The sequence below is a fragment of the Aptenodytes patagonicus genome, chromosome 4 (genome assembly GCF_965638725.1).
Source record: "Aptenodytes patagonicus chromosome 4, bAptPat1.pri.cur, whole genome shotgun sequence".
Taxonomy (NCBI): domain Eukaryota; kingdom Metazoa; phylum Chordata; class Aves; order Sphenisciformes; family Spheniscidae; genus Aptenodytes; species Aptenodytes patagonicus.
The window spans coordinates 37,562,839-37,851,196 of record NC_134952.1 but is presented as its reverse complement, the minus strand read 5'-3'; the positions used below and the strand labels follow the sequence as shown (position 1 = coordinate 37,851,196).

General features: G+C 43.1%; 4 protein-coding genes across 7 annotated transcripts; 2 read left to right on the top strand and 2 right to left on the bottom strand.

Annotated features, from left to right (window-relative positions):
• Positions 1-27,923: 27,923 nt before the first annotated feature.
• RWDD4 (RWD domain containing 4) lies at positions 27,924-34,254 on the bottom strand. The gene is made up of 7 exons (XM_076337530.1): positions 34,194-34,254; positions 33,754-33,834; positions 31,191-31,300; positions 30,950-31,094; positions 30,058-30,172; positions 29,026-29,075; positions 27,924-27,956 (listed from the first exon to the last, which is right to left on the bottom strand). Exons 1-7 carry the CDS (start codon positions 34,215-34,217, stop codon positions 27,924-27,926), a joined length of 558 nt encoding a protein of 185 aa, XP_076193645.1. The 5' UTR covers positions 34,218-34,254.
• A 570-nt stretch (positions 34,255-34,824) lies between these two features.
• TRAPPC11 (trafficking protein particle complex subunit 11) lies at positions 34,825-61,157 on the top strand. Its single transcript, XM_076336450.1, has 29 exons — positions 34,825-35,117; positions 36,141-36,310; positions 36,743-36,813; positions 37,702-37,816; positions 39,924-40,023; positions 40,779-40,852; positions 41,080-41,176; positions 42,051-42,184; positions 42,526-42,673; positions 43,536-43,629; positions 44,980-45,059; positions 45,147-45,225; positions 45,307-45,361; positions 46,831-46,976; positions 48,052-48,113; positions 48,213-48,345; positions 49,080-49,210; positions 49,729-49,884; positions 50,392-50,579; positions 51,260-51,408; positions 52,959-53,080; positions 53,757-53,876; positions 54,233-54,298; positions 54,400-54,556; positions 56,207-56,315; positions 57,067-57,158; positions 58,046-58,179; positions 58,561-58,728; positions 60,158-61,157. The coding sequence occupies exons 1-29, from the start codon at positions 34,914-34,916 to the stop codon at positions 60,200-60,202; spliced, it is 3,399 nt and encodes a 1,132-aa protein (XP_076192565.1). The 5' UTR covers positions 34,825-34,913; the 3' UTR covers positions 60,203-61,157.
• An 18,205-nt stretch (positions 61,158-79,362) lies between these two features.
• Positions 79,363-231,005, top strand: STOX2 (storkhead box 2). Of its 4 annotated transcripts, none has more exons than XM_076336445.1 (4): positions 79,363-79,708; positions 211,053-211,205; positions 218,429-220,694; positions 225,262-231,005. In XM_076336445.1, exons 1-4 carry the CDS (start codon positions 79,363-79,365, stop codon positions 225,455-225,457), a joined length of 2,961 nt encoding a protein of 986 aa, XP_076192560.1. In that variant the 3' UTR covers positions 225,458-231,005. The 4 variants fall into 4 exon arrangements, with proteins under 4 accessions (XP_076192560.1, XP_076192561.1, XP_076192564.1 ...); XM_076336446.1 differs by lacking the exon at positions 79,363-79,708 and adding an exon at positions 155,559-156,241; XM_076336449.1 differs by lacking the exon at positions 79,363-79,708 and adding an exon at positions 204,074-204,120.
• A 13,028-nt stretch (positions 231,006-244,033) lies between these two features.
• Positions 244,034-278,135, bottom strand: ENPP6 (ectonucleotide pyrophosphatase/phosphodiesterase 6). The gene is made up of 8 exons (XM_076336444.1): positions 277,803-278,135; positions 266,690-266,869; positions 260,354-260,465; positions 255,761-255,902; positions 254,567-254,746; positions 252,106-252,243; positions 247,962-248,085; positions 244,034-247,204 (listed from the first exon to the last, which is right to left on the bottom strand). Exons 1-8 carry the CDS (start codon positions 278,056-278,058, stop codon positions 246,981-246,983), a joined length of 1,356 nt encoding a protein of 451 aa, XP_076192559.1. The 5' UTR covers positions 278,059-278,135; the 3' UTR covers positions 244,034-246,980.
• Between the last annotated feature and the right edge of the window lie 10,223 nt (positions 278,136-288,358).

Sequence of the window (288,358 nt, the reverse complement as noted above, 5' to 3'; positions counted from 1 at the left end):
TAACAAAATAATTACATTCTCCACACTCATAGAAAATCTGATAGATGTTCAGGTATTTTAAGCAGCAAACCTGGATACTATGCTTTGGTTTCTACCTATTCAAGAAACACTGGAATAATGTTTCACAGTATTTTCTTTGATAAGTGTTAATTTTTGATGGAAGGGATCGGCAAACTGGGTACATGAATTTTTAGCAACTAGAGAACATGTTCAGTAAGTAATCCTTACTGTGCTGATAATTTCTGAGTAGTTTCATGCAACTATTCACCACCTAAACTCTTGGTTATTTTTATAAATACCACATCTAGCCATCACTTTTCAGCATGAAAAGTGCATTTAAGCTTACAAAAAATAATACCTACCATTCCGGTTTCTAAGATCCACAATACGATATAGTCGATTTTCTCTTCTTCAGTGTAGCTGGGAAGCACCAGATAGTGGCCAATGTAGGTCGAGGCAGTAGTGTATAGAAAGAGGATGGATGTACTGGTTTCAAGAAGACGGAGTTGGCACAGGGCTTGCAAACTGAAGTCAGAGAGATGGTGCACGTGGTATGAACACACTGTGACCCAGGGAGCAGGAGATCATCTGGCAAGTCAGTCACAAGCTCAAGAACTGATGTCAGCACTTTCCGTTTTTATCTCATTTATATCTAATTAAAACATGTACCCTTTTCTCAATCTTAGCATATTTATTTATGTAAGTAGTTAAGTGGCATTGGTGTTGGTCGATGAACCTTAAAACCAAATGGACCTCTAGGCATAAGTCCTTTCATATGGACATATAAATTATTGTATATGTACACATATGCACTTGTAATAGCTTCTCCAGCTGATCTGTCTGTTGACCCCATGCAGTGATGACTGAGAAAATCAAGGTAAATCACGTCAAATGAACACAGGGCTGAGACTATCTGCGGTAAGTCAGATGGGAGACTGTTCATAGCAAAGCCAAGCACAGCCCACCAGTGATACTTTATATATGCAGATGACAGTAAATAGCAAAGAGTATTAATAAACTTTGCAAACTTGCGAAAAAAGGAATTCTGGTTACAACACAATGAAACTGTAAAATTCTTATGACAATTTAAAATTTGATCTTTAGGAAGAAAAACTGTAGAATTTCTGATTAGAAAATTAATCAGTGTAAATTAAACAATCAAAAGGTGGACTTAATTACGATTATGACCCCAGAACACTCACCTATTTGAGACCTTCCTGATACCAGATCCTAATGGAAACTGTGGAGTGAAAACAAGATAGAAATAAGCGACATAATAAAAAAAAAGGAATACAAAGTAGGACAAAATAGCTTCTCAGCATTCTAACAGTTGTTACATAACATATCCCTCAGGAAGCAGAACAATATTTTGAGATTTGAGAGAAACTGTATAAACACGATACATTAAGATGTTGTTTCTTACCTTTTCATCTCCACTAAGCAAGTACTGATCAATGGCATTATGTTTTTCACTAGTAAGTTCCTTTTTTTTCCATTTCTTGTTTTACCTTCTTCTCCAGTCTCCTGTCTTAATTTCCTTCCACCTTTCCCATGGGGTCCAAAGTTCTGAAAAAATATTAAATATTGCCATTTGTCACCTGATAAAACCTTTTGATTACATTCATTGAAGCAAAATTCCTCAGAAGGAAGGATGCACAATTTACTTAATAGGTGATCACCACAATTTTAAGGCTTCTGGAAAACCTGCTCCCTTCTCGTCTTTTGTATATTATAAGCAGGTGGTGATAGACTGCACCTTAAATAACTACTGTGAACAGCGATGGTAGAGTCAAGATAAATTCCTTACATTTACTCAGAAGTCAAAACAGGCTGTCTGCAACTCCAGGCTTTAAGAGGTGAATGGAGAGTAGTGAGGAAAACTGTCAGTACGCTTACCTTCCGTTCGCCCAGGACTGACTCGCCAGTGGCCAAAACTTACGGGTTACAGATGGAAAAAAGATTGGAAAGCACTGGTTTAGACTGATGTCTAGAGAGCTAGTAATGCTACTTAAATAGTATTTAAGTGAGCATAGTCACAATTCCTCCTTCTCACTTCTCAGGCAGCTAGAGTCACTAGTTCTTGCAGTTGAAGGAATATAATAATTGTACGTCAGTCTGGTCTTCGTCTCTTTGATCTCCCTGCTTCAAGACAAGGACACTCTGGCTTTAAGGAAGGTTACAATGACCTCATTTATTTATTCCAAGAATTCATATTTCAGTGCAAATCCATGGCCTGGACAACTGATGTTTCAGCTCCAGCTCTGCAGTGCTAAAGAAGTTAAAGTTGTCACCTGTCACTCCCTTGCTCATTCTCTTTTTGGGTGGAGTCTCCTGGTACAGATCCCTGGTGGCCTTTGACAGAAGTTGGCCTGCCAGAATAGGTTTCTCAGGAGTTTTCTTTGTATTCTGGCCCAGCCAACCCTTTACAAACCCAGTCTCTAAATTCCCAATGACAAAAAGGTCCCTGGCAAAACATCAGGATTCTTTGATATCACATGAACCATGTTCTGGGAACAGCACCAAAAGATCTTATCCAAACATTTCTCACAGAACTCACAAACGCTAGGGAAAACCAATACAGTCCAACAGGCACAGGGAAGAATGAGTTGCATCCTTCTGCTCCAGTGAGGTCTTTATTACTGGTACAGGGTTTTATCCCCAGAAAGTGACTTCTTTTGCCTTCCTCCACTTCTGGAAAAGGGAGCCTTAGCTCACAGTTCGGGTCCCACAGTAGCTTTAAAATGAAGAAGTACAGCTGACCTTAACCAGCCTTAAAGTTTCCACTCAGATACACAATATACTGTAAAAAATTGCTTGTTTTCCGATTTTAACTTTATTTAGAGACACTTCCATGAATATATGATGGATTTTAAGAGAATGGCCTTTATGCTAATGACTATTGTGACTCAAGAAAACAATAATAAAAATAAAGATGGTTGACTGAACAATCATTCTATTTAAAAGTATTTAGCAGTTAGTTGTACAGAGCATGAATGTATGATTCGTTCTATATGTAAAACTTTGCGGATGATGCAGTCAGTGCCAGAGACAAACTCTTACCTATTCTCAGAGAAGCCAAGCACTAGCCCCCCCTCAAGAATCCTGTACTCTTTACTTTGGCAAGGAACGATGTAATGACCTGACTGTGTCTTCACATACTTCTTTTTCAAAAGGTCATAAGTTAACATAGTCTAGTAAAAATATTAAAAAAACCCAAAAAACCTTGCCTGCTTTGTGTAATTAATTATCTAAATAAATATCTTGTTTAATTAGGTTTTACAGAAATGTAAAATATCCATAAGCATGCACACCCCCCCAAACTTACTTTCTGAATAAATTTGCATTTAGTTCTGAAAAATGAGTGTCAGAGAATCCGTGAGAGGCCAATCCCTTGTCTGTAAAGACAAAGAGTTTTGTATCCCTCACCAGCACAATTTCAATGCTTTCTACAAGTCCCTTTTCCATTCTAACAGCATGGCATTTTGATTTTACTATGTTCCACGCTGTAATCACTCCAGCACTGATTCCTGCATACAACATATCTCCAAGACAAAAAAAACCCAAAACACTCACCAATCTATGACTAGTAATTATTCTGCTTACAGAGTTGTCCCTGTTATGTTTTAAAGTTTGAAGTGGCTTGGTTTATGAATCTTCTGAACACTCTTACGACAGGGATCTCCAATTCCCCAGCACAGATATATATTTATCCATTTGCAACACAGGGCTGAAATCCTGGCCTCACTGAAACCAGTGGGAATCAGGAGTTCACTTTTGGATTTCTGAGCTTTCAACATTAAAAAAAAATTATTTTTCTTCATTTTTGTGCTATAATTTGGCTGAGATACATTCTAAAAAAGTCTCCACATCAAAGTGTTGTGAGGATGAGTCCTTTGGCTAACTCTTTATGTTCAACTTGTTTTCAACCGGATGATTCCAGCAGTGCTCAGCATTATGTTCGTTTATGTTAGTTCCAAATCCAGCCCTTTGCAATATGTAAACTACTTCAGAAACAGGCAAGGTAAATCAGGCACAAATTACAGAAATTAGTATATTTTGTCTGTTCTTTTTGGCAGAACCGCCTTTTAAAGGTTTCAGTCGTTTTCAAATGCAACATTGTGCCTGTCATGTTGTCGTGTCTGCTACCTGCCCTAATCTGAAAGAAAGGGAATGTTTAAACATCAAATACATGTGTATTTTGAACTTGCCTGGGACAATTCTGCATAGCCACAATGTCTCAAATTCCATTTGTGTTTTTTCCCTTGTTTGTAGTAACAGTCAAAAACTGGTTGTCGTGGTTTAACCCCAGCTGGCAACTAAGCACCGCGCAGCCACTCGCTCACTCCCCCCAGTGGGATGGGGAAGAGAATCGGAAGGGTAAAAGTGAGAAAACTCGTGGGTTGAGATAAAGACAGTTTAATAGGTAAAGCAAAAGCTGTGCACACAAGCAAAGCAAAACAAGGAATTCCTTCACTACTTCCCATCGGCAGGCAGGTGTTCAGCCATCCCCAGGAAAGCAGGGCTCCATCACACGTAACTGTTACTTGGGAAGACAAACACCATCGCTCTGGATGTCCTCCCCTTCCTTCTTCTTCCCCCAGCTTTACATGCTGAGCATGACGTCATATGGTATGGAATATCCCTTTGGTCAGTTGGGGTCAGCTGTCCCGGCTGTGTCCCCTCCCAACTTCTTGTGCCCCCCCAGCCTGCTCACTGGTGGGGTGGTGTGAGAAGCAGAAAAGGCCTTGACTCTGTGTAAGCACTGCTCAGCAGTAAATAAAACATCCCTGTGTTATCAACACTGTTTTCAGCACAGATCCCAAACATAGCCCCATACCAGCTACTATGAAGAAAATTAACTCTGTCCCAGCAAAAACCAGCTCACTGGTCATTGATCTTTGCAGCCAAGTTCCACATTTTAAGCTAGTTCTCTCCACCACAAAAGGCTAAACGAAGACATTCAAGACAAAACACCTACATATTTAAGGTTAAATTAAAAAAAAAAAAAAAAGGCAGTTGTAGCACAGGAATAGAATATTCTGCAATTAACACGTGTCTGTGGCTGTTCTACTGGGACTATCTTGTGAGGTTGCTTGAACAGTTTACCTTAATTTTGCTGTCCACCTTTTTGGTAAGTACACAAAGGCCAGGTACACAAACGTCTGCACTGGTGATTCATTTCACTTTCTAGGTGAAATACAGGGTGCTGATCACTATGTATAAAGCCTGATGTGATCTGGCTTACAGAGAATGTAGAAATTAGCAAAATTTTCTCTCTGCAACTGTCTTACCACAACAACTGTGTTCAGAAGGAATGTTTCCAGGTATCTTTTCCTGAGCTAAGCTGCACAGGATTTAAGGACTTGGACATTTTTTAGAGTAAGCCATTGTTTGACTTTAATGCCATCGAATATGCATTTGAATCTCGTATTATTTACAAGAAGATATAAAATGTATATTCAATTACAGATCTTTGATAACAGTATTCAGTTTACTGATAAAGTATTGAGATAGCAACAGAAGCTTGAATTCAGCACCGAAAATCATATCTTTGGTTTCCAGAATGTGGAGATTTTTAGGATTAGAGAGTACACGTCAGTGATAAGGAGCAATGATAACCTTTGGAACTTAATGTAAATTCTCTTAAAGTTCCACAAAATTCGCATGAAATTTGGTTCAGATCTCTTGTATTCTCACAAGAATGAATACACTTGTTCACCACTTAAGTCCATCTCCTTTGTCACATGATTGATTTCAGAGCACTCAGGTCACTTGGTATTCACTTTTTTAATGACATGGCACACCGTTTTTCATTGCAATCTTGTTACGGATGTTCATGTGAAACAGCAGAAAATTAAATAATGTACCATGGTAAAGTAGAAGAGATTATTGAAACAGAATATGGAATGACAATATCGATAGTTTGAGATTTACACTTGCACGATCCTTTCAGAAATGAATCAGTCCAAAGAAATAATTCTCCTTTATTTAACAAATGGCAACAGAAATGAAACCACTCACCTCCAAAATGAACTGAAGGTAACTTGGCCACATGCCTGCAGTCTTCAGATTCCAGAATATCATCTCAGTGGTATTAGAGTCTGGAATACGGCTGAATGCCATGAGACGGTAGCCCCGATGATTAATGAAGCAGGTGCAAATGAAGTCATTGCAGCAACCCTGAAGAGTGCGAGAGTAGGCAAAGGTGCTAACACTGAAAAGTTCTACTTGCATAATAGCCTGCTGCCCTGTAAGGAACAGCAGAGCTCTTCATAGCAAGAGGGAGGTTTCTACCACACCATTACAGGCACTTTTAAAACAGCAATTGTTTTTAAATCTGTAACACTATCTGAAAAGAAAATGTGCTCTCTCAATAATATTTTAGGGTCAAACTCACCTCAGTGTAAAGCAAGGGCAGCCCTGCTGACCCTTCTGAAAGTAATGGAGTAATACAGCATTTGCTCTTGGAGCAGCGGCCAGGCATGATAGGATGCAGGTACCAGAATCTGGAAGGTTTAATGGAGGCGTGAGAGAGCTGAAACCTCCTGCCTTCAGACGGAACACAGCTGGGTGAAAAAGTTAGGGGTGAAAGCCCAGATTTTTAGGAGGAATTAGGCACCTAAAGTTGCTGAAAGGCTGCCAGTGTGATTTTCAAAAACTCCAGAAGAATTTAGAAAAGATGTTCTTGAAAACCTCATGGGCCACCCAAATATTTTAAAAAATTGGGCACAACTTCCTTTTCTGGAGAAGCAAGAATATAGTTTCTAAACATTCATTACCTAAAGATCACAAGGAAGTAGTCATTAGTTACAGCTTCTCCCTGGACAGCAGCCACAAAGTCTTGGCATATCAGCTTAACAACCACATCTCCTTTGCGAGCACTGAACACCATGGCTTCTTTTCTATTCCTGTACAAAAGAAGAGTCAGTTAAAACAGAGAAAACATACCAGTAGCCTTATTCTGTCACGCTACTAAATAAAACGTGAAGACTAAGTGCATGTACAAGGAAGACTGAATTGTTTCCAGACATGTATGCACGCGGTGCAAGAGGTATATGACGACATCAAGTCTATCCTGTCAGAATCAACTACATGAGCAAGATACAGAATAAACCCCAGATGGCTCTGATGCAGCCTGATTTGGACTTTTTACACAACTATGACATGGCTGGGAGGGGGAGGATTGGAAGGGCAATCTTGCTGCTCTGGCAAGTAACAGTTCAGGAATAAAAAACTATCAGATCGCCAAATATGCTAGTTAATGGCACATTTTAATGCTATAAAAGATTGTCATGAACAGTAGTTGGGATTTTTAATGTGGTTTGATTTTGCTTCTTTTGAAATATTTTGACGGTTCAGAGAACCGTCTCTGCCTGCACAGAATCTAGATGCAGCATACATTACGATTTGCTGTGCTCCCAATGTCATTACCGTCTGCAAATCTAGCTTTTTAAACCCTTCAGACATACCAATGATAAAATATGGGACTGAATAAGCACATCAACATACACTTTGGATGATTCTCTTTATAATCTCTTTTATGTATGGCCTATTGCTTCCTTCCTCTTTCATCCATTTTCTAACACTTTGTCTTAACTCCGTGCAGCTAGATTTGCCTTCGCAAACTATTTCTGTCTTTGATATAGAATATTGCCAGTGCCATTTGAAAATCAAATTAATGTGAGTGGCAGACACTGGACTTCTCCTGTCAAACATACTGCATAAGTAATTATGACTATCCTTTCCTACCATTATATGCTATAGAAGTGCACTAGTCCCCCTTAGAAAACCTATCATTTTTTTACATGACTACAATATTTACACAGAGCAAAGATGAATAACGAACTCCCAGCTGATACTGGGAGTAGGACACCAACTGAGAGAACACTCCTGCACTGCACTAGCACAAATCTTGTTCTCAGAGATTTCAGTTTGACAATCTCAACAAACATTGCGTAAAGCTGCATACTGGATTGGTGTATCAAACCAGGAAAGAATGCCCTTCAACTTATGTTTGGAAGAATTACCTGAGTAGCAGTTTGTTAGTGGAAGATATAGTAGGTTGTTGAAGGGATGAGGGAATTCATACCTACAAAATGTATACTTAGGATTAATCCTTTATAACATTTGGATTTGGATTCTATAACGACAATATAGCAATTACAGAGCAATGGAGTAAATATAAAGAAATTATTAACAGACCTGACTTTCACAAAAATATAATGATGGAAGGCTGATATTCAGTGAGTTATGAAGAGGAATTTTTTAATCGTAAATTCTCGCTGGTGAAAAATACTTCCTACTACTCTATAAGCATTAAGAAAAGAAAAAATTAAGAAAGATTATAATCTTTCACTGAATTTCTTGATATAAGTATGGAGCAATCCCTGCGTATAGGAGTATCTGCTGAAGAAATGTGTATTTCATGCGGCAACTGGCCTGAGTCCATCAGATCAAAACCCTGAAATAATAAAAAAAAAGTATAGGTTCAAACACAGAGCTGAGTATATTTCCTGAGTCTGCAGCTGGCATATATTCCTTTTCCTTCCCTGACCTCCGAATAAAGTAGGAGGCAATAAAATTCTGAGGGGAAGTGAAATGTGAAAACGGAGAATATGAAAGTATATCACCCCCACACAAAGCAAGAGAGAAAAATAAACCTAAACAAGAGAGAAAACTGAAACAAAGATGGAAATGACAGCAAGAATGAAGTGCAGAGACAGAAGAAAAAAGCTGTCAGAAGTAATTAGGAGGAGCATAAAAAGTAATCCGAGAAAACTAAAAAAGAGAACTAAAGGGTCATTTTATAGCTAGTTAACTGCATCTGAAAGAAATTATAATATAACGTATTTCCTCTTCCAAAAAAGTTGTAAGATTTTCTTCCCTTCTATTTTCTTCAATTAAGAAAATCCTAAAGTGCACATTCAAAGTGTCATACAGCACTAATTTATCCAACAGCCACTGCTGAGGAGGTACAATTATAAACTGCATGGTTTAAGGTTTGTTGTGTTTTCCAAATTTATGAGTCTCCTGCTAATCTTTTTGAAATTTTTACATTTCTCTTTTTATTTACTACAATTGACAGATTAATTCCAATTGAAATGTTGGAAAATGCCTATTAAAAATCCTGACAAGTTATGCCATTATTTAACTAAATTGACAGCAAAATAAATACAGAAATAAGTCCTCCTCTCTGAAATGCTGAAATATGGATAATGAGCCCTTCATAAGTTAGACAGGATCCAGACACTAAAAAAAAAATCTATTAAAACCTCATGCTCCAGTATATAAGGCAACTTCTAACTGAGGAAGCCATAAAGCGAAGTCCATTAGACAGCAATTTGGTATAAACTGTCTTGTACCTTCCTTTGAAGGACATGACAAAATACTGTCAAGAAAGAGAAACCTGAGCTGCAATTGAGGTTATTTGATGTGGCTGTTACCATTTTTGTATGACAAGATTTTGAATTTGAAAAAAAAAATCCCATAGGAGGTCTAATAGGCTGTTTACCCACAATTGGTGGTGTAGAAAGCAAATTTGACTATTACCTAGGGAAGTTTCAATGTCTCCCATCAGTCATAATTCTTACGACCAATAGACTAGTAGTTTTGCAGAAGTCAAAGGATGCCACAGCACTGAAAATTACAAATGACTTGAGCAAAGAGCAAGCAGCTTAGAGGCAATAAGGACTAGCTTTGTATATGGTTGCTCAGCTATAATTAACTGTGTGAGCTTTCCTGCCTTTTGTAGTACAAAGAAGTGAACTCCACCTATTCCTAAAGACTGTTTATGTTCATATGGTCAGCCACAACTCAGAAATGGTATAAGAAGCTGCTCCTTACCACCTTTCAGCTGTTAATCTCCATGTCTCAACATCTACTTATTTCTCTGTGGATGACTTATTCCAAGTGCAGAAGGAAACGAGTGGGAAGAAGCTCATTTGTCCAGCAGGACCAGCACTCCTCCTGTCCTCTAATTCAAAGGAAGATTTTTGTTAAAAGTTGATGAAATAAATTGATCTTATGATTTAACAAACAGAAAGAAAACCAAGAACAAGAACAATAAAACCCCTCTCACCTTGACCAGTTGGTTACCATAAAAAAACCCGAAGGAGTTCCCTGTTCATTGCCCATGTCAGTATTGGCACACCCAAGGCAAGGAGATGTATGTGTTAATCCCTCATGTTTATTGATAAATAAATTAGCTATATCAACATTCCAAGATTTTTTTTTTCAAATTGCTTTTTATGGGACTTGTCAGGCTCCTAACCTGCTCACCATAGCACTAAGACTTAATTTTAAATCATTTGAGAGGCCTGGGGTTTTTACATGTAATAATGAAAACATAGGTTGTCATAATTAAAAAACGGCTTGAATTTTAACAAGCTTCTATCAATATACGTTTAAGAAACCACTGCAGTTGAGCTGGATAAAAAATTTGCTGGGTTAAAAAATCAGAACATTCTTCAGTATATCATCATGAATTGGGATAAATTAGAGTATGTCAAAATACTGTAATTTTTAAGGAAAAATGAAGATACATAAGTTTGGAAACACTTAAACATTTGGTTCCAAAATTCTCAGTCAAAATAAACACTGTAGACACTTGACACATATTTCTGTGCTGAACAAAATCAAAACACATAATATGCACGAACTACATCTTCTATCCTTTTTCAGCCAATTTATTTCTTGATAAACAAAATGTCAGTTTAATATATAGCAGAAATATCCTCCAGCCTGTTTGTAGTCAGGAATTTTGAGAGATTTCCTTTCAGAGACACGGATAACCTATTCACCCTTGCTTCTACCTGGCCTAATTTTCTCAGGGATAATTAGTTTACTCTCAAAGTTATTTCTCTTTTATACAATTTGGGTGTCCTTATTCATGTTACAAAGAATGGCATACATAAACCCCAAAGAACGATGACATGTACATCACAAGGTTTTGCTTTGCTTGCTATGACACTGAAGTGACGGTTCCCAAAAGAGGTCATAACCTAGCATAGGGAGGTGCACTGATTTCCTACCCGGTCCCCATCTGCTCCCAAGCTAATTTGAGGACAGATGCCCAAATCCAAAGCCCTGTGAAGTGTAAGAGAGGACTTTCACCAGGGAATCCCCTGGGAATTGAAAGGCCAACTCAAGTTGCACCAGGGGAGGTTTAGATTGGATATTAGGAGAAGTTTCTTTACCGAAAGGGTTGTCAAGCACTGGAACAGGCTGCCCAGGGAAGTGGTTGAGTCACCATCCCTGGAGGTATTTGAAAGACGTGTAGGGACATGGTTTAGTGGTGGACTTGGCAGTGTTAGGTTTACGGTTGGACTCGATGATCTTACTGGTCTTTTCCAACCTAAATGATTCTATGATTCTATGAAAAACTGACAATTCTTGGCTTCAGCTCCCTCTGGTGGGTAATGCGCACTCCAGAGAACAGCAACTACTGGTAAAGGTAACCACCATGAAACAAAACAACATGCAGGTTGCTGTATTTTTCTTAAAATATACAGAAATGCACGAGCTGAGTAATGATTATAACTGAGATCAGAGCTTTAAGCAGCAACTTGACACATTCGTCCTGAAAAGAGGAAGATGCAAGGTTCCTGCCAGAACTGAACTCACTTCAAATTCAGAGAAGAAAAGAGATAGGGGTTTTGGTCCAGGTGGAAATCTGTTTTCAGCACCTAATGTTGATTAAAATAAAATAAGGAACTCATTAAACACTATTCTTTTTGACGAGAACATTTGCTTGGATTTCTGTTCTTGACTTGAGGCCTAAAGTTTGATGTCCTTTCTCAAAAACACTGTGTTTGCAGGATTCAGAAAATATTCATTATTTCAGAAATCTCACACCCCAAAGATTATTTCTTACAAGGAGTTTAGTTCCAGTGGAAAAGAAAAATATGCTTTTATATCTGATATCTTAGCTACAAACCATACACATTTACCAGCTGAAACAACTGAAAATTAAAGCATATTTTATAATTTATATTCTTGGGCACAAATCTAAGTCCTTCCACAAGAACGATGTGCACACTGTATTGCAGTATCCTAAATACATGGGTTATGTTAATGGCAATTTGTGATAATTATAATATTAAAATAAGTACCAATAATCTCTGCACTGCAAAACAGTACTGAAATTTTGGTTACTTCAGAAAAATGCATGGGAATTTTGCAAGCATCAGCAATCTGATAGTAGAAGCTTAGAATTAATCGTACTTTTCTGGTCTCACCAGGGGCACCAATAAATCAAATTATAACTCTTGCATCCCTGTGTTAAAATATGTTTTTCTTCTTTCAGAAGCTTACTTGTTGATCTGAAACACGTACTGACAGTTGTTTTGTTGGAAAAATAACAATGTTCCCATCAGAAAACAGTAATCAAGTGTGAGAACATTTGGGGTAAGAATGGTCACATGAGTTCATGTTCTTCAGTGGACCAAGTCCATATTGTTCAGGCATAGGACCAACTTAAACAACTGTATAGTCTATTCATTAAATTGCTTATGGAGTTACATCATATTTAAAGGCAACTTGGTAGATGAGAAGCTGGACGTGAGCCGGCAATGTGCGCTCGCAGCCCAGAAGGCCAATCGTATCCTGGGCTGCATCAAAAGAAGCGTGGCCAGCAGGTTGAAGGAGGGGATTCTGCCCCTCTACTCCACTCTGGTGAGACCCCACCTGGAGTACTGCGTCCAGCTCTGGAGCCCTCAGCATAAGAAAGACATGGACCTGTTGGAGCGGGTCCAGAAGAGGGTCACGAAAATGATCAGGGGGATGGAACCCCTCTCCTCTGAAGAAAGGCTGAGAGAGTTGGGGTTGTTCAGCCTAGAGAAGAGGCGGCTTCAAGGAGACCTTCTTGAAGCCTTTCAGTACTTAAAGCAGACTTACAAGAAAGATGGGGACAAACTTTTTAGTAGGGTCTGTTGCAATAGGACAAGGGGTAATGGTTTTAAACTAAAACAGGGTAGATTCAGACTAGATATAAGGATGAAATTTTTTATGCTGAGGGTGGTGAAGCACTGGAACATGTTGCCCAGAGAGGTGGTGGATGCCCCATCCCTGGAAACATTCCAGGTCAGGTTGGACGGGGCTTTGAGTAACCTGATCTAGTTGAAGATGTCCCTGCTCATTGCGGGGGGTTGAACTAGATGACCTTTAAAGGTCCCTTCCAACCCAAACTATTCTATGATTCTATGATAACTAAGCTGCAGGCATGTATTTTGCATCACAACTTTCATTCTGAAAGAAAACCATAGAATTTATAAAAGACACTTCTTTCTAATTAATATTTTCCTCCTTTTAAAAAGGAAACCATCCAACTTTCAGGTACAAATAAGAATCTGATATCAGAAGCTCTTCACTAGATATGTAGTTTCAATTCAAATTCTAAGCAATGGATGAAATACCCTAGGAACCTCTCCTAGAATTATGTTAATTAGTTCCCTCTCCCTTTATGTCACTTCGTATGTTTGCATCTTACATTAATTAACATAAGGTTTTTATGGTGTGAAGGGCTTACATGCAAGTCAGATACAGTACAGACTGACTTGTTTGTAGACATGTAGGACTGGATCCTCCATGTGGTCTCTGCTGGTTAATTAATTTGTAAAACTATGAATCCTCCTGCTTGTGTATCATGGACTGGGGACCGAACGGATTTGTATCAACCTGCTTACAACACTCATAGTTCTGTGCTAAGATAATACATAAAAGCAAATCTCATGCTTCTGGCATTCATCTGCAGAGCTCAGGAGAAGGACTGCTCCTCCTCTCATGTACGTAACCAACTCCTTCTCAGGTACTGATATATTTGTGTATATAGACATATATTAGATATATTTGAAACGAGATATATTTGGGAGAGGGAAGGTGTTTTGTCTTTCCTTGAAACACTGAGACAAGCTGGGGTAAGAGAGGGTGAATGGTGGCAGTACACTGAGGTGGCACCGAAAACCCTTAGTTTTCAAATCCCAAGCTCTAGACCATGTGCATGGTCAGAGTTTATATGAAGAAATCATTCTCCTACATCAGACTGGCTGCAACATTGGAGGCTCTTTCTTCGCTCCTGCAGCACTGAAAACGGTGTCCCTTCTTGGGATTGTAGGGAGGGCTCCCTTAATAAACTGGTGTGGTACTATTAACATGAATCACACACATACTTTTGAACCTATTTTTGGGAAAGAAAAAAAAAAGACAAGGGAAAAAAAAGCAAACAGCTACTCTCAAAAGGAAAAAAACCTCATCAGTTTTCACAGACAGGTGAGATATTCCAAGTTTTCTCCACCACACCATGTTCTACTTAGCTTTGTGCCGACGAACATAAAATAAATGGCAGCTTGCTGCTGAACTCACAGAGCCTGACCCTGCTGAACATGCGCTGGAATTTCCTCATCCCCGTTGTAAACTCTTCCCTTTTCCTCCTGACATGTAGCATTTCTGGGGAAAACCTTGGAATTGATCATTCTAGGTAAACAGAAAGAGAGAAAGCCTTCACTAAACGCATTTTCCTTTTCCTTTATTTACAAAACTACCAGCAGTCTTACAAGTAAATAAATAACTCTTCCTGACCCATGAACAACAAACCCAAACATCATTATTTCATAATGACATTAGAAGTACACATGAAAGTTACCTAATATGCAAAATATGTTCTTAAACCAGCTGCCCTATCTACAAATTCTTCATAAAATTGCAGACAGGCCCTTCGTAAGTACACACAAAATATCTTCAGCTGCCCTAGTTAACTCTAAGCACATTCAAAGATAGAGGTCAAAGTCTCTAATATGACATTTAGTGTACAACCCAACAGATTTGTATAGTTGCAAACAAAAACATATTCTTATACATTCATATTAAGTGTCACATGGAGACAAAGGAATATAAAAACTAATAGGAAAGGCAAAATTTAGTTTAAGGGGTTACTTTTCCCCAAATCTACCAAGCTGATTTTCTAATTATTCTTCAGTTCTTCTATTAATAAAATGAAAATATGTTATAAACACTATCCTCACATGGTAAGCAGCGTGCTGTCTGTCAGCTGATTAGAAACATCTCACTTCATACCAGGCAAATTGCCCATGTTTTTGTTAGTCTCAAGACCATTTTCAGACTCACTTAAATACAAGAGGATTTTTTCACTATAACTTTTCAGGGTACTTAAAACACAGCCTTTTGTCTGCAGCTCCTACATCTTCTGATCTTTGTTACTTTCCCTCAGATAAGGTCCTTGTCAAGAGCTGACCAGTGGAACTGGGCGATGACAATTTTCTGAAAGTCATTGCGTAGGCATTCAAGGCAGAAGGAATGGGATCTGCTGTTGGTGGGTTCAATTCCATCTTTGCCCCAGCTTACATTTTTCTCATAGATATTGGTGTGATGAAGCTAAATAGAGAGAATAAACCTATCAAGCATGGAAACGAGTTGAATCAAAACATACTGGAAGGCAAGCAGTGATAACTCATTACAACGAAGTAATGTCTGCATTATATCCAGTACACTGATAAATACGTCTTTCTGCACAAGTCGTACTAAATTAATTTCTAACAATCCTAGACGATAGCTTCTGCATTACTATTTCTACTTGACAATTTTAGGTTTGCAACAAGAAAAGGAATTAACATCCCTTCATGCATTCTTTGAGTATGCTGAAGGATAAGACAAGCAATGGCCAAACCCGTTTCACTGAGATGCAAAAGAGGAGATAAAGGGGGCTGGGTAGGAAGAAAACACAGAGCAGGTTTGTGCTCAGCAATGTACTTTTTGTTTTACAAACCTGTAAAGCCCAGAGCACATATCCACAGACAAGAAACGTGATCTAAGATGAGGACTGAAGGGAAGAATGAAGATAAAGTGAAGCCAAAACCAGATACATCATATCTTGTGTTACACCTTTTCTCAACAGATTAATACAGTGTTCTGCCTGTGAGTTCATACAATAGAAAAGCATCCCCGAAACCCCAATGCTGAATGAGTCCACTTAGATCTCATTCTACAGTTAAAAGAAAAAGAGTTATTCTAGGCCATACCTAATACTTTCCTTGGCTTCTTCAGATTTGCAAGACAGAGACCCAGCTGAGTTTGTTACTAACTCAAAGAATTAATAGCAATAAATGAGTACAGATTTTAATTAAACATAAATTAACAACTACTGATAAGATTTTGATTCTTGATTCACATTGCCTTAATTCCATGCCAATCCCAACATTTCTGATGGGATTGCTGATGAAGTTGGGGATCCAGGGCGAATTAAGAATGATGTGTCAGCCTTCTGCATCACTCTAACTCAGCATGCCTCTCTAAGGATTTAAAGTGACATGGACTCTCCTCTGTATAGCTTTTCCTGAATACTGAGAATTCAGGTAACAGGCAAAGCAAACTGAAGACTGGGCTTCAGGAAGTCTTAGAAGATTGCAGCCGATTAAGGGAGAGAGATAAAGGACATCAGAATAAGCACCGACGTGGGAAAACCAAGCTGCAAGAAGGGAACCTGGAGAAGGTATTTAAAGAAAGAGTGAAGGCAACAGACTTGGGAGTATAAAATTACCGCAGGTTTAGGATGCACCTTTAAAAATACAGTGTTACACTCAAGACAAGACAAAAAAATATTGTGATCTTCATTTTTTCCCTGTTTAAAGCTCTAGAACATGGTGAAAAGAAATCCCCAGCATCCGGGGCAGAGGTGAATAAACCAAAGTGATGGTAGGCATACCTGTGCATGGATGCTTTCTATGATATTCTGATGTGCTTCATACTTCCTTTCATTAACCTCTGTTTTCACAAGGTGGATGTCAAAACATTTTGAAGCCTGCTTGCTTGACAGGTTGTATTCTAAGTCACAGGTCTTCCTCTTGAAGCAGTAACAGCGATCTTCTGGAGAACCCTGAATCTTGAATCCTTGATTAATCTCTTGCTGCAAGACTTCAGGGAGAAAAAACGTTCTAATTCTTAACTCCATTTTTTAAAGTTACCATCAAAATAATTTAAGAAAAGGTTATCCTGGAAGAGAACATAGCATGCATGAGGATGGCAATAAAAATCTTGGTATGCTTGCAGCAACACAGACCCTTCTATAAACTTGTGAAAACTTCTAACAAACTCTGATAAAACAAATTATTGATTGGAATTTGATTAATCGGTCTGGGTCAGTGTAACATAATGGAAAACAGGTTAAGTGATGGAGAAAAGTTACAAGACAATAATGCTGTGGAAGAGTGGAATTGAAAGTGTGGAAATGTCTACATCACAACATGATTATGGATACAAGAAAAGACCTGTGTCATTCTAGGTGCTAAAGTCAAACATTTGTTCTTTTTATTAATAATCTGTGACCAAGTGTGGCTCTGGCATAAGAGCCTGAGTTTACTTACAAAACACTAGGGAAAGGTATCAACAAAGTGGAGGGCAGGCCAAGAACATCAACGAACCACTTTGATTAACGGGGAAATTGCCACGAGGACTGATTAAGAACTAAATTGATCTAACTCATACTAACCAGTAACCAACAGGGGTAGTCTTCAAATACATAAATAACCCCAAAGATATCCCAGCAGGAGCAACTTTCTTTACTGGATTGAAGGCTAATAGCTTTATAATCTCTCTAAATAATTTAACTGCTCATCTGAGCACCATACTGTGGAAAGGGTGGCAGAAAGAAGTACTAAATGCCTTCCTTAGCTCTGATGCACAACCACTTTGAACCTCAAAGAAAACATTTGATGTTCCTTTATTCTTCATATGAAAACCAGAAAAGACCTATTTGTAAAAAAGCTTATGAAATGCGCGGTTTTGCTGTTAAATTATTATTGCATTATTAAGCTTATTCTGCAGTAGTCATTTTATTCTCTGCAGTTAAACAGAACTTCACAGCATGTGTTTTATTCTGTTTGGCCAAACTCCAGGCTTTTGGCTCCTCTAGAGAGCCTAAAGAGTTGCCTGCAGATTGTAGAAGGAGTTACATATGTTTAAGTGGACTAAACAGTACATTGAACAGGAAAAGGCATTTAGGGTTATTGAGAAGTAATGTCTCTGAAGTTCTGTCTATTTTACATATTTATTACAGCAGTAACACGCTCACTTAAGTATTGCTTGTCCTACCACGAGATTCTGAGGAGTGCCAAAACCGGTGATGTCTCTAACTCCTTTAATTTATTTTATTACTGAAACTAACCTTTCTCCTTCATTTAGAAAATGATGTATTGCTGATCATTCCAGCTGAGTGCCCTCTCTTAATTTTGGGTTTCTAGTCTCACCTGTCTCAAGAAGCTCAGTGGATGCTTCCTCCCTAAGAGTAAGCAGAGCATGCTCTTGAAATATCTTGTGTCGTTTCTGGAAAGAGCTCAGCCATTTGCTCTCAGCTTGCTGCCTGTGAGCAGGATCACTGCTGAAAATATCCCTGCAAAACGTGCTATGAATATGAGTAAAAGACAAGCTGTGAGAACATGCTGGAAAATTAAGAAGCTGCTTTAATCATAAAACATGATTAAAGAACGCCATTACTTCAGGTAGGTGCAGCTCTAGCCTACCAAATTGCTGCACAGTTTGGCAGATGGACAGATACAGGTTTGAGGCTTATTACCTCTGTTTTAATAGGTATATATCTCAACTGGGCCTCAGTTACACCATCTCTAAGAGGGGGATAAAATCTCATATGCCTATTTGATGACAGTGTTATCAGCATCATTAATAAAGATTTGAGGGAAATTTTCCTTCAAATACCTTCTAATGCTGCGCTTCATACTATGATGAGAAAAGCACTGCTGCTCATTTAAATAAAGATCCTATTCATTTGCGGGATATAATGTTGAAGTAAACTCTTCAGACTTAGTATTTCTTTCATGCAAGTGCTTAGCAATAAAACTTCTGGTGATTAAAGTGAACCATTTTCAGACTAATGAAGAATAAATTCATCTCCTTAATGGACTGGAAGGAAAACCACATGTATTCCTTTACCAAACAACTTCTGAACAGAAGTTGCTGTTCAGTGCTGAGAAGGAACTCGGCACTAACCTGATAGGCTGCAGTTTGTAAATACTTGAAACAAAATTTTCATCCTGTCTGTACCACTGGTTAAGAAGCTGCAGTTCTTTGTCACATTCAACGGCAGGTTTATGCTTGAGGAATGAAGATGACACATTAAACAGATCCTGCTCATCTGAAATGTTCGAGTCCGATTCTCTGTTAGAGTGAATTCCAGTTATTTGCCAGTTCCCAAAAATCACCTGCCTGATCATCATCCATCTGCACTGTTTTTTCAGTCAGAACCGTCTCTTTTGATTCCCCATGAGATGCATCACTTACCATTTTCTGCTTTTGCATTATTTCAGTTAGTTTCATTCTCCCAATTATACCTTTAATTAATTCTAAGTTTTTCTTTCATAATATTCCTGGGATGACAGGATCATCAGGCTTTCGCCCAACAAAAACCCAAAAGCGATGAAAAAAGGCATACACAAAGGAGACAAATGCAACCTTGATTTACATACAGCACAAAAGCCAACCTAACAGGTTTCTTATAGTGTGTATCAGTCAAGAATTTGCTTCGCTATCCCTTCTTCTTTTGCATTCTAGGTTTACAATATGCCCTTTCTTTATATAATAAAACCAGTAATACACTTATTGTACCCTAAAAATATAACTTCAATTGAAATCCAAAATTAATTAAAAAGATCCCGAAAACCTTACAACAAATGTTTGATGTCTCATCTCTTGACACCTCTTCAAAATTTCCAGATGTAGTAAAACATTGTGGTGATCACTTCTGACACCACCTGGAAGCCCCCACCTCAGGCCCATCAGCTGGAGTTACAACCTCTTTCTTTACAGTAATCGTATAATTGAGGATAGGATTCTTCCATTCATTAGTGCATTTCTTTCTGCCTCTGATTCTAGCACAAATATACATAATGAGATCAGGTTGTTGTAATAAAAAGTCATTGCAGTATGGATTATTTTGCTGCATTTAATGGCAGCAAAAGCTTTGAATGAGTCAAAGGATAAATATTTCTCAAATAAGACAGATGTTCTTACAGGGGATATACTTCATACATTTGTAACTTAAGTGATATGATGTAGTGATGCACCTTACCAAGATTGTGCATACATGCACAAACGTGACAAATCACATTTTAACCATTCTGCTCACAAGACACACAGTTTAATTGGAGATTTAAATACCGATGAGCCAAATTTGCATGTGCAAAATGTACATCTAAATCCAAATTTTGTGCACTACTCTTCCTTCCAGCAGATAAAATTCTGAGCTTGCAATGCTCAAAATATTAAACTACTCAGAAACTGGCAGGAAAGACGAAGCTAGATTTCTGAGTTGTCTCCATCTCTTCACGTAATGGAAATTGCATTTGCTTGGTATACAAGAATCTCCCAGCTTCAAATCAAAATTTCCAGATTTACTCCTGTGTATAACTTTCTTCTGGTGACGTTCTTTCCTCCCCTTAATGGTTTATCATTAACACCTTCAAAAATATTTTATCATCTTTTAAAATACCTCAGAGATGTTTTCATATGCAGAGAAACAACGTGTTTATCAACTGTATTTTTTTAGAAGAGTAACCAACCATGTTCTTAAGACTCCAGACGGCAAGCTGTTCATCCATCCTTCTTTCACCTCTTCAATACTTCTGTCATCTTCTCTCCCTGAACAGATATCCCAAGAAGTTCAGTGTTTGCTTTTCATGTTTAGCATGTGTCTCCTCATAGAATACGTTTCTTCCCCATTTCCTGATCGTGCAAGACACTGACCACCCCTGCTTCCTTCGAGTTCATTGATACAGCATCTAACAGAGTAGGGCTTGTGTCTGTGAAACAAAGATTACTGTGATGATCACAAAGAGATTCTGCCCAATCTTTACCAGTCAGAGGTTGTAGTAGAGGCCTCAAGTCTATACATTTAAAACGGGAGAACATAAATCAGGAGGGAGACATATGGTAGCTTGCGCACTATGTTATATGCAATGTGACATAGATTATCTTAATTAGTTCCAGGTGTGAGGCATCAGTACCAGCCAGTAGTTTATATTAATTTTTTTCTTCCTCCCCCACCCAATATACCTTTCTATATAAAAGCTATGAAGGAAACACGCAGTGATGCTGAGCACCATTTTTTGCCCATGCTGGGAGGAAAACCAGGGGAGTGATAGTATCTGTAGGTATGCACTGTGAGAGAACTCTCACCATGCCATGGAATTAGGAAAGACAAGGTAACTGCTCTTGAACTCATCTGACTGAACAGTTACTTGACACACACACACACTAGCTAATAAGCTAACATATCTGCTTGCACTCAGAGCATTTTAAACATCACAATAAGTAAGTTAACAAAGAAAGGAATATACCAAAATAGTGGATCCACATTCATATAAGCTACTACAATTACCTTGTAGAACTTCACCTTTTTAACTCTTTCAGCCTGATTGCAATGCCTGTTAACGAAGTCCAGGTAGCCTTCGTTGACAGCATACGTGTGGATTTCTTTCGTCCCAGAGAAGCAAGCAATGTATCTCCTCTCCTGCCATCAAATGAAAAGGGATGGAACTAGAGCTCATTAACAATACATTAGAATCTGCACTGACTTCTGCAACACAAATTTATGGAAAGCAATGCTTAATCACATGGACTATAGCTATATAGTCAACCTAAAATTATCCATAAGCATTTATATGTCACAGATCCACTGCATGGAGACAAACTCTGAAACGGGCACTAAAGCCACTCAGATGCAGTCAGTTTTATTAGAACAAATTCATTTGCCTCTATACCTGGTCACCCTGTTTCAAATGTCCACTTTGTTCCAGGGACAGTTCTGTTACTTTATTTACTTCTACAAAGTGAAAACTTTCTTCCCTTTTCAGATTTAGGAGCATACGAAAACTCAGGTTTTTGTACTGCTTTCCTGCTAACAGGAACACTAGGAAGCAAAGCACTAAGCATCTGCTTGGACACTACCAGGGAACCCCCCCCCCCCCAACCAAAACCCAAAAAAACATGTAGTCACAGAAAGAAAATCTTCCTATGCATTCTTTTTCATATAAACATCACATAGGCAGCTTTAATTTTGGCACATCCTTACTTCTGAGTAAGATGGATTTCCTTCCTTTGAGTGGATTTGTAACTTTAGCACTATTTTAATCTAGGAAATAAATTTCTATACTACATCCTGTACTTTTATCATCTAAAGACATATGGCATGAGGGGAAAAAAATCATAATCATACTGTATGCCAGTTAACTAAAACCTGGTAATATTCTAGTGCTGATTTTCAGAGAAAAATATAAAACTAATAATGCTGTGCAAATTTGTTAACCGTCTATAGAGGCTATGTACTTTTTATCAATGGGCTGCTACATTTTCCCTGTACTATTATAAAATATCTCTCTTCAAGGTCAATTGAACCATAGTTTTCCCTACAAGTAGAGATCAAATGGTTCCCTGCAGTGGAGACAGCAGCTCTTTAGATAGTAATGCTTTCTTCACATTTGTTTTTCCTGCAGGAAATCATAAAATGCATTACTGACAGAGACACTTACTTGATTTAAAGTAAGATCCTGCTCTGAAGAGTGACTTCATACAAGCCTATGTTTATTGCCTCTCAGTGACACCATAACGGATAATTGTTTGAGAAGGAAAAGATTATCTTTTCCTGAATGACATCTTCCAAACTCACCCTAGACTGATTTTTCCTTTTCACTGATCATTACCAGTAATAAAGATACTGCAGAAGAAATTACGCCCCCAGAGACACCCACCCAACCCCATTCCTCTCCACTAAGGCTGTGCCATTATAGTTTGGCTTTCTCTGTCATTGCTGTGACTTTATCCCATCTCACAACATAAGCAACTTGCAGTAGGCAATCACAGTAAGAGTTTTCAAATTTCTGCTGCATTGTAAACATCAATACTTAAAACACATACTACTGTGGGAACCACAAGCATGAATGCTCAGACACAGTAGCAAGGGATAGCTAGGTAAAACTCTAAACTAGACAGACAAACTTTCAGTCTGACATAGGACACCGGTGTCTGGATATAGATTCTCATGTGTCTTGTGTAATTCAGCCATTTAGAGTCACTCCTCACTTTGCTCTGAATAAAGGAGAAAGAAGAGAAACAGTTAATTCTTTCTTTCACCCACATCAAATATTCTAACATGATTTTCCAGTGCCTAGTCAATATATTTTGTCTTATTTCTGAGAGTACACCAGATTTTCAGAGGTTGCTTCCATGGGCTCAGAAAGAGAGTAGCAGGAAGCATAACAGTGAGACAAACGGAAATTCTTCTCACCATAGAGCAGCCCCATTCTGAGATGAAGCCAAATCCATGCTGGTGAAAGAATAGGTGACAGTGACAGAAAGAAAATCTACAATCCTCTTGTCTTTTACCATAACCCAACCTCATGCCAGAATTTATAGCTCTGCAACCATAAGCTTAGCTTTTGTTTTATTGTATTGTCCTGCAGCAATGAAGATTTATCCCCTATTCTCTTCTAGTCTTGCGTATGAGGATGTTTTTCCCCCTCCGCTTCCTCCTCCAGTCCACCCAGGATTCCTCACGCTTCTGGTATTCTCTCTGTTGAATGACCATTTCCTCCCCCCTTCATTCTGCTGTTAACTACAAGTGCTTAGGGTGCCGTACTATAAGCCACAAAACATAGTTGAAGGAAACAATTTCCAAAGGGGAACTATTTTTGGTTCAAGACCCGTTTGATGATTTTCACAGCATGAAGTTCACAGTGTAACCCAAAACCACTTGTATTGCCTCAGATGAAAGGAGTATAGTCTCCCTACGTTTGCACTTCTACCAAAGGTCCTATATGAAGAAATGCTGGCTTTTTTCCTATTGTTCTTTTACTCACCAAAATCGAATCGCTCATCGGTTGGGCATGCTTTATCTACCCACCCCACGTACAACCAGTTGCAGCAGTACCGCAGGCATTAGCAGCCTTGATTTCAGTGTCAGCTGTGCCAGGCTGACCAAGGGGGTGAGCAGGACATGCTAGGGACACACTGCTGATTAATCACAGCTGTCACCCCTCCACCCACCATACTGAAAGGCAGTCTGCATCATTCCCCGGGATTCGATACGTTACGGTGCAATGGAGCGTCTTTGGTCTTGGTACTAACAGCACTGAACGAATTTGTATTTAACATCATGCAAATACAACTAAAGACTTCTTTGAAGTTTCATGTGAAATAAAGTATAAAATACCAATGCGATAGTGACAGTTCTTGTGCCCCTGCCATACTTTTTTTTTTCTGTATTCCTCAAATACCTGTATCAACAACAGAGAGAGCTGGATAGATTTTGGAGAAGAAGTCACTGTGCTTCAGAGATACCAAACCATTTTACAGCAGAAACTGCGTATGTCCTATGCTAATAGCTCCTGTAAGTTGAGGCTGGAAAGTGCACTGCCTAGTGATGTGCTCCAGGGCACCGTAAGGACTGACAGAGGCAAAAAAACTGGGGGGGGGGGAGGAGAGACTCCCCGCCTCCTTAACAGCAAGCAAGTTGCTGAGAAAAGTTTTGAAAGAAAAAAAATGCATAGCTTAAAATTCATTAACTTTCAGAGGCATTAGCAATCCTAACCAATTCAAATATGTACTAAAAGACTGAAGAGAAAAAATATTTTGTTAAATTTCAGTTAAAAAACCTAAACTTCATTTAAGCATTGGTATTGCCACCTCAATTTTCTGCACCAAATTTGTCCCAAGGAAAGATTCTCGGAGACAAATTTGAAAAAGGGAAAAAAGTAAGCTATGTTTGATCAGATGAGATTTCCAAGTGGTTACTGCAACAACACTATAGATAAAAAGTATTTTTTTTAAAAAGCCCTTTCAACTACTGCTTCAGTAAGTCAATTAGTATCCGTGCAGCATGGAAAATTTTGTACACCGGCAAATTCCTTTTTAATCATCCTGTATTTTGGACACTTGCTACTTTCACTTTACTGTTACTAGTATCGACACTTGTCTTCTCAGGCCAACCAAAGCTTTACCGCAAAACCCATGAATTTAAATAGGTGGCATAGCCCTACAATCAAGAGACTCTTCCCCTACTGAAATAAAGCATAAACCACCGTTTTTCCACTGCCAGCGGGTTTTTACTTAAAAAAAGGTGGTGGTGGTGGTGGTGTATTTTTCAAGTGTTTAGAATTCCCTCAGTAGTCATGATCTGTATTTACAGTTGTGCCTTTCTTGATAAGAACAATTACATTTTCCCTCTCCTCAGTTGTCAGTGCTCAGGCCTCTCCATGATACCAAGTACCTCGATTCTTGAAATGACCCTGTTCCAACCATCATGTCATATGAGAAAATGGTTTAACGACACAAATTACCTTTCAAAATTTACAGAGAAGCAAAGAACCGATACAAAAATTCCCAATGCAAAATATTTCCCTTGAAAGTTGACTTCCAAATAAACACGTTTACTAACAGAACCAGAGGAGATTGCTCGGATATCTTCCCAAGAGCGTGTGATTTATAGGCAGACTAGGAGCTGAAAAATCAGGCATTTCACAAGGTTAACAAGTTTGCCGCTACACACAGTAACACTATAAAAGCAAGAGACGTGGTTCTTACTTGTCCTTCCTCCACCCTCCCTAACTAATCTATTCAGATAAATTGTCATGGCAACTTTATACACCAAGGATACTAGCAAAGACAAGTCAATTCCCCTCGGAGATGTTGTGAATAGAGAAAGCCCTGCCCATTCTGACGCCGGCAGAGACTAAAGCTAAATGCCCTTCCCTGTTACAGGCTCACCATGTACTACCAGAGCAACTTCTCCCTGCGGCGTTACCCCCTGCCAGGCACTCTTCCTCACGCTGCAGCCACGAGCCTCCAGTTTATGTCAAAGGCAAGACTGCATCATTTGGAAGAAGTGTATCCATGCAGTATGGAAAATTTTATACACCGGCAAATTCCTTTTTAATCATCCTGTATTTTGGACACTTGCTACTTTCACTTTACTGTTATAAATATATATATTATATATATAATAAACATAAAATATATGTTTATTATATTTATACCTTGTGTACTTCACCAGCTTTTACTAAATGTGAGTTGAGTTCAAAAAGAAATCATGACTTTCTGAAATTAAGAATTCTTTAAGAATTAATAGTATTTTCCTTCTTGAGGAAGCACATACATTTACCAATTGTAACTCGAGTGTTTCAATAAAAACTACAGCTTCTTGTTGGATGACAGCAGTACAGAGCATATTTCTTTCAGATCTCTTCACAGTCTCTTCAGAAGAGTGAAAGCCACAGAACAAATTCAATTTTTTTTCCTTCACCTGCAGTCACAATGTTTCATGTAACTTTTTTTTCTTTATATATACATATATATATATGAAGACAGGCAGTTATTTTGCAATATATTTAGTGTATCCTCCTTTGGTAAAACAGAAATAATTTAAGAGAATTTAAGAGAACTATATTAATGTATGTTGCATATAAGCTCTCTTGACACAGACAGTAGCATAAACACTTCCACTCCATCAGCTGAAGTCCTAACACGACAGTCACAGAAACCATCCTCTACTGGCTGCAAAGGCTGGTAGCACCACTGATCAGAGCATCCAGCCTGTGCCCCTAACATCCCACTCACCGAACGCCGTACCTAGCGTGCGCAGTGGAGTGCACTCCTTCAAAGAGACACTGGACTTGCCGTGTGTACTGAACACGATGGATATTCTCCTCTGACTCTCAATGGGATGACTGACCCTCATATTAACAACAAACACAGCTACCCTGAAGAACGTGTGAACATGTACTGAAAGAGGGAAGATGTAATTCTTCTACCAATTTTAAGAATGCTTTCTTTGTAACAGAAAATCCTTTGCAAATTCAAACTGGGCCCTAGAAGTGCAGTAGGCAATACACAATTAAAAAAAAACCAACCATGTACCACAGCAGATAAATAGGCATTTATTAAAGTTCATCTCAAAACAAACAAAAATAACAAAGGACATTAAGGCATCTTGTATTCAGTAACCATTCATATACTAAAGATGACTTCTCTTTCTGATACAAGAGAGCAGATCAGGAAAAAAAAAATTCTCCCAACTCATTTGGCAGAATGCTGACTTCTTCCCACTGTCCCACCACTCAGTCAGCAAACCCCTCCAAGGAATGCCCATTTCTCCAGTGAAAGAGCTACAAAATCTCAACTCATTGAGACACGTGCAAGAAAGCACTTTTTCCTCCCCTCAGACATCCAACCTTCTGTAAAGGTGCATACTGGAGAAAGACTAACAGATGGATACCGCAGAGAGTAACGAAGACATACTCCTGCTGTAACCACTCATTTCTGAGCAGACTAGAATACTTGGCCTTGCTTTCGCCAGTATTTTTCAGCCAGTAACTAGTGAAAACAGGACCACAAGCTCTAGTCTGTATTGCAATGTAACAATTTTTATGTTCTCCTTCTACATTCATATTAGATAAACAAATGACAGAGGTCTTGTTTCCATGGAATAATTTATTTTGAATTATGCCATCAAGTGACCAATCACTGTTATAGTGCTTTTTTCTTCAGTTGGAATAAGAACATCAGGAAATGATTACAGTATCATTGGGTTCACTATAACAGGATTTTACTACAGAGTAAAATATAAGTTAATAAACACTGCATATAGCACTATTCACTTCACCACATTGGCTCTCTATATCCTTTGTCACATTCTAACCTGCATTTAAGGCAAGTTTGTTTGTTGTTTTTTTTTTTTTTTCTTCAAAGAAGACCACATAGTCTCTAGATAAACTTGTGTGACTAGGTTTGCAAGTTAGGAAATTGAGCTTTATAAAATGTTTACTTCAACAAATACGAAAGTTATTAAGAGAAAGATGGTGACCCAAAATTGCACTGTATTAAAAGGTGGAGTTTCCTTGTACCAAAGTCCTTTATTCATCATCTTTAGAACCAGTTTTGCTTAACTATAAAAGAGACACAAAAAGAAAGTATTCAAAGTTTAGACTGCCATTCCATTTATTAGGAAACAAGAACAACATTATCTCCATCTTACATAGAACACACGTATATTTAATTAATAATACAGACTGATTGTACTACTGTACCAAGAGACTGAAAAGCATAAAAAAATATTTCTTAAGCTTAAACACTAAATAAGCTTATTTCCTGAACGTGAAAGTTGATTTAAAAAAAAACAACAACACAAAACCCCAGAAAAACCTCAGGGTACTGTTTCTATTTAATTTGAAGACTCCGTCACCAGCTCTCCAAAATAAAAAAGATGAAGAAATGGAAAAAGTATCCCCACACATCTCTCAGAGAATTCCCATATAGAAATTTAAACAATACAAAAAGAGTATTGTCAAGCAGCTATACTGATTTCCACTGAACCAGCAAAGACAAGAGGGTGGAAGAAATCAATGCTGAGGGAGCAAGTAGAAAAGAATTATTCACTGTAGGATTTGGGGCAGAGAATGCTCAGGCTTGTACGAGACAGCAAGGTGCTCCCACTTGGGACAGCTCCTTTTTTCTGCTTACTTCTCCATTGCCCTCCAGAACCTGGCAGCACCACTAACTATTTTACATCTTGTTGCCATATGAAGACAGAATATTTGCAGTGCATTTGGTTAGCAAAACTCTCTCATCATAAAATTAAAATGTAATTGCTCAATAAATAAAAAAGAAATACTAAACCAACAAAGTTCAAAGAGGAATCAAAGTCCTCCTGACTCTAATATTCGGAAGAACTAAGCATTTTAAAGCATTTGAGAAATATGTAAATTAGAATCCAAAATGAGAAACAGTTCTTACTATTTCTTGCAGATCTTTTTAACGTTAAAAAAGATAACTTGAAAATACTTACATGCTGGACGTGTATAGAAATGAATCAGACACCACAGTCAAATCCAAACAAAGTTAGGAAAAAAAGCAAGAAAAAAAATCAGATTAGTTTTCTTCAGATGTAAGTACTAATTATTTTTAATGTACATACGCAGTATTTTCATAATACTGCATATAATACAGTCATGTTACCTTAATTACGTCCACCCAGTTCCATCCTCGTGGAAGCTCCCCCTTGTTATCTGCAGAATAACGAGGTTTTATTTTCAACACACAAGCTAAGGGGAATCTTTATCTTCTTTAAAATCAACACACAAAATTCTAAAGATCCAAAAACCTTAATTTCTCCACTACAAAGCCATGAGGACAAAAACAGATATTAATGTCTTAAACACATCTTGTTCTTCAAAGTAATTCTGTTTAAATAAAAACACCTCAGTCCATCTGACATTTAATTTAGACAGCAACTCCAACATGAGCTGGGCTGACCAGCAATGATGCATTTTGTCAAAGAACAAAATTTTATGCAGCTTTTCCTTTATACGGCCAACACTTAATATGCCAATTATACATTAGGTTAGGTAAATTATATGCAGAAACTGCTATCACAGGGTACAACTTATTTCTGCAATAGGATACTACTATCCAGATCATTATTAAAAATTAAGGTTGAACACATAAAAGTAATCAGCAGTATTAGTTGAAACATTGAATGCTTTTCAGTCAAAACCCTACCATTTCATTGAAATTATTAAATATCTGCAGAAGCACCTCTATTTTGAGGATACAAACTAAATTACATGTTTTATTTTGCGTTCCAAAACAAACACTTTCATTTAGAAATTACATTTTTAATAATGTGAATTATTTACAAGGGCCCATCAACAAACTACGTCTTTTGCTGAAAGTGAATTTTTAGAAGTCCCAAATGCTCTCCTCCCACAAGTATTTTTTGAAAATTTCACTTTTGTCACAAATTGAAATAAAAGAATAAAACAAAACCAATGACATCTTGAAATCCTTACTCTATAGAAAGTTGCTTTGACCAGAACTAACATCTCAAGCAAGAATAATTCATCTAAAACAAGCAAAACAGAGACCACAGACTTAAAGTAGTTAATCTTATAAACAAATGACTACTGGTTCTGACTCTAGCAAGATGTCACTGCTATAAAATTTGGATTCTCATACTGCTGAAACAAAACAATGTTATAGTGAACAAACCTGTTTTATCGGCTAGTTTTCGTTTCTGGGTTTTGGATAACTGCTCCTTTTTATCTTTTTTCTTACTTGTTGGCACATCAGGAGTTCCAATTGCAATACTATTGCTTACTGAAGTCTGAGAAGGATAAAAATGGTTGTTAATTATTTCGCATATTAGTTCCACAGATACCTCTGTGATTACTGAACCCGACATACTGAAATATCTTGACTGTCAGAAAGAAGCAATGCTGTCAGCAATCTGCAGCTTTTAATCAACATATAATTGTGATTGTAATTTTAAGAACCATGCGTTGGGGATTGGAATTACTCCCTTTCAGAGTTGCAAAGGACACCTCTTACACTTTTTAAATTTAATCATAGAGTGTGATTTAGTCTGAAGGGATTCAGACTTCCCAAACATGGAAACCTTTCCTTCTTCCTCAAAGCAAATCTGCAGCACCACAATGGCCAATAACGTCCTTACACAACACAGAAGCCACAAATAGACCCAGCCTGACTCATTCAAGACCCTGGAGGCACACTTATGCAAGCCATTGCATCCCAGGAAGATTGCAGTAATTTGCCCCCACCCCTGACCAGATGCCTTTAATCTCCGTTTCAGCTCTCCTTAGTTTTGCTTCTGCCCCAAGTCTCCATTTTTATGCTACTCTGTGGGACGGAACTGCAGCCCACAAACATTTTGGTATAACAGCAAAATAACAATTAAATATAATAATTAAGACCACAGAGCATTGTGACACCATACTCTGTGCGTCACTGTTTAGCCACTAACGTGTATACCCAATATACTGATTAGCAACTTAAAGACAGAGCTATGAAGTATTTAGAGTTGTAATAAACATTTTTTGCAGTTTTAAAAGCAAGAGATTAAAATCTGAATTTATCTACTTACCACAGTGTTAACAGGTTGATTTTCCATGAACAACTCTTTATTATCTTTGGCATATTCAAAAAGTGTGTATGTCATAGCAGTTCCAAGATTCGCTTCAACTTCTACCTTCAACTTATCCAATATACTTTGTTTAATAGCTGAAGATCTAAAAGAAACCATAAAACTCAACTATAATCTAGACGGATGAAGAAAAGCTTGCCAACCAAAAAGGCTAGGAAGTGAAGCTGTCATAAATACTTACATTGTGTTGTTGAAGAAAGCATCCATCGATATGACTGGTGCTGTTTGTGGATACGTTTCCGGCCAAGAAACTTCTATTAGAAAGGCTTTGGGATCTCCACTTTCACCTATCTGAAGGGAAAAGAAAAACTTTATAAATCAACAGTTATCAGTCACTTATTAAGGATTACAATGCCAATATGCAAGTCTTTCACTTCTTTAAGACTATCCAAATTCCTTAAGATAACAACTATTTTCATAAAGTTATCAGTTAGAAAATAAAGCTGTTATCTAGAAAAAGTCTTAAATTTATGACATCAATATTAATCTCTACCCTGCAGTTTTCACCCTAGGAAAAGCAGCAGAAACATTCAAAGCTCTCTTTATTATTTTTTTTTAATTGCTTGGTTTTAAAAGCTACTTTGTAGCATCTGCAAGCCAAATACTATACAATCATGTATGAGAACAGAAAAGATGAAGCCCTTTTTTCCCCCCCAAGCATCCAAACTCAAAGCAATACGAAAACAAACCACAAGACAGTGCTGAAATAAAGACGACAATGAACTAGTGACCTAAGATAGCAAAAATAATAGATAAGAATTTCAATATTTACGTCTCACCCCTACAGATATTTTATTCCACTATAAGAAAGAATGAGTAGTAAAAGATTTAAGAAGTCAGTAGAATGAGACTGGATAAAAAAAGCATAACATTAGAAAAAGGCACACTTTAATATAAATAATCATGCACATCAAACCAATTTAGTGAACCCAAATTACATATACAATCCTTACAATTATGTTAAATTAAATAAAAAACAAATAATTTTTTAAAATTTAAAACTAGTACAGGTGCTACCAAAGGCATACTATACAAACAGAAATATCTGTTTCACACAAGGATTTGGAAGACTAGTGCAACAAAGTTGGTTAAACCCGTATTCTAAAACCACTTGAAAATTCTCCCTTATTTCCCTCATTTTAGAATAGGCAATCTGGCTTCATCAAATTATGTGGAATGAAGTGTGGCCAGAAAAAAAAAGTCCTAATCAAGGTTAGGGTACTGTACTTCAAAATAGGAATAGGAAGGGGAAGGAGTCGGTGCTTTTTTATTTGCAGTGACTGTTTCAGCAGAGTGGACTAACTGACATTCAGAAACATCTGTTTTGTAGGTAAAAAAAAGAAATAATAAAGAAATAAATCAGGAATTTGCAACATTTATCAAGACATCATCTACAGTGTTGCAGTCCAGTTCCCACTGCTGCCAAGAAGAGAACTGGTGGTACGGTTTACAGATGACTTCTCTCAGGAAACCACTGTCTGTGCCCTGAGCAAATCCATACAGAAAGCTGCGTGACCATGCTCCTCCTTGCCAGTGCAACCTAAAAATTGGGTAGCCTTACTTGATTACAGAATGGCTGTGTTTTGTATGAGACGTGTGAGACAAATGAGGCTCAGAAAAATGGCATACTAATTCTTTTGACCTTCTCACGCACTTACTTGCAATATGCTTTCTTGTAATACAAATTCTTCTTCATGGGAAAGATACGATTGCCTTTGACACTAAGTTTTACAGTATTTAAATTGAGTTCTAACTTTTCACAATTATTTTTCGTCTAATAAAAATTAGCAATGACCAAAGCTAGCACAATGTAGAATGATACATTGTAGACTTGTAGGCATGTCACATTTGCTCTTTTGAGGAAATTAAACTTACTAATAATGGTCCTATCAGCGAAGGAAGGCTGCACCTACATGGATGGGATTCAAGTGCTCTTAATTAAATCAACTTAATCTCATTACAATTACTGATGTTATTCTGAAGTTACTTGAGAAGTCACAAAAAGGTTATTTTGGATGCCTCCTCCCCACTACAGGGATATGGCATTTTCAGAAGTCTCCCTTCTGTCCCATGGGTGAAAACTTAGGGTTTCATCAGTACAGTTCTCTGGCCGCCCAAAGATCTGCCTCAGTCCATGCCCAGAAGAACTTCCAGGTCTTTAAATTTCAGAAAGCTGGCAAGAATTTCATGCCAGAATCTAATTGCATATCTCAAGCTCAGCACTCCCTGTATCTGCTCCCTGAGCAGACTGTATCGGTGCACATGCCCAAAGCATTTTGTGGATTTTCTCTTTAGCAGGTAGACAAGGCATGTCAACTACCTCTGGACAAGAGACTAGAACCTTGTAACTGAGCAATAGGGAAGGTTCAGAGCTTTACATGCAAATGTCTCTGTAAGTGGCATTTCTGACCAGCTAGTTTAAGTATTACCCAGCACGCTGGCTCCTTCAGCCTTCAGCTGTCAAACGACAGCTCTAGCCATGCAGTACATACACGTGTAAGCAGGATGCCTAGCTAAGGGATAATAAACCCGTGCTGGGAGCAGGTTCCTAAATATTATGCATTGCGCCATCAAGCATCATCGTACCAAAGATCCTGAAACAACAGCCTACGGATCTAGACTTTACTGCCCACCCAATACCCATTTGTTTTAGAAAATCCCTGGCATGTCAACTACAACGCAGCAGAAAAACTTCACGGTGAAACCTGTGCTGCAGCGACTCGCAGACCTTCACCTTGCCTTACCCTGTACTGGAAGGAAACCGGGCTGAGCTCCCTGAAGCACAGATCTCCCTCGTAGATGGAGCGCAGCGCTTCCAGCTCCATCTGCAGCACAGAGCAGAGAAGGGGGTTACCGATTTCAGCCCGAACACGAAGCTCGCGCCCAGCCGCGCTCGGTTTGCGAAGCTGTGCGCAGCTCCGCCAGTTTCCCGCCCTCCCCCCGGCCTCCCCAGCCCCGCCGCCGCCCGGCTCCCTCCTCCCCGGCTCCTCGCCCGCTCAAGCGGCCGGCTCTTCCCTCCCGCTCCCCGCCACCCGGGTCGCCTCCCCTCCGAGGCACTTCTCCCCACGCGGAGCCTCCCTCCCGGCCCCGGGGCAGGTGCGGGGGAGTCGCCCGGGCCGGCTCCCCCTCAGACAGCGGCGCCTCGCGGCCTCCCCGCCCAGCGCGGGCAGGGCCCGGGGCTCACCTCCTGGTCCTCGTTGGCCGCCATGGCGCGCGCTGCGGGGGAGGCGGCGCGCGGCGATGCCCCCCCCCCCGCCTGCCTGCCTGCCTGCCTGCCTGCCTGCCTGCCTGCCTGCCTGCCTGCCTGCCTCCCCGCCGCCGGGGCTAGGCGGGCCTCGCTGGTGCGGCGCGGCCCCGCCGGTGTCGCACGGGGAGGCCCGAGCGGCCCCGCCCGACAGACACACCTCCCCTGAGGGCGGCACGGGTCACCCGGTCGTTCGCTGCTATTGGTCCCCTCTTCCAGTCGTCACCTCCTCCCTGTCTTCCCATTGGCCGGCTCCGCTAGTCTCTCCTCTCTTCCTTCTTTAGCTAACTGGCTCCTTCGACAGTGACGTCACCGCGCGGGCGCTCTCTGACTGGCCCGGCAGTAGAGCGGAAGCGCCGATTGGTCGCTTCTGCTGCCCTTCCGATGCCCGGCGCTCGCTTCCTGAGGCGGCGGCCCTCCCTCGCCCTGCTCGCCGACGCCTCCCGTGACCCGGGGCCGCTCCCGGCTGGCGCTGCCCGGCGCCGAGCTCCAGCCCGCGGCGGTGAGCGGCGCCCCGGGGGGGGACGGGTCCGACGCGGCGGCGACGGGGAGCTCCTGCAACCGGGGCGGGCCGGGGACGACCGGCCGGCCTGGGCCGCGAAGGCGCCGCGCTGAGAGCCGCCCCCCTGCCGCCTCGCAGGCCGGCTACCCGGGCGCAGGATGACCCCGACGCAGTGGGACTTCCCGGTGGAGCTGTGCTGCCGGCCCATGGCGTTTGTCACCCTCACCGGCTTGGACGTGGTATACAACGCCGTGCACCGGGCCGTGTGGGACGCCTTCTGCGCCAACCGGAGAGCCGACCGCGTCCCCATCTCCTTCAAAGTGCTCCCCGGCGACCACGAGTACCCCAAGTGCAGGACGAAGGTAGCGAGCGGCGGGTGCCCCGGCTGCTCCCCGCCCTGGCGGGCCCCGCCCCTCACGGGGTTCAAGCCCCTGCCCGCGTAGCAAAAGCCAGCGGCTGGCTCGGGGGGCGGGGTGCGGGAGTTGGTGGCTCCCTGAGGGCAAGGGCCGTAGCAAGGGGCCGGTCTGATCTGCCTGGTTTACAGGCAGCTGAGCAGCACTCGCAGTGCTTGCCGCTCGGGCGGACTTCTGCTGTCTCTTCCCCCGCTGTTGGAGGGGAAGCGTGGGAGCTTGAAGCCTGAGAAAAATTGTCAGGGCTAAGGGGAAGCTAAGGGCGTTGTGGCGGAGTGCTGTGGATGTGTAGGAAACCAGGGTGCCTTAGCTCATTAGCGAGAAGCAGAGAAGGCCAGTGTGACTTGCTTTTTAAAGTACTTGCTTTTACTCAGCATTAAGGTATACTTGTAAAATTTGAGCTTTAATGAAACCCAAAGTTTAACTCTGGAGAAACTAGATATTTGAAATTGGCATATTCTGAAAAAAATGTAAAGCCTTTAACTAAGTGAAATGCAGCAGAGAGAATCTCTCAGCTCTACTTTCTGCTTTGCAGCGGCAGTTAGGAAGCAATGTCAATGGGCTTAACCCTTGGAAAGCTACATAATTCTGTGATGCTGGTAAGGAACAAGAATCCTAACTGATTTCTCCTGGCTCTGTTTGAGAGCCTGTCAAGAGCCCCCTTTTAAAATAATCCTAATTTTTCATGAAAGTGTGTGAAACGTGCTTATAAACTTGACCTTTTTCTCCAGTCTACGTGGAATCTGCTGTTATTTGTTGCTGATATCTCAGGCATCAGGCCCTGATGCCAGGGAGTGAGGTGTATGTCTTACTCGATAGGAAGCAAGGGCTTGAGGGGAAGAACGTTAAAGGAAAGATGACAAACATATCCACAAGTGACAAGAATATAGAGGCTTCTCTGTATTCATCTTCTGCTATACGAAGAGGCTGGTAAATGGATTTGGTAGATTGCTTTAATAACCTCAATATTTTCAGAGGACGTCCTACGAATGGTATATTCCAAAAGGAATCCTGAAGACCGGTTGGATGAACAAACACCTGAATTTGGTTCCAGCACTTGTTGTGGTGTTCTATGAACTAGACTGGGATGAGCCGCAATGGAAAGAAAAACAGTCGGAATGTGCTACTCGAGTTGAAATTGTCAGGTAGAGTTTTTTCACTTGATTCATAACGTACTACAAGGTAATGGTAAATGTGAATTGCAGAATCCTTTTTGCATTCTAAAATATATAAATCTTTTTTCTTAGACACAAATTAAGGGAAGCTTGAACTTTGCTTTTTGAAGTACAACTGACAGCAAAGAAACTTTTTTTTTAATGGTTTATTTTTAAAAGTCATTTAAGTAAAAACAGCCCCTGAAATTTTGCTAGCTAAACTCAGCACAGTTGTTCTGTCCCATCTGAACAAAGAAGAGAACACAGCATTCTGTGGATGATGCAACATGTTGTTGTGTTTGGTTTTATTTCTTATATAGCGTTCTTCCAATGCTCCCATCTAGACTGAAATATCTTTTTGTCCTGATTATTCACAAATAAGAAGTGAAACCTTGACACCATGCCCTGTTGTTTTTATTTTAGGCAAAGTTTGCAGGGAAGAAATACAAAAGTTGCTGTGGTTTTGATTCAGAAAAAAACACCGTTACCTCCAGGTACTAGCAAACTGCACACAGTTGTGATGATCTCATTTTTCAGAAGGCCTGACAGACTGAGCTGACTATCGTTTCTGACATTATCTGCAGTTCTTAATATAATGTCACCTACATACATGACATGCATTGCGGCTGCAGGAAGGTATACAAATGGGAAGAGTGCTCAGGGCAGTTGACCCTAAACATTTGATACTTTTATCCTTAACTTCTTCCTCTTAAGTCCAAGTCCATCTTTCGATACGCAGTATCAAAAAATGGTATGTTAGTGTAGCACACATGACATGCCTCTTTGTAAGTAAGTTGTGTTTTAAACCTTGCTTGAGATCAGGAAGAGCTGTAAAAGCAATGAGAACTTAGAGGAAGGGTATTTGGTACCTACAGACGCCTTTTAGTGTAACTCAGTTTTAATCAATAAGATTTTGGAGTCAAGTGGAGCTGTGAAATTGGTATGTTTTAACCTTATGTTTCCGTAGAGCTGCTGCTTCAGCTGTAGCTGCATACTTTCTGGTGTCTGGCAAACCTTTTTTTTTTTGTTGTTGTTGTTGTTACACACCCCACACACACACACCCAGCCTCTACCTGCTATATGTGTTTGTCTTTTCTGGATGCTTTAGTAGTTTTCAAGACACAGGTTATTTAATTCTGTGAGGGAGATGAAAAATTTATGTCATACTTCTACCTTGTTGCTAGCTAAGCCACTCCTAGAAAGTTTCTGCAATGTGTTCTGCTGGATGAAGCACATAGTACTCTGAAAGAAGTAAGAAAGAATGTGGTCTCAGTTTTATGTGTATTAGATTTTTCCAATCCTTGTACTGGTCAAGCTTTTAGAGCTAGTTTGACATTGCAGCACTGCATACTGCTTACTTGTGCTTTCCTTGACTTCATTAGGGGAAGATGTTGTTGCATCAGAGAGGGCAGCAGCTTTATGCAATGCTTGTGATCTTTCTGGAAAATCCCTCTTTGTACTTCCACACACTGATCATCTTGTTGGTTATATTATAAGGTAAGTGACTGTAAAACACTATTTTGCTCTGTTTGCTAACGGAGGCGTTGAGAGAGTTGATAGGTTGGGATGACTACAATGTGGCATGCTGATTGTAGACCAGCAGTGAATGTTTTATCAGTTCACTGGAATTATTCAGGTTATTCTGCAACCTGATGAATTCCACACAGCTCCCCTTTCTCTGTGAGGCTGAGTGACGACTGTCAGAGATCTTGCTTTTGAAGAAACATTATTAGATATCCCAAGACGTTCCTTTTGTCAAGTCAGGTAGAGGCAAAGTGGGCTTTTCTACCTCTGCAGTGGTTTTGGCCCTGCTGGTTCTAAATAATTTTCCCTACAACTGTTTTGTTAGATGTAACACTGTATTAGCAGGTCTTTACTTCTGCGTTCCTCCCCCCCCCCCCCCCCCCACTTCCTGGCTGTATAGGTATCTCTCTATTTATGCTAAGTGTCATTTATCTGGTTGCAAATATTATGTCTTTGTCATTTTTTACGTTTCTTGTGCTTTCTGTTTTAATATTTACAGGGAATACAGCTTCAAATAAATTATGAAGGCCTTTCAAAAACAGAACAGGGAAAGGACAGTCTTGTGTAGACCTAAAAAGAAGGGCTCAAACTAAGGCAAATCATGGTTTATTAAGATTAGTTCTCATTTTTCCAGATATGCTTAGGGAGAGGAAGGGTCATGATCTGAGAGACTAATTCTTCCTTTTCTCACCCTGGTATTTATATACAAATAGTAAAGTTCTCAACATAAATCAGTGCTGTGTATCCACGCTGCTCATAAACAGCTACTAGAATGGATCATAATAAAGTAACTGTTACTTCTAGTTTTTCATATTTTGCTCAGTGCTGAAGAGGGAACGTTTACTGCATGTTAACTAGCGTAAGCCTTTGCAAACTGCGTATAGTTGCATTTTGGTATGTGATTTGCAACTGTCTCCAAGTTTGTGAAGATAAGGCTATATCATTAGGGATTAATAGCTCTTCATGCACATTTAAAAAAGTATGTTTGAGCGTATAATCATGTCAGAATTCCTGGTATTAATCTTTTTGTTTTGACATTTTTAATTGAGATGTCATAGTAGTAAAAGAGAATATTTTCTTTTTTTACCTTTCAGACTGGCTTGTCTTTTCTTATACAGCCGCAATATACTGCTAAAATAAGTATAATAGTTAGACTTTAATTTATCTTGTCTTCCTTTTGTGACTGAACTCATGGTTAACAGTTGCTGTCCATTGGTCTGTCCCGTTGTTTTGATTGCCATCCTCTCTGTGTGGCGAGCAGAACACAAGTTGTGATCTGCCTTAGTCAAAGTCTGCAGTGATCCCTTCTTGGCCAAATTACAGAACTGGTACTTCATCCTTTATTTCCTGTGTGCATCAGTGCTATTGAATGTATTCCTCTCCTGGATTCTGGTCTTGTTCTAGTTGATTTTACTCCTTACAATTTGATCATACAGCATATGCTTCTTAGATCCTCTTCAGCCTCATACTGTATTAAGTATTCTGGGCCTCTGCCTTTCTCTTCTCCCCCTGTGACTTGCCATTGGGCTATTTATCTTGCAAACACAAGTTTGACTGTTACCTCTGCAGCCCAGGTAGCTGTTGATGTTTGGACAGAATGATGAAACCTAGTCTGTGCCCTCATAATTTTATTTACTGCTATTTTTTCCTTCCCACTCCTCCCCCCCCAGTCTGACAAGTAAGATCTTGACCTGTTCAGACTTATCCCAGGAGCCTCTGCAAAATTTACTTGTTTTGACTGAGGCATCTCTCTACTCTCTGTTGTCTTGCAAAATCCTATCAGCTTATTTTCAGACTTTCTCATGTTAAATACTAGAGATTTTTGTATGAGAAATCAATCCATAAGGCACTTGAACCTACTTGTTCTACTTTGTGCCACCCCTGTGTAAGGCTTTGTGTGAAGAGTTTTTGTCTGCAAACTCTTACCCTGCATGGTAACTTAAAGAAGAGTTTAGTAATACCTCAAGCTTCTTTTGCCAACCTTAAAATAAGCATGGTTAAAAGTAACTTATTCTGAAGTTCTTCAAATTCTTTGTATGTGGGAAAAACTTAGTGAAACTTATGAGCAACTTTGTTGCAGGTTGGAAAATGCTTTCTATGAGCATGCACAAACTTACTATTATACAGAAATACGAAGAGTTAAATCTCATAAGGAGTTCTTGAACAAAACCACTCATCAGGTAATGTTACCCTATTTTTTTAAATACTATGCAAGTTATAGTGCATGTTAAAACATAAAAATAAGGGTTGTTTGTTGCTTAAACGTTTTTATTTCCCCCTTCCAACTTGAGATACCTTCTCCTAGTACAGAAAGTAAATCTGTTTTTATTTTCTGCAACTTAGTTTGATTTTGATTGGTTTTGTTCTTATGTTTATTTGTCGTCTTCACATCTTCCTTAGAGGAAGAGCCACAGGCCAAAAATGAAGTTCTCTGATGAAAAGAAAAAAAAAATTTTCTACATGGGTTAACCTATTTGAATGTGGTATCTTAACAAGTTGTGGGAAGTCCTTCCGTTAGAAGCTCAAAACTTAAACTTGCCCTTGATTTGGCTTTTAGCTCTTGCTTTTCAAATTGTTACGTGCTCAGACACACAACGTTCTGTTGCGATCGAGCTTCTCTCTCGTGCAAGCTGGGCTCCAAGTGGTGAGCTCTGAACGAACAATTGATACTGTTGGTGTAGAGATTTTGGGGTGTTACAAAGCCTCTCCCCTATTCTAGGGCGAAAGGCTTGGAATAGATTAAATCTGTTGAAAGATCACTGCTGTGTCCTGGTGGCAGAGAGAACTATTAGGAAACAGTTGCAAGTTGCATAGTCAGTTTTTCAAGTCAACTGCTATATTATGTAAACCTCTGAAATTATCACCTGTATCTGCTTTGTAGGTAATAGGTATGTTCAGATGTTTGTGAGTGATATACACTGGTTGTGTTTTGCAGCTTTTATTTGTTAGACACCAGTTCAAAATAGCATTCTTCAGTGAGCTGAAACAGGATACGCAGAATGCTCTCAAGTAAGACTCGTAATCTTCCCCCACCCTCTCTATGACAAATAACTGCTAAGCCATAGACTATGATAAATATTTTCCTGAATGCAAAATTATTTAAACATGTATGTAAGGGGTGAATTCTTCACTGGGAAGAACACTCTGATTGGAAGGCTGTTTTCTGCTCTCGGCAATCCTGTTCTTAGATTTTATTATCATCTATGATTTAATTCTAATAAAGTATTCCTGCTTAGAAATTACAGAACTGCCTATAATCTTGTGCATGAATTGAGGGCTCATGAAACAAACATGCTGGAAATCAAGACCATGGCAGGATTTATAAACTACAAGGTAACAAGTGTACTTCTAACCTTTGACAACCTTTACTTTAAAAAAAAAAAAACAAACAAAAAACTGATGCATCTTTAATGTGTAAAGGTTTAAAAGTTCCATTTTATATTGCTTTTAAGGAGATGGATTAGAAACAGCTGTCAGTGGAATACCAATTACACTCAGACTTGCAAAGACTCCTGAATTCCACACGAGAGAGAGATCCTTAGCTGAAGTTTGGGAGTATCTTGAAGGATTGGAGTTCATTTGAGATGCAGACTCATCTGCATCTCTAGATGCAGAGATGACTAGACTCTCTTTCACTCTCTGCAGGGGGAAGGAAAACAAGGGTTGCTTGTTCCTTGAATATTTTTGTCTTCTTGCAAAGCTTAAGCCAGTATAGTTCAGTTACTGCTTGTTAGGAGGAAGAAAGTAACTCTTTAAGAATCAGACCATACTTTTGTGGTCTTTTGGGGGCTTTTAGGTTAAAAAATAAAAAACCTGTCCCACCATTTACAACAATCCTGGACTTGGACTCCATCAAATTCCATTTGAGGACTGCAGGCTTCAAAGATAATGATCTTCCTAGTGGCTCTGTAGTTCCATCCTGAATTTGGCTGTGAGTTATGCACTCTTCCACTGATGATTTGAGGGAGAAGGGGAGGAAAAATAACATTAGATGAAGTAGAGGACCACATGGTTTCAGGTGTAGTACATTATAGTTTACATCTGTTTTTCTCCCTCTCTTTTCTATGCTATTTGACCTCTTCAGAAATATGTAAAACTAGTTTGCTTGGGGTTTTTTTTATGGGTGGCATTTTTGGTTTTTTTTTTTTAAAGCTAATCCTTAGCAGCCTAACACAGTTATTTTTCCTCTTATTTTGATTTCTTCTAGATCTGTCGCCTCTGTTTTCAGCATAATACTCCACTGGATGCAATTGCTCAGTTCAGGAAACATATTGACTTGTGCAAGAAAAAAATAGGAAGTGCAGAACTGGCTTTTGAACATGCTGCCTGGATGTCTAAACAGTATGTTTTTGCTTAGTAATGTTTCTGTTTTAGTTCCTACATAACCCTATGAAGTTCACTATTTTACTTGTCTAGGCAAGATGCAAATTCTGAGCTCTTTATCTAAGAAAGATACACTAGATCATAAAAATTGTATGCTCTCATTCTGTTTTGCATGGATTATTGACCACTTTTCACTGGGAATGAACAGGCTATGGCACAAATGCAGCCATAGAACTTAGGTGCAAAAGTTCAGAGAAGTATCATCTGTCTTAAGAATAACCAAAACTTTTAATTGAAATGTACCTTTCAGTTCAAATTGCTGTTCTGTACATAATCTTGGTTATGAATTTTTTTAATAGGTTTCAGGCTTTTGGTGACTTGTTCGATGAAGCGATTAAGCTGGGATTGACAGCAATTCAAACTCAGAATCCAGGTTTCTATTACCAGCAGGCAGCCTACTATGCACAGGAACGGAAACAACTAGCAAGTATGCTTTGTAACCATGATGTAAGTTGGGAGGGGAGAAAATGCTTTGCAAGTAACCAGATAGTAAATTAGCTAATGTTTTAATCTCAAATGGTAGTGGAATAATCTGTAATATGTGTAAATGAAATCCAAGGAAAGGATATGTGTTTTTCTGATGCTTACCAACATTACAAGTATTTGTTATGTATTGGAAAGGTTTACTCTGGAACAAATGTGTTAGTGTTTATTTTATTACAGATAATTCTGACATGTTTTTAAAATACTTATAAAAAAAAAAATGCTTTCTACATCTGGATACTTGAAAACTTACTGTTATGTTTTTTCCAGTATATTTCTCTATACGTGTACTGTATCTGGTGACTTACAGGAAGCAGAGAAACAGGAGCATTAGTATTAGAGTGTGTGTGTGGGGGTGGTGGTGGTGGTTGTTTTGGGTTTTTTTGACACTTGCCTGGCAGAAAGGGTTGCATGGAAAATCGATCTCTGCAGTTGATTAAACATACATGCTAATTATATGTAGCTACTCTCTAGCTGACATGTCCCAATTATTTTAAAATGTCTTTATTCCTATTGTTGCTATTTATTTGTTTTTCTTGGATTATCTTGTTAGGAAGTAGTTTTAAAAAGGATTACCCAGTTATTCTTTAACAGTATTTGAGACGAATGAAGGTGAATGAAGTAGAATGTCAGACTGAATTAATGAGAAATATTAAAATGTTTGGGTTTCCTGAAGTACTATTTTTATACAGGTGGCTGGAAAGGTTTTATGTTTTAAAGCAAATTTCTTCTTTTATGTCCATGTGTATTGGCGCATCAGATCACTTTTAATGCTTTAAAATGAAACACGAACCGTTTTTTACGTCTATGTTTGCTGAATTTACAGTCCTCTGTGATATATCCCAATCCGGATCCCCTGGAAACGCAAACTGGAGTGCTTGACTTCTATGGGCAAAGACCGTGGCGGCAGGGTATATTAAGTACGTTTCTGTGTCTTGTATCTGTGGAGTTCAGACAAACTTCTTTAGTTGCTGATCCTGCCAGCTGACTTAATGGGCATAAGCATATAATCCCTTTTCCACAGAGCCAGATGCAGAGCTGGGACCTCACTCTCTTGTTAGTTGGTACAACTTGAACAGGTGTCAACTGGAAGTGTTTGATCTCTATAACAAATAGAAAAAGGAACCTCAGGTTTATGCGGGATCAGGTCTTCAGCAAAGTCGCGTAGGCCATAGTGAAGCTCTGCTGCTGCTTTGTTTCTATTGCTGCCTAAGCTACCTGTAATCAGTGTGCTGCAGAAATGCCTGACTGCAGTGAAATGCATTATTCCTGGGAAGAGAAGTTGGAGAACTGGATACAGCAAAAGTAACGATGTCCCTGAATGCGACTGTTACAAATTCATCCTGCCATCCATACTGTATCTTGTCAACTGTAGACAGGAACTCGTGACTTTTTTTCTGAAAAAGCTTTTTGGATTTTGAAATGGATTGAGAGGATGCAATGACTAGATTTTAATCTAAGAAGGGAATTTGTGGTTTTCCTATTAAGGAGGATGTTTTCTCAGAAATTCAGACTTTGAATGTACAGCTTTGAGCTATGTGTGAATACACATGCAGTTCTGAGGTCTTCATTGTTGACTGTGGGTTTACTTCCCTTTCTCCCTCTCCATTTGGTCTCCTATTCTTTATTCTCTGCATATCCTTTGGGCTTTGCCACTTTATCACTGCCTACTTTTAAAGACTTTATTTCATTTACTGTAAATACAGTACCGTCTAACCTCTTATCTTCAAGTGTTACTGTTTTAAAATTAGTTAGAATCTAATGCCAAGGTTAAATAGTTTAAGATGAAGAGAAACTTTACCTGTTAATATATTCAGGTTTTTTGGTCCCAGCAAGAGTTTATAGTCTTTTAAAGCCCTATACAGTTCTCTGTATGATGGCGTTCTCTACTGCTGGAGAAGCATAAACTTGAATCCTTACTTGAGATCAGATAGGAAAAGGGCTACAAATCTGTCTTAACATAGGCACTTTAAATGTTAATAGATGCAGTCTAAAGACTAGGTCTTCTTACTGTGATTTGCTATTTTTGGGTAGCTTCAGATAACTTCTTTTAAACAAAAGGCAAGATATTTGTCCCAGAATTTCCCTTCTAGAACACAGAGGGTGGATGAGTTCTTAAAGCGATATATCTGTCTCCTAGGCAAAAGAATGTTTAAGAATTTGAGTGTGCTTGAGTTGGAGCTTGGATTGCACATAGCTCTCCACATAAATAGTTCGCTTTGGGTCTGGACAAAATTCCAATGTCATGGATTTTTCATTGTCTTATGCAGGCTTTGATCTTTCTGATCCTGAAAAGGAGAAGATGGGGATTTTATCCCTACAATTGAAAGAGAAAAATGTCCTTCACTCGGTAAGTTTTATTCTACAAAAAAAAGTTTTCTAACATTATCCTAATGTTTGCATATATAATGATATCGGTAATGGTTTTATCTGTTAGGAGCTAATAATCACTTTGTTGAGTAATGCTGTCGCGCAGTTCAAGAAATACAAATGTCCAAGAATGAAAAGTCATTTGAGTGAGTATAGATAATCGGATGCATTTTTTTAATTAATTTTGCAAAGACTTTCAGTATTGATCTGATACTTTTTTTTATCAGTGGTTCAAATGGGAGAAGAATATTACTACGCTGAAGATTATGCCAAAGCTTTGAAGTGAGTACCATCCATGATTGCTTCTTTCACATGCTATTCTTCTCACTAAGACCCCATGTCTTACTGCTATGGAATAATGTTGGAAGCTCATCTAAGATGCTCCTGGTACCTGGATTTGAAGGAAAAAGTGCAAGCTTTGGAGCCTATGAACTCCACTTATATCAAAGAAAGCAAAACAAATATGATGAGTCAGTTATTAGAGTAGAAAAACTTCCTGCTGTAAGCTGTTGTGGGGATTTGCCTTATTGGGCAAATATTATTTATTTCTAGCTCACTGATTGAGTACTGTCTGTCTCTTTCTCTCTCTCTCTCTCTCTCCCAGAAGTGATTTCTGAAACTTGCCTGCTACTGCAATGGGAATATAGTTACAGTTAATTACAGACTTTGTAGTTACAAAATTCAAAAAATATGGAAACGTAGCTGAATTTGATTTTTGTTTATATACCAGGGAATTAGCAAAAGGAATTATTTTTATTGGTGTAGTTTTCTGCTACTAATGACTAGAGCTACGAAAGCTTAGTGCTGAGGTAGAGCTACCATCTTTTCTGAAGGATGTGTCTTATGCTTAGTTTCTTAACTTTGTATTTTTAAGGGGAAATAGAGTCAAGGTCATGTTAAGTAGGAGTCCCACAATGTTTTCATTAATTAGGTTTCAAAGATCACGTGTTGTAAAGGGGGTATGTTTGAGGTAGAAGAGATGTGTTTACTGTTGTTACTAGCTTACTGGAAGCTACATGGAGGAGAAGATAGGCTAGGATAAGCAGATCAATTTGTATCAAGCCTAATTTTTATACGAACAAGCATTTCTTATTTATGTTTAGGTAGATTTTTCTGAAGTAGGCAGAAACTTTTGTCTTGAACAGTTGAACAGAGTTTAAAAAAATTAACTTCTCTGCTTTGCTAGCAATAGCAAACATTGCTCAGTATTAAAATCATATTAAGGTGGGCAGTTTTGCCTGGTAAAGATTGATGCATGTGTTCTTTGTAGCTCTTTGAAACCCTTCAAAGGGAGCAGGGGGATAGAAGGTAGGAGGGAAAAGAAACATCTCAGCTTAAGGAACATTAAAATTCTTCAATTTGAAAGGGGACTTTATTGTGGGGTTTTGAGTTGTTTTTCTTAAAACTTACCACATACTCAATAGTAAAGCATATTTTTAATGCAATGCTGGACTAAGACTCTTCTGTCCAGTTGCTGTTTTGCTAGTTCCTTATGTGAAGACAGGTAAGTTTTCCTGTTGTTCTCTTGTGAAAATTGTTCTAGCCTGAAATGGACAATTCATCAAATAAATGTGTTTCTTTACAATAATTTCATGCTGTTTTCAATAAATCATTGCCATATGTAAACAGTAGACTTTAGCATTTGTATTAGTGAAGATGAATTTTGTGTTAATGATACCAAATAAATGCGAGCTTCTAAGAAAATATTGGTGTGTCTAACTTGTTTTTCTCTCAATTTTACTGTGTTGCAGGCTTTTGGATTATGTTATGTGTGAATATCGCAGTGAAGGATGGTGGACTCTTCTCACTTCCATATTGACGACAGCTCTCAAATGTTCATATCTGATGGCCCAGCTAAAAGATTATATAACATACTCTTTAGAGCTACTGGGTAGAGGTATTCTTTTAAGAAATATACTCAGCCTATACAGAAAAATTAAAGTACATGTATTTGCAAGTCTGACAAATCATTGTCAGACAGTGCTTACAGTACTTCAAATGATTTGACTACAAAATAACCATATACCTGTGCTGAATTTTTACTACCTTCTCTCATATGCTGGAATCTGAATTTTCTTGCTCTTCTATTATAAAATTCATTGCATTCAAATAGGCTGTGTCAGGTTATCTGAGGCACAGAGCTTTGTTTGAGACTGTTCAAATAATGTAACAGGAACTTCCTGAGCTTTGGAATGGGGGAAGAATGTAATATAGCTAAAGGGGAAAAACATTTTTCCTAGTAAGTAACAAAGCTGGCACCGTTTTTCTGGACTTTGAAATCCCAAATACGCTTCTCAGTTTTTTTACTAGAACTCTGCTGATGGAATATGCAGGTGGTATGTTTTAGGGAAAGACTGTGACATAGGGTGGCTGCATAGTGATAATGCAAGCACTCTGCTTCATATAATGTCTGTTACTTGACATTGCAGAAATAATCCTTTTGTGCCCCAAATTGCTAACTAATACCACTATCAGGGTAGTGTGGTAAAAGTGGGTTTGCGTCTTCTGTTAGCTAGCCAGGCTACTCTGCTTTGTATTAAAGAATAACCAATGAGACAAACCCACCTTTCTTCATCAATTAGTCCTTTTTTCTTCCTGTCACCTTCTCTAGTTGTTGTTCCTAATACTATCCAAGCTTGCCTTTTGCATGTCCCAGACTTTTCTGGTTTCTACTGTTTCTTCTGTTTTTAAATGTAAACAACAAGAAGGTATAGGCATTATTCTCTTGGGGTTTTCCTCCAATAAATTATGAAACGCTTGTCCAACCGAAAAATATTTTACTTGGTTCCAGTGGAAGAGGAAACACTTAAAATGGGGGAAGTTCTGAAAACTGAATGAATCCTTCATTACTGGTAGATGGATGTTAGAATTTTTTCCCCCAGCATGTCTTTTTTGAAAGATGCAATCTAAAGGAAAGATAGTAAGAGGACACGCTTGTGTCTTGTAATCTTTGTTTTTGTTCTGTTTGCTAGCATCTACTCTTAAAGAAGATCAGAAATCTCGAATAGAAAAAAATCTGATAAAAGTTCTAATGGTAAGTAGCAAAACTCCTATTACCCTTTTAAATAATCTTAAGAGCAGTCAGTGTTTGGTAACCTTTTATTGTTATTTGTCATCTTCTATCTGGATACAGAATGAAAGCCCTGATCCTGAACCTGATTGTGACGCTGCTGCTGTGAAAGCATCACAAAAATTGTGGGCTGACCGTGTTTCCTTGGCAGGCAGTAATGTTTTTACAATAGAAGTCCAAGATTTTATACCATTTGGTAAGTAAGAAAGCAAACTTACACCAGATCATAAATTTTGATGTAGTTATCTCTTGAAAATAACTAATTAGGAAAAAATATAAAGTGTACGTTAAAGCCAACAACACTGAAACTCTTGTTTCAGCGCTGCTCTGTTCTTCATCTAACTCAGTAAGATAAGAAATCATGAGAGAAGCCAGCCATCTCCTATCCCCACTACAGATTACTAAAGAAGAATCCTTTGAGCATTGTGTCTGAGGGGGGAAAAAAAACCTCTGAACTTTCAGCTGAGGCTACCTACGCCTTTAAACATGGTAGAAGTAGTAAACCCTTGCTTTTTGAAAGACTTCTGCCACTCTGGCGTGCTTTGAAGTAGGATTCTGAAGAAGGAGGGCAGAATGTGTGCAAAGTAATACTCCCCATAGAAAGGGGGCATGAGTGAGCATTACCTACAAAAGAAGCGCATCTAAGTGTACAGGATTATTTTTTTCTGCTGGACTCCGCCTCTCCTCTTCTTTGCAAAGGTTTTGGTCAAGTGCTGAAAAAAGTGGCTTTCTGTGATAATGTTAGTAGCCAAATTTGTCCCGCTTGCATACAAACCGAAGTTTTAAGAGTATACACAGAACAATCCTTACCACAATTATTTCAAGAGTGTGCTTCTGGAATTTAACGTTGTAGTTTGATGTGTTTAACACCTACTTCTTGCTGTTTGGGTTTTTTTTTGTTTTTATTATTTTTTCTTTTTTTAATTCCAGTGCAGTGCAAAGCAAAATTTCTTGCTCCTAGTTTTCATGTTGATGTTCCTGTGCAGTTTGATGTATACTTGAGAGCTGATTGTCCTCATCCTATCAGGTTTTCTAAGCTCTGCATCAGTTTCAATAATCAGGTAACTATGTTCTATTTATCTCTGACCTAGTGATAGAAGCTTATTATAAGAATGGAATAATATCTAGTAGTGTTTTTAAACATAAAAAAATTCAAAAGTTCTTTTCAAAAAATCATGTTAATACTTAAGTTGGAAAGGTGTTTTTTCTTTTTGCGTTATCACTTTTGACAAGTATAATGATACTGTGATAAAACTCCCAAATGCAGTTTGATTAGTTTGTCTGTCCTATCTTTGTTTCTCTGTGAAGCTCTGTAAAGTTTCAGAAGGACCATTTTAATGTCTTATGTCTCTTGATGTTCTTGCATATAGTTTTATTAATTAATGTAATGGATATCTTGTGTCAAAGAACTGCGTTGTAATTACTTGCGAAGTCTAACTTCTATAGTGTGAAAAGTAGCAAGAACCCATATGGTTTGATTCAGTAACACGGAGCCTTAACACTTGCTGTATTACCGTTACTCTCTAAAGATGTCTTAAGTCTGGATTTATCAACTTTTTTCCCTACTCCTCCATTGTAGGATTACAACCAATACTGTGTGGTAGAAGAAGCCTATCAAAAAAATGATATTCTAGAACAGTCATCGCAAGGAACAATGTGCTTAGTCCCTGGCAAAACGAGAAAGTTCACTTTCAAATTTGTTGCAAAAACTGAAGATGTAGGAAAGAAGATTGAGGTTTGTCAAGTTGTTTTACACCTTTCTTACTGATGCTTACAAAGAACTTAAAACTACAAAGCTGCCTCTGATCTGGCACCAGTTACGAATGTCACTGCAGTTCAAAATGTTTGAATACTTGAAACTAAGTACCAAAAACGAGAGTAAGATTTTATTGACAATACCAAAGCAAAAAATTATCACAAACTTAAGTATTGCTTTGTTTGTTTGTTTTAAGTATGTGCAACACACACACAAAAAAAAGGGGGGGGGGGTAGTATAGCACTATGGGAGGGTAGGAAACTACAAAATACTACACTGCACACACATGAGCACAGATTCTTTTCCCACCACTGTTTCATTAAATGAAATCCTGGAGTGGTGAGGTGTCTTCAGTCTGCAAAGCTGCCAGAAGCTTTTTTGTGATATACAGGCACAATAAAGATGTGTATGTTGGAAAACTGTATTGTTACAGTAGGTGATCTGAAGACAAAGTTATCAGCATGTGTTCAAATTTGTGTCTATCAGATCACCTCTGTGGATTTGATCCTGGGAGGTGAATCTGGCCGATGTGTGATTCTGAACTGGCGTGGAGGAGGTGGAGATGCTGCCTCATCCCAAGAAGCATTGCAGGCAGCACGTTCCTTCAGGCGAAGACCTAAGCTTCCGGATAATGAAGTGCACTGGGACAGTTTGACTCTTCAGGCAAGCACTATGTGAGTAAAAACTTGAAAATATATATGATACATCATTGTGAGTCTCCTGCAAAGTCGTGGTCACTCTGCCTAGAAGAAGAAGAAAGACTTGTTGGGACTTCTTTAATATGAGCTTTTTAATGTCTTTGCTTAATTGGGGGTAAGATAGGTACTATCTTAATTCTTTAGGACTTTAGAGGCTCCAGATAGCTAGAAGTACAGAAAAAGCTTGCGCTGATCTCTGAGCCTACCAAGTATGCTTTAGTTCTCCCCTTCACCTAACTTTGCTAGACAGACTTTTCCCAGATTTTTGTGCAAACTAGGAGGTGTTATTGTTCTGTTACAAGAGCCATCACACTAACAAAGAATCCCTAAGAAACTGTATTGAAAAATAATTATTAATGAATAGGCTAACACTAATTTAGATGTATTCAAAAGAACTAAATCTGACTGCTGTTGGTGTGGGTGCTTTTTTCTTTCCTGGCAGAACATCTGAACTGTCAATGCTTATTACTGGGGTTCCAATCTGGTTATATAGAGTTGTTCCCATCATGTTGCTTTTCAGGAATTTCGCATCTCCTAGTGGAATAGGCCACCAGTCAGAACTCTCTTAAACAATAGGCTGTTTTAATCTCCTTCAAACTAGGCTTAAAAACTTGTTATTTAAGAAATGTACAGTAACTGTGTCTTTTCTCTTAAAGGATTATTTCTAGAGTGCCAAACATTTCTGTTCAGCTCCGTCATGAACCTCCTGCCCTGACTAATGAAATGTATTGTTTGATTGTGACAGTCCAGTCACATGAGGAGACAGTGGCCAAAGATGTTAAGCTTACAGCAGGTTTAAAGCCAGGTATTTGGGGTTATTTTCTTTTAATCCAGCAGTCTCCTAATTGACTCCTTGTTCTTGATGCAATGCAGAGAAATATAGTAAATGGCTCTCCTGCAGTAATTAAGAGCCAAACCAGAGTGAAGGTTGGGAACGATGAGATACTACTGGTAAGAACAAGAGCTAACAAACTCGTTCAGTTATGGTTATCTTAACCGCTGCTTGTCAGTAGTGTTTACGTGGGTGTTTTCAAAAGATAAGTCTTTACAAGTTTGAAAGAAAACATGGAGACTTTTGTATTCCTTCCTAACCTTTTATTTAATTTGCTCATAACTTAATTTTTCTTTTCCCAAGAGAGAGATCTTTTTCTTGCTGAGATGAAAGCATTAGACGTTAGACTAGACATTTATCTAGTGCTAGATAAATGTTTTCTAGGTATAGTCTTTCTGGGTTTTCTCCCCACACCCGCTTTTTTTCCCTGCTCTGGACAATGTGGTTTGGTTTTTAAACCACTTGAAATTTGGGGAGCAGTGGAGAACTGAGACAGTATTGCTTCAAATGAAAAGGAAAAATATTCTATGTCTAAGTCCTAGTTAGCTGTATATAGCTGCTGACAGTTTTCAATATGTGAAGTCCAAATGTTATACTTGGTACGCCTATTTATAGCAATTATCCTAAAAGGTAAAAATATTTTTAGGCCACTAGCATATAGAATGTAATATGTGCTGTGTACTCTGAAATAGAACCACATTCCCTATACGGTTGTATGGCTCATTAAAGTCAGTGGAGTGTTCTTTAAACTTATTTAATTGGATGTTTGGGCTTGGCTCCTAAAGCAGTGTTTAATAGTTGGTCTTGATTTTTACTTTTTTTCACCACTTGATCTTGACTCTTAACACGTGATATGCAATGTGGGCTTGCTGATTACATTAAAAGAACAATTGAAATTTGACATTTCATTTATAGGGAAGGTGATATATTTTCCACAGTTGCAACTCTTTGGCAAGATGTGGCTTGTTTTGCTTTGAAAACTATCCGACATGATTGCAGTAATGCCGTTGTTCTAGTCAACGTCTGACTGAAAAATGGTTTCATTTAACATCTATACACTTGTTTTTACGTATTTTCAACACAGATTTGAAAGAACAATTTTAAAAAGATGTAAAATCATTAAGCCATGCTCTTGAAAACAGAAGGATCACAGAACAGTGAAACTTCCTTTTTACTTCATATAGAGTACCAAGAAAAACTTGGATCACATAATCATGTTGTTGTGTTCTGTATGTGGTAGGGAACATCTAGATATGATTTCTGATTTTTGAGAATTTTTTTTTTTTTTGGCCTAAATAGATGAAACAAAAACATTGCAGGATGTGAACCCTCCGAGTTAGAAAACTTAAGGTGTTGTCAAATCTACCCTCTGCTGGTACTTTTGAAAGATTTCCTCAACCAAATGAACAATGTTAATTCCTCATGCATTGCTTTGAGATGAATATCGTACTATTTTTAGTTATTGCTTTCATGCTTCAGTGATATAAGCCTGTGTTGGGTATGAAGACTGTTTTTAATCCTAGGGCAAGATGCCAACCTGACTCAGAAAACTCAGGTGACTCTTCATGGAACAGATGCGTGTGATGACTCCTTTCCTGCACTGCTTCCTGATATCCCTGTAGGAGACTTGCAACCAGGGGAAAAGGTGAAAGCTTAAAACTTTCTTTCTATATCACACTTAAGAAAATGGGGATCAACTAATAAAAGATTCTCATAGAAGGACTTTTATGTTTACTTTCAGATATCTGAGTTGATAAATGGAATACTTATGGCATATTTTACCTATTGTTTACTTGTAGTTTAGTATTTCTTTAGCTATATCCCTTTTTGGACTGAATTTGGGAAAAAGGTATATTCTGGGACTGATGATACAGCTGGGAGATAAGAAATAAAATAAGGAGGCTAATTTTAACTGTTAATTAAATGCACTGCCTAATGGACAGTAGATAATAATAGTCAGCAAGTGTGATTCAGTGTGGTAGAGGATCAAATATGCAGATGTTGCACCAAACCGAAATTGTGACTAGTAAAGTAGAAGTCGGGTATATCATATATTACACAGTAATGGTTCTTTTCTTGTGCTGTTAAGTAACAGACGAGCATCAGTAGCAAAGCGACTGGAGCTGTGCTACTCTGATTAAAATCATTCACTGCATGATTAAGATCATGCGTTGTAGGAGATTCTTTATGGTCAAAATGATACCCATTCTACTATTGCCCTCTTGGACCAAGTAAGATGATTAACAAGTTTTGGACAGCTCTAGGCCTAATGAGTGTAGTTGAGGTATAGTTTGGCTCATACTACCTCCTTCATTTTGCAGCTGGAAAAACCAATATACATTCGTTGTGGAACAGTCGGTGCAAGAATGTTTCTGGTTTACATTTCTTACTTAATCAACACTACCGTTGAAGGGAAAGAAATCCTCTGCAAGTGTCACCGGGTAGGACGTAAAGATGCACCAATTGCTGGAGATACATTCATGAAACACAAGAAATATTCTCAATGTAAAGGCTGTAATTCCAACTCTCTTAGAAGCCTTTCTAGTAGATTAAAAAAATGCTAAATCAGCAATATGGTAGCCCAATTTACTTTGGTTTCGTAAGTATAATCAGAAGAAAAGTTTTCTATGTTTATTCTTAAATATCTTAAAGATACATTCTGCCCTGGGGAGGACTTAGTTAAAATGATGATTAAAAGTAACTTTACATTAGTAACCTTTGACATCAGTAGCCAGGTCTGAAACTGAATATAACTTTTTTTACCCTATTCTTCCCACCCCTTTCATTACCTATACAGGATGAAACTGTAACCATAGAAACGGTATTTCCTTTTGATGTTGCTGTCAAATTTGTCTCCACAAAGGTATGTTTTTGAAAAGTTGTTGATATTTTGGAATCGCACCACTTTCAATAGTCGCACCCTGTTTAGTTAGAAATAGCCAGATCTTGTGTCTGTCTTGACAGTTGGAGCACTTGGACAGAGTATTTGCAGATATACCATTTTTACTGATGACAGACATCCTGAGTGCCTCTCCTTGGCCTCTCACTATTGTAACCAGCCAGCTACAGCTGTCAGCTTCCATGACCCCAGTAGATCAACTGGAATCTTATGTGGAGAATGGTAAGTTTTCTTAGACTATGCGCTCTATTAGTAGGATACTTCTTGCATAAGTTGGGAGTAAGAAAGCAGGACACCTTAAACAGCATTTGCTTATCAAACTCTAAGTAGAAGAAAGCTGCTTAATACTATAGCTGCTTGCCAGAACACAACTTAGACCGCATATGCTTCAAAGAGTAGTTCTACTTCGGTAGATCAAGTAAATAGACTTGAATAACGGATGGTAACCAAAATTCTAAATATAACAGACGTAAGGGAAAGCACCTGAAAGTACTTCTGATATGCAACTTCTTAGATATCCACATGAAGATACCCAATATTTCCAGTGTTTATGGGCTACGTATACTTCCTGAAATGCAAACACTTTACCATGTGATAGAGGCAGCATCCAAAGGCTAAAGTGATCCATGTCCATGATTGCAGTCATGAAACTGAAAAACGTGAAGCTAGACAGGGTAGGCTGTAAAAAACAGTTAGAAGTAAGCATTTTTTTATACTAACACGGTTTAACTTAATGCTTAAATGTAAAAAAAAAAAAAAAAAAAAACCAAACCAAAAAAAACCTTACAGATCTCAACCTTTAGAGTGCAGTATGTTAGCTTTAAAGTCAAATAAGTGGAGTACTTAGCAGTATAGCTGATCCAAAATCTTCCAACAAAACATTGTCTTTGCATTTGTTGAGTCAGAGATGTGAAAATGTATGTATTCTATCAAAACTTGAAATAAAATGAGGCAATCTGGATGGCTGCCTGATGGTGGGGCAGCTGTCAACCCATGTCATCAAGGACTTGCAAGACTCTAGTTCCTCTGTAGATTCAAGGGTTACCTGGCAAACAGCAATTATTTCCCAGGTCCTTTCAGTCTTCAAACTATGAGATTTCATCTTCAGCTCTGGCACATTGTGCTTCATGACTTCTGGTTGATGCTCCTAAAGAGCTAACTGCCAGGAGGTATGAACCCCCTCAGATACCAGCTCTTCAGCTGTCCACCTTTTGATTGATTCCCCCCCCCCTTGTAAGACTTAAAGATTAATGACTGATTTTGAATGGCTGAAACATCTATTTTATTAGTACTTTTTTTTAATCACTCTCTAAGTGAAAAAGTAGGTGTTTTGTTGTTGGGTTTTTTTTTAGTTCATTCAACTGCAGGAAAAAATATAGAAGGAAAAAAGAGTGAAAACTCAAAGCCAGTAGATTTTTTTTTTTCTTGTGTTCCCTCTCTTCCCCACCTCTCATCCATTTGGGTGGGAGAGGAGAAATGTCTGTGTTCATCTTCATTTTAAAACATGAGAGACGTCTTGTGCTGAAGTCTTGGAATTTGCTGTGGGAGAAGTGTAGAATTTGAATTGATGGTTTTTTGCTTTTTTTGTGTGTGTATGAACTCTAAATTTGCAATGACTTGTTCTGCATGTACATGAAAGACCTCATAATGCCGTTCAGAAGGTAAACTGTCATATATTTATATATGTCACCCTTTCATGTATTGGGACACTTCACAATCTTTACTGAATTTATATATTATGTAGGTATACTTTGCAAAGCACTTCAGAGGCCTTTCTGGCTGAACACTTGTATTTGTCACATTGGATTTTTAGACTTGGTGGCTTCTGCAGTAATGATTACGCTTTGATTTTAAACAAAATCTTGCTGATAGTTGTTTTACAGACAGGTGAGAGTGCCAGTGAGTGCTTTTGCCTTCGATGTCCTCCAGTTACTAATGCTAGTGGAGTGGCAACTGGATGTTATATCATTTCCTGGAAGAGGTAAGTATCTCTTGGCCTGGGGAGAGGAAATAAGTTGGTTTGTTTTTATGGGTGATAGTGAGTTGGTGGGGCGTGTTTGTTTTGTGGGTTGTTTTGGGGGGGGGGGGGAGGGTGCAGCTTTTTTTGTTTCAGATCTTCCTGTAGCAAGCACTGTCTAGACTTTAGACCTTACTAATTAGTGCTTAGCTTGTTAGACTTTTGAATAAATACAAATTTCACTTAAGAGATAAATATTATGTGGTTATGGTTTTAACATTCCATGAAGCTTTCTTCTTTGTAAGATCTTAGGTCAATTACAAAGCTGTTTTGTCACCTTCTGCTCCCTGTTTTCTCCAGTCATGAAATACTTCACTTGAGAAGCCAAGTCAAAGGAATAGTTTTGCAATAGTGGGGAAAAAAACTTTTTAAATGGGAAAACTAACTGTTTTCCCACCCTAGGTTGTGGGTTTATGTATTCACTCAGTTTTCCAAGACAAATGTTGAGGTATATCTTCCTTCTAGTTTGCTTTTATTTAGTTTTAGAGCTGTTTAGTATTCTTACTTGCCTTTTGCGATTGTATCTCCATGCTATGGCACATTTTTTGCTCGCTTCAAACAATCCAATATAAGGATTGGGGTTTTTTCTTTCCACCACTGAAATTACTATATGTGACTAAACTAAAATTATAAGTGATGTTCTTTTGGTGTACTTACTTGATACTTTATGTTGTATAACTTTCAACATGGTCTGCGTTTGACTTTTTTCCTGCAGAAGTTCACCTGTGGAAAGTGTACCTGTTGTTAGTACAGTCGTCACTCTACCGCATGTGATTGTAGAGAGTATTCCCCTCCATGTTAATGCAGGTAATATTAATTTGGCAACACGTATGTCCCAATTAGAATTTTTAGGACTGCCAAAGTTTTTACAGCATCCAGAGCTTGCATTTACTGTAGCGAAAGACAGAAAACTGGTGCTGGATATTATGGAGCTAGTGAAAGAAACTATATCATTGCTTAGACTGCCTCAAGCCTTGCCCCTCCTTCCCCCCTTCAATTCAAGGGAAGAGCTGGAAGGTAGTTACACGAGTGCCGTTCTCTTAAAAGCTGTCAATGGATCGACCTGTGTAATGTGGCAGCACAGAGGCCAGAGTTACCTCTGCTGATGCTACCTTCCCAGTAGGTTTCTCTAGATGCCTATGGCAAGCATTGTTCATCCACCCACGCCCTGGCTGCATCCCAGGAAAGAAACAGCCTGGAGAATTGGAGCTGCTTGTGGGCAGGTGAACTGTTTCTCTTCTAGCACTTCACCTGCACAAGAGCAGAGGGGGAGTGGAGAGCTCACTGAACACGCAGAATTCCTATGCTTTCCTCAGTTCGGTTTCATTTGTAATGAGATTCTTCCGCCATCCTTTCCTGTTATATTTTGAAGGAGCTTCCTGACGGTATCTGATAAGGTTTTGGTAAGCTGAAAATACCTAGCAGCAACCAAAGTGAATTCCTACTTAGTATTCCTGAACAGTGTTAGCAGCTGGGGGGTTTGTAACTAGATGTTGAAGAAGTGTTACTGAAAAGCTGTAATGAAGTTGTGTTCTGTTCTTTAACCTTTTTTTCTGAAAAATCTTGTCAGAAATGCTTTAGATAACTAGTTATTGTATCTTTTTTCTTCAAAGCTTTCACTGCTCTCTGCAATAGACTAGACTTATTTTTTATGTATGGAACTTTAAAACATATTTTGTACTTTCTTTCCAAAGATCTGCCATCATTTGGTCGAGTCCGAGAATCCCTACCTGTCAGATATCACCTGCAAAATAAGACCAACTTAGTCCAGGATGTGGAGGTGTCAGTGGAACCCAGCGATGCCTTCATGTTCTCTGGCCTTAAACAGGTACAAAATTGTCACATCTACTGATCCTGCTGGCTTATCTGGTAGTGAAGAATGCGTTGATTAGACTTACACTGATGTGCGGAGAGGACAAACTCGTTTTTTAGATGTTTAAAGCATGGTAAATTCTGTCTGGAAGAACACATGGATGCAGACTCCATTTAAAGAAGGGCTAAATGGAAGCCTGACTAGGAGCCGTTTGTCATGTTGTTTACAGGTAGCGTGGTGCTTCAGTATAGAAGTAATAGTTTAACTAGAATAGGAAAATAGTCGCATTCTTTCCAACTTCAGAAAGTAAACAGTGTATAAATAGAAAGTAAACAGAGGACTGCTTTTGGTCACAGGACTTATCTATGTTTGTGGCTTTTCTTTTCTTTTTTTAAGATCCGATTAAGAATCCTTCCTGGCACACAGCAGGAAATGTTATATAACTTCTATCCTCTGATGGCTGGGTATCAGCAGTTACCATCTCTTCATGTTAACTTGCTGCGATTTCCAAACTTCACTAATCAGTTGCTCAGACGATTCATACCGACACATATTTTTGTAAAGGTAAGACTGTGAGAAGCGCTTTGTGTTTAAAGCCTCCCTGTGGGCCTGCCCAGTTTTTGGGGACTACCACCCCAGCTCTGTTCAAAGCTGAGTGTTTCTAAGCAGACTAAAATGGTCAGCTTGTAACAGAGTTATTTGCTTTGAAGAATCTTGGGTTGTGCATTGGTGTCGTCAGCCAAAATCCTTAGGAAACCTGTTTAAGTGCAACAGGTACTTGGTTACAATTAGATGAACTAGCTGAATGTGCTTAGCCTGTCCCTGTTATTCCATGTCTTACTCTGTAAAATGAGTTTTAAAGTTGTCTGTATTTTGAGTACAATGGAGTGAGCTAAATATAATGGAATACTTTAATACCATAATTTGTAGCACTCCTGAAAAAAAAGTGTTTGAGCAACCCATATGACTAGGTTCAGAAACACTGTGGCATCTCACACCTCCCTAAATAACTTCTAAAAACACATCCTCTCAGTGAATCGCTCAGTCTAGATTTTTTTCTTAAGTGGTACAACTGAAGACAATTCAATCATGTCATGAAAAATAGATCACAGGTTTCCTTTGACTTTTTAAGAATCATTTAAATCCAGTTGCCCAAACCAATGCTTTCTTGTTCCACTGCTGCTGTCTCCAGAATATTGTATTCACTTTAGTCAGACTCTTAGCAAGCAAAGAGCCTGAAGAGTTTGTTTATATGACTTGAGATGGACTTGTTCAGACATCTGTAATCCTGTTTCCAGGAAACAGGCCTGGCGTTCTTTCAATTTTGTTTTAGCCAAAAGAGATAGGCAGAACTTACTTTTTACATATGCTGTCAATCAGCGGCTCTTCTAGATTGGTTGTCAAGATGTCCTTCTAAGTCAGTACAAAAGGCTTGTTTTCCTCAAAAGCGTGGTGTTCTTAGTGCTCCTGTGGAATCTCTCAGGCTTCAGAATTCTTTGCTTTTGCTTTGGAGTTGTCAGGACCTCAAAAAAACCTTATTGTAAGGACGTCTTTTCTTCCTTAAAACTTCTTCTTTGCTCTCTCCCATATCTAGTGATTCTGCTTAAAATTCCTCCAAGAAACTGTCAGTCTCATTCCTGTTTTATGCATTGATAACTATCAGCTTTTTATACTGCAGTAATACTCAGAACTCTGATCAGCCAGGCCTTGTGCTAAGCTGTCCAAATGTGTACGGAGATGCTCTTGGCATTTAACAGGGCAGTTAAGGAGCTGAGGCCTCTACCAAGTATTCACTGGGCCAAACTGAAATTTCGGTTGGATATCCTCCATGTTTGTGCTACTACTGGAAACCATTAAAAGTAAGGATAGGCTTAATGCCACACTTGTGTACTAGAGCTGCATTGATCAACACAATGTACTGCAAAGTGAGTTTCATAACAGCCTTAGTATTTTGCCTTTTTTTTTAATTCTCTGTCTTTTTATTTTCTTAAAGCCTCAGGGTCGACAAGCAGATGATAACTCAATTGCAGCTGCATAACTTCGAGACCTGTACCTCTGCACTTAAAGAAAATGGGATGTTGCACAGAATATGTAAAACTCACTTTGGAGACACAGCTTTGATCAAACCATAAGAATTAAATTTTATTTTTAAATTGCAACTCTTAGCAGAACTAATGTTTAAAAAAAAAAACAAACCCACAAACAAAAAATGACTAGTGTTTCGTAGACTTTCTTTAAGGAATAAACATGGGGAAAACTTGATGCTTTATTTAACAGGAACATTCTTTTGAAGTTAACTTTGAATGTCAAACTCTTAAAAGTATTATTAAGGCATATTAAATGTCTTGAGTATTTAAGTGAAGAAATGCTAATTCATTTGACCAAAACCGAAAGATGTTTTTGTAATTAACAGTAAGTTGAAGTGCAAAGCTTGTACTTACTATTACTGAGATTTACAACATTGAAAATTACCATCCTTTACAGAAGGTTGTTCTGTGCCACTTGTGTGGAGGGCAGAACTGGGTGTGCAGTAGCACAGTAAACTACAAATGGTTACGTTGTACTATTGGAATTGAGCGGCTTACTAGTTCTTTAAAACTGTAAGTCTAAAAGGCACTATTTCTCCTGGGTAAGCCATACATCCGAATTTGAATTCACCAACAGCTAGTCTAGTGAACAGAGAGATTAATTCCTAACAGTTGGACTATCCAACCTGAAGCTGATATGATTTTTGGATTATTTTTACACGCACAGCTTGCAGATTAAAGGTATGTCTTGTTAGTCTCCTGCTGTGTGAATTTAAAAAATGGACATCCTACTGTTGTACAGCTCCGGATGAACTGGTGTTTAAAATACAGTAAATCATGTATATAAAAAAATGCATTGTGAAAACTTCAGTTGTTTAACTTTCTAAATAATTACATTTTGATTGCTTGGGAAATACCTTATTTATTGTCAAAGTGAAGCTCTAATAAACAGCTTGTAACAGAGTACTTCTGAAACTGTGTCCTTAATTGCATTGTTTTCACAGCTGTTGTTTCATAACTCTGGTCTGTCTTGTGGGCTGATACATTCACTTATGGCACTGAAGTCTAAAATAACAGCTGTACTACTTGGAGAAAAGCATTAGAGAAGCATGTAAACATTCCTTCCCGGTGAAAGGACTGTAGGCTAACTGGCAGTCCTGAAAAAATATGCGTGAGCATATACAGCTTTTCCATGGAGTGCAGATGTAGTTATATTATGAGTTTTTTCAGTGTATAGAGGAGGAAAAGAAGGCGACTGACAAACCATGCTGGGAAGAACAAATGAAACCTTCCTTATTCTTTGCTTAAATATCATGAACTAAGTGGCAGTCACGGAACAGGTATCGTATCTCTTTATTTAAGAGTGGAAAATGTATTTCACTTCCAGATTTTTTTTTTAAGTAGCCACTCAGCTTACAGCAACTCTGGCACCTCTGCTACTGCTTCTTAAAAGACATGTTGATGTAAGTGGTGTAAGTGTGCGGTGTAGAACTGGGGTGCCTCCCCCCCCCCCCCCAACAGTCTTAACACCAAATAGTGATTTGCATTCCTTTCAGAAAGGGGAGGGCATAAAATGCTTTCATGGTTACAATGATATTAAAGTCTTAAGTGAATTGTGTAAATAGGTTTCTACTTAAAATGGTGAGTAGTAAAAAAAAAAAAGTATAAAAATAATGTAGAAATACAGAAATGCAAACTTATCTCACAGCATGGAAAAAAAAATTACTTGCTACTTTGCCATCGTTGTAATTTCTATTTTTTTTTCATTTGCAAAGAGAATCTTTTCTTGTTTTGTGTGATCTTATTGTAGCTGTAAACACTACAAAGCAAAAGATTTTTGTCTTAGCTGTCTGTAAAGTGCTAGGCACACCTTTTATGCTGTGTAAATGACTGATGTGGATGAAAACATGCAGCAAGCAGGAACCACCTTGTTAAAAATGCTTGAGAAGTGATTAATGATGACTGTCTTACTGACTCATAAGACTCTAATGCTGAGGGGAATGTTTTTGTGATTCATAACCCAAATCCCTTTGGAAGTCTTGAGGAGATAAAAAGGGCACATATACTTCGGTGTAAGTGCTGGTTTCTTATCGTTTACTGTATTTTGATGAGCACCATTCAAACTTCAATGTATACTACTTAAATGTAGTCTATTTTAATTGGAACTAATTAAACATCAAAGAAAAGAGAAGCTACTTTTACTCTAGTTTAAAAATAGCTTTCAGGGCAAAAAGTTTGAAATCAACATGTTCAGACTGCTACTGAGCTGGAGACTGAGCCCTAGCAATATCGTTTCCTCCCCTTTTATGCTACCAAGTGCATGAGGGGAAGAACGTGTCCTATCATCTCAGATCTCCTGGCCTACAGTGAAGTCTGGAGCAAAGACAGGTACTCTATCCCTTCTTCATTGCTTCTGACCACTAAACTCTAGTTATAAGAAGTTCAGGAAAAGTGAAAGTAAAAGAAAGATTTTAATTCCTGATCAATTTTTAGGGTCTTGCATGATGTCTTCTCACACCGTTGATTTACACAGGGGTCTTGGAGGTTCTACCACCTTCCTTTTTGCATGTCCTAATGAACAAGGCTTTTCTCTTCATGCTTTCTCTGCCTTCGCTTGGGAGATCAGAAGTCTCTAGGTAAGAATACTTCTGCCATGACTCTCCTTCAGGTTTGAGGTTGCAGTGTAGGAAGAAGAAAAAATTATCTCAAAAGCACCTCATTCCTTAAACCTGCTCTGCTGCTTCCTTTTCTGAGAAACAATGAGCTCCTGCTCCTTAATGTCTCTTCAGTGAAGAAGTTAGGCTAAAGAAGAGCAACAGCGAACATGGGTATTGTACCCTGTCCTCCTCCAGGGATGCTTTTGACAAGAGACTGATAGGGCTAAGAGCAGTAATCTCTGCTCTGTTCCAAGGACTAGACATTTTACCTGGTTAACTGAAATGGAGGATGGAGACCTGTGCAGGACTTGTGACAAAGTGTGTTCAGCTTTCTCAAATTCAGGATGACTATGCAGATTGCTTTGCGTCTCTCAGTTTTCAGGGTATCAGGTGTGCCCTGACAGACATTTGCTCGATGGGGTACCGAGGCAGCTTCTACTAGCCTAGTAGGTTTGTCCCATTGCCTCACCACACTGGGTTGCAAAATGGTTCGTAACACTTCTTACCTCACTAGGAACATGGTTGTTGAGTAGCTGTAAAGTGCTGCTGAAAGCGAGTTCTGTAGTCAATAAAAATTAGAATCTATTAGCCATTGTGCTTAAAGAAGGTTCAGAAAATAAGTTTATATAATGTGTAAAACAATCTTAGAGAATTGGTTCTTTAGAGCTCTCCATGGGGATGGTTCTGGGTACTGTAGTCTGATAAAACTAGTTAAGGGGAAAAATAGCTTCAACTGCTTTGAGGTTTCTGCTAAAGTAAACCCTAGATTTTATTTATTTATTTATTTATTTATTTATTTATTTATTTTCAAATGAGGGATGAACAAACCTAGCAGAAGTATTAAGTGCTACCTCGAACCTGTTTAATCCTGCTTAATTTAAGGGCTATTATGCTAGGCTACACCTCTGCGTGCTCTGCAAAAAAGCACGGAGATAACTTCAGATAATACAGATGTGGACTGGTCCTGAAATACACAAACTGGTTAAAACTTATCCCAGCTATTCTGCTCTGCTTCTCAGATATTGGTGATCTCTCTCCACCAGTAAGGGTGCCATCCGTGCAGAACATGGTTGACTGCCCTTCCCCTTGCTGGCGGAGGGGGCTCGGCAGGAGCGAGGTCCCTGCTTCCCAGGAAGGTTGCTCGAAGGTTCACTTCACACCCAGGCAGCACGCTTTCCTGCTTGCTCGCTTGCCTCTGCAGATAGGTACTTGCTTCCAGCGATCATTGTGACCTTCTGGTTGATCTCCCTTATGTCATTGTATTTCCTGATAATTTTTTTTTCTCAAAGTTCTGCAAGTTTCCTCTAGAATGAGCCCTGATTTTTGCAACTAGTCAGGGAACTAATTGGTCTGCTGCCTTTCCTGGACCTCAGAACTCTACGGCTGAAATGCCCTTTGCACCTTGGTTGTTAGGCATGCCTTAGCTTTCTGCTTGTTCAGGGCAAAGCACTCCTTACTTTGTTTCTACGGCAGATTGCGTTGGGTCCTTCCGTGAGATTGTGCCCGTGGATTTCTGTGATAAAAGCCTGCTCTGAGAGCGCTCCAGCAGCCTCTGGACTAGGAAGGAATACTGCTTGGCATTGCCCCGTGTGGGAACGTGCATATGCACTCTCCTGCTATGGAACCTCGGACATGGTGCAGGGCTAGGAGAAGTTTCCAGTCTTAACGCAGCTCTGAGACTCATCTTTGTTTATTCTGCAGAGACTGGCGGAGATTGCTCAGTGTTCCCTGCAGCGTGACTAGGCGTAGCGACAGCAGCTCACAGGGGAAGGGATCGTTACCTACCAATTAACTGTGGCTTCTTCACGGTGTGTTACTCGTGCGCATGCTCACATCGGCATTTAAAAGATGGTTGTTCGCTCTTTCTCTTCTATTTCAAAGTCCTTCTGGGAGAAAGCAATTCTAACTTGTCTAGACAATTTGCCTAAAAGAGCCCTGCTCCCTTTTTACCCAGTTTCTAAACCACCTCTTCTCTCACACCCCAAGGGGTGTGATCCAGAGCTTGGAAAGCCTCCCACCTTGGTGTATGCGTATTTGGTCATATATCTTAAAGCCCCTCAGGTTAGAAGTAACCAACCTTCCTCGCCTTTTACTGCAGAAGGCTTCACGTTCTTTGCTTTGTTGTCTCATCGCTATTGAAACTTTACAAAATGCAAGACCATTTCACATTGCAGGGTGTTACATTAGGTCGACTTGAGTGTGATAAGATAAATGAAAAAAGATAAACTAGATTAATTTTGTTTGTCCTTTGTCTTTGCAAGCCTTACAGAAACAGTTATAATTGGGGGGGGGGGGAGGCTGAAGAAGGAATATATGTTTCAAATACTAATGGGAATGAATCAGATTTTAAGAAAGCAAAACTCTACGTTTCTCAGTGTTGTCATTTTTCTTATTTCCAAAGAGATGGCAAGCATTGGATAACTAAACCCCAAAGATTTATTCAAGACAGTATAAATTCCCTCACCTGAACAGAATGTAAATATTCTATTCTAGTTTTTTCAAGAAAATTATGTCAAATTTCCTTGCCAGATCTTTAGATAATTTGCTGGGAAACATGATATTGTGCAAAGGCAATCATGTTTGTATAGCCATGCTTATAGGATGTGTTGTATCAATGCAAAACTATGTTAACTATGCGTGCTAGTTACCATAGTCTGAACTTGCCAGTGGGATGGGGAGATCTGGGAGTCAAAAATTTCTCCCTGGAAAGTAAATGAAAACGTGTAGATGGCATTTTTTTGCCTGCATTTAGGAGTTGCTAAAATGTATCTGATTCCATTGCGACATTCAAAGCTGACCTTCAGGCTGAGATTTCATTTATTCTTTCTAAACTGTTTAACTGTTCATCCTCCGACAGTATTTCTACTTTACAGCATGCACATACTTTCTCCCTGTAAACTATTTTGCATGCAAATGTTTAGCTTTTCTGTCTTATCTGCACTCTTTAGCAATTACTGTGGGGTTTTTGAATATTTTCAAGTAGTTAAAGGAAAAGCTAGAACTTTTAAAAAAATATTTGGTTTTCCATACTTGATTTTTTTTTTTTTGCCAACCAGTATTTAAATTATGCATTTCCCAAACTATTTTAATAAGTAATTATATGTAATATATTGAATCCAGATGGTTCTCATTATGTAGCTTTTATATATACATACACCTATGTATGCCAGTGAAATAAATAAATTCCAGTAAAACAGCAATGAATACCCAAACGAGGATAAAACCCCTTGTATTTCAGTTCCCTGTCCTGCACAGAAGATAGTCCATTAGCCTGCAGCATGGGGTGCACTTAGCTGATTTCTCTTCACCATTTGATTTCATGATGCCATTTTAGAAATCTTCTTGCCACCTGTTTTTGCGAGCAGTAGAAGTAGGGGTGGCTGCCTTGCAGCCTCAGCTGGGGGGGATTGAAAGTGTCTGCTTCAGCCCTAAAACGTAAGCAAAACCATGGAGCTGTGTCACAGCAGCCAGCACCCAGTCCCTCCCAGAGTCACCAGCTATAAGCCTGGCATAGGCATATACATACACACACACGCGCGCACACATATATACACACACATCCTGTGTTTTGTTACTGACATCGGGGCACCCCACCTTAACATCTCCTGGAAGCTTGGTACCCGGACATACGTGCTGGAGTAATGGACTCCTCTTGGCCGTAAAAGCTGTGCTCTCTCAAGATAGTTCACAAGTGACAAAGCAAACAGCTGTAATAAATATCAAAATATATATGATAATCACAGAGGGAAGGAAATTAGAAATGCACTCAAAAATATTAGAATGCTTACTGTTTGCTTTTCTGTATGATGGTTTTTCTGTGGGCCAACGTTAGGAAGTAGAAAGCAAAATAGAGATATTTTAGTCCAGTTTTTAACTACCAGCCTCTTTATAACAAGGAAAACGCTAATTTTTGTTATCTGCTACAAAATAACCTGTTTATAAGACATTTACCTGGCTAGGAGGTTGCAGAGAGGTCAGACAAATGTTACCTTTTAATAGAGTCTCTCAGGGTCACTGCTCCACTGAAGATTTTCATGTAGGTAACATAGCAATTGCCTGTGTTAATTTATGACCTCGAAGATACTCATCACTCGGAGTGGATTTGGACTTGAGAAGTTTTTAGTTCAAATACGCTTACAGCCCAGGAACGAAGGGGATGCTGATAAGAATGATTAATGAATTCAGTGAAGGAGTTTTTAGGTAGTGAGAGAGGAATGCTGTTATCCCCCTCAGCCAGGTACTACTGAGTACACGGGGTAACTTAACAGAAATGTTTTTCTATTTCCTAGGTTAGTTACATGTCCCTAAGGGGCCGTACTCTTTGCAGGAGCAACCTGATGCTGCCTCACTGACTGGGAAGGAGCTGTGCCCATTTGAACCTGGGGGAATCTGGCACGATGCTCTTTGTGCCAGGGTTGTACGGTGGGACGAAACATGCGCTGCTGAGCAGAGCACGTGGGACTTACCTGGGATTTCATTGCTAGGGGAAAACCGGCATTACTTACAAGCACTATCAGTTATGAGCCATCCATGATGGGGAGAGGGCATAGCATTTTCTATAGGGAAATAGAGATGTACAGCTATGATTAAGCTACATGTTTGTTACTGTAATGCAAATCATTGTGGTAAACTTTGGCTTGTGATTGCTGTCCTATTTCTAGGTAAATTAATTAGATGTTTTATTAATTTCTCCATATGAGGAGATCAACAAATACTGGCTGTTTGAACTCCGCTGTATGGCTTTACTGCAAGTAACCTGCCTTCTTAGGTCATAAAGCCGATGACCGTCTCCTGCAAACCAGGCTCTGGATCTCCTGGAGTTTCTTCCCCCTGTAATCACAAATTGGAAGGAAGCAAGCTGCCAGGCGCTCCCCAGGAACACGTTCCTGGGGCAGCTGCGACCCATGCTGCAGTTCCTTAAGTTTCCACGGTAACACCCCCCCCCCCCCCCCGCTAAAAAATAAGGGATGGGCTTTTCCACTTGGACTCCACTAAGCCTCAGAGAGATGATTTTCTAGGAAGCTCTCAGTTCTCTTTGGGTTAATGACGCTTGGTAAATACTTGGTTAAAACTTCCTCTCTTGCTTGCAGACTGTCTTTCTCCCAATAGCATCAGTGCACTTGCTCCACGCTCTGGATTTGTATTTGAAGTCACACCAATCTTAGCCCGCAGAGCTAAGACGTGCCCCAAACACCCTTCCCACCCTGTGCTGTTGCTCAGGCGTTGCACTGACCCTCACGTGTTCTGCTGATAACTCACAAAATAATAAAATTACATTTTAGTGACCACATGGTATTTCAAAATCAGCTGGGTATTTTCCTTGCCCTTGTCTTGGAAAGCCAGCTAGCACCAAGAACAGGAATTGGTCATGTGGTGAACAACAGACAGACCCTGCATGGTGAGCTGCGCTCTGTTTGCTGTGTCCTGGAGCCACGGTTTGCATTGCTGTTGGAAGCAGGGGGTATGCTGCAGGGATCCCTCTCTTGTAAAGTCTCCTGGGGATATATGCACACCAGTGACTGATTTTGCAATACATCTTGTATAGCTATTTCTGGAAGAAAAGCCCCCAAACTTACATAAATTGTGAACTGTGATTTTTCTGCTTCTCCATCATGTTTAGTTTCCAGTGTGCTCCGAGCTGTTCACTCACATGATGCCCTGCAGCAGGCGCTGTCCACTGGGGCTTTCCCAGACCCCTGGCAGGGATGAACCCCAGCTCCTCCTCAACCTGAGCCATGACAGGGTGTGAATGTGAGCTGCCCACTTCGGGGCTCGAGGAAGGCTCCCTCAGGGCTTTGCCCCCCAGCAAGAGGGATGACCCAGCCATCCCCTCTCTACTCTGGCCTGCCTGCCACCTTCTTCCTCCCCTTCTCCTCCTCTGGCCCCAGGGAAGGAGGAGATGTCGGACTGGAGGCCCAGCTCCAAGGGCCACCTAACCCAATGCTGGTGGAGCAGCGGGTCTGCCAGGTCCCTCATTACCCCAACATTATCAACCCAAGTTCTTACACCCTTGGTTTTCAGTGAGTGCCATGTGCGCCCGTTCGTGCTCTGCTGTCAGCTGTACTCGGCTGTGCTTCCAGGTTTCCCCCGAGGGTGCCCACAGCTAAGGGTGTGGGGCAAGACACAGGACTTGCTGCCAGAGCCCCATGGGTGCCCATGGGCTCTGTGGACATTGCCACAAGTGTCAAAAAGATCAAGAGTTTGAAAACAGAAGCCATCGAGGCTCAGATTAGCAGCAGTCAGCCCAACTGCTCCTGTTCTCCTCTGTACAGCACTGCCCAGTGGTACCTGCTGAAGCGGGATTGCCACAGCCACCGGCCAGTCAGCGGGGTTATGTCCCGCTCTGATCTCCATGGGGGTCTTCCCAGCTGCACCGCCTCAAGTGCTTCATACGAGGAGGCAGCGTGAGCTGAAAGGTAAGTAAGGAAACCCTGAGGTTTCCTCCTTCCTCCTCCCTTCCAATAAATTCACGCCTCCCTCAAGCCTGTGTCAGTATGAACCACCCGAAGCCATCCACACTTTGAAAGCAACAGTAGATTGGCCTCAAAAAGGACTACAGGGTCAAGTACGGGCTGACCACGGTCGATAGCTGCAGCATCTCTGAATGTGCTCTTTCAGCTCTGGGAAGCAGGAGTACAAAAGCTGGCTGTTAGGTTCTGTAACTTGCAGCATTTCCTACAGCAAAGGGAAGGAAAAGTCTAACTAGATTTTTTCTAAATCTACTGCATACCCTGGCAAAGCTCTTCCCATAACACCCATGGTAAAAAATACTCATTCCCACCTCTTCCATGCAAAGAAATTATCTGATTCTTGGCTATTATCATGTAACTATCTTCTGCACAAATATGAAGCAATGATGCCTCCATTTTTATAAACAGACAACCTCATTTCCATGAAAATCAAGAGAAAATTTATTTACAATTTTTGCTACCCTAGCAGGAAATGATGTTTTGTCCTGGGTTTGACATTTGCCAATGAAGTGGGCTCAGATTTAGCTGCTGAAATTTACACCAGCCCAAGAGATAACCCAGGAGAGCTCACACTATTCCCTAGTACGTCTTACAGCCCCACTACCAAGCTCTTGAGCTCTCGGTGAACCTTCCGTCTGAGCCCACCCTCCACATCCCGGTGGGGCTGGGATTTCCCCCAGGAGCCACGGTGGGGTCACAGCAGCACTGCCGTTGTGACCGAGGCCATCCTCTGCTCTCCTCTTCCGCAGCTGAGCTCTGCCGCGCGCTGGGGACGGCGGCGAAACACAGGGTGGCATTGCATGGAGACCCCTAGGGAAAGCATGAAAATGAGTGAGGGAGAGGAGAGGGGAGGATGGGCGGTGCTGGATGGGGAGGAAAGGAGAGAAGAGGAGCGGCGTGGAGACATAGCCATGGCTCACCATGCCTGACATGTTTAAAACAATAAGCCGATAAAGGCTATTAGAAGAACAAAAGCTAAACTTTCTGGTTTAGCCTGGTGTTGGGTCCGTGGATAATCTTCAAAGAGGAGCTACAAAATTTAAAAGGAATTAAGCTCTGGGAAATGTTAAATCTGGCACACCTGGTTTACAAAGGGGGTTGGGTTTTTTTTCCTGGATGCTGCTGTGTTTTCATTTTTCTGTCGGAGTGCCAAAGGCGATTCTCTCTGTCAAATGTAGACTCTTGACCTTCTAGTTGGGATGACAAGAGAGTTATCCCAGGGTGTGTCCACACCTGTCAGGCAATATGAGGTGCAAAATAGAGCTGTCTGTCTTCTTTAGCCAAAATGGTTTCACAAATACTTCATAAATGCCTGTCTCCACAGAGCAGAGAATTGCCTGTATTATCTCGGTGCATTCAATATTGAGATTGATGACAACCGGGGTCATTGGTTAAACTGTCTAATCCTGACAAGCCAAGGCAAAGGGAGGAGGCAGGAGAGCAGCAGGATGGCTGCTGAAAATACCTGCGAGAGAGCTCAGTCCCCAGAGCAGGCAGGGCTAGCGAGGAAACCAGCAGCTCTTTGCCATGACTCACACTTCAAACCCCACCGTCGGGGAGACGCTGCCTCACGGACTTGGCTGTACTTGAGGATCTCCAGTTGTGACATCGGGCAGGTTTACCTCGGCTCCCATAAAATAAAAGCAGAGCTTGCATCTGCAATTACGGCTATTATAAAAAGTCTAATGCAATGGGGCAGTGTTCAGGTGATGGGAAGCCAAATCGCTGTTTATGCAAAAGGCTTAGCTATAATGAAGGGCTGTTAAACCAGGAATAAATTCTCTTACATCCACCCCACCACCCTTTTCACCCATTCCGTGTTGCCAAAGGGGACCTGAAAGTGAGCATCCAGCCCATCAACCTTCGTATTTCTCTCTTTGCTCTGAGTGAAAGGTAAATGATGGAGGAGCAGAGAAGCTAGCCGATGGCTGGCAGACACCGTGATCTTAACGTGTGCCAGTTCTTGGCACTCGCCCGACAGGTACAAAACCAGTGCTGGAAGAGCTGCAGCCGGTCCTGCTGGAGAAGGTGGCTGTTACCTCTCCCCCCCCCCCCCCCGCACATGAGCATTTGCTGGGCTATTCCACCACCCCTCACCACTTAAAAGAGCAAAAGGGGATGATTCGCACCACACCATAACTGGTATCAGACTGTTTTTAAAAGTAATAATTGCTTATTGTAAGCAGCTGTAAGGTGCCTGTTACTTTCATATTTGTAAACCAAGCACAGCTTTGACTAAACTAGTTGATTGGGGGCAAGAAACTTCAGGCCTGAAGTGAAAAGAGAGAAGAGTATTGAACAGAGCAAACTGGATAAGAAATTTCTGTAAAAAGGAAAAAAAGAGAACAAAAAAACCCATGATGGCAATTTCTTTTTCAGGGCTATGTTGTTCTTTTCCAGAAGCGCCTGTACCAAGCAATGAAACATCAGAAATTGGTGTCCTGATCAAGAAAAGACACAAATGTGTTAAATGCATGCTGGTAGGATGTCAGTAGCTGGAGAAGCAGCAAGCGGGAGCAGTGAATTAAAAGGCACGGCATCCAGCACCCTTTGCTACATCCAGCCTTCCCCTAAGCGCAGAGGTGGTGGTAGTGGTTAGTCCCCCTTCCCAGAGGCATTTTTCCTTGCTTGAGTGCAAAAATGCTCTTCCTGCAAAGCTCTGGGGGTTGGAAAGAGATGTCCTTGGTTTAGAGGAGCCCAGAGGAAGGCTGTAAGCCTGGCTTGCATTCTCTGAACTGAGTTGTGGTCAGTGGATCAGTGCACAGAGTGGAAAGATGTCACTGGCCAGTTACAGAGAGCGAGCCCGCCGGCCAGCCTGTGCTTTGTGGCAGGAAAAGCAAGAATGTCTTGGCACAGGTGGGGCCCCCTTGTATCTTGATTTACTGTATCCCTCTGCTGCATATCAGTATGGGTGCCCGCCTGCCTGAAAGGCAATGCAAAATCTCAAAGGGCTTTTGCCCAAAACCAGCAACACTGGTTGCTTTCCCTTTCCCCAGTCAGAAAGGAGGTGTTGTCATCCAAAAATTGGCATGCCAAATGACCGTGGAGCTTCCCCATCCCGTGATCTGGGAAAGCCTCCCCAGATCTGTGCCACCAAGGGGGTCTCTGAGAAGCCAACATGCATCAATTAGTCCTCCAGCCGCCCTATGCCAGCTCCTCCCATGCCTGGGGGCACCAGAAAAGGTCTCTCACCCCCACCTGCAGGGATGGACTGCTCGGTTCCCATCAACGCAGTATTTTATAGCTCCAGTTTTGGTTAGAGACATGGTATTCCTACCCTTTTTAAGCCCACATCAGAGCTGTTCAGCTGAGACTGACACCTGCGTGTCGCCCACAGCTCCGCTGCCAGGGCAGAGCCCAGGCTGCTTGCAAAGCCCGTGCCCAGCTCTGGTTCCCACACTCTGTGTGCTGATCACCCTGCCTGCAGAGTGGCTTGTCACGCAGAATCCTCTTTTTCTTTATTATTTTTAATTTTTTTTCTTTATTTTTCCCCAGGTGGATATTGCAATAGCATCCCCTGCTTAAATTCTTCTTCTGGAAGTGGAAGAGTTCATTTAATTGTTCATTTAGAAGTGGTCAGCTCTGCCTACCTCGCCTTCTTGCTTAGGCACAGAATATACTTCCCAAATGAAAGTTCAGGGTCACGGGTCACCATAGTCTCCTTTCGGCCCCCAGTCTAACAGGGTCCCTGCAGGAAAATGGAGCCAGTACAGGTTGGAGCTCTCGGCTATGCATGTCACATGAACAAGGATTTCCCTTTACCTCGCTTTGCCTGTGTATGCCATTTACATTTGCATGCTCTTAAGGGTATACGTATTTCACTGTAATTTCATTCTCCTGAGTGCAACTTTGCACTGCCTGCAGCATTTCTTCACAGGACTTGCCTTGCACTACATGAGCAGGGGCAGTAGGAGGAAAACACGTCTATTCAAAGCAGAGAAATTTCAGATTAAAATGCCAAGGCTGGTGGAGACCTTCGGATCTCCTTGGGCTGACTTTGGAGTCATTAACTCGCGATGTGAGAACCGCCCGGGATCAGCCACACACCTTTGCTTGGCGGGGTCAGGAGTCAGCAGACCCCCCCATGCTTCAGGCCACGGGCTGTGAAAGGAAACGTGAAAAAGGAGAGAGAAATAGATTTTATTGCTCTTTCTTCCAGAGTGCTCATGAAAATTAATGGCCATTTCACTCACAATTTCTTTCCATTACTGGTAGGGGACTCATAAATACAAAACCCAGTTCTTTTGGTGTATCAGGGCCTGAGCTGCCTGAATGTGTTTTCTGTGGTTCATGCAAGGCAATGCAACAAGCAGATATTTTAGGCAAACTGCTGTGCCATTTCAATAATTAATATTGCGTGTTACCTGCAAGTATTGAGTCCTTTATGGCTCCAGTAAAGCGCAACTGCAGAGTTTGAAACAAAATCTCATTTCTATCAAACACATCATCTAAGCCCCCACCTTAGTGTCTGGCTGTAATCTGGCCAAAAGCAACCATCAATATCGCAGCAGATAAGAGGCAATTATATGTTGGAAGGCACATAAAAATTTCTCTACTCTAGATAGATGTATTTAGAGGGTTAAGATATAAACATACCCTTCTCTTTCCTCCTTATTAATATACAGTCAAGAATTTCCCATGCAGGGAATCTATTCTGGCCCCATTTACCTGCCCCACTGTGATGAGCTGTTTACCAGCTTTTTGCCTTCAAAACATCTGTAAGTCTTAATTCCCTCTTTGCAACTTCATGAATAAATAAAATGAAAGGGCTTTCCAATCCAGGGGTGGTGGTGCGGTGTTATTTACCTGTCTAAACGTAGGCACCTGAGTTTGAATGTGAGAGACCTGTACCTTGTATTATACGTGTCCTGTGAGTAAAGTGGGAACTTGTTTTCCGTGTCTGCTAGGAGGTGATTTTTCTCCTGGTCAGCGTAACTTCCCCAGTCTGTGTAGGCTATTGTTAAGCAGACAATAGATAATTGTCTACCTGCCGGCTCACCTATCCAAGCGCTAGTCACTTCATTGCAAAGATTTAATACCGTTGCCAAAGATTTTCCTGAAGAGGAAGATGGGCACACCTGCCATAACCAGGGATCTCCTCTCCTCCCTCGGGTCGCATCCTGCCCCCGGGATCCTTCTTGATGCCAGCAAGTCTGAGTCAGGTAAAAGTGCAGAGCTTAAAAATGGTGCAGTCAGCTGTTTCCTACGCTGATTATTAGTTGGGTGTTTAGTTTGGACCTAGCTCATGACTCCTAACATGGGAAACTCCCATTGACTTCACTGGGAACTCTGCCTGAGCAAGGACTTCTGAGCTGGGCTTCTTGATGGAGGATGGAAGGACAGGACTGAGTGCAGAAATACTTGCCTCCTACTGGAGCAGAAATTGTCAAACAACCATTCCCGGGATGATTTTTAATAGCAGGTCTCAAAGGACTTTACAAATGCGAGAAGAATTATTATCCCTGTATTACAAAAACTGGTTACCAAAAAAAAAAAAAGGTAAAGCTAAACGAGGTGCTGTTTTAGGAATTCTTGGTGGCAAATCAGTGTCTTCATGTGACACAAACTAGGCAAAGGTAGAGCTATATTTACCTAGAAAGGCTGCCACACTTCTGGGAAGAGTTTTAAGGAACGACTACTAGCACGCCCCTTCCACCATCTTGCTTTTCTTAGATGCAAGTTGCCACCGCTGTTCATGATCTCCATTGTTTTAGAGCATTCACTCTTCTGAGATTGCTCCTGGTTTTTCTCAGGGTATGACAAGAAGAGCATCTGGCCTGTGTGTTACGGACATACCTGCTCCTGGCCCTTCTCCTACCTGCAAGTCCACAGTAGCAAAACCAGAAGCCAGAGTCAGTTTACATCGACTCCACGTCTGAGCAAGTCTGGCCAGGCTATGTAGCTCTCTACTGGGGTAGGAGGAGAGGGCAACTCTTCTCAAAATTTATTATCGAGGTCTGTAAACTCTGGTCTCGTTAGGGCTGCTGTAAGTGCCGTATTTGGTGATGGCAGTCACACTGAGTTCTGTGTCACTGGGCCGCCAGTGTGAGTCTCCAGCTTCAGTCAGCCTTCCACATGGGAATAGATGCAGGTGTGTTCAAAAAAAGCCCTGACAGAAATATCTTAAAAATCCATCCTGTAGCTGGCAGTTTCTTGCCAAACACTTCAGGCACCCAAAACCCCACATAATGGTAAGAGCAACTTCTTCCTGGGACTGAGGCGACTTGGCTGGGAAGTGTGCAGACTCTCACCAGGCAACAACACTGGGCGGAAAATAAGGAGGGAAGGTATCACTTCTTCTTGTATAAAACCACTAGAGAGATTTTAAAAATTGTTTTCCGATAGGAAATACTCTTTCAAAAACCCTCACAGAATAAATCCTGAATAAAGTGCTTGCCTGAATACTGCATGTGAAGCAGATTTCTTGCTGACATACTATGTAGGCTGTGAAATTGTGTAACTTGCCTTACCACGTACAAATCAAGGAGGCACAACCACCATTAAATATACGTATTTCACCTCAGCCCGCCTTTTCCATTCTGTGGCCCTAGACAAATTCTGGGGAATACTCTTTTCCCAGGGAGTTTTTAATAAGGAGACGTTTGCAGCAGACAGAGGTACCACACCTGAGCTCCGGATCAGGCGGTACAGACAGCTGGAGAACACAGCTCCATCAGGTTTGTTTGGCTTTCTGCTCCTACCTAGAATAAATAAGGTGGTTTGTTGCGGGCCTCCTGCCACTGCTGATGCATTTCAAAGAGACGTGGCTAAATCCTCAAGGGTTTCGCCCCGCTAGCAAAACTTCTGCCTTTCCAAACACTTCAGATGCACTTAGGAGTTTCACTTCACCCACTTTCATTACTTGGCCATAAGAAGATTGTAGGCTGTCTGCTTGCTTGTATTTCTACGGGGAAATACCAGATCAGCTTTGCTCTGGCTATAGATCTTGATTGCTTGGAAGAAGTCCCTTGAAGTGAGAGTGAATGAAAAAGAAGGAGATGCTGTTCAACCCCAAACCGGCAAGCAACAAAACGTAAATAAACCAAAATAAACCAAAACCTCCAAAATTCTGAGGCAAAAAAATCGTTTGAATCAGTAATGAAACGGGAAGAAAAGGGGAATAATGAATGATGAACAGTTTACTCAGTACATACTTGTTGTCCACAGCCTTTTCCCAGGCCCTCGAAACAAGGGGAGTCCCTTAACCGGGGCCTCGAGGTCCGGCTCAGGCAATCCTGGCGCTGGCTGTTACGGAGACGGCACCTAACCCCCGGCGCATGGTGTATTTTGATTTGTGCCACAAGCGCTGTGCTCTGTCCATGTTTTGGGCAAATTATAGCGTCCTCTCTTTTGTTACCTTGCCATTACACTTGTGTGTGACATCGCATGTGTGCAAGCTGCAGAGAGGGGTAGCGCCAGATGGAGGGACAGAGGGAGGGAGGGCCAGCCTGCCGGCGCAGGGGAGAGGCGTGAAGCAGCGCGAGGGAAGAGGTGATGAAAGCAGGGTGGGAGAGGATTAGCAGGCTGAGGACTAGCCTTTACAGGAGAACAAGCCAGGGATAGGGAAGATGTTGACAGCCCTCAAGTGTTACTGCAAATCCCTTGCAAGGGGAAGAAAATGACTGCGTGGCATGTTTCGCCACACCAATTGCTTCAGAAATTAGTATCGAAAGGGAAAGGAGCTCAGCTAATGGAGAGAGCAATGCCAATGCCGTGACCAAAGGCTGCCAGGCATGCTGCGCTGAACACATGCTTTTTTCAGAGGCAGCAGAAGGACCACAGATTTGGCTAGCACTTGGGATTTGGGTGCTGTAGGCAAAATGTGGGGCCCCGCATCTAAACGCTCAGTACGTATCTGGTGCAGAAACCTAAAAACAGTCAAAAGGCTTAATTTGGCTCCTTTGTTCTTGCAGGTAGGAATAAAAACTGAAAACCCATTCAATCCCTTAAGTTACCTGGTGACTCTGATCAGCGGTTGAGATGTCAATGTGATGTGCTCCACACAAAGGCAACACAAAGGTGAGCCCTGCCCAGGAGAAGTGAAATGCAAGTATGATGGGCAAGATAAAAGGCTAATGCAGAGAGGAGGAAGGCACAAGGTAAGAATAACACAGGTATGACAAGATCATGACAGTAGTTTCAACACACTAAGACTAGCTCTTCTAACAGGCAATCAACGGCTCAGGTGATCTCTGGGAAGCAGTTTGGAGGACAATGAGGATGCCAGGGGGTCCTCTTGCAAAGCTTAGGGCTGAATGACAATGTGGAAGTGCTCCTTTGAAATATTGACAGCATCATCAAAACTATTGCTGGCTGAGGCAAGGGGCATCTTGAGATCTTTCTGTGCTGGATATTTGGGAAGGGGTTGGAGACTTGTGAGCCAGCGTTAAAAGGCTCTGCTGCTGGCTTAAAATGACTCACTGTGATTCTGGACAATTTATTTTACCGCTAATTTCCCCTTTGGTAGAGTTGGTTTTGTACAGCTTGCGTCCTCGTAAAACTCTTTGGGATGCTGGTACATTTGGCCTTCCTCGGTACAGTGCCTAGACAGCACTGGATGAAACCCAAAAACTAGGGAGCAGGAATATCAGAGGAGCCTGATTGTTATACAGTGCCCCGGAGAAGGAAATGGATGAAACTAGATGGAGGGTGCCACAGGATTTGAATGAAGTTAGAACTGAACAGGAGATAGTTTAAGGGGGCCAAAAGTGCCAAGCGATGTTGGTGTGAGTGAATTCAGGAGTAACAGGCAAAACACCGTAGCTTGTGCACAGTGCAGACTGTGGTGGCTGTAGCCTCCTCAGTTGCAGCTCTTAAACCACTGCCCGGCAGAGTGGCCGCTGCCTCTTCTCTCCTCTCACTCCCCTCTCCTCTGCCCCCGCTCTTGCCCCTCTTCTCTACGGCACAGTTTTCTTCCTTATGTCCTTCGCCTTTCCGGTGCATTCCCACGCTTCGCTGCCCGTTTCCCCAGTGCCGTGGTGCCCCACTCCCCGGGGCGAGGTGAGGGTGCCGCTGAAGCCACCCGCACGGTCCATACAGCACCAAGGCATCCAACAGCTACAGTCAATTCAGGAACTCAAGCCCTGTTTTCAGAACTGAGACTCAGTTTTGCTGTGGGTTTGAGGGTTGCTACAGAAGACAGGAGTGAGGTTCCTAAATCTGCCTTCTCACAGGCGTAACTGGCACCTTGCTGCCAGCGCCTGCAGCTCAGCAGCCACCTACCACCTTGACACACACCCCAGGCCAGGCTCTGCCGGGAAGGACCCCCTCCGTTTCTGCTCGTACCTTGCCCATTTTTGCTGAGCTCTCCCTCGAGCCTCGCAGGCAGCTGGTGACCTGGAGCACAGAGGAGGCAAAATATTAAACTGCTGGAAAAAAGCCACGGAAGTTAGGAGTGAACCTTGCGCTTGCTCCGTCACTCTCAGATTTCAGTACCCCTAAGACACAAAGTGACACAGGATTACTACGGGTGAAGAAGGTGGTTGTGGCCGTTTGGACGCAGCGGGGTCAGTGCTGCTCACTAGGTATTTTACCTGCAGCTGTGCAACCACTGGAAGAAGCACAAATATAACGACCGTGAGACTTGCTGGGATAATCTGGAAGCGGCTGGGGGATGCCCCTGTGCTGCACACGGGGAAGGGAAGGGTGAGGTCTCCGGAACCGGGGGGTGCCGGGAAGCCTACACCACCAGCCGGGACACGCAGCGGGCTCGTTTCGTTTCTGGCGATGGTGCTCCCGTGATAGGACAGGGAGGCGGGCGGTGGGGCGCGGGCTTCCCGGCCGGGAGACGGCGGCCGCTGCCCGCTGCGGGACCGGCAGCCGCGGAATAACGACCCCGCCTCGCCCGCGGTGCCGGACCGTGCCGCGCCGCGCCGTGCCGGGGGTGTGCCGGGGGCGGAGCGGCCCGGGCCCTGCCGTGCCGTGCCGTGCCGTGGCGGGGGCGGAGCGGCGCGGAGCGTGGACAGCCGGCCGCGGGAGGCAGCGCGTCCGCGGGAAGGCATGTCCGTGCCCATGCCCGTGCCCGGCGGCGGGCGGTGAGCGGCCATGCCGCGCAGGGCGGAGCGGTGCCTGCAGATCGCCCCGCACTCCCTGGCCATCGTCCTGGGCGCCGCGGCCGGGGGGCGGCCGGGGGGCGGCGGCGCGGGGCCGGCGGCGGAGCTGGGCCGCCACCGCATCGGCTACGAGATCTTCGCGGACTTCAAGCGGGAGAACATGCAGCACTTCTGGGACCGGCGGGCCACGGCGGCGGTGGCCGAGACCTTCTTCCTGGGCTGGATCGACGAGCAGGTGCTGCTGGTGCAGGGCAAGGAGGAGCACCTGGAGGTGCTGCGGCAGGGCTGGGCGCGCCGCTCCCTCAAGCCCCCCAGCGGCTTCCACATCAAGTGCCTGGGTAGGTGCCGGCGGGGCGCCGGGGGGGGGCTCTCCGCCCCGGGCGGGGGCCACGGCGGCGGGGCGAGCGCGGCGGCGGCCCCGCGGAGCCGCCCCCGGAGCGCCCGCCGCCGGTGCCCGGCGGGGTCAGGGACCGGGGGGCGGAAAGGGGGCCCCTCCCCGCCGCGGGATTTGCGCCCCCAAAAGTGGGTGGGCGCGAAAGGGGTGAGCCGGGACGGGACCGGCGGCGTTACGGGGATGCGCTGCGAGTCATTGGGGTCCGCCGGAAGAGCTGCGGGCGACCGCTGTAGGGTCGGGTTGGAGAGGTGCGGTTCCCCGTTTCCTTCAGCGGGCGAGGTTAAAGCCATAAATTGTAAATTTTGGAATATACCCCTTGCGGGGGGAAATGCCGGCTGTCCTTCCGTGGGCCAGCTTCTGCGGCTCGCTCCGTGGGCAAGCTCGTCTCCCGCGTTTCTGTACGGGGGCATCCCGCACCCTCCTGAGCTCAGAGATCTTTACACAATTCAGGAATAGCTGGTGACATTTACAAAGAGTGCCAGCTTTCAGTTCATTAAAAATAATAATTTCTAGCATTAGAAATCTAAAAAGTTCATTAAAAATAATAGTTTTAGCATTTGTAGTCTTGCTAAACCAATATTTCACTTTATAGTTGGATCTGCTTGGTAGCTTGAACTTGTGTCACAGTGTTGCTGTGAAGGTGTCTTCCATGGCAAGAAGTGGTAGTAGGAGATGAGGAATGTATGGTTTTCTGCGGTGCGAGGCAGGTGGCTTTTGGAGCAGTAAATGGCAACTCTGTCGTGCCGTGGTGGGCTGAAGATTCAAGTTACGGTGTGCTCCCCCAAGGGAGTCCCACCTCTGTGCAGCGCAGCCTAGGAACGAGCACGTCTCTTCCTGAATTTTCTTCAGGAAACAAAAAAATCCTAGCATGGAGAGCAAAAATGTTTGCAGCACTTATTTTGACATAAGAAAAACCCTCTAACAAGTAAAGCTGTGGCTATTTGGTGTATATGTTGGGGAGTTGTTCAGAACAATACAACTGGAGTTTTCCTTAGGATTTAAGGTAACTTGCAACCTTCACAGCTTGAAACACACAGCTTCTCTTACGGAGAGAAGACAAATTTTGAGGATTTGTTTTATTGCTGTGAAGGTCTCGTTGCTTCCCATGGCCGCTGCAGTGGTGATGGTGAGGCAAACTGTCTTTTCCTTATGTACAGCTTCTATCATCTGTGTCTTACGCAGCGGGCACCTGGAACAGGTCACGGATGCTCTCTCTGCACTGGGAGTTTCAGATCCTTAAAATGGGATGCTCCCGTGCATTTCGTTTAAAAAATTAGCTTGAGTAAGGTTCCTGCAAAGAATGGAGCGTGAATATTCGGTGTTTCTCAGTTTCCTTTTTTAATCTCGGTTTTGAATGTTTTTAGCTGTTGCTGTCCTTCTGGAACAGGCAATGCAGAGTCTGATCACTTCTGTTCATGGGCAGACTTGTGTCTCGCACAGTTTTCAGACACTTCTCTGTCACTCACTGTTTCCTCATCAGACTTATTCTTATATTACCATTTCTTCCGTGCTGAGAGGGAAGCTCAGGACAAGCTGCCCATTTAAAAATGAGCTGATGGACCTTTTTTTCCCTCATTATAGTGAAATTTCCTCTGAACCTCTGATGACAAAACAGTGCTGGAGAACAGGTGGTGAATCCTATTCTGGTGATAGAAAATTTTTCTGTGTTCCACCAATATTTAGAGGAGGCTAAAAAGTTGGGTAGCGGACTTGCATTGTGGCGGGAGTTTGGATGGAGTTGCTGTTCGTGGCCAGCAAACAAGGGGAGAAAACCTGCATGTGCTGCTTTCCACCCAAGGCTGTTAAATCCTTATGCCTTTACTTTTGCAACAAAGTGTGGTGGTAAGCGTAGAGATACGGAGAGTGGTTAGTGCTAGCTGCTCCGTGTAGCTCGTGTGGGCTTTTTGGCTCCAATTGGACCGAGGTTGAAGAGCTTTTGAATGGGTGCCATCGCCTGACGGAGCGTAAGGGTCAGTGTGTGATTTTTGGGGTGTCCCTGGACCCTACCCATCGGACGACATTCCTCAGCCCGCTGCGCAGGAGGGCTATGGAGGGGTGCGCTCTGACCTTGATGTTACTAAAGCCAGACAAGGAATGTAAACAGGTCTTTGTGGCCTGTTTTAAAATATGGAAACACAGCTTTTGCTAGAAGTTCACGTTAATAAGTAAGCTCGTTGGTGTGTAAATAATACGCATTCCTTGGGGGGTTATCTTTGCTGCGAATTTACAAAAGACTGGAGCCAAAAGTTTTCACTTGACTTTAAAAATAGCAAATGCCTCTCAGTGTTTGATTAAAGGCTATGAAAGAAGAGCAGGGACCTGCTGGAGTCTTGCCTGTTGTGCAGTGTCCTTAGCTGCACTAAATGAGATGGGAGCAACTGATTGATTTTTATTTTTTTTCCACTGCCTTTTTTCCACACCCAGATGGGTAATTCAGGTCTTGTATCTAAGTAGATTCAGCTTGTACTTACTGTAAAGTTAGGTAGTTAAAGAATTGTCAAAGTAACAGGCCTGGCCCATGGGCATGAGCATCTGCTTAAATGTGAGTAATTGTATTTTCAACATAATTAGGTGCCTAATGTGTAAATGGCTGTGGCTTATCTAGGAGCTTTCTCACACTTTATTCTCCACTTTGTAGCATTAAAGCAGTGAACAGTACACCTACAGACAAAAAGACAAAGTTGCCATGCTTTTCAGCTTTTAAAAAAAAGTGGTGGGTATTTCAGGCTGGGAGGAAAACCTGCCTGTTGGGAGGTGCGGGAACAGTAATATTTTACTACTGTTAATAAATAACTGGCGGGGTCAAGGGGAAAAAGTGGCATGGTATTTTTGATGAAGGTGAAGCTGCTGTTTTCTGCCGCTCTGGCCCAGCCGGTAGCTCCCATGCTGTGGTGGGAATAGGGGGTTGCCGTGGCCAGGCATAGCAGTGAGGGGGTGCATGGAGCTGACCCGGGGGGGGGTGTCTTTCTCTGCACCCCAGGGCCGTGGGGGTACCCGGGCAATGCCATGGCAGGCCGTGGGGTCAGTTCATGCAGGCTCTCTTGCCTGTCTGGCTGCTTGCAGAAAGGTGGGGGTGGCTTTCTGCCCCACCTGTCCCTGGAGTGCGGCTGGGATGGGGTAGCTGGAGGACAAGCTGCCTGCCCCAAAGTGGCGTGGGGAGAGCGTCCCGACCTCCCACTGCTGCCTGGCAGGGGGCAAGGGACAGAAATCGCCCTTCTTCTTGGCTGCATGACATCCATGCACAGGTACCGGAGAGGCTTGGACAATGCTTCCCTTCACCTGCATCGTTAAGAGCTAACATGACCCAGAAATTATGACTGCAGCCTGACTTTCAAACCTCTGCTGGTGTTGTTGACGTTTCTTGTTCGTTGCGGTCCAGAGCCTTGGCTGGTCTGATGAGTATTGGGTTGCGATGGCCACGGAGATAATAACTGGAGGAAAAAGTAGCTGGTGAGGAGGAGGGAATACTAAACCTCTAACATGCACAGCATGTTTTCTGCTGCTGGGATTGTAAAATGTAAACCAGGAGGAGACTCATCGCTGAATAGTCTTTCCACGTTTAAGTCACCCTGGCTTGATAACGAAAAGTTCATGAAAGTATACTCTGTAGTTAACAGGGACTGGACAGTCCTAGTATGCTTGGTGCAGGTGTATCTCAGCCAGAAAGTAAATGGATTAAAATCCATGTGAGTTTCCAGTGTCTGAAGATTCAACTCTTGGATTGTAAAATTAGACCCTACCGTGAAACAGGGCAGGAATATGAAGCACATCAGAGGGTTACTTTAGCACCTCAGCTTAGGGTTTGAGGATACAGGGAATGAAGTGTTTCACGTGTGTCTTTTAGAAAACTGCCAGAGAAGTAAGTTTTAAACTAAATGATTATGCCATAAAAGCTTGCTCAGCATCCGTTTTTGCAATGATCAGAGTTACTCGGGTATTAGGAAATTGGTGGGTGTATCTAGGTTTTTAAGTTGGCTGAAGGGGAAGCTTTGGGAAACATAAGCAGGCTTTGAATAAATAAAACCCCCAAACCTACATTTGCTGATTTAGAGGGTCAGGGAAACCTTATGCAAACCTATACGTCCCATGATGAAATTCATTGTCTTTGGTAAGAGTGATTTGAAGCTTTCTTGTAACTTTGCAAGGCTTTTGCAACTTAAGTCTTTAATGAGTGTTATTATTTTAATAAGATTTCTGTCTTTGACACACCTTCCATTTGCACCCACTAATATTTGTCATCCTGGAAGCTGAATTTTTTTTTTTCCCCTTTCAGCTCTTCTGTGCAAGGCGCTGCTGGTGTAGCCGGATGTTCCACCTCATTTTTGTGCCTTCATTGCCTTTTGTGTTCCCAGTTGAGACTTCCTTCAGTATCTCTTGCACTTGATTTCTATGTCTTGGACAATGGGCATCTTTGAGAGGTTTTCATACGCTTCGTGGAAGGGCCGTGCCCTTTTGTAACGACTGCTTGAAAAGAAGTGACCCAACTTCACAATAACCCTCCGGTCGTGCCCAAAGCAATTTCTCCAATTAGAAGCTGATGTTTCAAATGGAGTTTTCAAGAAATGTACGTGCAATAATTAAACTAACTAGCAGGAGTTATAATTCAGTGAAGTCGGCGAAGCCAGGCTGTTGTCCATTGTTCCTGCTCGGCCAGGCATGGGGGGGGAAACTTTTTTTTGCCGCGCTGGGAGCTGGAGCTAAGTGCTCCCTTTCTTTTGTCTCCCTGCTGTGTTCTCTCTTGCCACAAAAAATTAAATTAACACCCCACCAGTTTAGGTTCAGTAATTTTCACAGTGAGTTTTCCAGTCATTAGTGGATGATTATGGTGCAGTGTAGACATTTGGACATTAAATGTTATTCATCTATAGCCAGTCATAAAACGTGACTTGTCTTTTTTCTTCCCAATTATCTCCTTTATATCATGAAAATTTCTTTTCAGTGAGGGAGCGTTAGGTTTCATAGTAATAAAACCTCCGAGGAGGAGTTTACCGCACACTCATCTACACCTTTTGTATGCCTCATGGTATTACCATGGGAACTTCAGGGGATTTAAACTACAAATTTTTTTTTTCTCCTTCTCTCCCACACAACCTTAGAGCTGGTTAGAGATCCACTAAGCACTTTTTATATCTTTGAGGTGGTTATTGCAGCCCCCCGCAAAAAAAGAAGGTAAACTTCAGCTGATGGCCTGGCTGAGGTGCTTGTGAATTTACTTCCAACTTTGAGCAAAGAACTTTGCTGCTCAGAAGTGTTGGGTTGGGCTTTTAAAGTGCTTTGTAAAAGCAGCTTTTAGAGACTGGGGAGAGAAAGGCAAGAGCTAAATGAGTATGGACTGCATATAACGTGCCGGATTTCTCAGTATGTGGTTTGTGCTCACTTTTTGGTAGTGAAATCTTGGGATCAGAAATGCTTTTTGCTCTTTAAAGAAAGCTGTGGATGGTTTGCCAGACTAACGCAGGTTATCTAAAATGTATTGTGAAAATAAAAAACACACAGGAAGGAAAGATATGACCTATTTAATTTCATTTCTTTTTCTTTTTTTCATTCCACGCAGCTTCTCCTGAAGAAGCAAAGTCAAATACACTGATGGATGGTATTCATTGTGCAACTCAAGTGAAGGATTTATAAGGTTAATGGCCAGCTAGTACTGTCTCCCCACCTCCTTTCCCCCCACAAAGAGCACCATTGTATGGTAAAGAGTCCTTCCCGGTGGCAAATAAGTCATCCAGCCTTGCAAGTTAAGTGTACGCTCTGTGTAAAGAAGCGGTGCTGTAAGGGAACTGCGGTGGCCGAGCGCAGCCCTCGGCTGTGGGGCTCTGCCGAAGCGGAAGTGGCACCCGGGCTCCCACTCTCTCCATCTCTTTGTCTGTGTGTGAGGGTCCGGTCTTCAGTTAAACACTCCTCGTTTCCGTCCTCAAAAGGCCCTTGTCTTTGCCAGGGAGCGGCATGGCAGGTGCCCAGTGAACGAAGCCCTTGTCAGGTGTTATTCCCAGCACTTAAACGGGCTCCTGGGCTGCCAGCATCACATGCCGGCAGGCCACTCGCTAAATCACCTTTCCATCTGTCCCGCTCTTCTTTTGTACATAGTCATTTTTGGTTTTAAAAAGGCTGCGGTGGATGGGGTGCCTGGGGACCATGGCAAGGGATGGCCACGGGGCCACCAGCCACAGGCACCCCCATCCCGCCCACTCCTCTTTGCGGTTTTGCGGCACAAAAACTCAGTAATGCGTTCCTAACTTTGACCTGTCTTTGTAATTTGCTAGTTAGAGGCATGTTGCTTAATATTTTATTTATCAAATTGTAATGATTTTAGTGGACTAAGTTCAGACCTTCTACGCATGTTGCCGCAGTTTAAAATTTAGCTTGGAATGGTTTGGTTTGATTCCTGGAGAGACGTGCGTTTAGTGCAGAGATGTTACAGGAATAGTCAGCCATGTATGAAAGTGCTGCTATCCCTGGGCTTGAGGGACAGGTTTTTGATTCGGCTCCTTTGTAAAGGGAATGGTAACGAAGTTGGTGCTCTCTCCCAGCTCTTCTGGTGCTGTTGCCTCGGGCCATTCATCCAGATGGTGAACCTGTCCTCCTTTCTGCTGGCCAGAAGAATTACAGCTTGTCCCCCAGGTAGGGCATGCCAAAGCTTTACCATGTTCTCGTCTGCATTCGAGACATCCATTTAGAGAGAGTAGCAGAAAAGATGCAACCCAGACGGATTGGGTGTCCTCCAAGACTCTTGGCATCCAAAGCTGCCTTCTGAGCAACATCACTCCTTCCCTTGGCTTCGGCAAACACGTGATGGCCAGGTTCCTCTTGTCTTGGTAGTCAAGTAAAGGCTGAAGTGCTCAGAGAAAATAAAAGCTACAACCAGATGGTGGTTTCCCTTGCAGAAACTGTGGCTGTGAAATGTGAGGACGGGAGGAACTTCTTAATAATTGTTTTCTGCAGTAGCAGAAATTTAACGGGGTTCTGAAAATTCAAGCTCTCTCCAAACTTTGTTTCTTTGTTTTAAATACAAAAGCATAAATGTTTTGATTATTTTCTGATGATGTTGACTGCTGGGAATGTTATTGCAGTCTCCAGTTTCCAGTATCGAAACTGCTCCCTGGGTGGGTCAGATCTGGAAAGGTTTTTAAGGATATTGTGTTCTTCTTGAAATAAAATCCCTTCACCTAATATGTAAACATGCTTTCTTCTGTCCGATGCACTTGATCCCTCAGTTTATGACCTGGGATTTCACCTGAGACCTGCGATGGGAAATATCTCAATGTTAAGAATGTACAAACACGTCTATTTTGATGAAAGAAAATGCTTTCCTGTTGACATTTGAGCAGGTCTTCACGGCTCCTTTTTTAATCGGGCTCCTGTTCTAAGCCACAATAGTAATTCAAAGGTCGATAACTACCCAGGGAATCTGAATAGTGGTTCTTCTAGTTGCTTTTTTTTTCTGTAGCAGAAGAGCAATGGTGTAATATTGCCGTCGGCACTTATTAAGCCTGTTTTTGGTTTTCTTATGGAAGAAAGTTACTATACTGTGCACTTAAATATGCACAGTATAATGACTTCTGTAGTGTGTTTTCTGGAGCTGGAGTACTTCTAACCCATGCAATATGAGACTTCGTTGTTGTTCTTCTGGGGGGTGGGCGGGATGGGACACCAAAACAGCAGAAGTCTGAGTAAAATACAGCAGCCTTTTAGATTAACCTTGAACTCCACTGTCAGATGATTAACGAAGGGATATGCAGGTGTATCAAAGATTGCTTTTTTAGAAAGGCAAACCAAGTCACTTAAACTCTAGGAAACGACTCAAAACTTGGTTCTTTACAAAATCTACACTATGACAGTGAAAAATGTTTCTATCTGAAGAGCATGGTTTGGGTACCTTCATGAAGTTTTAGTTTTAAAGCAGTTTTTGCTAGCTGTTAGTGCTTCAGAAGGTACATGTGCTAGCTCATGCTTGTTTTGGAGGAGAGCGAGGATGCTGAAGGGTCCATTGCTGGCCCTGGTATGGGGAATCCCACCGAAAGAGATGGGGGCTCTCGGAAGGTGACAAGTCCCAGTGGCTTTCCCAGTAACATGGCCTAAAATGCAGTGGCCAGCAGGACTAGGCTGGCCGCGGGGCAGGCTGATTCCTCCTTCTGGTGCCAGCAGAAGAGGAAGAAAGGTGTGTTTTGGGAGGGGAAGACCTGTGGCTGAGCAGTGGCTCAGTCCCTGTGTTGGTAGCAGGGCAGCGTATCGCTGTGTCCATCCTTACCAGTAACCGCAGCTCCAGTAACTGCTGCTTATCTGCTGCCTTGAAGTTGCGTCTGCAGTAACGTATGCTTTCACTGGGTGTTCAGAGGCTCTCAAGAAGGAACAAGACTGCAAGGACTTTGTTTAACACGAGCTGTAAAACTTGCGATGTATTATTAGCATTAGAAGAAGATGGGTGCTGCCAGTGTGTTTGAGATTTGGCAGCAGAGTCTTAGGTATTATTGTGGGGCTATAAAATGAGTGTTTCTTTTTTAGAAATGGGAACTTTTTTTTGTCTTTTTAAAAAAGCCTATAGCAAGTCTAGTGAAACTTTTAGCTTAAGAAGACAGACAAATTAATATTCATTCTTTCAGACTGTAGTTGTATTTTCCACTTTGGTAATAATATCCATGGATACCTTTCTATATGCAAAGAGTATGGAAGAAATAGATAGGTTTCTGGATGCATCAGCCTTTCTCCAGGTCATTATGAGGAAGACTTAATAGCGTAATAAATATGTTGTCTCTACTTACCTTGTCTTACCAGTATCCTTGGTTCCATAAGCTTATAGAGCCCTGCAACTGTGCCAATAGCAATGCATACAGTTCTTTACTGATGTCCCTTCCCAAAGAGATCAACCTAACATAAATGGGATTTATCACTGCCTGTTAATTTATTGTGTTCAAATTCTACAGAGAGGTAATCGAAGTCTTGTAAGCTCCATGTGATGCTGCAGTGAACTTCTATATGTTTGGTGGGCTTTTTTTTTGTTTTGGCGTTGGGGTTTGGGTTTTGGGGGGGTTTTTTTGCCCCTTTTCTTTTAGGGGGGCTGTTTTAGTCAAAGGATTCTCGGTGTGTTATTTGGCTGCCAATAGTGCTCAGACTGCCCTCGAACCTTCCAGCCGCTCCTCAGCCTGTGTAGGAGTGGACTCTACCCTTGCCTCCCGCTCCGGCAGGCCGGCATTAAATGTTTGCTCTCCTGCTTGTGCGTGTTGCAGGGTTAGTGCCCAGACAAGTTCCCTTTTCATTGACAGATGAAATGACAATAGCTGGCATTAAAAGCAAGCTGAGTGTTTTCTTTGGGTTTCCCTGAAGGGCCTCCTTTGTCTCCGCCGTCTCCGCTCAGGGAGACCCATACACCTTGCTTAATCCGAGGGTGCTGTCGAGATGTTCTAGCTTCTGAAGCCAGAGGTAGGTCAGCCCCCGTGCAGAAGATTTCCACCCGCTCGGCTTGCCTGCTAGCGGGAGCCTCCCGGTGAGGCCTTGCAAATGGGGCCTGTCAAGTGGGATGGTCCAGGCTAACGTGGGCAGTCTTGAGAGCCCAAAGAGAGGGTGAAACGTCCACAGCACTGGGAAGGAGAGTAGAGGAAGGAGGTCCTGGTGGACTGTCACAAACTCGGTGTTTATATGGCTGTTTAAGTCAAAGGAGGAGCAGATTGTGGGTGGTCGGATGAGCCTGAGTGGAGGTTTTCAGGTGCCTGGTGTCGCGCTGTGTGTGGCCCTGGTCCGGCTGTGAGAAGTCAGCAACTCGCCTGGGCTGTAGGGATGTCCTAGTTAGCCACGTGTTCACAAGGCAGTTTAACCAGTTGAAAACCAGGGTTTTAAGGTCTATTTTAAAGCAAAGACAGTATTGAACATACTAGACACTATTAGCAGGAGAGGTTATTAAAAAATAAATAAAAGGGTGTGAATTTTCTCCCTAGTTCAATTTGAGAAAAGAGAATTTAAAAGGCCACATTCACCCACTGTTTCTGAAGTGGGGCTGAAAAAAGCTTCGAGGACGCTGAGCTTTCCTGCCATCATTGATAATTTGTCACAATTATCCTTTGGTTAAAAAGACATACTTTCTTGGTGTTACTGACTGAAAAATCCTATGCAATTAAAGAGGAAAACGTTAGTTTTGTGAGAAGCTGTGGAGAAGAATAGTCGTGAAGGGGTAAACAGTGGGTAAATAGGGAGCCGGAAAATAATAACTTTCAGTCCCTGCAATCTTAGATGCTCTAGAAACAAATATATTTTTCAAACAGGCATCTTCAGACCAGATGTCACCCTTGTAAAGAAGCCTCCTTTACGAATATCAACATCTGGAAGGAGTGGGAGACCAAGAGAGAAAGGAGGCCAGCTAGGTTTTTAGTGATATAAACAGATAATCTTGGATGTAGTGTTTCATGTGGTAGGGAGGCAAGTCTGAGAGGTGTCAGGTCTGCTCTGTTTTTATCGAAAGCAGAGACTTGAATAGTACTTAATGCATTTTCTTAGGAGGTCTAGCTACGTGGTATCGTCTCCATCTTTCAGATGATTGCGAGGTGCCTGCAAAGTGGGGAAGGAGGAGTGTAGGACTCATAGGGCTGTGAAGCTTTGCAGTGTTTCTCAGAGAAAGTTTGAGTTCCTTCATAAAGATATGTCTGAGGGTGTATATAATGTTTTAAGTGCTGTACAGAGGTTTCCCATTACCTTGAGTGGTCTTGATTCAACAAGATGCAGATGCCCGCATGTGCTCATAGCAAATTAAGTCTGACTTTGGTGGGAGGGCTCACATTTTTAATTATAGGCATGTTGTATGTTCTTGTATTCGCCTGACTGTTGTTAAGAGACTTACCTGAGCAGTTAATCTATGTGGTTAATCCCAGAGTGGGTCATCTGTGTCTAAGCCGGGAGCCCTTTGATAGTTAAGCTTGCAAAATCCGGACTATTATTCTTCACATTTTGATTTTTGATGTGTACAATACTCCAAAAAATAAACAGCAGAAGAGTTCATCCAGGGTCTGTAGGTACCTTCAGGAAAAGTACAAAGAGGAAGTCATAATTAATACTTCTCCAATAAAAGTATGAAGAGGAAATCTTAATTAATACTTTGTCAAGAAAGATGAAGTCACAAAAAGTAGGCAACTTGACCTACAATCATTCTGGTTTCTTTCCTTGGGCAGGAATTAGGCTATCATCTTGTCATTTTTCATTTATGGCAGTAGCTTCTAGCCTTTAGTTTATAGACTTCTTATTAATTCAAGTCCTTTGCTTTTGTTTCCAAGGTATTTTCTGATTGTTAGTTTGTTAGAGGTGTACAGCTAGAGCTCCTCGGTGAAGCCAATGCCAAATAGCTGTTGGAAGGTCTGTAGGGACTTGCTTCTTGGCTACCTTTCAAGCGCAATATGGCTGTAAAATGTTTTAGTCTCAGAATCACTACATCTATCATTGTTCTGCTTTTCTCTGTCAATAGCTAGTCTCATTCAGTGACATATTTTATCTTAAAGAGGAAAGTAGATTTATCTGTATGCCGGCGCATTAGTCTTTTTAATTTTTCTGCTCGGATAATTGTTGGGCTTCAGGTTTCAGTGGTTACTTTAAATTAATCCCAGTGCCGTCTTTCCAATATCTTCAATGTTTGTGTTGAGACAGAGGACAAAACATATCCTGTCTGTTGGGAACCACTAGACACCAATCATCCTGTGAGATGGAAGAAAAGTGAGCCACAGACTTCAGAGTTGATTTTTGTGACGAGTGATGGAGGTAAAAAGGAAATAATTTTGACAGAACTTTTTTCCCACTAGCTAGGAAAATGTTGAACAACTGGGACCTGCTGTTTAAATTTTTTCTTGTTTCCATGCTGTTGAACACTTTTGCTCAGTGGCTTGTGCACCCATTTCCAATTCCTGAGGATTTTCCATTGCTTTGAATCATTTACATTGCCTCCTGTCCCAGTGAGTAATAACCCGCCAGCGTAATGGTCCTCAGCTTTCTTTAGTTTGCACATTGCTGACTTTCCAGTGGAAATACAGCAAATATAAGTGTCACTTTTCACTTTTACCTTTCTGTAGACCTTTTGGAAAGGAGTTCACAGATCATTTGGGGTTCTGCAGACCCCAAGTTGAAAACCACTGACCTCGCCAAGCCCAGCATTTAACACCTGAGTGTGCAGGTACCTGCGCAGCCAAAGCTTGTGCTCCCTTACCCAGTGTGCTGCAGACTTCATCAAACCTTCCCTTCTCATAGTTCCCAATTCCTGATCTATGGCAGCTACCCTGAACTTCAGTGCTTGCTCTGCACCTTTTCCCCTTTTCCTCCCCTCTTCAAGGACACCTGCATTGGTAACTTTTGGAGCAGCGATGGCTGGCACTTCGGGGGCTGCCTGCTGGAAAGCTTGGTCCAAACGTTGCTCCTTGTCTTGTGTTTGACAGCACAAGTGCTTCAGGGCAGAGAACTTGGTGGCTCTGTCAGATCGATGTTGCTCTGGGCACTGCCGCGCTGACCGGGAGCTGAAGGCCGTAGGTGCTCTTACAGTGCAAACCCCTAGATAATTATACTCACATACAAGGTTACTTGTGAATGAGAGGTAATCTGTAAATAGGCAACTGGGCAAAGAATTCTTGCTCAAAACGTGCCTGGATTTGCTTTACCTGTTTTCTCACTGCTTGGGCTGCAGTAATTACTTGTGGCACCCCTCAGCCTGCTTCATGAATGAGTTGCATGCATAAGTCTTTTGAAAGCTTTAGTAGAGCTATGGCGAGTTTGCAGTCACAGATACTTAGATATGTGTTTGGCTTGAATCGGGAGCCATAAACACATAATACTTCATAAATGGCTACCCTTACTTTATTTGCACTGGTTGTTCACTCAGAAAACGAGCGCAGGGCCCATCGGGTCAGTAGGCATAAGAGGAGGCGTGTCATACTGCCCCAGTCTGTGGTCTTGCACTCTTAGTATATGCCACGAAAACACCAGCAGTGATTGCATAGGGTGTTGCAGAAGGAAACTGGAGCCTGTGATGGTTTATATGGTGTTTCTTTCACTAAACTGCAAGATAATAATTGTTGCATGATGTTACCTATAGGTTTTAGTATTGTATATGAATTCTCACAGGCTTGTTCTTTACTAATTATGGTAAGAAAAGATGAGATTTGCACCTCAAGGCAACGCTGCATCTTCTGCTGAAGCACGTTTGTCAGTGCTGTCCGGTTCTCTTCTCTCTGTGGCAATGCACAGAAGTACATCTGGGGAAGTGACCTGCTCCCATCCTGGAAAAGTGAGGGTGGAAAGGGAAGTGGCATCTTGTGGGGTTTTCTTTTCCCTTCCTGAAACCAAGGTCTTGGCGCTTTTGCAACATGACCAAGCTTTGTTTCATTGTTAGGATCTTTGATTTTTCCTGCATGTGTTGCAGCTGAACATAAATGTATCTGAGCTAGTTTTGAGCTAGGCAGCTCAGGTATGGTTTGCATTCTTCAACTCCAGCAATAATTACGGCTTTCAGCAGTGGCTAACTCCCCTTGCTGCTCAGGCAGCCTGTGATGGGCTGCTGCAATAAGTGACTTAAGTCCCTAGACTAAAGCTAGGTCAGGCTTATCTAGACAACACTGCAGCACTGGGATACTGTAACCCTCCTTTACAAACTGAGCTGTTGCAGTAAATTCCTCAGGGCTTTTCACTTCCTGCCTTTTGAATTCCTTTTTCTGTGAGCTTAGCAAGTGTGGCTTTTACCTTTATCCGTAACTGACCTTTTCTCAATGCTATCTCTGCCTAAAAGCTTGCGCCAGCATGCAAGCTCTTGTCTTCCTCTCCACCTGTGGCTTTGTGCCAGGATCACGCCAGCCTGATGAAGTGTCGATAACAGCCTGTCCCTTCCCAGCCTACCTACCTCCCCGCTGCTTGCGGCATCAGCGTTCTGTTGGCTCTGCTCTAGCTGCTTCTACAATCTCCACCTTCCTTGGAGACATCTTGTCTCTCCTGATGGCTCCAGAAATGTCATTGGCTGCATTTGGTGCTAGCTGGGGCTGAGCCTTCAAAAGCTGACTCTTAGAATGGATATGGTGCTATTTTGCTTTGAAGTCAGACCACGCATTTTGTAAGCGGCATGTTTTTGACCCTTAAAAACATGAGATGGTTAAGGCAAGGCATGGTGCTGAACAGCATGGGAACAACAGGGTTGAGAAACCATCCGCTGGGACCTAATAGGGTAGATATGGAAAGTGCTTGAGTCAATCTTTACCAGTGTTGTCCCTAACTTGCCTTTTTTATCTCTGCTTCCTCTTCACTGAGGAAGGCGCAGGTCCTTTTTGAGATGTTTGACTACAGGAGTATAGTCCCTCCTTATAATTTTGAGCAGGAACCGAACTTCCCTCTGTATCTGCACTGCCGCAGTGGTTTGAGCTGGTGTGGGTCAGCACCATGAAGGTCTCTCAGCCTTTGCTCTCCCTTTTGCTCCGACACAGGAGCCCACAGCGAGCGAGCTCAAAGGCAAAAATCTAACCTGGGGCGAGGGGGGAGAAAAAGAGAGATCGGGATGAATTGCTCTGGACCTGCAGCCTTATCTTCTCTGCATTATAGTCTGCAAACAGGTATTTGTGGGATCACAAGGTGATTTGGGTGGGAAGGGACCTCCACATGTCTCTGGTCCAACCTCCTGCTCACAGCCACGACATTGAACCAGGCTGCTCCCGTCATCTAACCCGTAACACCCTGTTGAAGACAGCAGCAGCTAACAGCAGCTCTGGTGGATCTCGTGGATAATTTCCACATTTCCTGCATGTTTTGCTGCGGACAGGTCCTTTTGTAACTCTGGCTCCCACATAACAGGTTCCCCTGGTCCTCCTGCCTCCAGTTGCTCTGCGTAATGGGAGACCCAGGAGCACACAGCGCCGTCTGGCTGGCTCTTCCACCCACGCTGTTTGGACAGTCTTTTTTGACACAAATGGGATACCTTCTTGAACGCACAGCTGTGAACAAGGTTAGGCAGCTGATGCCTTCAGTTGCAATGTGCTTGTTCTTTAAAAAAAATAACAAAAAAGCACAAAAAACCCCCACAAAATGTTGGCCTGCCTCAGCCGTATTTGTCTGTTTTGACAGCTGCTTAAGGTGATCGACAGAGCTATAGTTGCCAGCAGCTTTTTATAGGAGCATCTCTTCTTAGCGTGCTGCTTGTTCTTGGGAAAGACTTATTTTTTGCCAGCCACTTCTTCCATGGTTTACATTTTTTTGCCAGAAACCCAGCAATAGCTGCTTTAAGTAGTTGTGGTATACCTTTTGAAATGGCCAGTAAGCCTGACCTTTCCTTAATTTTAAATGCTGAGAAATCAGGTTGTAATGACTTGGTTAATTTGTTTTCTGTAACTTCCATTCACCAAGTGCTCTTTCTTTCTCTTGTAACCTCATTTTTCCACTTGTTTTGTGACTTTTTTGTCTGCAGTTGACCTGCTCCTTGAGCAACCACAGTCTTTTTATTCAGCTCATTAAATCATGTTTTCAGTCTGGCTTTAGACTCACAAACTATTCTTGTTAGTGAGCATTTCCTTCTTATCTCCTTCCTTTCATTCTTATCTCAGCCTTTTGGCAGAAAGCACTTAACAGCGGCTGTGGGCCTTGAAGTTGGGCCTTGAGTAGGGGGGGAGGAGACATTGACCATTCATGCTTTAATTTCAGTGTTTCTGCAGCCTGATTGATAACCTCGGGGCTATGAAAATATGTGCTTCATTGATTCGCAGAGAATTAATCTTCTGAATAAATGATTAAAAAAAAAAAGAAACCCTAGTTATGTATTTTTGCGTAGACTGTGATGTCACTAAACCCACAGAAAACGTAAAAAGTTTGTGTGCTTTCTGGCCCATCTACTACAATTCCTAATACAACAGATCTGTTAATCTGCTCCTGAAGCAGCGTTAGACTGGTTGTGTTCAGGGTGGCTGGTCAGCAGATTTGGGGGACCACACCACACCACAGTAGATCTGGAAAGGGACTAGTTAAAGGAAGAAGCCATCTAGATGGATGACCCTTGTGCTTTTAGGAGCAAAAACCCTGGTGGGTTGCTGGAGGAGGCAAGCTTGGTAACTATAGAGCTTCGCATCCCATCTTACATAAAAGATCCAACTTCATTTGCATCAGTGGGAATTTTCCAGTGACAGTAGGAGTTAGATTGTGTTTCTAGTGAAATGAGAAATAGAGATGCCTCAAGCTAAGGGGAACACGGGAGAGAAAGAATATATGAAAACACAGACTTTGTGATTTGTCTTATTCTTTCTCCTAATATCCATTTCCTCTCTTCTTGCCCAAGAAAATATGTTTTGCCATTGAATTATTAACAGATCGGCTTCTGAGGGTCCAGCCAGGAAATACTTTTCTGTCTCCAGAAATGAGAGTGCTCTTTCAGAAACAATTTACAGCTGTCCTCGTGGTTGTGAAGATAACATGAATAATGGCAGGTGGGTAAAACTGTTCTGGAAGTGCTGGAGCCAAAGTCACCCTAGACTCAGTAAAGAGGAGAGGTCACACTTTTTAATGTTATTCTAGGCTACTATGAAGGCTGCTGGTAAAGTTGAATATTCATGTTATTTAGTTGCTAGCAAGAGTAAATACATTTTCCTATTATCTTCTGGACAAACTGTAGCTTTCTTTGTAGTACTGTAAGTGGCTGGTTTCAGGTGAATTGTAGAAGACATGGTGGGATAAAATCAAGCAGTTCTCTGCTCATGTCTTCCAGTTATTCTGCTTTACATTTAAACAGTTCAGAAGCATGTGTGTGTAAGCAAAGTTTTCCTGCCAGTTGAGCGAGATTATATACTTTTCCTGATGGTATAACTCATACAAAATAGGCTGTCCAAAGCATCACTAGAAATACAATATAGTGGCATTTGCAAGCCCAGGCAATTATATACAAGATTTTCTAAATGTAGAATCCAGAGCTGCCTGTCTGACTAATGCATTGGTAAGGGCATGCCTGACTTTATTAGATAGCAGTCTATTCTTTGGCTTTATTAAATAGGAGTTTATTCTTTGATCAAGTCACTAAAGCTTTTTTTTTTTTTTTTTTTTTCCCCTTTCTGACTAGCTAGCAGTGTCCTGGGCAAGCTATCTCACTGTTAGCTCCTGACTCCTTGAAAGTAAAAGCATTGTCCTGTTTCTTTGGAAGTTTCTGAAATTTATTACTGTACATCATAAACAGGGAGGGGAAAAATATAGACGATGTGTTAAAAGGATTATTGTTGGTGCCGTTTGTATTTCCTTCTCTTAGTCCATTTGCCACTCATTTAAATGAAATCTCTTTTCCTTCGCCGTCCCATGTTTGTGTTGGGTGTCAGCCTGTGTTTATGGTGGTGGTGTTGGGCATCCCACACTGGCACTCATGACTGGCAGTTCAGGCTGATGAGTGGACAATGCTGAGAACGCAGATGCACAACAAACGCAATTAAAATGTCTTTGTTCCTTTTAAGAACATGTTGTTAGGTATGTTTAAATGCAAGGGTGTGAATTACCTTCCTAACTACAGTTGGCGTTTTTGTTGTTTTTTTTTTTTTTTGAAGGTCACTGCTTTTCCATTGGAGGAGTTTTTGTGTATTTATTCTGGCTGAGAATACAAACCAACAAATGTTTTCGCTCAGCCTTCTTTAGGCAGCAGCCCAAGTACTCAGGCACTTCAGTCTAAAGGATATAAAAACATTTGAGAAACATACTCAAGACGATAACAGAAAGGTAAATAGAAAATTGCAGAAACTAAGGCAGGAACTTAGGCTTCCTCTTTGATTCTTTGAAACTTATAGTGTTTTACTAGTTTGTTTCGAACTTAATGTATGATTTTTTTCCTTCTGTAAAGTTATGGTTTAAGAAATAGAAAATAAAACTGAAGATGATAGGATACCAATGTGTAACCACTGTGGTGCATAGGTATGTTGAATACTGTGTGAAGTTTGTTTCCCCAAGTTGGAAAAAAACACAACAAAAAAAAAAAAAGGGGGAAAAAAGCCAGAGAACTAGAAAAGATGCCAGGAAAGATAACAAAAGTGCTCCAAAGCATGGAGCAGCTATATTGTGGAAGCTGATTGAATTATGAGCCCTGTGGAGAAAATGAGTAGAGCAATGATGTTTTTCTGTCTTTTCTGATGTAAGGATTTGGGAGCATGAAATTGAATTATTAGGAGGTAAGCTTGAAACAAACAAAAGAGCTACTTTTTCAGAAAACATAATAAAACAATGAGAAAGTCATGTTTTAAACTTTTAGCATCCTTTGTATCTTATATGAAAGATTTCTCTGAAAAAACAACAACAAAACCCACAAAAAACCCCCAACAAAACAACCTTTCCCCCCAAAACCTGAAAGTTTTTTTCTGTTCAAAAGTAGATAGATTCATTCATAGAAGAAAAATCCAGCATACGCAAGAACTTCTTTGTATGCTGCCAGACCTTGCCTTGCTCCCCCCGTGACTAACACGGAGCCAGTTTCTGTAGCCACAGGTGGCTCCCAGAAGAGTTCACAGGAGTCATGCGTGGAGATGCTGCCTTTTCTGCTCCGCGTAGCGCCGGGTCGCCGAGTCCCAAGGGCCAGGGGGAAGTACCGTGCCTGTGCTCTCAGAGCCTTGAGGTTTTGACATCCATGGTTTGACTTGGCTGAGAAGGTGGGCAGTAGGCACTGGAGACGGGGAGCCCTTCTCGCTGAAAGCCAAAGCACGGGGTGCATTGAGCAGAAGATCCCAGCCTGGAAATGCTGCGTTTGAATTCCCTGTCATGGGTTGAAGGGGGTCAGCGCACTGGTATGCCGCCTATTGTACGATCTTCCTTCTACTTTTACAGACGCATCATTTTCTTCATCTGATAATTTGTTTCAAGGACCAGAAAAGTGAGTCTGTGGTATTTGCCCCCGTCGCTGAAAGAAAAACCTGAGGACCTCCCAAGAGCTTATTATAGAGTTGCAAGGACCTATGTGAAGCCAAGGGTTCTTGGTGTCAGGGGCTTGTTACAAAAGGAGATATTTACTACAGTATTAATTTAAAAATGGACTGTTTAATTTAAAAATGCTGAGCTTGGAACTGAGTGCAGCACATTAGTGGCTTTTGGGTCCCGATCTCTGTAAATCCTTGAAGAGGAGATTAAATGTTTCGTCACAGGGGTAGTTATGATGACTTCGGTGTGATTACTCGTGAATATTTTCCATAGCATGACCGTGAAGTACAAATATTTGGGATAACGTGTAATCTAGGGAGGTGGGGAGAATTCTTTTGTCACCTCTTTTGAATAGCACCAGCAGAATAAAGATAACATAGTCCATTAATACCTCCAATAAAAGAATTTAACACTACCTGTGCAATGTGGAACTATTTCACCTGTAACAATATCCCTGCTGAACTCTTGTGGAACATAGGGTCTCACATAGGGCCTCATTTAGGGTTTTTGCTCATTTCTGATTGTTGCTTAGGGGTTTTTTGGTTTTGTTTTTTTTTAATGTTCCTGGTGGAATAATTCAGCATGGCAAATAACATAGCATGAGACAGTTGTAGTGGGCTTTCTTTCCGTTGATATCATTCCTTAAGGTTGGGTCAGCCAATGAGAATTGATTTCCCAATTTTAGTTTGTATTGGGCTATATGTAACAGGTAGTAGGAAGGACAGCGGTAGCTGAGCCCTCTATAAGTAGGGAACACCAAGAAGCAAGATGCTCACTTGAGAGAAGCCTTTCTTACACCATCTTATGTGGTGGTTTGAGAAGTCGTTACTTGGAAATCTTCCTCTGTACAGATCTGCTCACGGGGTGGTTTCACAGGGTACAACAAGCTGAATGAAGAGCTCGTCAGCGTGCTGCCGCGACTTACCTTGCATTGACACGAGCTGTTATGGGGTGTCCCTAAGAACTGCTTTGCTCTGCTAGCCCTAAAGAAAACAAACAGCCGAGCCATGCACGTCCTTAGCATGGCAAAAATGCCAGGAGCGGTGGGGATGGAGGAAGGGCTTCCTCCCGCAGATCGGGACGTAAGGTCCAGCCCACGTGGGCTGTTGGCAATTTGTCGGGGTAGTGAGGGCAAGCTGAGTGTGTTAGGGGCTGCGTCTGTGACTGGTGTGTTTGCGTGCAAGACAGGCTGATGACAGTGTTAGGAACAAGGCATGCCGATGTTGGTGGGGCAGGCTGAGGAGAAGGAAGAAATTTTTTAATAATTAGTCCTTTGCAATAGCTTTTCCTTGCTGTGGTGGCTTCAGCGTCATTGAGTGTTATTCTCAAAATCACACCCTTGTTTCTTTTCTTGCACCTACTAGTGTGGCTCAGCCAGGCCACTTCCTGCAGTGGCAACACGCCTTGTGAAATGCCGCGTCCTAGGAGAAGGCTTTTATATCAAAGGGGGTGCTTTGGGGTAAATGCTCCCTTACGCTTCAATCTGCTGAACTATGCACAAAAACAGATTTTTGGCAGAGCATTTATTGCACTGATAACCTGCGAAAGCAAAGTAGGATTGTATATTAAGGAGGATTTATGCCGTAACTGCATGCAAGGGAATCAGGCCTTTGAAGGAACACAGGTCAGCAGGAGAGCGCCTGAAGAGCAGCACAAAGGAACTCCAGCCAGTAAGACAGCTTCATCGGGGGCCCAACTTCAATGCCTCTATGCAAATGCACGTAGCACGGGGAATAAACAAGAGGAGTTAGGGACATGCGCAAGCCTGCAGGGCTACGACCTTATTGGCATCACGGAGATGTGGTGGGATGGCTCCTATGACTGGAGTGTTGGGATGGAGGGATACAGGCTCTTTAGGAAGGACAGGCAGGGGAGATGAGGAGGGGGTGTTGCCCTCTGTGTCAATGACCAGCTGGAGTGCGTGGAGCTCTGCCTGGGGATGGATGAGGAGGCGACCAGGAGCTTGTGGGTCAGAATTAAAGGGAAGGCAGGGACAGGTGACATTATAGTGGGGGTCTGCTACAGGCCACCTGACCAGGAAGACCGAGTGGATGAGGCCCTCTATAGACAGATAGGAGCAGCCTCACGCTCACAAGCCCTGGTCGTCACGGGGGGAGGGACAACATGGCAGGGCATAAGCAATCCGGGAGCTTCCTGGAATGCGTCGATGATAACTTCCTTCTCCAAGTGGTAGAGGAGCCAACGAGGAGAGGTGCTATGCTGGACCTTGTTCTCACCAACAAGGAGGGGCTGGTGGGGAATGTGAAGCTCAAGGGCAGCCTGGGCTGCAGTGACCATGAAATGGTGGAGTTCAAGATCCTTAGGGCACCAAGGAGGGCGCACAGCAAGCTTGCTACCCTGGACTTCAGGAGAGCAGACTTTGTCCTCTTCAGGGATCTGCTTGGTAGAGTGCCATGGGACAAAGCCCTGGAGGGAAGAGGGGCCCAAGAAAGCTGGGTAATATTCAAGGATCACCTCCTTCAAGCTCAGGAGCAATGCATCCCAACAAAGAGGAAGCCAGGCAAAAATGCCAGGAGGCCTGCATGGATGAACAAGGAGCTCCTGGACAAACTCAAACACAAAAAGGAAGCCTCCAGAGGGTGGAAGCAAGGACAGGTAGCCTGGGAGGAATACAGGGAAATTGTCCAAGCAGCCAACGATCAGGTTAAAGCTCTGGTAGAATTAAATCATGGAAGGGATCCTCCTGGAAGCTATGCTAAGGCACATGGAGGACAGGGAGGTGACTCAAGACAGCCAGCATGGCTTCACCAAGGGCAAGTCCTGCCTGACTAACCTAGTGGCCTTCTATGATGGAGTGACTACATCAGTGGACACGGGAAGGGCTACAGATGTCGTCTATCTGGTCCTCTGCAAGGCCTTTGACACAGTCCCCCACAACATCCTTCTCTCTAAACTGGAGAGGTATGGATTTGATGGGTGGACTGTCCGGTGGGTGAGGAACTGGTTAGATGGTTGCATCCAGAGGGTAGTGGTCAACGGCTCAATGTCCAGATGGAGACTGGTGATGAGTGGCGTCCCACAGGGGTCTGTACTGGCACCAGTACTGTTTAATATCTTCATCAATGACATAGACAGTGGAATCGAGTGCACCCTCAGCAAGTTTGCAGATGACACCAAGCTGAGGGGTGCAGTCGACATGCCAGAGGGACGGGATGCCATCCGGAGGGACCTGGACAAGCTCGAGAAGTGGGCCTGTGTGAACCTCATGAGGTTTAACAAGGCCAAGTGCAAGGTCCTGCACCTGGGTCTGGGCAACCCCCGGTATCAATCCAGGCTGGGGGATGAAGGGATTGAGAGCAGCCCTGCCGAGAAGGACTTGGGGCTACTGGTGGATGAAAAGCTGGACATGGGCCAGCAATGTGCACGCTCAGCCCAGGAGGCCAATTGTATCCTGGGCTGCATCAAAAGAAGCGTGGCCAGCAGGTCAAGGGAGGTGATTCTGCCCTTCTACTCTGCTCTGGTGAGACCCCACCTGGAGTACTGTGTCCAGCTCTGGAGCCCTCAGCATAAGAAAGACACGGACCTGTTGGAGCGGGTCCAGAAGAGGGCCACGAAAATGATCAGGGGGATGGAACACCTCTCTTCTGAAGAAAGGCTGAGAGAGTTGGGGTTGTTCAGCCTAGAGAAGAGAAGGCTTTGGGGAGACCTTATTGCAGCCTTTCAGTACTTAAAGGGGGCTTATAAAAAAGATGGGGGCAGACTTTATAGCAGGGCCTGTTGCGACAGGACAAGGGGGAATGGCTTTAAACTAGAGGGGGGTAGATTTAGACTAGACAGAAGGAAGAAATTTTTTATGCTGAGGGTGGTGAAGCACTGGCACAGGTTGCCTAGAGAGGTGGTGGATGCCCCATCCCTGGAAACATTCCAGGTCAGGTTGGACGGGGCTCTGAGCAACCTGATCTAGTTGAAGATGTCCCTGCCCATGGCAGGGGGGTTGGACTAGATGACCTTTAGAGGTCCCTTCCAACCCAAACTATCCTATGATTCTATGAACTTAAGAGAACTAAAACTTTTGGAAGCAAATCGTAATGTCAGAGCTTAGTCCTTTGTGTGATCCAGCTGGCCCAGCCAGCCAGATCAGTGGCAGAGAGACAGCATCTCTGTATGGGACATGTCTAGTGTCAACTCAGTGCTATGGAGAACAGAGGGAAGGGAGAATGGAAGGAAAGGAATTGGGCAGAAATAGTAAAAATGAAAAGAACAGTTGGGATATACGTTCATTCGGAGAGGAAAGCCAATGTAAGTCATCCTCGGGGTCTTGTACATGTATGTGTGTATATTGTACTGTGGTGGTGACCGTATGCCCTGATGTGGCTGAGGTTTCAGTGCTTTGGCCTTTGTGTAAGCAGTATGTCGAAAAGACCCTCTGCCTTGAAGGTTTAGAAATCATTTCTAAGTTTAATGTAATTTTGAATATAGAGTATTTGATCGTCAAAACTTGAACAGAATATGTAAGGAGTGGCTTCTTGAGGAGCTGGGTTTTATCATTGGATTTTGGATTCGCAGTATATCAGTGGGCTCCTTTCCCTGCAAACTATTCTTTCCCATTAAAAAGCTCAGATGCGGTAAGATGTATTAGCGTGGAATCCAGTGGCTTTCCTTGCCATTGCATAGGATTGCTCTGCTGAGTATTTGTGCACCTTTTGGAGGATGCATTCTGTTGGCATTATGGGTACTCGCCCTCCGCTTCTGAAATAGTGGCAGAGCTTTATAAAATAGGGCCTTTATGTTTGCTTTGGGTGAGCTTTTTTATTACAGGGCAGCAGTCTACCAAAATGCATCTTCACTTGCACCAATGTGTATAAACATACTGCTTTTACTCCCTCTCGTTTCTGTCTTTGTCCAGCTTAGTTGCCTTGTGGAAGCGAAGATATGTGCATCTTGCTGGCTGACTGGTAAAACCTAACTCATTTTGCTCTAAGCCATTTCTTGAGTTTACATTACAAAAGGTAAACCCCTTTGACGCAGTGCAGAGCAGAAGTTCAGCTATTATGGGCGTAATTATCTCAGTGAAGAATGCAGGATTGTTAAGTGCTGCTGTCAAGCTGGGCTGCGTTTTAAACCTATCTGACAGGTAAAGAAGGCTAAGAAATAGCCATATTTTGCTCCCATGACCTCGTTTAAAGGTGATACAGGACCTTCCTCCTCCTGCTTTTTCTTTCCTGCAAAATACACAACTTTTGGTTAAGAGCTGAGCTCGCCGCCATCTTCCCCCCTGCAGTTGTGTGAGCAGTTTCAGCTCGATGAGGAATGCTTGATGTAATCTTCTGAAATTAGGCATGTAGGTGTGTTGTCATTATTAGCCTGCTAGTGGCCGTTTAGCTATTTTATCTCAGTTATAATTAAAAGCATGTTACCTGGAAGGGAGGTGAGAGGAGGTGGGTCAGGAAGCTGGAGGTGGATCCAAGGCGGGATGTGTTTGGACCTGTGGATGGGAAGTGTCTGGCAAAGATGGTGCCTGTAAGTGTCTTCTAGCTAACAGACTACCTTTATACTGAAAAAGGAGATTTCTGTTCCCTGAATATCCAATTTACACTGTTATTTGAAGAGTTTTTTTGCCACTTGGTGCAGCCTTCTGCACAGCTCTCCTCAAATCACCCCTGTCAATGTATGGGGTATTTCTGTCTAACTGAGATAAAGCATTTTCCTCCTGTAAAACTATTTATTTTCCCTTACGGAGAGGTGAGAAGGTGTGTGGAGTTTAAATGTGACCTGCAAACTGCATCTGTTTGGTTCAAAGTATTTTGTTTTAGGATCCCGCATAATCCAAAGCTTTCCTTGTGAGCTGGGACCTTGTGAGCTCTTCGGGCCTCAGGGAAACGAACCGTGTCTTTGTTTCAATCTCTTTCATCTACAGAATGAAAATAAAGTTGAAATCTTTGTTGCGTGCCCTGCTATTATGATGGCTTTCCCTTGGAGTGAATTTGACAGGGACATTAATGAAGAGCTCCTGAAAATGGCTGGTGCTCTCTGGCTCCTTGCTTATACATCCCTGGAAGATCTATGGATAGAGGAAGCTAAGCAAGCACAAAATCGCATTAAGAGGTTGGGAAATCCCTTCTGTCTAAATTAGTGCATTTGAAATGATGGAAATTTATTTGTAGGGGTAAAAAGGCCATCCTTTTAAAAGTAACTGGTAGTGTCATTAAGGGAGTGGTAAATGTTGTAGCATCCTGGAGTGACAAGGAAACTAAACCAAAGCCTTCCTTGCCGAAGGCGTGCAGGAGAACGATGCCCTTTGCTTCGCAGAAGAACACCCAACCTTGTGATTACTTGTCACGGGCCAGATGTGGCCTTCTGCCAGAAATTAGTAACGATTTAGAGAAGAACCAAAGTTTGCCTCTGAATGGGGCAATAATGGTGTAAATGAGATTTTTGAAGTGTTTCTACAAATTATTTTAACAAGTGCCAAGTGAATTCTTTTCTTCAAACGAAATCGTGGACCGAGTTGTTTCTGGTAGAAAACAAAACCCCATTTCTTTAGTGAGGGGGAAGGGAGCTGGGGCAGTAGCGACAAACCCAGAAAGACGCCGAACATCTGCAGGTCTCCAGTGAGGAAGGAAACTGGCTGTAGCTGTTGCTGAGGAAGGGGCGCTGCTTCTCATAACCCAGAGGAAAGGGTGTGAAACATGGTAATAATTGTAGGAAACAATTGTCGTCGTCGTTATGGCTGGACTGCGCCCTACACAGCATACGGAAATAAACACGGATCTCTCTGAATCTTGTCGCTGCGCTGGTTCAGCCTCATGGTGCAATGAGAAAGGAAGTAATGAAGTAAAAGGGATCTGGGCAGGCTTTGGTTTTCTTCTGCAGAGAGGTAGGAAGGCGAGCAGAGTTTAAACGTACCCTGCAAAATGTGTATGTTTGTTTTGAAGTATTTCAGGGTCAGGCAGAAGGCGAAACACCTATCTAAACTCTTGACTTCTTGGGCCTGTGGGCTACCTCTGTTTGGGGTTCTGGTATTAACACTATATAAAAGTTTGGGGTTTTTTCCTCTGTCTTCCTATATTCTTTCTCCTGGGCATGAGGAAACTTTTCTCCTTGAACTCTGATTTACTGTCACATCTTTTCTGTCTCAAGACCCTTTCTTGGTCAGGTCAGTACCTTTCACCATCTGCGTTTGGCTGCTTTGCTTTCGACTCTCCTCTTTTCATATCCCCTGATCTTCTTTGACCTCTCTGGCTGTCCTGCCAGCACCTCCTTGGTTCAGTTCTTGCCACCCCACTTCTGGGCTGTCCTGCACGTTCCTGTTGGCTTTGTTATTAGTCAGGCCCCTTGCCTGCTGTACACCAGCCTGCTCCAGGGCCTCAGCTACTGTTTCCGCATTGCTTGCCTCTTCTCCGTTGTTCATCTCTTTCTCTTTAGCCTTTCATTGCCTTTCTCGTGATGTTCCTCTCTGCGTAGCTTACTGGTGGTATGAACCATCTCCTTCCCCTCCCTCCCAAACACCCTTTCTTAATCCTTCCATGTTTTTTGCCAGTCCCATCCCATTTGGGCACATAGTGAGTAGTTCTTCAGTCTCTGCCTCTTGCTCATCCCATGCGTCCAGACTACGTGTACAATCTTTGGCTGCAAACTTTTGAGGAAATCTTAACTCAGTCTTTACGAGCTCAGACCTTTGCAGGCTGTAATTACCTCTCGCTGTCATTGCTGAGACCTTCCTGCTGGCTTACCTGACGCAGGCACGCACGCATACATGCATACATATACAGCATCCCTATTCCTCCAGGTCTCTTTAGCCTGTGCAACCATCGGATCACCTGCGCTGGATCTTTGCTGTCGCTGCCTTTTGGCACACCTCCTTCAGCCGCTCCGGGCTCTGCCTAATTTTCCTCCCGTCTGCTGAGCCAGGTATTGTCCCCCACGTTACCCTTCCCCATCAAGCTGGTGAGGAAGGACTCGCTCGTGCGTGTCTGCAGTGTCTTTCTGGGTTGGCCAGGCCTTACTTTTGCCATCTTGAAATACCCTTAGTGGTTGCCTTCTCTGAATGCCTTCATAATCTTTGTGTGGAGATCTTTCTTCAGCATCTCCTGCCCCCCCCCCCAGCCTCGCAATAACTGCTCTGTTTTTGTTGTTCCCTTAGTTCTCCTGTGGTCTAAGGCAGGCAGGCAGGCACTCTTCTGGGTAAGGGTGCTTTCATGTTTCAGTCTGTCGTGGGAAGTGCACAGCATCCTATTTGGTACTGAAATATTTATTAACAATTCTGGTGAACTCATCCCTAGTGTGACTTGCCTGTCAGTGAAGTTAAATTCTTATACTGACCTTTGTAAGAAAAAAAGTAAAAAAGCACTTTGAAAATTAATTACAGGGGTGTCTGTGAATTTATGCAGGGCATAAAACGAAAGTAGGCTTTCTTGGAGAAACCTGCTTTTCTCCCCTACTAATGCACAGTGAACAGGCTGACCTGACCAACTTTCAGTTTTGTTCTGTCTGAATGGGCTCGCTTGCCACTGTTTCTTGGGTTAAATGCTTGAACCGTTAAAATACAGAGGAGGAAAAGCCCCTGGATGTGCAGCATGAAGTAGCGTTGCTGCATTCACTCTGGCTTGGACATGCTTGTCTGATTTCAGATTCATTGGAGCAGTCGTGGTATCACCCTCTGCTTTCTCTCTGCTTCTCCTTGGAGGCCCCCTGGCAGGTCTCCAAGGGCAGAGTTCGCAATCCAGAATGAGTTGATCCTAGGTTTGAGAGCAGAAACCCAAGGAAGCATCATTTTAAACATACAAGAGATCTCTGCATATCCAACCCGTCAGCACGGGGCACCCAGGTGAAGGCTTCCCTCTCCTGTCCTTCGTCCCCTGGTTCATTTTCCCCATTTCACGAGCGCTTGGTGTACATGAGGTCATGTACTTCAAGCAGTGGGGCACCAGAACGAAGCAGTTTTCAAAGGAAATAAAGGCAGTTTATAGCCGTTTTTTTCTTCTATTTGGTAAGCTGTACAATATTTAATAATAAAAGACTTGCTAGTTCTTGTATCGCAGACACTGAATTATTAAATCTCAGAATCTCTGATTTTGCTAAAGAGTAATTAGTGTGTGCAGTATCTTCCTGACATGTGCTGGAGACGTAATCGGGAACCAGGCTGCTCTTAGCAAGAGCTTTGTTAAAGCATACTTTAAAATACCATCTTACCAGGAATGGAAAGAGCCTGTAGTCATACTAAAAAAAAATCCTCTCGGAAGCTGAGAGGTTTGGGAAGATGGGATCAGGTATGTGTAGTGTTAGAGACTGTGCTCATCTGCTGGGTTTACCCTTCGTTAAATTTTCAGCATAGATCCTCATAACAGTGTCAGCAGAAACGCAAAGCTTAAAGGATTACTCTGATTAATATGAGGATGCGAGTTTTGGGTTTTGTTTGTTGCATTAGAGCTGAAGGAGTCGTTTGGGTGCTTAGCTTGGACTTGTGCCCACATCTAACCATATGGTACAGCAGTCGATGGAATGCAGATAATAACTTCATTTTCTTTGCTATTTAGGTTCAAACTTGTGCTAACAGGTCCCCTCCCAAGCTTTGTTTCAACCTACTATGTGAACCTAGTAGGGAAATTCATCTCTCCATGCCTCAGTTTCCCCGTACTGCAAACAGCAAGAATAATACACTTCTCTTTTAATGTGTTTGGAACATACAGATGAAAAGCACCAAATATGAGCTTGCTATTTAATTATTGGGCCTATTGCTTGTACTCAATTTGACCATGCAATGGGAACACCCATGATTGGGAAATCTGGGCTTCCCACGTCTGTCTGGGCAGCACCCGGGCAGTGGCGCTAGCCTGCCCGGCTGGGCTGTGACCTGCAACGCTGGCAAATATACCTGGCATTAGCCAGCCGGCCACTTCAAAGGGTGAGGGTGGTGAGAAGGGAGTGAGAACTTATGGGGGAGAAAGCATGCTTCAAACCTGAATAAAGCAAAATTTTCCTCTTCTGATCAGGGAGCCTGAATACGTTGCTGCTTCCTAGATAATTTGAAGCTGTATTAATATTTCAAAAGAGCAGAAGTGCGTCAAACCAGCTAATCCATGTAAACTGTTGTCATAGGTATGTGGTGAAATCCACGTCCGTCAGCCCTGAGAAGTTGCTTTGTGGGGTTGGGTCAAGGCATATTGGAGTCCACATTTCCCTGAGTGGTACGGGAGCAATGGGAATAGTAATTTCTCTTTCTCTAATGAGTGGCTGATGAATGACCCTTCAGATTTGGGATCCTAAGGCATGCTCTGTGAACGCGGATAGCATGTCTTACTGCTTTTTACAGGATTAAACTTAACGGGGGAGGAATCTGCTTTGGAAGGGACTTTGAAATTTTGGAGACAGGCTAAGCTGATCCCTGGAGCGCTGATAGTAATGTGTGTGCTATCCAGATGTGTCGTGATCTTCTGAGGATAGGTACAGATATTGTATATATATTAGATATTAGATGTATATTTTAAATCTTTCCATTTAAAAGCAAATGTTTAAACCCTGCAAATAAACCAGTAGCTTAGAAAAAATGTAATATGGAGCAATTGTACAAAGAATTGTATTGTGCTGTAGCGTTACACCAACTGTACCAAGCCTATAGGCAAAGGCTTATGCCTTGGATTTAAGGAGTATACGGTGTGTCCTGGTCTCACTGTAGAAACTGCATGTAGGAGCAGACAGTTTCAAGATGCAAGACCTGTTGTTATTAGTGATTCTTCAGTCTCCTGACTCTAAGGCTGCTTGGCCCGAAAGCGGCAAGCAATCGATGAGGTCGTTTTTGGGGGGTTTGGAGCTGATCTTCAAAGTCACATAATTTTTATAATGTCTTCAAGGAGAAATCTGATTGCAGAGTCACACGTTACTCCATGAAAAGTTTGGGGAGCTGAAAGTGGTCCAAAAGGTTTGCATAGATCTAAACATGAGAGCGCAGTTAGGTAAAATGAGTATTAAGTATAAATAGTTCAGAGTGCCCCTAACTTTTAAAAGCCCTAAGGTGCTTTGCCATCCAGCAGCTGATGAAATCTTCACTCTCCCTTTCATGTTTTTGTCCTGTTGCCTTGCATCTTTTACTTGATTTCATTGTGCTTATCCAGTTTATGCCAATAGTGGTATCTTCCAGTAACGAAGTTATGTCCTTCAGATAAAATGGAGAGCCCTGATTTCTCATGAAATACAAATTCATTGATGTGGTCTGAAAAAAATCTCAGTATCAGTGTATTCCTGATGTCTGTGAGCTAGTTTCAGTCTAGCCATTTCCCTGCGTAGTGTGACCTAGCTAGCAAATTATTTGCTTTTTTCCCCCCGCTTTCCTCCTTTTCCAGTTTCATTGCTGTTTTGCTTTCCTGTTGTGTGGAGATGATGCTGATTGTATTTTCTTTTCTGCATGTGTAAGCCACCTTCTTCCCTCCTCCCTCCCTGTATCACTGCTGTTGTCTCTTCCAGCTGACTGTCCTCCATGGCTTCTATGTGAAATGGAAGTTATTAAATGTAAACGGTATCTCAACAGCACTTAAAAATTTAAGTACATATAATGAAACTGTTTTAGCTGTAAAAGAACAAGGGGAAAGTGACCCTGTACTTGGTTTTGACGTGATAAGCAATTGCTTGTTTATCTGAATGGTCTGAATAACTTTCATCTAGATTCTGCTAATGCGTATGGTCTGCAGATACCTAGGTTTGGAGAATTATTTGTGCACCAAGTAATTAATGATGATAACAAAGTTTTTGCAGGAATGGTTTTAGAATATCTCGCAATAACTTTTTCAAGCACCTAGCCTACACACAGTGATTTTTATTTTTTTTCCAGTTATGCTTAAAACCCAAACGCAGAACTTGTTTTTAAATATTAGTTAAATATTTTCTTGGTGTGCAAGCTGTCTTACTAATTCAGACTGAAGTCCCTGCAGCATAAAATCACAGTGCAGAAAGCCAGAAATATGCAGGATCCAGGCCATTAGTTGTACATGGTGAGGGAGGAAAACCCTGCAGCATCCGACACTTAAAAACTCCCGTTCAGCACGCCCTCAATTTAATACCTGATGTCCTCATTTGTGTTTTGTGGGACACAGTTTATATGCCAAGAAAGTTGACAAACTTGCTCCCGTCTATTATGTTGACGTTGAAAAGAAAATACCACGTCTGGTTCCTCTGCATATGTTTCTCCCAATGAAGCAAGGTGTCATAGTCTGGTGGAGTAAGTGAGAAATGGAACTGAAAGCATCGGTCGCTGCATCCCCAGCTGATAGGCAGCTCCATGCCTTGCTGTCATCTAGACCAGATTTTTCTTGGCAGATGCTTCCCACTGGTGTTGGCAGTGATGACGGCAAGCATGTAAGCGAGGCTTACTTATTCCTGCTCTCATTAGTCATGTCACTTAGGTCATTACCGCTGGCCTCAGGAGCCCTCCTTTCTTGGCCCTGCCAGCCACCTCCACCTCATGGGAGATGTATGTTGGGAAGTGCTCAGCTGTAAAATGGTAGGGTAGAGGCAGTCTAGGCATGTACTGTTTTTTTAAAATTTATTTTATTTTTTTTCCCTGCTTGATACCTTTTCCAATATTTTCCAAAGGTCAGAAGCTGCAGAGCGCTTGCTGTCAAGCTTGCACTTGTTCTGCTGCTTTTGAAATCAGAGCTACTTCTGCCTTCTTCCAGACTTCCTGAATGACTGCAGGTCTCAGAGGTTTGGTGCTTCAGATCTGAATAACTTACTGCTACTTGTGATGTATTATCCTGACTTTTGGGCATGATTCTGCAGGCTTGTTTCAATGTCTACTTTGTTTCTGAGGGATGCTCGTTCAGGAGGCAGCTTTGGTCCTTCTTCCTTTGGTAGGAAACGTCTTGCGTGGCTCTCGGCAATTCTGTCAGGGGCTCGACGTGGCTGGCTCGGTATTCCGCTATGGGGAGAGCGAGCGAGGAGGTGAGAATTTGCCTTTTAGCATCTGTAATGGTTTGGAGCTGTTTGAACGCGTCCCACGCTCACTGCTTTTTCAGGCCCTTGAGATCCTGGGAATATTGCTGTGGTTGCACGCTGGGAGTCCTACGGCATCGTGGCAAAAACCGTAGTCTCTGTGAATTGCATGCAATAATGTTTGCAACTCCTGTGTGGTCGGATGGACACAATGTCTTTGCAACTCTGGCCAAGCCCTGTGATAGCTCCTGGCTGCAAGAAGTTCTCTTAACTTGCAGAAAGAAACTCAAATGCCACTGTGAAAAGTTCTCGCAGACCTTCCAGGGTCTCCTAAGCCTGGTTGTGCCTGGCCTTCTCTGAAAGTGCAGCCCAGAAAAAGTATTGGGCTGTGGAGGATGTTAGAAAGAGGGTTTCACCTCAACCCAGGAGCTTCCTTGCTTGGGGCTGCCTGGGGCAGCCGCTCAGGTTGACCTATCATATGGATGTGCCACCTCTGGGCAGGCTTGGCAAGCTGGTGTTGCCACAAAGCCATTTTGCTGATCTTCTTACGAGCCCTCCTTGTTGCTGGCCACAGGAGGGCCATCCCTTGCAGACTGCTCGTGCCGAGGACAGGTTTCGTTGGTGTGCAGAAAACCAAACCAGGAGTGTGATAGTGTAAAAGCATCCCCCATGGGAATGGAGCTGGAGTACAGATTTTGCACCGATTCGTAAGGGTAGTGCTATCACCATGACCCTTAAACACTGCTGTTTCCCTGCCACTGCTGGATGTCCTTACCTACCAGGAAACAGGTGGAAAAAGTGTCCAGGAAGGTGGATCAGGTTTTTGCAATAGGCAGTTAGGGTTTTGGCAGCTGAGGTGAGCAGGCGTGTTTCTATTCACCATCTGTTTCTCTGTGCAAAATGGCAGGAAACCTGGTCTTTCAATCCCTTTGACACTTGTCTGTGCATTAACTCAAATGCTCCAAATATTTCACAGCTGAGATAATATCAATAACAAAATAATGTTTAATCCCAATGTTGCAAAAATTTGAAGCAACATTTTTGACTGTTGCTCCCATCCAAAGCGACCATTGCCATGCCAGCACTATGTGTAGCCCTGCATCATGTGGAGTGGTAGCTAGAGAAAACGTTAGCCCCTCTCCTCTACCCATTTGTCTTTGCCTCCTGCTCCCCTGTTTGGGTTTGGACAGTCCTCACCTTTCCCCATAACAAATCTTTCCAGTTCCCTTAATCACGGGAGCGATGCAAGGGAGCTGAAGGGTAGTTGGTGGCAATCCTGTCCAACTCCCTTCCTCTCCCCCAAATTTGTGCCTGCTTAAACGTGCTTTGCATAACTGGCAGATGGGTAAGTCTGTGTTCCTGTGGACTCAGGAATAAGAGGAGCATTGGGAAACCCTTGTGTTACGAAGACTGGTGGAACTTCTAAGGCTCTGCTTTCTACTTCTAGACCGGGATGATTGCAGAGCACTAACATTCTTGCTTTTGGCTGCTTAATCAAGATGAAGGCTAGGACTGTGCAGCTGTGAGCCCCGTGTCATTTTAGGTATGGAAGAACGAAGCGGGCCCCCGAAGGGCAGGAAGGAGAAGGCTGGTCACAGGCTGCCTTGCTTCCATCGCTAGAAATACCTTATTGTGTATTTTTTTCTTCTGCCACCCTGGAAGGGTCCCTAGCCGCAAGCCTGTGCATGTGTGAGCTGAGCAGAGTGCTGGGTGTCACACCACCTCTCTCTGTCCCATCACAAAAGTAGCACCAGCTTCCCCCTACCTTCGTGATCTCCTGCATGAAAGTCCTGGGCCCAGCTAACCCCTCTGCAAACCAATTGGTTTAGTTTTCTTTTGCAAATCACTATGAAATCCTTCTGCAATACAGTACAAACAGCTGTGCAGCTTTTTCTTCCTCAGGACCGACCTGGACAGAATTTCGCTTCTTAAGTGCTGAAAACCTGCAAATGTAACTTTTGTTTTTCTTTAAAAAAAAAAAGAAGCAATTCTAACTATGTAAAGTTTATGAAACATTCAAGTTTTCAAAATGCACAGTGTACAACACAGGTGGACTTCCAATTTCAAACCTTTTTTTTTATAGCGAGGAGGTCAGAGCTCTCCTGCAGTTGTCAGCAGGGCTGTACCTTTCCATTGCTTTGAAAGTGAGGAAACGGTTTTCTCTCTATAGTGCCTTGCTAAATGTTACACTAAAGCAGTTTGCATACATTCAACTGCTATTGTGAACTGAAGAGATTCCTCCCCCCCCCTCCTTTTTTTTTTTACCTGTCTGAATTGCCCTGGAGCGGAGACGAAAACTACTAAAATGACAACACGACAGAAATACTCCACAAGTGAGCAATCTAGGATTTCTTTTTTTTTTTTTTTTTTCTCCTTGACTGACTAATCTGTAAAAACAGCTGGAATGAAAAGCATCCAGCTTCATGCATGGAGAAAGGAAGTCTTCGGGTATTTCGCCGAGTAACTGCAGCAGCTGAGATTCAGAGCTGGCTGTAGGGCCCCTTTGCTGTTCCCATGTACCTACTAGTCAGTCTGGATCAACCTCAGTATTTATGGCATGGGCTGAAAGAAGAGGCTGATGGCAGAGTCCTCGTGCAGAGGCTGCAGGTGCTTGCTAAGCCTTCCTCCTCCTCCTCCTCCATTGCTGGGTGCTGCAGCTGAGCCTGGCCACTGAGGCACCCAGCGGCACAGTGATCTGCGCAGCTCACAGACGAGCGGCCACTCCTCTCCAAAGAATGTGCTCAGGAACCCTGACCCTATTAATGTATTTTATTTGGCATTATTAGAAAAAAACCCAACCCCAAACTCTCTGTTGTCAGGATTTTCTTTAAATAGCCAATTCTGGAAACAGGAAATTCCTTTACCTCTGGAAACAGGAAACAGATCTGACTATTACATATTTGTTTTAAATCTTTTGATTATCCACTGCTGCCCCTCACCCTTCTTTCCACTGCTCAGCGAAATTTGCTATTTATTTTTGATAAGCCAGTGTCTGTGGCTATTGTGCAAGACTCAAGGGTATGCTGCCATGGAGTAATTAATGTATTTTGTTATAAAGCTCGCAGGGCTGATGTTTTCTGTATCCACCACATTCATTATATGTACAAACACAAGAAGTTCTGTTCGCTGAGGTTTGATACAGAGGTATGGTCTGATGACTCAATAAAATAATAAAAAAAGAAGGGAGAAAATGAGAATTGGCATCACAGAACTAAATGAAAGACAAGATTTTTTTTTTTAATTATTTTTTTTAAGGCTAATAATCAGAGCCTACTGACAAGAAAGGGCATACCAGTGGAACTGGAGTACTTTTAGAAATTCAGGGCCAGAAGGGACTTCAAGATATCTTCTAATCCATCTCCTTGCCCCCAAGAAGGATAGATGTTTATCTTCAAAACCTCTGATGAGGGTGATTTCACAACCCATCAACAAATCCTGTGCCAGGCCTTCACTCTCCATGTAGTCAGATTTTTCATAATACCCTCAAAACTTAGGAGGTGTAGAGTAGGGTTTTGTTTTTCTTCGTGCAGTAGACGACCATCCTTTTCATACAATTACCTGGTTTCAGGACTTGTATATTCTCAGGATGTATTCACCACCTCTGTAACCTTCTCTTAGTCTTCTGAGCTTTTACCTATAGATCATGTTTCCAGATGTCTTTTGGCTCTTGTTGCTTGCTTCTTGGACTCTATCCCAAATGTGCCTGCCTTTTTCTGAAAGGGTTGTTTCCCAGGCTGGGCAGTCTCCATCTGAAGCCTCACAGCTGCTGAGCAGAGAGAAATAGCTGCCTCTCAAGCTGTGCCTATGATACCCTGTAAGTCTGTGCTTTGGTGGTCTTTGCAAAAGCTGTGTGTCATTGACCCCTGACCCGTTTGCAGTCCTCTGTAACTGTAACTTTGGTGTCTTGGTGGTACTGCTGCCTCTCCCTTTATTCCACTTTTGTTTCCGTGGAGTCCTCCTTTCTAAGCAGAGCACGGTGCTATTAACTGTCCTGGGAATGTGTTGGCTCTTAAATAATCACAGGCGGGGCCACTGTGCCAAGTTTTGGTTTGGAGTAACTGTTTTTTCTGCTTCCAAACCTTGATGTAGCTCCAGGGAAAAATAAAGGTGTTTACAGATGCATTTTGAATTAGCACCCTGGTTGCCAGCCCTTTGTAGCCGGGTCCTGGCTCCATCGGGTTGCTGTGACGTCTCTCGTGCTGTGAACATGCTTGAGCCAGTGGGAGTCTCTCTGTTGATCCAGTGGCATTTACCCTCTCCCTGACACGGTGCAGCGGGTTGTTCTCAAAGCCTTTTGGTAGCCTCTTGCAGATGGGGTGGGACTCATCTTTGCTCGCCCCAGCCCTGCTGCTGCCCATGACACTGAATTCGTTACCTCTCGCTCGTTCCCTCCAAGGCTGGCAGGGCATCGTTGCCTCGTGCCCTCCTTCCCAGAGCACCCCAAGATGCGCAGAGCTGCAAGGGTGGCAGAGGATCAGCAAGGTGTATTTGCCATCCAACCTGTGCAATGCTGGGCTGCAGAGACCCCCTGAGCCGGAGCCGGAGGGAGGAGGGCTCCCTGCTGCTCCCCAGCACTGCAGCTCACCCCCACAGTCCCAGGACACAGCGTCAGCATCCATCTCGCACTCCCTGTTTGTAACCTTGCTTTATGCTTAGCTGACTTCTCCTGTAAGGGTCTCGGGAACAGAGATAGGTAGTGGTTAACACCAGTTTAGCAGTGACCTGCTGCTGATAGGTGCAGCTATTGGTTGCTATACACCCCACTGGGTAGCCAAGCAGAAAGTAGCTAACAAGCAGCCTTTAAAACCTGGGGAAGCCTATCTTGTTCATTAAGCAACACCCCAAATGTATCAACAGCTTTAATTCACTGCTGGTTAGCACAGAATCTATAGTATCCCATCCATGCTTTAAACAACACGTCGGTGCCAGGCACAGGGTGCTGCACTGCTCAGCCCTGCAGCTTCCACCTGATGCCTGGCATTGGTCTGGTCCAGGACACAACTGCTTTTGAGGTTAACTTTATTAGCTCTCAGCAAAGGGTAGCTGCTCTCGGCAAAGGATCCTAAAACAGTCGCTACATTAGCAAGGAAGTAAAACAAACCAGAAATAACTCTTTGTTTTAATTCCAGCGTAACGTGTCGGAGCAGTTCGAGTATGCTTTGGCATGCTGAGTGGTAATGGAGACTTTTTCTGTGTTGGTTAGTTTGAAAAATAGCAATCGATCGCAGCTGAAAGAAGAAAGGTGTGTGTCTTCCGGATCAATAGCTTTGTAGCTCATGGAGAGTCTGCACAGCCCACTGACCATTCTGATACATCCTTGCTCGGAATTAGTGTGATGCTTTTCCCTTTGAAACTTAACCAATGGGGAAAAAAAAAGTGATTAGCCACTAGTTGAAGATGAGCTTCCAAATTATGTCCCCAGAAATGTAAGGAAAAGGAACAAGAAATAGCTGGGTTTTTTGCATCCAAAATAGTCGCAGTATTAATTTTTGTCTTTGTCAAGTTTCTTTGGAGCCTGTCGTGGTGTACGGTTGAGTTTACCTGAGGTCGATGGGAGCCTTGCCGGTGATTTCATCATGTCTCGGTGCAGCTCTGTCATGGGCTCATGACAACTCATCTTTCCAGCTCACTTGGGGAGCAAGTTGGAAATCCTGATTCTGATGCAGAGGAGCGGAATAGCCAGCTAACCAGTCTGGCTGGGTGGTTTTGGTGTCATCTTCCCGGATTGCAGAAAGGCAGCTGAATCTGTGAGTTTTATTCGGTGTCGCTGAGCCAGGGTGCTGTGTTTGTGCCTACATTTGGGTGGCAGCTCTTGACAGTGTCAGCTCACTGGGTGTGCTGAAGTAATTTTGCACAGAGGCTGAATTTCCTACTTAAACAGCAGCGACTTGCCAGGGCACCTGAACATGCACATGAGCTGGGCTTGGGTGCAGTACTCGCTCCGGCGGGCACTTCTTAGCAGCTCTGCCCAGGGAAGTGGCTTGTGGCCATAGCAGAGGAGGAGGGTTGCTGCCAGATTAACCTCCTGGGCTGGCCAGATACGCCTCCTGTGCTTCCTTCACCTGGGAGCTTTATTCAGGCCTCGTAATATTTAATTATTGCCATTCCCATCAATGTATATGAAGGTGCTAACCATTCTTCTAGTTTTCCCCAAGTGCTAGGCACTGAGCACAGTCTCTTGGACCGCAGCGTGTATTTTTCTAAAATGACATCTGTCTTGCTCCAAATAATTTACCTGCATCAAATGACCATTATACTCCTGTTTGGTATGTGAATCAGAGGACTCATTTGGTATAAAGCATGCTAGCATTTTGGAGCATGACTCATATTGGAGGCATTAAGTTTTCAAGGAGTTAAGTATATTCATGTGTATTTCACAGTGAGGCATGTGAAAAATGGGAAGTAGGTTCCCTCTGCTGCCGTGAAGGAGGCTTGCCCCTTTTTTAAACTGTAGATGATCTCTACTGTCTGCCTTTCCTTTAAACAAATGCATAGCTGGTAAGTTTGTTGCTGTTTTGTTAGAGAACTACCGAATCTTTGACCTGTGGCTTCACACGTGTTTTAGCATTTGTGTTAGTTTCTATAAAATATGAGTAGCGCATCATGTAAAACAGTCAAATTACTGGGCTATCTGATGGTCAGGGGCCTGGAGCACGTGCTGTGGAAGAGGCAGAGGGACAGGGGCTTGTTCAGCACGGAGAGGAGATGGCTTTGGGGGACACCTTACAGCAGCCTGCCCCTACCTATGGGGAAGTTAATGAAAAGATGGAGCCAGGCTCCAAGGGACAATGGCTGCAAACTGAAATGGGATCTTCTGACAAAAATATTAAGAAAATAAAATCTCCATGAGGATAATTAAGCATTGACAAATTGCCCAGAGGGACTTTAGGAGCTATGTCCTTGGAGGTTTTCAAGGCCCAATTGGACCAAGCCCTGCACAACCTCACATGAAGTCAGGGTTGGCCCTGCTTTGAGCAGGAGGCTGGAGACTTCCCAAGGTCCCTTCCCACCTGAACAACCTTATTTAGTGACATTGCCCGTAAACATGGGCTTTGGAGGTGAGCGAAATGCAGCATGGCCTGAGCTTGCACTCCCTTTGGTATTCCACTTCTAAATGGGAGTAAAAGGGACTCCACCGTGGTTGTGCTAAACTTGGTGTTAGTGGGAAATTCTGTCGCAGCAAATGTTTCCGTAAGCGATTGACTGCTGCCTGCCTAATTGCATCCCCATGGGGGAGCACTAGGAGGGCGAGTGGGGTGGTTATCTGTGATGCAGCAAATACAGCCCTGAAGTCATCCTAGCCTTCAGCCTTGCCGTTATCCCCCTGTTGTGGTTTAACCTCAGTCGGCAACTGAGCACCACACAGCCGCTCGCTCACTCCTCCCTGCCCCCCGGTGGGATAGGGGAGAGAATTGGAAGAGTAAAAGTGAGAAAAACTTTGAGATAAAAACAGTTTAATAATTGAAATAAAATAATAATAAATAATAATAAAAATAATAAAAAATAATTAATAATAATAATAATACACAAAGCAAGTGATGCACAGTGCAATTGCTCACCACCCGCCAACCGATGCCCAGCCAGTCCCCGAGCAGTGGCCCCCCCTGGCCAGCTTTCCCCAGTTTATGTACTGAGCATGACGTCCCATGGCATGGAGTATCCCTTTGGCCAGTTTGGCTGTGCCCCCTCCCAGCTTCTTGTGCACCTCCAGCCTTCTCAGTCAGTAGAGCATGGGGGGCTGAAAAGTCCTTGGCTAGTGCAAGCATTACCTAGCAACAACTAAAACACCTGTGTGTTATCAACATTGTTCTCCTCCTAAACCCAAAACACAGCACTGCACCAGCTACTAAGAAGGAAATTAACTCTATCCCTGCTGAAACCAGGACACCCCCTTTTCCAAATTGATGGGCAAACACTGACAGACTGTATGACTTGTCCGAGATCATGTTGCAAATCCAGGCTTTGTCACAGGAAACTGGAAGAAAAATAAGATAAAATAAGGTAAAAAAAAAAAAAGTCTTCCATGCTGGCTGGAGCCTGCTCACCCCAGGCATGCTGGCCCTCCAGTTGTTGGGGTGCCTCTTCTAGTGGTCAGGAGTTGGGCCATCTATGCTGGGGGCGGGTGGGGTGGGGGTGGGGTGGGGGGGATGGCAAGCCCGTGGCAAGCAAGCTGTGGGAGAAAGCTGGTGTCCAGTGGTCCCGGGGCCGGTGGCAGCCGCGGGTTGATCTGCACCCTCGCCAGCACCGACCGGTTTTGCAGTTGCATTTTCACCACCTCCGGGGGCCAGTTCTGGAAAGCGAGGCCTGTGGAGTGCGCGGGGACTTTGTGAATACGTTCCCTGTATGGGTGAATATGGATGACATACGTAGTTCAAAAAGCCAGCAGCGACGGCTCCTACATCCTTGGCGTTTCGTTGCAGGGCCGCTGATGGAGGGGAGGTGATGGTTGGGAGCGAGGCTGCTTAAAAAGCAGGACTCGGGTGGAGCTGCTGCTGCTGCTGCCGCCGGGGTGGGTGGGTTGAGGGGCGCCGGCGGGGAGCCCCTTGCCGCGGCGGAGGGGCTGGGGGCCGCGGGCCGGGTGGGGGCTGTGTGGCGGCGGGTGCCGCTAGAGGCCCCTCCAGGCACGCGGGTGGCGCGGCCATGGGTTCATCGGCTTCCCTTGCCACGGCCGCCGGGCTCCGCTCGCTGGGCGGGCAGAGGCGAAGGGGTCCCGCGGGCCGATCCGGGTTTCTGGTTTTTGGGTTTTGTTTTATTGTAAGGTTAAAATCGCCTCAGCAGAAGGGAAGAGGGAGGCGGTGTGTTGTGGCGCTCTGTTTTTGCGGGATCTTTGGCACCGGCCCCCGCGGCCGTCCTCCGGACAAGCCCCACGCGAGTCGAGCTGAGCTGAAGCAGAGGCGATGGGTGCATGTCCCGCCCCAGCGGGGGACGGAGGCAGATCCCTTTCCAAATCTGATCTGCGGCTCGGCCTCAATAGATCCCATGTTTTGTACCATTTTCTGTGAGCACCGGTCTTTCTGCTGACACACAACAGAGATTGCAGAAATGCTGAGTTGAAAGTATTACCTCTGCCTTTTTAGCTTTAGACTATTTTATCCTGCCTCCGCTTGTCACGTTCTCTGGGAAATCTGTGCCACTTTAGGTCACTGGTACTTTATATTATTCCCTATCTTCTTCTTTTTTGCCCTGTCTCTCTTACCTTTCTTCTCAGTCATGAGGGTTTTAAGGCAGAAATTACTGGTGGTCTGAAAACTTCCGCTGCACAAATTCATCATGCAGATTGTGTTTGGCCATTGCAAAGTGTATTTGACAGTGCTAAGCTAAGTGGCTAAATGCCTTGGTGATTTATAGTCCACTTAGGGCGCAAACATAGTTATTCATTTACCTCATCAAAAGAAAGAAGTTCACGGTTAATGAGGATAGTTCATCACAGCTCGGCTGCCCTGACATGGATTGAAATGCAGGGGTGGCAGCTGAGCTCTAGGGAGGGTGCGGGGAGCGGAGCCTGGATGCTCGGCGTGTTCGGGGAAGGTGTCGCTGGGTGCTTGCCCTCTCCTTGCAGCCTGCCCCAGCGCGGCTTGCAATAACTTCAAGTGAAAGGGAAGGGAAATACTTTTTTTTCCTAATGTGAATATCCCTGGATATATTTTTACAGTTGTTGGGCACTATCCTGTTAAGCATAGTGTATATAGTATATATAATAGCAAGCATTATGCATTTAATAACTGTCCAAAGTTGTTTTACAAATATAGGGTAACCCAACAGTACTGAGGTACTCCTTCACATTCAGAAGCTTTACTGAATTTTGGGTGAACACTGTTGTGAAAATTATATATATATAATCGCTTAAAAACAATCGTATGTGATCAACTGATGAAAAGCACGTTTTATAATGTTCTTCCCTTTTTTATCTCTCAAAAATTGTATTTATTTTTTTTAAGTTTAGAGACACACCAAATCAGATTTTTCAATATACATGCATAATTTTTACAATCTCAAGTATGACAGCACTAGGAATGTAGTTTTGAGCTGAAACTTGAGCTCCTGACTTTCAGCCTCACAGTGAGACTTTGTATTTGCATTTTTAAGCTTGTAAAAACTAGGGAGTTAGAAGTTCTGGCAAACCGTGCTTCAGCGTGTTGCAATAACACTCGGGCTGCAATGCTTGTCTGCACAGCTCACCACCATCTGCCTGTCTCTTCCCCTCTGCTTTTTTTCCCTGTCTATATTGTTTAGGTTTGAATGACTGTGTCTAAACAACAGGCTGGCTTCCTATACACAGTGTCTTCTGCTATCTTAAAGTAAAAGTTTACAAAGTGGAAAAACAGCAGGACAAATGTTTCAGAGATGAGAAGAATAGTGAAAGGGAAGCAAAGCCTTCTTGATCCATGACTTTTAAGGAATAAAAGAAAGAGATATTTCTACTAGCTCTGGTTCCTGAGGGTTTTGACACACCCTTTTCCATCTTCTTCTGATGATGAGAGATATAGGAGAGAAATTAAACTCTCATCCATCGGCAGTAGCCTGGTTGCTTCTTCCCTCATCCTAACTACTTGGTCTTCAGCAGCTGGGCTGCTCTTCCTCAGTCTTTTTTGTTCTTTTTCCATTTTTAGGACCCAACTTCTGTTTCTACCATATATTTTCCTTCAAAGCTGCTCCTCTGGCTTTTCACAGAGCTGTCCGTCCTCATTCTCCATCTCGTCCTGCTCTCCAGCTCTCTCAGACATGCAGTGCCCCGTGGCTCATTTCTACTTGTGTCCTACAGTTGTGCACCTTGTTCCTGGGAGGGGGAATGATCCCTGGGATCGAGCGAGCAACCTGAAGGAGTCAAGCCGGCACACAGCCTTTTACCAACCAGCAGGTGAGCGTGCAGTGTCAAGCCAAGACAGCAGGAATCAAGGGCAGGAGGTGTGATGGAGTGCAGCCGGGTCAGGGATAAGAACTGACGTTGGCCAGGTTACTGTAGTGGTGCTGCCTCCTTGCCCCCTCTTCTGTGGTCCCACCCTGGGCTGTGGCATCAATGCCTGTCTGACCCTTTGGAGCCTTGTGTTAGATTCAGCTTAGTGGGCTGAGACAAAAATGTCCCTGTCCCACAAAGTGGAGGGAAAAAAAGACATTTTGAGAAGTTTCTCATTGATTATCTGGCAGCAAGTCAGAGCAGACTTGGGCTGGGGCTCAGCTCTGATCTCCCAGTGATGTTTACTTTCTACAGCACTAGGATAATAAACACAGCAAAACGTGCAAGAGAGAATGAGACAAAGAAAATTTCCCCCCCTTTCCATCTCTGTGTCTACCTGTGCTTTCCTTTGGTCCTGGGAATGTTCCTCTTCAACTGAAGAGGGTATAAACGATGAGATTTCACTTCTGAGCAGCCCATAGAATAGCCCAGGGCAAGTCATTCCTAGAAGACGCTTTCCCTTTCTTAAGTGGGTCATTAACATTTGGAGCTAAATACCGCAGCAAGGAGATGAGAGAAACAAATGGGGAAATAGTTTCCTGAAAGGAGGAAGAAAGAGCTGTTATTCGTATTCACTCATCTGTTCAGGATATTATTAGATCTGCGTGGGAACAGCCTAACAAAAGGAGGAAGCTTCAGAGAAGCAAGCCAGGTGACAGTCACGTGCATGGGGACAGTCCTGAGGGAGTTGATGCCGTGTCATCTTTAGGCAGAGACATGGTAATTCTTCCCGAAGGAGGTTTTTTCCCCATTTCCCATCTCTGTCCCCTGCCTCTGGTATGGAGGACTGGAAGCAGGGGAGGTCTTTAAAAAGAAGCTCGTCAGCTTTGATTGCTGCTGTGCAAGTGTAGGTCATGATGTCGCTGTTACTCCGGTGCAAGGAGCTCAAGGCAGGCATCGTGATGCAGAGCTGATCTCGTGTTGCTCTCGTCGAGAGCAAGTGTTCACCTGCTCCGATGCAGGAGGGACAGCGGGACTGAGCGAGTGGAGCAGAGGCAGCTCTTGTCAAAGTGATGGGGGAAAATGCAGCTCACAGGGAGCTGGACAAATGCCCCAAACAAGGAGTCTGCGTTGCCTGTGGGGAGGAGAATGAGCTCCTGCGGGGTCTGGTTTGAGGCTTGAGGCAGCTTCGGAGAATAGCAAAGGATTAGAGCTTGCTGCCTCTCTCTGTCCCCTACTGGCAGACCACTTTTGACCCCAGTCAGATTTAATTACTTCGGATAGGTAATTAACAGACACTCTTACTCAGTAATTAGGGGTGTTCGTGATTATATTCCCGAGGGAGGGAAAGTTGTGTCTGAAAAGTCCAGTGGGCAGCACTGCTTTCATCTGCCTGCGGCATCCAGCAGTAAAAGGTCCTAATACCCCTGCAGGTCTTCACTCCCCGTGGCAGCAGCCCTGGGAGGTACTGCTATAGACCACTTGGATGTGGTTTTGGTTTTTGTTGGTTTTTTTCCTGGTCACCTGACATGAAAGAGTGATAAAATAAATCTTAAAGGATGATATGCAAGAAGGGCAGTTTATTTGTGGAAATTGTGGAAATACTGGCATTACTCTACCTGGCTGGCAAGGCTAGGGGAGGTGGGAAGGGTTGTGCTGAACTTCTGTGGCAAGAGAACGGGCAGTTTGATGGTCATCTCTCCAAGCTTTCATAAAATACTAGATCTTGGATTATAGCGGCTGCGCCAGCGTTGAAATGCCATGCCTATTATGCTGTAACTAAAAGGAGACGAAGTATATTAATGGGTAGCACGGTTTTGTACCCGCTTAATCAAATCATCCTTCCTTGCCATATTTCACTCCTCTAGGTGCTTCTAATAGGTGCTGATGGATATACTGTGGCAGAAGAAAATAACATTTGCATTGCCTGTTACATTAATTACTCTGATAAAATGAGGCTACCGGGATGACCCATCTGACTCTCGTGATATTTTTATAAAGAACAAAATTGAGTACTGTTGTTATGATTAGTATATTAAAAGTATTAGGTTTGTTGTCTTAGCTGTGCTGCGTTTTCTCATGCTCTCTCTCATGCTGATTGCTAATGACAGGCTTTGGCAGGAGCTAGCCTCGGCAGTCTTTACTGTGATGGGAACCAGATGGATGGTTTTGCTCTGGCTGCCCCTCCCGTTGAACACCAGGAACGGGAGGAGGGGGAGCCCTTTTTGGGGGGGCATTGGTAGAAAAGTAAATGAATGGCAGAGGACCAGTTCTCCTCTATCCCCCGCTTCTCTTCCCTCGAGGCTCCCGGTTTTGCAACTTTCAGCCTCACCCTTGGCTTTGACTTCTTGGCTTTCAAGGGATTGTGCTGTATGCTACATTTTCATTACTGGTACAACTGATGGAAAATCACATTTTATTATGTGAAAAATGCAGTGTTCTTGACTGTCAAAGCTCCATTCAGCTGGAAAAAATCTATGTGAGGCGCTCTTTTATATTTCATGTATTTTGTGCATTGGTTGGAATGAAAAAATAATGAAAGGCTGTATTTTGTCAACTTTTGCATCTGTCTGACTGGCAGCACTGACTGATTTGTTTTTTAAATGTATTTATTTCTTGCACTAAGCACTATTATTCTCCACCCTTTCACGATAAATGCAAATAATATGTGGAATGTTGGGAAAAGATAGATGCAAATTATTCGGTCCCTCCAGGTAGGTCTGTGAAGGAACTGGAAATGTGACTGCAGTGTGGAAAAGTACTGTCTTTAAACAAGCTGCAGCAATGATAACAGGGCTACTGTCTGCGTTTCAGGTTTCTGTGGACACTTTTATTTTATTTTATTAAATTTATTTTTTCTTCTTCTCTTTTTCCCTTTTCTCTCCTGCTCTGAGACTTTAAATGGGATCTGGAGACTTCGAACATCTGAGGTACGCCACTCTGTACATAAATCCCTTCGCCCCTGGTGGGACCGCTGCTGCTCAGGTGTGATGTGCCCCAACTGCTGAGGCTATTGGGTTGGGCGCTGGGAGGAAGCTAAATAGCCTTGGTGTCAGTGAGAGTGGGCAGATACCTCTCCTGAGAGCCAGGCTGGTATAGCTTTTAGCATGAATCAAGCTTTCCCTTAGGGGAGAAACGTGGCTTCCCTCCCTGCACAGCCATGCGCCAGCTGCGTTGGTACGTGGGCTTGAGTCAGATGGAAGGAAGCCAGGCTGACTTGGCGTTGTGAGATGCTGCAACTCTTGGGTTGCCTTCGCAGCAGCACTAACTTTTGTTCCTACCTCGCCATCGCCCCTAACTGTGCTCCTACCCAGGAGAAGAAATCACACCACTCTGTGCTGCTGAGCGGTGGGATGTGGCCCCGGGTGTCTTGGTCGTGCTCTCAAGTGCAGCATGAGCCAGTAACCTGGGGAGGACTGTGTGGTGCAGCTGACTGAACCCGTCCTGCCTGGTCCGCTGGGGCCATCCCAGCCGCCGGGCTGTACTCCGTGGTTCAGGCATACCTCTGATTCAGGATCTCCACGCAAACTGAAAACAGCGTTTTCTTTTATTACAACAACTTTTTTTTTAATGTCAGAATTGGCTTCGTACCCAGATCACTGTAATTGCAATTTCAAGTGAAGAGCCTGTGAAAAGAGTGTCAGGGTGCTCCTTCTCAGCATTGTTTCATTATTGCCACTTGTAAAATTCACTCCCAATTCCAGTTAAGATTTTAATGTGACACAAATCTTCAGTTATTCTAAATACTAAAAAAGTGATGTCTTTATTCTTGCTGGATCCATACAGATTTTCTTTCAATGCAAAAAAAGTAAACTGAGGCGTAAAAGATTACAGAGAAAGCAGCAAAAGTAAAAGCTTGCAGAGAAATCTAGAAAATCCTTCTTTATAGCTGAGACATTGTTTATCTCTGCACTTCTTGACTCCCAACCCTGTATGTGTTAGGAGCTCTTCAGTGGGGGCCATTAGGAGAACCTTGGTCTGGAGACCTTCCTGGCTGGAGGAGGATACCTCGCTGTGCCTTTGTAGTGAATTGGCCCCAAAATCCTTGCAAGGGTGCTGGGTTTGCTGGCCTGGATAGTAAATGATCAGCAGTGCATTGGTTTGAGTGAGAAGGTCAAACAGAAGAGGATCCCAGGAGAAGTCGGGTGAGAAGGATGTGAGATCAGACCAGGTTGCTGAGGGCTTGATCCAGTCAGGTCTTTGAAAGCTTCCAGGGACGTGGACAGCACAGCCCTGCTGGGAAACCTGTTCCAGGACACTCTTGGTAATTTGCTGTTCATTACCACCTGGCACTTAGAGCAGTCAGAGGTAAATGCGTGCCATCATGCTCTCGCTCTGTAGAAGGTGTTCCTGAGACTCTTCTTGTTTAGGAGGCAGTGTAAGCAATGACCCCACAAGCCTGGGACACTTCTACGTGGCACTCCCTGCGGTGAGGAGGTGGGTGCGAGGGAGGAGGACCTACTTTGTCCTCTTTTGGGGTTAGGTGTGGGGCAAGCAAAGCCATCCTCCAATCAGAGGGGCGAGAACCAGTCCAACCCCTTCCGTGCCTGGTTTTCCCTGACCTTTTTGCCACAGTCACATCTAAGTGATGGAGTAGGGACCGTGGTGTTCCCGGGTTGTCCTCCTTTCTTCGTGTTAAGCTATACATCTGTCCTGGCTGAAGTAGTCTGCCCTGGATTGGTGATATGGTAGCTGTCACTGCGGTTAATAGCAGGGCTGAGCCTTGGTGTCTGCTGTTGGCAGAAGTCATTCTCGCTGTTTGCCTTTGGGCACGGGGTTGGAGCATGGGGACGTTGTGTCACCTCACTCGGTGCCCGAGATCCCCAGCATAAGCCTTCAGAGAGGTGGGCACCTCCCGAAGCCTCACCTGGGGATGGAAAGCCAAGCCTCGCCGGGCAGGACGCAGCCCAGGAGGTGCCTATTGGACTCCCTGCGCATTTGCATTTTCTAATCTGCTGCCTAAAGCGTTATCTTGCTTGCTCAGACAAGTCATTCACCACATCAGGAGCGTGTGGGAAAATAACCCAGTCAGTATAACCAGAGGAAAAGAAATGATTGTGGTGTTGGCCATTTGGAGCTGAACTAGCTTGCGATTTCTTTTTCTTTTAGCAACACCCTGAAAAAAATGCAGTGTGAACAGGTGTGAAATATAAAGAGTTTGCTTCCTTCTCGCATAGGCATACATCCAAAAAAAGACAAAAGTAAATATATAGACAGCTACTCCTAAATGCTTTGGTAGGGCTTTAGAGGATCCAAAGGCTCAGTGTGTTTAACTGGTAGGACATCGGATCTTCTCCCTTCGAATTAGCTTTGAATGCAAGGGAAGTCTCTGACACGTAAGAGAGGAGAAGCTGTGGTGATCACCTGGGGTGTTTCACTTGTGCAGCTCAGTCACCCTGAGTCTACTTCTTCTCTCCATTCTCCATTTGTATTTGAAGAGAGGACCCCAGACGTAATGTAAGTACGGAGGGGCAAACCATGTCCTGCGGTAGAGGCAGCAATCTGAGGCTGCAGCGGGTCAGATCTGAAAAGGGGCTGATGTATGTTACCGGGGCGGGGAAAGAAGAGAAAATGTGTCCAGACTAAGGCAGTTCTGAAAAATGCCAAGTTATTTTGCTTCTGCGAGATGTAAAATGGATTTCACGGCTACTGTTTGCTGTTGCTATTTAGGAGATGGCAGCAAAACAGAACAGGATAATGTCTTCTGCTGCAACAGAAATGCCAGTGTAAATAATTTATTTGCTAATTGGTAGACATTGCTCTAATGACAGAGATCTTTAACAACAGGTTATTTGTATCCTATCAAACCCTGTATTCTAGAGGTGGCTTTTTCCCCCTGTTGGGTATTAATGCAGTTGTGTGGATTAATCACACTGTAATGCAGCCGAACAGCTCTGTCCCTGCCTGACTGAGGGAGCAGAGGCTTTTTGGCTTGATACATGCATGAGAAAAATCACATCCAAGTTTTACAAAGTATATTTTGGAAATAAAGGCTGAAGTTTAATTAAAAAAACAAACAAAACACTTTTTTTCCCCAGTAAATGAGGTCATGCAGCCCGATTGCCTGGCCCATCTGTTGCCGTTCATAAGTATGTTATTTTTTTAAAGGGCAATACTAAATGGTATCATGTAGTTATCTACTTTCATATGCCTCTTGGCTTGTCAAGCACTGTCATTATATCGACCGCTGTTCTTAAAACAGGGTTTTGGTTAAAATAGTATATACCTGCCATCTGGTTGAAAAATGTAAGCTTCCTACACAACTAAGTGGAGTTGTACTGCGGTATTAGGAATAGCTCGTGCTCTCTTGAAAATAGCAGCTGATGGCAGATTGCAGAAATCAGCCAGTTATCAGTTGTCATTAAGCTATTTGATATCTGACACACATGGAAAACATGCTATTTATAATATGCAATTATGATATAGAACTATTCCTCTTTTTTTTTTTTTTCTTTTCTTTTTTTTCCTTCCTTCCCTTCACTCATTTAGATGTGTTGGTTTGGCTGGACTGGAAAGCAAAGCCCCCCTTAATATCCACAGAATAGATGCGCTGCAGACTGAAGGTGTGCCAGACTGTGTGTAACATTTCTGCCATCAAAAAGCGGTCTGAGAGGGGTGTAGAAATAAATTTGGTGTTCCTGTGCTGTAGAACAATAGGTGTCTAAAGAGAAATGTCAGCTACAAAGAGCCCAGGAAACAGAAATACGTGGAACCAAGTGGTAGAAGATTGCACAACTAGAAATTGTAATGGAAAAGATGCATTTTACTTTAATATGTATTTGCATTTCTGCTAGGAGAAAAGAACTCGAGTTTTAGGATCAACTAAAGCAGAAACACTAAAGGCGTAATTATTTGCTAAACCTGGGCAAGGCACTGAAGACTATCAGAGCTATAGGCTAGTCACTAACATGAAGGCTTAATACTAACCACTAAGCAAGGATTCATGTACAACGCAGGGCAGAGGACGCTGCTGAAGAAGGCAGTGAGGCGTGGTGATGCTATGACCTGTTCCTTTGTAATACATTTTGAGGTAAATGATGATTACCGAAAGCGAGGCAGAAACAGTCTGTTGAAAAAGAGGTTTAAGTATTATTTCTATGAGTGGAAATGTGAAGAAAAAAAGCAGCCAAAATAGGATGGAGTGCTGTAAAGGCTATTAATTTTGCTCAAAGATGGTATGAGGAGGTATTATTTTCATGTGGGCTGGGGTTTAGACCGTGGTTAATGTGCTTCAGTGACACTGAAATCTTGTGAGCACATCCTGCAAGATTTTGGTCAAAAATGCTATAAATAATAGCTGATTATTCTCACAAGATTTCAGTGATATTAAACCAGAACTGTTTTGAGAACTAGGAGGAGTTTGTTATCCCCAGTGGCAACCCCCACAAATCTCTTCTCCTGTATGAGAAAGAGATGATGTTCCAGATGACTGGAAAATTAAGGTCTTTGCTCTTTTGGCTTCAGCGTGATCTCAATTAGGTTTGAATCTGCTGGGCTTAGATCTAAATCCTCTTGGGTTTTCAAATGACATCTGAGATTCTGGTTGTGAAAGGTCTCTAGTCATTTTGCTTTTAAAAGTTACTTTACCCACAACCATCCATCGACGATGAAAATGCATTCAGCTTCATAATAATAAGTTTTAGGGTGTTACAGTCATCAGAGGTATGTTCTAACAGAAAATTGGATAGCAAAGGTGTAGGTCAGAGGTTGTGGTTTGTTTTTTGTTCGTTGGCTTTTCCTCACCAGACGACTATTTGGAAATTTTATTATGCAGACTAATCATGTCTGCCTTGCTTCAGGCTTTTGGAGACCTTCTTAGGCCATCAAAGCAGCTTGGGCAATCTCAGCATTTTGGCAACATTGCAACTACCTTGACCATAAAAAGTCTTGAAGCTGGTGCAGAGAGCACTCCCTGCAGAGGAAGGTTTGCAGGAATGAGTAGTGCCCAGGACCAGTTTCGGCTCTCAAGCACTCCTTTCCAGGTGGGTGCACACGCCAGCTCCCCGCGCTTTCCTGCTAACTGCACTGGTGTTCCCAGTGAAAAGCTGCGGTCTGCAGGTGCTGTGGAGAAGCCTTCTGCTGGCACACAGGGAAGGCTGTCAGAGGAGGGGGAACAGAGACCCTTGCAGAGTGAAAAATGCAGACCTTTTACAGTTCAGGGCAGTTTGGCAGAAAATACCTCTTCCTCTCCGCTTCCCAGACGGCATACAGTTATTTGCAATTCCTAGCTGCTTATTCTCTAATTTAGTAGCTAACCACTCATCTGCCCTGGTACGCTCCTCCTCCCCTCCCAGCCACCAGCTCTCCCTGCTTGCTCGCTTGCTCACCAGCTGACGGGAGCAAATTTGCTGCCTGGTTTGGTCCCCTTTGGCTCCACCTTCACGGGCCATTTCAGCTTCCCCACCCTGGCAGAAGGTTAGTAAAAGCCCATTTATATGCCTCTCTTTCTTCTGTTTGTAACTTTTTCATGTGTTCGTGTTTATCTGCACTAATACAGGTCCAGCAGAAGGCTAATTTAAAAAAAAAAAAAAAAGTCAAGTAATCTAAGTTTGTCTTGTGTGTGTGGGTTTGTAGAGAAAATTGGGAGGGAGAACAAGCACTCATAGGTCAAAAGTAGCTGTGTAGGCAATTTTATTGAAGGACAGAACACAGTATGGTGTTTTACTTCTCACATTTAAGAAAAAAAAAGTGTTAAAAACACTGATTATAGTTGAAGAAAGCATTTTTAAGTGTACCAAAAACCTGTAAAGACGATCAGGAGTGGTGCGTGGTAATTAGGTATCAGTGTGAGAAGCAGGCAGCATCCTGGAAGACAAGGATGTTTCTCAAAGGAGCTCAGCGGTTTTGCAAGCACGTAACAAAAGTTTTCCTTTCTCTGTACTGGAGGCATATGCCAATAATACTGGATGTGGTGGCATGTTACTCCTAGCATCTGTATAATGAGGTTAGGACCTGACGGAAGAACACGGTAGCAAAAAGCAGTTGTTTTTCCAGATGGGTTCTGAGAGTATTGCCTGTCCAAATGGATTAATTGTGTCAGGTGTAAATGCGAGAACTTACTCTCGGCAGTCCTGATCTGCTAAACTTTTCCCAGTATAAACTTCTCTTGGAAATGAGCTTTCTGGGACATCGTCCTGGTGCCGTTCTCGGGTTAATTGTTCCAGGTTGATTTTTCTTATGGAAGCTTAAGTCACTTTCTCACCTTCTCAAATTCTGACCTCTTTGCGTCAGTGGGGAATCTGGTAACACCCGTATTTAGGCCACCAGATGCACTGCGTTATGAATGATTTTTTTTTCTTTTTTTTTTAGGGGAAGCAGGGGATGGGGGAGAGGAACTCTAAAACTGGTTTTGTTTGCAGCAGCATATAACTTGCCTTTGGCTTAGGGAGCATCTTTTCTTTGACTCGGGAAGTTCTGCTCTTACCAAGAGAGAGCTAGAAAGTGAAAATTTTCTTACCGTGGCCTACATCCCTTGAGAAAACTTCAGGTGTGCCAGAAAATATGTACTCTGTCTGGCCACACAGCCTTCAAAGCGGCAGCAGCCAGGACGGCTCTGGGATTGCCTAGGAAATTGTGAGACGAAGGAGAGCTTCCCAGCACCCAGCATATACCCTGAGTACCTTGCTGAAGGGCACCGGGTGATAACAGAGTCTCTCGTCTTCCAGCTGGGAGTTGCCCAGGAGCACCCTCCAGGCCCTGCATTTAGTGCTGGGAATGCAGCTCTCCCTTGTTCCTATTTCCTCCCAGAGTAACCACAGCCTTTCCCTATCATCTGATGTTGCTCAAGAGGAGAACATGTGTGATGAAGTTCAAGATCGGGTTCAACAGGCAACATCCAATGTAACCTGTCTAATCTGAAGACTTTTTTGGTATAGTTTAAGTTTTTGATGAGTGTCTTGTAGTAGTTGCTGGTGCCAACAAGTATTCTGCATATATATTACTGAGTATATTGCACAGAAAATTAGTGTTTTGTCTTAAGATGAAAAACGAAGAAAGAATAACTTTTAAAGTCTGCATACTTGGCACAAAGTACTCTTGGTGGCAGCGGCGGTAGAGGCAACACGAGATTAGCCTTCAGTAATGAGGCCCATCGAGGTAGTACACTCTGGAATAATGGCTTTCCGCAATGTAAGAAAGCAGATATTTAGGGTTGTACATGTATAGTGCATGTGCGTGCATATGCATGTAATTAGCAGCATTTCTGTTTTCCTTAAGACACCTTAGGAATTTATGTGCTAAACCCCAAAGTTAAAAGCTCTGAAGGCAAGTGCCCGCAGCTAAAGAAATGGCAGATTTATAATTTCTGGTACAACTTTAAGTTTTGATGCTCTCCTGCACCTGGGTTATGATGGACAAAGACTCTTTTGGGGTATGTGTATGGACCTCGCTATCTCTGTACCAGAACATGTATGATGGTTTTCTGCCCCCGTGATCACAGAAGCCCTTTAGGGAAGGATGTGTTGCTGTTGTCGTTTTACAGCTGAGAGCAGGAGAGAATATATGACCACATACTGTGTTTTTCCCCAGGACTTCTCCTTCATATGAGCTACAGAGTAGGTGTATGGGGGAAAATATGGTGAGGGCTACTTGAATCTGGGCTGTTATACTGGGAAGGGTGTCCTACGGCAATGCGCTTGTGGCATTATCGCATCACCTCAGGTGTTCATACATCTGCTCACCAACTGGATATCTTCGTAAGAAGATATGGGGAGAGCAGGAAACTAACATGCTTTACCTGAAATTATGCAAAGATCCTTGTTAAACTCTTTTTGCTGTAGGGGAGACTTGTTTTGTGACTGCAGTTGTTATGTGCAAAAATAATGGTTGTGAAGTACTCGTTGTGCCCTGCTGAAGAGGATGGTTCTGGCGCGTGGGGTTCTCGTGGGCTTGGGAGACAACGGGCCCGCGTCTTTGTGATCCTGTACCATTCTGTGTGCAACAGAGGTATTTCTGCTCTAGATAATATAAAGAATTAACATAGATCTTTAAAAGAGCAATGTCCTTTGGACTTTTTAATCATGAAAATATAATTAAAATTTTTTGTTGACTACAGGAAAGATGCAGGCATTCGCACATACAAGTGGTGCATTACATTACCTTCTTGGGTAGCAAGGAGAAGCCCACGCAGCGCTGTTCTTGAGGACTGATTTGGGTTGCCTTTGGATCAAGGTCTTGTCTAGGTGAAGGGCTCAGACTGAGTTAGGTGAGGTCCTGCAACTGTGTACATATTCTTTGCTCATGACAAATGCAAGGTTATTTGACTTAATTTTTACATCTCAGGTAAAAGCCATGGGGCTAATAGCACAGAGATAATGTTCAGCTGATGCCTGGTAGCTTCATTATGAATTGACTATTGAGAAGAAAGCAGGAGCGTCGGTATATGTGCTGCTGGGTTGGTTTCAGCACACTGACCGCTCCCTGCTGAAGCCCTACTTAGTGTTGAAGTGCGGGTTAGCTCGTTTTAAACAGGAACAGGCTGAATTCAACCAGCCAACACAGATCTAAAGCAGACCTGCCAAATGCTTGAGGGTTGCTTGATGTGTGATGCTTCTCAACCCTGCTTTAAATGGATATTTGGCATCACTGTCGCCTTATTCCTGTAGCCCAGCAGAGATGCCGTGTGTTCAGTAGGGCTGCAGGACAAGCCGGCTGGGGCAGCTCATGACAGTGGAGCAGAGCCCCAAGCAGCTCGTCTCACTTTGGATTGCTAGGGGGACTTGTACAAGGAGGAAGAGATGGCAGAGGCTTTCCCCCTCCTCCACTGTAGTGCCTACCCTGCTCTTCTTACTTCAGATAGACCCTACTGGAGCCCACGGATTTCTAGTGAAAAACATGTGGAAAACTTAGGACGGGGCTACCTGGCACATTGCCAGCTTAGCTTCTGGGCAGAAACGAAAGAAATGGGAAGGACGGCTCCCTTGCTTTCCTCCGGGGGAGGGAAGCCGGTCACAGCAAGCCGGCTGGCTGTACTTCCCTTTCCTTGCCACTTTATGGAAAGGAAAAGCGAAGGAGAAGCCTGAAACTTGGCCAGTTACATAGATTCATAGGGCAGAACCTAGCACAGCGATGGTATTAGCTGTCTGCTTTGTACTCAGCGTGTGCAAGACAGAAAAAAGGACGTATGTGTGAATTCTTCCCTCTTCTCCGGAATATCTCCTTCCATTCCAGGCTAGAGCAGAGATTATCAGTTTGGGAATTTTTTTTTTTTCTGCCTAGAAAGAACTTTTCTATCATAACATCTTCATGCCAGTATTTTGTTCAAGAACAATGTGGAGACCTTGAATGTTTCATGTCTCATGTAAAATAAGAGACCTTACATTTTCATGTCTGTGCATGCATGACATGCAACATGTATGCATGCAAATAACTTTTTTTTTAATGACCTAACTTCCTTGAAAAGGTTTTAATCTTGATCAACTTTGTTGAATTTGATTTTGAGTAGAATGCTAATAAACTAATTAAAATGCACAAGCTTTGCTTCTTGAAAATATTCCTAGTTCATGAAATGGATCAGAATTTATAGTCTGCTGGGAAAGGATTTCTGTTAATCTGCTTAAAGGCAGCAGACAAGATTTCAGAATCAGATTAATATTTGTATTCCACATTAGGCGACCTCCTCGGTTTTGTCTGACAATCAATAAATCCTCTTCAGGCTCGCAGTTCCTCCAGTCTGCATTTACCTCTTTCATGTTGCACATGAAGAACCTTTTATAGACTGTTAATGCACATTTATTTGGAAGCTGAAAATTACATCAGAGGTTTGACCTTCCCTTATGTTTGTTTGTTTTGTTTCTTTTAGCTGAGAGTTGGGAGAGATGGGCACTTCCAGCTCACTTGAGTTTAGGAGAGCGGCGAGGGCAGCGTGTAGACCACGTCCCACTGAGCTGTTTAGCCGTCGTGAGTGTCTCGTGATTAAAGCTCATGCTGAGGGTGCTGTACGCTCCCCCCACCCAGCCGCCCAGCGTCTCGGCTCACTCTCGGCTTGAATTTCCCACTGTGTAGATGTGGGAGGTAGGCTGACAGCTTGCTCACAGACAGAACGCAGGATACTACATGGGAAGAGAGAGTGTAAAAAACATCTGCTCTAAGCTGGTACTGAAGATGTTTGCAGAATTTATTAGTATTTTTAGAAAACGAGTCATTAAGGAAATAAGTATTTGTCATACATACAACATACCGTGTTGTTTAATATCAAATGATGTCATTGTTCAGTGGTGCTTCGCCTATTACCTCTGTATGCAGCAGAGGGCACTACATGGTGCTTAGCTTTTGAAGTACAGCAAAATTCTGCATATTTTTCTTCATTACCCAGAGAGCTGCCTTAAGAATACTTCTTGTGTCTCAGTTACCATCTAGTACTTTTTTGTGTGCCTTTGTCAGATTCTTTCCTTTGTGTCTTCATAAAATCTAGAGAGATGGCCCATCCAGGGGCAGTCTGTCAGCAGTTTTACATGTTTTGAAAAAAAAATCAAATGTTATACTCATTTTCTTAGCTCATCTGCAGTCATCCCTGTCGCTATGACTCCTCATAAGTTTCCAGGCACAATTGTGATGAAACTGGGGAAGACCTAGACAGATCCTTCATCCTGCAATGATGATGTAGGTGACCTCCTAGAAAAACAGGGTTAGAATTTGAAGAATTTGCCAACCTAAAGCAACCACTGCAAGATTGGAGACTGAAGTATTTTGATGATTTCGACAGGCAGGGTATTTTGCACAATACCATAACCACTTTTTAACAGAAAAATAATCTAAAATAACTTTTCTGAAAGCTGTCTGATATAAAAACTGTGTGGGATGGTTCATTACAAGTTTCATAACCCTACCCTCAACAGTAGTTTATATCACTACCATCTCTTGAGTACGTTCAACTTGCCTGGTTCAAAAATAAATTAAAATAAGGCAAGAGTTCATTATATTTAAATGCAAAACATCAGGGATGAAAACATTCTTCATGGTCAGAGATGAGGAGGTGAACTGTTTCTTCTCTGAAGAAAGAGCATATTGTGGTCAGCCTTTGCCGAGCATGTTTGTGCGTGCAACCTTGGCCATAAATTCCAGTATTCAATAATGCCACTGCTGCATTCTTTCTATATTGAGAGCAATGCTATGCTCAAAAGATAAAACTCTTTGAAGTGCCCAGTAGCCACTATCCCATCAAATCAGGGAAGGTCAATAATGTTGTATAAATCTGTGCTAGTATATAAAGACGGCATAATCATAAGGTGCAATGACATGATGCTTCAGCTTCTAGCTGTAATGCGTCATGTGATACACTTTAAAGTTGTTACTCATCCAGGTACTGCTTGTCACGGCCAAAATAATTTTGGGGGGAAATAAAAGTGAAGGGAGCTGGGTTCAAAAGAAAGAGGAGGCGATTCTTCATGCCAGAGGGAGTAACCTGCAGGACTTCTGGCTGGATGATGCTGTGGGTGCAAGAAGTTTACGTAGGCTGACAGGGAGACTGGGCAAGCCTTTGGCAGAGAGGTGTCACGGAGACTACTCGGTAGAGGAATCGCAGCAGGCACAGCAAATCCCTTGAGCTGAAAATGGGGGGAGACACAGAAATTATTAGGGGGAGGTACGAATGCCGCCTTATTCTTCCCTGGCTGTGCACTGCTGGCCTCTTTTAGAGGCTGAATATTGGGCTAGGTGTGTATTGGGGGTTGCTGGGGCCTTTCTTCTATTTTAATGATCTTATAATTCAAATTAAAAAAAATGAAGCTGTTGAAAGCAGTTCTTGTGCAAATGAATCATAAACGTAAAGCAGTTTCAGGTGCCTGACAAACTGCATTCATTGCTTGGCTATCAGAATATAAATCATAGTTATAAACCCACATCTGTGGAAGATTTCTGCTGTATTTATTCAGATGGCTTTCAAGCCTCACTTAAGAATGTGTTTCTCTCAGTGTTTTCAAATGCTACCTTCTCTTTTTTTTTGTTGAATAGCTTACTATAATGGTATGAACTGAATAATTGCGATATTAATATTTCCTCCCCCTGACCTCCCATATTCTCTTGGTTCCACTAATAGATCTCCAATTTGCAGGATGTTAGAACAGTAAGTTGAATAGTTGCTTTCTTTAATGTCTTATCATGAGAGTCAAGGTATTTGAGCAGGTTACAAGTGCTATCTGCTATTCAAATGACCAAAACGTAGAATTCTGGACTAAATTAATTGCGTTCATTACAGGAGTCCTCTGGCCACAGTAGTGAGTCCAGTCTTGTCTTCTAGCAGAAGGGCAGCCAGTCCCGGCAGGGAATTACAGCTGCACATCCCGCACTTGCTGCATCTCCATGCAGCAGAGTATCGCCGGCATGAAAGGTATGGCTTGACATTTTTGAAGGGAGTCTTTCATTTAGTCGCAGTGTAATCTTTCTAACCCTGCACCGATGGGTTTTACTGAGCAGGCGGAGCCCATCTCGTAGCGGCTGCAGCTCATGCAGGGCTTTGCGCAGGAAGATGAGGCACACCAGCCTGCTGGTGGGACGTTCCCCTGCCCAAGCAGGGCTCGTCTTCCCCGCGTCTGCCAGGGAGAAGTCAGGAGCAGAGCAGGGTGTGGAAATGCCAGGGGGTACCAAGATGCTGTGGATGCCTGGAGCATGCGGGCACTGGCTTCTGGCGGGGGGTGCATGCTGTATTTTTGCCAGCCTCTGGCCCTTGGCTGGGTTTTGCTGCGGCCGTCCAGCCTGCCCGGGCTTGGGAGAGCGCTCAGAAGTGCACACTCCAAGGTTTGATCTACATTGCTTTAATCATCCCAAACAAGCCAGTCCTGTCCACATGCAAATAGTAAGTGTCGAACTGTGTCATCCTTTAGTGTTTCATTTAACAGTTCAATATTTTTCTTAGTTTGGCAACTGCTGTGTCTTACGAGAATCAGAGACAACCCCCTTGCTTGGAGTTGGCCCTTTTGCTTATTTGGGTATATGGTTTCAGATAAGCATCAGTATTTCAAATCCTTATGCTTTCTTCTTCTCTGTAGCTCTGAGTAGAAAGTGCTGGTGGTGGGACCGGTGGGATGGTCTAGAGGCATGCAGGCATGCCTGCTGGGAACCGGGCCGAGGTGGGGCAGAACGAGTTTTCAGATGTAAGCTGATCACAGCATGAGCCTGGGGCTGGTGGGGCTTCCTCTTACAGGTGAAAGGTTTTGGTGTGGTAATGAGCCCTGTGAGCAGTCTCCCTTCTTCTTCCTACCTTAAATCACTGCTACATTAAAAGTATGTTCATTTTTTCCTTTGCCATTCTTCCCCACGTCACACGAAACTGTTTTATCATAAGGTTGAGCAAGAAAATAAAATCCTTTTAATTATTTTTTCAGGAGACATTGTACAGATAGTTTAGCATCAAAAATAAATGAAAGATTGGGGATCATTTGTATCTGTGTGTCTCAAAAGCTACCCTGTCCTTCTATTTATGCTTGTCAGTTTAGGGAAAGCTGACATATAGCCCACAGATAATACATGCATGAGGAACATCTTTTTGATCTCTTGTTAGGGTGCAGGGTTGGCACTAGGAGATGCGAGTGCTGTTCCTAACTCTGCTCCCTGCGTGGTGCTGGGCGAGCTCCCTGGCATGCTCTGGAGAGCAAGCGGTACACTGGACTGTTCCCTTTTTAGAACTCTCAGTTGGTGCCTGCTGGGAACTGATTTTCTCCTTGTGTTTTTTCTGGGATGCTGAAGCCCAGTGAGAGCCAAGAGACCACATTTGCAGTTGCGGGACTTTGGACTTCTGTGAAAAATAAATTTAAAAATGTCAGCCTCTTCACCATGAAGGATGAGGCAAGTGAGATCACTGGACAGCTTTTAAAATCAGAAAGTACTAGATTGTGTGCCTCTGTCTAACTAGCTGTCATATCTCCCAGAGTGCTGGGAGGCTATTTCAGTTACTTGTATTCCAAGCTACAGAAATGCTGTAATATATTCTATAATTAATAGAAAAAAAAAATAGGATAAAGATGGCTAGTGATTTCGCATATTTAGAAAGAAGGGTTTTTTTCCTGGTCTGGATTGAAGTTTTCATTGTATTTGCATCAATGTATGAAATTCAGTTTTCTTTCTTCATAGTAGAATAAATAAAGATGCCACGAAAAAAGTTGTTTCCTCTGTAGACTTTATGTTCCTGTACAGATGTCAGTATTGCACATATTTATGCCTGTTAATTTTTATTGAAATAAGAGTTTTTTCTAGTTATTCATACTCCCACAAAATTTTTTTCCTTTTTTTTTTTAAAGAAACAGTGAAAGCAAATTCAGTTAGAAAACGAAGAGGAGTGTTGTGGGAGATGAAAAGTACGTTTTGACTTTGTTTTTTCTTCACTACATATAGAAATGGAAAATGTGGGATTGTATTAGTGCACTTAGACCATTTCAGACTATTATACGCCGGAGGGAGTGAGTCAAATGCTTACAGTTAAGCAGATGGTGTTCATGAGTCTGTCTGTGTAACACTTCCTACACCACAGAGTGGGTGGAGGGGTGGGGGTAGACTTCTCTACACTGGCACAGAGGCTCAGATGCTGCATCAGGTACAGCGCCGGGCTGCCGGGCACCAGATGTGGATGGATCAGATGTGAGCGTTCCTGCTGGCAGCCCCGCTTTCCCGCACTGTACCTGCTTCCTTCTTTCGGGCTTCAGTCTCCGGACTGCTGCTGTGGGATCTGCTGTACCCACGGTCCCACTGAAGTCTCTGGGACTGCAGGGGTGGTTGTTGCAAGAGGAGTTGTTTGGAGCTCAGTGGTTTATTCAGAGAGACTCCCCTGTCCATCCCCATGGTAATATACCTATGAATGTGAAGAGGATCTGACCCATAACCGGCTGATCCACGCAGCCATCCTGCGGGGATCTCTTCAGCGCATACTGGTCTGTGAGGGCGTCGATAAGCACGTCCTGCATCACACTTACATCCTGGTAATTCAAAGAATCTGCCGACAAATGTCTTGCTCTACTTTCAGGACTCTTGCCAGTATGTAAAATTACACCGACTACTTTTAATCCTTTACTCACTTTAGTTGCAGTACAAGAACACAGTGAAACTTTTGCTAGTGGGAAAATAATGTAAAAGCTCTTTGTCCAGAAAACACGGGCTAGGAGATGGTTTCCAATAGCCTTTACAATTGTAAGGTTGGTTGTTAACCATAGCTGAGGGCAGTAGCATTACTGTAACTGCAGACAGAAAATACTTTCTGGTGATTTTCAGGGGGTTAGATGGTCACACAGTGACCTTTCTTTCCTGATTTTCAGCGGCTAATTTGTCAGCTGAAATATTTTAATTCTTTTCCCAACACTGTATTTATACATAATTGGATTTTATGCGCTTAGAACAGCTGCATTATTTTTCTGTGCCCAGAAGATAATGAGAACAATCCAAAAGAGGGGGTGAGATGATCTAAGAAGAATCTGTATTTTCAAGAATGGTTCATATGACAGGGCTCGCTGACATACAAACAGTGCTTTTTGCTTCCCAACCATATGATGGTGGTTTCATCATGTATCATGCAGGGTTAGCACGGGGGTTGCATCCACAGGGGGTAGTGAACAGGCAGAGGCAGCAGTTCCTGGATAGTGTAAAGGGTATAGCCAGTAATTACAGGCTCACCTCCCTGCCCTGAAGGACCTGAGCTACTTCTGTCCTGTCTCCAAGCCAGTGAGCAGGGCAGCCGTAGCTCTGTGATCCCCTCTTAACCCCTTCTTGAGCTGCAGTGTTAGACATACCAGTCACTTAACTCCCTGGCCCTGGGAAGGGTCAGCTGTGACTTTTGTCGTTGCAGGAGAACACATGGTAATTTGAGGGTATATACTTGATCCCTTGATGTTGTGTGTAGGTAGCGGTATGTACTGTGTATATAATATATACATAATATATAATATAGCTGCCGCTAACATAAGGAAAGTTTCTTTTCTGAAAATATGTGAGTAAATAAACAAGTTCAGCCCACATAAGTCATCAGACCAAGAGTGATAACTCATTGGCCATCTGCTTCTCTCTGCGACATTGTTTTCCTTGCCTGCTTTTCAGATACGAAAATGTATCACAAAGAGCTTCAGCTTGCCATCTTGAGATAATCCTTGGGAATGATGGGTGATTACGTTTTGTTTCTGACCGTGAAAATCATGATATCCAAAAAAGTCAAGCAAACCATGAACTCATACGTGAATTATGAACATGATTTCTCCAGTTTGTCAGAATAACTATGTTGTTACTGGAGTTACTTATTTTTAATCTAAAACCAGTAATTGCCCTTTTCAGTAAACGTGGAACCCTAGCTTGTGTAGGAATAGGTTCAAACATGGGTAAACATAATGAAGTTTCTTTAGGAGCATTCAGTACCCGATAACTTGCCTCCATCACTTGGGAGATGTTCCTGCTTGTAGTACCTGTAGTAATTTGTATTCATGTTGCTGCATACATCTCCATAACTGACTCTAAAGCTATGCGTCCTGTTTTGGAAAGGACTCGTGCAGTTCTTTCCATTAAAGGTGTGGTGTCACCTTTTTTTTCTTTGAGAGGGCAAAGATAGTCTGAACGTTTTCTGAACTTGTTCTTGTTTTTGACCACTGAATTTTCTCACAGTTGGTAAGCTCAGGTCTCTTTTCCTAAACATTACTTTATGAGTTAGAAGGTTTGAATTTCTTACCTAATTGTTCCAGGGGTGGTGGAATATTGTTATTAGAAGATGGCTATGGTAAAATTTGTGTTTCTAGCCATGTCTTCTCTCCGTCTGTTTGTTCTGAAATCGCCAGGCTTTGCATTGATTTTCAAGGCGTAGCAATCAGGGAGAACGCAGTTTTCTGAAGTGGTACAGATAAATAGAAATCTGTTCGGGCACCCTCCGAATCAAGATCTTACCACTTTCGAAGTAGCCTGCTCAACATCTCAACTTGCTAAAAGAGGAATCTGCGTTACTGTAGTCGTGTGCTCAGAGATCAGTGTTCTTGTTTGGTTTGGGTTTTTTTTTCTTTAAATAGGGAAAAAGTAAAATGTGTTGGAAACTTCTCTAACTGGTTACACTGAAACAAGAAGTAGAACTAAATATGTCAATGAGTTGTTGATAGCATACAGTTATGAAAAATATATTTTTATAATGGTGGTATATGTCTCATTAAAATTGACAAGAAGTCTTACTCAGAAATATGTGATTTTAAAAAAATATATTAATATTGAATCATCAACATTCTTTTGCAACTAATGGGTGGTTGGTTAGTTGAGGACAGAGAGTACTAGTAGTTTTGTTTCATACTGAATTTTTTTTTTTTCCTCTCGGACAAACTAGGCTGACTGACTGTAGTTGATATTGCAAGCAGCGCGAGTCGAGCCAAGCCTGAACTGTGTCTGTGAATCATCGCTTCTGACTCCTAGGAAATTCTGTGGACCTGATCTCCGCTAACAATGAACTACCTACCTACCAGGGTTCCTCTAGGGACACTTTTTTAGCTGCACACTTTGCTGAAGCCTAGGTGCAGGTTACAACTACCTGGAGTTTGTCCTTGCTTGTTTTATAGGGGTAAGGAGTCCAACAGACAGGCAGAGATCACTATGTATCTTGCGTTGATTCCTGCCATGAAAAGTGAGGCATGACTACGAGGAGCGTTTTTGCCTGCCAGGACTATGTCCAGCAGCGCCTGTTCTCCAGCATACTTCAAAGCCTTTGTACCGCTTCACTGGCCTAAAGCAGGGGGTCAGGGCAGGGCCTGTGTTTCAGAAGACCCTCGTCTTCTTTCAAACTGTGGAGAGCCAATACTGCCTGTGTGACTGAATTATCGAGGTATGTTCTTCTGTGTGCTAGTTTGGCATGTTATAAAAGATGTCTGTGATCTGTAATCATAGTTTCTGGGCTTGTTTAATCATCGAGTAACAATAATTCTTCTGCTTACCCTCCTCTGCCTTTTATCCTCCTCCATCCCACCTTGCCAAAAGCATGTGATGTTCCTGAGCTTGCTATAACCTTTCAGTCCTTTTCTGCAGCTGGAACATTTCTGTGAACAGGCTTTCCCTCCTGTGAAGCTACCCAAATAATATACTTATGTCTGGAAGCAGAGGACAGCAGCTTGTCAAACATGCATGTAGTCACAGCAATGGCAATTTCTGTGGGCTAGGCTACACTAATTTGCAAATAACCCAACACTAAACAGCTTGAATAACTTCAAACTGCAGTAGCCTGGTTCTTCAGGATCACCAGCGATTTAACCACGCATTTGCTGCTGGCCTGAGCGCTTGCTTCCCTTTAACCACTTCATCTAATTAAAGGCGTCTTTAACTCTTGGTACCTTTCAAGAGACTGAAGTCCAAAGGCTCCCCAGACTGCGGACATCACTGTGGCAACCGGTTATGTTCCTCCTCAACTACACATTCTGTAAATCTGGACAGGGATGTTTCTATAGATGTCTGGTGGAGCATCTAGCCAGAAGCTAGTATGGACTGGGCTTGCAAGACCTTAGAAGATGAGCAAACCAAACACAAGTTCTTCAAAATGAATGTAAAACTCATTTTTCATTGAGTTTCAGATACCCAAATGAGGAAGGAGAGACACTGAGTGTTCAGGGTGGGGCAAGGGCCAGAAATAAAACTCCTACCACCCCGTTTCCCTCCAGGGGATTGCAAGTGGACAGGAAAACCTGACCACCTACCAACAGTTTTGAACCACAAAGCTCATCACTTCCAGCTGGGGCTTAGGTCAGTGGCAGGGCACAGTTGTGTTTGCCTGCTCCCCTACACTGCAAGCCACTCTCTCATAGTTTAAGCTGACAGTACTTCTTGGCAAAGCTGGTACGCTAAACTGATTTTTTTTTTTTTTTTTTACCTACTTTGAAAATCCCATCCTCCTACGTAATTACGTGCATTTGTTGAGAAAAATTGCAGTGGAAAAAAGGCTTGTTAGTTTATGGGATAAGAGGGATAAAACAGGTCTCACAATCCTCATTCCTTTTGTGTGCACTGGAAGGTTCTTGGCAGAAAGATAGCTAGATTTCCAGTACAGCAGGGAATCGCACTGGCTTCTATTGAAATAATTGGGCAGATGCTACAGAAGATTATGCAATAAAACCTATATGTTACTTTTAAGTGGCTGGGGTTTTGATAATTGCTGTAGGACCATTTATTAGGTAAATAATTAGTCTTTCCAGATAAGAAGTAGGATACAATATACATTGAAGAGATTTATGAGAGCTAAAAGGTAACACATGCATATATTGGCAGCTGTTTACAGCACTAATTTGTGTGTTTCATTTCATTCCTGAATTTTATTTCAAAAGCTTCAGACAATGCAGGATTGTGAAAATGGTGACTGAAAGCAGAGCAACTAAGAAATGTATTTGAAAAGTCTGCATATGATATCCATTCCTTTTATAAGGAATATTTCCTTTATGACCTCCTCCTGCTTTGTATTTAACATTTCGAAGAACTTTGGGGGACCGTCTGTAGGCTGTGCCTTCATGAAGCCAGTAGCCAAGGATTTAAAGTATTGTCACTGCTGGCCTGAAGCTGAAAACTGCAGGCGGTTTTAATCTCAGGGTGGGGGGGTGGGGTGTTTAAACCCAGCCTTTTGTGTTCAGATTAGGAGTGCAGGAGGATAGACTTAAGGGGTGTTAGTGAGAGTTTTTTCATTGGCAGCTCAGTAATAGCATCAGGCTTTGGAAATACATTTTTCCAATTCTTTGTTATTTCAGTAATTACTATGTGGTGGGTAGAAATCCATAGGGTTTGTGGTTTTTTAAGTACCACAGCAATAACACGAGGATGTGGGCAATAAAAAGAAGTACTTGTTTTTATAACTTTTTACTCCTTGGACGACTGAGGGCACTTAAATGCCTTCTCGGATAGTCTATCATTGTTTCAGTCCTGGATGTCTGTGTTTATTTTGTCTTGGTTCCATCAGCTGGGATAACAGTAAGATCCATCTTTGGAGAGGAAGGAAGAAAAAAATGATTTGACGCTGGCATCATACTCTGACAAATCTGAAATCTGCCAGTCGTGAAGGCAGATTGCCTAATCTACCTTCCACTGTCTGGGAGATGGAAAGGTTACCAAACATCTCCCCCATCAAGAAAAAGACTTGGCCTTGCAAGTCACGAAGCACTTGCATATGGAGTTTCTTTTACTTTCTGTTAGAACCTAAGAAATATTTGGCTGAGTATCTGTTGATTCCTGGAATAGCTGGGGGTAAAGAGCACTTGAAATTTTTAGGTATGGAAATGTGGTGACTCCTTGCAAGAGTTTCTGAGATGAGCACCATAACATAACACAAAGTAAGATTTACCACAGTTGGCTTTTGAAGGTATTGAGTTCAGCTCAATAGTGATCAGTTTTAATGGAGACTAAAGAATTTCTAGCTCTTCATTTTGTAAATGATTCTTTCAAATAGAATTCTAATGCTAAGAAATTTCACTTTCATGTAAATTGTCTCGCTTAAGATGTTTGCTTCTTTTGAAAAAGATCTTTTTAGATTTCCAGAAGTATTAAGTAGCAGTGGTTCTCTATGCCTCACAAAAATTCATTATAATATGAAAAGCATTTTGAAAGAAACCTTATCCTATGTCGGTGCCATTCACATGCTTTAAAGGACTGTCGTGGTTTAACCTCAGCTGGCAACTAAGCACCACGCAGGCTCTCGCTCACTCCCCCCCGGGGGGGATGGGGGAGAGAATCGGAAGAATACAAGTGAGAAAACTCGTGGGTTGAGATAAAGACAGTTTAATAGGTAAAGCAAAAGCTGCGCACGCAAGCAAAGCATAACAAGGAATTCATTCTCTCCTTCCCATGGGCAGGCAGGTGTTCAGCCATCCCCAGGAAAGCAGGGCTCTATCACACGTAACCGTTACTTGGGAAGACAAACGCCATCACTCCCAACGTCCCCCTCTTCCTTCTTCTTCCCCCAGCTTTACATGCTGAGCATGACGTCATATGGTATGGAATATCCCTTTGGTCAGTTGGGGTCAGCTGTCCTGGCTGTGTCCCCTCCCAGCTTCTTGTGCCCCCCCAGCCTGCTCGCTGGTGGGGTGGGGTGAGAAGCAGAAAAGGCCTTGACTCTGTGCAAGCACTGCTCAGCAGTAACTAAAACATCCCTGTGTTATCAACACTGTTTTCAGCACAAATCCAAAACATAGCCCCATACCAGCTACTATGAAGAAAATTAACTCTATCCCAGCCAAAACCAGCACAAGGATGTAAGTATGCTTTTGTGGTGGGAGCGAGGAGTATGCTTTTCAGACCTAGACAGGAGATTTTTTCTTTATTTTTCTCATAAACTTTGATTTTAGTTTACTTTTCTTAATTTCAGTATTTCAATTTGGCTATTGCAATGATATTCCTTTGTAATAAGGGATGTTCTTCATCACATCTACATATTTCACTTGTTCTCAGCCTTGACTCTGGTAGGAAAGTTGTAGGCTGAAAAATTCACATCAGAGACTGCTCTTATATCCAGTGTGACGCTCAAGTGCTATGTTAGAAGCATTTCGCTAAGGTGAGGCTTTGAGTGCTGCTCTCTTCTCCTTAGCTCCACAGAGGAGTTAAACATCTTGCACTGACCTTCAGAAAATCTGGGAGGTAACAGTGCTCTGCTGGATTTAAGTCCCTTTACGTATTTAAAAATGAATCAATAAGAAAGCAACTGACAGCCACCCAGTAATATAGAAAGATATATAGAAAAAAGTAGTCGAGCGCTCTGTGGTTGGTACATTTGTTTTAACAGATTGCACTGTTATGTAGGGGGTCACTTAGCAAGACAAAAGGTATTTTGTTGGACTAGTACCCAGATGAAGAATGTAACTTTCTTACAAGGTGATGGGAGAAGTTTGAGACCCACTGCTATAAAATGTTTTTTCTTGTTCCTCTACTAGAATACAAAAATCTCTGCACTCAGGAGAAATGCTCAGAACACCTTCTACAGAGAGGCAGGTACAAGTGGTGCCTGCATAAACCTTCATCTGAACAGGGCAATGGGAAGTTGTCTCTGGGTGCACACAGGTGGGTAATGTCAGAGCTTCAAAAGCCAACGGGCGCAGCTGTGGCATCAGAAGGGAACAGAGAAGCTCCAGGGTCCCACTGAAAACCAATGACTAGAGAGTACGTGGGAACAAGCTGACTGCAACACTGCGGTCTGGTCCGGAGAACATGCAGGCTGATAGTTTTGCATTGATTTTCCAGAAGCCTTTGGGTCAGGCATGTGTTGAGTCACCTAATTTCTGCCTGTGTTTATGACTCCTCTCTGGAGTTTTTTCCTGCCCAAATACTAGCATATGCCAATGCGACAGCCTCTGACTCTAAGACTATAGTAAAATATCCAAGAAGTAATTGAATTACTTTTCTGTGAGGTGATGAATCAGTGCTTTTTCATTCTTGGGTTTGTCTCTTGCTTGCATTCTTTTCAAACTGATGAGTGGGAACCATACATTTTCAGTGCTAAACCACTATTTTGAAAGCCTGTTTAATACAGGCAGAGCTTCATGCACATATGGAAGTAAATTCATGACAAGAGGTTGTTTACAAAGGGTGGAGTAGCCTATTTTCAGGCCTCCCAACTTTTCTAAAGTTTTTAAGATCTCTGCCTGTTATACATGCTATATATATACACCTATAAAATATAATCACTATATTGCACAGCTGTATAAGCAAGAATTTTGAGAGGGAGCTTAGTACTGGGTTGTTCAGCAAATGCTCTGTGGAGTTATAGCAGCTGCTGGGATTTAGTTCCCTTGGTATGCTGCTTCAGTTTTTAGGACTGCCCATCAGATATGTTCATTGTCCCGTTTGCAAACATGCCTGCGGTGCTTTGTTCAGTTTTATGTATGGCGAGTAATTCTTCTAGACAAGAATTTAGAGTTTAAAACTAATATACTGATAAGTAATAGCCATGCAACATGCAAAACAGTGCCCACTTGCTGTAGCCAATGGCTTTCTTTTCTTTCTCAATGGATTTTTCCTTTAGTTACCTACCTGCTATGCAGAATCTGCCCGTTGTTTCTGTTGCTGCAGCACCCAGGAGCTTCACCAGAGGCCAAGGCCTGCTCGTGCTAGGTGCCGTCTTTGCAATCTCATGAGGTGTTACACGAGCATAAAGCAGAAACGCAGGCTCTGTGGAGGAATGGGAAGAGGCGCAGAGATGTGTGAATTAGTCTTTAAAAACATAATCGGTAATGGCTTTTACTGCTGGTAGGCTTTATATTGGATACTTACTTCTTGCTCTCTATTTTTTCAACTCCCAAAGCAGAAGGATAGGCTGTCTTTCTAACTTGCAGTACAGCTGGCCCCCATATATCAGTATGTTACTTAAATACCAGGGTACTAATGATACGTGACACCAGTGGAAAACAAGAAAGTTGAGGCCAACATTTTTGGCACATCTTTTACTACTATATCCTTTGGAAGAGCAGCCAGTGAATGAATCGAGTTGCTGTAACTCCACTTCTCCAAATTTTTGAATTCTATTATATGTGAGAGGTTTAATAAATGCTTGACTGAAAATCTGTGCAGGATTCACGGCTTGCCTCCCTCTCCAGTTAGTTTTGTACACCGAGGAGTTACAAGCCCAGCTTCCATCTGTTTTAACCAACCCGCTTTGAGTCAGTAATAACAGGAGAGGAAAAGCATGCGTCAAAGCGAAGGCTGTATCCTTCAGCCTGTGTTCCTTTCGGTACACTGGTACGTTTTTAAGTAGTCTCGGCTACCCAGATTTAAAACACTTCTGCATCAATTGTCTTCTGTGCAGAGGAAGCACAAATTCAATCAGAAGGTCTGGCATGAAAAAAAACAGGGGAGGCTTTCTTCTCATAACGGAGGCAGGTTTTTCTTAAAAGTCATGCAAGTTAAAATAAATACTACAACACATAAGCCAGCACACAGAAAAATGAATCGGTGAGCTACAGCATGTGTGCAGCAGCAGTACTGCATTCCTGTCATCACACATTCCCAAAGCATAACAGCGAGAGAAATATGATCCGAAACTGGTTTGAGAGGTGCTGTAATTAAGCCAGGATTACTACCATAGTATAACACAACCTGATAGCGTTCTGGAGTTAGACTGAAGACTTGCTTGTGATAAGCTCTGAAACATTTTCCTTTTTTGTATTTGGAAGTTTTTTCACTTGCACCTTTGACCTTGGGATTTTTTCTTTCTCTTTTTGGTGGAGTTTCTCAAATGCTCTCTGCAAGGAGAGAGGGTTGTCTGAGCAAGCCCAACTTCTTCCTCGCCGATAAATCCATTAAGAGAGACTGCCTTATTTTGTGACCTGGACCACAAGCACAGATTACAAGTACTTGGCTTCTCTTGCATATTTGAGTAACAACAAGTACTAGTGAGAGGTGACAAATTAATAGTGTTAGTGTCAGAAGTCTAAGGGCTGCTGTGAAAGAAGATGTGCTGCATCATGAGTTGTCTGGTTTGTTCTTGCCAGTATACGTGATTACAAAGTCCTGGAAGGGAAGACTAGCACTTCCTACAGCCAAGGACAGTTGCAGCCTGTTGCCAGACCTCCTTAACTGGTAAGGGATTGCACAAAAACATCTTTTTAGAGTGTGAGTTCAGCACATTTGTTAATACAGAGAGACAAGAATCCACCCATGAAAATGGTGAGTTTATGCAGTGGACAGTTTTCCCCCTTCATGGATTTATTAATATTAGAAATGCAGGTAATGTATTTTCTCAGGAAGGCTATTACGCAGAGCTGTAGATTTAATAAAACCATATATCGCCAAGGCCTGTGACGTTATACCTGAGTTTGGTGGTTTTCCCCAGTTCTTAATTACATTTTTTCCACCTCTTCTGGCACTCAACTTTCCTTCCCCCTCTTCTGCTTTACTGCTTTTCAACTGCTTGTACTGCAGGCTCTTTTTCCCTCTTTATTTTCTATTTATTCCTTTCTGCTCTCCCCCTCCCACTTTCATAGGCTCTGCGTTGCCTTCTCAGCATCTTGCAGCCTCTTATCCCCACCTTTTAAAAAGTTACAGAATTTGATGGTTTTGTTTTCATAGGCCACAAAATGACCCTCTGCTCCCTGTCTTACCTGGCTGCCGGTGACTGTGGCCTTTGTTAGGGCAAAGTCTCCCCTGTGTCGTAATAATACCAACGCTATTCATAGTCTGTTTCTGAAGCTGGGGACCAGGAAAAGACCCTTATCATAGACCTGCAGAGACTGAAGCCACAAGGCTTTGTGCCAAGCACTCGGCATCTTGACAGCGTTGGTTCTTCTGGTGGTGTTGGGTGCTTGTCAGACACCAGCTCAGCTGACAGTAATAAAGCGAAGCCCTTTTAATTTCCTCCCTGCGAGGCAGCCAGTTGACTATGTGCAACAGGCAAGGTAGTGACAGGGTAAGGGAGAACCCAGGCTTTGAATGCATAGTTTGAGAGATGATGATTTTAGAGGTGTAGCTTGTCTTAGTGAAGAGGGGGATTGCTTTCCTCCTTGCGTGTCCTATTATTTTGCCATTTTTATTTTAGCGTTTGGCTTGCATGCTTATTTCGCTTGAAAACCTCATGCAGTCAAGTCCCCAAGCCAGTCAAGCTGAGGTGGTGACACCAGCCCACCCCGCTACTGAAGCCTGCTGCTCTCCGCTATGGAAACTTGTTTGTCCTGGGGAGGAAAAAAGAAGTAGCCCTGACTGAAACTTGAAATACCACATTACATGAGAGTAATTACCATATATGCACATGTGCACAAGCACGCATGCACACACGCATGCAGAGAAATATATGTATGCAGATCACCACATTGGATCTTGCTATGTAATTATTATTTTTCAACTGAGGAAAAATAAGCCTATGAAATGGAAGCTGGGACCCTTGAGTTTTAACAGTGCATTTGTCACTGATTTCCTAAGCTCTTCTGGGCCGGTTACATCCTTTTCTTTTTGCCATTTTCCATCAATAAAATGGGAATGGACCTGCTTAGCAACTAATAAGTGAGCATTTATGAAGATCAAATGCAATAGCTACCCTTAGTAATACTTGTTTTTTCACTTTTTAAAAGGTAACACAGAAGGTTTTCAGAAGCTAACATTTTGAATTGCTTCTCCAAAAGCCTTCAGGCTCCCTATGAACTTGGACTGAAGTAGGGCTGTGATTAAAAGCTTGAACACATAAGAATCCTTTGCAATGTCTTAAATGTACCTAAGCCTGTTTTTTTAAATTCGTGTTAAATCAGTGCCTTTGAAATGTTGACAGTTATGTTGCCAATTCCTGATAAGGAACTGTTAGGCCAAGAGGGAGGCAGGATGGCTATTTTTGGTTTGGTTCAGACTTTTTTCCCAAGGTCTGCACCGTCTCTTCATCCGAGCCTCTCCTCTCCCTCTGGTAATTCAAGAAAGAGATGGTACCTGTTGGGCTTTAAATACCAAATGATAAAAACAAATGCTTATCCGATCCTGAACAAAAAGCTTCTGAATCAATGCTTTCCCTTAGTTAAAAAAACAGCTGGAGGTGAATCAAAAAAAAAAGGGCAAAAAGTTTTGAAACCATCTCCTTTTCCTCACTAGCAAGTGATCAGATTCCCATCAGTTCAATTTCTGCTTAGAAAAAGTACTTTCCCCTATTCCTAGCAAGCTCCATCAGACTATTTCCACACTTCTTTTTTAGAATTTGGCAAAACTTTACCAGTGTGTCACAGGTACGCAAAAGTATTTGTAAATTAAAGCAGAATTTCCCAGTGGTTTCAGCCAAAGAAAATTGGTCCTCCCTGCCCCTGTTGGAACTGTCGGATTAAACAGCATATTTTTTTTTATTTCAAACCGTGCTTATAAGGGTACTGTACTACTGTTCACCAAGCAGGACAGCCATTTGTAGCTGGGAACTCTTCTTTCCCTACCCTGCTCTAACATTGCCGAATGAATCCAGACATTTATTTTCCTTTATTTTGGAAAAAAAAAGTAATTTAAAATGTCTAAGAATAAAATGTTGTGGGTTTTTTTTTTTTAAAGCCCTCAAATTTTAGCTTTCAGTTCATATGAAGAAAATTATTTTATTTCAGTTTGGCCACCGAAGCAAAAAATCAATTACACTCTCAGTTCTAGCTCTTTTTCCAAAGAAAACAGCCAAAACTTAAACTTAGTCTTTAATTATATATTTGTTTCATCCCAGTAACAACACTTGACTTCAAACAATGCAAGAGCAGGAGGAAACTTGCTCTGAATTCCTCTCTTCAAAGGGAAGAACTCTTTCAGATACCATGTCAGAAAACTTTCAGCTGAAACCAAAAAAGATAACTGTGAGAAGACTGAATACAAGGAGTTTTAGCTGACCACAGGAATAACGTCTCATTACTGAGAGGAGGCCTCCAAAATTGCTTTTAAGCAAATCTCTCTACATTTGCAAAGGGAAAGTTGACTTTTCTAGATGGATTGCTTATTTCTCTTCCACCGCCCCCCATTTTAATATGAAAATAACTTTTCATAGTTGTAGGACAAATTATTATTCGCTCAAAATTATCACACAATGAAAATGCATCGGTACCAGTGCTCAAAACTATAAACCTGTCTGATTCCTACAGTCAATAAGTAGAAGATACCATGTGTTAATCGTATGTACTGTATTGCTCTCATGACAGTTCTTACAAGTGTACAAGTAAATCGATTAAAACTTGAAGGACTTCTGTGCGCTGTCACCGGTTCATTAGTGCACAGCAAATGGCTCAAAATGAATTGGGATATGTGCGCTTTATCCGACAGTTGCAGAGCTGTCCCCTGGTTTTTGATTTGATACCTGTTAGACTAGCTCTGAAACTAGACTTAAATATTTTTAGTTGGGAATAATTATGCGGAAAGCCAGCGTAAGGATCACTGTGGTCTTGTTTGTTCCCTCCCACCCCGCGTTGTTCTGTCTTTCTACTTCATGACCTCATTTTTCCTCCTCATTGCTTATTCCTGTTTGTCTCATCTCAGATTATGCCTCTTGTTCTCATGTCTTTTTTAATGGAACAGATTGATATCTAGGGCTGTGTCTAGACTAGGAGAGAGGTTGAGTTCAGTTCAGACGTAGGTTAAAGTTAGCTGGCCAGCTATATTCAACCACTTCTTGACAGCTGGAAATGCACAGCCATCGTTCGTTCAACTTCCAGACAGTGGAATGAGAGTCATTCCATTATGCTAGAATTTAATTTGCTTTTACATCTGGTGCAATGGGTAGGGTTTTTAGGTTTGACTTAGCTAGGTAGTGCTAACCAATCTATCCCAACCTCAGCCTTTGATGAGAAAAGTTGAACGATTCTAGAAGTTCTCCTTACGGTTTTTCTGGTCTGAGGGTGAAAATATGCTCTATTATAAGCTTTGCGTAGGTTGATGAGTAAATTGCTAGATGAGTAAGTTGCATGATGGAAAATATCTTACATTTTTATTAGTGGAGCTCTAGGCCATTTTTTTTGCTCATCTTACTTTTTCCTGTTGCTACCAGTATATAAAGTGTCAATGGAAACAAGTCATTCCTGATGGCTTTTCATACAGCTGGAAGGAGACGAGGCTGAATGAGAAAGGACCCCATAGTATTTCATTTTCAACTTTCTTGCTGAGTTTCATTCACGTAATTTCTACTTGTGTGAAAGGGATGGCTGCAAATGAAACCCTGAAAGATTCTTCGGTGCGTGTTGTGCCCCCAGTAGCAGAGCTGGGCAAGCTGAGGTGGGTACGGAAGTGATCAACCCAAAGCTGCGCAGCAAGGCAGCAAAGGGATAATGTCTCAAGGTCTGTTGGCTTTGATGTTCAATTCATTCACTGACGGTCATCCTTTTACTGGTTCACCACTATTGAAAATTTTCAATTACTGACAAAATTACAGTCCTCTGATTTTCCATGCTCTTAGAAATGTGCCACAACCCACTGTAAGAAAGGCTAAATAATTACAAAAATGTAAATATAAGTAGTTTATTGGCAACATTTTCAAATCCCTGCATTGCAGTTGCCTCCTCTGGTTACACTGGCACCACCTGACGTCAGGCATGCTCAAAGCTGTCTCGCGGAGGAGGAACGGAGTCCCTTTGCACAGTTTTGGTTAACCGGAGTTCATAAAACCCTGCTTCCCTGGCGGCCTGGCCCAGTTCAAGATGGTGCCGTGGGTGCAGACATGCACACCACTGGGGTGAGAGGGTGGGCGACCTCCTTCCCGCCGGCAAGGCGGGTAGGCCAGGTGTCCTGGACATCCTTGTGGGGCACAATGTTTTTTTAATGCGGTGGTGTGACTGACCAGGCCCTCCTGGGGAGAGCTGGAAAGCGGCGGCTCTTCAGGCACCGAGGGGGAAAGAAGGCACCGTTGAGGGAGGATGTGCATGGGTGAACCCTGCTGGCTCCATGCAGGGGTGCCCCGGGGATACAAATCTCTCCCCGCCCCCTTCCCTCCGCTGTATCCCTTCACCCCAAGGTTGGCCCGGGGCGGGAGCGGTGCCCGAAGGGGCCGGGAGTCGAGGCCCGGCGGGCTTCGCCTCTATGGCCGCCCTGCCCATCCCCTCCTTCCCGCCGCTGCCCCGTCCCCATTGGCTGCCGCGGGCAGCGCCCGGTGCCCGGCGGTGCGGGGTGCCCGGCGCTGCGGATCGCGCTCGGTGCCCGCCTACCCCGGCCCGGCCCGGGCGCTCCCCCACAAGAGCCACCGCCAGGAAGGAAGGAAGGACGGACGGAAAGGAGGCGGAGCGGGCGCGGGAGGGAGGGGGCCGGGCCCCCCGCGGCGCACGGGGCTTTGTACGCGGGTGCCTGCGAGCCGGCCCGAGCCCCGGCCGGCGCCTCACGGGGAAGCGCGGAGCCCGGCGGGGCGCAGGCCGCGCCGGGACTAGCATGAGCCCGGGCGGCGGCGCGGCGCCCGGCGCTCCGGCAGTAGCTGCTCGCGGCGCGGCGGGGCGGAGAGCGGGCGGCGGGCGGGCCGGGCAGGCGGGCGGTGCGGCCAGCGGCCTCCCCGGTGGCTTCGCCCCCCGCGCCGGCCGCCCCTAGCGCGGAGCCGGCAGCGGTCGAGCTCTGGGGACAGGCGGGCGAGGGTCGGGGTCGGCCATGGCGAGGCGCGACGCTGCCGGGGGCCGCGGGCCGCTGCCGGCCGCCCGAGCGCCGCGGGCCTGAGGGGGGGCGGCGGCGGTGGGGGGGGGTCGCGGCTGCTTCCGCCGGTCCCGCGGCCGGGAGGGGCGCCTGCGGGCCCTCCCTCCTCCCCTCCTCTCCTCCTCCTCTTCTCCTCCTCCTCCCGCTGCTCCTCCCGCCGCGCCGGGAGCTGCCGCCTGCCTCCCCAGCGCCGGGCGCGCCGCGGTCGGGGTCGCAGCCGGCGGCCGCGGGTTTTTCCTCATTTGTTTGAGCCTTTTGTGTCGCGGCTCACAGTTGGCTAAGCACGGCCGGGCTGAATCGGGCCATTGTTCGGGACCCCCGAGCTCCCACGCTGCACATCGCTAGTCCCCATCTCCCCCTCCAGCCCCCCCGTTTTTTGCCTGAGAAGCCACATAACGTGCCTTTCCTCCACGCGAATCTGGGAGCTGTAAGCCGGACCGATTGCAAATGAAGTGTAATGCATTGTGGGACGTGTGTAAAATTGGATCATTCGAGGGGAAAAAAAAAAAAAAAGGAAGGGACCTGCGGCTGGCGCCCTAGAAGAGGTAGTGGCGAGATGCGCGCAGGTTGTGCCCCGGCGGTACCCGCGCTAGGCTGATGCCAGGCAGCGCGCATCCAGCGAGCCGCAAGGCCTGACCCATGCTGCGGCGGGAGGATTAGGCTCGGGCATCCTCAGGATGAAGAAGACGCGGAGTACGACCTTGCGGCGGGCCTGGCCTAGCTCTGACTTCTCCGACCGGGCCTCAGACCGCATGAGGTCCCGCAGCGAGAAGGACTACCGGCTGCACAAACACTTCCCACCAGCTTTTATTTCCCAGGCATCACGGGGCTACGTGACATCAGGTTTGTAACATAATTTGTGGGTGCGAGAGAGCTTTATTGCGAGGCTGGTGCGGGATGTGTGTGTGGCTCTAGGAAGGCTGTGTCGGTGGGTACGGAGGGGAGCCTGCGACTGGGAGCACAAGTTGTTATGAATAATGCAAAAAAAAAAAAAAAAAAAAAAAGGCATTCATCCACCATTTTGTACCTCTGCAAGATTCACAGCAGGGCCCTCGCAATATGGTGTTTATTAGTCGAATGAAATAAATGCACGAGAGAAACGGTCGTGTCTCTGTCGTGGAAGGGCAGATAAAAATGACTGGGTGCACAGAGCATGGAGCCCTTTGCTCCTTTTGTGTGTAAAAGCATGTGCTGGATGTTTACTGCTGCCCCACACATTCCCCTTTTAATGCAGTTAACTCATCAGGCTTTTGTGTTTTTCCATTTTCGAAAGGAAAAGGATCACCTGTGATTGCAAATGCTCTCGCCTTGTTACAGGCTCTCAGGGTTTCAGCTGCATGTTTCTGCAATGGCAAAGCACGCTTTGGTGAAAATGACTGTAAACACATTTGCATTCATTATTTGAGGTGTAGAAGGAGACCAGACCTGTGTATGTGGGGGAACACACACATGCGTGTGTATTTGTCAGTTGCTTTCAAGGGAGGCTGTAGGGAAATAATGGACACTGCACCAACATGTTTGTGCATGGGAAAGAGAGAGCGCAAACAAAACAAAAAACAGCACAGGGAAAGGCAGGCATCGGGGAGAGACTTGGCCTCCAACGGAGTGCTGGTGCGATTTCGGAAAGCCTCAGTACTCTTAATGAAAGCTGCTCCATCCTGAAATGCATCTTAATGGCCTTGGAATTCAGACATTTCATAAACACCCAAAAGAAGACTTGGGAAAATACTGATGGGGAGGGGGCCGGGGGCAGAAAATCCTGGAAACCCTTCTTTGTTGTTCTGTTGCCTGCTTACTGTGATGATTGGACATAACGTTTCATTACTATGATAGCAAATTCCAATTTATCATGAAGGCACGTTTTCCCTCTGAGGCTCAATTTAGGTTGAGTAGGCAGATTCCTTTAAAGGAGAAAAAGAGGGAGAAGGAGAAAACGAACGCATTACTGAAAATGTTTCCAGCTCTGTGCCCTGTCCCTGTCCCCGTCCCCCCATTTCTGCTGCAAAGGTTGAGCCAAAGATTGTGGTTGTCAGTTATATGCTCACTTTCCTATCTCTAGCCCTAATAAACATCTCTCTTCAGTCAGGATTGGTTTCTCATGTTTTAAAAATGTCTCGTGGCTGTTCTTTCTCTAACGCCCGAGCACAAGGGAAATAATGTGCATCTTACTGAAAAATCTGCCTGTGTAAGAATATTGTGCTATTTTGGCAATAGCTGCTCTGATTTTTCCCTTTCCTGGGAAGCCACATATTGAGAGGAAATGACAAGGATAATTTATGCTTGAACAGCTGAAGAAGAGGAGAGTGGTGGTGGTGGAGGGGTTGTTTCGTTTTGTTGGTGCTGCAGGACCTGAAAGCAGCTGGAAAGCCAAATCTGTCCGTACTGCAAAGATTGTTGTTGTTGTGTGTGAATGTCCTGGTATTCCCACTGTAAGATACACTGTGTCAGTTCTGTTGAAGTCGGTACTTTAAGGCCTTTCTTTCAGTGTGGAAGCCCATATTTAAAAGAGAAGGAGCTCACATGAACGTTTTGTGCCAAGCGGTGTGGTTTTTTGCTTTTTTTTAATTCTTCAGGGAAGTAGTCTGGCTCTGTAAAAGCTTTATCTTGGCAAGATTGGTACAATCCAACCAGGCGCTCAAACACCAGCGATCTGCAGAATCAGATGTGTTACCCTGCATTTTTTGGCAGATACCTGTGTCATTGGGGGAGGGGTGGCATAGATTTGTAATCTGCTATAAATGTTTTAAAGTAATCTCCAGACCCCCAGAACACCGTGTTTATGAATGTACAGCGCATTGATTTCAACAGCAATAATTGAAGAAGAAGGACAAATGCCGTGTTTAGTTTGAGTAATTTGCTGAAGTTGTTGGAGGGAAAATACATTGAAAATTAAAATCAGCAAATGTTTGGTGTTTGGTTTTTTTTTTAAATAGCAACAACTTAGTAGGCTTTTAGCTGGAAATGCAATTGTTCTCTCTTGATGGATAGTTTCCACATGCATTTATTTTTAAAGGATCCTTGTCCACTGCCTTTCCAAATATTAGTTTTGGGAGGAATGGCTACTGTATTAAAAACTTCTCACTGTTTTAAGGAAACTCTCTTCCTCACAGGAAATCTATAGGAAGTCCTCCGGTGTAAAAGTTGTGGGGATCAGGAATACAAATACATTCTTTGTCACCCAGAATGCTGTAGGAGAGAAAGTGTCCCGAAACACATGGGCTTTTCAGAGGGCTGCATTCTGTTTATCCAACCATTTAACCTCATCACCGTTAGCATTGTTGTGGTTCTCTTTTAATTAAATGCCGCATTGTTTGGGATGGGGGTGGAGGGTGGGAAAGAAACCTTGGGGTTGTGCCTCAATTACTCTGCTTAGGGAAATATGAAAAAGCAGACTATCAAACGGCCTTCAGTAAGATGCTAAAAAGCTTGAAACGTTAATGTTTGAGTATGCCTGAGTGGGGAATGGAGGATCGTACGTATGTACATTTCTTTCAGCACAGAGAAATACTGAGTAATGGTCAATGCCGTGCTGTTTTATTTGAGGAAGATACAGTCTGTAAGCAGGACCCTGTTTATAATGGAAGTGCAAACCTCGTGCTAGAGGGGTGGAGCACAGCCGATTTTAAGCAGCCTTTTCAGTAAAACTGAGTAAGGACCAGTTTGATATTTGCTTGATTAGAAGCAGCGTTGGTGGCTGGCAGTCACATTTTCAATACTTTGGGAACAAACTGCCCGTAATTGTAGAAAATTGATGCAGATGCAATTCATCTGAAATTTAAAGATTGTTTGACAGATGGAGATGGAAGTAAGGAGGAAAAGAAGCAGGGAATTTAGAAAATCACACATTTTTACTACTGAATAATCTCTTGATACATGCTATTAAATCGGCTGTACTCCAGGGTTTCTTTAGACCTCCTAGCAACCACTAGGTTCAAAGGCCATGCAAGGAGTTCATTGTTCATGCGGAATATTAATTTCCCAGTGGAGGACTGACTTGAAGAAAAAACACTGAAAAAGAAAACTACAACAATGTAGAGCTTTGACCTTGCGTGAAAAGAGATGTTGAAAAGTTTGAATCCGATAAAATTCATACACGTTACTGAAAAAGGGGAAATATACTTGAAGTTTTTGATAGATTGCTGTTTAATTGAAGGGAAAATAAAGAAATCGTATGGAACTGCTAGGCAGGCTAAAACTTGCTGAAGGGCTCCAAAAAGTCACATGAAATAATATGTATAGCTTTTGAAATGTTGGAAGCTTGTTGCATTTTTTTCTTTTTTCCCTCCTAAATAACAAAGGCAAATCCTGGATTTTGTTTTAGCGGAGAGAGGAACTGCACCCTGTGGTTGACCCAGCTGTTAAAAGTTACCAGAACTGAGTAGTGCTCTGGAAGGAAATATTTTTTTCTGCAGCCTTTTTTTGAGCTATTTTAATTGAAGATCTTGGTGTTTGGAGGTAATGTGTCAGTTTGAGATGGGGGTGGTGTAGGGTAACAGTCTAGCACATGCAGCACGAAGGAATGTCTGAAGAGCTTTCTACAACAGTAAAAACTAATTTCAGAGCATGCTTATTTGAAGGTTGCCATCTGAAAAGTTTGCAATTACTTTATTGATCTTTGCTATAAAATTTCCTTGGAGAGGTTTCAGTGCTCCAAAGTGGAAAGGTAAAATTCAGTCTCGGTGTTGCCCTACTGTTACTGGAGTTTGATTACCAAGTTGAAGCAGAAGGGAAAGGAGAGAAGTATGTGACACTGCTGTCCAACTGATGGTATCTGTGTGCAAATTAAAATTTGTAGGAGGAAAAGATATCCTCATTCTCTGTTTCAAGGATGTTTGATGGAAGGTCTAGGGCTGCTTCTTCAGCCTCCTTGAATACTAAGAAGGATCTTGGGAGTCATTTGAGCAAATTTGAGAGTCCTGAGTATTTTTCTTTTTTTTTCTTTTTAAGCTTGAACTTCTAACTCTAATAAAAATATTTGGAGATAACCATGCATGATCTGAAGGACTCAGTTTAACGTAATTGAGAAATGACAGATACATGCAAAGCCTTGAAGCTTGTTCAGTTCTCCTGTCCCTTAATTCAGTTATCTAAAGGAATATGTTCTAGCTTGAAAGTAGCTGTATTGTAATTAATATTTAATGGAATAATCAGTATTGTATCACCTTCTTTTTCTCTCAGTGTGGTATTAAGAAACACCTTTCAATTAATCTGCTTAACAGTAATGTGATCTCTTTGCCTCCCTGAATGCTGAGTAGTTTCAGGCTGTCTTAGACCAGACCTGTTAATGGGACAGTAAAAACTGAGAGCATGTAGGTGTCAATGGCTAGCAGGGCTAGCTTTGCCTCTTGGCTCCTGCTCTGTCTCTTTTGCTTCAGCCTGTGCTGAACTGGTGAATCCCAAGTGGGTCACTCTGTTCAGTTACTTCAGGGGCTATGCTTGCTTTATTGCTTGGGAAGTTACTCCTGGGCTCGCTGTGCCTTCCAGTCCCTTTTGGCCTCTGGGGCATCCACTTACGCCGACAGAGAAACAGGAACTTTCACTGCAACCTCATCTGGGGAGAGGGTCTAAGTGTGTCTGTCTTCAGACCACAAACTTGGTCCCAAGTTCATGGACCAGTCATTTTTGCACAGTTTCTAGCTCATTTTGTTTCTCCCCCTGTTTTCTTGCCTAAAAGAATACAAAAGACAGTCTTCTTTCTCCTCCTTCTTTAGAAGCCTGGTTTTCACTCCTGCGGCTTGCCTGTGCCGTATTAACTCACATACAGCACTGTGTGTTAACGCCACTGTCTCCATGTCTGGTCCTTTCCCACCAGATACCAAGATTATTTTCTGCATATCCATGACTTCACTTTTAGACCAAGTTGTGGACGGTGTCCTGTGTACTACTTGTGCATTCATCTGACCAAACTGCAGATTAGTACCTGTTGTTCTTCCTGGCTGCTGCGACCAATGAGCAGGGGGATCCAGAGTGGCTTTTTTGTTCATGGCATTAGAAGTAAAATCAAAGAGGAATGAATACAAGGAAGAAAGAGAAGTCTGTGTGTGTGCCTATCTTACCTAGACCTGTTCATGTTTCTATCTCAGTTCAAAGCACTCATCCATGCAGGGCTAAGTTTCAGGTTATTTTTCCTCCCCAGGCTCTGTCGCTGCTTGCATTCAAAGTCCCCTTGTTCTCTCTGCTGGTTTGCTTGGACCTTTGGCCAGGTCGGGGTGCACAGAGGTGCTCTGGGATCAGGTCACCAAAGGGTGTCGTCTCATTGGCGTTTGTGCAGACGTGTCAGTCTGAATACGTTTCTAGGTGTGTCTTCCAGTAGTCCTGTGATTGAAGTAATTTGTTATAGGCACACTAGACATCATGATAGCCTACTGAAGATACAGGAAGCTCCTCTTTCAAGAATAGACAAGAGTTCAGAACAAACACAGTACTGATTCATCACAAATAGCTCCCAGTCTTTCACAGGTGTAGAAGTTATACTCTGTCTCTGCTGGGAACATTTGATAAACCTGAAGGGTGTTGAGTATCTTGCCATTTTGGAATTGAATAGCAGCCACATCTTTGGAAAATGCATTACTTGTTGGAGGAGGCTGAAATGTGAGGATTTTGCAGATCACCTTGGTTTAGCCCAGTGACCTGCTCGGTTGTGAGTAACAATAGGTCTTCATTTGTATGCAGGAGACTTCATCCCAGAGTAAACTACCATCTTTGTAACATTCTTTGCACAGTTTAAAGAGGTATAAGTACAATCAGGTATGAAGACTAAAAAGATGATATTTTGCTAAGCATGTTGAAGTCCTCCAAAAATTGGGGGTTTCTTTTCAGTGTTCTGGGGAGCTTCTTTAGCGTGACTCTGCTTCATAACCCGTAGCAGGTTGTAGAACTGTGAACAGCGTTAAAACCGAATCAATGTCCTATTACTGTCCCACAAGCAGGGTCCGGTACCCGGTGTGCAATAAGCCAATCTTGCACACAGAGCCGAGGTATTTATTTATCTCATGTTTGCGCAAAGACGGTTGGGGTGCTAGGTGGTAATTCCACAAAGCTAGCACACCACCCAAAAGAACTACAGCATATTTATATTGTTACATGATTGGCAAAAACCCACCTAAGTTCATGCTCATTGGTTAGTTGTGTTCGAATTAGCCTCGCTTGCCATGTAAATTAGCACGCATGCGCCTTGCAGGTGTGGAGGGGGCAAGTCCTTCCAGTCTTGAATTGAGTCGGTGGTCGCGATCTCCCCCTGCCGCCTTTACCTTTCCCCTAGTTACGGCAGTTTTTTGCTGACTTCTTGTTTCTTTGGCAATCACCTAGCCTCCGATGCCTTCTAGGGCAGGATGTTCCCCTTTTATCAGTCTTCTAGTTCTTCTTCAAGGGCATGGTTGTTGTAAGGCATGTGCTGTTTATACAAGGTAATCAGGCTAGTATGATGAAGACTACAATCTGGGTATTAACCCAAACATATGGCTACACTATCACCTAAACTCTGGACCATGATTCAAGTAAAGCAGTGCTGAAAAAAATTTGCAGATACAATTACTCTTGACTCCTCCTGAGCATGCTTTTACCTGGTTGGAAGAGGCCAGGCAGTATTAAAGCCATGATCAAAAATTGTCAGCTAATTTAGAACTTGTGTAAGAATTGCTAAATAATACAATATTAATTGTGTTTTTTTTCCTTGAAAAGCATGATACGTTACATTATTTTAAATGATAAAACTACCATTAAATTATCAAAACTGGATATTTGATGTTTTTGGTGGAGTAGATGTAAATCTGAGCCTAGAAATATGGGTTGCCCTTTGTAAGAAGTATCTAATGAATATTTCATGCAATTCTGCCTAATCATTGGGTTTAATTTTCTCCAGAAAAAGGAAAAGGAGTAGTAACCATTGAAACTGAGACCTGAATGCCTGAACTTAACCAGAACACTTTCAGTTATAGGTCTTTTTTTCTAGGTAGATTAAATATGAGGACAGGAAGCAGAAATGAGGGTTAAAAGCTTCTCTAAAAGTCCCAGGAAACCGTGTGCTTCTGTACTTGTCCTCGCAATAATTTTTGGTATCAAGGCCAATGGCAACCAGAGTAGTCCTAGGGAAAATGCTTGAATATTGAAGCTGCAAAACTCTTCCAAACCAGCATTTGTTGCTCCCAAGTGACTGCTTGTAGCTATGAGGGGGGTATGAAAGTTGTTTATAGCTACTGGCTTGCTTTTTTCAGCACATTTATCGAGTTGGCTGCTCTACTGATGCTGTTTTATATCTCACTCTTGGATGACATATAGATGCTGGAATTATCTTGCTCAAATAGACTGGGGGGGGGAGAAAAAAGGAAGACCTGGCTTTACAGGAAGCATATTTGGGCGTGCAGCATGATGGAGTGGGTAGAGCAGTCTGGTTTAGACAGAGCCCTGGGCTCTATTGGCAGATTTTAAGCAGTCTGCAAAAGGTAACCGAAACAAGAAAACTTGATTTTCAACAAGCTTGAATTCGTTATAAAAAGGATAGCATGTTTCCCTTTTCCTTCCTCCAAAAAGAGATTAAAATCACTGGGTTTGAAATTCAGGAGGCGAGGGAGGTGTTCCCAGTTGTGTCAGTGGTCATCTTTGTTTTCCTGGGCACTTTAACTGTTTCTGCAGTTCCCTACACTTAGATTGTAATCTGTTCAGTAGGAGAACTCTCTCCCTTATTCTGTACTGTAATATTGCCAATCACAAAAAAGGTCCTATCTCAACCCAGGCCTTGAACTGGTAATGGTGGGTAAGAATGCACATCCAAAAATAGGTGTATTCAGTGTGAACAGAGCAGTCCTCGTTCTGCAAGTGAAATCCTGTGTTCAGATCAACCTTTGGACGCCACGGTGTTCATAAGAATTTTCCATCTCGCCTTCCTGCAAGCTGAAAAAGAAAGCCTGTTTATAATACCAGCAGTAAATGATGTGGAATGATTGTTACTCAGTTCTGTTATCACTTCTACCTTGTCAACCAAATCCTCACAACCCAAAGATAGTTCTGTTTTTCATCAAATTGTAGATGATGCGATTCCTATAATTTTTAAAGTATAGAAGTGGTTCTTGTTACTTCAGTGGGAAATGCTATCTGTAGGAGATAGCTACAAATGCACAATTTATTAGAAATTTCAAGTTGTGGTGTTGAAAAAACAGATCTCGATGGTTTTATTGGATCTGATAGGGTGTGAAAGCAGAAGACAAAAGAGGAAGAATGAACAATTTATTTGAGGAACTGCTTTTAATTTGTGGACTTTTATGTGGACCTGTGATTCTTGAGGGTAGAGATGGCCTGTGTATTGCACATGGATTTTGGGTATTGTGAAAAAGAATGAATGAGAAGTTGATTGTATTTATACTAGGTCTTTTTATTTGATGAAAGTAGCAAGAAGAGAGACAGCAGAGGCATCTTGCAAGTCTTTCATTTTGTATCTGTCTTGTAAAGTTACTCCTAACTTTTGTTTCTCTGTGATCCGTAGAGGTATTGGTAGCTAGGCTGTACATTGCATGCTTTAGCTTTCAGCTGAAATGATTTAAGCAGTAACTGCTTCTGTTTAGCAGTTTTTCTTTACAAAAGTTGTTCAGATAGCCTAGATGAACTGTGGCCCTCTCTCTTCCTTATGCCTTATTGACCAGGGATTTTATTTTGAAAAGTATGTCTACCATTAGAGTAGAACAGACTCCTGGACACTAATTGTCATCTTCCCAAATGTGATGGAGAATGCAGCTGCAGTTTGGCTGGGGTGCTGGAACTGAAGCAATACAAGAATCTCTTCTCGAGTTTGGGTACTGTCCTCAGTGTGGTATGCGGGTCCATGAAGCATCTTGCACACCCGTTCTTGAGGTGCCAAGAGCAAGTAGAAATCTGCATTTAGTGATCTCAAAACACCTTTTCCAGCTACTATTTTCTTTCCCAGCTGTATTGTTTAAAGAAAAAAAATGAATGGCCCTTTGTAGTGTATTTGACCCCAACATTTTGAGGACCGAAGAGTATAATAGACAATTCAGAAATACTTACTTAATGTGGCCTGGAAAAGGCAAAGTTCAGTATGAAAGCTGAGTTCATCATAACACAGGAAACTGTGCTGGGAGAACCTAGATTATATAAACTAGTTTTCTTGCCCATTTGTGTTCTTTTAATTTCCTCCATAATTTCCTATGAATTTCCTGTTGATGACCTGTGACCTAGTTTCAGAAGATGAACTTCTGACCATATGTGATAACGTTTTAAATGCCATAAATTGGACTGTTTATCCTATAAGCCAGTAAAGATGATGTACTAAATTTCATTGTGATACTTAACTTTGCCTCTTAAATTTTCACAGCGTTTCAGAGCAAAGTATCATTCTTCATTTTCATAGGATGTTCTAAATTCTGCTCTCCTGAGAATTTACATTCTTGGATCATACAGTGACTTTGTTTTACTACACGTAAATCTTAAACTAAATATTTTTTTAAACAGGGTGAAACGGAAATCTTTTTTACAAGGTTTTCTTAAGATTTGTGTGCTTTTAGGTGTAAATGCTGCATAGCTGCCTGGGTGAGTAGAGGGAACAAAAACTTCAGAGGAAAAGGTTTAACATTAAGTTTGAAACAGCTGCAGCCCCCACATGTAAATCGGGCATGTCTGCAGCACATCTCTTTTGAGAGACGGAGGGCAGATACCACTGGCCGTGGAAAGTTCACCCAAGGCCCAAGTGGTCCCTCAGCCTCTGGTGTTAACTTCAGGGCAGGTTTACTTATGCAGAGACGGGATCACAGGTGGGAGCAGCATGGCTCGCTGCTGTTCATCCATGTGCTGACTCCCTCCCTTTGCACTGGTCCAGTCCAAAATTATGAACAAAGGAAATCCATCTTTGGGGAATATTTAGGGGTTTGCAATATGTTGCAGGCAGGTCTTTAGTCTCTGCTTTCATTGTGGATGGATGTAGTTACTTTCTTGCTCTTCAGATACAAATGTTTTACAGTTGTACATGTGATATTGGTTTGTGATGGAAATTACGAAAAAATCTTAGGGAAGTTATGGGGAGTGGTATATATGTATACACTTAGTCAACAGGATCATTGTATGGAGGTACTGTGACACCAGGGCTCAGTGAAAATCATTTGGGCTTCTGTATGGGACAAGTGTCCTTCCATAGGCATGGAATTTCAGGAGTGAAATCTTGAAATCGTATTTGCGTGGGTTGTTGTCTACATAAGAATGGATCTGGTTAGAATATTTTCACAGAACACAGAGGCAAAAAATGGTTTTCTGCATTTTTTTCCAGCCAGCTCTAATGAAGTCTCAGTTTCTGAACAACTTTTTAGAATTTCTCTGGTAAGAGGTATAGCCATCTCTAAATGAAACATTTTGCAGATTTTTTTTTTTGCTAAAATCATGAGGCGTTTTCCTTTGAGTCAATCTTAGGTTCAGTCTGTATAATTATTTTAATTGCAGAAATATTCTCCAGTACGATGAGTGTAAAATTAAGGCATCTTTTGGAAACCTCATTTTAAAAACCACGTTTTTAACTACCTCTTTTCACAAGAGGATGAAGTAGCTATGTAAGGTATTGTTTATTTTACAGCCACACGCAGTAACTTTTCATCAGATACGTGGTCTGCCATATTGCCCTGTGCAGCACAGTAAAGCGTAGTTTATGTAAGTTTATTAAATTTTATATGTTGCAAACCTGTGCTCTGTGTGTGTGCGCTAATGGTTATACATGAGAATGCATGCTAAGTCCCCAAGGGTCCAATTCTGTCCTTTAGTGGGAAAAGTGCACAAATTTTTGGTTGACTGTTTAGGTAGGAAACCTTAACTCCCAGGAGTGCTGCTTCCCTGAACAATGCACATACCCGTCTCTCTTGCACATACTCTCTGCCTACATCAGGGAATTGGAAAGGCTGAGGAGGGCATAGCTGTAACTGCTGAGTAATGCTCCCTTTTAATTGAAGTCTGCCTTTGAATAAGGGCCATAGATTGGACAGCTAGAGAAACTGGGGCAGGCTTACCAGAAACAAGGGTGGGTGTGATGGCAGCAAACAAGAAGAGGAGTCGTGGGCAGAGCTGCTGTTCTGCCAGAGCAGGCTTGTGTTCTTGTGTCCTGGCCATAAGAAGTACACTTCCCCAGTTCACCCTTAGATGTTAATTTAAGTCATGTAGCTCGCTGGATTTAAATCAGGACCATCGCTCCTTCACTTGTGTGTCTCTGAGCTCATTTCAAAGGCTAATAATTGATGCAACTTTTTTTCTGCCTACCAGATGATTATCTCATTCAGTTTTCATCCCAGTGCTGGTTGTTCCAAATAGAGCCTTAGGCACGCAGCAATACAGTGCACTCAGCTTTTCATGGTTACCCCTTTTTATCCTAACAGTGTTCCCTTTTTCACATCTTCAAGAAATGTACTAAAGTAAAATGAAGTGTTTCACTGTAGCTTGCATTTAGAGTTAACTCATGGAAAGGTAAGTTAAAAAAGTTGAGGAAAAAAGCTTTACCTGCCTGTGTCATCATAATTCATTCAGTAGTTAATGGAGCAGTTGAATAGGACAGTGTATTTCAAGCAATTAGAAAGCATACAAAATGATGTCGATGTTGGATTTTACTCATGGGTTGGTGTCACACCAAGCTCTGTCAATGCAATAGGTGTGGCAAAATTTTCTGGCAGCACAGCTGCCCTTGGGAACTGTCATTTTATCTCTGGTAGCAAATTAGCTTCAAACCCAACTTTTCAGATCAGAGCATTTGACCTGTGTTTTGTACTCCTAAACGGATGCGTGTATGTGATTGCTGTGCATAACACTGGGAGGGCTGTTTTGTTACGGGGGACCATCAAGGAGAAAAAAAATCAAAAAACTGCTCTGGTATACACTTCCATGCAATGACAGTTTTTCAGCAAGAGCTGGAAGGAGTGTGGAAAATTTTCCTTTTTTTACCACAAGTGTGGACCTCAGAGTGGCCATTCCAGTTAAGACCCAGGTCTGTCTTGCCCACTGTGTTGTGTCCAACTATGACCACAAAGAGATGCCCAGGAAAGAGGAAGAAGAGCGCAAGAGCGCGTGGTACTTCCCTGGCGTGCTTCCCTGCCTCCAGCTGTTTCAGGCAATACGGTTTGTTTAGTAATCCTCAGCAGGTTTCTCTTGCAGGTATACTCTGTGGTACCTGTGGGAATATTAGGGGAGTGACAACTGCTCACCTTGTATACGAGGAGCTGCCCTGTGGCAGCCCCAAGTTGTGTGCATTAGGTCTCATCCTGTCCTGTTTTGCAGCATTTCTTGCTAATGAGGAATATACACACATGTGAAGAAGGTTTTGAGGCTCTTGATATTTTTGGTGGTGGAAGAGCAGCGGATCAGCTGTTAGGTCAAGAGGCAACATCAATCCCCTCTCTCCAAATACAACACACACAAATTCCAGATTCCTGTAACTGGGATATTAATAGTATTCACATCATGACATGTTCTCTATTTACATGATAGGTTGTGAAGTCACGAATGAAGCATTTGTTAATTATTTCTGTAATTCCACTTATTCCTTCTTTCACTTAGTTCTATTCCCTTAGTTCCTCCCTTTCCTTCCCCTCTGAATCCTGGGCATCATGAGCCGTCTCATCTTGAAGGTGACACATGCCTAGATGAAAGGCTTGCATTAAGCAGGAGTTTCTTGTTATATCAACTCTTGACATTCCAAAAATGTCAACTCCTGATTCACATTGCAAGCAGGATCTGCTGCCAAGACGTTAGTCGTTTCCAAATCTTCCACTTATTAATCAGGCAGAACTGCTGTTTCAAGACAGAGTTGTCTTGAGAAAATACTGCAGAAGTGGATCCTAACGTTTCATGTCTCCAAGGTATCCCCTTTCCTTATTTTGGAGGCGTTGGCTGGCTCACAAGATTAATCTTGGTTGAGAGGTAATTGTTTGGCTAATAGCTAAAGGCCGTAACTTTCCAGCATGGCTTCCTGAGCTTGTGACACGTTGGGTGTCTCAGTGAAAGCGCTGGGTTTCGCAGGAGCCAGATGTTCAACATCTCTGAAGGCTGGTAAATTGGGCTGTGCAGGTTTCAAAACCCACATGTCTGGATTTGCATCTGGGCCTGAACCAACCCCATCCATGTGCTTGGCAAATAGGCTGCCTTTGAAAACGGTGACAGTGTAGAGCTGAATACCTGTCGGGTCGCCATCATCTCTCTGCAGAGCTGCTTGAAGCATCCATCAAACTTAGGTCCCCAAGCCCTGTCAATTCATAGCCCAGCATCACAGAAATGTGTTTTCCAAAATAGATTTCAGGTGTGTTGTGTAAATGTGGATGGAGACGACTGTGTGTGGTAGTTCTTCCAGTGATGCTCTGTGTGTGCGCCACACGTGGTCCAGCCCTCCCAAGGGAAACCGTATACACATTTAGTGATGCTCATGGGAATCATCTTTTTGCTGTGTATGTGCAAAATAACTTTACTGCGCGTGCTGAGTGGTATAATACAGGTTATATATAATTTTACCTTATACTTATGTTCTTTTTAAGAGTGCTCTCTTTAATCTCTATCTTTCTGCTGAAGTTTTTATATTCTACTCATTAATACAGCATCAAAGCACATCCATTAAGTGTATTCTATTTGGGGAGACTATATTGTATACCAATGTGAGTGTATTTTGTTTATGCTTTGTGTACATCTGCAGGTGTTTAATTTAAATGTGCATGCTGTTAGTAATTGATGTTGCAGATGTGTTTCCTAGCAAAACTTAAAATATAAAGATTGGAAAAACAATGCAAATGGTAGAAAACATAGGATGCAAAACAGTAAAAAAGATAGAAAAGTGATGAAATTTTAGTAATAGACTTCCGTTTAAAAGAAGTTAAGAATTCACTCTTGGCAATCTTTGAATTTGTCACTTCTTGTTTCATCTGCACAAGTGTTGTTAACCACTGTTGTAGCACTGAGATTCTCACAGGAGATTGATTTTTTTTTTTTTTTTTTTTTTTTTTTTTTGGGGTCCATTCCAGTCTGTGATCTAATCTAACCATCTAGTGGGTGCTTAATCAGAGTAACTCCAAAGTAGATGATTTTACAGTCTGAAGTTACTATTACATATTAAAAAATTTAACATTTTAAATTCCAGTGCACAATAAGAACATATCAAATGTTCCTTATAGGATCTAAAGCTTTTATTCTGTGAACTCTTGAAAAGTGTGTGCAAAATTTTATTCTGTATTAGCTAATCTAGAAGCAACAGCAAAGGTTAAATGTTTAATTTGGCTTCTCTAATTGTAGGATTATTGAAAATGACCTGATAGACCATGGGGTCAGATTCTTATTTGTATGCCAGTGCAAGTCTATTGATTTTTAACAGAGTTGTTACTAGTTTATTGTAGTGTGAGAGTAAAAGCAAGGCCATTGCTGGCAAAAGTAGAATAATTTCTCTAGATGGAGAGCCAGGCAACAAAATTGGACTTCACTTGATGACCATCAGGGAAGACCAAGGATCATTTGCAGCATGAAATTCAGCGCTCTTTAGTCCTCCGTTCATTAGTGGTGTTGGTTTATTCCTAATTGCCTGATTTAAAGGGGGAATATTCACACTCACATTGAGTACTACCGTATCTTTGTAGTCATGTCATGGAAATGAACAGCGTTACTGCTGTGACAGCAGTGAGCTCAGGCTGGTCTTGCATGTGCATGTAGGCTGGTGATCCCCTGCTTGCACAAGGGATGACAGGGGACCTAGAGCTCATGGTGCTCAGGTGGAGGCAAAGGAGAAGACCCTGGGGCACTTACGTCAAAAGCATGTAGGTGAGGGAAGGGGAAGAACTGGAGCCTAAAGTGGTTATTGCTATTATTTGCAGGTAATCCTAAAATCAGAGCAGGGTGCCAGATTTTGTGGTAAGGTGTCATGCCTTGCTGAAACATGCCATAGTGTGACACCATAGAGTTTACCTTTCCCTCCTGTGATCCTGAGCTGCACCTGGCTGTCATTGCAATATGACAGTTGATTTTACTAGTAGTTTGGAGGGCAGGGAGTTGGACCAGAGGCTGTTATTTAAGTGAAGCAGGATGTAAACTCATGTGTTCAAAGGGAGATTTCTCTTGAGTGGAGGCTGCAGGGCTCCCCCGAGTAATTATTCACAACTAGCTATTAAAGAAAGAAAGCCAGGAAGTTTTTGAGCTGTTTTCCCATCACTTTATTTCATAGAGCTTCTCTCCCTTGTGGGTACTCTGATGTCTCCTTGTATGGCTGAGCATTGGCTTCGGTCTTTCCTCAGTAGACCTTGTGATGGGTCACCAAAACTTGTGGGGACATAAGACCTTTGAGACTGCTCCCTCTCTGTCAAATTTGTTTGATACTGTCCGAGAGTTACAATGTGGAAGAACTGATAGTGCAGGGCTAAGAGAGGTAGTATTGTTACACCATGCGTTCCATCACGAAACCAGACCAAAAAAAGAGTCTATGAACAGGTCTTCAAGAAATGTATGGGGGCCCTAACTTCAGAGTATTTAATTTACTTAATAGTTAGATTATGGAAAAAACTAGTTGGGTAAACCCAAAGCATTTTATTAAAAGCAAAGGGTCTGTCTTGTTAATCCCAATTTCAGAGCTCTTCACGAATAAATTCTTTTAACATTTTCCCCCTGCCTCTGCAGCAGTTAAAAGGAATAACCTGGGTGACCGCTGGAAACCTGTTGGCTATGCTCTCTGTGGCAAAGCATAGCTGCCCCATTGGTACCTTGGGGTAAGATAATTTATTTAACTCAGCATCAAGGGGAACCCTGGATGTGTAAATATGAAAGGAATGGGCCACAAATAAAGTTGGAACATTCAGCAGCATTTCACAGCTCTGAAACAAAATATATGAAGTGCAGTGTTAGCAAATGTTTATATAAAACATGCTATGGTATTACATTGAACAATTATACCTCTCTTATCTCAGACACTTATCTGTAGCTAAAGCCAAGTGGCTTGCATCTTTAAATTGCTCAGTATTTTGAAGTCAATGTGGTAATATGCTAAGGAGCTGGGTTTTATGTGTGAGCGTTTTGGGTATTTTTTTTGGCCTGATTACTTTTATCTTTGAAGACACAAAAATAATGTAGTCAGAAGGAAAAGGCCAAAGTCTAATGAGTTTAATTGCAAAGAGCTGATGTTCATAGTTGCATTTATACCTTCTTTTTAGCATTTGCATCTCAACTTTTTGGAAGTCTTTTGTATAGAAATATTTATATTATATGAGGGCAAATCCTAAGCGCCCCCCCACCCCCCCCTTGTCACCTCTTTCACAGCCACAAAGGGCTCTGATTATAGCAGGGTTGCTGTTCCCATGGTCAGGGGCAGGGTGGTGGGACTATAAGACCCCTTGCACAAGGAGTTGATGGCCTGCCACCAAGCCTGTCTGACCAGGCATTTGTGAATGGATGGGAATAGTGTAAGCTAATTTGTTGGGTGTCTCATGGCTCCTGCTCTGTTGTATACTTGTAAAAGCTGCCTGAAACCCGCTCAGAGCAGCAGCAAGGATATAATGAGGCCTGGCGTGGTTTTAGAGACCTAGAAATCATAGTTATGCCCAGATCTTTCTTGGTCCTTGTGCGTTCATTGTGTGGTTTTTGTTCTGTGAAGAGCAAAAGGCACAACCTGCTTTTGTAGCTTGTGTTCAGATAAGAAGTTCATGTCTGCTGTATAGTTTAAAATGACAGAGATTTTTCTTTTAGCGTGTGAACCACAAAAGTTGGGATCTTATGTTGCTTGTCCTCACTTTTGTGATTATAGAAGATAATACCATCTCTTGTTTGCAATGACATCTCCACTGTGATTGCAGCTATAGTTTACGTGGAGGAATGACGTTAGGGAACAAATTAATATTAGATTTATAGCTTTTCTTAGGATAGTTCATCATGGCTAGCAAGACCAGCCAGCTCTTTATGTGACATTAGCAAATGCTCTGTGGCTCACCAGTAGAGCAAACCTCAGAAATAATGTGGTCTGGCTTTGGAGGTCAAAGGTGGGATGTGCTTTCTGGTGGTTCTCAAAGTATCAGCAGTACGGAACAAGTGGAGGCATGTTTTTTATGGTCTTAACAGTAAGCACGCGTGCTTTTAGGTGGTTTCTTTTTGATTTCAAATCTAGCACTCCAGAAATTCCTATGCTTCTCATCTTGACTAATCAAAGGTTAACTTTTTTTTTCCCCCCTTCCATTACCTCTCACTCTCGTCACTCTTCCCTTTCACTCCCCACATTGCAGTTGGGAATAAGTAGAAAGTTCAATGTCAGAATTCCTAAATTTTACTCCGTATTGGGACCAGTGAAGCCAAAGAAGCAGGTATGTCTTTATAGCCAAAGAGACAGGGAACTCAGCAACTCGGTGGTATTTAGGTGCTCGTGCTGGTCCGTAGCCTCGTAACATCTTCTTCCATGTCTAGCAGTATTTTGCCAGCTTCCATGTTGTGATTTTTACTGCCCTTCTAGCCTTGCCTCTCCAGGCACTGGTCAAGTGGACCTAAGGTCCAATATGACATTTTAGAAATTTTGATCGTGCCCCTGGCTCTTGAGAGAAACAGCTTAGTGTCAGTTTTACAAAGGGGAGTTGAGTCTGCCTGGAAGGAGCTGAGTCGTGGTACTTAGAGGAGCAGCCAGACAAGTGAGAGTGGAGAAATAGCTCAGGAACCCTGAAGCCGAAAGTACTGATGTGTCAAGGGATTTATAAGCTGTGTTTTTGCAGGATTTATAGCCATTTTTTCTCAAAATGTCACTGACAAACCTCCTCACACTGAGGAAACAAGTTGTATTTCAAAGATTGGCACCAAGAGAAAGAGAGTGCATTTTTATTTATTTCCTTTATTGATATCTTAAGGTGTCCTCTAAAATGCCTTCAAACATCTCAGGACTGTCGGTGTCCTGACAGTGAATGGCTCTATTCTGAATTATTTCCAAAATAAAGCTTTTACCTCTTCCTGTGCGCTTTGCCAGCAACTTTCAGATAGTTTTCAGTGACATTTGTAGGAAGATTGACCTGTAAAACGTCAGCAAGTATGAGGAGAATTTCAGAAAACCAGATTAAGCCACTGACTCTGAGCTACCAGTGCATCTGCTTTACCTCTGGTTCTCTCAGGTGAGAGCTCATCTGTGTAGCAGTGAGACAATGTTTGCTCCTCGCTTTTACCCTGAGACCCTCCTGCCTTTATTTCACCCTCACCTCTTCTGGGCTTTCTGCCCCCAACTGGTGACCCTGCTTTCTGGAAAGGTCCCTTCCCACAACTTTGCTTTCTGATATATCATGTAGGCAGAGCTTGAAGTACAAGGCTTTGAAGGTTTCAGGAAAGCAAGACAGGTTTGTTTTTACAAGGGAATTGAAACAGAGCTCTGACTAATCAACATAAGCAAGATATCAAGACGTATTGAATTTTGGTGTACAAGCGATTGCTCTTCAAGTTACTTACTGTGAATATTAAAATACTGTAACTGGAGAGAGAATATTTATGGGTTTTTTTATTATTAGGTGGTGTGTATATATGTGTTGTCTCTATCCATATACATTTACATGCACCCAAAAGCAGTGGTACTCCCCTCACTCCTAGTGAGGTTGTTTTATTGGCATCTGTATGGTGCATTCAGGCCAAGTCTCATGCAAGTCAGAGTTTTTTATCAGTAAAGGTGCAACAAGAAGCCATAGTAAATTGGATATATTTTGAGTTTCTCTTGCTACCTTTTGCTAAAAAACCAGCTTAATTTAAAAATGAAAACCAAATATTGTGCACTGATATTGGCATGGCTTGTTTTGTTATTTGTGGGTAAGTTGTTTGGTTGTTTTTGCTGTTCTGAAGCCTTAGTGTTGGGGGGGAGATAAGGTAATTGTGTTTATTTTTTGCACGAGCAGTGTGATATTCTGGCTTCCAAGGTGACAGTGTTACGTTGAAGTAACAGTTTAAAACTGTTTAGAGGCAAATGCATGTTTGTTGTGTAAAAGTCACCAGCTGACAACTGTAGTAAAATGATCTTGAATTTGTCTACCTAACTTTATATAGTAGGTAGCAAAGAAACTTCATCCCAGAAATATAAATTCATGTGTTAAATGATCTGGGATGCTACCTTTCCCCCATTCTTAAGCCATTCGTTAAAAAGAAGGAAAAGAAAAAAGAAACTAAGAGTTAAAGTTGAAATACTCTGACTTTCAATCTAGTCATTCTTCCGTGCAAAAAAAAAAAAAATTTTTTTTAAATACCACGTGGCTCACTTATGTTGCACTTATGTTCCAGTGGCAAGAGTACTTGTTCTAATTCAGAGCATTCAGGATTTTAAAGTAGTTTAGTCAGACTTTTATATTTGAACTAAAATAAATAGGCATATGGCAAGTGGAAGAACATGTAATCACTCTGCTGCCTCAAAATTCTTTTGAGGTCAAGAATTTGAAAACAGGAACCTATAGTGCGGCTTGTGAACACAATAGGAACAACTGGTGCTCAGCACTTTTGAAAATGAGGTCACTTTATTCTTGGTTGAAATGTGCAAAATGGGTCATCTGGGCATAGGCTTAAGACAAAGGCTAAGCACGTGGCCATGTATAACCAGGTTGTCCACATTGCCCGAACTAGTTGGTTAAAAGGATTCAGTTAAACAAGGAAACACTGGGATAGGTCTGCATTTTTCCCAACTTTTGGAAGCATAGCTCCCACTAGGAAAATAAATCGCTGCCATATATTTTCAAAGATCTGGTCATCCTAAAGATGACATCATCCATATTTTCCACAGTCACCCCTCCCTCTCGTGCCTTTCTGCTCGTCCTTCACATAACCTACTTTAGGAAACACTGCTCTATTGTACAGTCCTTGGGAACGCTGCCTCTCCACTACTCTCAGCCCTGGGACTTCCCTGGTCCTGCCAGCAAAACAAAGGAGAAAATCCCAAACATTCACAAAACCTGTAGCATCATCAGCAAAATCTAAAGATGCGTTAGGAAACATAATAAGAACTCTACTTAGATTTGACTGTTGAGTTTTCATTATGACTATTTTGTTCAAAATATACATAAGTTGATAGCATTAAGGCCCAGATTCTGCACTTTTGGTTAATGGAACTGCTGTTGCTAACACATCCAAGGTGACGGTACGAGTCACAGGATACAGGTATGTCAGAGTTTGCAAATTTGAGACCCGCTATTGATCACTGTTGACTGTTGCATGACATGCATCAGGAGTTTAGCATGAGAACTGATAACGTATTTTCAATAGGAGTGTGCAGGTCTTGGATTCCAGACCCTGCCTCCAGTCATCCCAGTAGCCTGTACAAATTTTGAACATCTACATACTGGAGGGTCAAGATCATAGGAAAATTCAGATTGGAAGGGATCTCAGGTGATTACATTCCAACCTCTTCCTCGTGAATACAAGCCATTCCTCCCAAGTGGAGTTGAATATTTGTGCACAAACAGTGCTTTTCAAATTAAGTTGTCAATTTAGTTGGGGAATAGTACATGCAAATCACACTGGCCTTAAGCAAAAGCTTGTGAAGTCCATGCTAAAATAAACTGCACCCCTAATTCAAGGACCACCCATTTTTGTCATTAATGATCTTACTTAGAAGTGTATTTAATTAATCTGGGCCCATTTTATGCCATTTCTTGCTTTAATTGCAAAAATACTGGTTTTGTTGTTTACATAATACTTCTGTATCATTGTTCTCATTTTTTGTGCAATTTTGTGTCCAGTTGATGGAATAACCCAAGAAAGTATGTAGTGACATTATCAAGAATAAGCAAAGCAGAAGGAAAAAACACTGTTCTCAAATCCTGTGCATTTTGCCTCCTGAGGTGGACCTGTGCTAGAGTTAGCCAGGGCTGTATCTCATATCTAGCACCAGATTTCAGATGTGCCCGTGAGAATGGTTCTCATTATTTTATTATTATTGTAAACTTAATTTACTGAGGCCGGCCGGCCGGTGATTGTCTTCATACAAGTGAGGTAATTTGGCCATCTAAACGAAGCTTACATTTTGGCTAGTTTCTAACAAGAGCTCTCAAAAAGAGCTTGGAGGAAGAAGACAAAAGTGGTGATAGCAGCAGTGCAATGAATTCCGGACTGGAAAAGCAGAATATAAGGAGGCAGCTCCGTGGCTGGCAAAGTGCAGCCAGGGCTGAGCTGGGATATTGGCACACGTTGTCGCAGAACACAGTGTTGCTTATGCAATGTGTTTGTTGTATGTTTGGTTTTGGAAAGCATTTCACTTCCATCAAAGAAACTTCCATTGAACTATACATATGATGTAATAAGTATTAAGTGGCAAATAAGTAGTTAATATGAAGATGCATAATGGTTTGCTGCTTTTGGGTTTTTTTTCCCCTCTCTTTGCTACAAGGTCTTGGATATCTTTCAGCAGTCAGAAATACTATCTTGTGAGACCACGTGGCTTTACTACTTTCAGTTTCACTGGTAGAGGAAAGCACTTAAAAAACGAAGCATAAGATTCCCACAGTGTCTTTCTGTTTCCAAGGTTTGCCTTGGATGAATTGCTGCACTGAAGAGTGATTAATCACTAGCTGGGAGATGGAACAAGGGTGGCTGGCATACCAGACAGAAGCAAAATTGTCCGCTGGATGCCCAGATGAACAGGCTGTGTCTGGAGGAGCAGTGGTGGTGTCTGTCTTGTTTTCATGTCATGAATTGTGTCTCCCCTTTGACTTCATCCCAAGTTCTAGTAGATGGTTTTCAGGTCACGAGGGAGGCTGCCTGAGCTTTTGCAGTCACTGTAATTGATTCTTGCTTTGCAGAAGAGGTATTTAAAGGGTAACGGTAGTATTTACTAGTCATTCCGCAGTGCATTTTGTATTTCATTTCATCTTCAGTTGAAACTGTTGCTGGACTAATAAACACAACAGTTTGTAAGTTATTTCTCTAGAATTTCACATGTAGTCATTTCTGTCCTTGCAGGAGTTACATGCTAAAGAAGCTGCGTACAGTGTAGATCCCGTTTAGAAAAGAACCATTTCTGGCATCCCTGCAGTATCTTTTACATGGCCATGTTTTTCTCTCTTATTTGGAGCATGTGTTATATGAATAAAACTATTTGTGTGCCCTATAATAATGCAGCAGTGATTTTGGAACTTTGTATTGCGTTACACGTTTCCCTTGAAGTGGGTAGTTTTCTTTTCAACTGTCTGCACAGCCAAGACTTGAAAGCAACTCTCCATCAAAATGTAAATATCAATACAGGTAGGTTGCAAGCCAGCTCTAGTTGTGCTTTAAATATAGTCATTGAGAACATTTAGACTGGATGTGGCCCGTTAATGTGGAGCAAGAGGAATAGAGGGGCAGCTCTTTAAGCCCCTGATCTGCCTGGGGGAAAACTGTCCTCAGTGCAGAGACTGGAAGGCAATCTCAGGGATGCCTTTAGAGGACAGTGCGCAAGCCCTAAGTGGGGAGATTATGGGGGGAAAAAAGAAGGTGTATTCCTGGATAAGACTTCTTCATGCTGTGGAGCTTCAAGGAGACAGTCGTGATCAAACCTTACTGAAACCACAGAGCAGAGCAAGGTGGGGAAGCCCAAAGGAGATTCAAAGTTGCCTTTGCCAGGCTTGGCATTCTCTGGGTAGGCAGCAAAGAGAGGAGACCAGAGCGTAACCTAGTGTGCTAGATGTCTGTGCTGCAACAGGAAAAGTGCACTGGATTTTAAACGTATATATTTTAAACATAAATCAAACAACTTCCCACCCTCCAACTCTGCCTAAGTCAGACTGAAGGTACGCTTCCTTACATACCTGAGGTAGTGGCTGCGTAACAGCTCTGATGTCTTCCCCTGTGAAATGCAATATTGCTGCTTGCCATACCTAGCATTGGATGATGTGTCAAACCCCTTGATTTAAACAATGTTTCGAGTGTAATTAGCTTTGTCTGCAATATTCTAGTATTAGCTGTCATAAGAAATGGTACTGAACATCTTACCTGTGCTACAGTCTCTCTCACCTGCTCCGAACCTCCCCCCCAACACTTATATTGTCTGTAAAAGAAAAGTTTATTCAACAAGTAATGCATGTTTGCATGTATGTATGTATATATATATCACAATTAACAGGCATATTTGATTCTGCACTTTTTTAACTTTTCTGTGCTTGTTTTGTTCTGTACCATTTTATTTCAGTGCAGCGTACTGTGCTACTGAACACTGTCTGCATCTGCTTTGTTAGATTTTTGTAGTGTTTTTACATTTTTAAGTGAAAGCTGTGGGGGCCTATATAGATTCTTTGTCATGTACATTATGCAGGCTTACTTTATTCTGTCTCCATGAGTCTTGCTTTAAGTGTTTTCTGTCTTGCTTTTGCTTTTTGTGCTATGGGTTAAATCACATACACGATGCTTTTGTTTTGGTTGTGTGGACAGATGAATTCCAAACTCCAAGACCCCTCGTGATTTCCTTGTGAACACTGTCATTATGAATACTCATAAGAATACATATTTTTACAAGCATTTACTATGCTTAGTGTCTCTGAGCAAAATTCAGTTGAAATATTCTTGGAGATCAAGTACAATGTCTTGTTGATACTGCTACAATGGATTTTCATTCTTATTTCATTGAATTAATACATTTTTGCCCAACAATAATACTGAGGTCTTCAAATATTTGGTGTCAGATACCTTTGTCTCAGTCTTTTTCAAGAGTATTTTGGCCAACAAAGGTGAGCCTTTGCTGTTCTAAATAACTCCTCACAGTAACTTATAGGTATCTGTCATATTGTGAAAATACCTGTTGGTTGTTTCTGAGGGGAAACAGTGTGAAGGGCCTAAGGAGACAATTTCTTAAGACCCATAATGATGGTGAAATTTTGGTTTAGCCTGACCTCTGCTGGGTAAGACTTGGACTTGACCCTCCCTCTCTATCCTATCCCAACCCAACCCAACACAGCTCTCCCTTTCTATTGAAAATGACTTGCCCATGACCAGGAATTCAAGTCTTGGCTCTGCAAGCACAGAAACTTCACCAAAGTTCACGTGCCTGGTGTGCAGCTGAAGAGAAAATGCTGATTTATTCTTATTGTAATTATTATTTGTATTGCAGTTGTGCTTAGGGGGTACCCATTGTGCTGGGCACAGAAAATAAAGGATTGTAAATGCCTTGAAGCCTTAGGATCTAAACAATGTACTCAGAGAAGTGAGATGCAAAATACATGCAGAGTAAAATATTCTCCTACATTTTATACTGCCAGTAAATTCTGTCAGTGAAATAATAATGCAGCAAAGAAGAATCCAGATTATGAAGTATAGTTTGCAAGAGAGACCTTACTTTGGAATTTGGGCAGTGTGGAATAAATAATCCTTTGGGAGCTTTTATTCCTTTTTTTGCAGCAGAGCCATCCTTGTAGTTATGTGCAAAACAGCTGAGTTCAAAACAACCTCCATAAATGATGCATAAACTGAATTGATTTTTGTTTAAAAAGTATCAACAAGAAAAAAAAGAAATAGTGATTCCTAACCTTCTGTCATTCAACCACCGTCTGATGATGAGAACCTGTGTGTGTGTTAGAGAGTATGTATACAAATGGAGAAGATTGGGAAAATAAACAGAGCCCCTCCATTCTGAAATGAATAGTCCTGTCGGCAGTAAGGATGTAGTATATTTTTTTAGCATTCAGGTCACCTCTCTCTAGTGGGTTGATGCTAATCTCAGTTGTCCCAAGACATTGGGAAAGCAAAAGGCAAAATTGGGAATTGCCTGCCTGCCTCCAAATCTCTGTGGCTACCAGAATAGCCAGAACTGTCTTACCACAGTGGCTGGTGAAGTCCTCCGTGATGCCTGCAAGGCTAGACTCCGTAATGTTTGCCTTGGGGATGCTCAAGACAAGGCTGGGTTACAGACCTGCTACCTGTCATCGCTGAGGCTGGAAAAAGGGAAGAAATGGAAATGTGGGATACCATATTCTTGCATGTCAGCTTGACTTGACTGAGCAGTGCTGTAAGGGAAATGGTGTGCATGTGCTGTTGTGGCACATGTTCAATATGGATCACTGTGCTGGGTGATGGGGACATAAGTGACACTTGTTTTACGGGGTTTTAAGGAACTTTGAGAACTCGTTAAAAGCTGTGAATGTAGCTTGCTGAACTTTTCTTTCTTTTCTGAGCACTGACACCCATAGACTGTGAAACTAACCCAATTTGTTAACAAGCAAAAGAACTGGAAGGAAAAAAAAAAACCTTAATAAAACTTCTGAGGTCATTCTAGCTGCTTGTACTCAGTTGTATTGTGCTTTAAATATGTAAAATAAAGGATGTCCTAGTGCATGAGAAAACAGGGCTTCTTGTTTCTAACTAAGCTTATATTCCTCATGTAGGGGATACAGGCCCTGGTATGAGGAGGGTAGGGTTCATGGAGGTAAAGTATAATACCTGGTTATGTATTCACAGGAGACGTTATTTGTTGCCTGTGTAACTGAATGTATAACAAGAAATGGAGATTGGTAACCCATGGAGGCAACCACTGGAAAATTAATCTACCTGGGGTCTCATAAACTGTCTTGAGCTTCTTCTTAATGAAGAGTTCTCAGGTGATACATGCCTAGACTGGGAGAGATTATGGGTGGATATTAACAGGATGTTGAGCTAATAGCTGACAGAGAGCTGGTTCCCCTTCTTTCTTCACTTTGAACCTTAATTACATCCTGAGAACGGAGAGCGAACCAAGAAAGAAAAAAAAAAAAAACCAAACCACCCCAAAACAAAAAAAACCCACCCAACCCAGAAAAGAGTTCTTGGGAATTGATTTTTAGATAGCAGGTCATGGGGGTGAAGTGAGGGAGCTGCTGCCTGGAAGGTATTCTGACTTCTGCAGTAACCTGGGTAGAAATCCTTCCTCTCTGCACCAGGTTGTCCTGCGGTTGGAAGTGCCGAGAGACATTTGGAGGCTGTGGATTCCACCCTGCTTCCAGTCCTGCCATCCCCCAGGCCAGCAGCCCAGGCCTGTATTCAAGTAGATGCTTGGAAACTTCCGTTCAGGATGCTTGGCCTGTTTAGCGGTGTGGGCCAGCCTAGGGCTTCTGCCGTGGTTTTCACGCGTTACCCCCAAAGGGCCATCCCTTCATTTCCCATGGTCAAGTAAAGAGCTTGTTAGTTTTGTCTCTTTGGTCTGGGTAGCCAATGGGACCATTGTGCTGATGTTTTTTGCTTGCTTATAGGTCTCCCCCGATCATAGACTTGTCCAGTTTTTCTTTGGAGGAAAAGCATTTTCCAGACACTTTCCCTTTCAAATGCCAGGGCTTCATAACAGATGGGGTCAGCATCTACTGGGATCCCCCTCAGTATAGCTATCTTTCTCTCGCTTTCTCCTTTAAATCTTTTTTTTGTCTTCTAGCTTAAATTTAAAAAAAATTACATCCATTTCCCTAATGCTATAGATGTTTTTTCTCTCAGGAATTTAAAAACTGCCAGTTTGTCTCTTTTTTTTCCTTCATAACTCTTTAGATCTCTTCCCTCCTCCCCCCTCCTCCCCGCTTCATCTTCCCTTGTTCTGGAAGAGCATTTCCCCTTTCTCATTATATCATGTGTGCTCTTTTGCTACCCCCCATCACCATCGGTCCTCCCCCCCATCCTTTCAGGAAGGATAGAATACACTTCCAATCACCTGTACTTTTTATCTTCTTTCTGAATCTTGAGCAAAGCCTTTCAGATCTCTCTGTGTGTTCTGGAGCAGAACATGCCAGGATCGGGACAGGGTGAGGCTGAAAGCAAAATCACTGAAGCAATGATGGAGAGTTGTCTTGAAAGCAAGAAGTTAACTTTGTGATTCATTGTCTTTTATGAGGGCTAGAAGGTTCTTTCTGTGTTCGTACCTTTAAAGTGCTTGCATTTGGAACGAGCTCAGGAGGTTTATTTGAAGAGGTATGGTACTGGGATGAGCGTTTTAAGTGCATTGTTCAAGCACATTTACGTGTTTTGGAATCTGGCGTTTGTCACATCAAAACATTTAAATGGTTCTCTGTCTTTTGAGGTTTTTTTGGTTGTTTTTTTTGTGCTTTTTAAGGGGGTGCAGGGGGAGTAGTCAGAGAATCGGGATAATGGCTTTAACAAACGGAAATAGTTTGTGTGAATAGCTCCACAAGCAGCTCCTCATTCAAGCATAATTAGAAACACATTTTAAATCACTTTTCACCCATGCAGTTTTGTGTGCATCCTTTGGGTTTGTAATAGAAAGTGGCACAAAATTAACTGCCAGGATGAGGGATTCTCTTCTGAAAAGGCTGCATGGCTTTATCCATGGTATTCCTGAAAGATCATAATTTTTCTTCCCCACCCCCTCAGAATCTACCTGGATTTTTGTGGCAGCTCTCTTCAGGGTATGAGATCCAGTTAGATAAAGTAGTTCAGGATGAAGCTTCTAGCTAAAATCCTTTTCTGCCTCTTAAAGTTTAGCTGTGTCTTAGTTTACTGCACTTTCAATAGTTGGTCCTGCTTTTTAATGGACATTTTATTTTTTTCAGCTAATAGCTGAATTAGCTAATGAATAGCCCTGACTGTTACAAGAACGATGCATCGGATACACAAGAGGCATGGGGACATTCCCAGTGGTACGTCTACCTTGTTTTGTGAGACACTATCCATCATTAAATTTCCATTTAAAACAGCTGGTCTTAGGTGCTCGTCTTTGTGAGACGCAATAAGAATGTCATAGGACTTTCTCATTTACATCTTGGTAATAGATAATTAATATTAAATTATGTTATTAAGGATCTGGGCTCCAATAAGAGACAGTAGAAAGACTTGCAAATTATATTCTTGACCACAGAGCTCAGGCAATAAGATCACAGAGATGACAGACAAATACCTGAATATTGCGTCCAGGTTTCAAGAACCTGTCCACCAGTTAGATCCTCTTTTCACAATGCTTGTTTATTATTGCTATTTTATATGTTCACTGGCAGTGAGAAAATGCCAGCTTTTCATGGGCTTTGAGTGTTGATGAGCTTTAAGGCAAAACCACAGCAGATCTTTAAAGTAATCTTGGAGTTTTTGCCATGCAACAACCAAAACTCATTTTTCCAGAGTATTTTTGTATGCATTAGAAATTGGTGACACAGAATGTTTTCTCAGTATGATTCGTTCACTTACAGAAAGATTACCCTTTCTGATCCCTTGAACATCAAGGTAGGAACAAAGTGAGGGCCGGCAGTCCCTTCCTGCAGAAATGCTTGGTTAGGCACTCCAAATCTTATTCCCAGGAGCAAATTGTCTGCTCCTGAGACTCCCACCTCACTCACTCAAGTTGCTTAATCTGCAGCCTTGTACCAGGTCCCAGCCTGACCTGAAAAACCCTGCTAGCTCCACGTTCTTCCAGTGGGATCATGCTCTTCCAGCAGCAAGCCTGGGCTGCTAAGCTTGACAGTGTCCTTCTGAGCTGATAAGCAACTCGTGAGGTGGGGAGGATGAAATCATGCTCTAGACAGCATTGCTGTTCTGGTTCCTTTGCTTGGGGCTTCTCTTTATCACTTCAGAATCAAGATTTGAAATTAAAAATAAACATTTCCACAGCAGTCCTGCTGCCCTGCAGGGGTTTGTCTTAATGCTTGCTCCTTTGTAGCCTGTCTTCCAGGTATTCAGATGCTTCTCCAGCTAACACCGTTCCCACAGCTGCCTTCTGGTAGGGGCTTGAATCTGAAGACACATGCATTAGGGGTCTTTGAGTCCCATCTCTTGCTGCTGCTGCAGGTGACTCTTAAGCCTTTTCACAAATGGCTCTGGATCCATTTTAAAATTAGGTTTTGTCCCTACTGTTAGAAGGCTGTGCTGTTACCCTACTGCTGGCATGGCTAGCAATCTTGGTCTCAGTTCCCATCTGAATTTTCTGTTTGCTGAAACAACGCTGTTTTCTGGGTGACGCATGGTGAGCGTCTCTCCCTGTGCTGGCTGTCTTGGATCCTTACTGTCTGGTCTGCCTAAATGCATAGCTTAGCATAAAGAGTGGTAAACTTCTGTGGTGCAAAATGAGTTGGTTTTTAAGGTTTACTTTTAGATTAGAAGAAGAATTATTGTGACAGTCATTTATATTAGATGCTGACTAAGTCTTCGGAAATAATCCATTCTGTAGTTTATCAGCTGTTTCCTTTTGGTTTCTTTTCAGTTTGTTTTCTCTGTGAGTGTGATGGATGAGATCTCTGTCTCAGACTTAAAATATTCCTAGTTTCTTTTTGCAACATTTCTTCAAGCTCTTTTTTTTGTTTGTTTGTTTGGGGTTTTTTTTGTTGCATGCATGAAGTGCTTAATGCTCTCAATCTGCATGAAAATGTTTTGTATATAACTCTAAAAGCTCCCGTAGGACTGTAGACTTTTTAAAATGGAACAATTTAAACATTTTCCACACAAATGGGCATTTGTGGCAAATGTCATTATAAAAATTATAAGAATATTTGTTAGATATTTTCACTGTTTTTTTGTTTTATTTCTTTAAGACCTGCCTCTGCAATCACAGTGGAAATTACAAGTCAAATAGAGTCAGCATGATTTCTGTTACTGGCAGGGAAGTAAAGAGTTTGTGAAGCTGGGAAGTTAGACATTAGTAAGAAAGAGAAACAATAGACAGTCTTCTCTGCTTCAGTCAATGTGGTGCAGGTGTTGAGACTGATGTGATGGTGTTGCTGCTTTCCTGCTCGTACATACATATTTATAAACACATGCAAATCAATCAAGTATTGCATTTGCAAGATACATTAACAAAACAGGGATTGAGATGCAGAACAAGGCAAAACTTCAAGTTCAAATCCTGCTCAGACTGGATGAAACTTTTAATTTGAAACTAATGTGTTAAGATTCTCAAGTTTTGCATGAGGAAATACATGATACTGGATATTCTTTTGATGACCTATGTTGAAACCCGTGTTGTAGAACTTGAGGCTTACATATGGTTGACTAGTAGACAGAAGCTCTATTTTGTGGACGTTTTCGGATTCTAAGGAAATTGTTTTCTGATTTGAAACAGAGCTCCAAAGTAGTCAAATTTCATGTGGAAGAAAATCCCCAACCCAGTATTTTTAGATCAGATGAAATACTTAATTCCAGCAGGATCAGGCTGTTTTGTTTCAAATTTGACTGTTTAAGTATTTTAAATATTGCCCTACCTAATGCAGCCTTTCAGAACAAACTAATTTGAAGGGAGAGAAAGAAACACTTAATGTAGGAATGCAGTAACAGGAAGTTCTGACATTTGTCAAAGTATTTCTCCCTCTCTCCAGAACTAATATTTCACAATATCAGTTTGTGATATCAGGTTTTCTGATACGTTTTAATATCAGTGGAATTGTATTCTACACAGCAGGACGTCATTCATGTGAAGCCATTCTTTCTGCCTGTGTGTCATCTGTGTTTTGGGGAGATACTCCAGCAGTGGATGGAGAAATGCATGATTCTGCCTGTCTTCTCCTGCATGTTATTTTCCACTAGAATGGTTGGTATTTGGTGTCTAATATGCCATATTCCTTGGGAAACTCAGTTATTGCTGGTGATGTTTTTTAACAGATCCTTGGTACTCCTGTTGAAAATGGGTACATGCTGTCTCTGTCAGAACAGCACTATTTTTGAACACATTCGTGGAATGTGTGCTTGCTACTTACATCCTTGTTTATTCCAGCTATGTGTCCTTACTTTGTTCAAGTCTCGATGGTCCATCAGATATGACAAACTATGCTTGCTTTTGCAAAACTTCCCCTTTGTTGATAAAACCAGTGCTGATAGACCTGAACCCAGATGCCATTAAAACAGAGGGAGTTTAGTAAGCCTTTTGAAAGCCCTTTGAAAATTCCAGCTGTCACGTGGACTTGCTGTCAGGGTGGTGACTGTGTCAATCATTTTTGTGGCGAGTGGCCATATTACAATGTAGTTTCATGATAACTGAACAGTTCTTACATATAACCAGTGGCCCCCGGAGCAGGAGGTCCTGCTTCTCCGTACCTGCCTGTGGGCTACTGCCTCCTACTTTGCTCTGGGGCAGGGCCTCCTGTGTCCTAACAGTGCACCCAGTCAAGGTTTGGCATAAAATATTCAGGTTTTTTTGGCAGGACTAGCCTTTTGCTGGGTTAGCTCCCTAAACTAACTCATGGGGGAGGGATCAACCATGAATGCTGGCTGTCCTGGGATGGGTGAGGAGAGCAATGGTTAGCCTTTAGATTGGTTAGCTCTATTGTGCAGTTAGGCATCTCTGAATGCTTTGGCAAACGATGACTTGTCTGTGTAAAGGCATCCAGTTTCCTATGAACGAAGGGGAAATACCACAAAATGTCACCAGCATGGGGATGGATTTCTCGTGCCATCTGAAGTAGCAGTGATGATGTCCGGTCAACAACATTTTCAGTATTAGTCCAGAGCATCTAGCTGAAAATAGTTGTTAGCAATGGCTTTGTTTTCTGCTGTAGGTCAGGCTGGGATGGTTTCATCTTTTTGAGGCTTACTCAAACGTACCCATTGGCAGTGCGGCTGAACAGAGGCTGAGTGCTGTGAGTTGATTTTGAGCATGCAGCTCAGCTTTGGTTTCTTCAGAGCTGTTGAAGGAAGTTTGGTTCTGGTTCCACTGCCAGCTTAGATGTTTTGCCTGTTAAAAGCACCTGATTTCCTAGTAAGGTTTTAAGCACTGACAAGAGTATATAATTTCTAATATATGTGTCTGACATGAGTGTTTCAAGGGCAATTTGGGTATGTATGGGGTTTTTTTATTGCCTGTTTAACCCTATCTCTCTGTTATAAATGGAAGATTTCTGGCATGGGAAAGACCATTTTGCATAAACTATTCAGTAAGGTTTTCCAGATGCTTAGATTTCAAAAATTAAGAAAAAAAAGTAAAAGGGCCAAACATACGTCTAGGATATGCTGAATACTAGGGGCTGTAAGCATGACTTCATTTTGTATAGGCAGGCCAGAACTAACTCTGACCTAATCAGCTGTATTAACATAAGCAGTGTAACTGCTGCACCACAGTGTTCAACACAGACTGCAAAACCTATTTGAATGGTCAGGGAGTTACCCCACACGGGTAGTGTAAACTGGCCCAGGCACATTTCCATCAGTTACAGTCACAGTACTGAATGCACCACAAATGTGTCGGGTACCTTTACATCATCTTGACCACCCCTTGCTTTTCATTTTTTGAATGAAAGCTGTTTTCCCAGTGCCATTTAGGGGATCCTGATGATTAGCCTGCAGTAATTAGGTATGCTGGACCTGTCCTGGAGCTTTTCCTGGTGGCTGGAAGAATCCAGGTGTGCTGTTCGAGGATCTCCTCTGGGAGTTATTACTGGTCAGTGCAGGGCCTCAAATTTGGTTCTTGCTGTAACTAATTTGCTTGATGATCATCTGTTAGTTCAGTTCAGGTTGACGTTTTTGAACCTGCATCTTAGAGAGGTGGGAAGTTGGAACAAATTGAGTGCCTAGCCTAGTTTAATCTTTGCCATAATCTTTCCTTTTTTAGCATTGAAGGAGGAAAGAGCAAAAACATCCTGTAAGCTTCCAACAAAAATCCAGAATTTTAGTATCTGGGCAAATCCTGTATGTGGAAGTAGTAGTTAGCTCATTCCAGGCTTCCAGTTAACAGAAACTATGTGGAGAAAGCTAAGGAATCCTTTGCTTTCAGATACTGCAGAAATATGTGCGCACCAGATTTTTCCTTCTATTCTTTAAATACAAGCAAGAGATGCCAATAGAAATGATGGCTTTTGATTGTAGGCTTATCATCCTTAAGCTAATAGTCGTGGCACATCTTCTATGGATTGTGCAATTTGGTTGAGCAGTTGCTAGTTTAGCTGTAAGCTATTGTCAGTCATCTTGTCCTCCCTGGTTGTTTGCCAGGTTCCTCCTCCCGTACTTGAGGAAAAAGGGAATGATGAATGTTTAATAACTGAACGTACATGGTTGGTCCCAAAGCCAAATACCAAAACTGATAAAATCATTATGAGACTTTTTTCTTTTTTCTTTTTTTTTTCAAAGGAACTTTTCAAAAAGGAGTAATTGGTAAGTATGTAAAGCTGAAGATCACAAGGAGGAAGTGATCTCATGCTTCCATGGCCTCATAGATTGTATCTGAAACATGTTGGCTCTGTCTGAACTAGGCTGTGAACTCCTTCAGGCAGGGCCGGTCTTCTTCCAGATCTTGTAAAATGCTAGACACTGCTGATGTCACCCGGTAAAGAACCATTTCCTCATACCTGACTTGTAGGGGAAATCATGGGTTTCAGTGGCATTAGTGAAGGAAAGATGATTGCCAGCATTTAAAGGTCTCAAAGATTAATGGCAAACAGAGAAGCCAGAGCAATACTATGGGAAATGGATGTATAGGCAAGAAAATGCTTTGGACACAATATGGTGGTGGTACGCCTTTTTAAAAACCTTTGTGCTGTCTTGGCTTGTAGCTTCTATGCTGAGCCTTGGCCTGGGATTTCCTGTATGTTGGAGGTTGCATGATCATAGGAATTGCCTGCTTTTGCTTTTTTATAGTGCCTGGCATGGGGAAAATGGATTTACAGAGGGTTGTGGGTTTCTTTTCACTCTTTCAGCTATTTTTTTAGTATGAAAGGGCTGTGCCAGGGGTCTTGTGGATTGTGTGTGCATTTCTAGTGTGTAGTTGCAGGGTGGGGACTAGCACTTGTGCTGCCATGCAGCAGTTCTCAGTCTTGCTTAGAGTGGTGGCAGTTGCCTTTCAAAATTGGTATTACTCTGCTGCGTTACCTTCTTGATCTTTTTTCCATTGCTCAAGCAGAAAGTTTCCACTTCTTTAAAGTTACCCAGCTCCAGTAATGGGTTGCATGTCAAAGTCTGGAATAAAAGCATTTGTGCAGCTTCCTTAAGTAATTCAAACGATGAGTGAGCTCATAAAGGGAAGAACATTGAAATTCAGGCTGAATCAGTGGTTAATTGGCTGCTAGTCCATTCTCAGCTTCCCTCGTGCCTGAGCGCTGGAGGAGGATGAGGTCATGGTGCTGATTCTTGACCACAGCAGGAAGCAGACCTCCCGTGTCTTACCAGGGCTTGCATCAGCTGCATCCCAAACACAGAATTACTGTGACACAAATACTGCTTTCACTCTTTCCTAAACATCCAACAGCTTGGTGTGGTTAGGCTGTACAAGTTGCTGATGCCCGTGGACCATGAGACACACCAGCCCTAAAAAACAAGATGCCCATTTACACTTGTGAAGAAAGCCTTCGGCCCAAGCTCAGAGCAAAGTTCAAATTCATCATCAGGTTCCACAGCAAGGCACCTTTGTTACCCCGTGATTTGCCTTTATAAACTAATTCTCCTGCTTGCTTTTGATGCTTTTTTTTTAAGACTTATATAGTCAGACATCGTTTTATAAGCAGAACAGAGAGATGGAGAATGTGGTTTGTTTCTGATTTGCTCTGCAGCTTTGGTTTTCAGCATGTGTGCTGGTCACTGTTTTTATGAAGCATGTTTGGGTCATAGAAACTCCTGTGTCTATTCAAGGTAAAGGTAGCGGGTCTTTTTACCCTTCCTGTGCAAAAACATTTCCTTCATGGTTGTCTTTTTAGATGATAACTTCTTTTTAAAAAGGTGGAAAATTGGCCTAAGTTTCTGTACAAATGTAGATTCTAGCTCAGTAGCAGCCAGAGGGGAGTATTTTGCTGTGGTCCTCTGTTTTACCTTCTTAAATTCTAAAAACAAAACAACAAAAACCTTGGATCAATTATGAAACCATGCTGAGTGAAAAAGTCGCATAAAATACTTGAAGGGTTTAGCCTTTTGAGGAAGGGGATGGATTTGGTTGCTGCGACTGTTCAGATTTACTTCTGGCATCAGCAGCATGTGTCCCGTCATGCTGCTGCCCTCGGGGAAGCAAAAGGGTTTTTGTGGCTTTACCGCTTTTTGGAATACCAAGCCCCCACTGTGCCCTCGCTTCAGGTGGGAAGGTTTCTTGTGAGGACAGCGTGCCGATACAGGAATTGGATGGAAATCTGCTTTACCACCATGTAAAATCCCCAACCTCAAACGAAAGCACAAAGAAACCCCACAACCCCAAGTCCAAAGAAACCAATCAACAAAAAACTTTTTTAGTTTCTGAGCTCCGCCCAGCTGGGACCTGGGCGGTTCCTGAAGCAGCAGCAGCACCCAGAGGTGCATGTCTTGTGGGAACTGCTCCCACATCCAAAGTGGCGGGGGCACGGGTGACCTTCGCTGAAGGAAAATGCTAACCCCGCTTTTGGTTGAAAATGTGAATGTGTAGTGCAAAGGTAGGGGTAACTTCGCATCTTCGAACTAGGTGAATATTGCTTTTCTTCCTTGTTTTGGGGGCCCTGAAACATTTCTATCTTTCCTTTAAGATTTGGGAAGGGAGACGTTGGGGACGGGCCCCGCACGTTGCCGCCACGCGTTGCCATGGCAACGGGTTGCCGTACCCCCGCGCGGGGCATGCCGGGGCGGCGGCGGGGCGGGGCGGCCGCGCCTCAGCGCCGCCGGGAGGTGCCGCTGGTGAGATACCGCGTCGCCGGGAGGCCGCCGGGCCGGGCCGGGCCGGGCCGGGCCGGGGGACGAGGAGCGTTTATTTCCCCGTTTGAGTCGATTTCCCGCTTTGCCGCACAATAAAAGCTCTGTCAGCAGCGGCAGCGCGGGGCGGTGGGTGGCTGCGCTGCGTGCCCCTCTCGCTCGCTTACGAGCGTCGGTTGGTGTGGCGGACGGGCCGGTTGTACCGGCGGGGCTGCTCTTCCCTCCTGGGAAGCGTGGATGGTGCCTTGCCTTTGTGTTCGGGATTAGCACGGGGTGTGCTGGCGGTTGAACGTGCGTTGTGCTGTAGCGGGCCGCTAGAAGGTTACTGTCCTAGTAAAGGCCGTGTGTTTCTCTTCAGTGCAGGTTTAAAGAGACGGTCCGGGTCAAACCCGGCTCTGGTGTAAGCACACGGTTCGTTTGAAGGCAGTAGTGTCTCATAGCACGGCTGAATTCGGCCTAGAAAGCTGTAGAGGTTAGTGGCAAACGAGTAAATCTGGTATATCGAAGCACTTCCTTTGAGATTCTTTATTGCTAGTGCTGGAGGGCAAAGAAACAAATGCGTTTTTAAATAGGTTACAAAATTTCAAAGCATATTTAAAACACTGTGAAACATCTCATCAGTCTGTCTATGTTATTCCTTCTCAACGTTTTTAACGGTCATCCAACTGCAAAATAGACATCTAAATTTTCCAGACCAGTGGGTGAGACTCCAGGTGAAGTCTTGATCAGCTACTGCAAAGTTGTCCAATGTTTTCTTCCAGTCCTGGAATGGAAATTGGTATTAGTGCCTATGCTCATAATGCTGGAAGTCTCTCCTTCCAGCTCCAGTAAGCTGCAAGTAGGCCCTTACTCAAAATTTTCCTGAAGTTGCAAGATGCTCTCACACTGTACAACTGCTTTATGGTTGCATCACAGCTCAGGTTGCAAATTACAAACCAGGCTGTTTTAGAATTTTTAGATCTTAATCTTAAGATCTGGGACAGTCCCTGACAGATAAATTATGCATGCATAGTACACCTGATGTGTTGGGCCTGCTGTATCAGGCAGCCTGAGTTGCCAGGCATCTGGAAAAGTGGGCAATTACTTCAGAAACATGGGAAGTGTTTTCATGTGCAAACATGCATGGGGCACAGGATTTCTGTGAATAATGTAAGTCTGTTCTTACCTGGTATCATCCTTCCTTTCATTCCCCCCTCCCCCGACGGACTATAACTCCCTTTAAAAGCTGAAACCAAATTAATTTTTAATTTGTGCTCTGGATAGTTGCATGGAAGCCTCAGTGGTTCCTTGAGGGGCCAGGAAGCGTTTGTCAGGTGATTGTATTTGTGCTATGCTTGATTTGCTCCATGGTGGGGAAGTGGGGAGATAAAGGTTTTGGAATAGCTTCAAACAGGTCCTGGAATTCTGTATTTTACAAAAGTTTTAAACAAGGTATTCATTGGGGAATAAACCGGATATTGTTGAAAAAAATGAACCACTAAGAGTGTAATGAAATTATTCGTACAAGTGTTTTATTCTAACAGTAAAATGTTTTATTCTAAACAGTAATGTTTGCGGTAAAGATTTCCATGACTGCAAGTATATTTTGCAGGGAAGGTTCTTCTAAATAATCACTGTTTCTTGCATTTTAAACAAGTATTTAAAGCACTGTAACTTAAAATGCATATTTTTTCAATCTTTCTTACGAACATAGACTTCCGGTTTGGAATCATCTTCACAAATCCTTGCCTAAACAGTAAGGTGGGCTAAGGCAAGATGTTTCCAAACTTCCTTCTTTTTTTTTTTTTTTAATCACTTTCTGGAGCTTATTGCCAGCTTTGAACACCTGTGAATAAACTAACCAGCAGACAATTTGAGGAGAGTGACCTGACCACTGTCTGCACTTGCAAAACCAAATGACTGAGGAGTCAAAAGATACGGAAGTCATTTCAGGATTCATCTCCCATGTAATAGCTCAAGAGGCAGCCTGCAGTTCACTTAGTTACTTGGGAGCTGTCAAAGAAAGCAGTATCTTATTTTACAGTATTATTGAAAAAGGGTGCATGCCAGACAAGGACAACTTACAATCCATTTATTTTCAGCATTCTCCTAATTCCCATTATTTGAAGTAAAACCCGTCTTCCTGACAGACCAGCTTCCTAGTTCCCTTAATCCTGCAACAAAGTGATAATCCTTTATTTGTGACCTCATAGGCTGTTGCTACGGAGAATGCTGTGATATCACAAAGTCAGCACTGTGACTTCACTGTTGGTGGAAGCCATGGTTGAAGGAGATGGCCCGCTCTCTGGAGGCCTGGGGGAGAGTTTATGTACTTCTGGTGTTCTGCAAGCACTTCCTAAGGAGTAGTATTTGGCAAACAGGCTTGCATAATGTCTGTCTGCGTAGGTGATGAATGATACAGTCAGAGGCTGTGTATGAGGGGAAAATTTGTGGTGATTATGTTTGGCAAGGTTACTCCTGCCCTTGAAAGAAGTTATGTTATCAGGAGGAAAATGTCACTGAGAAGTTACACAAGGCTTTTGCATCCTCAGTCTCCAAAGATATGAGGAAATGACTCTGAATACTGGAATTATTTTCTCTAAAACCAAGAACTCTTTACTCTGTATCCCTCTTTTCTTTTTCTTCATCTTAAGAATATAATTTTCAAACCCAAAACTTTTCTTGGAAACACTAACTACATCAAAACTTCCATAGAAAAAAGTTTGTCAGGAGCAAGGCAAAAGACAGGTAAATCACATTCAAACCTTTATGCCCTAAAGTAGACTTTTAGGCTCTTATTTATAAATGGAAGTATGAAGGAGATGCATAACTTTAGGCATTGTGTCCAAGACTTTCAGATATTCCCAAATAGCTTACGTGCATGGATTCTTTTCACATTCAAGTCTGAGCTTTTATGCCAGGTTCCAGAAATGAGTGCCTAAAATTAGGCTCCTAAGTAACTCCTCAGTAACTCCTGATTTTCAGAAGTACTGAGAGTACAGCAGCACTCAATGGAGATAAAGGGAAGTACAAATCTACATCAGTTTTGAAGCTCAAGCTATGACTATTAGAAACAACATATGGCAATAGGAACCAAATTTGGCTCCTTTAATATCTCTGCCTTTGGCCATAACAGGAAGGTTTTAGAGAAATAGTACTTGCAACTTTAAATGTCAATAGTTATATGCTCTTCAAGAGTGAAGCTATCGGAACCCAGGAAAAAATATTAGTAAGAGAAAAGGGTAATTCCTTTGTTTTAACATTTACTTTTTGAATACATTAGGGAGTATATGATTGAACAACAGGAAGACACATTCTTGCTTCTAATAAAATTAGTATTTTTACTATTGATTATTCCATTTTGAATTTTCACTTTTATATGCGTGATATGAAAGGTCATGCAGAGGAATTTAGCAGGATTATGCATGTACAACTGCCCCCATCGATACAACTTTTGGAAGCTGTATAAGCTAAATCAGGTTAAAAAACCCCACTCTTATTCCAGAATAAATGGGGATTTACATAGGTATAATTACACCAAGATAACTCTGGCAGTAAATTAGTCTTTTGGACCAAAGCCCTGAGGTCAGTTTCCATCTTATCCCTGTTACACAGATGTTCCCCAAATTGTGTTCAGAGTGTGTACCAAACTGGATGCTGCATAACAAATCTATGTTGCAATATCCCAATTAAGTGTAGTACTAGAATTAAAATAAAATACTACAATTTAAAGAGAAAAATCATGAGCCTCATGCAGAGGCTTTGCAGACCACACGTGGCATGCAGGATGCACTTTGGGCAGCGCCGAATTTTCAAGTTCTTGTGGATTACACCTTCTTTCTATGAAACTACATGTGCATGTGTGTTTTGAAGAGCTGCTCGTAAAGCAGCGGAACACTTCTAAAGACAGTATTGGTGATGACATGCTTAACTACTTTCACATGTTTTGGTTCAAACTGCCCAAACCATTAGCATGCTCCCTCAGTGGAGTGATGTTGTATGTGTGCCTTATTAGCATGCACACTACTAATTTACTCTCTAATTTACTGTCCTGTAAGCTCCCATCCTTCCCTTAGCTTTGATCTTTCATCATAAAAGCTTAGGAGCCACCCTTTGGAAAACAAGCTAAATGTTTCTTTTTAGCTATTCTGCCTGTTCCAAACATTGAGCCCAAACAGGGAGGGCTCGTTCAAAGCCACTGGAGGATGCAGGTTACCTCGGCCAAAGCCAGGCACTCTGGCTCACGCCTGAGCTGCTGGGGATGCTCCCTCTGCCGGGCCGCTGGCACTTGGGCTTAGGCTTTTGGGCTGCAGTGCAAGATACGTTTGTTCTTTCAGGCTTTTAATTGAGACTTTGAACGAGGCTTTCATTGAATCCTTTGTGTGGCATGGGGTGAAGGTCAGCCTACAAAACAAAACAAAGGCAAGCACCAAGTGGATGCAGAGCACATGCAGATCGGCCTTCACAAAACAACTGTCCTTTTGTTCACTTCTTTCTTCACTGATACACGCAGCCGTTCCCACTTTGCTTATTCCAGCAACCCTGTAGACCCTTATATTTTCCCAGCCTTCCTACAGCTGGAGGTACTAAATTTCTTTCTTAGCATTTGGTTATTATTCCTGCTTCCGTTTTGCCCCTCTAAGCATTTGGATTCTTTTAACAAGTCTTCTTTCATCATTAACATCACATATGCTGCATTGCCTGCTTGAGGAATCACACAAAAATCATCTCCTTCCTCACATTTCCTTTTAAGCTTTCCTGTGTCTTTTCTTACTTACATTGTTTCTTGTTTTTCTCTCCAATCTTCTGCTGCTGCTAATTCAATCTTTGTAGCCTAGGTTTTTTCTTTAAGTAGCCTCTACATCAGCTGTTCAAAACTAAAACTTGTAGCTACCAAACAGGCAGGAGGAGCAGCAGAGGTTTCAAAAAATGCTTTCAGGGCTACTTATATCACCTGTAGGTATTTCCAAGGCCTGGTCTGCACAGCAGTTCCAGCCTCCCAAAGGGGGTGGCCAAGTGAGGAGAGGGGCATGCACCATCCCCTTCACCATGTGCAATGCAGTGTTTACTGATGATCAGAAATGCTTTTGAAGCAGAGCGCCTTGTCAAGCTCTGGCTCTGACAGAGACTTTTTGCCCTTCTAAATAGGAGTCATGTGCCTGTGGGCCCATAAGGTCTGGGTGAGTTAAAGTACTGCCTGTGGGGGTAGCTCATTGAAAGAATATGGCAGTAACTGTAAGCCCTTTTTTCTTATGGTCCAGAATAGGGAATGACAACATAATGACAAGATAAGGAATTACTTTTTTTTGTTGTTGTTTTAATGTGTGTTAAGAAAATATTATCTTGCTATGGCGTAAAAGGTAGTCATTCAGAGCTTGGATTTATACATCCCCTATACTTTGATCTCAAAATTTGGTTATATGCGATTTTCTCTCTCTGTCCAGTGGTTACTTGCCAGATTTATTCAAGAAATTATCCCAAATCTCTCCTTTTGCTAGCCTTTTGGTTTAGTTCAATGTAAGTTGAGATCATCATCAGCTCCTAAGATCATCTCAGGAATCGAGGCTTGATATCCTAGTTCAGGTCCCTCTATACTGACTAAGAGGGCAAAGACACAACTATTTTTATGTGCTCTCATCTTTCAGAAAACTGGGTCATAGTGACACTTGGGGAGCACAAGGAGTCTTCCACACTCTAGTGCTTTATAAATGCTTGGTGAAAGTCCAAGAGAAAAGTCTCAACCTTAGTTTAGAATACAGAGGAGAAAAAAGAAGAACGGCCAGTTCTGGTCCCTGGAAAGGGTTAACAGTGTTCTGTGCAGCAGGGATCAATACCAAATGTTTGGGTTTTAATAGCTATATTAGAAAACTGAAGGATGGAATGGATAATGAAGTGGTAACCCTATCTGACAGATCACAGTTGTTCAGGTTCATTAAGACTGCCGAGGAGGAATTCAGAAGGCACTAGTGACAGCTGAGTGAAGCAGCTGAGCAATTCTGCAAAATAGTGACATCAGCAACATAGTGTAAGGCAATGCAGTGAACACTGAAAAAATCATGCTCAAATATGTTAGGTTTCATACTTTTTTAGGAGCGTGGTCTGCACGTTGCTGGAGTCAGTGGTGAATAAGTTAGATGAGTGGGGGGGTGGCAATTAAAAGTCTAAACATAAGACTGTGTAAATTAGGAGATACATAAGAAGTCACGCAACAGAGCTCTGTCTGTAAAATTGATAATTTCATCCTTGTTTTGGATACTGTGTTCGGTTTTATGGCTCACGTACAGAAAGATTTTCAGATTCCTGAAATTTCACTTAAAAGAGCAGGAGGTAGGGAGGTGTTACTGTTGTAATAGTAGTAAAATGCCTGTTGTAGGTTTTGGTTTACTGCTTCCTGTAATAAACTGAGTGCTCAATAAAATTAAGCAAAAACCACATGAAATGGACAGGAGGAAACATTTAATCTAGTGCGTTGTTTAATTGCGGGAACCCCTGGTTCCAGGTACTGTCATTTATTTGGGAAGGTAGCTTTTGACTGCTGCATTTGCTGATAGTCATACTAAGTGGGAGAAAAAATGAAAATCTGCCAGTCCTTGAGGATTTCAAAAGAACTGTTTCTGTCTGGAACAAGGGCATTTCCCTTTAAGATGCAGTATACACTAGTGGCAATGTGTGCAGCTGGTTTTCTAATGCTTCCTCTGAGATGCTTAACCGGCATGAGAGAGGCAGCAGATTTGGTGAGTTGCTGAACTGTTGTTCCATGGCATTTCCCGTGTTCCCATCCTCACAGCTGATCTGCACACAGGGGAGACCAAAGGACAGAATTTGAAAGTATTTTGAGCCGTTGTGGGAAACAGGGACCACTGCATCTACCCCACACAGGTAGAGAAGAGGGGCAGAATATGCCAGTATAGCTACTTCATGTATTAGGGTGTAAGATACTTTGATTTCGTAAGCATTAAAGTACATCTTAAATATACTCCAGCCATAGTGAAAACTCCGCTTTCCACCACAGGGAAAAAAAATGACCCAGTAAACTTTCAACTGCTAAGTGTTTGGAGTGTTTAACCTTTTCTTTTTAAAAACACTTCGGCACTATTTTCATTGTTTCCATGCCTGGCCTTTTCATCAGTTCTCTCCTAGCCAGGAAAAACTGGGCTGTTAAAGGCTGCTGCAGTACCATGGGACTTGTGTTCAGTGTTGCAGGTTCTTATTTTAACCTGAAGTTATCTGCCAGTCATCACTATTTGTTTGAAAAGCTGTAACCACCGCAGTATCATCTTTGGGATGAAAATCCTTCCATGGTTACAGCGGTCAATATAAGTGAGAGAGGGCGCCCTATGTCGTTGGGTTGTATTGCTAAGCATCCCTTCACCACCTTTCAAGAATTTTAGCTGCTGACTAGACTCTTGCTGAATATTTGCTGCAGCATCCCTGGCCACATTGAAAAATGTGTTCTGGCTAAACTGAAGAGGATAGTGAAGAACATGTGGCTAAGACAGGCTGATTGTTATGTTTCAACAGTCATGTTCTGTGCTTTCAGGAGCATTTGTAAAGGAATATTTTTCTCTGCCTTTATAAAATTTCTACAGTAAAAGAAAACATCTAGGTTTATCAGTTTGTCGGTTTTTTTCTTTTGTTTCTCATGTGCTCACTCTCTCTTGCCAAATCTCCTCTAGTGTCAGATTTTTTTTAATGCTTCTATCTTTCCTTGCATTTACTGTTTGCTGCCAGAAAACAGGCAGGGTTTGTTTTTGAGGGGGTGGGGTGGTGGTGTGGTCGATGACAATATAGCTTTAACATTAATCGAATTGATAGTAACAGGTTCCTATGCAAAAAAACCCCAAACTCCCCTCCCATGGTCCTAGCTACAGAATCTGTTAGAGAAATCTTCTGTGTGGTTTAAAATATCACATACTTTCCAGTGAGCTATAATTGAAAGAAGCCTCTTTTAGTAGTCAAATTCTAAAAAGACAATTGTTTTACCTACTAGGCTTTTGGGGGAGGGAGTTTTGTGGGTTGCTTTGTTTTTCCTGTTAAGACTTGATGGGTTCATTCAAATGCTGTTTACTGGGTGGTTGTATTAGCAAGTGTGGCATGGGGTTATGTTTCTGTCCTGCATTAGGTAACATTTAAAGTATTGTTTGGTTTTCATTTTAGTTTTTGTGACTTTTTAGCATGTGATAAAGTGGAGATGCTTAAAAAATGGATAACAAATAAGAAGAATTGGATGGTCAAAGATCCTTAATCATATCCACAGAGTGAGCTGTTAAAGTATAATGGGCAAGATCATGGTCTTTGTAGTCAAACCCGGGAATAATTGCTTCAAACTCATTAGTTGCAGGCAGCATAAAAAAGATATCTGGAACCGGTTGTTCAGTTGTGGGGTGACAGTGAACCACCAATGTAGTACAGCTGTGAAAAAAAGCAAGTTTCATTCTTACTATATATAAGGCAGGGTATTTCCACTAAAAGTATGGAATTTTCAGTTTCTTTGTACCTGACACAAGTGAGAGGTTAGCTGGAGCACTAGAATATGGTGCAGAATTCTGGTTTTTGCTTTTTAAAGAAAAGTTATGTAAGTTAGAGTAAATGTAGAAGAGTCCTCCAGAAAGATTAAAGGGACGGGAGGGGCAGACATACAAAAGAACACTAAAAGAGCATGCTTTTTTTAAAGCCAGTGGAATGACATCTGAAGGAGGGGAGGTATGTTCTCTGCAAATACATTGGGGTGTAAGCAGCAGGAGGGAAAAAAAGAGTATTTAAGTTCCTAGACAACATTAGCACGAAAACAGATGGGCATTACTTGTTGGAATATTGCTGAATTTAATACCCTGATCATGTTCCCTCTTGTGTTTTCTTAAGTGATTTCTTAAAGAACCAGGAGATTTATTCAGGTAAGCCAAGTGGAACTTATTAGCATACTGCAAGTAAGTTGTTATTAGTGGAGCACTAATATGTCAAAATTTTTAGTATGAAGAGATTTCCTAAAGAAATAGAAATGTAAGTTTGTATATTTCTGATGTTCCTTAGTCTGGTTTCTTCTGGGGCCGCAGGGTTCATGGGTTGTGTTCCCAGTCCGGTGTTTGGGTGGTTCCTGCTTTGTGAAGTTGGTGCTTGCAGAAGTAATCATAATGGTAGATGACCATAGTCTCTGCAGCTACAGACTCCAAATGCTGAGTGCTGATGGCTGATTTTAGCCTCTGAAATTCGGGATCCACTGAAACTGGTACAGGCTAGTCCAAATTTTCTCATGCTCTTGATAACCTTCTTGGCATCTTTAGGCGGTGTTCTTTTTAACATTTTATGTTCTCTGTCCATCCCCCCTGTCGTCCCCCCTCCCCCCCCATTCGAGCACATTCCTTTTCTCCTCTTGAATTTCCCACTGGTGATGGTGAAAGGGCTGTGGCAAAGGAAGGGAATCCTAGGCCCTGGCTCGGGAGGGCTCAAGGATGTAAGCAAGCTAATGTGGAGTTTGACAAAGGAGTCAGCGTTCAGCTCCAGCACAATGCGTGTGCAAAGAAAGAAAATGTGATCTTTACATCATGTGCTTTTTCAGTGTATGATGGAGATCGATCTCAGGCTATGCTGTATTCTGTACTGGTCTATTTGGATGCACATGCGTGCATGGAGTTATACAGAGAGAAGTATATGGTGTATTCATGCCGTACACTGTCAATAAGGCAGCTTTTGTTTCAGTACCAACTTCTGTCATGTGCTGGGGGGGGAGATGTGGGATGGAGGAACAGAGTAGCTCCCTTGATTGGGAAGTGCATGTGGTATTTTGGCTAGGCCTTCCTCCTCTGAGGTCATGCTACAGTAACATCACTGATGATGGCAGTGCTGGTTTATCCATCAACTTCAGCTCTTCTAAACTTTCTCATTTACATTTTCCCCGCTGCTGATCTCTCTTTCACTTTTGCTCTCTGCCATGCTTGAGGTATCAGGCACTTCTTGCTGTTCTTAATAGCGATTAAAGGGCTGTGTAATAGTGCTATGAGCTGATGAATTTGAGTAAAGGCATGCCTAGGTGCGTGTGCACACGAGATGTATGTGCACCCTAGGTACATGTGCACGCTCAGTGCATTCTACGTGTCTCCAGGGCGTCACACGTGCACGAGGAATTGTCTCAAAGAGCTTGCAGTTGTATTCATCTGTTCAGACTAGTCAAGCTGGTCCTGAGTGTATAACTCGGGTTCGAGTGCTAGAGAAATTTGTTAGAGAGAAAGGATATTCGGGTCATGGCATTACCTTTATCTTTCTTTCGCCAGTATTTTAACATTGGTGATAGTAGCCTGACTACTGCTGCAAGATTTGTGCATGTGTGTGAAAACAGTACTGCACGCAAAAGCCCAGCTATTTAGCTTTGCATGAATGTTATGTGGTGCAAAGGAAAAGCAGATCAGAGCTCTCTTTTTTTCTTTCAGTAGGTGCCTGTTGTAATTCACTTTAAAGCCCACAGAAATTTTTCTTCTTGCAGTGAGTTTCGTTGCTGTAAAGTGGGTGTGGGCTTAGCAGACAAACAACCAGAGTTTCCGCAGGATGATCCTGAGGGACCCAAACACTGCAAATGCCAAGTTGGATTCATTAGAGGCTTTGTGGCTGATCCTGCAGCCCCAGGGAAAGCAAAACTCCTGTAAAGTTGAGGGAGGATTTCCTGGAATGAGGGCTTTCAGGGAATACAGAAATTGATGACTGTGTGTATAGCAAAAGCCCAGCTTTTAATGTTGAGATCTTGGCTACTGTCTAACTACAGGTGTAGCAAAGCACCCAGCTTACCTTACACTTGTAAATTAGCCTGTTTATAATATGGCTTTGCTGCATAACAATCGCCATAGACCTGTAAACAAAAGTGATGTTTGTTAGTTGTGTAACCCAGCTATTTACTTACCCTCTTGAAACACATAGACCTATTTTAGGCTGGTTTGACTCTTTCACTGCCAGGGTAGCTGTAAGGCTAGGGCTTGCAGCATAGGGAGGTGGTGACCTTTGTATTTAATTGAGTCCTAAACACCTGGTGTGTTTATTTAGGGGAGAACCTAGGAGCACTGCCTGTTCCAGCACAGCACAGGTGAGTCCTGAAGTGCTGTGTTTCAGGAATTTATGGATTATGTGCCTACTATGCTTCAAACTATTTCAGAGTGCTTAGGATACAGGAACCTTTAAAGAAGTGTCCCATGGCAGCATTCCTTTTTTTGTTTGCCCCTCCATTTCTGCATACTGGTCTTCTCATTTTGATGACTAGATCACGACTAGAAATAGTTCTTTTGCAGTAAAGGCAATTTTAAATGTTTCCTTCTCTTAAAAGAAAATCCTCAAACAACTAAAAATGTTTCTCCAAAACAGCAGTGTCTGTATCTCATCACACACTATTCCTGCGTCCTCTTCTGTGTTTTCCTGATGCTTTAGCTTAGCATATTCTCACCAAGCAAAGGAAAACCTAGCACTGGGAGTGAGATCCTGACACAGTGACCTCGTTCTGAGCATTACCTCTTTGTCGGTAGCAGCAGAAGCTGAAGCAGCTCTGCTGGCTCTCGGCACTTGGAGCAGTTTGACATTTTCAGTCTGGCATGGTTTCAGGGCTCACTTTGTTTTGTTTCAGGGCTCACTTTGTTTTGAGCCCAAATGGTGAATGGGGTGATGAAAAATGAGCTTGCAAGAACTTGTCCACTGCTTCTAATTTTTTGATAAACAGTTTGCAGCAGCACAACTTTGATCCAGTTTACAGCAGAGCTGTTTGTTATGTGCAGGTCTGCAGCATTCTTCAGGACTGACAAAGGAGAGTAAATCTTTCTTTTTAATCAATAGAGTAAAAACTGGTAAGTGTCATGCTAAATAGTGAATAATTTAAGAAAATACTGTTCTGTGTAAGTGTGTGCATGCACGTTTGTGCATTTGTGGTTTTGTGTATTGGGGGGGCTGTGCATTACATCAGGCAGGTACGTTAGGGGTAAATTTTTTGTCTTGACTAGAGGGTTAAAGCTTTAACTTGTCTTTGCTAATGCATGTAAATAGCTTTCTTGTCCACTTAATGAGGCGGCTGGCTTGTTTTCCTGTACAATGCAGCTGGGCACCGTTCCAGAAGCAGAGGCACTTCGTTTCAAAGACAAAGAAGCCAGCGCAGACATAGGGAGAAACCTGGAACGTTGCGCCGTGGATTTTTTCAGAGCGATGACTCATTTCAGTTCACAAAGGATTCTGGGCAGGGTAGTGAGAAGTCAGGTTGGCTGATCCATTCCTATGACTTCACTTTGCAGAGAGCCAGGGAGAAGAGGAGTGACACTGCAGAATCCTGAGGCACTGCAGTGGAGAGGTGCTTTGCGAAGACTGTGAGTGCCTTTGGAACAGGGGGTGGTGTCAGAACGTGATTCCAGCCATTCAGTGGAAATAGGGCAAAAGGAGAGAGATGTTTTCAAAACACTGTGTGGGAGTTATATTTGTAGTCCCCTTTAGATTCTCTACCTCCACCTCCCCTGTCATTTCTTAACCATTTGTTTCTCGTACTTATGTGAGAATTGTGTGAAATAGCATTCCTTTCAGTGGACCTGCATAGATACTACATTCTTTTTTATTTTCTGGAAGCCCCTATTTCCTGCTTTAAGAGGTGGGTGTTTAGCATGTTACTGCCTAAAAGCATGCTTTGTTTTTTCTTCTTTCAGGTCCTGTGGTGCTGACCTATGCTGCAGCCAGCCAGCTTCCACAGTGATATAAAGCCCCAGTATGCACATTGCTGTTACATCACAGCTACTTTGGATACTGTACTGGAGCATGGAACCAGACCATAGGGGTTCAGGTAAGTCCCCCTTTTTTAACATATTGTGTGCCAGGAATATAGACGTGGACATTTATTAAAAGATGCATTTGAAAAATATTGTTTGAGGAAACACATTCTAAAGCACACAATATATTAAAAAAACACAGTTCCACCCTCCTCCTTCCCAGGATAAGCAATGCCACCAAAGTCTCCTCAACTGAATCCTCTGGGAAAGTTCCGTGCTCCAGCAGAAACTTCTTATGATCATAGTTGTAACACGTGCTGGGATATCACTTTGGGATCAGGAGGCAGCTGGCCACAGGACATGAACAAAGAAAAGGAAATTTAAATCACAGGAAATACGCAGGATGAATGCATGTAAGACAAGTCTGCTGACTGTGGGCAATTTAGCACCTGTTTCTGAAAGTTAGTGCCACTTGGACCATGCTTTCAGCTGGATCCGAATGATTAAAAAGATCAGTTTACATGGTTGAAGTTAATAACTGGCAAGGGACTAGAACTTTGTTCAGAGGCCAGTGTTTGTCATATGATTGGTCATTATTAAGGTTGCTGTGTTTTCTTCAGGCTGGTTAGAATTGGAGTGGTCACATTGCCAGGTCACATTCTTAAAGCGTTCATGATCTGTATCTGCAAGGGAAAGTATGTTCTGGTGTGCATGCATTTCAGAGGTGCAGAAAGAGCTTGCTGGTTAGCAAATGTGTTACTGCATTTGTCGAGCCTTTGTTTAAGCTGCTCTTAAACAGGAATAAATGGACAATCTTTAGTGTGGTTTTTTTCTTATTGTTATCAGTCCTCTGATATGTATAACTGTCTAGTAAACACAACCTGCAGCTTTGTTCATAAAATACTCCAGGAAATGTGGTTTAAAAGGAGGATTTAGCTATGGCTGAGAACAGCGCAAGCAACACACCTTCTAATTTTCTTTATTTCAGATTTTGCCAGTAAAATGTGTTCTTTTCTGTGTCAGTGTGCTAGTGCAGATCCAAGGTATTTCAGACTAATCTGGGTAATACCACAGAAATCTGCATATTCTTCCTGTTCCCTCCTGTTGTTTAATCAGATGGAAATGTTGTCTGGCTTAAAATGGCAATTATATATCATTGTTGTGAGTTCACATAAGAAAGGTTTTGTTTGCTATATCCATGTAAGTATTCTATAATTTAGAGTGATTCAGTCACGTTGGGGTTTGGGGGGGAAAGGGTAATGTGCAACCCAGGCCAGACATGTAACTTCCTCGGCATCTGTCCCTTCTTTAAGTAAATCTGAAAATGTGCTTTTTCTAGAAGAGGCTTTTCACTTATGGTATTCTTGAAAAAAAGCTATAATATTCTAGGCTGAAGAGCCCTCTTTTTGCCCATTACCAGTAGTTTTGGTTTTATTAGCTACCTTTTGTTTGAAAAGGACCTTTCTGTAGTTCTTCCCAGAGTGAAATCATAGGTGAGTGTTGACCAGAACAGGCCGTTGGCAAGAAATTTTCTGTAGGGGATTTCTGTTGCAACCACCACTATAATCATGAGGTGCCATGAAGTTACTGTACTCTAGTTCAATGTTTTCTGATTAATAACGTAGTTCTGTAAGCAGCAAAAGTAGTGAAGTCAGATTTCCCTTGACAAGTGGTTTTTGACTGGATTCTCTCCTGTCTAGTGGGACATGGCTATGCCTGAAACTCTGTGCAGATGGAGTGTGCATAGCAAACGCTTGTTTTAGAACCTCTGTTGTCTAGTGAGGCTCGACCTCTCTGGCACATGCACGCACGCAGACTGTGATTGTGTAAGCCTCATTTCCTGTGGAAACCAGGCTAAAAATCATGTTTAAAGTTTGTCTTGATCCGTAGGAAACAAAAGGTTAAAAAGGTGTTGAGAGGCTGGATGAAGAGGAGAAACAGGGCTTTGGCTTCCTAATCAGAGGGTCTGTTCCTCATTTCAGGGAAATAGTGTGTATAAATTCTAATATAGTGTGGCTTTGCACTGTAATTTCCTTAATTTTCCTTCACAGTGGCTGTACTGAATTGGTTCCATTTATAAGTCAAGAGGTGATTTATCAAACCGTCTTCATGCAAACTTCGTGAGACAGGGAGTTTGACTTCCAGGTCACTTCTTTCCAGCAGCAGAATCACTAATAAAAATTCTGTCATCAGTATGTAGTTGATAGTTTAATTGCTGATACATGGTGCAGAATATAGTCTACCTCATTTTCTCCCAAGATGGTGGTACCCAGACTTTCAGAGAACAGAGGCACTAGATAAACTGGCACAGGAAAGGTTCTGGCTGGTGTGGGTTCAGGATGTGTGAATTTTCATTCCCAGCTCTGTTACAGACCATCACTTTCTCATCTGTATGTTAAGGATAGTTATGGTTACCCAGCTTTTCTGAGTTTCTTGAAATCCACTGAAGAAATGTGCTATGTAAGAGCTAAGTGTTTATTTTATGTGCTACATAATCTTTTGTTCTAAGTAACAATATTTTTTTCCCACAGGGTAGCACTACAAATCCCCAAGGCATAAATGAGGACAAATCCCATTCATTGTTTGTTATGGGCTTAGACATTTTTGAAAATTAAGTGCCACTTAAAACAAGAAGTCTAGAAAACTTTTTTTTTTAAAATTCTTTAGAGAAAAGTTTGGAAAGACACTGCAGAAACAGAGCTAAAACTATATGTGTGTGTATATATCTCTCTCTCGTATTTAAACAAAACATGCAGTCAGCTGATGAAAACTGCTTTCTGAGCTCCAGTTTTCATTTAATTGGGAACATAAACATATGAAAGTTAAGGATAATAATTTAATTTCAAAAGAGAGCTGCTTGAGACAAGCATCAGTCAGAGCTAACAGGAGCCATATGCTAGATGTTTTATGTAAGTGATGTGGTCCTCAAAAAAAAAAAAAAAGGAAATAGGAAAAACATATTTGATTTTTTTTAAGCAGATCTTTCCTAAAGAAGTTGTAGTAAACCTTCTGTTCAACAGGCTAAATAGTATTTATGTGTGTAATTGATGTTAATATATTAAATCGTAGATGCAAGGTATTTTCTGTTGTTGTGCATCAATGAAGTTTGTTCACTTAACTATAACCACAGAGTGCTTGTAGTTTCCCAGAGCCACAGGATAGTTAAGATAAAACTTGGCAAACTAGTTTGTCAAAGTTTGTCAACCCCCCCCTGAGTGAGGGGGTTTTGGCTTTCTATCACTAGGTCTACTGAAAGTTTTACAGATGTGTGCTAGCCTTTTTAAACCAAGAGCCAGTAGTTATCTCCAGCAGACAGTTATGGACAACAAGCTGTGGAGGTAATGCTGGCACAACAGAGGTGAAACAAGAGTTCCCTTGTCATAATGAAGAAGGTTGAAAAGCACTCAGTGGAAAAGACTAAGGCTTAACTGGCGATAGTCCCTTACAAAACAGAAAGAAAGGCTCTCACATAAACCAGTATTTGTTGGCCGTTTCTATAGCATTTAAAGCCATTTAAATTATGATTTTATGGACAATTATAGTCATCTTTATAGTTAATTAAATGGTTGTTAAGCTCCCAAATATTTGCAAGCAGGATGTATGTTACCCTGGCATACTAACTATAGCATGCTTTGCTAGAGATTGTGTTAACATTAAGGAACTGATACTGAACGTTTTATATTGATGACTTACGTGAAGTATAGTTAGTATTTCAGTGAAAACTCTTGGCTTGTTCCTGTTGACAAGAGCACAACTGGCAGGGGTCAAATGTGCAGACTGAATGTTTTCTGCACGCTAACCTAGAAAAGCAATTCCATGCTGGAGGTCTGCTTTGAAAGGAAAGATTGTGCAAAGTGCAAGGTTACTAAAATCCAGGTAAACTGTATTATTTCTTAACATGTACTTAGCCAGTTTTAAGTTAACAAGTCCTGACCGGGAGTGATCCCAGAGGTTGATCTCTGCAGGCTCTTGGCAGTCAGGAGAGAGGGATGGGTTGCTCCCTGGGGGTGAGCAGAGTAACTGGTTTGAGTTCTTGTCCAATCATCCCTCCTGGGGACAGCTGGGAGGCTGCAGAGCAAACCTACGTAAATCAGCAGCACTTGCTAGGCTTCATGTATAACACTTCTTGAGTCCCTTTCCCACTTCAAGAAGCTGATTATGGTATTGAGGCCCATTCCTTACATCCTAAATATCATTCTCATTAGCTGTGAGTGGATTGTTCTGGGTGCAAAGGAAAGAAAGAGATCTTCCTCCCACTCTCCCATCCTGGCGCCTGTGTAGGCGGCAGTGTGAGTGCGTGGCTGGGAGTAGGCACAGGGATACTCTTGCCGTGGTGCTTTGGTTTAAGAAATTGTCGGGTCTTTGATGATCCAGATAAAACAATTCAGGAAGTTACTGCCCTTCACCTGGATGCCCTTAAAGCTACCCAGGGAGCCCATTTCAGTGCCTAGTGAAGCTGATAAGGTTAAACCTCAACTGAGGGCAATATATGCCAATCTGTTTGACATTGCACTGAACTGAACTTAGTAGTGCTCACAAGGATACCCGTGACATAGATAATCTCTGCGTGAAAGGCAGTAATTTCTTAAATTGCTTAGCTAAATCTGCATAATTCTTACCATAATTCTGATGCTTTTTAGACATGAAACTAATCATTAAAGAAACTGATCCTCTACACAGAGTGCATGGTGACTGTTGATCGAAGTTGGTAAACTTATATGTCTGGCTGATTACAAAGATTTGTCTATGAACAAGTTTAAGCTGACAGCAGGTATAATTATTAGTAAATAGTAATATAATAACTGTGATGTTCTTTATCCATTCTCAAATGATGAGGGACAAATGGTGTTTGCTCCCAAGTCATGTGAAAGCATGTATCTCACATTTCCCTGTAAGCTGCCTACGATTTTCTTGATTGCCATTGTCTGTAAAGCACGTGGCAGGAACTTTTCAGGTGTATATGACTAAAAAAAGTCCAGAAAAGGTCATCATTCTGTGGTCAGGTAAGAATGAGGAGGATCTTGGGGTGCACTGTGTTGAAGCTGGAGGAATGCTACTGTGTTGGGATTGCGGCATTGATCTGGGCCAGCCTGATGCAATCAGGAGACAGCATAGCACAAATGTGTATTTTAAATCGTTGTGTCTTGGGCAGTGTGTATCACTGTTGTACAACAGATTGTACAGCTGGTGTATTGAAAAATATTGCTCATAAGTCTCACTGAAGCAGTTATGCAATTTGCTACTCCCACCAATTCTTTTTTTTTCTTTTCAAAGTGCTGAGTATAATGCAAGATTAAATGCATTTTGATAATCAGTTTTAGAAACTGCTGTCCCTGTTTAATAGACGTAATAGGAATATAGAATTAAGAGGGGAAATATTAGATCCTCTAAATTGTGGAGGAAGGTTTGAATTTGAATTAATTTCCAGTAATTTGATTCCTGGTTTGATCATAAGGTATTGCTCCGTGACAGCAGAAATAGGGTGATCTTTCTGAGATTTCAAAACCATTTAGGTAAAACTTAATCCCTGGCTGTTGACTGGCCAGAAAAGGATTCGTAGTCAAGCACCCCTTGTTCTGTCTGTTACTCTTTATTATTCCTTTTCCACTGGCAAAGGAAATCTTTCAGCCTGCTGCTTCCCTCTATTTGAGATCATTGGGGAACTGTTACCACTTCAAGAAGAGGTACAGAGCAGAATCTAAAAGCATTTCTGTATTTATATAAAGTATGTTAAAATGCACATGTATGTGTGTATTTGTGTAGTCATGCTAGTATTATCAAATTGTAATTTCTCCTGTAACTTTCATTTTTAAGATCTTTCAATGATTTTTTAAGTATAGGTTAATGAATTATTTTTAAAGACAACATGAGAAAAGTTACAACAAAGTTAATTTTCAGGCCATCCTGGAACCATTAAAATGTCTCTTCTAAAAAATACGTAGTCCATACAAAGACATTTGACATGTACATCCAGGAGAGGTTTATTCAGGGTATCAATCTTAAGGTGTTTGATGCTTTTGTGCCTCTAAAGAGTGTTCTGCGCTTTATCAGCTGAGTGAAAATGTTATTCATTAACTTAGCAAGATTTTTTCCTGATCTTTGTTAGTATTAAGAAAAAATATTCTATCAAGTGGAAATGGTGGGTGATCCATACCACTAGCCTTTGAAAGGGGAGTGAAATCTCCCCTTTTATGTCCAGAGAAATACATGCAACTATTTTGTTTATGTAGTTACCTAGCAGGATATTCAAGCACAAGGTTTTGCAACCGTAAGTGCTAATCTGTGGGCATTTTTCTGAATCTCTCTATTGCACCCTTTGAGAAACTATGTCTGCATAGTGTATATCTCCCATTTTCCAAAGTTCGCCATGTCTAAGTTTTGAAATAAGCTGTTGGATGGTTCTCCATTGTAAGAATTTTATCCCCAGCTCAGTACAAAGACTAGAGCTGTGCACATCTTCTCCGATTGTATCTCTACGTCCTTGTTCTAAGAGCAGATTTTTAAACAAAACGCTTCATTGCACATCTGTTGTCTTTTTACAGGTGATGTATCACCCATCAGCATGTCTCCCATCAGTCAGTCACAGTTTATTCCACTTGGGGAAATCCTTTGCCTGGCCATCTCAGCAATGAACTCTGCCCGAAAACAAGTCACACAAGAAGCACTAATGGAACACCTAACAACGTGCTTCCCAGGTAACTGGACATTAATAAATCATTGGTCAGATGGGCGCATGTCTGTAAAAGGGCAGTTAAAGAATCCCCAATCCCTACCCAAAAGGTTGTGTATCTTTTTGGCTTACTTAAAAGAGGGAGTTTCCGTGTTCGGTAGTCTGTTTTTCTTCACTCCTCTGGATGGGAATATTGATTCATCCTGAGATGCTACCCAAAAGTAAAAGGAGACTTTAGGGTTCTAATCTTATAACCTTTTCTTTATTCTTAACATACAGATAATTGAGTTTTCTTTGACGAGGCCATTCATGTGAGATGCATTTTGCAGGGTTAATTCCTGACTTCATGTAAATACTAAAAATTACTTGAGGTACTAAACAGCAAACTGTATTGGCTTGTTTCTTTTTTCAGGCTGGTATCAGAATAAGCTTGTTTGTGATTTTTCTCACAAAATAACCTTCTTTATCGTCATAGTCAAAAGAGTTTAGGACTTCTTTAGTAGTTATGGAGAACAAAGCATGTGTCATAGCCAGAGCAGACTTATTCCACCTTGTGGCTTTCAAACCAGTTGTAAGCTAACTCATAAGAGCTCTGTTGACATCATTCAACCAGTTCAAGTGTCATTGTCCAGTCTCCAGAGAGAGAACCTCATGAAGGTCTGTGTGTAGAGCATTCTCTCTTAAAGAGCAGATTTCCCATATACTGCATGTCTTCCTTCGCCTAGGACAGGCTCTCAAAACTGGTGTGGCCTGATGCAAGTAATAGAGTCCAACGACGATGATGTGCCTGCTTCAGGGAGAGGTTATATTTAAACTGAAAGGAGGTTGTCAGCATGGTTTCCGGGGGTTTTCAGAGCCGTCTTGGACACAGTTCTGGCTTTTGCTTCTGTACTGCCCTTGCTTGAAAAATCTTTAAATCTTTTTTTTTTTTTTTTTTTTTTAAACTTGACCACTCTCTCCATGACTAAAAGGGTCGGAGAGCCATAGATTCACTTGCTGTGCTTGTAAATGCTTTTGTACTGTTCTGAAGATATTCCTGTCAGCATTTGATAATGTTTATTAAACGGTAAAATGAAAATGTCTTGGATTAAAGATACTGTAACATCAAAAAAAGGAAACCTATATTAAGAATGTACTCTTGAATATGCTGCTTCCCTACTGGCAGTCTGTATCTGGAGTTCGTGAATCATGCAAAATGCATCTTGTAGAGACATCTACAAGTGTGGTATAAAAGCATTGGGCAGAGGTTTACTGCTCAAGAGAGCACAACTTTTTCACTTGTGCTTTCTATGATTCTGGGCAAGATGTTTAACTATTCGGTGCCTGAGTTTACAATTCTCTAAACTGGTTGAGAAACTTCTCTATTGTACCTCTTTTACAGCTGTAAAAAGCAGTTAATTAAAAATGCTTCAGTAGGAAAACTACTGATGCATCTGCCTCATCTAGGCAGCCTAACTGTGACCATGTTTTGATGTCTTGAATTTTTTTGCTTACATTTCAGAGCAAGAGTTACTTAAAGCCTTGAAGGTTACATGGCTTTTGCTATAACTGGTACTAAGTTCTGAGATTTTAAAATATAATTCTGGATTGAGAGCTGTGTTTGGAATAAACAATTCTGTCTGATATTTAATAATTGCACTTTGGAAAAAATTACTGCAAGTGTATTTTGTAAATACTGGCTTTCTGTCCCAATTTGTGGTTTTGTTTATCAGGGGTTTTCTTCAGTATGCTTGGCTGATTTTGAAAATAGTGGTAAAAGTTGTAACGGATAGCATGCAAAGAAGGCAAAGTTCACAATTATAATTCCAGTTTAATTCATTTTCATGATTTTTTTCCAAGTTGTGTTTTCTTTATAGCTATGTAGAAGAGTATAGCTGTATAGAAGAGTTCTGTAGATTGAAAGTGTTTTTCCAATGATTCTATCAATATTTTTATATAAACATTATTTCATGGTGGAAATGATAATTCATTGGTGGCATCCCTTGGGTTTCCTGGGAGCATGATTATCAGTTGACTTGGTGTGTTATGCTATTCTTGCTAGACAGAACCATACATCAAAAATAATTCAACAGGCTGGATTATTTTGTAGACTCTGCTCAGAAGAAGCCTGAGGCAAGTTAGCACACAGTCTCTTGCTGCCTCTTTTTTCCACTAGCCATGAACATGTGCATTTCTCAAGTCTGAGATTAAAAAAAGGAGGGCCTTGTTTTTCCTGCCTCACTTCCCAAAACATAAAGAAAATTATCTGGAAAAAAAAATAATCCACCATTTGTTGTCCAATTTTTTTTCCCTCTCTAGAGAAATGCCTTTCTCTCCCAGCCATGACATGTTTAACATAGCAAACATACATGTCCTCTCAGTGTATGAGGATTATACAAAAATTTTGTCCTTTCCAATAAACAGAACCTCTTCTTGTGCTGAGTGATATTTTTCACTTGTCTACCCAAACGCTCTCATAAACCAGCCGTGGCTTTTTGAGCCCTTGTATTCACTGTGGCTATTTTAAAATATCTGATGTCCTCCTACAGTCTGATAGTTTATTTTTCCTAACTAAGTGCTGATGCTCTGAGAGAGAGGAGAGCATTACCAGTGTAGATGTATCTGTCGTTGTCATGTAGCCTCTCTGTATCTCACCCTGTAGCAGCACTTGTCTGCCTGTGTTGTTTGTGTTTCAATGAACAGATGCTTCACTGCGTTTCATGGCGTGTATAAATTTCCTAAGACCCCAGATGCTATTCTCAAACTGCCTAAGAATAATAAATCTCTTTCCTCAGTGCAGGATCTTACACTTGCAGTCTAGCCCTCTAGTTTGCTGAGCCATTGTGCAGGCATAAATCTGGGCCATGGCTCTATCTGAAATAAGGTATGCTAATTATTTATAACATCACATAGCAACCACTCCACATCCTTAACTTTCATGAGCCAATCAGAGTATTTCTTTTATCCCTTGTTAAGCCTTAGCATCAGCTCAGGAGAAAATCATTTTAGCAGATTTAACACCATTTAAATACTACTTCAGATGTATTTTTCATGAATTTATTTTATTGAGAAAGTTTGTAATGATAATGCACATCTTATTTGTGGCTTTAGTTATTTGTCAGGTTTTTAAAAAAGCAAGAGGGCTCCTGCTGCATGTGCTCCCATTATTCTAACTTAGAATTAAACAATGAGATGTTTGTACAGCCCTACTTTATAATTTATTGACCATGGTTTAAATCCCGTACATTAAATGTAAATCTTTGAAATCCAGTATAAGGAGCTAAGAATGTAACCTCTGTTCCTGTGTTTGGCAGCCAGACCCTCTTATCTGTATGAACCTGGCAGAAGAAAACATCAAGCCTTAGTCTATGCTGCCTTTAGTAAGGACTTTGTCTCCCCCCCCCCCCCTTACAATTTTGTCCATGTACTTCTTAAAATCATTTTAAGGTGTTCAAAATTTCGTATTGGGCTACGTTGCTTTTGAAGCAAACAATTTTCTGAAAGCTGGCAAATTCCTCTAACATTTGCCTTTATAACTGTTCACTCTTTAAATATGTGAAATGTATATGTAGCACTTAAGTGTCTTACATTAACTGAGTTCACTCTAGGTCAGAGTTCTTTGTGAACAGCAAACAAGACATAATCTTCTGTCTGGAAGCTCAGTGGATGGCATAGTAGACTCTCTTGAGGTGCAGAAAATGTACATGTCTGATGATTCAGTGTCCAGACAGTTTCTGCTTTTGAATTATTAAACCACTACATAATCTTAAATAACACCACTGCTGTCATGCAATATTTTATATGCTAGAGTCTCTAAACTGCTGGGTTTTTTCCTCTTGTTCCTATTTAATGGAGGAAGGGAGACCATAAGGAGACTTCTGGCTGCAGTGGGGTAGGTTACGTATAGACATGATGTGGGCAGGTTGCTGTAAAGAGAAAAGTCTTGAGAAAACCAGGAAATCTGTATTTAAAATAGCAACAGTGGGAGCCGGAGTAGTGTTACTGCTCCTGTCCACCATGCAGGAAAGCCTAATTTGAGTTTGGGTCTGTTTCTGCTTTTGTAAGTACCTGAAAGAGAACTGAACAAAACCCGTAGCTAGCGTTAGCTGGCAATGCTGAGCTCCAAAGATCTGCATCTGCCATTGTCACTGCTGGCTTAGTGAACCACAGGGATGTACTGTCTGCTGGGAGTGATAAAAGTGATAGTCTCCAATTCCGGAGAGAAGGCGGCTGACACGATTAACTTTACAGCATCATTGACTGCCCAGGCACGCTAATTTTTTTTTTCTTGGTGTTTATCTGCACATTCTCTATTCACAGGACTTAGTCAATTAATGTAACTACTGTGCATCCAGTGTTTAGAGAGTCATTTACCCAACATATTGTAGTCATTATGGTTTACTGGATGAAAAATAAATATTATTATTTTTACGAAGTATTTGCAGTGCATTTTTGCCTAAGTTAGTGTAATCAGAAGATCCATTTCGATCTCTTTCCCTAACTTTTCTGTAAACTCCCAGGAGAATGTTTTCCTCTCTTTTATTTTTGTTCTGATGTTTTTGAAACAGTATGTTAAAAAAAGTCTTTAAGTAAAACAAGGATGAAGAACCAAGTTCTTGCAGACAAAGATAGGTATGCGTTGAGGTGTTTACATCTAAGCTCCTGGAAAATGCAAGGGATCAGTCAGGTTATTTATGTAGAGGCAGGAAGAGAGAGCGGTTGCCGCACAGCAAGTGCATCTCAGTTGGACTGGGATTGGACCCTGCAGTGCATTTTCAGCACAGGATGGAGAAGCACATGAACTTGAGTTCGGGGTCATCAGCTTCTTTCGATGATGCAAGGCATAATGTAAAAGAGGTGGTGTTACCCAAGCAGACATAGCAGCTCCACCGCGGGAAAGAGGTTCGATGATGACCACTGGTTGTTACAGGAATTGAAATGACTTCGTGTTCCTGTGCTTTACTGAAAGCTCATGGGGAGAGCAGCCTGCTCTCCAATTGCCACTGCCTCACAATCTAGAGGAGGCTCAGCATATTGTTTACTTAGTCCAGAGAGATTCAGGACTCTGGGCTAGGGAGGGGTAGTCCTTTTTTGCCCTGGCTGTCTGGATTTCAGCTTTTCCCATCTGTTGCTGTTTCTGGCGTGTTTGCTCATCCAGCAATTCTGCGGGTCTTTGTGATAATCCTAGAGAGAGTAACATAAATTGTGGACACCCACATCAAAAGGGGAGAAAACGCACATTCCTGATTCTCCATTTCATTTGTGTATTCTTTCCAATTTTCAGTCTCATTTATTCTCTCAAATTACAGCCTTTCTTTACCTCTTTTACTTCCTGTGTCTGGATTGGCCCCAATCTTTCAGCTCTGTGGACTGCGCATGAAATGTATTTACTGTCCCTATGTACTTCTCCCTGGCACCTTCTCTGTTGTCACTGCTTTCACTCATGCATCCATGTTATTCCTAATACTTTGCTGTTTCCATTGTAAGATTTTTAGTTACAGATATTACTGGATGTGAGCAGTATGGTCATGTCTCTAAATTCAAATAGCATTCAAAGCCAGATGTAAGAATACTTACTATGTTGCCTGCAACCCAGTAGCAAGGAAGAGGGTGAGTTAGGGAATTAGTACAACTTCTCTATTTCTTGTTGCTAATCTTTTGACGGGGTGTTGGTCATAGTGCCAGAGCCCTTGCTGTCCTCCTCATGTTTGCTAACACAAGGAGATCAGTGAGCTTACAGGCTCCAGCCTTTGACATGTGGGAGAAGAGTTGGTGACCAGATGCTACGTGCTACTGAAGATACTGTGTTTGTGGCAGGTACACCTGGTTGAGATTTTTCTGTGAAGTTTTTTTGTAAAAAGCATATACTTTGTTGAAATGTTTTTGCATGCATGATTCCATGGAATTTCTGTTCTTGAAGATAGTCAGAGTTTGACTTGACAAGGCCCTGACCAACCTGAACTAAGCTGGCCTGGCTATGAGTAGGGGTGTTGACCAGATGACTTCATGAGGTCCCTTCCAACCTAAGTTACTCTCTGATTCTAATTTTTTTTTCTAAATTAGTTTGTTGAAAAGAACACTAAGACCCAGAGTAAATAATAGTAACTTTTTTAGTTTAAAATAGACCATCCAAACTTTTGAAGAAAATTTCTCTAGTTCTAAAAATGTAAACCAGGTCAGTACCCAGCATTAAGTTAAAATGCCTTTTAGTTCAACGAAATATATTGATTGAAGATAGCTTTTTCCACTGAAAATTTTGAAGGATTTTTATTTCTTATTCAGCATAAACAGATTTTTTTTTAAACTAGCTTGTAAACTACATCTCTTGTTTCCTTAGCTCTAGATGGAACTTACTCCTATGCACAGCATGCTAACTTGGTGTTTTATCTAATAAAGTATTGAAGACTTGGTCTTGCACCACTGAACCCAGCAGGAGTACTGGTAGTGGGAAGGACCAAGCTCACAATGCCAAGTCTACCATGTGGCTAATGTGCATTGATGGCAGGGTTGTCATACTTGTCCTTCTCTCAGTATGTGATACATGCACTTCGGTAGTGTCCCTCACATGAAAGGCAGGGAACTCTGAGAAGCAAATTTTTAGGAGCTAGATCTGTAACTTCCAGCATAGTGGAAAAGTCTGTTTGGGTAAGATGAACTATAATTCAAGACATGTCTTTTTTGGAGCAGCTGATGTAGTTGAAACATGTTTTAATGAGAGAGCAAGTCAGTTCAATCAAGTTTGTGATACAGGGGCAGTTTGGGGGAATGCTTTTTTTTCTGTGTAGTATTCTTCTGTGGAAAAAGAACTTAGGCATCCAAAGTAACAAATAACCACTGTTTTGTATGTCACTGGGCATTATAATAAATAGTTCTGGTGAACTGGGATATAAATACTTAGTTGGAAGAAGAAGAAAAGCGAAATGTTTCCCCTGACACCCTTTGATTTCCAGTGATTCCATCTGGCAGCTTAAGGTCACCTGCGCAATGGAAGTGACTAGAAGTTCTTTCCTTTTTTTTTTTTTTTTTTTTAAACACTCCATTAATGGTCTCCTTTCTATTTAATTAATAATTGATACATCTGAAGTGTAGGAGATAAGTGGAAAAACAAACAGACAAGAGAATGCCTAACAAAGTGTTTTACTGGAGTTGTTTGTTCAGCATATTCCAACTTGCACATTGGAAAAAAAAGATTTTTGTTGGGGAGGGAGGAGCCAGAGAGTCCTGCACAGTTTTATGCACTCCCTGATATGTGTTTACTGTCATTTCTAGGAGTTCCAACACCCAGTCCAGAAATCCTTCGACATACCTTGAATATGCTTGTACGGGAGAGGAAAATATACCCAACTCCGGATGGTTATTTCATTGTAACCCCACAGACTTACTTTATAACACCATCTCTCATAAGAACTAACAGTAAATGGTACCATTTGGATGAGAGGATACCTGACAGGTCTCAATGTACCTCTCCGCAACAAGGAACTATAACTCCCTCCACCTCGGGATGCGTCAGGGACCGAACACTACCCAAAAACCACTGCGACTCCTGCCATTGTTGCAGAGAAGATATGCACAGCATGCATGCATCTACCCTACAGAGGAAATCAGCAAAAGACTGTAAAGACTCGTACTGTCCTCCTTCATTATGTCAGGTCCCACCTACTGAGAAAAGTAAAAGTACTGTCAATTTTTCTTATAAAGCAGAGACACTCACAAAGCCTAAGGATGTAGAAAAGCAGTCTAAGAAATTTGGACTCAAATTATTCCGATTAAGTTTTAAGAAGGACAAGACAAAACAGTTGGCAAATTTCTCTGCCCAGTTTCCTCCAGAGGAGTGGCCGCTAAGGGACGAGGACACCCCTACCACTATACCTAGAGAGGTAGAAATGGAGATTATCAGGCGCATTAACCCAGACTTGACTGTGGAAAATGTCATGAGGCACACTGCACTAATGAAGAAACTTGAAGAAGAAAAAGCTCAACGAAGCAAAGCAGGATCTTCAGCTCACCACAGTGGACGAAGTAAAAAGAGCAGGAATCACAGAAAGTCTCATGGGAAATCGAGGTCACACAGCAAGACTCGGGTGTCCAAAGGAGACCCATCAGATGGCTCTCATTTGGATATACCTGCTGAAAGGGAGTATGAGTTCTATGATCCCTTGACTCGATCCCCACGGGAAGGCTGTTTTATAATAGAACACAAGGGAGATAATTTTATAATGCACAGCAATCCTAATATGATTGAATCTCACTTTCCCATGACACCAGAGTGGGATGTGTCTGGTGAGCTGGCCAAAAGAAGAACTGAAATGCCTTTTCCTGAACCTTCCAGGGGAAGCTCCCACTCCAAGGTCCATCGGAGCCACAGCCATACACAGGATAGAAGATCGAGGAATGAGCGGTCCAGTAAGGCTAAAGAAAGGTCTAGATCCATGGATAACTCCAAGGGACCTCTGGGCTCAGCTACTTTAGGCACACCTGAAGATATAGGTGAAGGCTGTAGCCCAGATGACCAAACAACTAGCCAAACCTATATTGACGATAGTACCTTAAGGCCATCTCAGTCGCTCACTCATCAAAGGGCTCTGATTTCATCTGCAAGCTACAAAGAGACTTGCATCCCTGAAATAGCTAGTGGCAGTGTAGAAACCCCCAGTTCTTGTAGCCTACTGGAACAAAGCAAGCCTACAGAGAATTTGCCATCGTATAGCGAGCTCAACTCCTGCACAACAAAATCTGCAGTCGATGACTATTTTCAGTGCAACACATCCAGTGAGACTGTGCTTACTGCTCCGTCACCACTGGGAAAGAATAAAGAGGATCATGACACACTGACAGGGACAGATGGGCTCAAAAAAATGACTCCCGCGGAAAGGCAGTCTCAACATATTACTAGGGAGCCTGGGGTACACAAAGAGGAGTCCCCAAAGGGCGCAAGCAGTGGTTCAGTGGTTGCTGGCCAAACTCCAGAGGTGATTGCAAATGGGCGGCTGGTTCAACACCATAGTGTTGAATCAAGCAGCCTTGATAAAAGGAAAGAAATATTTAGCAAGGATACACTCTTTAAACCTCTGCACAACACTCTTTCTGTGAATAGTTACCATAAGTCTAGCACACCCATGCTAAAGCCTCATCAAAAGACCCCCTCTGACACATTGCCAGTCAGATGTGAGAAACTTGAACAAGCGATAGTAACCTCAGTCACACAAGTCATGCCCGTTTCACAGAGACAGCAAGAGACAACTGGGAACCAGGAGGCCTCCTTCGACTACTACAACGTATCTGATGACGACGACTCAGAGGAAGGAACCAACAAAAATGCTGAGGAAGAAAAGAACAGGGATGATGTCGGCACAATGCAGTGGCTCCTAGAGAGAGAAAAGGAGAGGGATCTGCAGCGAAAGTTTGAGAAGAATCTTACTCTTCTCACCCCGAAGGAAACGGAGAATAGCAACAACCAGAGAGCCACCCACTCAGCCCGCCTGGACAGCATGGACAGCAGCAGCATTACTGTGGACAGCGGGTTCAACTCTCCACGGTAGGACAGTCACATTCGTTGCAGCTTTACAGACTAGAAAGTCCTGTTTTTAGTTATATGTGTGTGTGATATTGGTGACAGAACGTAGGGCCGTATTAAACAATTTCACACATTTTCAGACTGTTTTCTACAGCTCTGGAATCTGCTATTCAGATGTGTGGGTTTCCCGCCATATCATAAGCAACCAATGACCATTTGCGGCATTGACTCTGTATTAGTTTGTTTTCTGTTCACTGAAAATCTCCCTGTATCCTTTTTTTTTCTGTATTAAACTCGTGTTTGCATTTAGAATAGAAGGGATGAGTTCCTGCATACTCCTCCCCCTTCCCTTTCCCTCTAAGATACCATCAACAAGACTAATTGGAAGACTAGACATGACTAGGTGGCATAATCTTTGGCTCAGACAAAAAAAACCCAAACATGATGATTGTTTTGGTTTGGGCTTTTTTGTTTGTTTTCTTCAAAAATTTTGGAAGTGTATCTATCACCATTCCAAACTGGTGAGACTGGAACAGCTGCTCCCCACACACAGCTGAAAGTGCTCAGGCTATTTGAACTTCAGAGGTGACCCAGCGCTGCATCAGCAGGGAGAGGTGCCTTGCCTAAGATACTTGGGAAAAGAGTCCAGACGTTTGTGTGTGGTGGTGCTGGTTAGTCATTTCCATTCCAGGGATCTCAGACATCATGGAAGTCTCAGTGTGCTAGGATTCTTACAGGCATAGGGAGGAGAGAGTTGCTGGTGTGTTCCCTGCCTTGAAGATTTCACAAGCTCATTTACAGGTTAAGAATCTAAGAATCCTTCACTCAAGCCTTCTTCCTTCTCTCTCTGGCCTCTGAGAGTCCTAGGTCCCTGCTGGAATGGAGCTTGCTTGGTTTTGTTTGCCCTGGATAGCAACCCATCAGAGTTCAGAACAATGACTCTAAGAACACAGAAATAATTTACAATGGTAGTTCTCTTATAGCATCTTACTTAAGCTTAAATTATTTATTGCCTGTGTTTAAAAATAAAACCTCCAAAACTGGATTTGAATTAGGTGAAAGAAAATGGTTTTTTGGGGTTTTTTTGTAGGGTCCCCGCCCCCCCCCCCCCTCCCCCCCCCCCCCCCAGTGTTCTTATTCCTCAGAATTACGTATTTTTTTAGATCTATGGCAAAGACTCTCAGAAAGGCATGTGAAGGATTTCCTGCTTCTACACAGGACTAAATTTCATTTTCAGTTAAAGTCGTGTTACTCTGGAATAAATTCCTTTGGATTTGATGGCTACTCCCACTTGATGTTAATGACAAGGCAGCAATTATTGGGCCTGCTGCAGCATGCAGTGATCATCAAACTAGAGCAGGCTTTTAACATCTGTATAAATTTTCTGAGTAAAAAATTTGAAAAATAATTTGAGTAAATTGTACCGCTTACACTGAGACCAGCTTAAAAAAGAAACTTAAGAAGGTTTTGAATTTGTTCCTGTTATTGATTGTTCTGCAGATGCTTGGCATCTTTCTCACATACAGCTGTTGTATGAGGCTATTTGCACTGTTCTTTTTTTAAATGTAATCTCTTCTTTTAGTTGAAGTGCTATGCTTGCAGTCAGTTTTTGTGGGGGAGTATATGGTGGTGTTTGCTTCTTGCCCCGCCTGTCTCACTCCGCAGAATGCATTTCACCTCCAGGATAGGATGTTGACTGGATAAAAATCAGTTCTTAGACTGCTATTTTGCTAGCTGTATGCTAGCTGAATATTAAGCTTGCGTTTCTGATTAATGCAAAGGCAAACATTTCCTTCCCTAGTTATTTACACAAAAGCTAAAATTTCTGTTGATGTTAATCTTAAACTTAGCTAGCAAGAGAACAGAACATGGCGAGCATACTGGATTTAGTGCTGCTATACCACTTTGTTTAGATCAGAAGGGAAACAGATAAGCAGCTTTTAATAATGGCTGTGTTCCACACATCCCTTTTTTTTTTATTTTACTGTTTACTTATTAACAAATGTTTGGTTTTGGCAAGACCACATAAAGTAAGCTTTAAAAAGAAAAAAAGCAACATTCTGTAGAGTTTTGTAAGACCAGCGTATAGTCTGGATATTTCAAAGGGTTTTTTCATGAGCTTTGCATCAAGATGATTAAATTGGATGGCTTTGCTGAGTTTTGGTCACTCCTCGGTATAAGTCTATAAAAATAAATTGAGCTGAGGGTGAATTCGGCCCTTTGGCTATAATTACCACGCTGTTATTACTTTCCTACCTTATAACAAAAAATGTACTCCACAGCCCTTTTCCAGGAAATACAAAAAAGCCATCCAGCATCCATCTGGTAAGATTCACAGATCTGACAGTGTCTATTAGCAGATGCCTAGGGAAGAGTATAAGAACAGGACATGCATGTAGTGATACTCGTCAGGTATACTCTTCTAGCCTCCACTGATGCTGTAACTCTCCACTTCCGGAGGTGTGGTGGTATCTTTTCATTTAAACTGAAGTGTGCAATGTTGCTTGGGGAATCAAAATTACCAATTCTACACTGTGAAAGAGCAAGTATATTTTTAAAGTGTGACAAATTGAAAAAAGGGGCATTTTAAAAAAACCCCAGGATGTAGTTAAAGAGATTTGCAATGGTCATTTGACTTCAAAAGTATTTTGTGTGTGAAATTCGTGAACATATCACCATTGGGAAAACAGCCTCACAGTATTTTGTTCACTGCTTTTATGCAAGTTGTATATAGTAAATGTTAGCTGTCAATATTAAATTTATTCCTTTTTTTTTTAGAGCTTATATAATACTGCTGCTCTTTTGTCACCTGAAGAAAGAGCTAATTTTGCATTACTCTGCATGGTAAAATTCTCACTGCAGTCTTTGTGTATACATGTTGTAATGGTCAGTTTGTAATATCAGAATTGAAAATGTTTGAAGATCTGGAATTGGTGGTCCTGTAAAGAATGATACAATGCTGAATGATTTCTGAAAAACAAAGGTTGCATCTATTTTCATTAAAAAGAGGGAGAGGAATCAAAACATGAGCAACAGAAGTGCACCATACGTCATTGCAGCTCACAGAGATCTCTTACTATGTGCGTCACCCATCATAGCTGTTTGGAACTACTGACAGTAAGGCGATAATTAGCAGAAGACGATCAGTACAATTTCGATCAATTTAAAAGGTCTATGGGAGTTTTCCTAAAAGCATCATTGATTTTCCAGATTGAGTCAGTTTAAGATGATTTAAATCTGCCCTACAACTAAACAAGGTGTTTCTTCCTTCTCCTATGCCATGCACTGACACATTTCTCCCCTGCCACATCCAAAGCTGTGCATTCCTACTCTTCCCCTGGTGCTAGCACTAATTTTTTTTTTTTTTTTTTTCTTAGGGCTAGTATTTAACTGAGAGCGGTCCCTGATCTGGCTGGCTGCAAGGCTCAGCAGCAGGGAAGCAGCAGGAACATGTGGCAGGGTCAGGTCCACACAAGGCAGGCAAGAGCTGTCCCTTTCAGTAGCAGGTAAATTTAGGTTGACTTTAAACTGACTGTCGTTAGTATCTCTGTTTCTAGTGCTTATTTAACAAACCGCTTCAGTCCTCTTAAATGTACTCTGTAAACATCTCCATGGCAAGTGGTGATGTCATTTTGCAGAGAAGTAGGGATATAGATGAAGGATATATAACCAGGGACCACATGGCTATTTGAAAACCAAATCTCTCTCTGCACAGAAACACATTATTTGGAGATCCAAAATTATTAAGAGCGGAAAGAGAACAAAAAGAGTAGTAGTGGTAAAACCAGCCTTAGCATGTCTTGGCTGAGTTTTTTAAAAGCTGTAGACTAAAATACAGGCTCCTCTGCATTCATAATTAGATGTATCATTAAAAGGCTTAGTCTTTAAAAGTGCTAAATGTCCTGTCGCTCCCATGGATAAACAATATGTTAGAACTAAAGGAACGTTGTCCGTTTTATGAATGAAATAGCAGCACTAGTTGTTTAGGACATGACCACAGACCAGGCAGTTAAGATTTCTCAGCATCTCGTAAGTTGCAATTGTCTCAGCTGCAAAGCAAAACTGAAGTGTTGTGTTTAGAAGCATTGTGGGTTTAATGTAAAGCAGCATTTTTAGTTAATATTTTGTGTACAAAGACATAGGTGGAAGAGGAGACAACAGAGGAAGCTGTGTTACATGATTACTCTCCTAGCTCTGCCTAGTCATAGAGCTGATTTGAGGAAGTTACTTTGTGCAAAAATGCACCAGTCAGGAAAGAAAATTAATACGTACCACGTGCAAAATGGAGGTTATTTTCTTGGGTGAAAAATCCAGATGCTTGATACTGGTTCAGCTTACAGTTTGTGTGACAGCTTCAGCTCTGCTTAGTGCTATACCTGTGTTACAGTATGATGACTGCTGAGTACCTCTGGAACCCATTTTGGAGGAACATATGTGTATCATCAAAATGAGATGGTTCATTGATGTGACATTACATACAAACACAGGATGCCTATTATAAAACACTTTTTTCTCCTTTCCTGTCTGGTCAATAGATATATAGGCATGTCATATATGAGTGTGTATATATATTTCTTTTCCGTTCTAGTACTCGTGAGAGCCTGGCATCCAACACTTCAAGTATTGTTGAAAGCAACAGACGTCAGAACCCAGCTCTGAGCCCTGCACATGGTGGCGCAGGCCCAACGTTCAACTTCCGAGCCACTGCAGACCCGCCGACAAGTGAAGCTGAGAAACTGCAGAAACCTACTAACTGCCTGCAAGCTTCTGTCACTAGTGTCTGATAGTGATCCTGCCTCAGATCTTCTGTCTCATCCTGTACAGTAAAGTTTACGACACTGGGACTGATGTTTACATCTTTGGGGAAAAATTAAAAAAGCATCTCAACCACAGTTTTAGTGTTTACTTAAACTGTGCTGCTATGTAGACTAGGGGCAACAAAGAAATCTTTATTTCAAGGTATTGCTTTTCACATTTGCGGCTCTGTAGCAACAGAATAGCAGTAGGGATAATATGTACACTTTTTGCTTCACTTAATTGTAACTGAGCACATATATGAAAGTCTAGACACTGTAAGTGTAATCTGCATTTTCAATGTCCATGCAGTTGCCAACTTCATTTTAAAAAAATGCCACAGATGTGTGATGCCCCCGGTCAGAGGCTAAACTCTGCTGCAGAGTTGATCGTGTTTTACTTCAAAAACTGAGCCACTGCTGAAAGTAACCAGCCAGGATCACCACGAGGAAAAACAATGCCAAACATGACAAGTGATGACCTCAGCTCTATCTGTGAATTATTAATACTAATCAGTCATTTTCACTGTGCGTTTTTGTGACACAATTTTGCAAATACCCATTTAAGAGAGTAAAAAGAGGTTTGGGTTTTGTTTTAAGTATGGAGGGTGGGAAGGGAGACGGCTTCTCCTTTTGTGTTTCAAAAGTATGGGAGATGTTTACTTACTGAGACTTGATACTTGACCTTCCGTAGTCACAAATGAGGAGGTGGGCCTTTGTGTAGAGGGAGGAATGGGGAAGGAAGGGAAAGTTATAACTGTCATGGAGCCACAGTGTGGAGTGACACAAAATATAACAAATGTCTTCAGTATAAATCAAGTATTTAAAAAAGATAATCTAATTCTTGTGTCGCTTCTGGTATTGCAACTTGCCATTAATATAGGAATCAGAATAACTAATTTCTTGGAACAAAAATATTCTTTATGATATAAATGACAAGTATGGCCTGAAGAATTGATTTCTTTCTAGTGGAAGGACATGAATCTATTTTATGTAGCTTATTAAATAGAGTGCCTAAATTAGGCTATTAAAAATAGCATACATTGTAGTGGATATCAGAGAACAAAATTTAGAGAATTATAAACTTCTGGCCTTTTTATTCAGTGGATGTTACTTGCAATTTAGCATTTTATGGACACGTCTAGTTTCTAGAAATTAAATGTGTCCACATGGTTGGCAGTAGAAATCTGAATTCTGTAGGTATGGTATATCCTAATTGCTCTCCCCTAAACTGTTGCTCCAAAGTAATTAGTAGTATGCTGATTACTGCAGAGTAACTTCTAAAGATAGTTAAACTCCAAGAGTAACTTTTAGGTGTAGGGTCACGTTCTGCTCTGTTACTCATGCAACCTGGTAGTGCAACAAACTGACTTCAAATTTAACTCTTTTTTTTTATCAGAACAGCTGAATTGGTGACAGAATAACAAAGATACTAAAATGTTCAACAGCCCAAATCGTTGCATAGAAAAGGGACGTTTACATTGTCTAGCTCTTGTAGTACACAGGTATGAAACCCAGCTGTACATATTAAAAACCAGTATTTTCATCAGGTTCTGGTGACATGTATTACTCTGTACACAAAGTCATTTGAGCTTCACTCATGTTCTCTGTTGTCATCAGAAGTCTTTACTGAAGATTCAGCCTTATGTTACACAGTTGGATATAGTTCATTTACTTACAAAACGGCTTTCTAACTCTGGACAGAATCAGTTTCCAGCTCTGTGAAGAACACCCAGTCAATGCACAGGTCTGTTTTTCTTGGTTTCAGTGTGTAATTTCCATTTCATAGGAGCAATAAGACCTTTCAGTGCACATAAAGGAAATTATTGTGCTTTTGGTTGGTTATCAAAGTCACTTGGCCTTTAGCCTTCTGCCTTATCATACCTTCCAAGATGTGCTCTAATTACCATATAATGCTTTGCATGACGCATCTTCTTATTCAGTATGTAATTCCAGCCGTACTTATTCCATGCAAACTGTAGAGTCAGTTTTTGTGGGGAATTGTCATATACTATGCAGTGGCTGACTGTGATTTTGTTTCTGAGACGAGCTCTGACATCAGTAGTATGTATCAATTGAGTAAATAAAAATGTCGAAATGATAAAAAAATTTACAGTGATGATCTGAAATACTAACGGCAGTATTAAAATGTGAACAGCAAAACCAAATTTCACCTTTGGGGGAAATATTGTTTGTCATAAACGAATCAATTTATGCAGGCAGCTGGTTGTACAGAAGACATAATAACAACAAAATACAACAGTACATACCTGTAAACTGTATAGTGTGTTATCTCCTAAAGTTCCCAGAGACCAGCAGGCAACATAAATGTCATATTAATGTTGACATGGCATTGTACCGATATTAATGTGACTCTTGGAATATGGAATGTAAACAGAAGTTTCAAATAGAAACGTTCTAATCTTGAATTTTTTTTTTTCTTTCCTTTTAAAATCAACAATGGAATATAAGGAAATTCCATCTTGAGGTTCTGGTAACAAAACCACGAGAGTGGAGCTTGAGTGCTTTATGTCACCCTAATCCTTTGATGAAATCATAGCCTTGTATTACATGGTTGCTTTTCTATCATTCTTCTAATGTATCAATTTAAAGGTTTACAGAGTTAGGTTAGGTTGAATCTGTGTTGTGTTCAACTGTAAAGGGTCAACACAAATCTGTCGGCATTTTGCACACTTAATATGTATTATTATAATACAACATGTTACTTTTATGGTAATTTTTTTTACACATATAACTACCTCCATGAATTTGATGAAATGCAGCAACATGAAAAGTGTATTGTACAAAGCAAGGTTAAAAACTTTGACGCATTAGGTCATGGCGTTCTCTTGTGTGTCAGTGCTTGCGTATGAAGTCATCATGTTTCCATTGCCACAATTTCCTTCTACAATATTAAAAATCTGGCTTTCAGATGAGTCACTTGAAGACTTTGACAAGGCTGCATAATTGGGCTAAGAGTGAAAGGGAGGCTGAAACCTTCCATCCTCTCCCCAATTACTGCTAAAATTTCTGCCTGGTAGAACTTGAAAATGTATTTGTAATTTAGCAAATTAGGAACATCTACAGTCTGTGAAATATGATTGACAGTTTGGGGTTTAACAGAAGACACTCTGGGTATTTTCTTGGCAGCCTTCAAATACTTTGGGCCCTATTCTGCCTCCATCTTTGTCAACATATCAGGTCATAGTTTCTCTGAACTGGCAAGGGTGTTAAAACAGCGCTTCCTTTAACGATACGCACTCGGTTCTCTAGATTGTGTGCATCTGAAACACTTGCTCCTATAGAAATTACCAACAGCCTTTAATTTACTTCGCTGGGAGCAGTATTAGGGTCCCTACTCGAGGTATGTGCCTGTTGTTCAAAGGACGTGGGCGAGTTTCCAAGAAAAACGAAGCTGGCTTTTGAAAAGTATCCAGCTGCAACAAGCCATCTTTCAAGAGGGAAGAAAGAAAGATTTTTCCAAAAACCAAAGGAAGAAAGTGGCAGTTGAACCTAAGCAGATCACATTTATATACAAATCCCGATTTATGAACACCTCTTTCAGCAAACCTAGTACCATTATCCTGATGCAAATTAATATACAATCATCAGTTGAGCTAATTTTGCTGGTTTAAGTATTTCAGTTAAAAATCGTAAGAAATCATTAGCCATTTAACTCTTTGCACCACTGTAAAATGTCCGTAATACGCAAAACAATGTTCACTCAACTTTAAAAAGTAAAATGTATTGGGAAACAAATATTTTAATGAAAACCATGGCCTAAGTGCTTGCCAGCGGTAGTCCTTTTTAGAAAAGAGAACAAACCAACCCGTATTCAGAGGCCATCACAAGGGCAGATAACACTTAGCACTTAAATCACGCCTTTTCGCCTGAGGGCCTTGAAGCGCTTTGTACCAACTAAGCCTCGGGAGCCTGTGAGGTAGGCAGAGTTCACTGACCCTCTTTTATGTCCAGGCGCACTGGAAAAAACAAAGGCTAAGAGTCTGTGGGCTAATTTATTAACCAGTTTCTTTCTTAAAGTCATTGGACTAAGTTTAGTAGTTAACCAAAGTGTTTCATGTTTACACTCTGAAGTTATTCTTTTGATGCGTTCAGTTTGTTCAAGTAAGAGAGAAACTACTTCGCGGTCCTGCAGAGACTCTTGGATTAGCAGTGCCAAAACCAATCAGTTTTCAGTTATATGAGTACTGCCAGCGGTGGTTTTGGGAACAATTACTTTAATTAAAAATTTGTTTTTCAAATACATTTCGCAGAGCTTTTCCCAACGCGATTCTTCAAATTGTTGTGCTGAGAAAGCAAATAGCACTCCTAATCTGGTGTCACACCCACAGTTTACAATTCTCTTCGCTCTTCTGAAGAAAACTGTACAGTATTAGAGAGAAATGTTCTATTTTTTACGAAATTCTTTTAAAAAAAAAGGTATATATCTAAAACGTTCCCCCCAGCATAACTGAAGTGCATCGTTGCTGCATGAGAAGCATGCAGTGGACCCACCGAAAGCCAGGCTGGTGCTAGAAGAAAACGGGACTATCACGCTTCTGTCATAGCGGCGCTCTAAACGTTGGTTTCAGTTATGCGGGTGTAAATCTGGCATAACTCCCCTGATCTCCCACGGATCTGACGGAGATGGGAATGGGTTGTTAACTCCATTGAAGCTCAGTTCTGAGCTGAGGGTTTCCGTGTTCCTCCCCGCCTCCCGCCCCGAGACGCTAAATGCAGAGAAGGAGCAGAAGGCCACACGCACGCACCTGGCTCTGGAAGGGCAGCCTGGGTTGAATCCCCGGTGAAACGCACAGCCACCCAGCCGGGGTGCTGCAACAGCCACCACGCGTTTCGCACCTCGGAAGGGCGATTTTCAGTGCAGTACGCTGCCCTCGTGTTGTAAGCGGTTAGAGCCACCCAAAGGACACCCACCCAGAAGCGTGAAAGGGCCCTTGGAGTAATTGGCACAGATGTTACTTTTATATGTGGAGGAGACTTAAGTTTAAAGGGATCATAATTCTGCAGGTAATTTTCTGTGAGTGACTGAATGTGGCTGTTGCATTAGGTTTAAATGAGTTAATAAATGCAAGTGGGACTTACTGTATGTTAGAAGGGAGTTTTGCAGCCAAGACTGCCTTGTATAAATGTGTTTGCACTGAAAAAAAAACCTAAAAAATTACTTGGTCTCTGGTTGCTGTAAAGGTCATCCAAGATGGATGTTCTGTTTATATTGTATAGTATTTCATATGAAATAATTACAGTTCATGAAATGTCTTCCCTAACGTTACTGATTTATAACAGCACATTTGTAACATGGTTTTTATTGTGTCAGTGTACCATATTGTAAATGATGATTACTTGTCATGCTTAGTATAATAATTTAAAGGAAAAAAAAAAGGACAGGGATTTTTGTAAGTCTATATTTGAAAGTCCCTCCATATGGTAATATTGTGTTCATGTTGTTTATGTAGTGTTGTGTGAAATATCCATTTTGGATTGTGTTACTTTTTAAGATATTAAATAACATTTGGTTATATGTTTTAAGTGGATTCTTTGCACCCATCAGTGGTTTTTAGAGAAAATACTTACATTTCCATTTAACGCGCTGTTTCCCTCCCTCACTTAGGAAACCTCGCACAACAAACCAGAAGCCTCAGAAAACCAAGGGTCATTACAGCTTGCTGAGCTCATGTATGCTTCATAAAGGTCTGTGAGCCATTCTAGTAAAAGAGCGCAAGGGAGAAAATTCACTGATTTCGAAACTTGGTGGAGGTGATGGGTGCAGAGGGAGTGTGATCCCCACCGAACGCGTGAGCGCCCAGCTGAGATGCACCCGAGCTCCAGGAAATGAGAAGTCCCGTAGAGCATCCTGATGCCAAGAGCAACAGGTGTCGGGTCCTCCCCTCCCCTCCCCTCCCCTCCCCTCCCCTCCTCTCCTCTCCTCTCCTCTCCTCGTGAGCCAGAGGACGACCTGGGGCACACACCCAAGAGAAAGGGCTCTAGCAAGGAGGGTTTTTTTCACATTCTTCAAAAAATTACTCAGTCTTTTTCCCACACTGTGACAGCAGCTGACTGGAAAGGCCCAAGTGGACAATGTAACGTGCAGGTGGCATTTTCCTGCCCTCTACCACCACCTGGAACAAGGTTTTGAGGAGGTTTAGGCTCCAGGAGCTTTGCCAGAGTTTTGCCTTGAGAACTGTTGTTCGCCAAGGTCAGCTATGAGGATTTACACAATTTACAAGATGAAAACCAAAGCAGCATCTATTGGAAGTAGGTGCTGTCATAAGCACCTTGGCTTGTCACCTGCTAGTGGCACATACTACTACCATGCTATTTGTGGTCTTTGCTGGTTCCCCTTCATCCGTCTCCTCCCTTTGTAATCCATCTCCTTGAAACTGTGACTTTTGAATTATAGGGGGGAAAAAAGCCAAAGTTTGGTTAGGGCTTTATGCTAGCACTGACCTAATGCCTTGCACAGGCAGAGCCAATTTTGGGTGGTGGTCAGAATCAGAATTTGAAGGCCTTTTCAGTATTGCTGGAGAAGTTTGCAAACACTGTTTCCCCCTCACAGAGAGCTTTGTTTCTGTTTCTGTCCTGATGGTGGGATCATCTTTTAGGCAATAGATGAGGCTGGTCGTTATCTAGAAAGAAATTGCTCTCATCCAAACCCATCACACCTTGCACTTTAAAACTTGCTTAGAAACTTGGGTTGAATTCTCTTTATACTTACCCTGCTGACAGGTACGCTGAAGATCTTAAGCAAGTGACATCTTATTAGTGAAATGTGGCCTATAGCATACTTAAAATGTCTAGGGCCACTGCTTGGCTGAAGAACTATTCTCTTGCTGTTGGATTGTGCCTTTCTGCTGAGAGCACTGAGTCGGAACAGCAGATTTCCATCCCTCTGTATCTACAGATATCTTACATCTATAAGATAACATTTTTGAAAGTTATCCTTCTCTCCAGACTTCCCCTTTTTCCGTCAGCCTCTCAGCTGTTTCTTTAGGGTCTGGTTTTTCCTCCCAACTTATTTTCTATAATGTCCTTCTCCATTTTATCTTTTTTCCCATCGCTCAGAATCCCCTCCTCTTCTGCTCCTTTTTGACATTTATTCTCCTTCAGGTTGGGGTTTTTTTCCACGCATTACTTGACATGAGATATCTTCTGCCCCTTTTCTCACCCTCCCCTCTCAAAATGTCATCCTAATCTTATAGTGTCTTTTCCCTGCTTTTCCATTACTTTCTCTTTTTTGTTCTCCCTGCTCATCAGAAAGACCTCAGAGAAGAAAAGGTGGTCAGCTGCTTCAGGATAGGCACTCCTGTCAGCACGTCCCTTCAAGCCATGCTTTTGCAGGTTTGTGATTCTAAAAAAAGTTTAGGAGTGTAAACATGCCCTCACTTTTAGTCCCTCTCCCCTCCTCTCCTCTCCTCTCCTCCTCCTTTTGACTGCTGCTCCTCTTTTTGACTATGTACTTTTCTGTCCAGCATCTTTGTCCTTTGAGGGCTGAAAGAGGAGACCCAAAACCTCAGACAACACTAGAACAACAGGTCACATTTGTCCTCCTCAGGACACCAAGCAAGGCCCCAGGTAAATGCTTAGAAAAGCAATTATAAAAATATCCAGCTGTGCTTCTCAGAACAGCTACAAGGAAAATGGCCCCGTCTTATTAGCCTTTCCTAAACTGCAAGGAGGAAGCCCACTGCTCCAACACTCCTGTTCACCGCAGCTGGTATGTGAAGGGAGAAGGGTTTTGTAGCAGTCAAAGATGCTGGGACTTTGATAGCTGCCAGTGGTTTTGTGTTGAGATGGCTGAGCTTGCATTTGTAAGCAACTTCCTTCTACGCCTTTAGGTCCTCAGGTTTAACAAAGTATTTTTAGCCCAACTGTCACAGTAGTGATGAATGGGGACTGGGAATGTGAAATCCCAAGTATGTTTTTTTAAAATCTTTTTTTATTATCTCTCATCCTAATAAGCACAGAAAACCTAACACTATGCTGCCAGCTATTTGAAAGTAAGCAAACACAGTAAATAAACCTACCAGCATGGACATGTCTGTGTGTACACTAAAATAGTTACATACCCTGTTTCCTTTCTGTCTTTCTTCGGGAAACCTGGAGCCTTTTGTTTTGAGTTCTTTGCATCTCTCTCCTCTTGTCCCTCTGCTTGTCGCTGGTAAAATTGGACTGGTTGTCTAGTAAGTGCCAAAGAGGGTCAGTCTGGCAAGAAGCTGCAAAAGTAGCATGGGGACCACTGCTTCGCTGGGTTTGCCTGCACCCATGGGTGCAAGCAGCCATGGATGTGCTCTCCCTGCACTCTGGTGGGTAGCTTGTGAGCCAGCTCTGGTCTGGAAGCTGTACAGATAACAAGCCCTGGTGAGTGACATCTTTTAAATTACTCTTCATTTGTATGCTACTACCTATCAGGGGTATTCGCAAAGTCTAACTTTAGCCTACAAAGTTCCTTGGGTACCTCTGTGGTTAAGAAAGAAAGCAAACTTTCCAGAGGGGACAATTCAGAGCAGCCTATAGATGGAAGCTGGGGCCGTTGGTCTCCCTAGACTAAGCTTAGCTTTGGGGATGTTGCCCCTGCTGCCTGCCTGCTGTGTCACTGCACCCACCAAAAGGTACACGGGTGGTACCTCCATCCTCCCAGACCCAGCTCAGCCCCATCCCTGAACATCCTTCTGGGTCCTATTAGCCAGTTTTTGGGAAATAAGGACCTAGGCAGTTAATTTTGCAGGGCAGCTTGCGCATTGAAGGGATTTGAATGCAAACCATATCCCGTGTCCCACGTACCTGGAACCTGTCATTGCTACATAGCTGTGGTCTCCACCACGTGCACACCACTACACATCTACCACTGGGCAGTGACTGCCAGGAGCAGCCATCAAGGTGGCAAACTTGAGGACTCAGAAGTGCAAACCTCAGAGCTGGGTGTGCCTCAGCATCGTGGGCAGTGACGGGGACGGCAGGGAAGGGCGTGTGCCTTAATGGCTAGGGTGGGTGAATGCTGCCCTGCCTCCGCGGTGAGGCCCCCCCTCCTCCCTCAGCACTGCTGCTCCTTGCAACCGGTTGCCCAGCCCACCCCAGTCGCCTTGAACCAAACCCCTGATCTCGGCTCCCTCCTTGGCGAGCCGTGGGGCCCCAGTCCCTTGCTGCTGCTCACCCCCAGCATGGGGGAGAGAGCACTTGCCTCCGGCTCGGGCCCAAAGTGAATCTGCTAGAGAAGTCCTATTTAGCATCCAGCTGCCGCAGTTTAACATCCTTCTGCTGGACACAGCCTGGTGATGATTTTCAGATGCTTGCAATCAGGCCAGCTGTAACCCTGATCCAAGGCATGGCCCTGGCAGAGCTTCCCAGTAAAACAGTAACCACTTTTTCCCCCCCCCCTCTGTTTTTTAACCTAGACAATGCAGCATATTTTTTTCTCTTCTAAAGGAGTGCTGAGGCACCTTGCCTGAAACTTCCCAGGAAACTTTGGGTTGAGGCAGAGGTCTCGCCGTCAGCCAAGGTCTGCAGCAGAAGCATCAGTCAGGGGAGGCACCACAAGGAGGAGAGGGAGAGGGGCCACTTTGTCCATCATGGTGCAAGCGCACAAGGCCACCCTGGTGCCCAGCCTGAGGAACAGAGGTGCAAAGCCCACAGAGGGACCCTGATCAGAGCCCAGGCCACCTGCCTTGTCCCACAGAGGGGAAGGACACAGCCAGCCCACACGATAGGAGAGGAAACCCAAAAAGCTCCTCAGTTCTCTTGTTGCTCTGCCGTCCCTCGGGTCCTGTGCCCGGCAGGCTGGCAGCCCCCTGGGAGCCCTCCCCGGCAGCACGGGCAGTGCTAGCGTCCCGTCTTCTCCTTCCCACTTGCTTCCGAAGAAAGACATTTTTCTTCTGACCATAGTGTTTTATTTGTAAATAGTCACCAGTAGACCCTGGAGATTTATTATTCGTTCACGATGAAGAAACTCGAGTCCTCAGACCTAAGGCAGCCAATATATTAATTGTTCCTCCTTAAAGGTAGACCCTTCGCCTGTTACGGTTTTATTATTACCTATAACCCAGTATGGAGAGACAGTATTTCTCATTCTTCGCTGTTAGACAGCAGATAACAGTTTCACCAAATCACAGCTTGTACAGGAAAAAAAAGAGAAACCCACTTATTTTTGAAGATAGAAGTAAAAAAAAAAAAAATCCCAGAAAACCAAAGCCTTACAGAATGACAAACAGTTTTGAAAAGCTCTTTCGCTGCATTTAAAACATTTGCCTGGAGACGAGTGGACTTTCCTTGAACCAGAAACTAATAAAAGACTATTGCCTTAAAATATTTAGACCATTGCAGATTTCAGAACTGTTTGTCTTTCTAAAAATGAGCCGCTTGGGATGCTGCTGAGGAGGAAGCTGCCCTTTTGACACTGGATTAGTAGCAGGGCTAACTAATCATCAGGTCCAGCCAGTTGAGACCACCAGCTTCAGTCTCAAGACAGAGCAGAGCGACTGAGTTAGTCCCACATGTCAGGCTAAAAAGGAAGACTGATGGCATTTATTTTTTGGTAAAAAAGAAGCAAATAATCTCTGGACTATACTGACAGGTAGTGTGTGAATTGTGTCTCATGACTGCTGCCTTGTGCCATGGATTATGCAGACAGTGCTGCAACCCTGGCATGGGTCTCCATGAACAGATGGGTCAGCAGGTGGCCAGCTTCTGCCCAGATTCCTTCCAGATTGGGGCCTCTTCAATTTGAGGTGAAGAGAAGGAGAGTGGATGCTTTTCACCAGAGGGAGAACAAGGGAATCAGAGTATCAAGGCTCAAAAAGTCAAGACATTTCACTAAGACAAAAAGGAAAACTCAAAGAGGGCAGAGGAATATGAGGGTGTACTTCAGGAGCAGGGGAGTCCCTGTTGGGACCAGGAGTTGGAGAAGAAAGATGTCAACTGAAAACAGAAGAAAAAGGTCTTCACGTTACATGGAGGTTGAAGGATCCTGGGCTCCCAAAAGCCAGCTGAGGCGGGGAACTACATGTGCCTGCCTTCGTGGTTTATACAGACCTAAAATAAAGAGCAATCAATACTGGAATATTCTGACATGTGTCTGTGGTTGTGCCGTAAGGATGTGGTGTCCCTGAGTGATGCCCATCCAGGAGCTGGGATGCAGTGCTGCCGCTGACAGCTGGGGCTGCCTTCCCTGGGAGGTGTCCCATTCGCAGGCGGAGTGGGATCCTGGAAAAAGCCCTGTGGGAAGGGATGGAGAGGGATGCCGGCAGGGCCTGCCTGGCAGCATTGCCACGGGTGCTCTTCCTCTCTGCTGCCCAAGTGCAATGGCCCTCCTTACTCCTGGTTAACTTCTGGCCTGAAGAAAAACTTGCCGTTCTTCACCCTTGAGGTAGGAACTAGCCACAGCTTGCAAAACCGGTGAGGTGCTCAGTGCTCCTGGCAGTATTGTCCTCTGCTCAGGCAGCCCCCTAAAACATAAGTCATAATTGCCTGTCTCAACCCATCAGCCTTCCCCCTCCCCATGTGCGTGGGAGGTTTCTGCTCGTGAAGGTTTTGCACACCCTGAAAAACACACCGGCTCTCACATTTGTCTTGGAATAAAACAGCCTCCCTTCTTTCCCTCCATTCCTATCGTACGTGCAATAACTTGCTCTTTGTTCCCTTGTAAAGGCTGCAGAGCGCCTCTGAGCTTAGTTTGCATCCAAAAAAACATCTCCTCTCTCCAGCAGGAGAAGGTCCATGATGCATCCCAGATGTTTGCACGTGGCAGCAGCCTCCAGACACAACAGATTACAGGATGGAGATGGATAAGCAACGAGCAATTGCTTCTCCCCATGCCCCTTCTCAGAGGCAGGGAAGTTTTGGCACTGGCTCTATTTACCACACTGGTACATGAAACCTTTTAAACGTCACTCGAAGGCGTCTCTGTTTCTAGCCATGGTTGTCACGGGGAACTGGAGGGGGGGTGCAGAACAGTTTCAGATCATTATATGAGATTCATCTTGTATCTTCTCTTTGGCTGCCTACTGCCAGCTCCAAATTAGCCCATTCCTATCCCTTCAAACAGAAGAAAAGCGCTGGCCGAGGTCGTCTCTGCCCTGCAGCTGCTGTTTGTGTGCTCAGTACGGCTTCAGCCTGCGTTCATGGCTCTCTCTGGTTGCCTCCTTCTTCCCACTCTTGCAGCATTTTTGGCAAGGACTGCTTTTTGGGGCCAGGTTTGTTACCGGCCAGCTGGGGCCCTCCTCCCTGGCCGAGGCCCTGGATGCCGAGCTCGTTATAAGAGAAATTATTCCATCTCAGGATGTGGTTTTTTATATGAAAGCTGTTAGGCCAAACAGGGTCTCCGTGCTGCAGTGACTACCTATGCTCAAGCATAAAGACACTGTGAAAGACTATTTCCCGTGGTGAAGCTGCCCACCTGCTTTATTATTTGGCATGCTGGCTAGGACGGCACTGTTAGGGCTGTCACTACCCACGCTGGTGACAAACAGCAAGGCTAGTGGGGGGGGTGGATGCAGAAAGAGAACTCCTTTTACATAAAAATTTCCCATGCTTCATCAACACCATGCTGGAAATAGGGCCAATGAAAATAAGATTTTTTTCAAGAGAGAAGTGGCTTAAATGCTCAGCTTCACAGAGACAGGCGAGGGTCTGAACAGCTCGTCACTAGAGATTTTTTTTCTTTTTACTTTGAGGTTCAAACTGGTAAAGACCTTGTCCACTCTCCCATGCTATCAGCAGCTTCGAATGAAACGCTGCCGTGCTCAGCTTCCCGGAAGGATTATTGTATGCCAAAGCTTAACGTTAGCAGAAGCAATCCTTTCCTGAGGACAAGGGGAGAGAAAAACCAAACAAGTCATCTATAGCAATCTGTGTCAACAGCTTTTTCTGAGAAAAAGTCCGTATAATTCACAGCGGGGAAGAGATTTGTGTCAACAAATTACTTTGGAAGAACAGACTTTGATGAGGCAAATCAGACCAGTCCCCCAGCCTGCACTTTGGTAGAAGGTAATTTGTACAAAATGCTGTCCCGGTGATACCTCACACCCACTGGATGTGTGGAGAGAGGATAGGGTAAATATGGGAGGAACAGCACGGAGAAATTGTGATGACAATCATGGTGGCATCCTTTTCGAAACCGGATGACGAGCTCCAGCTTGTACTGATTCATAGTTTGTTTTCGTGGCACTATTTATAAATCTGCTAACACTTCCTAAATGGTAACCCTAATGGCAAATTACAAATCCTTCATAATTTGACTTGTATCTGAACTATTTTATGTGTTTTCAGTGGGAAAAATAACCATTTTCTTGACTGACTCAGAACAGTGAACGCTGGAGACCGTGAACTGATTGGGAACGATGAGGCACTGTATGTGAAACCTGGCCGGAGATTGCCTGTTGGACTGGGGCAGACCTGGCTCTCGTTGGAGCTGATTTGGGAAAATCCACCCTCGATTTCAGACCCTTGCCTTTCCCGTCACGGGGTACTGAAGGCATTTTCAGAGGTGCCCATGCCATCGGCTTCAGACATCCCCAAACGCAGCTCTCCTTTGGGCACCAGGGGAAGCTGTGGGATGTGCGGGGCAGCAGCTCCTGTGGTTTGTGGGGTCCTTCAGTGGGGGCTTCGTTTGGAGCCCGCCTGTGGCAGGCGCAGGGCAGCTCTCCAGGGCACCAAGGACGCATGGATGTCACAGCTTTGCCCATCCCACACGATGAGGTACTTCACCCACCACGGAGCAAGCCCCTTCAGAGAGCAGGTCCTGTTTCATTCGCCTCAGCTCCTACACCATTAATTCCACCATCTTCCTCCTTTGTATTAATTTCTTAACCTGCTCTAGCTGTCACATCTGCACACTTACCAGCTGGTTTCCCATTTTTAATTGCCCTCAGAGGGCTTCTTCAAGAGCCACACCTGCTTTTGTATGGGCCTTAATTTGTCACTGTCCAAACTGGAGCAGCGAGCATTTAAAATTCAGCCTCTATGACTGTGTTGTATTTCTTCAAATGCGTGATTAATTGCTGGGCCTTTACAGGCTGCATTCAGCTATTTCTGCATAAAACAGTCTTTCTTTTGCTGGAAAGCTCCCCACATCATGGCTATTAAATATCTTCTTGTCAGTGGCACTTGTGTTTGTTCATCCCATTTGTTCTTGCAGGAAGAGGCTGTATGAAATGCAAAGAGAAAGCTCAGGGCTCTCTCCATTTTATTCTGTTTACAGAAAATAAAAAAAAGTTGTTTGTCTTTGTCACAACTGTTCTTACAAGGAAACATCTGAGATTAGGAAAGGAGAGTACCTTCCAGGTCATCCCATCCAGCCCCTGCAGCAGTGTAGGCAACCAGGTTGCATGATCCAGCTCATAAAGTGCTTGAACTCCACCTTAAAAGACATTAAGCTTTTTTTTGTTCTCCTTCACAGCTGCTATGGGAAGCTGCTTTAAAACCTTATTTTTAAGTCCAGAGTTATTTCCTTACTAAATCCATGCTCAGAGCAGCCCTCCATGGCTGGACAAGGGGTGCTTTTCCTCTCTCTTACAGCATCTTCTCAGCTGAGACATGTACAGGGTGCGGAATGTGGCTGGCCAGGGTTACCCCTCTCCCACCCCCGGGACCCTCGGGGACAATCAGTGAGCTGCAAGCTGAAAACCACAGTGCTACCTAGTCTGGCAAACACAGAAACAAAGTCTTGGCCCCAAAAGCCCCACCAATATGGGGATGACATGGAAGAAATAGCGAGGGAGAGAGAGATTTACAGGTGGGTGGATGGATGGATGGATGGACGGATGGACAGGCAGGCAAATAAGCACTTTTAAAAAATTAATTTTGAATTAGCCAGAGCCTCCTTCTGCCCAGGGGTCACGTAGAGGGTGGGAGGCTCCTCTCAGAAATCAGAAGCAGGCCCCTCCTGAGTCACTTTGTATGGCCATGGCCTGCAGGGGCAAAACTAGCCTGAATAGGGGAGCAGAAAACAGTGATTGCCAATGCACTTGTTGTTTTAGCACCACAGGACAAGCAGCACATCGGACCACTGAAGAAAGGCTAAAACTACCTGTTATGGACACGTGGCTCCACTATATACATTTACATGCGATACAGTGGCTGGAGTCCTTGGATGGAGGCATCCCGGTGCGAGCGGCAGGTCGGCTGGGCGTTCGGCGGGGATTGCAGCTGATCCCCCACAAACCCTGCCTGCGCTCCGCAGCCTTTGCAACAGCTGGTGCCGTCTCGGCCTCCCTTTTTCTATCCGGCAAAGAAGCAATGCTGTATCCGGCAAGGAAGCAATGCTGGTGCCTCCAGCCGATTTTGAGGCTTAATTGGTATTCACCAAGCGTGTAAGTGCTGAGTAATGTTTTAACATATTATTAATTTCTCGAGAACAACAGAAGGCTGCTCAAGAGCCGTCAGTGCCCACTCCCGCAATCAGAGAAAATTGGTCATGCGGAAGATGCCCACGCGGTCCCGGCAGAGGATACTGACATTTGGGGGCCGGCTGCCTGCAACTCCTCGGTGCGGGACACAGGGGCAGCTCCTGCGCACACACCAGTGCCCCTCGCTCCCGAAGGCTGCTACAATCCTGATATTAAAATGCCTGGTTTGCTGCGGCCAAGGGAGGAACGAAACGAGCTCCCTGGAGCTCAGCTAAACCCTGATCCGTGCTGGCATGGGAGGTGGGCCCACTCTCCTCAGCCCTCCTCGCTGTTTCCTTGCTGTCTTTTATTGCTTTAATCAGAGTCCCCCTGAGCTGATGAAGGCTCAGAGTCCTCCTGAGCAGCACTGCTGGGACTGCCTAACCGGAGGGTGCTGCGTTTAACCTAGAGCAAAGCTGCAAGTGGGAACGAGTAACGGAGCAAGGAGCTGCGTCGCCCATCCCTGCCACTCTCTGCTCCCCTCTTTTGCATAAGTATTTTGTTTCCCACTAGTGGGATCAGGCTTTAATTACAACAAAAGCAGCTCTAGATGCAGCCCAAGTCCTCTGTATTTGGACGTATATCCAAATGACTCCTGTCAAGGATCATTAAGGGCCACATAAACCCCCACGTCTCTCTGAGGCCACTTGTCCTCCTATTGAAATTCGGGCAGAAGCAGGCAGGAGGCAGGGCAGGAGGCTCACTCAGGAAACCGCACAGAGGCAGCAGGTTTGTGGGAGGTCTTGGTGTTGCGGGAGGGGGAATCAGCCATAGAGTAAAGGGTAACAAAAAGAGAATTAAAGGGGAGAAAGAGAAAAAACTGCAATGAGAAACACGGAATGAAAGAAAAGTCCCAATTCTTACTTTGCTCGCTACAACCCTCCTGTCTAAAATTTACTGATTTCTTCCACCCCAGCCCCGCCTCTACCTAAATCACACACACACCCCCTTTTTTTTTTTTTTTGCAGGAAGGCCGCGTTTTTCTCCCCTCCTCTGCCGGGAGGCAGAGGGTGGCCGCGGGGCGCCCCCGGACCCCGCGGCTGCCTGTGCCGCGCCGGGCGGCCGGCAGGGAGCGCTGCCGGGCCGGGCACGCCGGGCCGGGGTCGCTCGCGGGGGTCCCCGTCGACAGCTCTCCCCCCCCCCAAAACGAGGGCTCCCCCCTCCTGCCCCGGCAAACCCAGCCGCGCTTTAGGAGGCCGCACCCTTTGCAGCCACCGCCTTGCTGGCCGTCGACGCCGAAAAAAGGGGCAAACAAAGCCATAAAAGCAGCGTGCGGGGAGATCTCCGCTTGCAGGTGCCGTAGGGCCTTTCCCCCAGCGAGGGCCGAGCTGCCCCCTCCGCTCCTCAGCCCGCCGGGCCGACCGAGAAAATACCGTTATTTCCGTGCTGCCGCTGCTGATTGACGGCTTCCACCCCGAAGCGGGAGCTTATCTGCACGCCCAGCGGGTGACGCTTCCCAGCCAGCCGGGAAACGGGTGGAAGCCGTGGAAGAAGGCGGCCTGGCCGTGTGGCGGTGTGGCTTCCAGGCGTTCGCCCCGTACTGGGAGGGCGCGGGGGGCACACATCAAGCGGATGCCAGGCGGGGCTAGGGGGAGACCAGGGCAGGTCTGCTGGCAGCTCGCGGTGATTTTTCTGATGAAATTGGGCTGGTAGAGCAGAAACCGTGCCGTTGATACAGAGCTGCCAGATTTGGGATAACGTTATGCCCGTTTGCAAGTCCGTAGCGGCTTCCATATAATGCAAGTTTTATCAGAATAATCTATACAGCTATAAACATCTGTACGAAGCTTGAGAATTACATTGTCCAGTCAACTGTAATTCTGAAATGTTCTTATTTGTGAACATTCCACAGTAACCTTCCTTTAATGTCAATGTGTTTCAGTACCTACACAAAAACGCTTTTCCACGTAGGTGAAAGTTGTCTTTCAAAACAGCTATTAAAGACTCATTATGCTAAAATGGAGGGTTTCAAACTTTTCCCTTCATTAGGCCATGTTTTCTTTAAAAATTCCCATTCAATTTGCAGCCGCCTGCCCTCTTGCCGCAGCCTTACAGGGAAAAGGAGGAGGGGGAAGTGCTACATGGAGCTTTTCCAACGCCTTTCACTTCAGAGTGCCCAGAGCTCATTTGGTCTGCATCTCCCCCTGAGGTGTGGAGTTTAACGTCTGAGGGATGTTTTGACTTCCACTGAGCAGTTAGGAGACACGGAAGGTGGCCAGCAGCACAAAATCTCTTAATTCACCCCTTAGTTGTGAAGTCCTGGTACTTGTGGAGGGCTCTGGCCAGCGTCCGGTGCAGACGGGAAAGTGTCTCCTTGAGGCTGCAGTCTGTGTGGGCAACGTGGGCTGCATCCCGAGGGATGCTGGAGGGCTCATCTGTTGAGCCCTGGCCAGTCGTGCCATTTACACGGCCGCCAAGCTCAAAGATAAAAAAGGCTTAGCTTATTTAGGTGGGAAATTGCCATTTTTGGCACCGCTACGGGGAGCTGAGGCTGACTCCCACGCTGTCCCCATGCAGGCAGTCCCTCAGCACCCTCCTTTTCATGGGACCCATGTTCATGGGACACGGGAGGGAGCATCTCTGGGCAGACCTTGGTAGTGCTGCCAGTTCAAAGGTAGTCCTGCTGTGAATTAAAGGACTCATTGGTATACCTGGGCTGCTTTCCCGGACTTGGCTTCTCCTCCATCGTACTTTCCCTGCCCCTGTGGTCAGTTAGTGTAAGGAAAACAAGATAAATTCCACTGATTATGTTTGGAGACTTATTTCTATTAAATCAGCCTGTTTCACAAACATCGTTGTTGGTTTGTGGAGCTTAAAGCGGGAGTAGGGGCCTTTGTCCTTGAGGCCCTTGGTGTTGTTTTTTGAGGTTTCGTTGACATTTGCACCGCCTCGCGCTGGAAAGTGGGGTGTACCGTGAGGGCTCCAGGAAGCCCAAACCAACTGAACCCTGGTACCAGCGACGATGCACTTGACTTCTGTGCACGCAGCTGATGTGATGGTAACAAGGTGGGCTTGGAGAAGTGGGTCTGCAGAGAGCATCCAAGGCTCACCTCTCAGGAGAGCAAAATGGTTTGTCATGTCCATTTGCTAGTGTGAATTACATGTCCCTGGATGGATGTTCAAAAGGTTAAATATTGAAATACAGCTGGAAAAAAGGACTGCGTAGACAAGCTACAGTATCTCGTGTGATGTATTTAATGTCCCTAATTTACATGCTGACAACTTTGCCATTTCTAAACAATGTTATCATTCATCTTTCTGATGATTAATCAGCACAAGCTTCAAACACTGTTTATCACACTTTGATGCAGCAATCAAACAAGAAAGGCAAGGTGTTACAGGGGTGGCTTGGTTGTTTTTTGTTTTTTTTTCCAAAAATCTTACAGTATTTACAAAAAGATGCATATTATTTTTCTAACACCATTCTTAGAATTATTCACTCATTCACAATCAGTCATTGTATAAAAACATCATTCAGAAATAGATTTTAAAATACACCCACCTCTGTTGCATAGTATACAGACAAATAGGCGAGTCATGACACTTGATTTTTGAATGAGAATGTGAACTGATTCAGAAGTACAACATTTCTGAGGAAGAAAGATGCACTTCTCAAAAAATAATCAGCTGTAGTTCTCCTGAAGCTAATGAGCTTCTTGTAGGTCTACCATCAAGTTTCCCTTTTACAGGTCAAGTATCTTTTGAGGTGTATTGCCACACACACAATGCTTGCATTAAGGTCAAACAAATCCTACTGCAATTAGAAGATTTACTCTGCAGTATTTGCACGTGGACACTGACAAAAACGAGTTACACAAAGTACTCCCAGGGATCAACGTTGGTTTCGTGTGTCATGGCCCACCCCTGGAACAACTCAATGGACCCGATTTGTTATTTCCAATTTCTGCGTGTATAATTGAGAACCTGAGTATAGCCTTACAGTTTTAGGATCTTTTCTTCTGTAAGAGGACCTTGGGTTCTGTTCACTGTAAGAGTTAAAATGGCAACAGAGGGATTAGCAGGTATTGACTGTTATCTATCCTGTTGATTTTCAAACAAAACTTGGTAATTTAGTCATTTGGTTATCTTGTATACCGATAACTTTTTCCCCCGCTTTAAAATGTGCTCCAGTGAATTCATTGAGCCTGGTCCATTAAAGAGCAACAGGGAACTCTGAACAATAGGTGCTTGTTTTACAGCTACTTGCAAATGCTTCGAAAGCACTAAATTGCCTTTTATACTCAACAGTCTAATAACAAAGACTGATTTTTCTCCCTTTTTTTTCCCAATTGATTTGATGGTTCACTTGAGCTTTAAAAACACATTACATAAATCTTTACAGCTATTACAGAAGTCTTTTGTCAAGTTTGGGGGGTTTTTTGTTGTTTTTTTTTCCCCACAGGGTAATCATTCACCCTTAAACTCACTGTACCACATATACCAGGATCGTGCTTGACTCTGGATCCACAGGAATAATAAGTCCTAGAGGCTTATTTTGCATGGGGAGGGACCTAAATCCTTCCAAAGGCAGTTTGTCACGGAAAGCTCCTGGTTCAGAGGTATATTGGAAAAAGCACTGAGCACTCCCGAAGGCATTGCCACAGCCTCCTGAAGAGGAAAGGACACTTTGCAGGATCAGACCCTCACAGCCCTGTTTTAGACAAGCTTATTTCACAGTAGAAATTTAATGACGTAAAAAGAACACCTCTCTAATGACCCACCACGGCACACATCCATCCATCCCAGTGTGTAACACCAAGGACTGTGACAACTAGACGACTTAACAATTAAGTGAAATTAATCTTCTGAGCTAACAGACCGTGGTGGTGGCTTTGCCGCCAGCCCTGTGTTGAACATTGCCCCAGGGTGGATCCATGGCTACGCTGCAGTGAATGAGTAGGGGCAAAATCAGGTTTTTCAGGGATTTAATGTGTCTCCCATGTTGATGTTTTCAGGATTACATCATCCATCTAACTTAACCTTTAGAGGCATTACCTCCGACAACAGTTCCATCCTCTCCTGCTATTTAACTTTACCGTTACAACTTTGTTTGGGTTTGATAGCCCGTGGTGGAAATATTAGGTAGGATTAACTGAGAGGGTGGGAGATCTGTCAATGTAGACCTCTCTTCCTGCTGCAGAATAAAGGGGAATGTGCTGCTCACCGGGCAGAGGTGTAGAGAGCAAGAGCTGGTAGAAAAGCAGTTAGTGTTGAAAACCCTTCAGAAACACAGTTGGGTACAAAACCCCAAAACCTGAGCAGATGATATTATCTCCACCAGGAAAAGCAGAGAGGCTGTTACATGCCAGGCTTCTTCATCCTATTTTCTCCTGACCCCTGTGTGTCCAGATGCTGTTTCACTTTCCTCCTGGTTTTGAAGTGGAGGATTTCTATCGCTCTCCCCTTTCCCAGCACCGCCCCCCGCAACTGCCCTGCTGTGGTCCGTGAGGAAAGCCCAACCCTGCAGGTGTGCAGGGCCAAGGCTCACTTTGGGGAAAATGAAGAAGGAAAAGCTGAGAGAAGTAGGATGCTCTCACTGCTCTCCTGCCGATCCACCTCTTTCAGCAGTATGATCACTCAGCAAAGCGCTTGGCTCTTTGAAGAACAGATCAGTATAGACGGGGCTTGGCTGGCACTGTAAGGAGAAGGTGGGGCTCTGCTGATGATGGAGCAGGAGATGAAGGAGTGAATCAGAAAGAACCCAGTTAAATGCACAGGGGTCTATCTCCACCCCTGAGCTTCTCCATACTGGGAGCCACGGTGAGCCTCTCAGTTAAAGATGCTGGGGTAAAATACGTTTGATGCTCAGAGATTGCCATGTGCACCCACCAGAAAATTTTGCAGATAGCTGGCCGGGATTCTGCTCTCATTGCCAGTGCTGTAAATCCAGAGTAGCGACCCTGACTTTCCTGGCTGTGTTTAGAGCAGCACAAAACCTGGCTTCATGTTATAACCGCTGTAAAAGCAGGATGGGTCAGATTCATGCCTGGTGGAGCACGACGGAGGAGTTGGGGGCAGCACTCTATTAATGAAGTTATTATTCAAATGAAGAACTTAAAACCAAAAAAAAAAAGAGAAAGATGGAGTTGCTGGTGACACTGACCGACATTGTTCGGGGATCACAGTAAGGAGATCTGCTCGGCAAACAGGGAGAGCAGAGCTAGCGCCAGGGTGCAGCTGCCGCACGGGGGGAGTGGTGCCAAGGGGGCCGTGTTTCGGAGCATGCACTCCACCCTGGACCAGGAGCCATTGTTGGGCAGCGGCTGTATTCCTGCCAGGCTGCACATGATGTTGTAAACATCCACGGATCTTATGGGAGGCGCTCGGAAGTTGGATCGGAAATCTGCAGGGAAAACAGGCAAAGAGAGGAGTTGGCGTCGTACAGCTTGGGGCTCAGCTCCTGAAACACAGGGCACTGTGGGGCAACATAGCTCAGCAAAAACATTTTAAATGTTTTAATTCATTATTTTTACTTCTAGTTCAATTTTATTCTAAAAACTAAAAAAGAAAAATTAATTAAATTATTAAGTACAGGAGCTCCTTTACTGTGTATGCTTGGTAGATTTAATAGCCTGAAATAATTGTATTGCACATTCTGCTCTGCTTTCGCTCCTATCTGCAGTCGCAGCCTGGTGCTCGGCAGTGTTTTCCACTGATGAAGGGGAAATCAGGGGTTTCACATCTGCCCAGCGGACAGGTGGGCGAGGTATGCTGCAACCTTTCCAAAGAAAGTGCTCTGCGCTAGTGAGTCCGAATCCACCAACAAAAGAAGAATTCATGTGTTTCAAATAGAATTACAAATTTAGGCCAGTCTTGGAAAATAGGGCAAAGGGATAGAGTTAATGTGCTGGGATGTCAGAGAGGGGCTGACCAAATCCCTTCATGTCTCTCTGCCCTGTTTCTCCAGCTATAAAACAGATACAGAGCTAGAAACCTTCCTGGCATCCAGCCATAGTGAGGAAATCCTGCCACCTATTTGTAATTTTTGGGTGTCGCAGAGTGGCACATCAGGGTCCTGACATGCCAGGGCTGCAGGGACACTGGGGCAGGGGCCCTGGGGCTGCGAAGGGAGCGGGACACCAGGGATGGTGGTGTTGTACCTGGCCCGTACGCGAGGAAGAAGGCTCTCATGTCCATGAGCTCGTTGTCGTAGCCGTGCCAGCCATTCTGCCAGGCCTCCTTCCTCCCTGTCCCGTTCTCCCAGAAGGGCAGCTTGTCCCTGCTCTGGGCGACAACAGCAGAGCGCGGTTAGTGCCCGCCTGCCAGGCTGTGCGTGGTGTGCCACGGGGGCACCGTGGTGTGCCATTCTGTGTCTCCGTGTGCTCTACCACCCCATCAGGCCCCCGCACCATGCCGTCAGCTGCACAGGGGCTCATCACTGGAGGGGTGACCCCTGACTTTGCCGTCTCAGCGAGCAGCCATCTCCCGGCTGAGCGGGCAGGACAACTTTCTGCCTCTCATCTAAATTTCTGCTGTGAGCACAAAGTATCACAGCCATATGTGACATGTGTAAGCAAGGTGGTGTCCCTCTCCCGCTGCATGCTAGCAGCGCCGCTCTCCCACCCGGCACCACGCACTCCCATGGATTTGATGGTGTGGTGTTCTGCTCGACATGCCATTGGCACCATAGAAGAAGAAGCCATTTTTGCTCCGTTTGACTAGTCAGCCTAAACAAACAAATATCACCCCTACTATATTCTTTCTAATTATTATTATTTCTTCTCCCTGCTTGTTTTAGTATTAAAGCCATGAGGTTCCTTCCAGGGAATGCAGGCTCAGACCTAAGACAGTCCCCTTCTCCCTGGCAAGGCAACTGAGAAACTCTCAGTTTTCTCTCCCTGCTCAGTGTCCATGCTTTAATAATTCATCATCATAATTCCTGTTTTTCCTTGCCCATATTGCACTTAAGTCATACTTTTAAATTCCTTCCTTACTTTCTCCTGCTCCGTATTAACAGCTCTTACCAGACTACCTACAATAGTGCCATATCCTGGCCCACTCGGGAGCAGCGGTCCCTAGGGGCTGCTCAAAATGCTCGACCAACCCTCTCCGTGAGTTTCTCTTGTCCCATGCTCCCTAGGGATGGCAGCAGACGTGACACTCCAGATATCCCCAAAACTATGGCAGGAATTTCACTTAGACGAAGAACATCAGCTGACAGTTTGTGAGACCCCTGGCATTAATCTATCTGATGGTTACAGAGAAGGAGCTACAGTTCCCTAAAGCGGCCAGATCTGGGCTTCACAGTCTGTCACAGGAGCACAGCAGATGCCCCAACAGAGTCTCCCACATTCCCACCCTGGGCGAGTGGTGCCACAACCCCTGCAGATGGTGAAGTGGATTGACCCAGGATCCCTTTCCTTCTACAAACATTTATTTTGTCTGATTGTTGTTTTCCTCCTCTGCCCAAGAAGAAAATTGACTGTGCGCAGGAGCACTGGGGACGGCAATGATTACGGCTATGAGGTGTAGCTCTTCCGACTGCTTTCCAGGGGAACCCCCAGAGTATCCCCTGTGTTTCTTCATAAGTAATAGTCAGCAGATGTACCAGATAATTAAACAATTTTAGCTGACAAATTAAATCTCCTTCCTTGTCCCCATCTATTTCACTGACAGCGCTCAGAGCAAGCCAAGAAGAAAATAGACTCCTTCCCCTCTTCATACCGTAGCACCTCCTCACACCGTGGCTCTGCTTACTGCGGTTCCCAGGGACTAATTGTCACTGGGCTGCTCACCATTAGGCAACCTGTACGGCATTTGTTAGCAGCAGCTCCAGACAAGCCAAGTCACATCTAGTTTGCAACGTTTCTTTGGCACTACCATGACATTGCCGAAGCTACACCCCTCCACGGTCCTGTCACATGTCGTGGCCTCAGCTGCTTCCCCAGGAATGGCAAACGCAGGAGCTAGTGTGACTTTCCATCACCCACCCAGACACCAGGAGATACCTACTCGCAGCTAGATATGCAGTCAAAGGCACAGTCATTTCCATTATTTTTGCTGCTAGTTGGGTCAGAAAACATACTACTTTCTTTCACAACTGCAGCTGAAGTGAGAGCTCGTGAAACGGAGCCGTTAACAGCAGTAGCTTCAGGGAAAGGGCTGTGCAAGCATCTCAGCACTGCCCTTCTAGAGCATCAGGCTCTGCCTTACAGCAAACCCCACAAAGCCCTGGGGCTTCTCTGGGGCAAGGGTGCTGGCAGCACCCCGACGTGCCTGCCTTGGCAAGCCCAAATGGGACAGAGGACTCAACTGAGACATTAACTTTTCATACTCAGCCTAAGCCTGGGCTAGCGCTGCTCCTCAAAGATGAAGCAGGCGTGTCTGGGACCGCCGACGATGGACTTCTCCCTGCATGTGCATGTTTAGATGCTGTACAGCAATTGTTCCCTAAAACTTGGGAAAATACGCTGAGATGGGTATAGGGTGAGCACGCAGCCCTGAGGGCTAACACCATTGTTGCACGCAGGAGAGCAGCTGGGGGAAATTCTGCTCAAAGGATGGGGACCACTCACTCATGTGGAGGGAACAAGATAGTATTAGCAGACCAGCTTCGATACAGCCGGAGGTGGGTGAAATCCCTCCTCATCCTGCTTTAACCGAAATGTGGACGGGCTTTTGTTCCTATGCTCCTTACTGTGAAAAAAAAAAACTTTCCAGATACATCCCCTTTGTCTCTCCAAAAAAAAAAAAAAAATCCCCTTTTCAAACAGCTTATAGCTATCCACTAGCTGACAGAGAGTTAAAACAGCCCGTGAGAATGATAAGGAAGAGCTGAACATCCTCTCTTCAGTGGTTTGGGCAGGAAGTATAATAGAAGGCTCAATTATTGCTTTAAAAATATGACAGGAAACTTTCATTTTCACATCCCATTCACAGATAATGAAAATGTACCGAGGAGAAGGAAAATCTGACAGCATTAATGAGAGGACATTCTTGAAAATCGGAAACAATGGGAAGGAATGGGCAGAGAGACAGAAATAATTGCCATAGCAGCAGTGTTTGCTGCACTGTTATTAAGGTTTGTCAGAGTTTCAACGATTTTTTTAAAGTGCATTTTTTTTTTACAGAATATGTAAAAATGTTCTGTGTTGAACTTCTATACAAAAGAGTTTAGTTGTAATTTTTTAAAATCAGTTTGGCAAAAATGTTTCCGATTCCTACTTTACGTGTCTGAATCTTAACTCTGGCTTTTTTTTTTTTTTTTTTTTAACCAGAAATGTGCTGCTCACCCATCTGTACTCAAAAGCAATAAGGTTTTTTTAGAGGTGCGTTTTTATTCAGCCGTAGAACTTATTATCTTAAAGTCAGGTTGGCTAGTGAGAAATGTGGTGGTGTGGACCATCTTGAGCTCTGAGGGTCATGAAAGAAGATGCTCAACTGAGTTACAATAATCTGCAAGGCAATGATGGGCAATGACTATGCTGGGACACTGAAAAAACCCAGGACTCCTTGGTTCTGTCACCAACTTACTGACTTAATGTATGGCCTTGGGCAAATCACTTAGTACTGCTCCTCAGTTTACCCACGTAGAAGATATATAAGTTGCCTCACCCTCTGAGCTGTGGTGAGGGGCAGTTAATATCTGTAATGTGGAGATGCTCAGTAGCGATACAAGTACAAAATAACAACAACAACAATAATTTAGAGTAACAAAATAAGTTGGCATGAAAGACCTTTTCATGTGCAAGTCTAATAGATTCTCTGCTTAACAAGCTCTCAGATTTCAGTGTGCGCACTGGGTATCTCTGAGGAGTAAACCCCCAGCCTGACCCTTTTGAGGCTGGAGGGCTTGGGAGAAATGGGGCATTTTTAGGACGGAGTCTGGTGGGTGGGAAGCCAGGCAGAAGGAAAAGTTGCCACAAAGTACTGCTGAATGGAGGGATAGTAAGGTCTTGAAATGGAATCACTCTTCTTGTGTCTGAGATTAAGGTCGATGGGCAGGGGGAAGAGGAGTAAAGCAACAGAACTGGAATGGGAAATACAAAAACTCCTCCTGCTTTATGACGACGCAGAAAAAAGAACGATCTTGACTATTTAACTTTGTCTACCTTCAGCATAGCTGCCATGCCTTTAGGCTCTTTTAAGCACATAGCAATATTTGACATTAGTTTTGTAGTCAGCCCAAGTAAATGATGTAACACTTCAACTCAATGCCAGCATAGAATTGTACATTTTTCTTATTGTTTTCATATATTGCACCTTTTCACATTCATGTCTAAGTATTTTGCTTCTATACTTTACCTCTACTATGAACCATCCTTTCTCGGCCACGAGAGTTAGAGGAGAGACAAATTTTCCTTTTTTGTAGAAAAACCTGTCTGGAATATCCTGTATGTTATAAACGTGCATGTGTTCCACAGCTTTCAATTTTTGATATATCTGCAAAGAAAACAAATGTTAGGACACCATATGGCTGTAAAGAGCATATACGCACCTACGGGTACGTGGAAACACCTGAATTTGTAAAACGGCTAATCCCCGTTAATGACTGATCATCAGCACATTCAAGCTGGGACTTTGCCGGTCCAAAGATGACGGCTGTGCAAAACCTGCTTATGTGGTTTAGGAGGTTCTGAAAACTTGGATCATAAACACATAGGAATTCATGTATTACATATATTTATAATACACGCACTCACAAATGTATGCATGTGAGTATATCAGCCTACAGAGGCAGACCAGCAGAAACCAAACCATCACAGGAGACAGTAAGCTAAGTGGTGAAAGATGCTCAAAGGCACCATGTGGACTGGGTACAGATGCGGAAAAGGGATATTGCCTTTGGTCTCTGCCACTCATTCCCTTTTTGTGCTCTTGAGTGAACAATTAATGTCACTTCACCCGTGTTTCTTACACTCAACCAGTCAATCCCTATCTAGGGGACTGATAGTGCTTAGTTATCTGCTTCATAAGGATGCCGTGAAGCCAATGCCAACGCCTATGGCACAATGCCGTACAAGTGGTTTATTAATATTAATCATCCTGTCTGGAATATAATCACACAAATATGGCTAAACCCCAAATTATTCAGAAAAATATTTTAAATGCCTAAAGAAAATGTTCGTATGCCGTAAAGAAGGTGGTTATTGGAGTCCCCAAAGTGTATATCGCTCTTTTGCTTAAATATAAATAATCTTCAGGAATAAATAGCTTGATTCTGCAAAGAATGAAAGGTCCTTCACTAGCCTATTAGCTAAGTACCCCTTGTGTGTATATGTGTGCAAGAGATTTGCACTGACATGCAGTCGCCATAAGGACGGCAGCAGGGTGCGATGGCGCGACTCAGCCAGACCCTCCCACCATGACCTGGACTAGAGAGTGGTCCTGGTGTTTCACCAGTACTTCTGGTGCTTCAAAATGGGATAACTCTTAAAGGTGATAACCACTATGTTATGATACAATCTAATTCCTAAACATGGCTCTTTAAAGTGAATTAAGAATGGAGGAATCTGGCTATTGGGAAACAGAAAATCAACTTTATTTCGCTTAAAAAAGCAGCACTCCAGTAAGAAGTCCTAAAACGAAATGAAGGAAGAAAACAAAACCATGGTGCGAGGCATCGTACTTTATTCTCCTCAGGGATATTAGGCTGTTTAATGAGAGAGAAGCATGTGCTTAAGAGCTTCATCGGATGAAACCCCATGTCTGCGTGAAGTCACAACTTATACTTGCCCTTGTTTGAATGTCTGGCCTACAAAAATAGGGATCTCTGAGTTCAGGCTGAGGAGAGCATATATAAATGCTGTGATCCCCTGCAGGAACTTTGAGTGAATTGCTTTCGCGTGCCTCTAAGACAACTTTCAATTCTGGCACTAATTGGAAATGTTCACAATATCACAGCTATACAATTCCTGGAGAGCCTGTTTGAGTACAAAAATTAGCAAATATTCTCTTCAAAAAAATTGCACAAGCTACAATATACTGGAACTGGCTAAGATATAATACAGAAAACAAAATTATTCACCTGGACCGTGGACTGCCCATTTTGTACATCTACTCATCTATATTCTGAGGACAGCAATAATGACTTCTCAAGCATTAGTTTCTGCTTAAACTATAATGTACTAGTCTATTAGTTACAGATGCTGCATTTTCATTCTTTTCAAGTGATTTCCGAATTTTTTTCTGAATTGTTTTAATTTGTCTCTCAAAATCCTGCAGTTCTAGCCTTGGGCTTTTATGGTTGATTCAATCCAACATGCTTATTCATCAAAATTCTTCAAAGGAGAATACTGTAAAAAAAAAATTTTTTTGTAATTCTGGTCTAATGGAGTTAATTCCTCAAACTCTATGGGAGTTTACTGGAGTATGAATGTCTGACCTGCTCCAGATCATTTGAAAATCCCAGCTAGAGTGTCAATAAATTGACTAATATATATATAAAATGCGAAAAATGGATTTTGAGCTAAAATCTTTTAGCTATTTATCAGAAGCCTATAGTGGTGGGGTTTGAAAGCATGTATCTGTGCCAAATAACGGTGAAAGTTCATGCTTTTTAATTTGCCTGGTGTGAATTTCCTTCAGAAACCAGCATCACAAGAGTGTCACAGGATCCAAGTCTGACTCCCGATAAGAGCCTCAGGCTGATTTTTACACACATCTCTGAGAGCAGGATTTGGATGTTACGGGCAAACAAAAGACACAATTGTCATAAAAAACAAGGAAACACAAAACTGAATAAATACAAATAAGCTGTACTTGCCTCCGCGTGCTTCTCTGGAGCTGGCCAGAGGCTCACAACAGGACCTCGGTCCTTCATTTGTATGGTATCACTCATATTGATATAGTTTTTCAGCTCAATCACTTTGTCCGCCCAAGAGATGTCTGTCATCCCGTGATCGGAGAAGAGGAGGACGTTGACATCATGCTGAAGGCCCTTGCTCTGTGAAGCGAGTGCGTGACAGCCATTACGGTCGGGTAAGAGCTTTGCACTGTCTGTGCTCGCTGGAGAATTTTAATCCCCATTTGACCTCCACTGATTTAGTGGAAGTTGGCCAGAAGGCGCACGGCTGCAAATGCCCTGCAATGTGCTTTGCCACCACCCATAGTGGTGGACATCCAGTCTCACTTGCTGCCCTGGAAGAGTCTGAGAGGTTAGCGCCAAAGAGAGATTTTCCCAAAATAAAGCCACCCCCCTGCTAAATAACCAGATGCTACATCCCAGTCCCACAAACCAGTTGTGCCAGTTGGTCTTAGACAGGTCTTCATCTGTAGGCCAAAACGGCTGGGGAAGAACAACTTTGTTACGGTACCACCTGTGGCAGGGGTGTTTCTCTCTTCCCCTCCCAAACACAAGCACTTAGCATTACAGCTTTTATAATTTAGTGAAATTGGAAATACATATTCCTCTCCTCACTGAAACACATAAAAAACTCCAATGTGCATTTATCATTGTCAGAAATATTCATAGAATTGACATTTACCCAAAAGCTTGGTATCCTTTTCTCACTGCAAAATCATTTAGATAATGTTTTTTAAAACAAAGTTTAAAGTACAGAGTTCTGAATGGTGCCATAAAAACTGCTATAAAAGTTAATTGTCTGATTCCACAAACCTTAGGAAGCAAGCGGTTTTGATTCGTTCGCCTACTATAAAGCCCAGCTGGCAACACAAGTTATAAACAGAGCAACATGTATATTGGTTTATGGCTTCCCGGGGCTATCGGTATAATAATCCACTAGGAGGATTATAATGCCATCAACGAAAATAAAAATCAGGGGAATGGTTCCTTGACTTCCACGTGATCTCGGTAGCCTCTGTTTCTCAGGAAATAAAAGTTTACAGCCAGTGCATCCAATTAACAGGCATTAAATAGGCTCTCGGCAGTGCCACAAAGAGCAGTTTTAAAAGCCTTTTCCAAACGCACCCAGGAGCTGGGTTTTTGGACGCCACTCACCTTGATGAGCGCGATCATGTTGCTCAAGGCTTTGTCCACCTCCTTCAAAGCATTCTTCCGCTGCTGGGATGAAGGGCCGTAGTGGTGGCCTTCCACGTCGATGCGCTCGTAGTACACCGCAGCCATCTCGGCGCTGCCGTTGCTGGGGGTGGGAGGGAGGGGAAGGAGTGAGAGGCTGACGTACATGGAGACCTCCTGGCTGCCGGCATTATTGTCCTCACCAGCACACAGAGCCACAAAACCCCATTTTCTGCTTTCAGCCTGCGCTTTCTTACCTGCTGTCACACGGCTGGGCTCGTTAATTCATGCCCAGAGTCTCCTGAGTTTGCTTGAGACTCCCATCGGAGGTGCCAGGTAGAGACTGCCATGTGCAAGCACAGGCTGGCCTGGCAGCCCTCTACTACCTCTTCGAATTAGGAAGCCAGCTTTTCCTTTAATGACAAGGAAAGACCCAGAAGAAATACTAATTTCTGTGCTGAATGCCCTTATTAAAAGGATTGTGGGAATTGCCAGTCAAATGTGCTTTAATTAAAGTTTGGCACTTCTGGCTTTCTCCTGTGTGAGGTCTTCCAAACTACGGAGGTCAATTTAGGATGGGCTCTTCCATGACCTTGCAAAATCCCGAGTGGTATGAATTGGGGTGTGATTTTAGATGGGGTTTTTATTCAGGAATATGACCAAAGGGAAACTAAGGTAATCTCAGAGTTGCACAAGTTTAGCTGATCACACGTTTCTTCACTGAATGCCCTCAGCCTAACTAGTGGGGATTGCACATACATCAGTGCTTAATTACATTTTCATGACCACTTTACAGTTTACTATAAAGCTCCCTGAGAGCAGTCATGTGGATAAAGTCGCAAATCTATGTTCATGAAGTTCAAACCCAGTCTTTTCCTACTGTACTTAATATATGACAGGGTGTGCCATCCATAATACATGCTCTCATCCAGATCAAGATCCCTACAAAAAGACTTCGTGTGATGTCCTGACAGGACCAGCTTCTCTGATTAAAGACACCTGAGTAGCTCGGTGTAATGAGTGAGACAGAAGAGAAAAAATCAGAGGTGAGGGACTGACTGAATGAATTAGGGTCTGTCATTTGCATTTGTAAGTTTGCTGAAGGCCTCAGAGGAGCAGTCCTGTAGGAAGCTGAAGGTCTCTGCTGTGGTGGGAATTTCTCCACCGCTGGCCCTGCAGAACAGTGGTCTTTCTCATTCTTCATGATTTTAAAATCATTCAAATGAAGCAGCCCTTCCCTCGCCCCAACTTCATTTTAAGCATTACTTTCCATCTGCATTAGGCATAAATTAATTTCTAAAAATTAACCCTGTAATTTCTATGTTGCGTACACGCTCATTGAACCTACTGAAACAGTTTTCTTCTGCTGCAGTGCCTGTATTAACTAGCTACTTAGACTGTTTTGTGTCTTCTCACCTGTAACTAAATGATCATTTCGATCAAGATAGAAGCTAAGAAAGAGATTTATTGCATAAAACAAGTGGTCTTATTTAGGCTGTGGTGAGATTTCTCAGTGAGGGCTCAGTGCTGTAAGGATGAATGTTCAACTTTGCACATGACTTCAATGGGACAGGCTCCAGTTATGCGGCATGCTTAGGAGTTTGCAGGATTGGGTACAGCACATCCAGAGCTTGTAAGATTGAGTTTGACTTTGTTTCCATTTTTTGCCTGTTTTCCTAAGAAAACTAGGCATCTCTGATCATGGCTTGCATGGGAGAAGTAATCTGTCTTTCTAACTGTGTGTTAGCCCTGTCTTCTCTCGTCACCAGTAACTTTCAAAAGAAATGGCTAAGGAAAGTTTGCTGAAGAAAGCTGGACAGCATCGATGGCAACACCAAAAAGGGTTTTATATTTTATCAACACACTTTGCAAGTACCGTGCAAACTTCATGACACCTGTCCAGGAAGGTAGGTAGATTACAACAGCCCTTAAATTACAGTTGTGGAAAGACATAAGGGAGGTTTTAGTTTTACTTGCCAAAAATGGGTGCTTGACTTAGTTTTGAATATTTTTGGTCTAAATAATGGTCTCAGAGCACCTGTTTGAAGAGACTGGAGAATACTCCTGAAGGATGGTTTCCTTTGGTTGCAAGAGGAGCTCAGTGGCTCCCTGATGAGTTAGGTACTCCTGCCCTTGCAGAGGGCATTGATAAAACTCCCTTCGACCCTGGTGAAGTTAAGATGGGTCAGGACGTTCCCATGCCCAAACTAAAGTTAACCCCTAGGCAACCATGCCACAATAAAGGGCTTACTCTCTCTACCCTGAAGTCCCTGTAAGGTTTGCTAATGGTGGGAGCATAAGTGCAGTTCATTAACCACTAATACCTGCCATTAGGGCAACTGAGCATGGCACTGCTCCAGGCGACAGACTGCCCTTGCCACAGGCTGTTTTCTCACATATAGCTAGTGCCAGCCTCAGCCTAATGGGCTTTTTCAATTAGTTGGGGTGTGGCAAGGAAACAGGCTGGATTTGCCAGCCTTTGAACAGCTTCAAGAGCCAGAAGCTCTTGCAAAAGATGTAGATGATGATAAAACGCAGCTCAAGACTCTTCTACCCAGAGATGCTAACTCCTGCTAAATGAGTACGCCTACGACAAAGGCATTTCAGAGGCTTTACTTCTTATGGGCTGGCCCAGCAGCACTAAAAATTGTTTGCTAAATTTTAAAGGACTAAACAAAGAGGATGAATGAGAGAAAGGATAAGGAAAACCTACCTGATTTTTAATCTGTTCATTCTCTACCCTCCTTTCTTACTGTAAGTCCCTGCAGTATTTACACCCACAACTTATTATTAACTCTATTGACGATCGTTCCTTTTTCCTCTTTCCTGCCTTGCTGCAGACAGGGCACTTAGTTTAAAGAAAAGGAACCCAGGCAGAAATTCAAGAGGGGTGGTGTGTAAATGGCCACCAGAGACTGGACCTCCCGCACCTCCGGGATGATCTGTAGGATTTGGGCTCTTTAGCAGGCTGTAGCTGGTGTTTACGGCAGACATTGTGGTGGCAGGGATTTGCTCTTTTCTTGAAATCACCAGCTTTCACCTCTTGCGAGCTGCCCCACCTACACTGTTGTGTCCCTGCCCTTTTCTTCTCTTCCACCAAAGGCAGCAGCAAGCAGCCTTGTGACTCGGGGTGAATTAGCTATTGAAACGTTTTCAATGGGCTCCAGCTACCCAAAAGAACAGCTTGAAGGGCTGGAGCTTTTAACAGTTTGTGCCTCGCTTTTAATCACTTTCACAATTACAAAGCTGCAAACCGTCCTGAGCAGCCTTATGCACCTTGCTTCATAGAAACCAGGCAGGAAGCTTCAAGCATATCTTGACCCATCCTCAAATGATACCCAACCAAAAAGCTTTCTATGGTAATTCTGGATTTCCGCAAGAAGTCAGAGCTGGTGTCTGTATTCAGTTTTCCATTCCCTTTTTCATTCACTGAATTAAAAGTGTCGCAGAAGCTCCAGAAAGCCTCCTATGGCACATATGACCTCCTCATGTCACATGCAGATAACTTTCTTAAAATCTAAGCTAAATCATTTCAGGATCAAATGTCTCACATATTCTGAGACAGCTTCTCTCTAAGCCCCATGCTGTAAACAACACTGTGATTTGTGAGCATCTGCGCAGCAGGACCCAGTGTGCAACTGGGAGCAACATCTCCAGCAGCACTCATAATTTCGGAGCCTTTATTTCAAGGAAAATCAACACTCAGCATCTGAATACGAAACTTTTCAGATTCAAATCGCTATCGCAGTTTGCAAGTAGTAAAGTAGAAGTGTATCCTAAGATTGGATAAATCATGGAACCAACAAGGTTTTAAAAGAGGAAGCTTAGTTATAGCTAAGGTAAGGCATTGGCTCCACATGTGGCGGTGCAATCTTCCCTGATTTTACAGCCTATGTGGAATTGTCCCTTGTTAATGTTTGGATGAGAGATGGTGGAACTGGAAAGCTGGGTGTGGAGCATACGTTTTTCCTAGGAGTTGCCTGAGAGACATATTCCCATCATTTCCATCAGTCGGGCTAGATGATCGTTGTAAGTCCCTTCCAAGTGAACTATTCTGTTCTATTCTGTTCTGTTCTGTTCTGTTCTATACTCATATTTGCACAAAATGAATGCCTGCTCCAAAATCCTTGTGCCTGATATGTTCTAAAATGCAGAAAGAGCCAAAGCATTGGTCTCGTAAACAAGTGACCGGAGCTGAATTTCAGAATTTCCAAATTCCCAGGAGCTCTCTCTAAATCCAAACATTTCAAAGTCTGAAATGTTTGCAGGTCAGTGAACCGATACTCACAGACTGATCTTGAAGTTGTCAGCAAATTAAAAATAGTAAGTCAGGATGTCTCCTCTGTGTTGTAGCCTACACATGAAAAGAGGAGCACATCTTTCCCTCCGATCTTAATGTAAGGGCCTATTTCTGTTATGAGCATGTTTCTATGACAGTACTATAAAGTAGTCTCGGCTCCCATCTTCCTATCTGGGAGCCAATCCTGAATATCTCCCTAGAGCAAGGCTGATAGTAAACCCAAATACTCATCCTTGAGAGAGGAAACCCCACGCTGCAGAAGTCTAGTGACGTACCACAAAGACTCGAGAGCATCGCTGATGGCATCCGCAAAGTTTTTGTCTGTTGGGACACTGAAGTACTCGCGGCAATAACTTGGTCTGACTCCAAGGATTTCGACCTCGCAACCTACGAGCAAAAAATGTGGTAAGCTCTGCTGTTTCACCTTGATCACAGACCCCACACCGTGGGGTCCAAGTTCAGGTTTGTAAATTCCCTGTGGCATTACTTACCTTACACCTTCCCTGCAGGAAACCTTGTGGTTGGGAAGGGAAAAGGGGAGAGAGGCTGGTTTGACGAGCGCTTGTAGCAAACTGTACATTGGATCCTTTTATTTCCCTCTCTAAAAGGAAGGTCTCTGTGTGACCTTGCCACAATAAAACTCTTGATTCCCTCATGGCAGATGGTTTCCACCTAAATCACTAGCTTGTTTTAATTTTAACTACTGTGGCCACAGAGCCTCAGTTCCAGGCTTCCAACATAATAGATTTAGATATTGTTCCCTGAAAGTTCAGCAAATACTTTCCAGTTAGACACGCTGTATCTTACGTCGTAATATCCTCTATAAACCATATTTTATTATGTGATACTGGCACTCCACTATTAAATCTGTTTCCCAGGAGGTCTTATTAAAACAGTATAAACCAATTAATTCTCTTGGTAACTTGCAGCCTTCCTTGCAAAATACAGTCTGTTTTGTGGCCCAGAAATTTATGGCAACAAATCCTACAGGAGAACATGGCCCTGAACACACAAAACATGTTTTTGTGGGTTTTTTTTGCCCTTTTGCTCTCCGGTTACTATGCTGCTGAATAACATTAATATTTAAAAGAAGTGTGCTTTCAGAAACACTGGATTCATGCAAATTATCTTTCGAGAGCCCCAGAGTCCTCCCATCACAGTTAGGCATTTTCTGGTGTATTCCTGGGGCACAAGGGGAAAAAAAAAAAGAGAGCTTTTGCAAAATGGCCTCTGTATACAGCAATACAGTCAAGTCAAAAAGGCAACTCTAAGCCATAGCCTGAATCTGCCTACATTTGGGTCCCTTTGCTTCTCCTTTGGGATGAAAGGAATAGGCATTAAGGACTGTCGTAAGTTGACTCATTGCTTGGGGGGGAAGAAGGTTGCACAGGAGGTGTAAGTACAGAGAGGGCACTAGAGCAAGCAGAGCTACTTTCAGAGATTATTTACAGCAGTTTGCTTATTGGGACACTCAGTAAAGAGAATTTGTCAGTGTCTTGCATCTCAGCCCGCGTGAGCTCACATCGCTGAGGTGCAGTACTGGGACACCGGGAAAAGCACACTGCTTGCAGGCTAAGCTGGCTAAGAGACTTCTGATCGTGACTTCTCAGGAGTACCATGAAAGGTTAGAAAAACTTAAATATTTAAGCCTAGGAAATTTTAGAAAATCTTCACTGATTTGCAGAAAGCCAGGTAAGTCAGATGGAGGTTACCTTTTCCAAAAGTTAAAGAGCCCTAGCACACATGACAGATTCAGTCTCTTCACCCTATGGTCCATGGTAGCGTCTCCCAGGCCTCCACATTCTTTGTGTGTTTCAAGGGACCCCATCTATTATGATTAATTGTTTGTAAGAATTAATTATTTGCAATAATAAACAGAAAATGTAGTCAACTAATTCACTTTTCTATAAAAACATAGTTACATAATTTTGAAACTCTAGCTAATACTTGTTTTTATAAAAATTGTGGGAGTGTGTGATGGTGCTCACTTTTTGTTCTTCCCCTGTTGCCCCAAGCTTATATGACTTAATCCTCCCCTTTCCGCATGGAGATACTTTAGTGTTTATCTCTCCGCCATGAAAGTAATCGGCAACCTGGATGAACAGCCTGCCAATTACTTGACAAGAACTGACTCTCCATACCGTCCCACAGTGAAACTTCTATACATCTGTACACAGCACCTTCAAGAAATTACATTGTGCAACAGAGACAGGTCCCAGCTGCTACGTACCCAAATCATCAAAAAAATGTGTTCCATGAATGACCTGAAGTCATCTCCAGGAAGCAGGAGCCCTTGCCCCCTGCCCTGAGGGCGTGCAGCTTCAGTCTTTTGCATGATGTCCTGGGTGCTACCAGCAGCAAAACACGGGCTTTCGGCTACCTCGGGTACTAGAGGTGATGCAGTAGTCCTCTGTGGGCTTTGCTAGTATTTCAGGACTGAACTGGAACTTCGCAGCCAATTTCTCCTTCGACACTTGAGTCTGGGAAAAGATTGGCTCCAAAGCCAGGCAAGAAGTTAAGGACGTGTTTGGAAACATGTTGGAAATGCCTAGTATTTTAGTTCAGGTGGATGATTGCTCATAGCCAATGACTAATATGATGATTTTGCCCCTTTTTTCCTCTTCAGATACTGACATCAGATTATAATTTTCTCAGATAACGTTCCTCAGAATTACTCACGAGATAATTTTAACTGGAAGCATTAACCTCTTGGGGATCTGGGATATTTTAGTTGCTCAGATATCTTTGCTATTTCTAGACTGTCAGGTGATGAGCATGACATAAAAAACTACAGAGGCAACAACAATTAGAAATCATTTTGGCCACTAAATATTGGTCTTCAAGTGTGCAGTTCATTGGCAGTAACACTGAAAATTCATGCTGCTCAGATAGCAAGAGCTTCCTTTTTCTTTTTTTTTTTTAGCCTCTGTGATGAACAGAACTTAAAATTGGATTTTTGATGTTAAGGTTTGTTACAATTCCAAAATACTGGCCATGAAGACCCTTTAATATTTAAATTTCATTTTGGTAGAGGCCAGGACAGATGGTAAATTTTCTCGTTTAAATATTACGGGAAAGGAAATTTAAGAAGATTTGGAGCCAGACAAAGGGAATGTTAAGTTTTTCTTGGTTAAACTACAAATGGATGAGCTGTATTTACTAAGATGTAATGTTAGATACCTTTCTGCACAGTTTTGTATGATGCTAAACCTTTATTTAAAAACCTGAACTACTGGAGCAGGAATAAGGACTTCTTTCACAGTGATAATATAGGCTCCTCTTTATCTGTCTAACATGGAGACCTGAACCTCTGCCAGCTTTAAATTGCATTTCTAAACATTGATTTAACAGTCGGACACTTCATGTCATAACAGAAGGTTTTGAAAACTTTCCAGACTAGCTCCATGGTCAGGTAAATGTGTTTAAATGGCAAAAAGTTGGGTTTAGAGTCTTTTTTTTCCCCTTTCTCTCAGTTCAGTGTTTAGAAAAGTTGTCACTGCACTTCAGCTGAAGCAGTTGCATAGGCTGCTGGAAAATGAAGGAGTTTGAGGGTCTGGGGTCACATCACCCACCGGGCCAGGCATGAGGAGTGCTATAAAGCTTTGACTTTGGTGGTACCACCACGATGCGTTCGCGCTCCTCTGGGGCTTCTCCATCCGCTGGAGCGGCAGTGCGTCAGACAGGCGACCTGGGCGTGAGGCTGCGCATTTCACCCCACATATGGTGTTAGCTGTTGTGTTTTATTTAGCAATCAAACAGTCAGAGGATACATGACTTTTTCCCCAGGAATTCTTGAAGAGCAGAAACTGCCTAATAAACACCATGAAGAAAAGAGAAAAATGTCCCTACAAGCCGAGTGCTTATATTTTGGCAGAAGCGGTGGTTGGGACTCTCGGCGCGCTGGTATTTTGGCTCCTCTGCTTCTAGAGGCAGGAGAGCCCAGATGAATTCTGCCCATGAGTTGTCTTTGCTGTGTTTATGTTGGGCTCACAGATAATGCTGTGAAGGATGGGTGTTCGTATCCGACAGCCCTCCTGCTCTGTGTCCCTGTTTGCTGGAGTCTGGATTTTCTTCCTTTAAGCACTGACTACGCATGAGAGAGGAACATAGGGAGGAATACCAAGCGGCAGATTTTGGGTTCCGACTTTGCAAAGCTTGGAACTGGCTCTGAGGAGGAAATGGCAGTGGTGTAAGTTAACCCTGGGAATTAGCTTGCTGGCATTCACAATGTGTTTCTGCTACGTTTGATCAGTCTCATTTGTCTTCACTGCTGGCTAGAGAGAAAATAGCATCTTCCAGAACAAAGTGTGATGAATTTGGCTGAACATTGCTGTTCCTATTAGCAGTTTCCCAAACTTTTCCTGTTTGGATCTTTATCAGATTTGCAAGATTCATTACTAAGCAGCAGTATATCCTCAGGCTGGAAAGTTAATCACTAATAGCAGACCATACTCAGTGCAAACGTCTGTGGGACCTTCACCCACCTTGGTTATTAAACCCTTATTTTTTCTTTCATTTTGTTTGGCATCGCTCCCCAGTCAAACGCCCTTTAAAGAATTAAAGCTTTAAAATAATAAATCCAGAAGTAAGGATTACACCCTTACCATGGAACTAGAAAACAGTTCAAAAAAATCATATAGGGAAAATGTAATAAATACTATTGCATTTGGGTGACTTCTGTTTACTCCTGTTACACCTGGAGTCCTACTGCAGCCCAACTGTCCTGTGTTTTCGTTCAATAGTTCTAGGTTTCACCCCGCTTCCTGCCCTGTGCCTGACCCTGTATGGCCAACGTGTCCTCTGAGACCATGAACACCCTTAAAATACGCATGTGCTTAAGCATTTGCTGAACTGAGGCACTTATGACTGCCAAAGGTCATCTGTCGCAGATAAATAATTAATGACAGACAGATGTATATGCCACAGTCCACAGCTCAAATACCAGATCCACGCAAAAAATTCCCCCTCTGTGTTGTAAGAATGCATACACTTGGCAGCATAAGCACTGGGAAAAGGGAGGCTCTGTCGTTCCTTGCAATTTTCCACTGGAAATAACGGACAGGTAAGTGTGAAGGGTATACATATGTATACAGGGATACATACGTATACACTCTCCTTCCTGGGAGACACTGCTCAAAGGGCAACATGAAAGAGCTAGGTAAAGTCCAAAGGCTTTTAATGGAAAGTGATACTGTTCTTTTGGATTTCAGTAGCTCTGTGTAGACTGTTACATCTACTCAGTACATGATTATACCTATTCAGTGCAGTTACATTAGACGTTAAAAATGAACAGTCTATAGAAATAGGTCTTTGTAAATCTTTAGAATTTCTACATTCTTGTATAATTTCTATATGCTACTATTTGCATTGCTGTCAGGTCACTTGGGTGATCTACAATAAGAAGCTTTTTTTTGAAGGCTGATCCAAACCATTATATCTAATCTGCAATTCCAGTCCCTTGGACTGCCTTTGAGTCCGTAAGGCAATAGTGTCACCCTCAGTTCTTTTTGCTCTTCAGTACTGTAGAAACACTCTGGATGGCTTTTCAATGTTTTTCATCTTGGTTTGCTCTTTCTTCCCTCTCCTGAGAACTGTGGCCTTTTTTCTGGGACGCCATTAGCCACATTGCATGGAAAGACCGTGACCAGACACACGTGCGCTGGGATGCAGAAGACAAGCTGGCCGGGAGCCCGCAGCATGAGTCAGCTGCTGCCGCCCTACCCACTGGCACTGGCTGCATTCAGTGCAGCTCTTCTAACATGTGGTCCTTCAGCCTGCAGTTACACGTATGAGGATATTTGCATACTGCTTAGGTAGCAGAGTTAAAAGGCCAAAAAGTTGAGAAGCTGGGTACCTTGCAAGGGATTTGGTCTGGCTGCACAGCTGGAACATTTATTTCCATGTGGGTCCCTAAATGGACAGCCTAAGGGTATATTCCTATTTGTTAAAAAAAACTCATTATTATACATCCCTAGTGATTTCAGTGGTCCAATATCCAACAAATGAGGAACGGAAAGGCCAAGTCCCTCCAGATGAATGGCTCAGACTCAGAGCAACTGGGACCTCAGCCGAGTTAATGATGAAGGAGGACAAGAGTGCTCACTCCAGCTCACCAAAGGATGTTTTGCTTTCAGCTGGATTTTTCTGTCCCCACAGAGTAGATTGTCTTCAGCTCTCAGCTACTAATTTCCAGTTTAAAACCAAACAAGCATTGGGGAAGGATGGTTACTGTTTAACTTTGATCAGTGACATGGTCTACAGTGTTGCTCCATGAATGGTTCATGGAGCAGCCATTCAGCACAGCAGAAGCTACAGGTGGGCAAGAGGAAGGAGCAGTTGGTGGAGGAGGGGATGCTCTGCAAGCCAGCGCCCCCCTGAAGGTAATGTTTGGTGGAAAGCTGCCTTCAGTGACACTTCAGTCTTTTCCTTCCTAGGCATATGCAAATTGTCATGGCCTAAGAAAAGATAATTCATTTCTATGAGTGGTTAGTAAAGCACTCATAATTCTTGTCTGTATTTCAGAACTGTATTAAAAAGCCATCCTACAGCGTATGGAGTGCTTAGATATAAAGATACACCGTTAAGACGGTAGCAATTTTTGACATACTAACCTGGCCAGTAGTACATGGAAACGTTCTTTTTTTCTTTCATCATTGTGACCCACAAAGGCTCCGATCCATTCCACCAGAGAGGCAGCAGGCTTTCTTTAGTCACACCAATGTCAAAAGATACATTTGTCTTTTGGTCCCACATGTAGTTTCCAATCATCTGATGGACCTCACAGTGGCGACCTTCGGGGGTGGAGAAAAAAACCAGCACAATCAGATTGGTGTTCTCCAGCAAAAGGATGCCACCACCACCACCACTGCTACCACTGGATCATCCAGAAAATCAGCTGAAAAGCCCTGATTTGAACTCAGGGACCTCTTACCTTGCAACCGCTCATAAGATCTTTTTGACTCTGTTACCTTTTATTGAGGTCCTCTAGGTAGCTCTCTATAGCCCCCAGTTCAGCCACCTAAAAGTTAGTTGCTGAAGCTTGTCAGCCACCTGTGTTCCCTTCACAGTCAATGGAGGAGAAGAGGCACCTCTAGAAAGCAATTCATGTGATCCTAAGATAGGCGTCTAAGGTATCTGGGAGGAGTTATCCTCTGGAGGTGCATATTGCTCTCTGTTAATTGTAGACAAAGAGCACATCATTCGCTTAGCTTCAGACAGCCAACTTTTAGACAGCTGAGGCCAGAAGAAACAAATCCCGCACCCCGTGGCCTGCTTAACATGCCATACCCAGTCCCCACACACAAACCACGGCAGCAGCAGCCCGTGCGGGTGCCACATGTTTGGCTGACGCCTGGCTCCTTCCACACACGCAACATCTGACAAGTCTGAGGCCATTATAAGGTACCCGCCAGCGCACAGATCCAGAGGGCTGCGGGAAGCAGTCTGTGAACGGGAAGGGATAAAAGCACGATCTGGAAACATAGAATAAAGTTTGGGAAACTCGCCTTTCCTTCTCCTTTATCCATAAGGCACATTGTTTTTCTGCAAACAAGCAAAAACTAGGCTAAAGCCTTTATATATTACTTTTTTTTTCCGTTATTGTTAGGTTGTTTTCTTTTTTAAATGAACATGCTTTGTTCTTGGTTGTGGGGACAGCAATCATTTCATCAGACATTTTCAGCCCTCTTACTGCATCTTGGGGGCCCTTGGGCAACTTTATATTACAAGAAACTAGTATATAATAGCCAAGACGTGTCTTCCACTTCTTGTCATTGTCAGAAGAGAAGATAGTGTATTTTAAGAGTTAATCTGCAGGTGAATTAACAAAAATGGGAAAAGAAATGTTGAAGATTAAGTTGTACTGGGAGTTCACGATTTCCGTGACTTAAAAAGCAACGACTGATGCATGTGTGAGACAGTGTCATCATTAGCTGGTGAGTCACGATATTGCAAGGATCCAGATAACAGGCTTTAATTATTGTGAGACTGAGCGTGGTGATCAGAACTGAAATAACCTTGGTATGCTTGTTTTGAAAAGGCATCATTTTGAGCAGAGGACTCTGTATACTTTGGGTACATGTGACCTTGAAATGGATTTCGAACTCTCCTTCCCTACTACAAAGTATTTCAATTATGCAAAACATTTCCTCCTCCTCCTCCCCAGCAGAGAAAAGCAGTCCCAATTTGTGGCAGTCACTATTCACCATATTAAACCAAACAGGTTTACTGTAGGAAAACTGGTGGATTGGATGGGCAGCAATCTGTCCTCCTTAGGCTGCCAAGTGCTTTCTTCTCTGCAAGTCTAAAAAGAGTTAGAAGGAAGCCTCTATAGTGCACCAAAAACGCAGCCGTTCTACTTAGAGGACAATCCCATCTCTTCAGCTTCTTGAAGTCCACGTACTCCTGAGCATGTATCAACCTGCTAAACTTCTGGCAGGCAACTGGTGCCACCCTAGGAAACCTGCAGGTCAGTGCTGAAGCTGTTAGGTCACGTATTTGTATGATGTATAGTGTAGTCTTCATATAGAAACAATGAGCTCCAGCTGCTGCTGATGTGAGCTCCCTATAGGATTTAAGGTCTGCTGTCAGTTTGCCCACCTCTTTAAGGAACAGAACGGAGATTGTTCTTTGTAGCACTGTTGAGAAGTTTAATTAACTGTGTGCGCTAATACAGAGGACAGTATTCTTCTGATCACCACATCAGACAAGTTCATTCTTCCATGGACTCCACCTCTCTTTTTTATATTAAAAAAATCTCTTTTTTATATTAAAATTTATATTAAAAAAGAGGCCTAGAAGACTATAAGGCATCAATTTTCATTGCAGACATCCCTGGTTCACAGGGTCAGAAGGGAACATTAGATGAGCAGACAGACCGAAAGACATGACCATTTAATGCTGCCTGGAGCCATTCATGTCTGCTTGCCTGAAGCCTGTGTCCCAGAAAGACCCTGGACCTCCTTGGAAGACATCAATACCCAACTAATTAATCTCTTCCTTGGGTTGCTCATCCCAATATTTATCAGTAAACACTGTTCAAAAAGTATGCCTGGTCTCTAATTTTATTTTTGACCTTTGTTAATCTTCAACCATGGCTATTCTGTGCCTTGCTCACTAGATTAAAAAGCCCTGTGATAGCTGGCATTTCTCCCCCTCAGAGACACTCATACACAGAATTAAGGTCACTTCTCAAATTTCTTTTGAGTCACCTGTACAACCCGAGTTCTTTACATCCCCTGTTATAAGTTATTTTCTCCATCCTGAGAAAATGACCTTTGGTGATCTCCTTTTTAATGATTATCAAAATAACAACATGGTATTAGACAGTCACCATAACACGCTGAATTTATTATTGCTTCCATTACTGCAGCTTTCCTCTGTTGTCAAACATTATCTTAAGAGTTACAAAAGTAGAAACAGTGCAAAAAGCAATTTCAGCATACAGTGGTCATTAGTTAAACTCACTGCAATTGTAGTAGAAAGCACCCCTTCCGCAAGAAACAGAGGAAAACAAAGAGGGTATAGTTCCCAGGAATATGATAACTGCTGTATCCCTCTGGAAGAGAGCCAGCAAAAGCATTTGCAAGTCTGTGTGCTACAGCTTACTTGGACACTACACTTCTTACAGCATTGGCTTTGTCTAAAGCACATTCCCATGTCTCCAGGCACTTTTGTCAGCATTCAAATGAATCTATGCAAAACAAAGATGAAATTAAAAAAAACCCAACAAAACACACAGCCACTTGGCCACCCACAACAACAGCACAGTAACGCTGAGCACTGTGCACCCTACACTGACTGTATGTGAGATTTGGAAACCAGAGCGTGTGCTCCTGTAGCATTTGCTACAGGAATGACCTATTCTTTCTTTGGTGGTCTTTTCCTGACTGCAGGGACAGTGCGTAGGATCACCAGTAGGCACGATATATCGTACAGGGACCACCTGCGTCTAAATCTACAAGAGAAAACGCTCTTCTGAGACGCTCAATGATCTTTTTTTTATGAGAGGCAGCGTGTGGCAGATGCGCAATGTTATACCTGGTGCATCAGGCAACAAAACAGTTAAACCATCTCTGCACTGAGCAAATCAGATTTATCAGAGAACCCATGGTGTGTATATTAGCCAAGGCAGCAAAGGTGCCATAATCTGTACCCACGTGGTATCCACCTGATGACGAACATAAGCACATGCATTTAGCTAAATGTACTGTACTATGCAATATTATATGCATGCCTTGCTGCTACGCTGAGACCTTTCCTCCCATGTCCCACCATGATGTCCCCACTCCCCGGGAAGTGACAAGAGCCAGGAGTGCAGATGCAAGCACAGGCTGCCGTGGGGCTATATAGGCTGGGGAAGAGCTAAGTTCCTCCACGCAAACAGCTGCACACACATAAGGTAGGTTTTAACAGCTGAAGCGAGACATGCAGTTCCCTTTCTCCCCTTCTTTCCCTCCCCACAATGTTTTTCCTCCACTATTCCCTTGCTTGGAGAGTCACCTAAATGCCGACCCAGACCTGCTCATTTATCAGCTCCTCACCCCACTTCCGACCCCCCTGGAGACCTGCTGGATGATTTGCCTTAGGAAATACTCTGCTCATGCTGCCTGCCGTGAGGAGGAAGAGAGCAGGACTTTAAAGTCACAAGCGCTGTATTCCCGCTCCAGAGCAGATATCGTGGTGTTGCCGTCCCCAAGGACTGAGTCCAGCCTGCTGTGAGCAAAGCATCCTGAAGGGCCCGGCTCTGCCCACTTTGATACATGCCCTGCTCTGCTCTTCCCCTGCTGGGTCTCATCTGCCCTGCTTTGAAAAGGAAGACCTCAGGGAAAAAACAAAACCCGTGTGCTAGAAGACCAGGGCTCATGAGAAGAAGCTCTGGTCTGGGCAAAGCGGCCCTGCCATCTGCAGGCCCCCAAGCGAAAACGGTACCCGCAAGATGTGCACGGACAATTTATGTTCCCAGAAGAGCTTGCTGGCAAAGTCTTTCCAATTTTTTGTGACCTCCAATACCAGACAGATCTGAAGCAGAAACACCTTAGCCTATGTCAGGCGAGGCTTTGCAATCCAAGTAGGATCACATCAAAAGGCACAGAAAAATCTCTGCTATACACAGCATTTTTTTTTTCCTGAAGGGGATTCATTTAATAAGAGCATGAAACTCTTAATTCAATGTTTTCATAATGGGGCCAGGCCTGGGGTGCACACAAATTGCTTCCAAAGCATCCAGCTTAGGTTTTGGATACTTGCTTGCGTGGGAAGGCAGGTCTTGCGGCCCTGGAGAGCAGGTGCTCCGAGCTGTCGGTTGGTCTCCTGAATTGAATGGCAGCGGTGGGCTGAGGGGCCACACTGGGACCCCTGACCACCCACAGCTGGGTACGGCTTGAGGGCACCGCAGCTCCAAGCACCATAGACAGCCTGAACAAAACGATGTGCAAAGCTGCTGCCTGCACCATTAGAGAGGGTAGGAGCCTCAGCCAGTTTTCTGTTCATCGGCTGCGACTTCAGCTCTGGGCAAAGAAATACCTTGGTACATGAATGTCCACTTACTGCTGCTACTAGCTGGTAGCAGGCATACTAGTTGTGAGCTGTGAGGTTGTAGCTAGTGAGAAGGAAAAAACTCTGTGCTTCAATTTGTGGCATACAAACTTGTGTTAGAGAAAACTTTCTGTTCTCCACTTCAAAAGTGTTTCCATTTTTTTAACTGGTAGAAAGCAAACACAGATTTTTACAACATTTTGTGTATGTGTGAAAGAGAAAAATCTTGGCACTTGGCATTGCAGCCTTCCTGCTGGCGATGAGTAAACAAAGCGAGATGAAGAACATGAAAATGAAAAACCCTCCCGGTTCCCACTCTCTTCTCCAGCCTGTCCTTGCTAGGACAGTACCCCTTCCCTGCCAGTTAATAGTACTACCACAGACTTCTTTGTGCTCTTTTGCTTCCCAACACACAATTTTAGAAACTGAAAGCTACTGAATCCAAGAAAAAGAAGAGACTGTTTATTTAAAAACTGTATGTCACGAACAGAATCTTTTAAATCCTCGCTGCTGCTGGCATTTGTGGTGGTTAAAAGAGGAGCAAAAAGAAAAAAATCCTATTCCCTTGTCACTCATCATGCTCTTTGTGTCCTCCTGGCTTTTTTCTCAGCTTGGACAGTGAAGTTAAGATAGTTTCAGTTCATGTGTACTGATAATAATTTTTCCTGTTGTACTCCTATCCCTCCATTTTTTATGCCTCAGACAATATACGGGTATGGTTTATGTAGTTAAAAACTTGCTTAACTGCTAAACAGAAATTGTCAGCATCCTTTCCTGGACCAGTCTGGGTACTGTTAACCAGGCAGCAGAAAAGAGGCATCCGCTAGAGCCATCACCAGATGGGGCTTCCTCTGGGTACTGAGTGGACAGAGAGTGGAGATGCTGTGCTGTAAACCAGGAGACCTCTCACAGCAAACAATAAATGTACTAGTACGTGTGCACATCAGCAAGACCCCAGGGGACACTAGGGGCAGGAGCCCAAAGGACATTTGCTCCCAGAAAGCGTGGAATAAATGGGGTGCGGCATACATCGAGATTTGCTGTGCTTAGGGGAAAACAGAAGCAGGCTATCTATTTATCAGGCCGCAGCATCATCCACCAAGGCCCCTCAGCGGTCAAGTATGCCAACACTGAGGGTGAGGGCTGGAGGAAGGATGGTAGAAGCAGAGGAGATGGGTGAAACCTTCAGTCTGGCAGAGCACACCTTGACTGTCACCCATCCCTGGGACCTCTGCCGTGTTGCCCCTCTCCTTCCTGCCGCACAGGGGACAAGGCGATGGCACACGCAGGGCTGAGCCGCAGTGGCTGGGAAAACACCACACATCCCCCTGTATATTAGAGAAGCCTCAAACATGCCGTCGCTGAGCTACGGCAAGTGTGGGACAGCCCTGCAAAGACTACAGGCCTCACCTTGGGGTTCAGGAGACCTGAAACATCCTCTGTTCGACCTCCTCCTCCATCCCACAAGCTTCATGGGACCTCGCAGACTTTCTGCCAAGTATTTAAGATGAGGTCCTGTCCAAAGAGGGACATGGAGGCCCCTCACTGGCTCCTCTCCAAACAGTTCCCCACGCCCCCACCCACCTCTGCAAGCAGAGACTCCTTTCGCTTCCCATGGAGGCCAAGAGAAATATGGCTCTTGGATACGGGGCCGCACAGCTGACCGGGCAGCTGGCGCATCCTCACAGAAGACCTGCCAGAAAAGACCTCATTTGTTGTTAGGATCTGGGAAACTAAATCCTCCCTGAGTTTCCAGCTCAGATGTGATACCGTCCACCCGTGTTTATGCTGGTTGGGGCTGGAAAACGAGGGGCCTCCGCACGCCCTGAGCTGGGGGGGGCTACAGGGGAGCTGGGGTACAAGGGGTCCCCCAGCAGTCCTCCAACGCCTGCAGGTTGGCAGGTGAGGGAGACCCAAACTCCTCAGCGTGAGCTGCTTTTCTTGAGAGATACGGCACAAAGGGCTCTGAAGCAATAATTCGTGCCTGCAGCGGTTACAGGGAGACCTCAGACTTTCCATTTAGCTTGGCGTGAGAGCTCCCTTCAGAGCCAGGCCAAGGCAGGGAAAGGGAAATATTACAAGCTCCCCACAGGATAAAAACCTGAGGTGGCTTGTGGTCTTAATTCCTTTCTTTGCAAGACAAACAGCACATGGTGTGATTAAGTGAGCCTTTTGGGATACACGTATTTGGACTCCTTCTTCCCTCCCTTGCCAAGCCCATGTCAAGCCCCGCAAAGCTCTCTCAAACACACGTGTCAGCAGCAGCAGCTCCTTTTACCTAATTTGCCATTTTATGCTACGCCTTTCAGGTCAACAACTGCAATATCATAACTGGAGCATGGAGGGCTAGGACACCAGCTAGGATTCAGTCTAGCAGCTCAGAAAACAAGACAACCACCCAAGAACCAGTCTTTACGTCACTGTGGAAGCCAAAACTGAGAAACATGGCATGAATGAAGTTGTTAGAGAAGATTGCTTTTCAAAGAGTCAGATTTTAAGCCAGTACATTCTTGGGCTACCTTGCACACCACCAGACTTTTGTAACAAAACAACTTTGGTTGCATGTCAGCGAGATCCCTTTGCTCCAGCACTGACTTGGCTGTTGTTTGGTGCTTCTTCAAGCAAGGTCATAGCAGGTCATGACGCCATGCCCTGGCTCACAGGGAGACTGGAGCTTCTCCCCGAGCTCTGAATCACTGGGTGACTTTACATGAAGAAGCCAAACCATTAGCATTCGTCTTGTTTCTATGCTCTGATTTTCTTCCTCATAATTGCTGTAGGAAAGGAAAAGACCTCTAGACAGGCCCCAGGCTTTGGGCTGAGGCTTTCTGTGTCACTCAGGGAAGCCCCAGCAAGTATCTTCTCATAGGTTAACAGCAGCCGGAGATTTAAGTAGGAGGGGGGCCCATGGAGAGCTCTGCCGTCGCCCTGCAGCACTGCGTGACCACGGGCAAGTCACCTCCCTCCCTCCGCTTCCCTTCCAAAATTTATCCGTTTTGTCTACCTAGGTTGGGCCCTATTCCTCCCACTGTATCTGTACTTCACCTAGCACCTAGTCTCAGCAAAACAGGGTATGCTTCACATTAGCATACATTAGTTAGTTGTTTTTAGATACATGGCTCTTGGTCATCAGTTATGGTTGCATCTATTTGGTTATAGCTTTGAAAATCTCAGTAAACTTGCTATTTCTCATGAATATTAAATTCACTTAAGCTGCCCTCTTGAAATAATCAGTAAAATATAATGACTAGAAGATCCTGCAGATAATCGGGCAGCTGTGCTGTGTGCTATTGCTTGCTAGTTGCCCGTTGCAGAGGAAAGCTACCTTCTGGCAGGGCTGATGGGTGCAGTTTGGCATCTGCACTGAGATGCGGTGGGGCAGATGCTGCTGACCTCCATAACCTCCACCTGCAGGTCTGGGCAGGAGGAGGAGATGAGTTCACGTTTGCAGGGACTGACCTGTCCCAACGGTGATGGTGTCTGAGGAGCAGAGTCCACTGTCCTCCTCCAAAGCCACTGAAATGAGGGAGAACTTCCCTCTGTAACAACTAAACCTCTCCGGAGTCATGAAGGTTGTGTGGATGTGGGGTGAAGGGCAGTACGCAGAAAGGAGAGGCCTTGCTCACATGAATGGATAGAGGCAAGAGAGAAACACATCCCAACCACAGCGTTTTCATCCACACGCTGTCCTAGACCTGGCAGCCATGTAGGCTCCTGAATGGATGTGGGGCCACAAGACCTTGTGAATGAGCAGAGAAAGAAGGGACGGGAGTGTTTATCTGAAAAAGTGGTGGGATTAATGAACAAGCCGGGGGTGGGAATGTGCAGGTGGGGCCAGAAATTTCTTAAGCTGATTTAGCTGGAAAAAGCCAATATACTATGAAACCGCATTCACAAATGCTGTAATACCGCAATTTGGAGGTTAAAATGTGAGTTTCTTAACAGCTCATGAAGCAGCCGTGTAGGACAAGACATGAAGAATAGCTTGCCCTTGTAGTCCCTGATTTCCCAGAAGAAGCTGTGGTAACATTTAAGTCCCACACATCCCAGTTGCAAATGGAAGCAAAACCAGTTACAGTCATGTCCACCCTCACCAAGGAGATGCAAGACTGGTGAGATGCAATGTAAACCTTCCCACCCCTGTACAGCAGCGATGGGGAGACAGTAACTTGCCAGTCCCTAAGCAGGTCACTATGGCACGATGCTCATGTCACCCTGCCGTGCTGCATTTTTTCCAAAAGCTGTGCCAGCTTTACGAATTGAATGTGCACAGACTGAACACAGCTAATGCTACGTCTGCCGCGTGCCCCACGCTCCTAACCCCACCATCACCTAAAACGTGACAACTGCTTTCTGTGGAGACTGCACCGTGGCATTGGGGGTTAAGAACAGTGCAGCCATGGGATTTATCCTGCTGTCATGCCAAGACACAGCCACGGGGTCCACTAACACCCCGAGGGTTCAAGTGCAGTCTTTGATCTTCCTTTGGGCATGTTCATCACCTAAACTTGGTCCTCGGTTGGTTCCTGACCTATTTAACACTCATGTGTTATGAAGGTGAATTGTTATTTGCAGTTAAGTTGTATTTGTATTGAGATCCTCATCATGAAGGCCAGGAGACTTGCAAGAAGAGTTGAGTTTGGTCTCACAGATTATCTCATTGCTTCAAGCTGGGGTGTAGAAACTCTGGTACCCTAAAAATGTGAAAAGTCTAGTAGTGGTGTTTCATCATATAAAACAAAACTTCTTCTTTGTGAGTACAAAATAGGATGTTTTCAAAACTTCTCGAAAGGCTGATTATAGACTTCACTCTACGCATACGCATTTAATAGGAGTGATGATTAAACGTCGTAAGGAGAGAAAGCAGTTGCTTTCCCTGTTCTCTTTTACAACTTAATCTGAAGGCTTTTTACACATGAAGTGTTAAGCCGGTTTGCCTACGTACACCTAAAGAACAAGGTCCACAGTGGAGTGACACCTCTATTTTCAGTCATGACATTTGCTCTGCATTCATGCATTTGCACCAAGTCATGAAAAAAATCTGTGACGGTTTTGCACTCTTCTGTTCAGAGACGAGCAAGAGAAAGGCGTTCCTCTCCCAAGAGAGCGAGGAAGGGGTTAAGCAGTTTCAAAACAAGCTGGGCACAACTGATGTCAGATTTTTGTCTTACAATGGCATCTGTTCGCTTTCCCAGCAAGCAGTATATGGACCGCTGGGCATTGTATTGTTCCGAGGACAGCAGAAGATACCACATATCTTTGGAGAGGACAGATTTTCTCACTCCTCGTTAGCTGTAAGATCTTGTTTGTTAAGTAACTCTGGAAAAAGATGCAATCAGAAACTCCAGAAAAACTTTTCTGTTTTTTTGGGGTTTTTTTACTTAAATGTTGTTTCCAGGGTGTCTTTCTCTGATGTGAAAGGCTCAGCTGTACTCTGTGCACCTTCCTAGTGTCACTGTAATCATGTGTCACTCTGCTTAGATTAAAAGGAAATTAGCATCATGAAAATTATGACTATCCTCCCAATTTTCTGAAAGCCTCTCCTGGGCAGTCAGAAAAAGGGAAAGTGTAGAGGAGCAAAAGCGAAAACCCTTAATGTCTTTCTATTTGGCTATTTTAGATTATCTTACAGATACAAGGACTTAGGGCAATGTTAAGACAGGGATCTGTGAAAGCAGAAAGTCTGTTAAGTTTAAAAAGAAATTTAACGCTGAAGTTGCCAAAAGAGACCTGCTGACTGAAAATAAGTTCTTCTCTTAACCACCCTCAGTTTACACGCCTTTTTATTAACTGGCAAGTCTGTGAGCAGGCTCCGTATTCATTTTCCATGCATTTCCCACTCGTTTTTATGTTTCTATATGCACCAGCCCCCATCAGTGCTCCCACCGGGGAGCCCTGGGCAGCTGTGCTGCAGCGGTGGCAGCAGACAGGGACACAGCAGCACCACAGGAGAGCAAAGGGGAACTTCAAAAATCAGCTCCAAGTGGCGTTTCCAAGTTCAGAGCAGGTTTCAGACAAGCAATACTGAGCTGTAATGCCTCAGCGCTTTTAAACTCCCAGCTGAAAGCACGACTTGTGTTATTTTTACATCATCTTTGAAGGAAAAAGTCATGAGGAGCTGCCCTCCACTTCGGCACGGGGAGCTGGCAGCTCCAAGGAGCATCACAGCACAGAAACGCAAGTACTCACCCGTCATCAGTGTGTAGTAATTTGGGTAGGAGAGACTGGGGAAGTCTGGGGTCATGTAATCCACCTTCACCCCCATGTTCACAATCTCCCGAAAGCCCGGCAGACCCTCCAGCTCGCTGTCGTCGATGTAGTCGAAGCGAAAGCCATCGAGCAGGAACACCAGGAGCTTGCGGTGGGCCGAGGGGGCGGCGGGGAGCGGCAGGAGGAAGGCGAGGGCGGCGGCGAGGAGGGCGGCGAGGAGGCTATGGCTCCCCATGGCAGGCAGCGCTGCCAGGGCCGGGTCGGGCAGGAGCGAGGGATCTGCAGCAGCTTCGGGGCCGGACCTGGCACTGCTGTCCTCCCTCCCGCTTCCACCGCCCGCGTTAAAGCTACAGCACTGCCCCGCGCGCGCCGTGGGCGTGGGAGGTCACAGGTTAATTGCAAGCAGATGATTAACTTCCATCCCGCCAGCGAGCGGAGGGAAGAGCTCGGTACTTCCCAGCTACAGACAAAATGCTTTGCAGCCATGGGGAAAACGCGGCGCAAAAGTTACCGGAGCCTGTAAGGACACTCCACAAACCCGCCCGAGGGAGGGTGAGCGAGGGGACGCTGCCTGCGGGCCCAGGCGAGGAGGGAGCGCAGTGACCAGCCACGCTCCCGCCGCTGCTCGCAGAGAGCAGCATGGTCTCGCCAGCCAGCCCAGCTCCGCGTCAGGGCTGTGGCTTCGCAGGGGTCTCATGGAGAGGGGCTGCTTTCTTTAAAAGAGAGCGGTACGTCTCCAGCCACGCGAACATGCACTTTCTTCTAATCTTTCTGGCAGTGGCTTGTGATAGAAACTCGGACTGGGATTAAGGCAAAGCATCTCCACAGCTCGGGAGGTGGGGTACATGAGTGTTTTGATGGCGCAGCTGTACCTAAGAGCTCCAGCTGAGTGAGCTCACCTCCGCCTGGAGCCGGGTCCCCACAAGGGACCCTGGCCTCTCCACTCACTCTGTGCTGCTGTGGGACTAATTCAGCTCCTGATGCACTAGTAGAAAAATCTGGTTTTCAGCATTAGACAGAACAAATTATACATTTATTTTCTGGCTGTTGATATTATTAAGATATAAAGAGATTAAGAGCTGGGTGGTGCCAAATTTCATATTAAAAATGAAAGATTGTTCACATTTTAGTCACGAGTCACCACCAGGTTCTTCTGCCAGGCACAGGAGCCTAACTATACCTCTAACGCAATGCCAGCACCTGTTGTACACTACAATTACATATTAACTCACTTTACTTTAATTGTGTTTGTTTTTCTCAGATAAAAGAAGGTCATAGCACTGTATTAACTCCGAAACACTGCAGGTGAGGAGGAGCTACCTGCCGGACAGAGCTGGGATGGGGAAAGGGTAACTTTTGACTTTCTCAGTGCAAGGAGGAGAATACAGCCCCGGGGGGGGGTGTTTCCAGCCCATGTCTCGCTCATCGTGGGAACGGCCCCTCGCAGATGTTCACACATGGGGAAGGTTGCAATAGCTGGCCACCACCCCGATGTGGACGTCTGAACCTCTGTTTGCTCCTTACAAAGCTCCCAATTGCATGTCCAGTGTGTCTAGTTGCCTCTTACCTAACACCGGGCTGACACCAGCTCAGCAAGACAGCCTTCAGCCTCCCTTGCCCCAAACACTTATTTACACCTGTGCAAAACCCCCTCGCATCGTGGCCTGCCTTTTGCATGGCTTTGTACTGTCTGCCAGCGCCTGTGAGCAAGAGCAGCTGTCTGCAGGTCACCACTCCCGGGACATGGACGGAGAGGTGCTGTCCCTGCCCTTCTGCCATGGGGCTTCCAGCTTAAGAAAGAAGATGCTGTGCCAGGGGAAGGGGTGCTGGGATTTTCGGTAGGAAGGAGTCGTTCAAGGCAGAGAGGGAGGGGGAGCCTGCGGTCGAGCAGGGCTGCTCAGGCTCTTCAGCTGGTGATGCCTGTGTTCCCCTTCCCAGTCAAATTCCTCACACTTCCTCCCTGCCAGTGGACTAAATGCAGTCCTCATGGATATCTCCCTCTCTATGACTTGCCCAGCCACTCATTTTCTTCCTTTTTTTTTTCACATGCCCCTTTCTCCATCCCCCATCTCAGAGCCCCGCACTTGGGACATACCCTCACACCAGAGTTACACCTGAGCCAAGGACTCGGGGCATTTCTAACCTCTAGCCCAGGGATCTTTAGAGCAAGATAGTGACTGAACCAGTCCCTTCAGGGTTTTATCCCTTTTCACATAGCATTTACTTTTGGAGCCTTGCATTGCTACCTATTATCATCTTGACAACTTTAATTCTGTCTGTGTTTTGACTTTTCTTACCTTGCCTGGCTTTAGTTCATGTATTTTCTCACAGTGCAGCAGCAGTTTTCTCAGCAAAACCAACCCAGGGTCACACAGCTGTGCTGCACCTCGGGTCAGAGACAGCTGAGCCCTGGGGCCATCCATACAACCCCGCGCCCGGGAGAAGGACAGATGGACTCGTAGCAGTGGTCAGTTGTCCCCAGTCTGCTGGGACGATGACAGGTCCCAGGCCCAGCCCCTGGAGCAGACATGGCCCAGGAGAGCTGGGCAGTACCGGCGTGCTCCAGCCTGAACTTCGAAGGAAAGCGCCCAAATTCTGCAGCGCGAGAGGAAAGCTGCAAGGCTGCGTGACCTGGGCAGCCGGGCTGCGTTTTGCTGGCGTCCCAGCCTGTGCAAGGCTGCTGCTGCCCTGCCTGCTGGGGACGAGGCTGCAGATGTGCGCCGGGCTAGCGAGCGACGTGACGGCCCAGGCAGCAGCGCAGGCAGCTGCCTGCCTGCGGGACGGCACGTGCCGCGTGACATACCTATGGAGAGCCACCGCTCTTCTCGGCCGTCTCCAGGCTCGGCAGGGTCTCAGCTGAGGATCTGCCTCTTTACTCACCTCCTGAAGGGAATATGCACGTCCTCCTCCTGCTGCCCCTCACCAGCCTCCAGGATGGGAGGTGGCCCAGCAGAACCTGTGCTCAGAGACAGTACTTCCACCAGTGCTTACTGAGGATTTTCACTATAGCAAAAACTGTATGTAATGGCCTTGGAGACACCTGTAGTGTCGTGTCTTGGCCAAGCCCCTGTGATAATTTACTATGTCCATATTTAGGTTGAATGAACTCAGAAACATGTCCAGAAGTGGTGAGGGTGATATGATTATACACCTCTTGGCAAACCTGTGAGGACGTTCACATTGATGTCTTGGCTTGTCCTCTAATGGGTGGCCTCTGGGCTTTCCGGCAGGGCTCAGCAGAAGCAGCAGCTGCCACTCATGAAGGGATGGGATAATCAAGGAGAGTCAATCAAGTGTCCAAGCTGGACTCCCATCTTGAAAGGATGACCAGGTTTTTGAGGTGGTTAGGCCAAGAAACCAGGCTTCCATCGTGAGATGGTACAAAGATATGTCTTCTTATCATTTCATGGCATTAAGAAATAATGCCTTCCTTTCAAGAGGGTTGCAATCTACTGGTTGACAGCTCCTAAGGGAAAGCTCTACCTGAACCAACACAGTGGCACGAGGGGCAACTGGTGCAAGGTACCAGAGCCTGAGGTCTGCTTTAAGAGTTGGAGATTCACAGGTTTCCACTCAACAAATAACAAGAGCATAAGGCCTGAGAGGGGTTAAAGGAGTAGTGAGCCACGTAACCATGACGCCGTACAATACCAAATTGTGTTTTGACAGACAATCCCCCTGAAGAGTGGGACTGGAGCCAAACAGTCTAGCTTGGCAGAGACAGACCCTAGCAATACATTTCATCCCTGCCAAGCAATGTTGATTTGCTTTGGTTCACATTCATTTGTAAGCACCCTGTCTGCACAAAGCCCCAGATGGCCTTGGAGACTCCAGCACAACAATATTTTGATACAAATGCTATTACAAAAGCTATCAGAGCCTGAGCTGGTGTCCAGGGACAACAGTCCTCACTAGTTAGCTGTAAGACCAGGTTTAGGAAGAAGCATGCATAAAGGAAAGAAAATCCCTCAGCCCAATTTGTGCACAAGGAGATACCCCACTGATCCAAACTTTGTTTGAGACAAGGTCCTCAACCACTTAGATTGCTCAGGAAATCCTCTTGGCAAAAAGCAGGTTTCTGTTTTTGGAAAACTGCCTCCAGTGTCCTCGAATCTCTTTTTTTTTTTTTTTTCTGGTCCTGCCAAAATCACAAGCATGACAATAGAAATGAAAGAAAATTCTCCAGGCTCATGCCGACGGTTCAGTCTGGCTTGTCAGATGTACCAGCCTCCCCAGCAGCGCAGCTCAATCTGTGCCCTTAGGTCCAGGAGCACATGCAAGAACAAAAGCTGCTAAAAGTAAAACGTGGTTTCCCCTTTCCCCAGTGAATTAGAGAATCTAAAGGGGAAACTCGTCCTTCTTTCTCTTCTGGAAGAAAGACAAGAAGGCAAAACATGACTCATTGTCGGCTTGTAATTCCTCTTCAGTTCCTGTTCTCCTTCACACACGATAGTAGTTGAACACTTTGGCCAACACAGCCTGACTTACTTGTTTGGTTGTTTCTTTTCTCTCATTAGAGAAGAAGGCATGGCCACCTCCAGACATAAAAGCCTTGAGGGGAATGATAAGTTGCTTGCATTTCTTTGAAGAAGAGGAAGAGGATTTGTGCCTCTTCTGCGGCTGAGTTTTCCTCTAACCTACCTGGCTGGTATGAGACTTGCCTTACTGGAAGCGTCCACATGCTGGATAATGAGTACATCAAAGTGGGACAGTGGTGGCCCTGATGGACAGCCAGAGGCTGGTTAAATGTTCTTTGAAGTGTCTCAGTCCAGGCAATTGTGATGTTCGGAGAGCAGCTCTCCAGATCTCTTACTCCATCCTTCACTGCAACAGTCATGAGTCATATTAATAACTTTTCTATTTGAGAAAAATCTAGTGGAGATGAAGAAACTTAACGAACCAGTAGAGTCCCCTCAGTGGCTCCCAGTTTCCTTGCAAGGAGCCACATGGGCTTGGTGCATCATTGCCAGCACTGCCCTTCCCTGTGAATGCCCCCCAACAATGTTCCTCTTGGGGAACAGGCTGTGCTTCCATTAAATGAAACTAAATCAGGTTCAGAACGAACAAAAGAGGTGGCTCTTCACAACAAAGCACCACTCAGGTGTGCAACGCCTTGTCCCTGAAGACCATGACTGTTAAAAGCATACGTAGGATAAATTCACAGGAAAAAAGTGCACCCAGGGCTGGGAAACACAAAGAACACTGGCTCCAGCCATGCTAGCACTTTATGTTCTTACGGAGGGTGAAGAACAGGAGTATTTATTTAGCGGGACAACCTTTTAAGTGTTTTGCTTGGTACCTCTCTTAACCCAGCTGTTATATGACCAGCACCCAGGCCTCCAAGAGCATCTTCTCTTAATGGTTTTTCTTGGGCAGTAATTACAGCTCATCCTTCCCCCTTCAGAAACACACAAATTATCTGAACTGCTGCAGCAGACATTCATAGTGAAGGAGAGCAGAAAAGGGTTGAGAGGGACAGCAGCAGGGAGTGACATGTCTCCAATGGGACTGAACACGGTCAGCGATGCCCTAAATCCGCCAGCTGCTGCTGCCTAGCAGGAGAGGCTGCAGATCTGCAGGGCTGAGGTGGGAAGGAGGGTGCAAACGTCACGTGGAATAAACCCCAAAAGATGCTCCTAAGGAAAAGCACGTTTCATATAGCTAGTGTGGGTTGGAATAAAAATTTTAACCTGAACCCTACAGAGCCACGGAGGTTTATGAATTACTTACTAGTGGTCATGAAAGCAATTAAGAAAAATAAGCTGATCACCAGTGAGCTTAAACTCATTACGCAGTGAACCTCTGCCACTGGAAGATATGTAGGAGCTCAGGTCAGGAAAGACTGGGAGCCTGCACCAGGTGATGGCACCTCATGGCTGCATGCAGCAGAAGACCACCTCCTCCCTCACCCCGTGGCGTGTCGGCCTGAGCACAGGACCGTCCGGCTCAGGGAGAGGGTATCATTGTCTTGGACTGAAACCAGTCTTCACTCCTTCCGAAAGATTTGAGTTTTGCTTGGATGTCAACCCATCTCCACCTCCAGTACCTCCTCAACGTTTCTAACTCATGTCCCTGCAACATTATTACTTAATTAGCCCAAGACCGTGCTTGCCTGGACGCTCGTGTCCTGCAATGCAGGAGTTTTTACCTCATTGAGGAAACCTTGCACAATGCATTTCTCTGTCAAAATCACCTAGTCAAGTTTGCTAGATGGCAAAACCAGATAGTCCTAAGTAACTGGATACTGCGTTTTCTGCTTCATCTCTGCTGTCTGGTCGTTCCCCTGTATGGTGGGGGACAGTGGTGAAGGATTTTACTGCTATGCCAGAAACAGGGGTCAAAGTGCAATGGTGCGAGTGGGGATGGAAACTTGGCAAGCTAAGCAAGTTGATCAAGATTAGTTAATTTATTTAGTATAAAAAATAAAATCATAATCGGCAAAATAAAGTAGGTGTTACTAATTCTGCTGTGCCGTGACACTAACATGTTCCTCAGGACATTGAGCTCAACACCGCCATTCATATGCCAGTGGCTCCTCCAATGGAACAACAGGGTATTCTGCATGTCCACCACTGCCTTGCACAACAGTTTCTGCCAGTTTATTACCTTGAGCAGCAGCCTTAAAAGATGAAAGTATGAGCTTAAAGTCTAACAATCTTGCACAATCTTACAGTCATCTAGTCCCAGCCAAACGTAGACCTATTTCAGAAAAGTATCCGGATTTCAGATCTTCCCATTAAATGAGGGGTAATTTGAGAGGCTAAATATCTGGTGAATCAGTGCCCATGTGCCTATTTTCCAAGAATAAAATGATATTCTATGTTTGATCTTTCTGCTACACTTCTACACGGAGCACAAAAGAGACTTACAACATTGGCTTGAATTTAGTATAACTACAAAGTAAACAATCCAGGGCTAGCATAAAATGTCATTTTAAAACTCCCAAATATTTTGCATTTGGCATCCTTTATAGCCTAGAGGTTATACAGAGGTCAGCTTTAACTTCTGACATCAGTGCTTAAGGACTGTGGGAGTTGGGCTTGCAGCATGACCTAACGAAGAAAAAGGCCTTTATTCTGACAGTAGTTATCTAGGCTAACCTGAGAATATTTATAATTAGGCCCCAAAAGCTGGCCTCTGCCAGGCTGCCTGCAGCAAACATGCCTTCTATTGCAGAGAGTTTCCAAGTTGCTGCCTACAGTTGCCATTGCTTTTGTCATGTGCCACTGCACTTCATTCGTTTTGGCTTTCATATTTTTGATGGCGTCGATCCTGGCTTTTAGTTACCGTATCTCATTCATCAGTAAGGCTATGCTGGATGTTGAAGCCCTCACCTGGAAGACATAGATTAAAGTCTCAGCTTTGCCCGTTGTACAGAAACGATGAGTATCTGGTTCTCATCTCACTGACTGCTGAGTCACCTCTGGAGAATTTGCTCCTACAGAGAAGAGACGGCTGTTTTACAACCCAACCCGTGCTCTGGGTAGAGCAATATTTACACGATATCTGTTTCCCAGCTCTGGGTGTTTCTCCAGCAGTAAGAACTTTGCTACACCAACTTTGGATGTTGTAGCAGTAAGCTACAACTTCGTAAGTAAAGCTGGATCTGTGTCAGATTTTCTTACAGGTAAGGTCCCACCCCTGTCTAAATACCATCAGTGATGTCCTCCCCTATAGGAGGGCAAGGTCATATCTTTACATCAGGGTCAGCATTACTTTCTCTCACTAGCTGAGTGCTCAGGTTAGGAAATCCTAACATATTGCTTATGGCTTGAGCCAGTCTCAGTGACTGCAGGAATCTTTTATCTGAGGACAGGAGCTAGGACAGCACTCAGCCCTGGGGGGACCTGATCTGATTTTTCCATCTGAGTACTTCACAGATCTCTGTCTGAGATAAATTGCCTTGATTCCTGTCCCCTTTATCTCTGACTTAATGCAACCCAAAGCAGACTTCAGCAGGACTTCAGTGGGATGCAGACGTGGCATAGTGACTTTAGCCTGCTCTGAATTCACTATGCCACGTCCACATCCTCTTTCTGAGTTGCCTCGACTTAGTAGCTTTAGATCACTGCTCTTCTGCCACAGTCCTGAGATTTATAATCACATCTTCCAGTTCCAGTAGTGGAGACAATCCATCGTTTGACAACCTGCTCCTCTCTGTTCAAGCAGCTTATCATACACTTGAGTGAAATCATACCTTTGTTTTCCCTGAAATCTGTCCCCAGTGTGGAGGCTCCTCTTTAATGCTCCAGCTTTAGCCAATGTAAAAATGCTCTTCTCTTCGTATGGACATCCTCAAGTCAATATGTTTGCAACCGACTCCACCTTTCCTAGAAATACCTAAAGCTCCCCCTTCCCCTTTGTGCTGCCAGGAGAAGCTGAAAACCTGGAGAGCCTGCACTCTCCTTTCCCCCTTGCTCTGTGAATGGCTCTGGACTGCCAGGGCCATCTCCTGCCTGCAGAGAGACCTCGCTGCCTCCAGTGGAGGAGATCCTGCCTGCGCTGCTGTTTTCACATCTTCTGGCGGCACAGCTTCTCCTCTAGTCCAGTTCAGCCCATCTGTACGCTGGCAAACAAGCGAAGGGAGAACACGTGTAAAGCATGGCTGTACTTGTATGCTGTTGCCCCTTTAGCCTGAGTGGCCGGCTACTGCAGCATGCTGCTCTTGAGTTCTTCCCTTTAGCAGGAATGACTCAGAAGAGTTAAGATTGTAGGTAGTTTTGGGTGGCTCTCTGGTTTTCTTTGAGAAGAAGCTAAACAAAGCTCTGATTGCCTGAAATGAAGAGAAATAAATGGTAGGAAGGCTTGCTCCTTCTAAGGCAACCATCTTCCCAGGACCCACTTTGCTTTGCTTTCTTTCTGGCTTCAAGACTTCTCCCTCAGGAGGTGCTTTTCTTCCGGGACTCCTCTAACCTTAGCTGCCTGATCAGTCACCCTTTCAGGGGGGCAAGGAAGGTTGTCATGAACCCAAATCACTTCAGGGGCTTGTTTTCCCATGCTGTCCCCCATAGGTACACCTGGGGACCTGAGGCTGACACAGGGCAGGGAGGAGTAGTGGTGGTGGGCTGGAAGGCACCGCGATGATCACCAACAGAGAAAGGCAGGTGGAGACATGCCCTTTCCACTGCTCAGGCTAACCAGTAAAAACTTTCCTCTTTTATCATTCCTCCTTTAGCACCAAAACAAATAGCACATGCATCCTGACCAAATGGCTTGCTGTTCACTCCCAGCAGCCACCATGGAAAGGGATGGCAAAGTGGTGGTTACCCTGCACTGAATATGAAGCCTCTGCTGCCTGCCTGACCAAAAATAAGCTCTGATCCCAGGCCTCGTAGCCAGGGGCTTTGCTCTCCGGAGAAGTTCATGCTTCCCCAAATTCATTTTCACCTTGTTTCCAGGGAAGCACGGGCTGCGCTTGTGAGTGCTGAAGACCACTGCTGTCTCCTCTGATGATACCACGTCAGAAATAGCTCTGGCTCCCCTCCATTTTTTTGAGTCCAAACCTATTTGAAAAAATTGCTTCTTGTTCGCCCCAGGCCAGGGCTGACGAGGGCTGCGGTACTGGGCTCTGGACTGCATCCCGTTTGGCACATCCCTGGCTACCCCCCATGAAGCAGGATGGAAAAGCATGGCTGAGGCCACATAGGCAGAGCAGAGGCAGCCGGTGGCCCCGAAGTGGAAAGCATGGGCTGTTCTTCCAGCACCAGTCCCCTGGGACAGCCTGACTCCAGCAAAGCTCTCCGCTTAATCTGTTTTAATAGCATGCAGGTCATATTTTCTATGTTTTCCCTCCCGACGGAATGCTGATGTGCTAATCCACTGCGTGGCAGCAAAAAAACCTCTGAAATTTCCTACAGTGCTGTCAGCTGCTGGAACCAGACACCCTGTAATAACCTCCAGGGCCGATGGCCCACTGCCTCCAATTCCCAGTAAGGACTTATTTTCCTTGGCATGGCCAACACGTGCAAAACCCCGCTCTGATAGTTTTTTAAAAGCAAAAATAGGTGGCAAAGTACTTAGCTCTTTCAAGGAAGTTTGGAAACGATGGAAAGCAACCTCATGCCATGTGAGCACTGAGTGTGGCTGTCCAGCTTCCAGCACAGAGCAGTAAATCATCTCCTGAATGGCTGTCACAAGCACACCAGATCACCACAAAGAAGCTATTTTTCTTTCATCGCGTCTGCCCGTTCGAGATACAACACTGCTGCTAATGCATTTAGCAGGTGCAACAAACATTTGAAAATTGATATCTTTTTTTTCCCAAGAAATAAGGTTAAGAGTTTGTTTGCTCCGCTTGTTTGGAGTTTGGCTTATTTTGTTATACTCCTGCACAGCTGCAGTTTCCTCCACATGCTGGAAACAGTTGCACCCGCTCAGAGGCAACAGAGTCTCAGGGCAAATGGGAATATTTCCAGTACCGCAGGCAGGGATTTATGAGGTGTTTTAATGGGCCACCCCAAACTGCATCCAAATGTTACTGCCTCTGCCCTAGCTGGACTGGAGACATACCATGGACCCCACGCCTGGGTGCAAAG

Coding starts and splice junctions, on each gene's coding strand:
- RWDD4 (XM_076337530.1), bottom strand. CDS start 34,217: ATGGCGGCCAACGAGGACCAGGAG. Junction 29,076..30,057: donor AAAACTAGCCGATAAAACAG/GTTTGTTCACTA, acceptor GTTATTCTGCAG/ATAACAAGGGGGAGCTTCCA. Junction 27,957..29,025: donor ACTGGGTGGACGTAATTAAG/GTAACATGACTG, acceptor TCTCTTTTATAG/TTAAGCAAAACTGGTTCTAA.
- TRAPPC11 (XM_076336450.1), top strand. CDS start 34,914: ATGACCCCGACGCAGTGGGACTTCCCGGTGGAGCTGTGCTGCCGGCCC. Junction 40,024..40,778: donor TGAACAAAACCACTCATCAG/GTAATGTTACCC, acceptor TGTGTTTTGCAG/CTTTTATTTGTTAGACACCA. Junction 51,409..52,958: donor TACAGCAGGTTTAAAGCCAG/GTATTTGGGGTT, acceptor TTTTAATCCTAG/GGCAAGATGCCAACCTGACT.
- STOX2 (XM_076336445.1), top strand. CDS start 79,363: ATGCCGCGCAGGGCGGAGCGGTGCCTGCAGATCGCCCCGCACTCCCTG. Junction 79,709..211,052: donor CTTCCACATCAAGTGCCTGG/GTAGGTGCCGGC, acceptor GTCTTTTTACAG/GTGATGTATCACCCATCAGC. Junction 211,206..218,428: donor CCTAACAACGTGCTTCCCAG/GTAACTGGACAT, acceptor TGTCATTTCTAG/GAGTTCCAACACCCAGTCCA.
- ENPP6 (XM_076336444.1), bottom strand. CDS start 278,058: ATGGGGAGCCATAGCCTCCTCGCCGCCCTCCTCGCCGCCGCCCTCGCC. Junction 252,244..254,566: donor CTCCAGAGAAGCACGCGGAG/GCAAGTACAGCT, acceptor TTTTCTTTGCAG/ATATATCAAAAATTGAAAGC. Junction 248,086..252,105: donor AAGGATGGTTCATAGTAGAG/GTAAAGTATAGA, acceptor GTTGTCGCCCAG/AGCAGGGACAAGCTGCCCTT.